The 288,358-nt window shown below is 42.9% G+C and overlaps 10 protein-coding genes, 1 long non-coding RNA gene and 1 other non-coding gene across 20 annotated transcripts in view; 6 read left to right on the top strand and 6 right to left on the bottom strand.

The window, feature by feature from the left end:
- txnrd3 (thioredoxin reductase 3) overlaps nt 1-2,990 on the top strand; it is a 9,752-nt gene extending 6,762 nt beyond the window's left edge. Inside the window, exons 12-16 of the mRNA XM_028999232.1 lie at nt 240-396; nt 690-797; nt 1,153-1,248; nt 1,400-1,534; nt 1,994-2,990. Of these exons, the coding sequence (XP_028855065.1) occupies nt 240-396; nt 690-797; nt 1,153-1,248; nt 1,400-1,534; nt 1,994-2,056 (559 nt within the window). The 3' untranslated portion in view covers nt 2,057-2,990. The remainder of the gene's footprint in view (nt 1-239; nt 397-689; nt 798-1,152; nt 1,249-1,399; nt 1,535-1,993) is intronic.
- Nucleotides 2,991-8,468: 5,478 nt separating this feature from the next.
- On the top strand, nt 8,469-27,286 carry LOC114801388 (carbohydrate sulfotransferase 11-like). The gene is made up of 3 exons (XM_028999577.1): nt 8,469-9,066; nt 19,942-20,018; nt 25,102-27,286. The coding sequence occupies exons 1-3, from the start codon at nt 8,973-8,975 to the stop codon at nt 25,948-25,950; spliced, it is 1,020 nt and encodes a 339-aa protein (XP_028855410.1). The 5' UTR covers nt 8,469-8,972; the 3' UTR covers nt 25,951-27,286.
- A 340-nt stretch (nt 27,287-27,626) lies between these two features.
- LOC114801277 (solute carrier family 41 member 1-like) lies at nt 27,627-37,774 on the bottom strand. The gene is given in 11 exon segments (XM_028999366.1): nt 27,627-28,593; nt 29,266-29,414; nt 29,740-29,874; nt 32,070-32,149; nt 32,335-32,479; nt 32,749-32,895; nt 34,288-34,369; nt 34,371-34,433; nt 35,472-35,543; nt 36,101-36,208; nt 36,755-37,774. Coding segments are annotated over 10 exon segments (1,137 nt in total). The 5' UTR covers nt 36,188-36,208; nt 36,755-37,774; the 3' UTR covers nt 27,627-28,416.
- Nucleotides 37,775-41,168: 3,394 nt separating this feature from the next.
- aldh1l1 (aldehyde dehydrogenase 1 family, member L1) lies at nt 41,169-53,450 on the bottom strand. 2 transcript variants are annotated; one of them, XM_028997776.1, is made up of 23 exons: nt 53,330-53,450; nt 52,498-52,645; nt 52,071-52,305; nt 51,373-51,538; nt 51,152-51,253; nt 50,965-51,054; nt 50,743-50,880; nt 49,811-49,936; nt 49,504-49,595; nt 47,119-47,266; nt 46,725-46,844; nt 46,297-46,424; nt 45,290-45,440; nt 45,110-45,180; nt 44,755-44,860; nt 44,572-44,659; nt 43,654-43,747; nt 43,460-43,559; nt 43,261-43,359; nt 42,847-43,012; nt 42,643-42,748; nt 41,899-42,098; nt 41,170-41,788 (listed from the first exon to the last, which is right to left on the bottom strand). In XM_028997776.1, exons 2-23 carry the CDS (start codon nt 52,622-52,624, stop codon nt 41,733-41,735), a joined length of 2,709 nt encoding a protein of 902 aa, XP_028853609.1. In that variant the 5' UTR covers nt 52,625-52,645; nt 53,330-53,450; the 3' UTR covers nt 41,170-41,732. The 2 variants fall into 2 exon arrangements, with proteins under 2 accessions (XP_028853610.1, XP_028853609.1); XM_028997777.1 differs by lacking the exon at nt 53,330-53,450 and having other exon boundaries at nt 41,169-41,788; nt 52,498-52,640.
- Nucleotides 53,451-92,794: 39,344 nt separating this feature from the next.
- On the top strand, nt 92,795-94,143 carry LOC114801346 (uncharacterized). The gene is made up of 3 exons (XR_003751488.1): nt 92,795-92,938; nt 93,446-93,532; nt 94,026-94,143. It is a non-coding gene; the product is annotated as an uncharacterized LOC114801346 (long non-coding RNA).
- A 5,741-nt stretch (nt 94,144-99,884) lies between these two features.
- On the bottom strand, nt 99,885-109,527 carry LOC114801239 (Krueppel-like factor 15). Of its 4 annotated transcripts, none has more exons than XM_028999289.1 (3): nt 109,257-109,527; nt 106,165-107,707; nt 102,516-102,684 (listed from the first exon to the last, which is right to left on the bottom strand). In XM_028999289.1, the coding sequence occupies exons 2-3, from the start codon at nt 107,460-107,462 to the stop codon at nt 102,516-102,518; spliced, it is 1,467 nt and encodes a 488-aa protein (XP_028855122.1). In that variant the 5' UTR covers nt 107,463-107,707; nt 109,257-109,527. The 4 variants fall into 4 exon arrangements, with proteins under 4 accessions (XP_028855125.1, XP_028855122.1, XP_028855124.1 ...); XM_028999291.1 differs by lacking the exon at nt 109,257-109,527 and adding an exon at nt 108,769-109,233; XM_028999290.1 differs by lacking the exon at nt 109,257-109,527 and adding an exon at nt 108,326-108,711.
- A 4,816-nt stretch (nt 109,528-114,343) lies between these two features.
- On the top strand, nt 114,344-122,311 carry cfap100 (cilia and flagella associated protein 100). Of its 2 annotated transcripts, none has more exons than XR_003751453.1 (15): nt 114,344-114,453; nt 114,902-114,997; nt 115,358-115,452; nt 115,605-115,779; nt 118,010-118,077; nt 118,264-118,427; nt 119,047-119,127; nt 119,446-119,660; nt 119,744-119,846; nt 120,563-120,605; nt 120,704-120,858; nt 121,069-121,204; nt 121,528-121,734; nt 121,803-121,896; nt 121,961-121,996. XR_003751453.1 is itself a non-coding variant. In XM_028998880.1 (15 exons), exons 2-15 carry the CDS (start codon nt 114,943-114,945, stop codon nt 122,072-122,074), a joined length of 1,701 nt encoding a protein of 566 aa, XP_028854713.1. In that variant the 5' UTR covers nt 114,344-114,453; nt 114,902-114,942; the 3' UTR covers nt 122,075-122,311. The 2 variants fall into 2 exon arrangements, 1 of the variants encoding a protein (XP_028854713.1); XM_028998880.1 differs by having other exon boundaries at nt 121,528-121,730; nt 121,961-122,311.
- A 3,189-nt stretch (nt 122,312-125,500) lies between these two features.
- si:dkey-156n14.3 (zinc finger protein ZXDC) lies at nt 125,501-133,136 on the bottom strand. Of its 2 annotated transcripts, XM_028997526.1 has the most exons (13): nt 132,646-133,136; nt 132,499-132,565; nt 132,372-132,406; nt 131,459-132,323; nt 131,224-131,376; nt 130,777-130,855; nt 130,326-130,456; nt 130,082-130,252; nt 129,234-130,003; nt 129,052-129,136; nt 126,676-126,848; nt 126,488-126,589; nt 125,501-126,075 (listed from the first exon to the last, which is right to left on the bottom strand). In XM_028997526.1, the coding sequence occupies exons 1-13, from the start codon at nt 133,057-133,059 to the stop codon at nt 125,989-125,991; spliced, it is 3,132 nt and encodes a 1,043-aa protein (XP_028853359.1). In that variant the 5' UTR covers nt 133,060-133,136; the 3' UTR covers nt 125,501-125,988. The 2 variants fall into 2 exon arrangements, with proteins under 2 accessions (XP_028853359.1, XP_028853358.1); XM_028997525.1 differs by having other exon boundaries at nt 131,459-132,406.
- Nucleotides 133,137-134,713: 1,577 nt separating this feature from the next.
- On the bottom strand, nt 134,714-223,701 carry LOC114800330 (copine-9-like). The gene is made up of 22 exons (XM_028997528.1): nt 223,610-223,701; nt 223,351-223,525; nt 217,799-217,839; nt 207,805-207,851; nt 199,957-200,060; nt 183,458-183,497; nt 183,338-183,340; nt 181,733-181,809; nt 158,452-158,515; nt 156,560-156,663; nt 156,359-156,463; nt 154,868-154,909; nt 153,317-153,392; nt 153,144-153,197; nt 152,988-153,049; nt 152,736-152,782; nt 151,128-151,309; nt 147,520-147,647; nt 139,943-140,045; nt 139,099-139,156; nt 138,405-138,478; nt 134,714-137,616 (listed from the first exon to the last, which is right to left on the bottom strand). Exons 2-22 carry the CDS (start codon nt 223,425-223,427, stop codon nt 137,431-137,433), a joined length of 1,674 nt encoding a protein of 557 aa, XP_028853361.1. The 5' UTR covers nt 223,428-223,525; nt 223,610-223,701; the 3' UTR covers nt 134,714-137,430.
- On the top strand, nt 203,546-203,648 carry LOC114801527 (U6 spliceosomal RNA). The gene has a single exon (XR_003751564.1). It is a non-coding gene; the product is annotated as a U6 spliceosomal RNA (small nuclear RNA).
- Nucleotides 223,702-228,158: 4,457 nt separating the features above from the next.
- mtmr14 (myotubularin related protein 14) lies at nt 228,159-243,955 on the bottom strand. The gene is made up of 19 exons (XM_028999186.1): nt 243,260-243,955; nt 242,711-242,859; nt 241,809-241,917; nt 238,145-238,220; nt 238,003-238,063; nt 237,701-237,823; nt 237,273-237,346; nt 236,990-237,060; nt 235,284-235,358; nt 234,875-234,941; nt 234,670-234,755; nt 234,229-234,305; nt 233,410-233,446; nt 232,652-232,722; nt 232,201-232,259; nt 231,722-231,854; nt 231,274-231,447; nt 230,393-230,551; nt 228,159-229,139 (listed from the first exon to the last, which is right to left on the bottom strand). Exons 1-19 carry the CDS (start codon nt 243,371-243,373, stop codon nt 228,962-228,964), a joined length of 1,893 nt encoding a protein of 630 aa, XP_028855019.1. The 5' UTR covers nt 243,374-243,955; the 3' UTR covers nt 228,159-228,961.
- A 3,633-nt stretch (nt 243,956-247,588) lies between these two features.
- Nucleotides 247,589-278,369, top strand: lhfpl4a (LHFPL tetraspan subfamily member 4a). Of its 3 annotated transcripts, XM_028999102.1 has the most exons (5): nt 247,589-248,855; nt 268,556-268,792; nt 272,396-272,412; nt 273,301-273,345; nt 275,451-278,369. In XM_028999102.1, exons 1-5 carry the CDS (start codon nt 248,450-248,452, stop codon nt 275,502-275,504), a joined length of 759 nt encoding a protein of 252 aa, XP_028854935.1. In that variant the 5' UTR covers nt 247,589-248,449; the 3' UTR covers nt 275,505-278,369. The 3 variants fall into 3 exon arrangements, with proteins under 3 accessions (XP_028854935.1, XP_028854936.1, XP_028854937.1); XM_028999103.1 differs by lacking the exon at nt 273,301-273,345 and having other exon boundaries at nt 247,590-248,855; XM_028999104.1 differs by lacking the exons at nt 272,396-272,412; nt 273,301-273,345 and having other exon boundaries at nt 247,591-248,855.
- Nucleotides 278,370-288,358: the final 9,989 nt, after the last annotated feature.

Below are 288,358 nucleotides of genomic sequence, written 5' to 3'. Positions count from 1 at the left end.
CAAATTCCATAGCTATAGAGATTAGTTAAGATCATGTGAACTTGTAAGATTGAGGCTCATGTGTTAGCACCCCCCCCCCCCACACACACACACACACACACACACATTTAATCATTAGCATCATTCTTCTCAGTTCACTAATACATTAGAAGACCCCAGAACTTCTTAATTCTTTTGTGTTCCTCTAATGCTTACTCTAGGAATTTTCATAATCACTGCACTGTTGTCTGCTTTCCCAGGAATGGCAAAATTCCTGTCAACGATGAGGAGCAGACGAACGTTCCACATATCTATGCCATTGGTGACATCTTGGAGGGGAAGTGGGAGCTGACGCCGGTGGCCATCCAGGCTGGCAAGCTGCTGGCTCGCAGGCTGTTTGGAGGATCCATGGCTAAGGTGAGTAGATCTTCTGACCAGTCACCTTGAGTTGTTCAGATATCATTGGGTTTCACAAGCTTTGCCCAACCTGATGTAGAAACATCAAGTGTTCTCTTGCTGTAAAGCAGTTTGATCAAATGAAAATAAACTTATTAAAATATGATCATTCGTATAGCCATCTCATTTGTTGTGATTAGAAGTTTTCTACACCTTTAATTTTAACCCCATGTACACAGACGCTGAACTGACATGAATTTCTAACTCTATAGTCACATGCTAACTTGTGCCATTTGTTTTGGTCATTACTCTAGTGTGACTACGTAAACGTCCCCACTACAGTATTCACCCCGCTGGAGTATGGCTGCTGTGGTCATGCGGAGGAGAGGGCTGTTGAGTTGTACGGACAGGAAAATATTGAGGTAGGGTTTGTCACATGATGTGCTCTGTTCATTTGGTGTGTCTGTGGTTTGTCACACCATGTTGCCTACACAAGGCTCATTAAATAAGCATAATAATAGTGTAAATTATTGATTAGCATCAGAGTAGGACCGTGTGAATATTCATTCACTCGCCTGTTCAGTTTTTTCATTCATTTTGGGAAAATTCTAGAAAATCTAGACCATTTAATTAGATGTTGCTGTGTTAGTCTAGGGGATTTAAATTGATTTTTTTTTTTTATTAATCTTAAACCAGAAAAAAAAATTGGTCAAATGCCAAAATGAAAAATGAGTGTTTGCAAATGTAATGATGATATTTTGAACGTGTCTTGCGTAGGTTTACCATAGTCTATTTTGGCCGCTGGAGTTCACTGTGCCTGGCAGGGACAACAACAAATGCTACGCCAAGATAATCTGCAATAAACTTGACAATGTAAGCGCTCCTTTCATTTCTGAATTACAGTTGTCTGTAATCATTGTGTGTTGATAAGTTGTTTGGTCTGTTTCTATAAAACCGTAGCACTGTGAAATATTGGGACACTCTGCTATACTGACACTTTAATTGGTCATTAATCTTCGATCAGAACCGTGTCATCGGCTTTCATTACCTTGGACCCAATGCTGGAGAGGTGACTCAGGGCTTTGGAGCAGCAATAAAGTGCGGAGTCACCAAAGAGCAGCTGGACGACACCATTGGTATCCACCCCACCTGTGCTGAGGTTAGTTTAATCGTTCAGAAATAAAGCAGCGCTTACAGACAGTCGCTCCTGGCTTTGGGGAAGTCTATTTATCTATTTTTACAGCAACTTCTCTAAAAGTTTGCGGTTCAAGTTTACACTTTGTGCTCATCTGTGTGTGCATGTGTTCTGTGTGTGTAGAGCCGCGCCCCCCTTCCCATTTATATATCGTTTTAAAGAACTTTGTAAGAAATGGTGAATAGTGGTTATGCTGTTCAAATTTCTGATGTAACCTCACATGCAGCTCAGCATGCAGGGAACTGTGGAAAGATCGTGGTGATAAAAAAAAAAAAAAAAAGGTTTATTTAATTGAATTTAACGTTAATTGTTGTGGTTGTGGCCATTGTGAAATATTAAGAGAATTTATGTAATAAATGCCCATGCTTTTGATCTGTCATATCTGCACACGTTTACAGTCATTTCTCATCTACCCCCTTTCAGATCTTCACAACGCTGGGGGTGACCAAGAGCTCCGGTGGAGATATCACACAAGCCGGCTGCTGAGGTTAAACCCTGCTGTTTTAGCGAACTGTCCAATGCCCAATAAGTAACTAAAATCTCACGGACTCTGCCAAACCAAAGAACAGTGAAACAGGAAAAACAATCACATACCCAGGTTGTAAACATTCACATGCTCTGTGTTGGTCCTTACACCAGAACCAGCCAGACCAGGGTGGCCAGGGCTGGTTGAGTGGTAGAGGTGAGACAGGGCAGTTCGCTGAACAGCAGGGTTACTCTGCAGGGACCCCTGGGTCTTTCTCAGAAATGCACGGACCGTTCAGATCAGTGCTTTTATGAGGCTTTTGCCCTTAACCCAGATACTGTGGTGGGCTGGAGCTGATGCCAATCTGAGACTTGACCTGTTGGGGTAGACCTTAACCTACGTCCAATACACACACATATGCACACACTCATGTTCACACTGTCTGCCTTGTAAGATCTGTAGTTATATTTCATTTATGTATATCAAGAGTGCAGTCAGATTAACGTTCCATCTTTGTTTCTTCTGATTAGTTGGATCATATATTCATTCGGGTCTGGTTTCTCCGTTTTTATGGTTCTCTTTACCTAAGAGCAAACCAGGTTTTATGCACAGGCACACACACACACACACACACACACACACACACACACACACACGTTAGAAGTAAGTAATTTAGACATCTGCACATAAATACAATTTCTATTTAAAAACATAAATTGTACCAAATTCTCCTGAAGGTTTTCATAAAAGTAATGCTTGTTTGTATCTGTATGCCTCTTTTATATAATGTATCTGATTCTGTAGGTCTTTTGAACATTTATGGACAGTATTGATGATATTCTTACTGACAGCACTTAGCTGCAGCGCTAGTCAAATGTACTGAAAGGTGCTTTCATTGTATCATTCTTTTTCAGAGAATTTCTGGAAGACCTTAATAAAATGTTGTGTACTCAATATCTGACTCATTTATGGTTTGTTCACTGAGAGTTCAGAGATGAACCCAAAAGGGAACTTTCCAATATGAACTGATAAAATATGTTATATATTACCAATCCTTTAGAATTTGCATAAACATTTCTCAATAATGAGTGATCTACGTTCATAGAGAGGGTTGGCAGTGGTTTAGCAGGTAAGGAAACAGACACCAAGGTGCCAAAGTACAATCCCCACACTTCTCTTCCTCAGGTATTGGTTAAATGCAGAGACATCATTTCACTGGGTGATGTGCTATGTGACAACCAATAACTTTCATTTCAATTCACAAACATCATATAAACGGTCTTAGTGGGTTTTTTGGACATTTATGAGCTGCACAAAGAACGTCATTGCTCCTCGTCCCAGAAAGTCCAGTCTCTTACTCTACTGGCAGGGTTGACACCATTCTGAAAACCATAGAGCTGTGTCATAGGATTCAGTGCTGATGCCACGCGCACAGGTTCAGGTGCTTCTACAAACACTCTTAGTAGCTCGGCATGGCACAGGAGCAGGAGGTCACCTGTGTCATGAGGCTATTACCTCTCTACTAAACAGCAATGTAAAATCAGAGTGTGTGATGAGGTGCTGAATTCACCAACTTTCTGCAGTCTACAGCTACGTGTCTATGTCGCATGGAGTGGGCTTCCATGCATGGTGGTGGTAGTAGCCTAGTGGGTAACACACTCGCCTATGAACCAGAAGACCCAGGTTCAAATCCCACTTACTTCAATTGTGTCCCTGAGCAAGACACTTAACCCTAAGTTGCTCCAGGGAGACTGTCCCTGTAACTACTGATTGTAAGTCGCTCTGGATAAGAGCAACTGATAAATGCTGTAAATGAAAAAATAAATGCATTAAAACCTTATGCACCAAGTGTTGGATGTGGTGGTGCACAGTACAGTCCGTCTGGACTCAGGACTCAGACGGACTGGTCTGGGTTTGCCAGGAGAACGGTACTTATCAAGGTGTCCCATTACTTTTTGAAATATGGTATATTTCTCAGATTCAAAAAGAATTCCATTTCTTTGATCCTAGAAATGGAATTTATGTTGTCATATTTCAATGATTTCAATTAGAATAAAGGTCTTCTTCTTTCCTATATATAAAACAAAGGCTTTGCACCTGGAGAAACCAATTTATGCCTGGATCAGAGAGTCTATTTAATTCCATCTTTATGCATGTATTTGAACGAGGCTAATTAGGGTGATCTCCACCGCATGCCAGATCAAACGGCGCACGGAGGGTGTGAAGCTTTTGTAGCCGACCCATCATTCACATGCGCAGGTTCAACAAAAGGAGACATTTCATCAGTTTCCATTATCTAATTGGGACTAATGAAAAAAAAAAAACTCTTCCAATGGAGAGTTGCGTTGCACCAAACGCACTATGTGGTTAATTATTGATGCTGCATAGCGAAGCTGGAGGAAGTGTCTTCGAATCCGCGGCCCTGTGCTGACCTGGTTCTTGTGCCAGGCCCAGCCTCACGCATTGTCTTTCTCAGTGGGAGAGCCTCCAGAAAAGAACCGATCCCGCTGTGGCGCAAGTGAAACGGCTGACCTGCTGACAGCGTAACAGAAAACTGCTCTTTGTCACGTGGGAGGACTTTTTTTATTGTATTTTTTTTTAAACCAGATCTTTAAATGCAAAACCCAGCAATTGGGAGACATCTGTTATCAAAGCATCCCTAATCATCTAGAAATTTAACATAAAAGAATATGCTAATGCATTTCTATATATTAGTGTGTATATGCCTGTGTAATGCAGCGTTTGAGCCCTGCATGCTCAAGGAGTTGAGCTCCAGCCATGCTGCCAGATTTGCATCGTCATTGTGAATATACAAATGGAGAAATGGACAAAGGTGCTTCTATCCTGCAAAAACAGGATGAAAGCAGAACAAACTACAGATTCCCAAGTTAAACATGGCTTATTTTTCATATAAATATATACATATATGAATAAATACATATGGCAATATATACATATATACAGTATGCTGCTTGCATTTGTAAAGATGTTGCTGTGTAGATCTCATTAAACATCTCTGCAATGTTCTTTCCAAAAACGTTTTAGTTCATTACAACTGTGCTGAAAACACGTGTTATTTCAGTAAATCCATACCTGTAGCCAGTAAGTTAATCATTCAATCTTTACAATCGATTTATATCTATACCGTAAGAAATTCAAAGTCCACTTTTTCTCAATGTTACCCTTTTTTCCCCTTGGGTTTGTTTAAAATGTATTTAAAATTAATGCAGCAGCGCCCCCTACTGGTATATTTACCAAACGAGGACCACCTAATCCTACCATTCATCATCATCAGTCAACAACCTTCACAGATTAATGAAAGTTAATTAATAACGAGAGATATAAAACTACAAGTTACAAATAAACAGATATAAAGTAAGATAACTGTGTGGCTGTGGCATAATGATGTCTAAGTACATACATTAGGTCATCATTGCGGCCTGTCACTCGTGGGGCTCCACTCCCGGGTCTCTCATGAACTCTGCCAGTAGTTCTGTGACTTGATGCAAGTCTGCTGATGACACTTTGAGACACACCATGTTCACGAGCAACATCCACCTGCCTGCCACCGTGGCCAGGTGACGCTGCCAAGTGACGTTGTGTGTTCATGGCTGTTTGAATGATGAACTTGGAATGACTTTCTGACAAAACCAGCTTTTTATACCCAATTTCAACCAACGTTGATGCCACATTGAGAAAGGTTGTCTCTTGGTAGTGGCCCCTGTACACAATGAGACCATAACACGGAAAACACAAAATGAGGTGTGTATCACCCCAATACAATTGCCTCTCTATCCCAAAAAAGTCTGGAGTGAAACAAACACCGTATGTATGACATCCACCAAGTCTCTCACAACATCCCTGACTTATTGTGAGTATTGTATATCAATGTACAATGAATGACAGGACCGGAGCGATGATGTCCCTTTAAGAGCACACTCCCCTGTCGAGCTTTATTCCGTTCCTGTTCCGTTTACGCGATGTTTAGGTTCAGACGTTGCTTCTCCGTTTGTGCACGTTCTGTTCTGGCCAACGTGCCATATTTCAGATTGCTTATTTTGAGTTTACTGCTTGTCGTGCGCCTGTGTCGTCCTCCTTCACATGACAGTATTTGAATGTTTCAAGTTATGATCAGGATGTTGTGGACAAGAAAAGACAAAGACGTGCAAATATGTTTGTAAAAGTGTTTATGGTTATCAGTGAGATGAGGGCTGTGGTTGCTTTGAGGAAAGTAACCGTTGCGGTTTTGATGCTGTCTGCCCGACGGAAGGAGGGAGAACATTGCATGTGAGGGGTGGGAAGTGTCCTTGATGAGGTGTTTGTCGTAGGGGTGGGAGATGGGTGGGTGAGGGCCTCCAATGATCCTCTCTGCTGTCCACACCAGCCACTGTAGAGACTCCTTACCAGTGAAATGGCAGTTCCTGTAGCAGCAGAGGGGGTCAGTGGTTCAACAACCAATCCATTGACGTGCAGTGGGGTGTCTGCTGCTCACCTCTTCCAGTCTTCTGAACCTTCACAGGCAGGTTGCTGTTCCGGCCACCAGGTGCTGTACCTCCTCTCTGTACTCAGACTCATCGTTGGTGGTGATGAGTCCTGCAGGCTTTCGCGGGTTTTACGCTGTGAACAGTCAACCTTTCTTAGTGTCACATTTGGCTCTGGATTGTTTAATGTTCCAGTAGGTGTCAGTAGAGGGGCAGAAATTGTATTGTAATTTTTTTCCGAGATGAAGGTGTGTATCTGCAGTGCAGGGTACACTCATATATCTCTTTTAAAGTGGAAAAAAAGTAAAGTGACGTGATTGTGAAACACTGCAGCACAGGGCCAAATGTGTCCTCTGCTTTTAACCATCACCCTCGGTGGGCAGTGGGCAGCCATGAAAGGCACCAGGGGAGCAGTGTGTGGGCATGGTATGTTGCCCAAGGGGACCTCAGTGGCACCTTGGTAGTTCGAACTGGCAACCTTCTGATTACGGGATCATCATAATCCTGGAATACACCCATAAAATCAGGACAGAAATGGTTCCCACTACTGTGTATTGATTTTTACTAATGTTCAATAAATCGTTGCCCAATTATAGTTATCTTACATTTTTAAATACATTTTATTATTTAATGATTTATTTTAATTTAGATTACCAGTTATTTCTGTGATTAGCGTAATGACTGAACCCATTCTTACTGACAAAAACCCCAGAAACACTTTCTTGTCTCTCTATCAATTCATGTGTCTTACCAGAAAATCCAAATGTGGACTGCAGCTGCTTGTACCACCTCGCATGTAAATGTCTTTTGCCACACAGTGCTACACCAACCTATCAGCGGACAAGAAAAGGTCATGTGATTGGAATTCGTGGTTGTTCCTCAGTACTGACTGATTTAACAAGAACCCAAGAAGGTCTGATCACTCCGGTGATTCATATGGTCCCCGTTTGGATCTGTGGTTGGGTTATTGCTAGATACTAGCTGGAGATTACCACTTTTACTTAGACGAGTGCCCGGATAATGAAACACTTTGAGAGTCTGCACTTCTTCTCCAAGGCCACTCTGTGCAGTAGGCTGCCCTCTTATCATGCGCTGGTTCCAGTCCGGGCTGCCAACCAGGCCCATTTGTAAACTTGCATCTGAGGGTGTGGTGAAAATCACATCCCACTTGAAACGGAGAACCTCCTCGCAGATGGTTTGCATTTGAAACTCCCTGTCATTGATGTTTGTCAGCCCTCATTTATCTGTCCTCACGTTGGCCATGTAAGGAGGCGTATGCACTGAGCTCGTCAGCCTCCTCCCTTTTCTTGTTCTGTGGTTCATGACTCCCTGTTGTGGATATGAGTCATGTGGGCAGAAATGGGTATTTGGTCACATGGTCACATGCTCATATTGTGACATCAGAGTTATGATGCTTGTTGAGATTAATGTCCACAATTTTGTCTAAATATTAATTATTACTGTTTTATAGGAAGTATTATTTTTAAACAATTAGGTCTTGTGTTGTAATTATTTCTTTATTGTTTTTTATTTGTAAGAACAACTTATCATATCATTGTGATCACTTTTTGTTACGCATCAGTATGTATTGTGTAGTGAAGAAGTGTTTAATACTGAGTGCTGGCTAGCCAGCGTTTACTACTCTTTATGACCATGTGTTGCCATGTTTATTAAATCTGATAGATTTAGGTCATGGGTTATATGCCATATTGGCTCAAACTGAAAATCAAAACTGAGGGCAAATTAAAACAGAATGTTCTATGTGGGTGCCACCATCCTGTATTTGCATATTAAAATCCAATTTTTAATAAAACGTTAATACATTGAGTAATTTTCCAATAAAAACTTTTTTAAATGAACCTCAAATGCTGATAGTTCGACATGCGTCTTCGTGTTCTCGCTTGCGCGCTACTCTCGCGAGATTTGGCAAGCCCTCGTTGAAGAAATGCCTTTTAACTTTCCCCTGGCCGTGGAAAAGACGCATTTTTTCACCGGCGGCGGGAGCTCTTCTCGTGGGATAGTTTCCCACCCGGCCGGTGCCGCCGCCTGCCGTCCAACTTTCCGGACACGGAGGAGTTAAGCGTGAAACGAACCCCCCGCCTTCCCGCCGAAGAGCGTATAAAACTCCGCGGGCCGATAATAGTGGCTCCTGCGGCTCCGCTCGAACTGCGCTGATCCTACGAAAGAGCGAACTCTTCGTTTTGGGGGAAGTTGTGGCGCTCGGAGTGTATTTCAGCTCCAGGATGAGAGCGGCGCCGTGACGATGCGTGGCACGGGTAACGCGCGGCACTTCGGCGTGGGGCGTCGCGGCGTCGTGCCGCGGGACCCCCCGAATCGGGACGCGTGATTTTACCCCCCCCCCCCCTTTTTTTTTTTTATTTTACTTTTATTTTCATCTGATCGCGTCATTAAAACCTCAGGTCCGCCCGTTGTATTCGAGTTTCGAACAGTCAGAATGAAAAGACCGAGAGTTCACCGGATGGTGCTGGCGATGTGTGTGGGGTCCTTCATCGTGGTCATTTTTTATTTCCAGACCAATCTCAAGCCAGGTGAGTCGCACACACTCTTTTTTTTTTTGTCTTTCTGAGTAAATGTCACCGAAGCCGAATCAGAAGCGGTTCTCACAGTTTTCGGCTGGAGGTCCGAATTGGAACTGTGGGTCCGGTTCTGGGTTCTGGACGTGAATGGACAACTCGGCAAACTAGCTCGACCCGCAGCAGCGCAGCGAGTCACTTGTGGTCCATTTCCACTCGTGCGCTACCTCCACGCCCGCACAATGGCTGCATTCAGGTAGGCGACCCCCCCCTCCCACCGCCTTCCAGGGAAGATCTGGGCCCTCTGGCCCTCCAAACGACTTCAAGATGTCGTCCCGCGTTGATGGAGAGCGGCTGATCGGGTCCCTGTGGTTTAGAACCGGATATAGTTCGCTGTGTGTGATAAAAGTGATAAAGTGAAGCGATGGTCACATGTGATACACAGCAGCACAGCACACGGTGCACACAGTGAAATTTGTCCTCTGCATTTAACCCATCACCCTTGGTGAGCAGTGGGCGGCCATGACAGGCGCCCGGGGAGCAGTGTGTGGGGACGGGGCTTTGTTCAGTGGCACCTCAGTGGCACCTTGGCGGATCGGGATTCGAACCGGCAACCTTCTGATTACGGGGCCGCTTCCTTAACCGCTAGGCCACCACTGCCCGGCTCGGCCGTTATGCCAGTGCCGTGCGGCATCTCCAGCTCCTGTGCGGATGCTTAGTACCGGACCGAAGCGGCTGGCTCGGTGCTTGGGAGCAGATGCCTTGCCTTGCTGAGGGGGAGACGTCCCCGTCCGGACGCGGGGTCCGGAGAGGCCGGCTTGGAAGCGGCCCCGGTGCCGCCGCTCCTGCCAGAACCGCACGGAGCGGTGCTCGTATGGCGGAGTGGCGTGGAACGGTGGTTCAAATTCATATACGAATCCATAAATGAATATACTGTAGATACCTGACGGAGGTAGACACGGCAAGCCTGGCGTTCTGTGGAAGCTGCCAAAAACAATCCATACCACAAAAATACTAACCTTCTTCAGATATCACCGTGTGGAACACGTAAATAAATAAAGTATATGCTACAGTTTGTCTGGACTCTTGTCCGTGCGTTTGGGACGGCATTCGGAAGTGCCCCCGAGACGGGATTACTGAAGATTTTTGCCCGGACCTGCTCGCCGAAGCACGCGTGAAATTTTCATCAGATGTTCATTTCAGGTCCTCCATGACAGTCTGGGAAGCTGAGGGGGACCAGACGGCGAACCAGGTGTCCCTTAACAAAGCAGCGCTCTCATAGCCGCCCCCTCGGGCCGCGTGGGGCGGGTCATGGCAGTTCTGAACGTTCAATGATCGATTCACCACTGTACTCAGTCACACGTTAACATTGGTTTTTTAAACTCTCCTTAAGGATCTAGGACCTATGATGACACGCAAGGTGGTAGTAACCTAGTGGGTAACACACCAGAAGACCCGGGTTCAAATCCCACTTACTACCATTGTGTCCCTGAGCAAGACACTTCACCCTAAGTTGCTCCAGGGGGGGACTGTCCCTGTAACTACTGAGTGTAAGTCGCTCTGGATAAGGGCGTCTGGTAAATTCTGTAAATGTTTTTTTTTTTTTTTTTTTATGTGAATTAATATAATTGATGAGTGGAGAATATATTTTTAGAATTCTCAAATGCTGGATCTGATGTCATGCGACTTGAACGAGTTTAATTTAGTCTTTTCACTTCTGCTTTGGTCATCAAGAAGACATTGTGTGGAAATCCCGCTGGGCTTTCAAGTGAAACACGACCTGACATGACTTGTTTCTGATTCCTTATTAATTTCTGCCTTCTGATGAATTTGTGCTGCTATGAGTAGATTTCCATTGTTTAGTGAGATGGTTTTGGGCCCAGCTGCTGTTTTTTATTTCATCTGACTGGTTTCTGTTATTTCCCACGTAATAAAACACAGGATGTTTACAACATGAATATAAATTAATACTAAAGTACCAGCTATGTGCTTTAGTCTCTCCTTCCACAGAATCTTCCACAGATTGTCTGTCTCCCAGATGGCAGGATTTTAAAATTCGGTCCGTGCCCCCTCTGAGGCTTCCGCTGCATTTTGTCCCATGGTTGTTTTCATGCGTCACAGCCTCTGTTTGTTCCCCGGTGGTTTTCTTGTTGAGTGACGTGTTAACAGCCCATTGGTCCAGTGGGAAATGTTTCATGAATCAGCATCAAAGGGTCTGATCCGGCTGTAAGACTTGCCAGAAGATGAGACGGCTTCTACGTGCTAACGTAAATAGACCTTTTTTTTTTTGTACTGGGGTGTGTGCTGATATTCACAATCGTTCGAACCAACGACCACAACTTACACGAAATTACACAATTTCAAATGCGCGTTGTTGCAGACCAGCGGCTGAAAGGCGCGTTTGACTTCAGGACCAGGGGTCGGGGTCGGGAGGCCTGTTCCGAGGACCTGCTACACAGAGGCGGGCTGTTCGTGGCAGGCTGGGGAAAGCATTTCCTGGCCATGCCTTTCTGGTGAGGAAGGGAGGACCGGTGGCGGAGAGAGGAATGTAAGGAGCGCGGGGGAAGACCCCGCAGGAGGTCCTAGCGGGACCCGAACTGACAGTGACGGGGTCGTGGCCATGGGTGCCACTGGAACTTGGACGAGCAGCTGCTGACAGGTCTGGGGGGGTTGAATGATTCAGGGTAGTTCACTACTTTACTTTACTTTCAACACGTACCTGACCGAAGGGTTTTTCACCAGTTTAAGTTGTTAGTAGCACTATGAGGTCCTACATTTACGTTTACGGCATTTACCAGACGCCCTTATCCAGAGCGACTTAGTCAGTAGTTACAGGGACAGTCCCCCCCTGGAGACAATCAGGGTTAAGTGTCTTGCTCAGGGACACAATGGTAGTAAGCGGGGTTTGAACCTGTGGTTCAGAGGGGAGTAACGTAGGAAATGCGTTTCAGAACACGGCTTACTTTGCTCTCTTTAACCATGACTGTTTTCGGCGTTTCACCTGCCCGTCTGCGTTCTATTATTAGATGGAAGTTCAGACAGGAAGGTGCTAGAAATGGCCGCGCCACGCCGTTGGCATCACGCCGTTGGCGTTGTGGAAACACTCTGGCCGGAACAATGACCCGGCACAAGCGGCCGAAGCAGGAAAACGGGAGCCACGTCGGGTCAGCGCGTAGAATCCTGCACACCTCCACACACTGCCGCCATTCAGCCTGGCCTGACAGGCCCCGGTCTGTGCGCGGTGTTTGTCCCCCAGCGCCGGATCCCGCTCGCTCAGGGGAGTTTTATTTTTATTAATAGCATTTACCTGTTCTGGCCGCTCCGCCTTTTTAACCCCTGAAATTAGCCAGATCCCACAAGCGATTGCGGAGCTGGCGATGAAGTACGGGCCGCTCCTCCACCACGCGGCCCAGCGCGTGACTGGCAGCGTCCGCGTCACGCGCACGAGGGTTTACTGGGGGTTCGATTCTGCCTATTTACAGCATTTACCAGACGCCCTTATCCAGAGCGACTTACAACCAGTAGTTACAGGGACAGTCCCCCTGGAGCAACTTAGGGTTAAGTGTCTTGCTCAGGGACACAATGGTAGTAAGTGGGATTCGAACCCGGGTCTTCTGGTTCATAGGCGAGTGTGTTACCCACTAGGCAACTACCACCCTAATTGCGGTCCGGTTTGCTGAACGAACCCGCTTCGGCCATCTGGTCTGCGTTTATGCTAGCCGCCCTCGAACGCCACATAGAGCCGCCACATGCGCTTATTTATATATTTATTCTCGGGAGGTGAACCGGTTCGCGCGCGGGGAAGAGGAATCTGGAGTCTTCGGATGATATCCCTGTGGCGTTCCGTTCCCGCTTTTACTGCCTCTTTCAACTCTATAGCGGCATTCTTTTTCACAGCAGGAGGGCGTACAGTGAGGTCAATAGGGTTATTTTTGCATTCGGCCTGTACCCCACCGCTGGGCACATTTCACCACCGGGATCATATTACTGGACCCAGGGTCACTTCTTATACTAACCGTACAGACTATTTATTCTTCCTTAGAAGCTATCAAATGCTTAACGAATACTGGATCTACAATCAGTGTACGTGTGTGTGTGTGTGTGTATATAGATATATATATTATAGACTATACTAATGGGTCATTGCATTACTGTGTGTAAGTGTATATCTGCGGTCATTAAAGCAGTAAGAGCACAGTTTTACTGTGGCGTGGTCAGTCACTTCCGTTTCTCACCGTTCTTCTGCCATAAACGCACAGTTTGCACAAGGGTTCAACGTAAACTATTTAGCGATTGCACCCGTCGCGCTTTTGTAGGTATTTTGTTACGCGTGTATAACATGTGTATAGCAGTGTATAACAGTGTAAATTAGCTGTCCCCTTAAAATAACTAAACACACAGCCATTAATGCTATGACCTCTGAGCTCATTCTAAGTTAGTGTTAAACTCAGACTTCCCATTAGTGAAGTTCACTGGATCTTCTCAAATTATTTATGGGAAAGTAAACTTTGAATTAAATGTTGAATTACTTTGTGTGTTCGATTACTTTGTGTATCAAGCAGATGCGGGAAGTCATAAAGTTTTCTCTTTATTCCGGCACCACCCACGAGAAGATCTGTACTTTTCCTCTGGATGAGCAAAAATGCCGGGCAGCATCGGCGGAGCCTTCCACTCTTTACCTTGCCACTCCACTCCCAGTAAAGCGCAGAATAAGTGGGCTTAGTGTTCGCTCAGGACTCCTGGACTCCCAGGCTGAAGTGTGCCAAGTTCCACTGGGACGTGGAGAAGAGAAAACAGACACACACACACACACACACACACAAACACATAGACGTGTGGTCTCGCGTTGGCTCTCCTCTGATGCACTGTGGGCCACGTGGCCTGCTACTTATGGAGAGAAGTGTCTACATTTATGTTTATGCTGCTCTAGTGTCCATCGCTGCTGTGTTTATTGGGTTTTAAATGAATCTCGAGCGTGTGTGTGTCATTTCAGGTTTTTTTTTTCATGCCAGGCATGATTTACGATGTTTTGTCTTGATGGGAAAAGAACCCTGTATAAATAGAAATGAAAGGCCATTCCATGTACATCACATTGTGTATATCTTGTCAGACTGGAATGCTTGGAATAAAATATGGCCAAATGCATCTTTAAATGTTTGGTGCTGCTCATGTTCCGTACATACTTGGGTTTGATCTGACTGCTAAAGCCAACTAAAGTGACCAGTTTAAGCCTCTTCTAGCCTGGCGGCTGAATTGTGTCTTGGTCTGGCGGTCGCTCTCTGCAGGCTATAAAAGGAGTCGCTATAAGACTGAGCCGGTCCTGGCCAGCATGCAGACGCAGCTGAAGGAGCCAGTTCTAATGGGATCCGCTGCTTATGTAAAGAGTATATATAGTATTTGGTATTAAGAGAAAAGTGATTCGATTTACCGGGAGGATTACTTATAAATCCTGGGACATTATGTGTATTTGAAACGTATTGTCATGCATCTCTGCATACAGAAATATTAGAAACACATATTCCATAATTGCTGTCGTGCTGTGGAGCTAAGTAAGCTCGTGAATGTGTATATTTATACTCAGATTATAGCATTCAGAGCCTATATACAGTAGATGTTGTAACTGACCCTCTGCAGCTTTTTACTTTTTGAAGGCCACATATTTCTAAATCAGTTAAAGGTTATTTTACGTAAATTGAATGGTTTGGTATGGTTATGTTAGTGTAACTCTGCCATTTTCTGTTTTTTACTTTATTGGTTCTATTTCTGCCTCCAGCCAATGAGACGCTCGGGCCCCAGGCCTGTCATTGGTCCTTCTGTCAAATGAAATTCCAGTCGTCTCCAACAGGAAGGGAATGTATACGTTAGGGTGTAGGAGCACATGTGTGCGTTTCATCTGTGTGCTTTCGTTCTCCGGAGGGTTATTTTGTGGAGGAAACATCACAGCTCTCGGGAGGGGGGGAGCCGCTACATCAGTTACATTCCTTTGCATAAAGTGTGAATAAATAGGCTTTTCTGTTTCAAAGTCCAGCCTGAGAGTTAAACTGGAAATGAAAACCAATACACCTTCTAAATATTTATCTGTTTTTTCTTCCAAATATCTTTTTGAACTCAAATATTGGACTGTGAGTGTGGAGTATGTTCAGATTGACCCCCACAGCAAAGGGTCACGGGTGGCTGTTCCTCCATGTGTCATTTGAGAGCCGGTGTTTATCGGATTTGGGAAAGATGAGATGCTGCGGTCTAGTATAATAGCGCCGGTTCGGTCTGTCAGTGAAACTCTTTGTTTGGAAAGTGGTCTGATTTCTCACTTCTTCACCGGTCATTGGTCTCAAGAACACCTTGAAGGAACCTCTCCAAATGTAGTTTTCAAATGTTTGTTTGGCCTTGAAGATGACTGAGAACTATTTGGTGGCTAAAAAGTCACGGCAACTTGAGTTGAACAGACTTTGTGTTTATTGCTCAGGTAAAATTATTCACATACGTGAGACAGGGCAAGCTGTATCCCACCAATGACCATTAGGGGTGCCGAACTAAATCTCGTAATCGCTGCTTCGCAACGCACACGTGGAGGATTCTGCATCAATGCAGTGCAGAACATAATCCATTATATCATAATAATGTTGTCTAGTTCAGAAGTGGTGCTGGGTGTGACTGCGGCGGCCTGATTTGACTACGGTGCTGTTCTGGGTAGGACGCATTTCTGCTGCGCTTTGTAGCTGCATTCGAGCGCCGCTTTACTGGGTGTTCTCTCGTCACTGGTAAACATTTGTCTGGGTTTTGGCAGAAATCGACACCAAGAAAACGTTGCATGCGAGTGTGGATGCTTTGATTTGGTCCGATGAGCAGAAATTTGTGGGCGTTCGGTGCGCGCTCACCTGACACCACAAACGTCTGGTTCAGACGCCAAGCTTTAACTCTCATCTCACTGATATATTTGAAAAGAATGTGAAGTAATGCAGAAAGGTTGATGGGATGCACCCTGAGTCCTCCTTTACTAATCATGCTAAATTTCAGTAATTGGCCGTCTTTCTCTCTGACGAATCAAATGCTGCGTTCCTACGACGAGTAGACATTTACATTTAAATATTTCCACAACAGAAATACACTGAAAGACCAAATGGCAAAATTAGTTTTTTTCTACGGACACCAGACTAATCTGGGTCTGAAAGTGAAGTGATTGTCATTGTGAAACACTGCAGCACAGCACATGGTGACACAATGAAATGTGTCCTCTGCTTTTAACCATCACCCTTGGCGAGCAGTAGGCTGCCATGACAGGCGGCCAGGGAGCAGTGTGTGGGGACACTGCTTTGCTCAGGGGTGCCTCAGTGGCACCTTGGACCGGGCTTTGAACTGGCAACCTTCTGATTACGGGGCCGCTTCACGACATATACGTTCATAAAAATCATGGAAAAGTCTTGGGAAAAAAAAAGAAAGTTATAGTATTGTCATTTAAATCTAAATCACATTTATCCCTATGTTAAACTAAATATGTCACTTGATGCTTTGATTTAAAGTGGTAATGTCACAACTAATAGGGTTGTGCAAAAAAGGTTTACACACAATTAGGATTGTGCAAATGTGGTGCAAAAAAAAGAGATTTATTTTTTATTGAAGGATCTGGGAATGATACAGCAATGAATCTGCAGTTTGAGGTTTATTATCTGGCTTAACTAAACAGTGTAATAATTTAACTATGTGGACATAAGTTACTGGTCATTGTGTAATGACATGTTTGTCTGACTTATTGAAAAACCTTGGAAATTGTTTGGGGTAAAAAAAGAATTAAGTAGAAACCCTGTTTAAAGAGTGTTAAATGTCCCTTGACATGACATTTTTTTGTTGTTGCTCGAATTACAGCCAGTTTAGCCAGTCCCACAATGAGATTTCCCAGGACGCACTGTTTTGTTGTCTTCTTAAATGTTAATGAGGAGCAGAGAGGCGGGACGAGGAGAGCGGTGCATTTGTGGAAATAACGCAACCAACACCGTTAACCAACTGCAGCGTTCGCTGCAGACAGTTGTGTCAGCATTTTTACAGAAGACCCCACTGGTTCTCCAGAGTCTCGCGTAATGGACTTGTGCTCATTTTTTACATCCAATCACAGAGCTGCAAAGCAATTCAGTCTGAGCTGCCGCTCTCTCAACGGCAAAGCAGAATGACCAAAACACTCTTTATACACATTGCCATATCTAGCCTCTGCAGGACCATAGACAGGCTGGGGGAACTCAAATTCATTTTCTATAATCTCACATTTTCATGTCATGGGACATTTAAATCTGTGTAAAACATAATTTAGCAAAGCATTAGTGGGCATTATGCATCACCTTTCTGAATATTTATTTCCCCCAAATGTAAAACCTGGAACGTTGCAAGAGACTAAATTACGGAAGAAAAGCTCGCATTGCATTATGATCCGGTGTTTGTTGACAGCAGCCAAACTGTTAATGTGAGCCATCATTCTGTCTGGTAATTATGGTTTGAGATCAGAGCATTTGGGGGGCTAAAGCAACGAAAAGCAGATGTGTGGTGTCAGAGAAGAAAGTGTTGACCATAAACCGGACTGCTGTATGCATCTACATGTAAATCCCCAGGGATTAAACCTGAAGTGGGTTCATAGTGTCATATGGACCCGGTAATGAATTTCCCTCCATGAAAACATTATCCCCTTCCACATTCCCTTGAGCTGGGTGCTGAGGCATTAAAAAAAAAATGACCCTGACCCTCGCAGTGTCTGTTTTCCATAAAGCCATTAGTGGAGGTTTTTAAGATAGACCTCAACTGAATGGTCGGCCTTTAAATCCGAGTGGAATGTGTAGCCCCCGGGTGAACACCTTATATACAGGGATGGAGGTTCACACCACCAGACAAACTGACTGGAGCTTTCCATTTCGCCCCACATAAAAGCCTCATGGCACATCAATTCCGTCTTTCCAAAGTTGTGACATCACCCGCACTTTACTCTTGGCGTGGGATTTGTTATCCTACATGTTGTTACACCGTTTAAACAGCTGACCGAAACACTGTGTGCGGGGTCCTTAAATGGCCAACGGAGCGTTAATAAGGTCCCCTTATTAAGCAGAAAAACACACTGAGACCTTTTCATCAGCGGGGTGATGATTTAATGCCTTGTTTAAACAGGGTTAACTCATGGATTTCATTCCATTTTATTTGTGTAGTTTTTAATTAGCGATTTCTACCGAGCCAGTTATGGAAAGTTTCAGTATTATGCTGCAATATTCTGGTGGACAATTAACTACTTTATTGCAAATAGCTAATTTATTGACTCAATCAAAGAATCTACAACACAAGGAAGTGGGTGTCAATGCCTAGAATGAAATACCACAATGCGGAAAACACTGACTAAATCGCGTCCAAAAGGAAGTATGTGTAATATTGTGAAATATATTTTTGCTTGAAATGCACATATTATTTACAGGTAAATGGTTTACAAAAGCAAAGTGTAAATTCTCATGCACTTTGTTGAACAGTGATTAAATGTGATTTGTTATATTGCGGGTTATTTTTTTCTCCTCCCACTCTCAAATTACATAGTTAATAACGTGGAATTTAGAACAATTAAAACGGAAAAACTGAATTAAGGAAAAAATGTAACCGATTTCATAGGGCTCTACCTGTGTATGTTCATTGCCCAAGAAAGTAAGAAAAAAACAAATGTTCATCGTCATCTGCTTGGGGCAAGGGTTGGGCTAGTCGGAATTAAAACCTGTAAATAAGAAGACATGTGCAATGCAGCATATATCTAAATATCCTGTCCTTATCCAACCTTCCACTATCATCTTCCAGTTTACTTTTGAGTGAATTGGGAGTGAAAGCTGAGATTAAATTAAAATTGCAGTGCGGTAATAACACAGATTTACTCAATGAATGAGTACCTGTGTTCTGAAATTCTTTCCTTTCACATTCCTTTGTTATTGAATGAAATTGATATCATAAACTCTTATTTATTTAATTTCTTCCTTTATTTTTTCAGATAGCCTCTTAACATTACAGAGCATATTGTTCAGGTTTTTTTTTTTCTTTTGGACCCACAGAATGAGGGCACCACATTTCTGTGTTCATGAAGCCATCAATGGTTCTTATTCATTTACATTTACAGCATTTATCAGACGCCCTTATCCAGAGCATCTTACAATCAGTAGTTACAGGGACAGTCCCCCCCTGGAGCAACATAGGGTTAAGTGTCTTGCTCAGGGACACAATGGTAGGAAGTGGGGTTTGAACCACAGTTTTGTGTGTTACCCACTAGGCTACTACCACCCTTTATAATACCACCCTATAAATTATGACTTTATCTGATGATAAATTCTAGATGTGTGTCTTTATTTATTGATTGTGTTTTTTGTGTTAGTTTCACCCATAACATTAGTCATTTCATGAATCATTTCAGAGCTTAGTGAAGTTAAAATATCGACATTTTGCTGATCATATTATGAATAGCTTCTAATAATCTATAAATAACTTGCAAATATAAAATATGCTTAGTGATTACTGTTAAACCCATCAAGATTAGATTTCAATAATTTCTTCACATATGTGTACAGGTTCCTTGCACAAAGGCTAAAATGATTTTATTTGGTTTATTTTATCAATAAAAACTTGATTTTATTCATGTAGAAAATCTAGTTATTTAAACTAAATATTATTCTATGTAAATATGATCAACCCTGCCGTTTGAATTGGGTGTGCAGTTTGTGTGCTTGGTGAGGACCAAACATTCCTGAAAAGTAACAGGAACAGTTTGCAGTTTGATGCTAAATAGGCATCTGGCTCAGTTCCGTGGACATTTTTTACATATTTTTTACAAGATGTCAATGTTGTTTCTATAATTATTATTACATCTATATTATTTCATGTTCCCATGTTTAGTGCAGGGCAATGGGCACACCAGAGGCCTGGGCAAGTCTGGGAGGAGTCCGCTGCAGACGTTGTACGACAGCGACCTGGTGAGTGTCCACCTAAATTATTAATGCAGGCCTGTTTTCTGTACAACACGCAGGCCGTTTTCACCATTTTATTCTAGCAAGTAAAAAAAAAAAAAAAAAAACACCGAATAATCCGCTGAAATAGTTTATATCCCTCCTGTTGCTTGTGTTGCTGAGTGGCTGTCGAGTAACGCTGGGGCTCACACGTGGACTAGAAAAGCACTGTGGGCTCCATGTTCTCAGATGAGTCACAGAGGGCCGTGCTGGTAATTGAAAACAGACTGGTCATGTTGTTCCCCCGCCGAACCGTCTCTAGGTCAGCGTGAACCGCAGCCTTCGCCCTGAGCCTTCACCTGCCGTAAATGAAAGGCATTATCTCACTTTCATTAAAGGTCTGGTTTTACAGGCTGCGGCTGTTAATTCACAAGAACGGGTGTAATATTTTCCTGTAATAAAAAGCCCCAGTCAGACAGCAGTGTGCTCTGCTGGGAAAGGAGTGTCTGTTCGGCTGGGATCACTTTGAGCCCCATAATTACCCAGGTACTCAGGTATGCCATTGCCCTTGGGTCCAGCTTACTAGCATTTACGGCAAATCCCTCTCAAGCGGCAGACACTTTCTCCAGCCACCCTGTCTTAGTACATATCTGACTCTCTCGCATTACCATCTCACTTCTCTCATTGCATTTTCATGGGAAATTGGCAGTATTTTATAATAAGCCCAACATTGCTAAGTGTGAGAGATTAAACACGTCCAAGGTTTTACATGATATATATCATGTAAAAAATGACACACACACACACACACACACAAAGAAAGGAATAAATAAATAAATTGGTAAATAGCTAACAATTTAACTAATAAATTAACAAATGAAAGAAATGTTTTTTGAGCGAAACCAAAAAAAACACTCCTTGCTTCTCATGCCACAGAAGTGAAAAATATTTGCGCGTTGAGCAATTACAGCTGTAACCCAGCTGGAGCACGACAAGTACAGCTTTTAAAAACCCGCCTTTCTTTACACTGTACTCCATTTCACCGCCTCTGCATTTTTCAGCTCTCTCTCGATATTTAAATTTGTTCACCTGACGATGATCGGACTAAATGAAAGGAAACATGCAAAAGTAAAATGGAAATTTGACGACTGGTATTGTGCATGCGTAGATGATGTCATAAAATTATGAGAAAAAATATGAAGTCGTTAATGCCCTAATGTGTAAACACGTTTATGTCCTGGGAAATAGAGCACAGCGCCGTGCTAGTAGTAGCTTAGTGTGTAAGACACTCGCCTATGAACCGGATGACCTCAAAGGTACAGGTTCAATAGTGTTTTAGTCGTCGAGACCATTTTTTTCTTGTCTTGGACTCGAAGGATGTAGGGTAAAAAAGTGAAAATTGCTCATTCTCAAAGAACAGCATTATTATTTATTACGTGCCTCATTTCAAATGGATCCAGTCCATTTTTTAGTGCCCATTAGCCATAGTTTACATTCAGCAGGCATCTGGAGAGAAAGCACAATGAAACGTAAAATAACAAACTACAACTACAGCTGTCGGCATACTATGAGGGAAAACTCCTCAATCTGACAAAGAATATCAGGTATGCACGCATAGTACAGTCATCTGTTCCGGGGGAAATATTTCGTTTTTTTGCAAGCAGCTAGCTAACTACTTCAGAGCCCCTTAAGTGCCAAAAAGATTTAACTTGTCACATGAATTATTGTGCCAAATATAATTAGGTCCCTTTGAGAAGTACTGTCTCTTGTGAAACTTTCCCTGGACCTTGAAGTTGTTCCTGGATGAAGTCAATAACACGACCGAGGTCTGTGTAGGCCTTCCATCGGCTGAGCCTGTTATCTTGCAGTATGTGCAGAAAATGAGTCCATCTGATTACAATCCTGTGTTCTATGTGCAAGAGCAGCAATAATTTCATTTTATGACATTCCAAAAAAAAAAACTTGACTGACTGAGGACCCTCCATCATGAGATGATGATGTTTTTTTAGTTGTTACGGTTTTCTTCTACTCTGTACTTGAGAGACACCATCTACTGGAATCAAATTCCTTGTATGTGCTTGCACACATTCTGATGTAAATGAATTTAGAGTAAAATAACTCTGTAAGTCAATAATTGTAGATCAGTGAACCAGCACTGTCTTACTAATGTTAATTAAAATGTATTTAAGAGTGTCACTGAACATTTGAGAGCCAAATGTCCATTGTCTTCACTTCAAATCAAGGGAGCATTACATATTAATATTCATCTTACCCAAGGCCACTGTCCCTGGTATAAGAGACTTAATATGAACATCTTTCTGGTACATCCCATCTCTTTCCCTTGACGAGGTCTGATAAAATGGTTATTGGAGAGGATTGCTGAGAACATTATTTTACATCAGGCTTCGTAACTATGACAAATCTGAGAGATTTTAATGAGAGACATATACAATGTAAATGTAAAGATAACATGGATTTGAATTTTTACATCTTTAACGACAGCAACGTCTTTTTTCTCTACAATTGGTCTGAGTAATGTGATGGTGATTCTAGCCCTAGTCGGTTTTCGGTCTTGGTCTCAGTCTCGACCTCTTTGGTTTTGGTCTCGCCTTGGTGTCGTTCTCAGTCTCGGTACCCTCAAGTCTCAGCAGTTTCTTGGTCTTGATACCCTCCAGTCTTGGCAATGTCTTGGTCTCGGTCAGTGTCTGGTCTTACTACCGTTGTGTCCCTGAGCAAGACACTTAACCTGAAGTTGCTTCAGGGGAACTGTCTTTTTAACCACTGATTGTAAGTCACTCTGGATAAGGTTGTCTGCTAATTGCTGTAAATGTAAAAATTAAACCAGCTTATGGCATTGCCCACCCGATGCACAATTGCTTGCTACGCCCTGTAAGTATGTGCACACAGCAAGTTGAATATTTTTTATTTTTGCGTGTTATGTGGTGGGATTGAGGTGCGCAGTGATCCTGCGGCAAGCATTTCCAATGCATCCCCATTACTTCATGTAAATTACTTCATTTAACTGCCCAACAATTTAAAATTTGCACTTCACCAAATTAGAAGTGCAGTCTATCGAATTAGAAGTTCTCATTGCACAGCATGTAATAGTATCTTCTAGCTCTCTGTAAAACAATGATTCACAATGATTTGAGATTCAGAAGGTTTTTCCTGCCAACCACTGCCAGACTCTACAACAGCTGACCATACAAACATACATAGACTAAAAAAACACACACATCCAATACATCATTTCTATTTTCGCTCATATTTATATAAGAGAAAATATATTATATTATACTATACAATATCTTGTATTGTATATTACTCACTTTGTACGTATGTAAAATTTCACAAATATATCTTGTATATACTGACATACTGTTTATTTTTACAACTTACATTCACTTTTTTTATTTTATACAACATTTTCTTAGCTTATTTGTACATATTGCCTGTGCTTTTTTTTTTTTGCTGCTCTTATCTTGTATTGTCCATTTCCTGCTGTGACTATGTAAATGTGGGACTAATAAAGGATCACCTTATCTCTTATCTTACTTAATGTTTAATTAAATTGTTATACTTGTTGGAAAATTGAATAAATACTAAAATGTAATAATTTTTTGCCTACTTTTTGCATTACCTAAGGGCAGTATAAAATGAACACAAATAACAATGGTGTGAGATTGCAATAGCCCTTAAAATAAAGTGAAGTGATTGTCACATGTGATACACAGCAGCACAGCACATGGTGCACACAATGAAAATTGTCCTCTGCATTTAACCCATCACCCTGAGTGAGCAGTGGGCAGCCATGACAGGCGCCCGGGGAGCAGTGTGTGGGGACGGTGCTTTGCTCAGTGGCACCTCAGTGGCACCGCGGCAGATCGGGATTCAAACCTACCACTGCCCATGTAATCTTTAATTGGTTAGTTAATGTAATTGGTCTGAATTCAACAAGAATGACCTGCTATAGTAAACAGAATCAGGCAAGTGGCCTGTAGAAACATGGAATCCATTAGAGACATGGAAAAATATCATTTTAACCAGTGTATTATTGAAAGCAAAACATTATTAAGTTTGAGGCTCTGCAGCCCTACTAAATACTGTATTAATTACTTTCCAGACTTAGACATTAGAAAATGATTAAGCTGCATTACACCAATCTTGCTAGAGGCAAGAGCCGCATCTCTTCATTTCCTTTTTTCTTTCTTCCCACATGTTCCCCTTTTACTTGAAAATGGGGCAATAGCTGCATACGATTTGGAGAGCATCACAGGCTGTTGGAACGAATCATTCTAATTCCACTGAAAAGGTTTAGCTCTGACCGAAACATCTAGTCTCCTCCTTAATGCTGATGTTTCCGTTTACAATCATTCATGATCAAGCTGAAGAGTAAGAACGCATCTATTTTATGGCTGATTACCGAGCTTTGAATGAACGGAGCTGTGGTGCTGGCCTTGGGAACCGTGCAGAATTGTGAATGCAGCGTAGCTGCGCATTGTTTGCTAATTGCAGGAGCATCAATAGTCAAAAAGCACTGGCAAAGTTCCCGCCTCACGGGCGCCGGAGCGCCGCGCGCCACAGGCCCCGATAAACGGAGGAAATCTCTTTGTCTTCTGGTAACACAGGGCAGTTGTTATGACTGCTTCACGAGCCTCTCGGAAGAATCCGTTCCTAAAACTAATGAGTGTTTCCCATTAGACCAGACAGTGGGGGAAAATAGCCGCCCCGTAATAGGTTTTTTTCTACAAGACTGTAGGGAGGTCTGTAATGCCTCGTCTGAAATCTCATTAGCATGTAACGCTGGAGGGAAGCTGGTGGAAATGTACCAATCGCACTGTTGTCCTGAAGAAGGCCAAGATTTCCACCCCATCCGTGTCCCTGCTTCGTGCTCGAGCGGGTTTCAGGTTTCTTTCCCCCAGAAAACCGGCCTCGGACGCCATGCACACTAGGTGAATGGACGACTGTAAATTTAACGTAGGTGTGAGTGTACGAGTACCTGCCTTGCACCCCTTTACTCAGGTTAGGCACCTGTGATCCTAGAAAGAAGCGTTTTTCCCATATATATATATATATGTCCATATAACCATGTTAAAATGTCCACTTTCAGGTGGAGCCGTCCGCAGCACAGCTGATGCACCAGGGCCGGCGGGAGCTGCTGGAGGAGGCGTGTCGCTCATACACCAGGAAGAGGCGTGTCCTGATCCCGGAGGACCTGAAGCACATGATTGTGGACGACCAGCACGGCCTGCTGTACTGCTACGTCCCCAAGGTGGCCTGCACCAACTGGAAGCGAGTGCTGATGGTCCTGACGGGCGAGTCAGGCGGCGTCCGTGACCCCCTCCAAATCCCGGCCAATGAGGCTCACATTCCGGGCAACCTGCGTACGCTCTCGGAATATTCCACGTCCGAGATCAACCACCGGCTACGGCGCTACCTCAAATTCCTGTTTGTGCGGGAGCCCTTCGAGCGCCTGGTGTCGGCCTACCGCAACAAATTTACGCGCAGCTACAACACCGCCTTCCACAAGCGCTACGGGACCAAGATTATTCGCCGCCACCGGCCCGACCCCAGTCCCGAGGCCCTCGAGCGCGGAGATGACGTCTCTTTCTCCGAATTTGTCCATTATCTTGTGGACCCAAGCACCCAGCGCGAGGAGCCTTTCAACGAGCACTGGGAACGGGTGCATTCGCTCTGCCACCCCTGCCTCATCCACTACGACGTGGTGGGCAAATACGAGACCCTGGCCGAGGACTCCGGCTACGTGCTGAAATTGGCCGGGGTGGACGGGGAGGTCAGCTTCCCCGCTTCGGGGAAGAGCACGCACACCACGGGCGACATGGCCGCCACCTTCTTCCGTGACATCAGCCCGACGTACCAGAAGAGGCTGTACAACCTCTACAGAATGGACTTCCTGCTCTTCAACTACTCCATGCCCGAATATCTGAATTTCAGATGAGAGACTTCTTCTGCACGAGCACTCTCACTTTGTTTGAACTCAATTTATCATGTCATCCACCTAGCGGTCCATACCATGTTCAGATGCAAATACGGAACACTTCGACGCAACCAGCCGTTTGGTGATCAACACACTTCCTAATTTCACCCTTTGAAGCTTCCTCTGCACAACGCCATATGTGTCCATGGTGTGTGTACACAGTAGGAAGTTTCAGGTTTATTATAGTAATATTTTTCAACTCAGTGACAACACAATTTCCATATCACAGTATAATAATTTGAATATATTGTCTAATAGAGAGAACATATGTCGTACATTTTTGGTAACTGTTCGTAAATAGAACTGTCCTCTATCGGCCTGACTCAGTATGATTTTTAACTCTGCCCATTTATTACTTTAATGAATCCAGCACGGTCCTTATTAGTTAAAGGTCTGTGTGCTGTCAGAATGCCAGTTTGGTAATCATGGTTTATTTATATTTATTTTTGATTTACTTTATGTGATGTAAGGTGTAAGGACTACAAATAAGAACGTACTCCACACACTCCGATCCAAAGGTTATGGCCATAGAGGATCATGGGTAGTGCTGTCCTACATCCCGTCTCTGCTTTGTAGATTAAGTTTCAGTTTTCTTCTTCTGCTCTCAAACAAAGGTGATGGAGGCTTCGTAGCCAATTAACAAAGAGTGAGTGCTGCCACGGCCGGTCCAGCCGGCAAATCGCCCGGTCCAGCCGGCGTCCTCTCTTCTTTTGGACTTGTGTAAAATGATGCCAAATCTCACATGAGCCTGAGTGCTGGTTGTCACTGAGCCTGTGGAGATTCGGAAGCTCCTGTCCTTCAGAAGTGACAGCTGTTGCCTTTGCCAGCATGCGGTGTGCTGCTTCAGCGGGCTCGGAGTGCCCCCCCCACCCCCCGCCACAGACTCGAACCCTCTCACTGCTCCATTGTCTAAGCAGTAAGGCGAGACGAACGCTTTCTATCTGGAGGAGGAAACAGATTGTTCTTCACTGGAGTTTTTGTTTTAGATTTTGTGCCTTTCAAACTGTGTCACTCTTGTCACAGAATATATGCTGGTCATGTACTGTAGATCTACTCGTAGAAACTGACTTGTTGGCGTGTCGACGTCTCCCTGATCTGTGAAATGTAAATGTGTAATACGTCGCACAGCAGCGGTTTTCTCTTTTAAGTTCAATTTATTTATTTGTCCAATTTGGGGGAAATCAGCCAAATATTCAAATATTACAGATCAGATTTGTATCACACTGCTGATTTTTTTAGTCTCTGAACCCTTCACTGTTTCAGTAATGGAAGCTCCAATAAAGGTGGCAAGATGGTCTTCTCTGTGTTGCTCTTGAAAGGCTTCTGGCCGCTGCTGAGGGGAAAGGCCGCACTGTCAGCAGTTCCCTTTCGTCCTAAAGGTTGAACTTGATGTTTGTTGGGCTTTCTAGTGGACGATTAATCACTTCAGATAAGCAGTGGAGACTTCATTGTCCAGGAACCCTGACATGCAGATCGCATCCCATGACCTTGAGCTTTGGCAACGCTTCGCTAGCAGCGGCTCAAGACTGGAGGCTGTGCAGGAAACGTAAAAAGTCGTTCAACTGTCAGTGTGCGGTTACACCACAGCCGCCCATCACGTCTTGAGAAATATGCATGGTCGGTTTACTGGTGTCCACCCTGTGTTGTGTGTTTGTGTGTGTTTTAAGTGGCAGGAAGGATTCTAGGCGGCGCCCCAGGGTCCGTTTCTTGTCCCATTGCAGTATTTCTCCCAAAATTCTGTTGATCCAGCATGCATTTCTCACACAGTTTTGCATTTCTGGTGAAAAGCACATTGTATGCAGCCGACACTGACTTGCAGCTTTACTGTCACATCAGAAGGTGCATTAAACGAACAAACAACCTCAACTACATCCAGCATGCCACACACACACACACACAGTATGTTGTTCCACACCTCTCACTAAAGACATTTAAAATACGTAACGTTACATATCTTTTACACAAGGGCGCTGCAGTGGAATGCTCGGTTTGTAACAACAGGTCACTGACATCATAAAGGGAAACGATCTAGCAAATATAGTGGCGCTGAATATACATGGTACCGCAAAGTAACTCACATTTGAAACTGGTCAGTAATTCTGCCCTTTGTCCAGATGGGAATTGACGTAAAGCAGCAGTAATGTGTACCGTTGGATATAAACACACGACTGAGACACACATATTGCTCTGGAATCAACACGTTTACAACATGCCTAGTTACGTTTCTGACTAGTTTTACTACCATTACGGTGCATGTGCATGTGTATACACTATATCGGCAAACATACGTAGAACCGCAGCAAGGATGGTGACTGATGTGGTCATATCCATTCTCTGTGGAAATGTTTCACATAAAGCTGATGTCTTTGGGTGGAGGTCCGGCTAGCTTTCGTTTTGCTTCTGTCCAGGTTATTTTTTCTGTCCCTCTCAGAACTCTGTTGTAGTCTGGGTCAACAGGTTCAGTCTGAAGGTGAGCGCGAGGAGTCCGGTCCCCAGCAGGTCTCCCAAAGCAGTGAGGAACGGGATGCAGAAGTTATCGGGGTCCAGCCTCCACCTCCACACCACCCGCACCAGCAGATCTGCCACGTAGAGCAGAATCACCACCTGAGAGACACGGAACACATCCATCCTGCCGTGAAACTTGGCTTCGTGGAGCACAGCAGATGCTGTTAATGCACTCAGACTAAAACACTTTAATAAAGCCAAGATTTAAGAATGTCTGGTTTACACAGTAAAACGAATTGCGTTCTGTCTGATGTGGTGGACCCAGATGTGTCCTGCATGACATATGGCTCTAATTGGTCATTTGAGGGATGTGTGCAGAACATGTGTCCTTGATTTGTTGGATGTGTGTGTGTGTATGTGTGTGTGTGTTTGGCTGGGCCCTGTGAGGTTTCATAAGCAGAAAAAAAATGTCTGACAGTCCAGGTCTCTGTGTGTTTCGCCCAAGCGGAGGGATTTGAACAGCGCATGAATCACTGAATCTGAATCACTGAATCTGCTGCACCCCGGGTCCCTCAGGGCAGAAGCCAGTTTTCATATCCGACCAGGGACTAAATATCCTCACCACAATAGGACAATATGAAAACGTTGTAAACATGGAGACATTTTGCTGGCTTCTCAGCATAAGAAAAAACATGCTTCTTTACAGAAAATGAAAAGTTTGGAGGTTTGACCATTTAAATGTCTGCATTATGCAGTGTCCTTAAGTGTCTGGACTATAACTGAGGGACTTTGGCTGTGTAGGCATGCAAGGGTTCAAGTTTGACCTCTGACCTGTAGGAGAGCAGCGCACAGGTAGCAGAAGGTGAAGGTGGCTGTGACCGGTGTGTGTCCCCCACGGAGCAGGTAGATGATGCCGAGAAAGAAAAGGTGACCAGGGACCACTAAGACAACAAGGACCCTGGCTGATTTGGAATTGACTCCTGGGGAATACAACAACAGGGTTTCATTGTTGGCCTCCAGGGCATGCTCCCTCCACTACTGTTCAAATGTGATCTTTTTAACTCCCACATGGTTAGGTGGCGCTTGCAGCAGGTTATTACAATGTTTTGTTTTGTACAAATAGTTACAGTCGGAAAAATTACATACTGGTTTGGACCTAGCCTGAGAATAACACGAAATTCAACAATTCTAATCTTTGCCTGCGTGATTTATCAAACTTCAAGAAGAATAAAGCAAACCGCATGGTTTAAATGTGTAGTTATGTAGTTGTAATCGTATTGATCCATGACCCCAGCAAAGTCACACCAGAGTTGGTGAAGGTCACACAGGGGTCAGGCCAATGCTGGTTCATCCGGTAGGGAAGAGCTCCAGGAACGCTCCAGAAGTGCAGGTATGTGGACAAGCGGCTGGCCTGAATGCCCACCAGGTTTCCCCCAACACCTGCAACCGGAGAAACGTTGCAGAAACATTACGACAACCAAATTACCCCAAAACTCCATGTAATACAAGGGGGGGCACCCATTTATACTGTTGATCTAAAGGCTTTACATATACGACAATTCTATAGATCATTCCTATAGTTTTTCTATAAGGGCAAATTCTTGCACTACAGGCAAAGGTGCTAATTTTCAATCATATTTAAATAATATTCTACTACATCCATTTGTTTTTATTCTCTCGATTGCAGACTTATTTTTCATTTCTATATAAGCATGAATTTTATTTAGTCTGTTGTGCTATGATAACCAGTCAACCTTCTTAAGTTATTTGTGCTTTTATTAGGGAGATAAAAACTGGCTAAAAGTATAAATATATATTTAAATTTAAAAATGTGGAATTCATGGCTTTAAGGTTTCCAGAGAGCATACAGGTCCCTATTCATCCAAACCCCATCACCATATTTTGTCGCACTCAGTACACACAGCACCCAGGCTAGAGACGTCCCTCGGCCTCCCCTCCTTCAAACCGTTTGGCTACGTGTTAAAACATGACTACTGCTCTTTTCCTGACGAATGTATTATGTAGCGTTTCCCAAACCCCCGATCCACATTAAAGCGCAGGTGTGGTCGGCAGCGGCTCGTAGGCAGACAGACGGCAGTATGAATAAATGCATTTTAAAGCCACACGGGCCTCTGCGATAACTGCAACGCTCCTCGTGCAGTTTAGGCGGGACAGTGTGTCTGCAAGCGTTTATTTTAATTGCCGTCGCTCATTAAATCCGCATAAATCAGTCACCTAGAGCTGGCTCTGACTTGAGTTGGGCGTGATGAAGGGCAGACAATGCTATCATTACAGAAAGTTAGAAGGAAGAGTGAATACAAGAGAGGAAAAGGGGGGTGGAATGAGCACAGGGGAAGATTAGCTTCGGAATATAGAAAACTGAAGGAAAAGAACGATAAGAACAAAAAAAAAAAAACGTTGTCAAAAAAAGTTCTCGGGCTGGAAAAATGTGGGTGGGGGGGGGGGGTGCGGGGCTGGCTGTCGGAGAGAGATATACAGCGGGCGAGAGAAAGAGTGGAAAGGAGGCGGTAAAGGAAACAAGAAGTGAAATACTGAAATACTTAGCAAACACTGAGCATATGGAGGCCACGCCAAGTGAATTTAAAGCAGCCAGAAATGCGCTCAGCAGTGGAAGGAGGTCGGCCCTTTCTTTCGGCCCTTTCTCCATTGTTACTGCGGACCTGCAGTGGCTCCGGCTCCCCAGGGCCCGGGCCCATCTTCCTCGGAGTTGTGGGGGAGTAAAAGCCTGCCTCGGCCTCCCCTCATTAACTGACAGCACACTCCGCTGAGCCTCCAGATGGCACGGCTCTTTCTTTATTTGCTCAGTAAAACATGGGCATGCTGGGAACTTCCCAAAAGGCTCCATTGCACTTTTTAATCGAGTTAAGGAGAGTAAAGGAGGCGTTTCGTGTCCCGTTTGAATAAAAAAACATCTGAATTATGCTTTTTAGGTCTAGAACCCATATTTGGGCTCCTCTTTGGGTTCTCTTTGTATCTGAGTGGAAATCCTATTACTCCCATTTTCTTGCGCTGTCATACTGCCATGGTAAAAAGGCTACGCTTCTGCCACGTCATGAATCATGGAGTGTGGATGGAGAAGCGATGGAGATTATGTGCTCTGAACTTGCTGTGCTGGGAAACATCCAAAGGAATCATCCAAATAGTAAACGTGCCACGCGCCTTAAAACACTATACGCTCCCCCAAAATTGTATGACCGCAGTATGACCGTTTATATATAGCACCTACTGAAAAGTACGAATTAAAAATGCATTTTTTAACCTATGAAAAAAAGGGAGGTTTAGGTCTGATGGCTTTTCCATGCAACGATTACCAGAAAACTATGTGAGAAATAATTGTAATTGTAATTAGTTATTAGTGCCAATTCCCAGTGATCAAGTGATCTATGCAAGTCAGTTCACAGTTCCTCTTCCAAGCCACACTCAATGGGAGGTCCGCTGAGGTATCAGTTTTTAAACACAAACAGCTATGAGCGATAATCAATAGAATGATATCAGATAACAAGGCATCTGGTGAGAGATAACATTTACCACAGGGATTAAGTGGCCATGCACCACACTCCAGTTGAAAAGTGGGCCTGTAAACCCCCGTCTCAGACTTTTCCTTCAACACCCACCATTGATGACAGGAGTAAAGACAGCCATGCCCTCATAGCTCGGGTCACTCATAGTTTTGTCCAGGATCAACCCCCCAATGCTGTGTGGAAAAAAATATGAGCACGGGTAGTAAAACATTCTTTCGTAGAGTATTAAATAGTTCTGAATAATGCTTTATGCAAAATGTCTTCATTCATGCCAAAACCAGAGTGTATCCACCAAGAAGCTAGCTTAAAGGATCATTATCTTTTACGTCCCTGGGAGGAATCCTTTAAGGTGAATCACCTGCTGATGGACACAGCTACTATGACGGGCAGCCAACCGGACCTGAGTGCCTGCCGAACTGAAGGACTGCGCTGGGCGATGGCCAACCAGAGTGGGACGAGGGACAGGGAGATACCGCACACCGTGACTGACAGGTACCACGCCTCTAAGGTAAACGGGAGGTAATAATGGTGGTTACCAGTTAGAATATTTGATCATAAAATCTGGGCAAAGGCAAACAAACCATCGCGTTTTCATGTTCTTTACTGCCCTCTAGAGGATCCCCGTTGTTTAAAAACCAGTGAAATACTTTTTGACAGCATAAATTAAGTTTATGTCAGTAGCCCACACTGAAGTCCAGAATTGAATAGATCAGAATACTTTTATATGAAATATTGCAATAAAAAAAGACAGGTGTAAAGACTGACAACCCACTTTTGATGCAGAAGAGGAAGCTGCTGACCCAGGCAAGCAGAGAGAGGGTGATGAGGTCTCCTAGACTGGCAGCAATTGGTGTGGCAACATTGTCCGGGTTAATTCCAGCCTTCAGCGAGATAATAATCACACCAATCACCACTAATCCTACAAAAACAAAATGAAAGTGATAATAATAAAATTCTCCACCCAAAATACACAAAATTTCAACATTAATGGAGTTTTAATCAATCTTTTGGTTGGACCGCCCTTAGATTATAGTATGCATTCACCATGTTTTGGTTTGAGGTAGTCAGAAGACTTTACTGCCACAAAGTGTTGCTGAACCCAGACGTGACCAACTGAAGCAACCCCAGATCATAATTCTCCACAGTCTTGTACTTGATGTTGCTTCTTTCACCCATCACTATAGAAGAGGGTACATCCGGACTCATCAGATCACATGACCTTTTTACATGAATCCAATCTTCATTGGACACCTGGTCCAATCTTTGTGTTTTCTAGCAAACCAAAGCTTTTATATCATTACCCTCTTGAACAAATGGTTTTCTTCAGTACACGCAATTGTTTAGTCCCAGTCCTCAAAATTCACACAGTGTGTGTGGCAATGCTTCTATTTCACCGGTAAACACAGCTGTGTGTTCAGCTGTTAATTTCCCGTGATTTCAATTCATTTCTAGTTCAGTCACGGTAATTCCAGACCACATTTTCCAGACATCTTTTCCCCACTGAGGTGATGCTATAATAATGCTTTGGACCATTTTTTTTGCTGGACTTAGTATTCTGACCCCATATTGTGTCACAGTGACACAACATGGGGCATGGGTCTTCTCCTTGCAAGCTCTCTAATGGTGTCCCTCAGGGCTCAGTTCTTTGGCCCTCTTCTGTTCTCCCTTTACACCAAATTTCTTGGTGATGTCATATCTGTCACGTATGCCATATTGTTTGGAATGAAAAAAACATGTCTGGGTACTGAGTTATTAAGCTAATGGTATTTACATATATTTACAGGTCTCTAGTGAACCAAATGAGGGATTTCTATGAGGGACACTTTAAAGCACTTATGTGCTTTAATTCGCTTTGATAAGAGCATATGTCAAATGCTGTAAATATAAATGTCTTCTGACGTGGATGTTTAAGGAATTAGAGGGAAGCCACTGATTTGATATATAGTAATTAAATGATTATGCTGAAACATATTAATCACTGTTGTTATTAAAAAAATGCTCTTACCCGTTTGCTCATTTAAATCCAGGTGGAAGCTGTTTTTGGCCGGGCAGCCGATTTTTTTATTATTATTTTATGGTCAGAGACTTGTGCAATCCCTCTCTGGGCATCTTGTCACAACAGATTGATCTCAAGCCTTTAGCTTTTGGCTCCTGTAGTGCTTGCTGCAAAATGTGTGATCCCTGGTGATTTGTAAATGATATAGTGCCTTCACTGCCGCAACAGATCTCATTATGGAGTCATTAAACAAGTCGTTAAATCTGTGATGCTGTCAGATGCCATGCTCAGCTTTTTGGTGTGTGCGTGATTTACCTAGTGCGAGAGCTGCAATGAAGGCTGTGCAGACGCTACTGGCACACAGGACAGCGGCCTGCTGCAGCTGCACCGCCCCCCCCCGTCAGGGCCCCCAGCACCACAGCGCCCACCGCAGCCAGCAGCCCCACCACTGTGGCCTGTACCTGACAGAGAGAATTTGAATTCAGGTTTGCCACAAAGGTACATTTACATTTATACCATTTATTAGACGCCCTTATCCAGAATGGCTTACAATCAGTAGTTACAGGGACAGTCCCCCTCGATCAAAACCCCCCTAGCTAAGTGTCTCACTCAGAGACACAATGGAAGTAACCATGTAGTGGGTTTGGCAAGTGTGTTACCCACTAGGCTACTACCATCACCATCAGGTACAAGGCAGTATAAAACAAAGTCAGTTTCAATAGTAAGAAAATACTAAACTATCTCTCCAGATACTGTTATGAAAGTGATTGTTTTAAGCACAATATATGGTGCACACAATGAAACGTGTCCTTTGCATTTAATCCATCCCCTGAGGGATCAGTGGGCACCCAGGGAGCTGTGTCCACGACCACATATGTATTTATTTTGTGTTGCACAAAGCATTTAAATACATTTCCACACCATTTGCATAAAGTATAAAGAACAAAACTACTTCCATCCCCACTCAGCTGAGCAAACTGATCTAAACTTCCAAAAAGTTCATAGGCAACCAAATGCAAAAGTGATCCTACAGTTAGTTATTTTACATCTCACTCCTATTAAGTCATTCTATTACTTTATTTTAAGGTATTTGTTTACTTTATAATGACAGGAAGACTTTTTCTGAGCCAATAGTGGTGTTGAAAAAAGTTTTCTTAGAATTGTTTCTGGTCATCAACAGTCAGGAAGCATGATCAGCCCGCCCAAATTCTTAAACCCAATGGGAACAATGAAGACGAATTTTTGGAAAACAAGGCCCGCATTTTTTTCCACAAGCATTTTATGGCAGCGATTGTTAATCCCAGTCCCAATCAGATGTACTTCTGCCATCACTTGCGCAACCATGATGTCAGCATCCTATTGAAATATGAGATTGAGATGAACGGATGAAATATGATACTGTACCACTGTACCATGAAAGCTTCTCTGCATTTTATTTTTCAGAGCATTATAAATTACCTTCTCTTTTGGACACAGTGCAGGTGAAGAGTTCAGCGTACCTGTATGAGGGCCAGGTTACTGCAAACTATTCTCCACTGCTGCCTGGGGTCATCCAGCTGCCCTGTGTTGGCCTGCGAATGCGGAGAGTAGAAAGCAAAAAAAAGAGAAGAACCGGCAAGATAATAATTGGTTTGGAGACAATGGGTCCGAGTGTAGTTGTGCATTTAAATCTGTGTTACAATAGACTATGAATTCTGCTGGTTACAGATGTATCTGCCTGCTTTTGCTTAGGTCTCTGTGGTAACATGGTTGTGTCATGGTGATGCCTGCAGCCTTCCTTGTAGTTACAGGGATGCTACACATTACATATCGCAAGGATCTTAATTATATATTTGCAATTGTGTTATTACGTATTTAAAAATATGCTATAAAATGATATGATGCTTCTGCTATATAATATTTTTAATTGTCATCAAAGAAATTCCAATATAATCCTATGTTGGTGTAACTATATAAAGTTACAACTCTTCTAAAGTTTCAACTCTTCTGTGTTCTCATCACAGAGGATCTGTAGGTTTTAGAGAAGATGCCCAGGTGTGTATGTTTGTGCGTGTGCACTGGCCTGTGTCTGTTAGTGTGTGCTTGTGTGCTTGTCTGTGAGTGTGTGCGTGTATGTGTGTGTTCTCACTGCAGTAGAGAGTCGAGAGGCCAGGGTCATCTCCAGATTGCCCTTGAGTCCCACCAGAGCCGGCACTAAGATAAACACCTCCGACATCTCCTTAAAAACATTCCAGTGCTGAAACACAGTGGAAACACAGCGTCACTGGCTTACGTCCGGCTCTGCCAGCATCGTGATCGTCACAACAGAGCAAGCTCAACTGATCTGGTTATAATGTACGGTAAATCTCAGTGCTTACTTTGTCTTCTGCTACCAGCTGTCCTGTATTGTGCTTCGTCCATCTGACGTCACAAGTTTATTGCACATTGCAGATGTTGCTGGTGTGCGTGAAGGATGCCTGCGTGTTCCCAGTGCATTTACCAGCGTTGCGTAACTCAGTAACTCAACAACTCAGCGGCTCTCCGCCTGATTCCTGGAGGAACCCCGGTCAGAACCCCTGGCAGTGTTCTTCATTCCTGGCCATACTGCTACAGCCTGAGCATTCAACATGCACATATACCATCTAAGCCTGAGTAAGGTTGGGTTGGAATGAACTAGGGTTTAAAACGCATAACGCAGTGCAGCATGTAGATTCGGGTTTTTTTGCTGACCAGTAAAATGAATACACACGTGTCCCGCATGCAAAGGCAACTCAAGTAGTACAAGCATGTCGGTATGCAGTACCTGATCCACTTTTTAGGGTGTCAGCACCTTATAACCGGCCCCAGGACAACTCATCTCCATCTGAAAATCCTCCCACTTGGTTCATCAGCGTCTCCTTAGGTTGAAGTGAGATAAAGTCCTTTTAAAGTCTTAGTCCAAAGATGAAGGGCTCCTGTTTGTACGGTTTACATGGAGAGAAGGTGCCAGTGATTGGGGATTCTCCTCCAGAACCATAAATTCCTTTCAGCTATGGTTCACAGCAGTGCTCTCATCTGATGCCATTTTCGGCATAAATATAACACAGAAAATAATTGTGTGTCCACGGAGACACACTCCCGGGCTTTTCATAAGGAAAATGAACCGGCTGCATCACTTTCCCATCTTTTTATTTATCAGTCTCACACTGTTACTCTCATGCATCTCTCTGCATGAGCCTCTTGTCACGTCTCAGAATTTCTTCCTGATCCCTGTCTAACTCACAGCTCCTACACAGTAGCTCCCTCTACTGGACAAGTCAAATTATAGATCAATTATAAAAAAAAAAAATCGATATGGATACAACTTCTGCTCTCCTCTTCTCTTTTCTTTTCTTCTCTCACGCCTCTGCACTTTTCAGCAGTTTGGCGACAGACAGGCTCCTGTGGAAGCCACTGCGCTCCTTGGCTCGGAACAGAACCCGGGTTCTGTGGGAAAGGGTCACCCAGAAAGCGGCCAGCCTCTTCTCAGCCGTGTGTTTCCTGCGCTGCTGCTCCCTGCGGTCGCAGGCGATGCTGCCGCCACTCTGCTGCTCGCTCGTCATCGTCCACCAGCTCGAAGGACCAGATGCTTGCAGCCTTTCAGCGTCGCCTCAGACAACTGGGTGCGTGACAGGGTTGTGGCGCCCCGATAAATCCTGTGGGCTGCTGCCTGTGTCTGGGGTTCCAGGCAGGAGAGAGCACTGATCGGTTTCCCTGGCGACCGCGTATCTGCTGTCGATGCTGAGGATGCAGTGGGGTGGAGCGACTAGGTGACTTTAAGCGTGAGTCTACCTGTTCTCTTGGCACTGTGGGTGGCACGAAAAGGGAGGGGGGACGTCTAAAATGGGATACCTCCCCCCATCCCCCTCACTCCCACCCTCCCCGTCTGTGTGAGGAACAGGCGCAGTTGTTACACGAGCTGCTTCCAAGCTACAGGTGACCAGCAGAAACCAAATATTCTGTCTCTCCATCGTCCTGTTATCAGAACTGGACTCCAGGGTTTTTCCTTTCGCACGTTCACCTCTTTCAGGACAAACGTTTCCATACAAAAAGGTGCAATACACACACACACACACACAAACACACACAGCAAACACCTAAAGGGTGTTTTGGTTGTCTACTGATCCTGCAGGCTTCACATTACTAAAAACAATGTTTATCCGCCTCCATATCTTGATCTACAGAGATGGGTCAAGATTCCTTAGATTTTATTTCATGGGACTCTAATTTGCATAATTTTGCACAGTTCTTATTTTAAATATGAAGCGGGGACTTGCTTATTTCTGTAAAGATTAGATAATGAAAAGACTTCATTGTCATTGCACCACTTACGACAAAACCATACACCATGAAACAAAATTGAGGTCCTGCCCACCACCTCACGACCACCAGCAAAATGTCAAAGAGGAGGTAAACAGTCTGGTATGAGGGGTGTCTGTCCCTTCCCATGCACCCACTCTATCTGCATTAGAGGACAGCCGGAGGACAGGCGCGGTGACTCAGCTAAAATGTGCCCTTGATTTGTGACTCTCTTGTTCTGTCCCTCACACATACCCCCCCTCCCTCCTGTCCTCAATATCTTTCTGTTCATCGCAGAGGGAGGAGAATTCATCCATATATGTGTGTGTGTGTGTGTGTGTGTGTGTGTGTGTGTATTATGACAGTCATTCTGCATGGTCACCGTCCCCTGATAATTCTCACCTATTCGCCATCTCATGCACAGAATGCAGTTAACAGCAGTAATGGAATTTTGGCGGTGCCTCAGTGGAACTACAGATGCTGTTTTTGATCTTGTCGTTGTCACCAATGTCACCACCATTCTATTTTTGCCAGTTGAAAAAGCCCTCTTCCTTTTTTTTGATGAACATTTGTAACTCCAATTTTCAGAACAATGTACTATCAAGTCCCAGATCTGTACAGTCTTGTTTACTGAACATCACACTAACTCTCTCTCACACACAGATGTTATCCCGCAGGTCTGTTATGAGTCTGCAATTGTTTGTTTCATACATACACTATATCGTCCTAAAGAACTGGGATAGCTGCCTTTACAGACGTCTGAACTGTGAGGACGTCCCACATCCATCTTCAACTCTCACAGGAATATTTTTTGTTAGGTCAGTCTCCACTCTGAATTATGCCAGTGGGGTACTAGCATGAGTGAATAAAAACCCTGGTTTCAGTTTGCAGTTTGAAAATGATAAAATGAGAGACCCAGCTGATCACAGACACTTATTCTGAGACGTGAAATTAAATTGTGAAATTTAACAAAAATATGTACGTTTGCAGTTTTCACAATGTTCTTAAAGAATAGTGTTCAATTAAAACCCATACCTGAAGAGTGTGAATTTTTTAATTCATGTGGTAATTCTTGCTTTTTGTTGAAATTCTTGAGCCATTCCTTGTTTCTTATATATTAATAGGATACTGGTGAATACAGTATACAGCACAACAAGAATTTGTAGAATTATATACTGTAGGTTTTGCAAGCATTTCCAGCATTTTCACTTGAACATAGACTATACAAATCATGATGTGTAAAAACATGTATTGCCACCATTCCCATGTAGGACCATAAATCAAAAACTAAATCGCAAAACAAGTCATGTGCGGCAGCAGCCGTGTTCTTTTTTGGCTGTGTTTAGTGTTAGATTTTTGAGAAACCTTAGACATTACAGGCAGCACTTTTCAGCAGTACATCGAGAAGCACCTTGAGTGGGGTGGGTGGATGGGTGCTACGATGACGTTTCGTGGCACAAGAGTACCCAAGACAGCCTCTTATTATTCAGAACCCGTCTCCTCGCAGGAAGAGTCATCTCTGTTTGCCCTTGCCATTATTCACAGGCTATAGTTTCATAATTGAGGAACTTCTGGTGACAGCAGGTACAGACTCTGCATTGCCTGAGCAGGGTCGTCTCACAATGCCACTTTGTTGGGCTGCGATTCAGGCACCAGCTGTCTCTTCTGCAAGTACTCATCACGAATATCATCTAATCTTTTCCCTTTTTTTAACGGACGCTCCACTTAGTGCGCCAACCAAGTGTAAACCTCAGAAGAATTGGACTCTTTGTGCAACAGACTGTTTGATTATGCCGGTCAGTCTGAGGACATATTCAGTAATGTCAAAGTAACCGTGACCTTGGACTTGCCATGGCACAACTTGCAAAAAACTGAGCTGATAGAACACACCCTTTGGAATAGGCTGAACTTGACTCAAAAGGCAAGATAACTTAATATAATATAACATATTTGTCATTTTTCATTTCTGATTATGAGTATCACATGAATACACAGCACCAACCTGAACCTGGTCCAGCACCATCCCGGCTCCGACCATTCCCACACCAGCAAACAGGTAGGGTAAAATGACCTGGAGAGCGATGGATAATGAAGATTCCGACTCAGTCATTCTCACAATGTCTTACAGCCTGGAATCCACAGATGATGGATCAGCAGGATCAATCACTGCATGAGATGAAGAGCTGAAAGCTGTATTCCAGTTCTGCAGCATCATGGGGGCTTTCAAAGGCCCTCATTAAACAATGATCCCCATCCAACTGTTAAGAGTTTACCTTTGACCACCATATGCAGTCATTTGATCATGTGGCTAATACACACACACACACACACTCAAATTCAAGCACAAAATGTAACTGATATTGTGGCGAACATATAAAGGCATTATTATTAACTTCATTAATAAATTATCTATACAATTTATTTCTGTAGATGAACCATTAATTTATGACAGGTATGACATACATAATAACTTGCAGCATCTGACCAAATCTGTCACACACCCATCCCTGTTTACATAGTCACAATCACCTCTCCTTCCATGCTGGAGAAAACACCATAATGAGCTGGTACGACCCCCTAAACAGTGTGAACACAAACTAAATCTGCAGGTCATAGCTGGTCTCAGCTGGTGTCCCTACTGCCAAAACAAAGAAGAAAGAAACACAGCACCACCAGCTTAAACTGGTAGTTATTGGTCAAGCTTGTTAGACCAGCTAACTTGTGTCGTCATGTCGGCTGTATCCAGCAAGACCAGCTTCCCTATTCTCTTTTCTATTTCTTTTTTGTGTGATATCAGGGATATTGTTGCTACAGATATAGTAAAAGCCTGATTTAATATGCTCTATTTAATAAAAGGTGAGGTCAAAATAAGACACTGAAAACAAATCAAGAAGGAAAGTGCACTTTATTTTTCTTTTTTAAAATGCAGAAGTTATCCAGCACTGCTAACAACAAACTCAGAATGATAATACTTGGCTTTAGTTGTTCCCTCATTATTCAGAGCATGTTAAAAGTAGTCAGTAAAAATGCTGTGGAGATTAAAAATGAAGACAATTCATTTTTGTTACCATCTACTTTTGCGTTAGTGCTTTAGAGATGGGCCCAAAATGTTTTTACTAAATAGCCAGTGATCCTAATTGAAATAATTGCAATTTTTGATACAGTTATGGAGAAAATGGAATTTGTCACAGCATGGAACAGTAAACAATTTTGTAGGCCATTGTTACCATGTAACAAAATACTAAGTACATGTGTACTTAGTATTAGGTAAATGGTAACTATGGTTAGATGGTGTTAAATGGTTTGTTAAATGGTGTGTTACACATGCAACAATGGCAACGTCACATAAAGTTAGCATTTTGCTGTGAGCTCATTTTTTTTTCCAACGCTGTGGCTCAGGTACTTTGTTTCTTCACATTTTAAAGGTTCTGGTCCCAGGCTGTTGCAACTGCAAACGTCTTGTTTCAGTACTCGATGGTCACAGCTTTTGTGCACAAATACTCGTTCAAAGCTTCTTGCCCTAGAGAACACGTGTAGAAAGTTATCAAGTGATGCATGAAACAGGTAAAATAAATAAATAAATAAATAAAACTACATTAATCAAGCATGCATGAGCACTGTCCTTCATACCCAGATCCTTGCCAAAACCGGACTGTTTGAACCCGCCAAAGGGTGCCGCCACATCAGTCTTGTTGTAAGTGTTCACAAACACGGTGCCAGCCTTCAGCTTCTCGCTGACGTACAGGGCCTTACTGATGTCGCGTGTGAAAACACCCGATGCCAGTCCAAACTCGGTATCATTTGCCCGTTTCAACACACCGTCCACGTCACTGCAGAACAGATGAAGATGGAAATTTACTGTGCTGTGACCTCTCTGGCATAATAACCATCATTTACATTTACATTTACAGCATTTATCAGACGCCCTTATCCAGAGCGACTTACAATCAGTAGTTACAGTGACAGTCCCCCTGGAGCAACTTAGGGTTAAGTGTCTTGCTCAGGGACACAATGGTAGTAAGTGGGATTCGAACCCGGGTCTTCTGGTTCATAGGTGAGTGTGTTACCCACTAGTCTACTACCACCCTAATAACCATCAAATTGTTGATAAATGCTGCTTTAATGGCAACTTACTGAGTCCTTTATTTTACTACATTTTTGACGACGTAGTAGTGTATAAATATTTGAAAAACAGAGTGAGCTTGCATTTCAGTGTTCGTGAAGTAGCTGCCAGTGCCAAGTCCTATTCAGTATTCGGTTCCACACTAGACTGTCCTCTATAGGTCCTCTATTAAATTCAGTCTTTAGATCTCTAGACTAAATCTAACTATATAAATGTGTTTTATTATTATCACTATTTGCAGTGTTTCTTACCCATTCTTGAATTTTGAGATGATCATGATGGGACCAAAGGATTCTTCTTTGGCAATGAACATGTTGTCTTGTACATTGGTGAAAACAGTTGGCTCAAAGAAGAAACCTGCATCAATAAAACAAGACAGAAGATTCCTCAGCCCAACTGAGAGGGTTTTTATTTTTCCGAAACATGGCAGCTAAGGGTCAGTAAAAACCTCTCACCAGGCCGGCCGACCTGCTTTCCTCCGCATATCAGCTTGGCCCCCTCTTTGACCCCTGTATTTGCATATTCCACCAACTTGTCCATGTGGGCCTTGTGGTTTTGTGGACCGTGATCAGTTGATCGGTCCAGAGGATCACCAATCCTCATCTTCTTCACCTCTTCCACCTACAGATTTTGTACAATGTCCATTTACTAGGCCAGTTGGTTTTTACTACAAATATACTTCATGTGGGACCTTAAAATTTGGACTTCCAATGCTTTGGCAATACTGTCCGGTCAATAAAGCTACAGTGAAATTGACTTCAGAGGCAAACAGACAGCGAGACAGAGAGACATAGAGAGAGCGAAAAGTGCCAGAGGAAACAACAGTGCCACCTAGTGACATATTCCATCCCCAGCCTGTCCATACATACCACCCTCTGCACAAAAGTGTCATGAAGAGACTCCTCAACAAACAGCCGCCCAGCTGCTATGCAGTTCTCCCCTTTGTTGAAGAAGACGGAACTCATCCCCTGAGGTTAGGAATGGAGACGCGCGTATGAGGAATGACTAGCAGTGTATCAGCATGAGCTTCTTGTACTGCAGGATGGTATATGAGGTCCGCACTCTCACCATTCGCACCGCCTTGTCCAGGTCACAGTCACTGAAGATGATGAGTGGAGATTTGCCCCCCAGCTCCAGGGACACTTTCTTCACATTGCTGACTGCACAGCTGAGGGAGGAAAAGCCAAGGCCTAACAGTCAAACAAACAAATCAACTCTGAGGCTGTGCTACAGTCAGAGGTCAAGGTTCAGAGTTCGCGCACCTCTTCATGATCTGTTTGCCAATCTCAGTGGATCCTGTGAATCCCAGCTTACGTATATCAGGATGGTCCGACAGACGCTGTCCTACCAGAAAGCCTGGAAAAGAAATAATCAATTCAAAAACAGGTATTAAAAACGGTTCATAAAAACTTCAAAGACAGAAACAAACAGAAAAGATGATTTCAGATATTTACAGCAGCATTTATCAGACGCCCTTATCCAGAGCGACTTACAATCAGTAGTTACAGGGACAGTCCCCCCCCCTGCAGAAACTTAGGGTTAAGTGTCTTGCTTAGGGACACAATGGTAGTAAGTGGGATTTGAACCTGGGTCTTCTGGTTCATAGGCGAGTGTGTTACAACCACCAATGCACCCACCCACTCACAAATGTTTGTGAGAGAAACAAAATGGTCCTAGGCGACTGGTAAATAAAAGTTAATATTACAATTAACCAGTTAGATTTTGAACCAGTATACCTCTATGACCCTCAAGTAAGTAAGTAAGTAAGTAAGTAAGTAAACTTTTATTGTCACATAGTACACAGTAAGACAAAATATTGTCCTCCTGGCCACATGTGCAACATAGAACACAACAGTACAGCAACACAGTAAAGGTAAGTGGGGATTATAACATATATTTACAAAAATATCTAAATTCACAAATCGGAAGTGTTTTAAATGGACCACACGCATGTATGTGTTTAACATACTTGTTGCCATTTGCCACCATTAAAAGCAAATCCTTTATATATTTATTTATTTATTTTAAAAACAATTCTGGACAAAGTGGAGGACGAGGCTTTGGTTCTTAAGTCTATATATATATATGTGTGTGTGTGTGTGTGTGTCAATCATATTATATTATATTAAAATGCTGACCCTCATTTATCGGTATGCAGTGATATACAGTACAGTTCTCACCTGATCCCGGCAGGATATTGACCACCCCTTTGGGGAATCCTGCTCTGACAGTCAGTTCAGCAAACTTCAACGCCGTCAAAGGAGTGACCTTCAGGTTTGAGAGGTTAGCAATAACACATCGTTTTTCCTCATTACACTTTGCCTCTATGAGATCTGTGGTGATGCTGTGGACCAAAATTGTACCTGGGCAGGTTTGAGAACCACAGTATTGCCAGCAGCAAGGCAGGCCGCAGTTTTCCAAGCCAACATCATCAGGGGGTAGTTCCAAGGAATCACAATCGCACACACTCTGGAAGAGTGAAATGTGAACACACTGGCATGTCAGACTGAATGAAAAAGACATTTCAAAATGACAATGTTGAGTCTTTGTGTGCTTTAAATAATTAGCCAAATTATATAACATAAATATATAAATATATATATAATCTGTGAGAAAAACAAGCAGGAAGAAATGATTGTGCCATTATCCACCACGTGCTACAAATGTAGTAAATGCATTTGGAAAATTCTGAAATTTTGGAATGTAGCTTCGACCCACCCAACAGGCTCCTTCTTGGTGAAGGTGATGTTGCGATTGGGGCGGGCCTGGTTAATAGGGATGGTGCAGCCCTGTATAAGAAAGAAACCTTGTAATTATCTGAGACAGCAGATCTCTAAAATCACATTCGATCTTATTACCTTTTATTAGATTTCTAGGAAACTACCCATCTGCACTCACCTGGATCTTGTCACACCAGCCAGCAAAGTACCTGAAGGTCTGTATGGACATGCCCACGTGTGTTTTCAAAGCCAGAGTGTATACTGCCCCAGAGTCAATGGACTCAATGGTGGCCAGCTCTTCTTGGTGCTGCTCCATCAGATCAGCCAACCTGACACAGATTTGGGGTTGTGGAAAGACAATGAAATAAAATGAGTCCAATACAACTTTATCTATAAAACACTTTAAAGTAACCAACTTAGGACAAAAGTGCTGTGCAGTGAATAAGTTAGGACAATAAGTAAAACACATAAAACAAAATAAAATACATGATCAAAAAAACAGCATAAAATCACTAAAAGCAACTAAAATACTCAAATAAAAGTAAAAAAAAGAAGAGGTCAAATTCAAAGCAAAAGCTTAAATTCAAACATCTCATGATGTGTGAAAAGCCGGGGTGAAGAGAAGGGATTTAAAACGGTATTTAAAAACTGACAGAGAAGAGGCCTGTCAAATCTCTAAAGGCAGAGTGTTTGGAAGCAGCTACAGAAAAAACCCGATCTCCTCTCAGGAGCAGCTGAGCAGCCAGTGTAATGAAGCTAAAATAGGTGTAATGTGCTCAAAGGCGAGCTGAAGCATTTTGAACCCTCTGGAGATGCATGATGGAAGAAGACCCCTATATAAAGTGCATTGCAGTAATCCAGCCGTGTGGTGACAAAGGCATGTGTGACAGTCTCAAAAAGAAAGAATTGACTTTATTTTAGCCAGCTGCCTCAGTTGGAAGAAGCTTGATTTAACAACTGTTTTAATTTGACTTTCAAGATTAAGTTCAGCATGTAGTTTGACCCCCAAATTCTTATTATATTGTCAAGGAATCTAAATACACCTTAATGGTGTCTGAGGGGCTACCAAAAACCATCACCTCAGTCTTTTTATAATTGAATTGTAAAAAGTCAGGAGCCATCCAGGCTTTTATATCAGTCGTTCAAAGTGCCACCAGGGTGAATGTGGACACTACTGCCACTCACCTGTACATCAGCCTGCCCCTGTCTCTGGGGTTCATCTTGCCCCACTCTCCTTCGTCGAAAGCCTCTTTAGCCGCTGACACGGCCTTCTCCACATCCGAAATCTGAGCCAGGGACACATCACAGATGGGCTGGGGAGACAGAGACCAAGACAAAACCAAGCATGAGAATCTTGCAGAAGGCACAGTGGTGTTTATAGAAAAACTTGTTGAGTCTCATGAAAGTGGCTACAATCTCTAATCCATAATTCCAGTAGAATAAATATTTTGTATAATATTATTTCTTATCAATTTTACTCAACTTCGCCATATTTTTATTTGAACTACAACACCAAAAAATCAGTTTATGGTGTGAATTGTGTTGATTTTCTTGAAACGTATGCCAGCTTGTTAACACCAGAGACATCAGTTCTAAGGGAGAACACAGATCACCTCGCCATCAGTCGGGTTGATGGTTTTGTAGGTCTTCCCTCCCTCTGCGTCCACATACTCTCCATTGATAAAGAGCTGGTGGGGCATCCTGATTGTCATGTTGTTCACATTCTTCTCCACCTGAACACATAGTCCACACAAGGTCTGAGCTGCATAACTGTACATCTAAGGATTAATTTCAGTGGATCAAAACCATATTTCCATTCCAATTTAACCATTGAGCAGATTGAGTGAGTATCTTGATCAAATGACTACTGTATAAGTACAATTTATGAGGATAGTATACATGATTTTACTTATCAAGTGAGATGAATTAGCTACTACTACCAAAACAGTTTTCAACGGTCTGAATATTACTGATCTCTTAAAAGCTAAAAACCTTGTTCATACTCACATAGTCCACCACAAGCTCCTCTTCCCCATCTTCGCCTCTCAGCTTTCGCACACACATCTGGATGAACTCCTGGAAGGTTGTGGCCATGTAAACATCCTCGTTCTGGAGCTGAAGATCACTTGCCCTCAGTTTCACTTCTTCCACAAGCCTAGAGACAGATACAGGGGAGAAAAAAACAACAGACTAAACATAAAGATTGTAAACCGTAGGGTGATAACGGCAGGCTATGAATTTGACCACCAGGGACCAAATGAACAGAGATTACCATGCCACTATGTGCATGGCTGAAGACATCATTAAATAAATGGCTAAAGATCAATGATGTGAGGCAGCCTAGTAGAGGGTGATAGACAATGCTGAAAAGGAATGGCAAAGCAGGTGAATAGCTGATCATTTCAACTGGGCAAAGAAAGAAATGGAGGAAATAAGCAGTGCAAAAGGCCAAGTAGTATGCAAACATGATCTTTGGCACATATACTGTGTTCGAGCCCAACGCAATCTAATGAGTTCGCAGAACACGATGATGACTGGACATTCTTCCTCATCCTGCCTGACTACTCAGGCACAGAGGTCAGCTGAGCTACCTGCCTTTTCTCAACTCTTTAAAGCCAAGTGCTCTTCAACAGAAATCTATTGCAATGACTCATTTATTGCTCTAAAGGCTCTTTTGTACGAAAGACAGAAAATCATTTAGTTGACAAAATGTCATTTCGTCCAGAAAATGCATTTTGTCAACAAAAGGGTGTTAGTAGCCTAGTGGGTAACACACTCGCCTATGAACCAGAAAACCCAGGTTCAAATCCCACTTAATACCATTGTGTTCCTGAACAAGACACTTAACCCTAAGTTGCTCCAGGGGGGGACTGTCCCTGTAACTACTGATTGCAAGTTGCTCTGGATAAGGGCATCTGATAAATGCTGTAAATGTAATGTAAATGTAAAAGGCATGATGAAATGCATGACTTTTTGTCATTCAGTTAGACATGCCTTTAGGGCCGGCCCCAACAAATTTGGAGCCCTAGGCAAGATTTTATGTGGCATCCCATTGCATCACAATAAATTCCAGTGCTAGAGTAGATATGCACAAGAAACCGATCTGCATGCATTGCAGCATACATTGTGTTGGCAAAATGATATTTTATCAACTGTTTTCATACAAGACAGCCATTTGTCAGTTCTGTGCACAAAATAATTTAAATAATTCATTTTACTTTTTCCATTACTTTTTCCATTTGTGGACCATATGTAACAGCAGCCTATGCTTCTGTGGATAAAATGCAAAGTGTAAGCGTAAATGGATTCCGTCATCATGTCATTAATTGTGTGGCATAGATTTATATTTAACAGAAGTAAGCATTTATTCTTGATCATTCTGACCTCACCTACCTGCTTTCATCTTTCATCCTTCACATCTTTACACATTGGCCTTTTCCTAACATTCAGTTTGTAGAGTGTTTTGTACACTCATTAGTCACTGTTTCATGAAGGGAAACCCATATCCCTAAGGAGACCTAGATCCCCTTTGTCTATACCTCAGGAATTTCAGTGGATCTCATAGACAAAGTTGTCGAGAGAAAACAGTTCTCTGTAGAATAATAGGACATCGAATGTGTTCCTCAAAAAAATTGAGCAGTTTCATGAATCTGAAAATGTAGCCCTTTGGACATGAAGAACATTACATCTGAGAATTTCATTCTTCTCACCATGGAACTCAGACACAAACCTGTGCAGGGATTATGGGATTGACAGTTGTGCAAAGTGAGTAAATAAGATTAGGGGTCTGCCTAATGCACTGTACATATGTCATGTTTCACGGTTTACGTTTTACTAAAATGCAACTTGCACATGCGTTATTGATTCCTCACACAGCAAGTGCTTAGCCTTTTAAACTGAGTAGAGGTTTAAAAATGATTCTGAAAGATTTATGGAGTCAGCAATCTAATCCCCAAGACCAAATTATTTTTAGAATGGGAACTTTTAGATAATTATGATATTACTGTTCACATCATGACTCTCATAATTTGATATATGAAACTCTCCATTCTCCTTAAAGAAGCAACAATATGTAAATACTGTGAAGCCATTATGCCCTAGCCCACCAGGTGGCAGTATGGTGGCACATTGAGGCAGGGCGAGAGAATGAGAAAGGGGCTGTAGTGCCACCCTGCTGTCTGGGAGGGCAGGGTGGGTTCTGTTGAGTCTACACTGTTGAGGCTGGACACACGGGGAGTTTTCGGGCCTGACTCCTTGCAAGAAGTGCAGGGAAAGGTAGGCCCATTTTAATAGAATGTAAAACTTCATCTTCATCCCATACTGACAAGCATTTGGCATTTTTTTTCAAAAACCCTGGAGCTTGCATTTATGTTCACATACAGCTGCACTCACCTGACAACATCCATAGATGCGGCACCGGACTTGAAGAAATCAGTGGAGTCTTCAACCTGTTCAACATTAGTCAGGATGCTCTTCCACACAGCCTGCAACATTTCAGATAGTTCTACAAGTTTATAAGAGAACCTTTAACAGAACCTTTACTGACTAAGAAAAATACGTAGAATTAGAAAAGTATTTGTCCTTAATTAACTCATACACTAATTAAAACACTGTGACACTTTTTTGACTTGAAGATGAAAAATAAAGCCACCCTTGTGATTCACGCTCTGTTGCATGGGTGTAAGGGTGGTGTGTGCACCTTCATCTGTACAGCAAAGGCCTTCTCCTCCTCAGTGAGCTCCACAGCAGCACTGGATCCCATGCTGAAGTACTGGCCTGCGCTGATCATCTTCCCGTCCTCAAATTGCAGATTTCGCACCAACAGCTGCAAGCAAGTCAGACAGATTTTTCTGAAAACCCCAGGCACAGAACAATTTCTGACACACTTTTCATTACAATAATAATGAATAACATTTAAAGTCTATTGGTGAGTAATGGCATAAAACAATCTAATGATATAGATAACAATATACAATAGATTATTAATTATAAAATTAATAGAATTTGTATATTACATTAATATGCATTAGGTCACACTTTTTGAGGACATTTATATTATTTTGCATTGCATTTTGACAGTATGATTTCAGTCAGCTGACTGTAATGATACAGTAATGTGTCTGTTGCACTGTCTGCATCATGTGGTTTTTTTGTGAGTGGAAGCAATTGTAGAAACAGAGAAATCAAAGGACTGGGTGACAGGTTATTTCTTGTTTCAAACCAGGGGGTATGGGGATATTTATCAATATGGAGGTCAATTGTCAATGAGAATACATTCAAAGACTTGATTAATAGGATTTAAAATTAAATAATGAAATATTTTTTTATGATGCTGAAAAATATATGAGTCTCATCAGTAGAATGCCAAATGTCCAGGTATAATCTGAAATATGATAAAATGATGTTAATGATAAACAGTAGTGAACCAAGGAGCCCTGGGGGACCTTTAGGAATTTAGCTTTACAACTGAAATAGTGAAAATAAAATAATTTCTTTCTCTTAAGGTAAAATGCCAAATAGTGCTGGTGAGAACAGGAAACCAAACTGAAGTGTATTTATTATGTTGGAAGCACAGAAAAAAAGAAAATTGCAGTTATTATGTACATATATCAATGTTTATAAAAGTCTTACCGCCTTGTCATCATTGCCAAATAAAACCAGACCAGCCTTAGTGACTAGACCAGGTCTGCCTGCTCCTGGGATCTCCAATGGTTGGCCTTTGGTGCTTGGGTTGTTATCCACCAAAGTCGAACCATAGAATGTCAATTTCTGTAGAGATAATTAGATGCACCATAAATGATAGGTCCACAATCCTCAAATATGATCAGTGTGTGTGTGTTTCTCTTTATTCACCTGCCCATCAACCTCTGCCCAGGCACCAGGTACTTTATCATTTCCTCTGATCCAGTTATGAATGGCTTCAGCTGGCTGGTTCCAGTCAATCTACACACATAACACATTTAAATGACTAAGAGAACATATGTAACATGAATCTTTTCTTTAAATATCAATGACTACCTCACTACAGTTGAAAAATCACCTTGGCATTGTCTTTCTTCTGAATACATTCATATGTGGCTCCTTCCTCAGGCTGGATGATCTTCAGAGCTGTTCCTGCAGCAATCATCCTCACTGCCTCAACCTGATGCATTATTTACACTGTTAATATTATAGTGTTGTTGTTATAGTGGTGAATGAGAAGTTGTTAGTATTTTATTGAATAAATCATCATTTTCAAGGTAACATTGTTTTCAGTCTCACCGTTCCTTTAACCCCCTCCGGAAAGAGGAAGCGTTTGTAGATGGAGTTGACAGTGTCGTCAGGCTCCACATCACACTCTCTCTGCAGAAGGATTGGTCCGGTGTCCAGTCCATCATCTGCCCAGAACACAGTGAACCCACCTTTTTTATCACCGTGGATTAAAGTCCTGGATTTGGAAAAAAAATTATAAATAAAACATTTGACACATTTGCAACCATAAAGGAAAAACTATAAAATAAATTGTGATCTGTTAATTTATTACCATATCGGTACTAGTTTATAACAGTTTGTTTAGTTCAGATAATTTCCTCTACTTTCCTAATAATTCTCTACATCCAAACACTGAGTAAAATGAATTAAGTACATTTATATTAATGGAAAAGGTTGACAAATGTTCTTAGTCATTCAAATATAATGCATATTTATAGCAAATAAATGGTTCTTATTAGACAAGGTTATCATGTTTAAAAAACTGAGACACACCCATAATTTAATTGTCTTTTATAGTGAAAGATTTATGAGTGAATGCAGAGAATCATAGGAATTTTGAAGCTATTAGTCCTCATGCATGGTCATCAGGTCAGACAGGACAAGCGGGCTTGACTTCAGCAACTGAATTCTGACCTAACAAGTCCTTTCACAATTGCCCTGAGCAGCATGAATGAAAATGGGGCTCTCTGTCTGAAGAGCAGTCTGACCAGTTGATGGCGGATGCCCCTCTGTGGCGGGGCAGCAGGGATGGGTGGTAGATGATGGAGCCATGTTTGGGATGGTCGATCACATCCATCGGAATGAACTGGGAGCAGAATGGCAGGACATTGAGCTCCGCTCCCACCGCCTTATACTGGTCCACCACCTCCGGGATGCTCTTCCCCTTCAAACGCCAGCGTGGAAACTTGAACACTGGCACCGCATCCTTCTCCGCTTCTGTTGCTGTGGGACACAGCTCCCGATGTCAGACTTGGAGTTCTTTGCATCTACAAATTACTCTTTCTCACTCTGCTTTCAGTTAACAAACTTCAAAACCACAGTTCTTAATCTCATCTGCCACTTCCAATCAAACATGAAGAACCAAAAATGGTTTATTGCAGTGGCAATTATTCATATTGTGAAATCATGGCTCACCTAATGGGTCGGCTTTTCCATCCTTGTCTGGTATCGTGAACACACCAACAATGGTGTGTCCATCGTTCTTCAGTTCTTTATAAACTTCCTGTCCAAAAAGGCTCTGACCAATTACAGCAATCTTCATTGTGGATATTCTCGAACCAGCCTACATGGGATTGAGGGGAAAAATCTCAAATGCTCATGAAACTCGACAATTGTCAACATCAAATGGAGGGAAAATCTGGATGTGCATACATAATACAACAATACAATAATTCACTAATTAAATTGTACAACATTACAGTGTGATAGAATTGAAACATTCTCTCTCTCAGAAACACAGGAAGATTCTGAGAGTCTTTGAAGGGAACAAATCGACATCAATCAAAGTTTATAGCAGGAGGTCACTTGAACTTCAGCCGTCCGTCTCCTTGACCCGAGGAGGGGCGGGCAGACTTGTGAGTCGACACACAATATAGACCAATCACAGCCTAGCCCACGGCCAAGCCCACCAGATTCGGACCAATCGCCTTCAGATACAGTTAATATATGCAGAATTAAAACGCGATGTGCGTCAAGAAAAGTGGAAATGTCTCATTTCACATTTTGTCCACGCGCGATGGTTTCTGAACCACGCAAATCGTGCCAAACAATCTGCGGTTTATTTAAAAGAAGCGCATCTTTCGATGCAGTATGGTTCAGCAAGTGGGCGGATAGATTTGAAAAATATGCAACCCTGCAGTCACTGCAGTTCACACTTAAACGCAACTAAATGGTGGAAATGCGCGCCATGAAAATTGAACGCAGTAAGTAAAGAGTACGGAGTAAGCTGAGTAAAGAGGCTACATACCCTCGCTGCACACTTGACAACTCCCTCCTCGACGGCAGAGAGCGAGTCAGCGCCCGCTGTTGGAATATATTTCAGCCCCTGTCACTGAGCTGCCAACATGCGTGCTGACGTCATGACGCAGGGCCGAGAACGTGCAGGCCAGCGAGAGAAGGAAGGGGCTTAGAAGTCCCCACCCATAGACTGATCGCCAGTCCTGTTGCACAAGGGCCTGGGGAACTTTGAAAAATCCATTTTCCAAGAGATACTTCCTTATTCTTGAGTAAAAATTAATAAAAAAAGTAATAAAAACTGCCCCCTCTGTCCGTAATTCAACTTCAATGGCAATAAGTGTGTCAAAATCCCTGTTTTGACATCAAGTTACACTGATTAAATGTATTGCATTTAAGAATAACTATTCTGTTGCACGCCTTTTTTTCTGACCTACAAAGATACAGGTAGCTTGAGATAACCCATGTAATGACTGTGGACCTGTCTAGCCACCTAGAGTCCAGTGTGCACCCTCAAAACCGCCCATTGCATGTACTTTTACAGCATTTATCAGACGCCCTTATCCAGAGCGTCTTACAAACAGCAGGAGACACTCAGGGTTAAGTAACACAATGGTAGTCATTGTGGTTAGAACCTGTGTCTTCTGGTTCTGTTTCATATGTGAGTGTGGGACACCCTTTACAAAGGCTGTGGACCAAGACCAGGGGCATCATGGGGATTTATAAAAGGGAAAGCAAACGCGGCCAAACTGTATTTCCAGACAAGCAGGGATGTGTCGCAAGAGGAGAAAATGTTGCATGTTTCAACAGGCAAAATGATTTTACTTAATCTGGCAGTTTAAAAGATAATGTATTATTGGAGAACCTGGCAAAGGGTGTATGGCTGGCACTCTGCTCGTATGTACTCTGTCTGACCTCTCGAGAAAAGATTAACTCTCATACAGAGGGCATTGCAAAGGTGCACACATCAAACCAGTCTTTATTAAAGACAGGAGGCCTGTCTCACTTTGTGACACACGTCATGCTACATCCTAAAGCAGTTTCTGCAAGCCTTCAGTAGCAAAATAACCTGCAATATGTAAAAAAAACCCCAAAAACTGATGACCATGTAAAAGTTAATGATTGACAGTTCAGATATCACCTGATGATTAAATGTCGCTGTGTAATGAAAATAAGAGACCAGACAAGAAAGAAAGATTGTGAAAGATTGTGTTAAATCATTCTGGTCTGCAGAAACGCAAAAAAATAAAACATCATTCTATTCAAAAATAGAAAAAGCAAAAAAAAAATTATAAAAACATGAAAGAAATTAAATTGAAATTTCATGCCCCTTTATTAAGAAATCGATCTAATAAATAAATAAACAAACAAACAAATAAATAAATAAACAGTACCTAGATGTTTTTATTTATCTATAAGACACTGCAGTTTTATCTGTGGCCCCTTGATGGCGACACTGCATTGTAAAATGCCATCTCAGACCCACTTCCACACAGGATTCCACATTCATCATTCAGCTCATTAAAAGCAATCATAAGACACCAGGGGGCTGTGATCACGATTCCTGAATCCTGATAGCTTCGTCCTTGACGGCCTTACCCTGGGTGTCCAGAGATCTGCCTTGGATTTGGACTCAGCCGACCACAGTCTAGGGATCATGAGGTTTTAATATCAGATGGCAGAGCACAGATCTTCAGGAAAGCTTTTCGGCGCCCTGAACTCTGGTAGTTCAGTGATGTTCTACATGGACTTTTTTTTTTTATCCAGTGAGAGCCAGACATGAACACCCGGGCACACATGTGTTTGGCGTTTTCTTCATTATTATTTCACCTTAGAGTAAAAACGAAAAACTCGGTTGTCACCACCTCATTTACACCTTGCAATTTCAGAATACTTAGATATATGAACTCTACCATAGTGTAATATCTATAGCATGCGCTTAAAGCTCTGTGGGTTGGACTCAATGGAACACAGAGGTTCAGAGTGCCAAAGCACTCTCAACAAGCTTATTTCAAATGAATTTTTGGGCAAGGAGGTCCAAGAAAGAAAGAGCTGTGTCACTCCTTCATGCCACGCTTTACTACGTCTGCGAGATGTGCGGTTTTCTGGTACTCTGCTAATCATAGCAGCTGGCAGCAGCCGCAGGTTCCAGGCCCCAGGTCCCGTACCCACTCATCAGAGCTCTCTGTATCTCCGGGTATTTTTATTCACCGTTTGCTTCGCAAACAGATTGAAATTCTGTCACTATAAATAAACTGGTCCCCCACGCACGCTCTCGCAAGCGGTTCGTTTTTCTCCCCTCTTCGAACCAGCGCATTTTAACGATATCTCTCCAGAAGCGGGGCCCCCTGTCCAGCGTGACCCAGCCTCCTTACAATAACTGCGCAGGATACATGGGGTGAAATAGTCTCTCATTAATCACACGGCCCCTTTTGTTATGATACCGAGTTAGCTTCAATTACCAAAATCCCTGCAGCTCACATTAATAAGGCATCATCTACGTCATGCAGAAAATGATGATGAAGGCCTGTACGGCCAAACACAGTATTGTAGTTCCTTCCGGATAACCATTAGTTTTAAAATGCCACGATAACAAAAGCAGAAGTTCAGCACCTCTAAAAAAGCTCCATCTGATACCCCCTCAGCCTGCTCGCAGCATGGCATGGCGACAAGAGCGCCTGGCATCTGCTAGGGTGTAAAAATAATATACAGAGTCATTAGACGGAATCTCATCTCCATGCCAAGGCAACAGACAAGGCGGGTTCTGCTTATGCAACGCTTCTGCCAGCAAATTACAGGTCCCAAAGAAAGACATGTGGGGGGGACGAGGAATGAAAACAATAGCTGGAATGACAGAGGGTTACAGGGTACAGCAGAGTGTCACATCATGAGGGATTCTTTGTGAACTACAGCGTAAAAAAAATTACGTTGTGTGATGTCTGTTCTGAGGTTTCTTTTTCACAGTCAGTTGTACACATTTGCATTTGATGGGTGCAAGATATTAAATCAACCCACAATTAGCCATTCATTTCACCAATACAACCAATTACACACATATTACACACCATGATGTGTTCATTATGGTGTGTAATATGTGTGTAATGTCTATAATTTACAATTAGAGACATTAGAACCAAAAAAAGATCAAAGCACTAAAATGGAGTAGTGTAAGGGTTAGAGATGAAAAATATGACAGGTCTCTTCCAGTCATTTTGGTCTCTTCTTAACCCTGCTTAATTAAATTTTGTACTCAGACCTGTCATTCAGCCAGTCATCTGTGTTTAGAAAATCTGTGCGCAGAAATCTGTGCATTGTAACTAAACGCCTCCTTCAGGGCAGAAATGTACTGGTTTCTCTGGCAACTATGTGCTTCCAGCCAGGATTGTGGGCACCTTCATCAGCCGCTATTTAAAACCTGACACACCTAGGGAGCGCCCCTGAAGTCTTCTCACAAACAAATATGCAGCCTGCAGCTAATTTTAAGATAAATGGGCTGCACAGACTCAGGCTAATCTGCTTATTTCAGATTTCAAGGAGCTGGAACCTCTTCAGCATGGAGAAGTCACACCCCATCCAGTCATATGAGTCTATTCACGGTTCCTCACCATATGTATCTGTGCGAAAGAAAGAGCATGTATTACCTAGCAGGTGGAATACCACAGTGTCTCTAAGCAAGACGCTTGACCCTGAATGTCTCCAGGAGGACTGTCCCTATAACTACTGGTGTTACGTAACCGTGGATAAGGGCGTCTGACAAAAATGGATTAAAACGATTATGAATGTGAACTGGTGATTGCACGTTCATAGCACGTTTACTGTCGAGTGAGTCGGTCTCAGAAATTGAGAGCCCTCTTCAAAATGCAATATGTATGTAGCCCTCGGAAGACGAACAAAGTTTACCAAAAGTTTGAAATGGGACGAGCCACTGGTTCCTGGTTCAGGTAAATGAGTTAATCCTGCTCCAAGCAATACATAAAACAAAAGTATACCGTGTCTCCTGCATTTCTCCAGCATTCCCCTTGTTCTATGCTTCATAATACCACGTGTTCACTGCCCCAGTAGTGGTAATCACAAATACAATATAAGTTATAATCATCTCAGACCGTGTCAGCTCCCAAACATGCAAATAAGACATCAGGGGTCTCATTTATAAACCATTACCTACACACGAGTGGGTAACACACTCGTCTATGAACCAGAAGACCCAGGTTCCCACTTACTACCACTGTGTCTCTGACACAATTCCAAAAACCCAAGTGCTTGTGGGTAATACACCATACATTTAATTGCTTTTTTTCAGCCACATATTTCTAATAGTGAAAATGTGCATAAAACATGTAACTCAGATGAATATATGCGGCACAGCTGTTGAAATGAATGGATTTACTTACATAAATAGAAAACACGCATTTCATAAATGCGTAAGACATTAGAGCTGTAATTCTGGGCCTGAGCCGGGCCGGGTTCGGGCTTGTTTTTTTGTCATTTCAGTCGGGTAGGGTTGGGTGGGGTCAGCAAACGATTCGCTGCTGGTAAATTTACTTTGGTGATTGGTAAAAATTGATGTGTTGCAATAATTCCTCGAGTCCAGCCAAATCGCAGCTTGGTCAGGCATCGTGCAGTGTACGTCCGAAGGGTTCATATTGTAGTGTTAGAAGACAGGTTGCATCGGACAACACAGTCTGCGCACAGAAATCGTGAGCGTTTTCTTTTTTTTTTTGCATGCCATTTATTCGTACAGTTTGAGCTGGGCGTTTACCCCATGACCGGAAATGACCGGGGAAAAACATCATGTGTGGCCACTCTAACACCTGTAGCTGGATTTTAAAAAGCTGTACAGGTCGGGTCGGGTCGGGTCATTCTCGGGCAGACCCATTTTTTTGGCTTTCCACTTCAACCAAAAGGCCCCCTATCTTAGGGGCAGAGGTGGCCTAGCAGTTAAGGAAGCGGCCCCGTAATCAGAAGGTTACCAGTTCAAATCCCGACCAACCAAGGTGCCACTGAGGTGCCACTGAGCAAAGCACCATCCCCACACACTGCTCCCCAGGCACCTGTCATGGCTGCCCACTGCTCACCAAGGGTGATGTTAAAAGCACATTTCGTTGTGTTACCGTGTCTTGTGCTGCAGTGTACCACAATCACTTTACTTTCATCTATTACAGTTTCAAAAAAATTCTCTTCTTACTTTTCCTCTCGGTTGCCATGATGCTGATTTTTTTTCAGGTTTACATCGGAGGCTTAAATATTCATGAGGTAATTTGCATTTACCACGGTTGAAGGGGGTTACATGTTTGTACAGAACAGAATCCCACGTAGAGAGCAATTTATAAATCTTATATTGTGTGCAGGTTTTCATAAATCTGACATTTTCTTTGTGTAAGTACATTTTTAGTATGCATTCTATGCAACGTTTTTATAAACAAGACCCCAGCACTTTTATTCAAGAATTCTGGGGAGCTAGTGAAGCTTAGATGTGCAAATACATCCACCGATGTTAATGTGCCGCAGAGTGCGTGTGTGCACTGCATGGATATGAATATGTAAGAAGATTATGGAATTTGGGAAGCACCGGGGAATGTGTTTTCAGGAGATTGTCTAATTTTAATCCTGGAATCTTGCTCGTTTTATATAACTTGGTGCAGACAGTACTCACTGTTGATGTGAGATCTGTGCCACACATGACGTATGTCGCTCTTCACACCCATCAAGGAAAACACAAGCACGATCGAGGGGATCCAAGTAAGCAGCCGGCATGGAATGCACGCACTGTACAAGTAATCGACTTCTGGCGTTATATATATTGCTGCTGAGTTACAGCCATCGACTCTCTGCATGGACCAGGTGTTTCCTTCTCTCCAGTTTATGTCTCAGCTACTGGCAAATCCATTCAGACGTGTGAGGACATTAATTACTTTCAAACTCAATGAAATTTCTGCAGACTGTGTGGCCTTGTATGCACGTCTGCATGGGGAATGAAAGGCAACACCTACTTCATAGCAATATTTCGCAGGTAAGGTTTTTAACTAAAGGTTAATGTTTAGGTGAGGTGTAAGGTTTTGCAGACACCTATGTATATATGCATGTATTTGTGTAGTATATTATATGCTATAAAAGAGTAATCAAGCCTTCCAGGATTTTACAAGCCTTTTTTTTTTTTTTGCCTAAAATGTCTGATTTCGCTGCGGCTTTTCTAAGATTTACATCACACGTTGCAACGTTTTGTGCAGTCAAATTGTGATACTTGCTTCATCTGTGTGCATGTCTTGTGTAAAAGTTCAGTTGATGGTGCGTTGCCATTTGTATATCTAGTGGATGCATATTTAAATATTTAGATTCTATTTTAATACATAAAAGTACATTGATGCTAAATTATGCACGGTGTCTGTGTCTCAGTGGAAATCATGTGTCCTTACAAAGACCAGGAAAAATTGAGCTTTAGGCTTAGTATTTGTGAAACGTGTAAGTTTGCATATGTGTGCTTTCAGAAAGCTTAGATCCTAGTAAGTTGATACTGGAACAAAGTATATGACTAATTCAGTGAATTTGAATGTAAAACCTAAATACCAATTACCGCACTTCCAAAAGACCACGCCAGGCCTGTGCCCAGGCTACACTCAGAGACACAGAAAAGGATTAGAATTTACAGAGCAGTATTGCTGCTTAAATGAATGACTTTCTCTGTCGCAGATGATATGTGACGGACTGGCCTGGTGTAGGTTCATCTACCGTGTGACGGACTAAACTGTGCTCTTCAGGAAAGCTGCCAGAACGACGATGGTGATAAACCGTCACGAGCAAGGTTGCCCATACTCCCCAGGAGAGGGACAGACACTTAAGGAGGGGTCTTAAATCAAAACCGGCATGCTGCTCGCAGAACCTCTAAAAGTAACACTGCAGAGTTACACGCGAATGGGCTTCGCGCAGGGTGCGACTGGGACCGCACGGCCACTTTTGTGTTCATTGATGTATCCTGGCAAAGGATACTGGATGTCAATCCAATGTTTTGAGAAGGACGTGTGGATTTCACGTTGTTACCAAACCTGCCCACAAGCAGCCACCAAAGTGCAGGTTCCACATTGGGGATGAAGATGAGAAACAGACAGAAGATAAAATCACCTCATACTGCAATTTGTTTGGTTAAGATAGCGGCACCGTTTTTTTTTTTTTTTTTTTTTCGGGTTACAAAAGATCACTTTATCTTTTCACATCACCTTCTCCGTCAGCACCAGCGGACATTTATAGTCCTCTTCCAGTCGCCTGACTGGCAGTAACCTGAGGCCTGGTCCCTGAAAAGTAGAGGCTTCATGTAAGCAGCAGAAAGGAGGGGGGGGGGGCAGGAGAAAGCCCTACATGGACAGAGAGCATGAGTCCGCCTTGGGCAATGCGGCCATGTGTCCATCCTGTCCATCCAGCTCCCGTTTCCCCTCCCTCTCGCGCCCACTGCATATTCAGACCCCTAGGGTGACTGCAGGATAATGAGGTGATAAAATGTCGTTTTACTGTCCCGAGCCCCGAGCCCCGTGCCCCGTCCTGCAGCTTTTATGAAGTCGGATTTACTGTACATTGCTGTTTATGATTGTGATTAAGATCTGTTCACAAGGCATGCACACGCAACCTGAAACAACTGAGTCACTGAACAAACAGGACAAAGATTATCTTCAGCCTCCGCAGGCGATGGTTCTGTTTCAGATCTTCCTAATCCGTGTTCCTGCTCCCCTGTGACGAGGCCAGTCTGTCACATCATATATCACCACACACACACACACACACACACACACACACACACACACACACGACTGCATGACAAGTTCATTCAGAAAGAAGGGCTATCTTTCCAAAGCATGACACTCTTTTGAATGGCTTTGTGGCACATTTTAAGTGTCAACATAAGCAGCTTGGTCAGGTCTTGCTTTCCATTCATCCACACAACTAGTCATCCAAACATCTAGTCAATATGCCACTCAAACAGAAGACAGAACTCAAACTCAACAGAACTCAAAATGACAATAATTGTAACGTTTGGTTTCATCTTAAGAAGAACTGAAGCCACATGGTTTTTAATGTCATTTAATGACTCAAACTAGTTTAGTTGGCCAGCCACATCTAGCGTTGTGTTCTGCAACGTTGGAAGCCTCTTTTGATTTTTCGTGAACTGAGGAAAAGGTTGTGAGCGTGATATAAAAATGCACACAGTGTCTTCAGGGGGACTGTCCCTGTAACTACTGCCGTAAATGTAGGTCCCCCACTGAAGATTCTCCTAATCGCATGTTAGGGCAGAGAGGCCTGTAGCTGGGCTTTAATGAAGAACGCTGTTTTGGTCCAGATACCTGCGGCTTGTGGCGGTGGCCCTCAGTCCTCGGCGATAAAGAGATAGCTGTTTCGGTGCATGTCCTCACTAGAAAAGTTATTTTTGAATGTGGGCTTTGGGTGAAAACAGAGTCCCAGCTGAAGGAAGCCAGTTTCTAAGTGGCTTATTCTCCAAGGAGGCGCAGGAATTTCGGCGAATTTCACCGACAGCGGAACGGAGCACCTAGATGATGATTTCTTTCTATGTTCACACCACTAGGGGTGTTGGTATTAATCTTATAATAGATGCATCACGATTCTGCATTGCTGCAGCGCAGAACATAATTGCTGATGTCATAATGACATTGCTTGGTGATTTTCTCGTTAAAAAGTTGTGCCGGTTGGAGTTTTGACGTGGGCTAATCGAAGTGGGCTAGTTTTTAGTCTGTCCGTTCAACACACACGCACACAGTGAGCTCAGCTCGCTCTTTTTTAAGAAGAAGCGCCCACAGAAGCATTCAGTCTGAAAGCGGCTTCAGACTTCCAACAATGAGCAGAAAAACTGTCGCCGTTCAGACCACGCTCACCTCATGTCTGAACCAGGCGTTTTCTTTACAGCCTGCAATGTACATTACTTACATCCTAAGTAATGTAGGAAATGTATGGGATGCATCGCAATGCATCAGTAATTGAGGCATTTATAATCGTTATCGAATCGTGAGACCAGGGAAGGTTCACACCTCTACCCATCATCATGATTGTAAATTTCTGTAAACTAGATATTCCATCCCTATGCTGTTGGCACGACGAGGCAGGTGAACGGAGATGATGAGACGAGATGGCGAGGAAGAAGGATGCATTCACACGACGTCACGATACAGGGCTTTAATCGGTGAAGAACAGGACAGGGGAGACATCCGGCATCTGGTGAATATGTACCATGACAAAGACCCAACGGTGAACAGAAATGAACAGGGCGCCTGCGGACGGCGGAGGAGGTGCCGGTGCCACACTGGCCTGAATCCGGGATCGGGACCGGAGTTTCGCGTTAGTCCTGTGTAATGTTCCCTAATCGTTTTTCCCCTGTGTCTGATGTATAAAGCTGCCCTGTTTGTTTCTGTTCTCGGTTGACCAGTTGCTGGATGTCTCCCCTGTCCTGATCTTCACTAATTAAAACCCCGGTTTCATGACGTTGTGCGACGGCATCCTTCTTCCTCTCCTCATCATCCCCGTTATGACACAGACTACTGATTAAAAACCTGAAACAACCCACAATTTTGCATCAACATAATCTAGCCATGTGCATATTTAATAGATCAATAGTGGCTTTTAATGATGATTTAATCCTGTATCGTCTACATTGCTGAAACACTACTAGCCTACTACTCAGACCCAGTTCTTGACTCCATCCAATGTTATGATGTATGGCTATAAAAACAAGTTTCTTGATTTATGTTGCATGTTGCAAAACTAATGTTTTTATGAACTTCTTCTATAGTATAGAAATGTTCTATAGTATAACAACTTGTTATTCACTGAATGAGCAGTTTCGGACCACTGGGAGAAACTAAAAATTAGCTTTAGTTCTGAAGGGACCAAAGTGGAAAAAAATTTTTTTAGTCCCCACTCATGCGTAATAAACATGTTGACATCACCTCTCTATAGGCAATGTTGTACAGAACGTGGACAAAGTGTTCCTGGCTTGTTTATCATTTTCTTCCTTCAGCTGGTTGGCAGGTTGGATGGAGAACATAATGTTTCAGACCCCAGAGCCCTCTGTGGCTTGTGGACTTTGGATTCTGCGGACAGGCCTGGGGGTCTCGCAGAACGGGCATTGTAGGAAAGCGAGTCCTCTGTGATTTGTGTGTGCATTTCTAAAAGCAACAAGAAAGTTGGCCAGAAATCCGGGGATTAAAATCATCATCACTGTTAAGCCCAACCAGTATAGTGCCTGCGTCTTACTATAGGTCATGTCGCCTCTTAAAAAAAAACACAGCAACATTTATCATCACTCAACAAACATGATCCACTGCTGCTGCTGAAGTCCTCGATATAGATTTTATTATTTTAGGCCCTATTTTTTTTTCTTCATGTTATCTTAAAATAGCTAGTTTGGAGCCATGTTTAACCCATATCTCAGGCTAAATGAAAAAAGAAAAATGGAGAGAAAAAGGACACAGTATCTCCTGCTCCCTCAGTTGTTTTTAGACGGATGGATGGTTGGACGGAGAGCAGATATGCGCAGAATCGTCTCTCTGCTGTGTGGAGTCACTCTGTGTTTATTTGCCCGGTTAAGATCGTGAAAGCCGTAGAGTTTTCCGCCCTCCACCCCGCTACCAAAAAAAAAAAAAAATGCACACATGATATTTAGCTCTGCAAACAAGAGCCAGGAACAAGGCTCTCTTTATATGGAAGAGCTGTCGATACAGGCCAATAACAGCACTTCAGTTTCTTAAATGTCTTCTTGAGTTGCCCTTTTAAAAAGTCTTAAAATACCACAGCACATGTTCAACCATGCAGCTTCAGTCTGAGTAGTGTAAGAGTGTGGAAAATTAACAAAATCAGAAAAAAGGCAATGAAATGCAGCAATTAGCAGCATTCAAGATTGACACTGAATGCAATATTCTTTTTTTTTTTTTTTGCAATCGTTTCCAATCAGTTTTCATTTACAAAAACTCATGACGTTTCAATAGACCCTTAATCCACAGCAGTGACTGTATGTGAACACAATGGCCATTCATGTTTCTCTTCTGAAAGCTGGAAGCGTTTTTTTTGGAAAAAAAAAATCAGGAGAGAAGAGAACATTTGTTGGCGGTTTATCCGAGCTGTGAGTGTGTTTTTGGATGAAAGCTAGAGTGGATTTAGTGCTCCGCAGCCAAAAGGCCATGTGCAGCAGGAATGCAAGTGACCGTACGTGTGTGTCAATACTAATACAGCGCCTCTCATCTTCTCATGACCTGACTCATCGCTTCAACACAATCATATGATCTGCTGCAATAAGGTCTCTCTATTTAGAGCCAACAGAGCAGAGGAGCGACTAATTCTCCAACAGTGACTCAGTCTGGGTGCAGAGGGTCATATCTCTCATATTTCTTTTATCTGTTGTACAGCCACTCCCCCAGCTTCCTCTTACCGCGGTATACTATCCAGGTGTCACCCCCTGGAGGGCACCTTCCCCACACAGCTTGGATCTTTACACGTCCCACCACATCTGATTAAGTTCAAGAACTGGGTGGCAACAAGGAAAAAGCAGCGTGAGGGAGTGTCCTCCAAAACCAGGGCTGGTGACCGCTGATTATGGCATTTAAATGATAATTGGAATCATTTTGGAAATAATATTCTGAATAAAAACAAGATTTGGAAAAGGAGTGATAAAGGAGTCTTATATCCTATTTAGGGTGCATGTATATATACCGTTTTATTATTTGCAAAACTGTTAATTTTCAGTAGTCAGATGTACTGATAAGATTTACTTACACAAACATTTCACTGTGAGATGTTTACAATAATGTCTGTTTACCTACACAATACACCTCAAATAGACATCAGAAGAAAATTGTGTCTGAAACCTATAATTTCAAGAAAACGAAGACAAGGGGAAAATGGAAGCCACCCACTAAGCCTCAGAGAAAAACATTTTTTTTTTTTTGATAGAACTGGTCCTTACTGGAGTAGTCAGTGGCCATATTTAAATTTTACCTCTGCCCTGAAAAAGCCATGGCTGAAGCCAAACCAAGAGTACTTAAAAAAAAAAAGAGCATTCCTGAGACGGCTCTTTGCAACTTCTCTGGCACAACTGCCAAATTCTACAAGCGTGGGGGAAAGGCAGTGTTTAAGGGATCCGCAGAAATGCAAGAGTCTGTGCCCGGTTCCTTTGAGCGGAGGAAGCTGTCAGACCCAGACTGTAACATATTATTTATATATATGTTATGTCACCTTTATAACAACTGTATGGAATCAGGCCAAGCACCGCAAACAAACGACACGAGGGGGGTGTTGGGTGGCATGTTCATCATATGGAATAGGTCTGGATTTCTGCTGGGAGAAGGAGGTGTGCCCTTTACTTGAGTTCGGTGCCCTGTGCATTTAACACCAGCAAAATACAGCCTATGAATGTTCACATGGAAGAACTAACTGATAGTTTCCTATTATGTTCGTTGCAACATTCCACCTAAAGCTTTGCATGATGAATGCCTACATAAACTCTATATATTTCTAAACATTTTAATAAAAAAAGCCACTTTTAATAGTTCTAATGGAAGCATTGACATGAAAAAACCATGACATGTTTCCAAAAGGATATAGATCCTTTTATGGTGTCATATACGAAGTAGCTCTAAAACTCTGCCCAGTTCCCTGTGGAACTCAATGTTCTGAGTTTATGGAGCATAAATAAAACTTTGTTGCAAATACTGACACACGACTGTGTGTGTTTGTTGAGTTGACCCCGACCGATTCCTCTCAGTTCTCTGGTATTCACACAAGGTGCACATTGAACTGTCATGCACCACTCCTAGCGCCTAGACTCCCCGAACTCTCCTACATGCAGCAGGAGTTGTCCGAGTTTCTCACCTCCAGCACTCCCGGCCTCAGAGCCGCTAATTACAGTCAACAGTCACTGTCCGCTCCCATTTTACGGCTAACCTCAAAGAGCGCACGCCCAGATTTCAATGCCGTCAGTCCATTCAGACAGAACAGAGGAGGCAAGAAGAGAACCGCAGTGTGGCCTGTGCCACAAACCGGAAATACGCAACCGTACGTCTGTGCATTGTTTGGTGAATTAGTTTGTTTTATGCCGAGGGCAACTCCATAGCCATCTCTGGTGACCATGTTTGTTGGATAATTACACACACACACACATTTGGTTATATATCTGTGGCACACATACTATTGAGGGCACGCTAAAGAAAGCTGCTTTGTTAGCTCCGCTAGTTTCCATCAACGCGGCAATCAGTCACAAGTAGCGCCACAGAACAATAAAAGGCCCAAAATTACACTCTGGCCGCCAAAAAGCATGCGCCCATCCAAATGCTCGCTCTCCCACCCCTCCTTCTCCTCACTCATTCAGTCGGGATTTGGCTTTTCTTTTCCCTCAAAGCATTCCAGTCCCTCTTTTTCCCTTCTTCTTTCACACTCATTCTCTTTTATAGCCTCACCCTCCATCCAACTCTTTCCCTCTTTTATCGTCTCACTCTTTTCACTTCAGTTTTCTTGATTTCTTCACTTTCACTCAAACTTTTCTCATCTCAAGCTCTTGCTCGAGCTTTCTTTCAAACGTACGGCCAAGCGCACACACACATATACACACATGGACATGGATGCATCTGGGCTGCATCAGACTCATCTGTTCTCCATGTGTTAGTATTTTAGGGACTTGTTCTGCCGGTGCGGGTATTAGACGTTCCAGAGGGTTCTACTTCCTGCGCTCGGGATGAGGCCTGAGGGTTGGATTACAGTTGCTTTCTAGGAAAAATGTCACCACGGCACCAGTTTACCGTAAACATAAAAGGCTATGGGGTTCGGGATGTGTTGTGGAAGAAGTGTCCGGGAGGAGAAAACTTCTGGTGACGGCTATAAAATTGCTTTTGGTTTTAACAACGAAAAAGAACATAAGATAAACACAAGCAGTCCAGTTACAGGATACACCCACAGCATGTTTATTCTCCCGGAGTCCGGCTCACACCAAGACATGACCTCATAGGTGCCTCTCCATGGTGAAACATCGCCATAGCAACTTAGTGCTCGGCCTACAGTGAGCTCTGTGTTTCCCTAAAAAAAAAAAAAAAAGAAAAAGCATCCAAAACAGCCCCGCGACTTTTCTGGACCTGTGGGCTGGAGGATAATTTGGTTTAATAGTTTAAAAAGGTCCGTGCGTAAGGGGCATGTGGGAGAGCTGTAATAGTCCGTGGAGGAGATGAGGGGAGACAGGAGCGTGCTTCACCCTCGGACAGAGAGCTCTCTCTGGCCACGCGGACCCCAGGGCTGTGCTATCAGCGCCGTTCCGCTCCAACTCAAACACAGATCACAGGGCGGAGGAACAAACCTGCGCTCTGTCTCATGAAAAGGCATCTGTGCGGGGGCACATGTACATGCATTAATGCACTACGTGGTAGAGAGTGTGTGGAAATGTGGGCAAGTGTGTCTATTTGTGTGTGTGTGTGTGTGTGTGTGTGTGTGTAAAGAAGAAGTGTGTCAAATGTCCTTATAAAAAACACAGTGAAAGTGATGACATTCACCTGTATTTACATTCATTTACATAAACCGAATTTCAAGATCATAAAAAGCCAAAAGAAGTTTAGGTTCAGATTTATTCTTGTTACATTTTAATTCAAATTTATTGCCAATGGTGGACAAATTACACAAACCATATGCTTAAAATAAAGTAGACATACCCTTACATACCCAAATATTACTCCCTAGTGCTCCCTAAAAACTTACACTTGATTAAACATAAAAACATATTCACTGTCTACATCATTATTTTAACAGGACTCATGCGGAATCATTCTGAACAACAATCTTTTATTTACCCTAATTAGAACCGCCAAGGTGCTACTGAGGTCCCCTTGATTAAAGCACCCCCCCCACACACACACACACACACACTGCTCACTAAGGATGATGGTTAAAAGCAGAGGACATGTTTTGTTGTGTCAACGTGTGCTGTGCTTGTTGTGTATCATGATGACAATCACTCCATTTTCACTTTAGTCCTTAATTAGACAATGATGTCAATAAAAATGATCATAAGCAAAAATTGTCCTTTAGGCAGAACCAACTTGCTCTAAAAAACGAGAAATTTGACTTTGAAAGGTGGTGGAGTTGAAGTGTCTCCCCAAACAGAATTACCCCAAAAGACATTTACTGAGTTTATGGAGCTTATTAAGTTCTTACATGAACACCACCATGGCCCGCTTAACAATTTATAAAGAAAAGTGTAGTGAAATAGTGAAGTGATTGTCAATGTGATACACAGAACACAACAAAACATGTCCTCTGTTTTTAACCATCACCCTTAGTGCGCAGCCATGACAGCCACCCAGGGAGCAGTGTGTGGGGACGGTGGCACCTCGGCGGATCGGGATTTGAACCGGCAACCTTCTGATTACGGGGCCTCTTCCTTAACTGCTGGGCCACTACGGCCCCAAAAGTGCGCTGTTGTGTGTGTAAAGCTCAAATTGTTCATCTGTGTAAAATTTTATAAATCAATTTCTTATATTTACATTACATTTACGGCATTTACCAGACACCTTTATCCAGAGCGACTTACAATCAGTTGTTACAGGGACAGTCCCCCTGGAGACACTCAGGGTTAAGTGTCTTGCTCAGGGACACAATGGTAGTAAGTGGGACTTGAACCCGGGTCTTCTGGTTCATAGGTGAGTGTGTTGCCCCTAGGCTACTACCACCCCATTTCTTAAACCCCCATGCTCCTCCTCTCAGGCTCATCTTCCCTCCTGCTCCCCCGAACTTGAAGACCTTTCTCAGGGAAAAACAGAGGGCACCGCAGCCAGCACAGCCATCCCTGCACGAAACCACTAGCGGTCTGTTGCCACTCAATACGAAAACGGAGTTAGGGAGCAACGTTGCAATTATCAGAGTGAGGAAGCAGTTCAGCGGCCCACTGCTGTCACCGAGCTATGCGTCTGGTTTCCTCCTCCGGTTCCCCTGGCAGCTAGTGGCTAGCCTAGAACCCAGAGCAACTTTCATCAGTACTTTCATCACAACAAGAAAATTGGCGCATGAATCTCCCTGGCTGACTTGATCTCAGGATAGCATGGCAGGGGGAATTTGCCAAATTCACATCTTCTACACAAAAAGATGACATCAGTTGTGTGCTGTAATCAGAAACTCGTACTGCTAGTCACTTCTAGCTTGTAGTAACCAGATCTGGAAAGTTCAAGACTTAGATCATGATTAAACAAGATCACGACTCACATGAAAAAGGGCACGGGACCCTCACGCAGGCATGGCACAAAACACGATAAAAGACGACTGGATGAGGACAAGAGACAGCAAGGATACATTCTTACTTAGAATTACAGGCGCATACACTCAGGAAATCAGGAACACAATAGTGAACATGAAACTTCACGACGCGGAAGACTCCGTCCAAAGCCAACGTCTGCCAGGACTGAAGGCGGAACTACAACCTTCACCTGTTATCGTCCTGAAGACCAGACCACCTCAGATCCTGATGAGCACAAGCGAACACGTGGAAACTGGCAACATCCTCCGGTGAAAGAAAGAGCCGAGGTGTAAAACTGACCTGAGTCGGCTGCATCCAAAAATCCCGTCAAGGAGGAAAAGGACACACAGACTAAAGATGTATCGGACAAAAATCAAATGATGATTCATTAATAATCGGTAACATTGTGTTGATCTGCAAAACTGATCGAATGAGTTAAATTGTAGGTTAATTGTAGGCGCATCACATCCTGTAGGCCTCAGTTGTAGACTGAACATGACTCTGTGCCTGAAGAGCGATCTTTCATTGTGCCCAGCTTCCACAACCAGTCAAAGTTGAACTTTATAGAACCGATAGAAACAGAGCATCGAGGCGGGCTCTCAAACCAACTTTGTGGAGAGGTCGATATAATGATTTAATTCATCTTACTGCAACACTGCGAGGAAGGGCAGAATGTTGGATGCTGTAGGTCTGTCAGGTGTGTTTTGTGTAGAAATAGCACGTGATATTTATGCAAGTTTTAGTTTGTCAGTAACACGGTTGACGCATGAAAGAGTGTATGTTTATCTGTACTCACATTACGAATGCAGACAATCTGCTATGGTAATGCTTACCTGCTTAAATAATAATAATAAAAAAACTGCAGGTAAAACACAGTAACAACCAACATTTGTATCCGATTGAAAAATAATGAATTTGACATTTTATTTAACAGCACCGAGTACTAATAATACGTGATATGTTTCGCCCGTCCAGACAGTGTGTGTCTGTGAGTACGTGTTTGTGCGCCTGAGTGAGCCCTTATGTGCACCCCTGTGTGTGTGTGTGTGTGTGTGAACATGTCTGTGCCCACAAGGTTTCTCCATGTAAGTGGTTAATAATGTATGTGGGGAGCCACAGCTCCGGATTTTTATAAATATGTGTGTGTGTGTGTGTGTGTGTGTGTGTGTGTGTGTGTGTGTGTATATATATATATATATATATATATATATATGGACTGTGAGGTATGCAAAATCTTAGCCATAAACAATTCTTAAATAAAGATTGAGACAGACAGAGGGGCAGTGGTGGCCTAGCGGTTAAGGAAGCGTCACCGTAATCAGAAGGTTGTCGGTTCGAATCCCGATCCGCCACTGAGGTGCCACTGAGCAAAGCACCGTCCCCACACACTGCTCACCGGGCAAATGGAGACAAAGACGGGAGCAATGTGCTTGCAGTGTGTTCGCCATGCACCTGCCTCTGGATTCATCATTTTTTCTGGTGCACAGAAAGTGGAACAAAACAACCGAATGAAAATATTTAAAAGCGAAAGCAGCAGTATGTGTAACAGGACAGTATTTTGATTGCTCTATCACCTAAGGTGGGACATACCAGCACAAATCATGTTTTTGAGTGTGTTTGTGCAAATTTCATATGTACGCACAAAAGAAAAATGGCAAAACTCTGACATTTGACATTTTTTCCTTCTAGGACAACGAATGCAACAGAATTCATAGTCTGCAATCATGATCTGAAAAGATAGATTATTATCAGGACTGTGTTTTTTTTATTTTTATTACTTTTACACTTCCACTTTATCAGGACAAATCAGAACAGCTGCACAAACATTGCAGTCAATTTAGTTTAAAAAAACCAAACCACAGAAAATGTCATTTGCAGCGTGGCCTCACATGGACATTCATTGCAAATCAGTAAAATATTTTAAAAGGGATTGACTGCCCTAATTCAGTCTCATATCAGTCACTGACTCCTAGCGGTTAAGGAAGCGGTTGCTGGTTTGAATCCCGATCCTCCACGGTGCCACTGAGTTGCCCCTGAGCAAAGCACCATCCCCATACACTGCTCCCCTGGTGCCTGTCATGGCTGCCCACTGCTCACTCAGGGTGATGGGATAAATGCAGAGGACAAATTTCACTGTGTGCACCGTGTGCTGTGCTGCTGTGTATAACATGTGACAATCACTTCACTTTATTTTCAAATACTATGCTGCCCTTTAAAACGTGTGGATAACGCAAATCGCAAATGTTTCGAAGGTACATGCACATTATACCCAATTGTCTTCCAAAGTTGTAATTAGCAAGTTTTTGCATCTTGTTCCTTCACTGTGCAGCTTTTCAGTTGAGATTTTTCAGACAAAAAGCATGTCATGGTTGTGTAACCGCTGTAACTGTCTCTGCAGCAAAGTGCTTCCTCTTTCAAGTGATCTTTAAATACTGCTGTTTAACCTTAAATTGACTAAACTGGCTGCTGTGACATTAACAATATTCAGTTTGTTAAAAAGTAAAAAACATTCAGGAGAGACTGTAATTGCCATTTTTGGAAATAATGAGCATGCTTTGACATTTCTGCATGGCTTAAACAGTGCCAAAGGTCCTTTTCTTCTGGTGCCACTGATTCTTACTGATAGAATTATTTGCTTTTGAGACATGAGTTTGAGGTTTCGGGTGCGTTGTGCCCTTTGGCAGACTGTATTGAATATTGTAGAATATGTGCTGTGCTGTAACTGGAACTAAACATGTAATGAATGTACCAAAACATTTCAGTACAACTTATACACTACCAGTCAAAAGTTTCTAAGCACATACTCACAGCACAGTGAAATAACACACATGAGGTTATGTAATAAACAAAAATTGCAGACCAGGCAAGAAGTTTGAACATTCGAGTCTCTCCCAACCAGGGAACTTTTGCTGTGATGCCAACATTTCACACTCTTGGCTTCACTCCACCACCTTATAGAATGGGGATTGTTAATACACTCCTAAAAGTTCATGCAGTGTGTCCAGTACACCACATTTTTTTCATGTTGATGATCATGGCGGACAGCTTATAATAACCCAGATACCCAATTTGTCAAACTATTACAATATAACCAAAACCTAAAATGTATTCTTTCTACATCTTCTGAAAATTATAATCATTTTAAAATCCAGTAGATGGTAAACTACCTTTTTGTTCAATTCTAGTTTTTTGACATGCAGTGGTGAAACACTAACAATAGAATGACTGTAGAAATTGAGCTGAAATGTTAATATATCTCTCAGTGAACACCAGTGGAACCCCGAATGTCTGCAGCACGCTCGTGTATGTTTTCTTACGTTCCGAACTCCGGTGACCTAGATACTTAAAGCATACGTGGGAGTAGGTTTATTTGTATGACCTGCTCTGCGGTTAGGTCAGTGGAAACTGATTCTTATTTATCACTGGGATGGGACAGGAGAAAACGCCACGGCTGTAATAAAAACAAGCGAGAGACAGTAATGAGTAATGGTGAAAAAAGAATGGATCATGGCATGGGTTTATTTATGTATTACACATGCGGCGGTTTTATATGCTTCTGGCTTCGATTTTTCACTAATCGCTCTCTTCTCATTTGAAGTGAGCAGCCATGCGGGGATTCAGACACACTTACGCTTTATAAGTTCACACGGCACAATGCATAATATGCAGAATAAAAGTGATGTTGTGCAGCAGTGGGACAAAATATGAAAACAGAAAAAATATATAAATATAAAAACAACCAATTTGGTGCTTATGTAAGTGCACCTTCATTAGAAATAAAAGGTGCCTGCTGTTTTTCAGCAGATGTGAGGAATGATCCTGGGTGTGGGTGTTGAACACGCTTCGTGACGAATGGCACAGTGAGCAATGCCACTAAAAGCTAAAAACCAATCAGGCTATTTATTTTTCCTCCTCTAAATATAAAGATCATTCATCTTGCCTGTTGCTCACAAACAGAAACCACAGAGCATGACTATTGCGCATGCAGACAAGTAAGCACAGCCGTGCATGAGCTGCTGCAGTCAGTGGCCAGTCTAGACTCTCGGTAATCAGCGCCAGGGTTGGCATCATGGGTCTTTGTGTGCTTGGTGCCCCTCACTCTCCACAACTCCTCGGCTCTGGGTGAACGCCACAACAGCCTGCTCCAGGAAGGCCCCACTGAAGGCACCAGCTGCAGAAGCAGGGATGCTGCTGTGCAGAGAGCATTTGAGATGTTTTCATCTCTCCCTGCATTCGCGTGACACCCTCCTGGCCTTTGCCCACGAGGTTTGGCATTTTGATTTGGATCCAGCCAATAGCCCACCCTCCCAACTCCACACTGAGCGCCATTCACACCACATTGCTGCTCTGAAGCTAAGCACGACATGTCCAGTGGCATATCCAGCAACAGTTCTGTAGCAGTTATCATTTCTTAGTTTCCGATAAATGTACTATACATACTCTGCTATTTAAAAAACAACAGTCCTTTTTCTATGGCAGCCATTCCAGCACCAACACGCCCTCTTTATGATGAGCTGCTGATTAGATAGTAAACCACTGCTGTTGCTGCTGCAGCACCCTGTACTGGATATTTGATTCAAATGTGATCAGTAATTCACTGAAGAAGATAAAGAAGAAGTTGAGAAATTGAGAAATAAGATGTTTTGGGAACAGAGCTACAGATATAGAGGATCTTGTGGTAAATTTCATAACATTGGACACCCACCACCTCCGCCCGTCTCTCTCTGTCCCCTCTCCTTTGGTCATCAGCTCTACCTGTGGATGGGACATGTTGACTCTGATGCCATGATTTTTTTTTCAACCATGAGCTTCTGTGCAGGAGGAGTCCAGATAAACCCCGACAAGGTAATCCAAACACCATGTTGGGGACGGACGTTTTTGGGAAACGCTTCCACTGAAGATTTACTAAGCTGATGGGAAACCAGAAAGTTGTGAAGGGAAAGCAAGGGCCAGTGCCTGCTCTTGTGTGTGTGTGTGTGTGTGTGTGTGTGTGTGTGTGTGTGTATCTGGTACAGTTACAGCTGTGGAAGTAAACAACAGTATCTGTCAGTCATATTTTATTTAGTGATTTAGTATTTTAGTATTTGTTTTCTTCTTATTCTGATAACCCAGCAACATGTGACAGTGTATTTCTTAGTGTCTGTCACGGCTGGGTGTGGCTGCGGCCACTTGACAGCAGGGCGCTAATCATGGAGAGGTGCTGCTTTTTTGGCCTCCATGGTTAGGGCCCTGTTATAAAGTACTGTTTGGCAGCAGACCAAGGCGGCTGCATTAATGTGGACACATAAATGTTACATTTATGTCAGCTGATGTCCCAGGCCTTGCGCCTCACGCCTTCGGGTTTCTTTTTATTTGTTTCCTTTGTTTGGGCCCTTGTGCCATTTCTTTTGTCATTCCTTAATAAATCATTGTGTCCCGTCTCTGCAATAGAGGCCGACTCATGCTCAATTCTCACATTCAAGAGTCAAGATGTACAACAAGTAATGCACCGAGTACTAAGACTTTGCAAGAAGGTTTAAGTATATTACAGTGAACCTAAAAACAGGCCAAAACTAAGGCAATTAATGCTGTTAAACATTTCACTGAGTGTACAATGCGATGTTGGCCACACCCATATTCAGCGAGTCTTTGGCTCATCACCACCTGGACTTCAAAGGACATTGTCCAGATCCCAGATAGAGAACAGAGAGCACCCTTATGCCATGAGAGATTTGATTTTGTGTTAGTTTGAGGAAGATGGGTGAGAATTTTCTTAGCCTCACCCTCAGCTTCCATATTTCCTCTAACCAGAAATTCAATTAAACAAATATTCGACTATCAAATCCTGAGCTGGGAAGCGATCAAAGGTACTCCATCAAATGTAATATTTACGTTTAAATAAACCTCTGATCTTTTGCTCTTTGATCGGCTGCTTTTAACACTTTCCTTTTTGTTTTATAGCAACAACCCACCAGCTATAGGAATTGAATGAGGTGAGACCTTTAACCCAAGGTTCTAGAAGGCCATTATGCTTTTCTGTTTTTAGCTTCATGGGTTTGTTTCAGGGTTTATGAGCTCTTATGTAAGGGTTGTTATTGTCCCATAAGGAGCTTCTCTGTTAGTGACATTGCGCCTGAGTACAGTCTGTCTGTTTTGACTCTGCATACGTCACATAGCCCTACGTGTGTGTGAATAGACATATGGTTTAGATATAGTATCACACAACTACAATGATAAAATGAACAAGCTATAAAAATGAAAAAGGCTGAGCCAGTTTGTCTCAGGGAGTTTAAGTGGCAGACTGATATCTCCGTTGTGCAACAAGAGCTGGGCTCTAAAAAGCCCTGAGCACGTGTCCTGCTGTTGTCTTTGGCTCTCACAGACAGGGTCACATGCATGCATACAGTACATTGAGTAGATGTTTGTTCTGACAGCAATGTTGGCTCTTAAAGTTCAGGAAATTCTGTCCAGAGCTTAGAAAGCAGAAGAGTCCAAAATTGCTACATTCTTCATTATAATCAGATATTATGTTGATTAGTTTGATTTTTAGTATTGTTGCTCTACTTGAACCAACTTCAATAGGTTTTAAACGTGTTTTTCATCAATGTTCTTTATTGTGAATGTGCTTATAATATTCTTAGTTTGAAGTGCACTTGTTTGTAATGCAAGATAATAAATATTTTATGGGAATATTTGGGTAAAACGTATATTGAAATTTATTTTGAATATTTTTAATTCAGAAGTCGCAGAATTCAGAGCATTTCTGAGCAAAGCATAGGTAGAGAGAGGAGTCTGTGTATGAGAGAGAGTGTGTGTATTGTTTGCAGGGCAGATCTGCTGTAGTGATCAGTAGCATTGGGTTCGCAGGTGATTTACAGGATATTATGAACACAGGAAGCCAGCAGGCCAAGGTTCAGCCATTGTTCTTTTGCCCATCTGGTGTTTCAGAAAGCAGCTACGATCCAAACACACACACATGCACTCACCATGGGGGGGTCTTATGTCATGCTGCATAAGACTTTGCACAAGGAGGACATCTACTAATGTAAAATTTACAAGGTGCTGATTGTCTATCTGCATGTTTGACCATACATGATTATACAGGGATCGTGTTTGTGATTTGCTGATGGTGCCTTAAACAACTGGTATTGCAAAGAAGGGGAATATGGGGAGTAGAAGCCTATTGGGTAACACTCTCACCTATGAACCAGAAGACCACAAAGCCACGGGTTCAAACCCCGCTTACTACCATTGTATTCCTGAGCAAGACACTTAACCCTGAGTGTCCCCATGGGGACCGTCCCTGTAACTACTGATTGTATATCGCTCTGGAGAAGGTGTCCGAAAAATACAATAAATGTTGAAAAATGTACATTTAAGGAGGAATGGAGGAGACATGATCTTGCTCTGCACCGTTTTTATAAATTTGATTAGATTTTTTTCAGAAAAAGTAGCTTGTTCACAATACAAATTGTGGGTTCTGAGTTTAATGCTTGTCGGATTGGTGTGTTTTGGCACATTTTTGACCGCCCAAGAAATAAGCTGTTCCTTTTTATCATTCAAGGACAAGGTATCACTGTCTAATTACTGAGGATAAAATTAGGGAAGGGTAAGTTAAGCGATGTTACATATATATACTAAAAAACCCGTATGTGTGCCTGTACTATGTTTTAAATAGTATTCGTGATGTACATGACTATTTGTGGAATGAAACTCTGCATCAGCACAATAATACAATCTGTATCACTATTTAGATTAAAGCAGTGGAAGTAAACAGAGGACTGGGAGAGCAATACGAGTGTGTGGAGAATATACCAGTGTGTGGCTCATCTTGCTTCTATGAATGAACACATCCTGCTCGGCTCAGCCGTAGTAAGAGAGGCAACAAAGACCTGGCAGTGAACAATGGGCTTCAGTGATCGGCCTAGAAAACAAAATACACGGACACACAGACACACACACACACACACACACACACACACACTGTCCTACTGTCTGTAACAAACACACAATGACACAAATTTTCAATATTTCTTACACAAGAAACAATCTTGCCTTTTATATCACACATGTAGCTTTATCTCCATTTCTCTCAGTCTCTCACACACACACACACACAGTCCTACTCACACACACACAGTGCTTTTCCAGCTCAGGTCCCAAAGTGAATGCATCAAGGGCTTTGTTAGGATTGGCAAACACAGTAAGGATCTTATTCTTGTGCAGCTAAGCTCGAGTGAAATATCATATGTTCAGTCAATAAAACACACACAGTAGGAGGGATCGTGTGTCCGAACTGCTCCTGGTGTAGAATACATATTCGCTTTCACTGATATTTAGGAATAAAAGTAGTCTTACTGTGGGAATGTACCATAGGAATAGACTGAAGCACACACACACACCAATCTGAAAGCTCATTTACACATTCTGAGCACTTTCCAAATGACATGTGACCTCTTTCATCGACAGTTTTTAGGTTTTTGACTACCAGCTTGCCTTTGGCTCCATGCCGTGTCTCCCATGGACAGAAGCGCAAAGAAAGATGCTCTGCTTGAGTTTAAGTCTGGACTACCCTGTTGTAACCTGTCGCCTTCCACCCATCCATAGAGACTAGAGTGCATTTAACTCTAGGTCTGCCACAGATAAAGCAAAGGCAGGGACTTGTTCCCTAATGTGCGACAGATATAATGACTCGGTAATTAGTTCGTTCTTAATAATTAGTATCTTCTTCGAAATGCAGCACTTGATGTTTTGTCTGTTCATGTACCGTATACTAGAGAACAAGCCCCATGCTTAGTCCTTAGTACAGCTCCAGTTTGAAAGTACTGAAAGTAGTGCCTTAAATGTTGATTGTGGCCTGTAACATTTAAGGACACTCTGCCCCTTTTTAGTGGTTACCCTGGTGAAAAGCCACTAAACTCAGGGCATAACAAATATCTAGCAGCAGTTCTGATCAGAAGCATGTCAATAATTTTAACTTTCATGAGTACACAATGTCATTATATTGAACGGATTAATAATAAAATGTTGGCATAAATTCTTGGTGTTCATTTAAAAAATTTGTACAAATGTTTACTAGATTTTAATCAAACGGTTTCTTCTCTCCTCTCAACCTGGCCCCTTCAGTCAGTAGAAGGAAACACCCAACTGTGATACAATAAAGATTTCCAAAATTTTATAAACTGATTGGTCTGAGGGTTTTATTGAGTGCTGAGCTGGAAAGAATGCTGGCACTTAACTGGGTTTGGAAACAGAGCTATAGGCCCCCATAACCGTGGGCCTGTGAAGGCTCTAATGAGAGCGTAAAAGTCCAGTTCGAGCTGGAGCAGCTTCAATGCAGCGTTCGCTCAGATGAGGTGAACTTGTAATGGCAACTCGCACCTGCATTCAATTATTGCTTATTTTGCATGGACATCACTTATAATGTCATATATTCTGAGTTCATATATTCAGTGTAAGCTGTGTGGAAGCGTGAAAGGTGCTTACATGTAGATTGTATGTCTGATGAATACCTCCCAGGCGCTGGTCAACTCTTCATTAGGACACAAGCCCGTATGCCGTCCAGGACAAGGAGCGTTCTAAAATACCATAAATTATGTCACTGGATGTTGATTGGATGGCATTAAAAGGCATTATGAGCAGTTTTACTGGGCTCTGTTTAGCCCGGCCCTGAAACCTTTGGATTTGTAGCCTCTGCACTTCAGAAATATTATTGATAAATATTGAAAGCAGATTGAGCAGAAAGTAAATTACTGAATGCGTTAACTGTGAAATCATATCATGATCTTATCCTCTCTGGAGGTGTTTTATGACTAATGACATCAAGGGCGGTTGGGTGGGTCAATGAATTGTGCAACTTTTTCTTTGTTGATCAGTGCACCGTTTATTACATTCATTTAAAATAGAATTAACAATGAAAATAAATTGTAAAGTCTTTTTAATGATGGACTGAAAATGAACAAGGGGCACTCCCGTCCTCCTCTGGTCAGCGCAGATTGATACTGAAGCTCCATCCTCCATTTATTTATTTGCTCTGCCCGAACTGAGAACAAAGTAAGTCAATTGCATTGTTGCACTGACACGCCGTCAGCAAACATTTTGATCTTTTTTGAATCAGATGTGACTGGCGATTCTGTACTTTTTTTTTTTTTTATGTACCGGTCACCAATCTTCTGGTTTTCATCTGGTTTTCTTCCCATTCAGTTAGTTAGCAGCCTACACAGCTGCAATGTCCCAGTCAGTGTTCTCTATTTTCTCACATTATATTATTTTAGGCGGTTTTTTTTTGTAATTTAATGAAAAGCATGAATGGTTTTATGCCATGTGGCTTTATCTCTGACCTCATATTGTTCACACTCGGCTTTGACACATTTCTCAAGTTGTCGAATGAAATGGTCCAACATCTCTTCTGAATGTGGTGGAAATATAATGACTTGGGCCAGTGAAAGGTATCTGTGGTCCAGGATGACTGCTAAAGTGATGGCTGAGAAGCATGTGTACATCAGAAATAGACATGGTGGGGAGGACCACCATAAAAAGTAAAAAATATATAACAATTACTGCTGCACATTTCTTTTGTTACACACCTGTTGTGTATCATCACTCACCGGGTTTCAGCTGAGTGAATTCTCAGAATCATCTCTCCACAAAGTAGCAATGCCTGAGAACACCAGGCTGGTTTGGGAGGAGGCTTCTGGTTTCTGCACCAGGAACATTTTGTGACATCAACATCAGCGTCCATGCCAGACTAAAACACAGACACACACACACACACACACACACACTGCAGTTTCTCTAACAAAAGAAAGAGAGCAAGATGGGCTTTTTCGATGAGGCACTCACGGGGTCGAGGGGAAAGGGAAGTCAAAGGAAGCCAATAAAACCACATTCCCATGTGCCAGTGATTTCATATTTCGGAGGAAAAAATCATACGGTGTGTATTGTACGTGTAGATGCTATGTCATGTTATTTGTACTGAGGCCAAATCAGCGATAGCGTCATAATCAATGGCGCTGCAGGGGGGCAGAGAAAGTTAAAGAAAGGCCAGACGTGGGGCCCGGGTTTCCTGAAAAGGTTCACTGTTGTGAGGCAGCAGTATAGCGTGTCCCACCATTCCAGGACCTCCGTGTGACATGATAAAGGGGGTTGGATTGCACCAGCAGATCCATTATCGTTCCTAAGAACCCTAAATCAGGCTCTGCCACGGTGCCAAGCAGCGCCTGGAATGTGTCACCCGTTTTTTTTTTTGTTTTTTTTTCTGCGTACTCACCAAGATTCCTGGGAAAAGGACGCGAGGGGGTGGCGAGGGCATGGAACATGTTTCATTTTCCAACGTGCCGAAGGAAACAGAACAGAAGGGAACAGAGAGCGTACGACACAGCCAAAAAAAAAGAAAAAAAGAATAGAGGCTTCATTGTGTTGGAAGATCTGGATGAGTTTAATGGCCACACCGTGTCAGAACTAATAAGTTCAGACGATTAGCGTGTCGTCGGCCCCCGAGCTCCTCGCGGCAATGACCGTGACGTGTTTGTGAAAGACACAGTAAATCGGTTGTGAGGGGTTATAAATACACAAGGTACTGTACCTTTCTGATGACTGTGCTTCGTGCATGTGTGTGCGCGCGTTGCATACATATGTGTTCGGCGGCCTGACTCGGTGGGTTATGTAAGACGGAGAGGAGCAGCTGGCTTCAATTACACACACTGCAGACCCCCAGTGTCCAATGCCTCTTTCCATTCAGCAGCTCTCTATTACTCTCCCTTAGTTCTAGGGATCGCAGAGAAAGACAAATCAAATGTAGACGCCCCCAAGTTTTCTCTATTAGGCTGAAACGTAGCAGTATTACGCTAGAATAATGCGAGAAACTACTTCACCAAATAATTAATTACTGCTAGCATTAGGTAAAGTTACTTAAGAATATATTTCAATACTCTTATTTGGAGACTATGAATCCACATGAGGCTTTCAAGTCAAGGCCACAGTTATTTAAAACACTGGTTTTAACCAAGGTGTGAAATATATTAAGTCCACTTTACAGTGTGTTAATAGAGGGTGATAGAATGTGTGAATATAGTTAATGTAAAAATATTTTTTACAGGCATTGTTTTAACCCCCCCCAACCCCCCTCCTTAGCCCGCTTGTTTCTTCGGCTTCATTCATTCCTCAAAAGAGTGACTTCACGGTTATGTAACCCCCTGTCTATCACACCTTTTTACAGGCAGAGATGGGGGATGGTCCGCGGTCTTGGCAGTTGCAAGGGGGGGATCTTATTGGCCCGCTGCAAAAAAAGGAAGGGGGCCTGTCTGTGAAACATCTCATCCAATTGGGCCAACCCACACCGGCCCCACTTTTTTGTCCCCTCATCCACACTCCTCACGCTCTCCCCACTCCGTGGCAATGACCTGGAATTCCTGATCGGCTTCACAAGTGGGTCATGTGACTGTGTTTTTCTTTTATCTGTTTTTTTTTTTTTTTTGCAAGATGACTAAAACAGTGCCGATGTCCTTGGAACAAAAGCGACTAAGCTACTAAGTAGGTTTTTAACTCTCGCCCTCCTCCCACAGCTCCTGAAAACACCTAGCACATCTGTTTACGTCTATTTAAAGTTTTATGGGGTGCAAACATGTTGCTTGACTCAGATAACATGAAAGCACCAGAAATAAAACTGGACACGAGGAAACCCGAGCCGTGTGGAAACTTGCGTTAGCGGTTCATTGTGCCGGGGTTGCCTGGCTGAAGCGTTGACACACCGAGACTCCTGCTGTACCCCACTGTTCACCCCACTGTTCACCTTCAGAGCAGTGACGCGCTGCAGCCAAGCGGAGCGCCGGACCAGGACCAGAAACTAGGGCAGCCCAAAATGCGGCAGTGGGAGAAGCAGAAAGGCCGGCACACCTTACATAAGCCGATTCTAATCATCCTAATAAATCAGTCTACCTGCCACAGTCGACTCGGGTAACACTGAGGTAACACGCAAGCATTCCAACCCTAATTTAACAGAAACAGTGGCACGAGACGCCCATGACCGCAATTCTCGTCCATGATTTGGATTTTTTTCAAAATGTAACCAAGACTGCATTTTACCATCTGAGAAAACTTGATGCATTCCGGCCATACCAGTCACCCTGATAATTGCCATGCCTTGCTTGCCAATTGGTCAAAAAATTGTTCAGAATGCATCTGCTCAGAAAATAGCTTTTAAAAATGACAAGGCACTAAATGGACTGGCACCGTCACACACCGCTGACCTTCTACATTCCCCTAGGGCTGCCACCTCTACAACTCCGCACATCCCACGAGTAAATAAGAAACAAACGTAATCCCTTCCTTATTTTGAGATTAATTTCGATTTTTTAGTCCTACCTTTAAACAACGGTTAAAGTGTCTTTTTTCTGCTGTGTCAGGATGCTTCTTACCTATTAATTATTACGTTTTCACCTATTTTTATTATTACATACATACAATACCTGGTATCATATTTTTATGTACTGCACTATCCAAATAAAGCTTCTTCTTATTCTCAGTCGTTCAAAAGGAAGCAGAAACATCTGAGTTTACATTTTCCAGGTTGTCCAGACATGTTCATTTCAAAAGGAATGATGAGGGCCAACAGGCTATTTTGAGTTGAGGGTAGATGAGGGTAGGAGGTAAACACTGTGTGTGTGTGTGTGTGTGTGTGTGTGTGTGTGTTGGGGGGATCATAGTCCTCTCACTTTATCTTCAAAGCATTCTTTCCCCACAAGGTCAGGTGCTAAAGTGGTGACCAGAGGGCAGAACTTGAGGGGCAGGAAGCACTGACTGCAGAATGCTCTAGAAAGTACAGTATTAAACCAAAGTAGTAAAGGGCAGAGCTGAGAAGTCCTGCTACGTTTCCTGGTGAACCCAGCAGGGCAACAAATGACTTTCACTGACACTTTCCTGGAGGGAGACCGATAGCAGGGCTGGATTGAAACAAGACACCACTGCATGGTTTTAAAAAGCACCTGCGAGCTAAACCCCCATTTGTTAGAAAGTGACAGCTGACACTGTTGACACTACTGACATTTTTTACATCTACAGCATTTAGCAGACGCCCTTATCCAGAACAACTCATGGTCAAGTGTCTTGTTCAGGCACACAATGGTAGGAAATGGGGTTTGAACCTGCGACTTTGTGACACCTGGTTCATTTGCGAGCTCATATGAACAGACACCGTGAATGTGTACATGATAAGAGTGTAACAGAATGTAACAATCAGTCTGTTCTAATGTTCAAACGGAGCAGCCCTTCACCTGCAGTGTTCTGTGAATGAGTAGCTCAGAGCAGAGTTAGATGGTTAACATCATGGCCACACGCATCCAAGGTGGCGAGATCGAATCCGAGCTCCGGCACCCCACCACCAGAGAGTTCCTGCCCTGTCTTCAATGTGTCTCCTTTCAGTGGACATTGGATTTCATGTCTGGTATGGTTGCTAGCCGTTTTCAACAGTGGAAAGTGTAGTTTTCCAGCTTACTAGCGTTTTGTTGTATATTAGTATTCGTTTGTTGTGCAAATTTGTCAGTAAATTTTCATGTGAATAAGAGTGTTCCAGAAGCTTCAGTTCCCAGCAAAGTGATTATCTCTGTAATAATCTGACAACGGAAATCTCACCTATAACCCACACTGTCACTTCCTCTTCTCTTCACTGATATCATGTGCACAGCACGGCTCTGTGAAAACAAACCAAAAATATGTCCCTTGGCTTTCCAAAATTAGACCAAATTAAGCAATTCCTTGCTTGTGTGTTTCAGTGGATGTGAAGCTTGACATGTGGCCGGTTTTCACAAAATGTCTTGTCAAATGGACGCCGCCATCTGAGAACTAATCACAAGGAGGTCATTTAAGTAGGTACATTTTGGTAAAACAACACAAAGCAAGCAAATAATAATTCTGAAAAGTAAGGTTGGGGCAGACAAATTCAAACCCCTTCAGTCCTGATTTAATTGATTTCTGCAAGGACTTTTCATTTCAGTGCGCAGACTCTCTGTGTACAATCGTGTGTAATGAGGTCTACACATCCTAAATCACATTAAGGAGGAAGGGCCTCGTTTCACACAGACCGCTTGCATTACAAACCGCTGGTGTTGAACATCCCAATAAACTCTGAGGCCACCGCTGTTATGCGGAAACACATACAGTCCCGACCACAAAACCGTGAACATGCACACATACACATGGAGACCCGTCTAACTTCTAGCATTGCTACATGTTCAAGTATTTTCATAAAATATTGTTAGCATATGTAAAAATATTGTTAGCATATGTAAAAATTGAGGAGAAATGCATGACCTAGTGCGGTGATGCACAAACATGAAGAACATGGAAGGTGACCTGTGGTATCAGTCAGTCACCAGCCTCTTGATGAAGTTACTCTGTGACTTGACGCTCATAGAATTTCCAGCACATAAAAAAATTTACTTAAAAAATTGAGCACTTTATGGGATAACTGTTGCTTAGTTCATCCCATAATTCAGGTAATCATAGATATTCAGCAGTCAAATGGATTTAATGCAATGCCTATTCAAAGAGCATTGATTATTTCACAGAGACACACAGATACAGATGCAAATATATGTTAACCTGCAGCCTGCATTCAAACCAATGCACGGTGTATATCTTAGCTATGTACAGTAAGCACACATATTATTGCATTTCAGGGGAATAAAAGTGAGCCAAACCCACAAAAGCATTGAGCAACTCTCCACCAAACCAGAGGTTTTTGTGGGTATTGAGCTTCCCCCAACCCCCCCGGGTTTCCAAAAAAGGATAGCCTCTAGAGTTACTGTTCTCGATTATTAAAGTGAAACAAGAGCAAAGAATTCAAGAAACAACTGAGCCGAGTGTCGACCACAAAATGCACCCGTCCACATTTAGATTTCCCATAAAGGGAAATGAAGAAAGTCTTTAAATGTCTGTGATTTAAATTGTGAAGTGCCTGTATAAAGGAGAGCTATCAGCTGTCCGAATGCATGAACACGCACATCCTCAGGGAGCCAGGCTGGCCCTCAGCTATTTGCCGCTGTTTTTTTATGTTGCAGGAAGACTTAAAAAAAAAAAACACGGCACTTCAATTCTGAGTGCAGCTCATGTCTCTGGTGGAACAGCCATGCTGTTTCTCATCATAAAGCACCAGTGGACAAGTATACTTGTATATATTGTATGATATTTTATACTGCAAACTTGAGGAGGCTAAATACATGTTCTAGCCTATATTAGTTCAAGCTGCAGTCAAGTCGTTACAGACATACTGTCACCTTCTGGGGGGGTGGGGTGGGGGGGGGGAGTTAATTTTGTGCAAGAAAGGGATTTTTAATAAACACAAAGGAAATGGCATGATGGCCAAAAGGAAACAGAAAGAACTTAAATCAACCCAGAGGCGCGTGTTGTAAGGACAACAACTAAAATCAAACACAAAGGTAACTACAGGTCCACGTTAATGTGGCAGCAACTTATGGTTCTTATGGAGTCCTGAGGTGAAAAAAAATCTCCGCATTCAATGCATGCTGCTTTGTTAATTATATATTGATCCTTCTGAACTGTTTGATCATTATTAACAATGAAATCGAGTTCCTGTTCTTTGCCATTATTTGAACAATTGTGAATCCATATGTTGACATAAACCAAGTACAGGGTGAGCCATTTATATGGATACACCTTAATAAAATGGGAATGGTTGGTGACATTGCAGACATTTTATAAGTGGTCAGAAACTTGTAAATAACTCATGAAAGAATAACGTTGCGTTAAAACCAAGCACACCATTGTTTTTCTTGTGAAATTACCAATAAATGTGACGTGTCACATGACCCTCTTCCTATTGAAAAAAACAAAAGTTGGATCCAAGATGACCGACTTCAAAATGGCCACTATGGTCACCACTCATCTTGAAAAGTTTGCCCCCTCACATATACTAATGTTTCACAAACAGGACGTTAATATCACCAACCATTCCCATTTTATTAAGGTGTATCCATATAAATGGCCAACCCTGTATCATATTTTGAAAAAAGGGAAGACACAGCAGAGCACGTTTCCACTCCGAGAACTGAACTCTTGGTTTATTCATCACTGTCTGAAACTCTTCAAATCACCTGAAGGGGTTCTGCAGTATTATAGGAGTGGCACACATCCAAACAAAACCTGGTTTATTATTCCTTCTGTCACTCCAGCTCTCATCTCCTCCCAACCTTTCCTTTATGCAGCCATCATGTGCTGTGCACAAGAAGGTGACCTGTAATGCTTTAATCCAACTATTGTCTTCTTCTGCTTATCTGCCTTGCCTCTATCTGCTTATGTTTTCTTTTTGTCGGACTGTAACGTCTTTCATTTCTCTTTCCCAAAACCATGCAATCACCGGCTTTGTCACTTGATGAGACAAGGCCCAGGGCTATAATGTGTTCAAGTTAGACTCCCACTCCTTCTATCCTTCATCTCTTAATCCAGATTTTTACTGTTGTACTTAAACTGCACTAAATGTATACATTATACTTTTTTCCCGTCCCTGCCCACTGGATCTTTCAGAGCTTTGATTTGCTTTTGGCACGTTACACTGTGTTAAAGTGCTGCTACTCAAGCCAGCATGATCAAATTCTAGTTTCTGAATAATAAAGAGGTGTTGCCTAAATTATTGCTATTAGAGACCATAGAAAAGACAAAGTAGGGAGGCTCTCATGCTGCGAAATGAACTTTTGAGAGTGATTGTGAACCAGGTCTGCATATCACTCTGTATGGACGCACTGAAGTACAATGCACACATTCCTGATGCCTGAAGGCCAACAGAGAAGCGGGCTGGTGTTCTGAAGCTGCATTTCAGGTCAGCAACAGCGAAGGAGGAGCTGCATGTATTAACCTTGCACATGGCCACTTCCTCCTTTCTCTCCCCAGGCCACTTCTTTTTCATCTTTACTATCCCTCTCTCATTCTCTCTCTCTCTCTGTGCCCTGTTACTCCACTGCATTTTATCACAGTGAAATATTGACCATGGAACGTGTGACCAGATGTGGGTCTGCTGGCTTTTTCTCAGGAGAGGAAGAAAAAGGAGCACGGTGCACCACTGCAGGCGGAGCTCAGAATGCTCAACACCCAAAACAGTAGCCATTAACAGTGACCTGCTTTCAGCAGCACTCCCTCATATCACTTCCATAAAAAAACAACATCCTATTGTTGTACTCGTGTACTGTGTTTCATGTATTAAGATTCACTAGGACCACCGTGTCTCAATGGGGACAATTTCTGTCTTTATTAGCCATGGGATCAATTTGCCTTTCAGCTGATAGCTTTAATTAGCTGTGCAACCTGTGCTCCAATGAAAAATGCTGCCCAATTAATGGTATCCATTAAAACCATAGTTTTTGTTCCAAAGGTCATCATGCATAGGAGGAACCCATATTTAACCCTTTATTCTGCAATATCAGTTTATATCAGCTATTTTCTGTTTCAACGACACACTGATGTCTACTGATAGCTATATAATTATGTCAGAAAAAACCTGAAGGTGACACAAATGTGACAGAAGGTGTCCTGTCACATTTGTGTCCTGAAGGTGACACAAATGTGACAGAAATGCATTATTATTCATCAGACTCCTTATACAGCACCTACGTAAGTCTACATTTACAATGAGTTTCACAATCATAATTACTGGTCACACCACCAACCTAAACACTCTGTGATTAGTCTTGCAAACAAAAGAGAATGGCAATATAGTAAAAGTAAAGTGAAGTGATTGTCACATGTGATACACAGCAGCACAGCACATGGTGCACACAGTGAAATTTGTCCTCTGCATTTAACCCATCACCCTGAGTGAGCAGTGGGCAGCCATGACCGGTGCCCGGGGAGCAGTGTATGGGGACAGTGCTTTGCTCAGTGGCACCTCAGCGGGTCGGGATTCAAACCGGCAACCTTCTGATTACGGGGCCGCTTCCTTAACCGGTAGGCCACCACTGCCCCTGTATATGTATCACTGTATATGTATACAAAGAGCAGAAAATTGGGTCTGGGAAACTTGAAGTACTCAGGACTCCAATTAGAGGTGACGTCTCTATCCTCTGACAGCTCACTTGTCTGTGGTATGGAGGATTCTGCTAGTGATGCCTGGGAAGCTGGCACCTCTACTTTCCTCTCCTTCAGACTATTCTGCTCCACCGCCCGGCTACTGTCTACCCGTACGCTTGACCCACCATGCAAACTGGGTTAGCGGGAAAATAGGTCGCACCAGGAAGATGTGGTTTTCTTGTTGTTGATCATCTCGGGCTGCTATGTACATGAGTGTAGTCTGTGTGTGAGTGAGTGTATACAGACCACACACCACACATCAGCCTCAACACTGAAGGAACTGATAGACAGAGTGGATATCATTCATTTACCCATTTCTTTGAAACATGCAATGTCACATTTAATATGTGAACTATGTTATTCTTAACTTAACACAGGATTGCAGGCTATTTCATCAAAATCCAATTTAACAGTTGTCAGCAATTAGTTGAACCACTGCAGCAAAGGTTATACGGCAGCGTTTCTGTAGCGAACAGATATTTTTGTCTTATTTGTGGATGCAGTCGGCTGAATTTGGGTGGAAGCTTTTGAGATACCACAAACCCAATCTTTGACAGGTCAGCCTAAGGCATTGTTAAAAAAAAAAAAAAGTGCATTTGACATTGCTGCACAATGAACCTCAGGCTCAGGCCAACACACGACTAAACAAAAGCCTGAAAAGCCACAATTGACAAATCCTCCCGTTATAAGCATCTTCAAAACCCTGAGTGTCCCATTTCCTACCAGAGGTACTGGTACAGTTTGCGAAACCCAAAGCAGCTGTTCTAGTTGCACAGGCTTTAATATGTAATGAATATAGGTGATTAAATTACAGGAAGTCCTTTCAAAATAAAACTGCACCAAGGCAGCGGGTCCGCATGCGGCACATACAGCTCAGCAGAAGACCTTAAGTCCTAAAAACACCACCCACTGTTACATAACAGGGGGTAATTTTCCACCAGGCACATCATGGACTGCAGCACTGTTGCTGTCACTCTTTCTTTCTTTCTTTCTTTCTTTCTTGCGTGTGTGTGTGTGTGTGTGTGTGTGTGCGCATGCGTGCGTGTGTGTTTATCCTGAAAGAAACTGGGTTCTCAGAGAAAGCCCTTGGGAGCTATCAGTAGTTACAAGGGAAAAATACACACAAACACACCTATTACCCACTGCCTTCCAAGTTGCAACTCGACCCCCACATACTGTATGCAGGCAGGCACCAAAACACACACACAAACCTACGCAAGCACATTTACTGCTAGTTTATTATGAACAGATTTGAAGTCTTATTCATGAAGTACAAGATTCATATTTATTTCATTTCAGAATTCTTAATGATCTCTCACTATCTAAACATCTGTGAGCCCAGTGAAGCAGGTACAGTCAACAGATTAATTTAGGAAAGCCGATCACGCTGCGATAAAGAAAAAAAAAAGGGCCGTTTCCATCCCAAACAAGTGTGAACCTGCCTACCCGCGTGGCGCAGGAGTGACTACTGAGCGTTCTTACAAGTGCATTACAACAGCACTCGTGTTGTGTGTGTGTGTGTGTCTGTGTGTATTATATGTGTTTACAGTCGACGCTACACAGATACGTCTCTGTGTTTTCCCCTTAACCCAACGCTTCTGTTTAAAAGTGGAGCCACGGTGTCACCTGAACATACGGGGTCGGGCTATTTGAAGATATCGTCATTGGTGACAAGAGAAGAAAACAGCGGGCAAGAAACCGACTTTGGTTTAGCAGCCATAACGTAGCAGGAGCAAAACAACGTCCCTGTGAGGGGAACCATGTAAATAGTTTTTTTTTTTAAAGGCTGCAGCCTGTACCTAATGATACACTTAATGAGGCTATTCTGTTTCACTGGGAGCCGAAAACAAAATAATTTCCCTCACTAAATAACACATGGCTTGTTGCTAGTAGCCGTTAGCGTTAGCGGGCCTCACAGGACTAGCCAGCAGCCGTGTGCTAAACAGCTCGTTTGATTCAATGCCAACGTGATAACATTTCCATTTTGTTTGAAGATCAAATCAGTGGGATCTTTTACAACTGTTGTATTTACATTTATTCTCACTGGTATTGTTGCATTATGTTTTATTGCCATCATCAGACTACTTTTGAAAATGCATTTATAGCGGTTCTTGGTTTAGTTTACAGGATTTATTTGAAGTGGTATGAGGACATACATTGATCAACATTATGAGCACTGACAGTGGCAACAAGATGAACATTAAATGAATGTCCTTGTGTTAGAAGCAGAAAAATACAGGCAAGTATATGGGCCACATTGTTATGGCTTGAAGGCTGGGTCATGGCTTCTCCAAAACTGTGTGGTGAGCAGGCTGGCCCATGTTGTGTGATTGAACGGAAGGATAAACTTACGCTAATCCTGACAGAAATGTGTAAAAGAGATCATCAATTTATAATGTCTGGGGGTGTGTAGCTGTACACCAGTCAGGATGCCCTTGCTGATCTATGTAGCACCACAAAAAGTCCCTACAATGGGCATGAATGACGCCAGGGCGATCCCCGACTCGCTGTGTGTCCTGATTATGTGTTGTGTCATGGACAATGTTCTGCTGGGGAACCTTGGGTGCACCATTCATGTTCCATTCATGTATTCCCTCATTCACTAATGTATGACACAAGACAAGAGCATCTTCTAAATGCTGTAAATGAAATGTAAATTTAGACATTACTCTGACAAGCAGTGTCCTCTTTCAGCAGCTTACAACTTCACAATTTACAGACAGACCACATCTGGCCCATCGTTTTTTTTAATCTGGTCTGCTTTAGATTGGTGCCGAATTGGCCAACAAATTGCCCATAATTATAACTGCATTAGTTTTCCGGTAATTCCTGGCTTTACACCAGGTGGCGGTTTAGGCACAGATAGAGCTGAAGATCTTCGGACGAACCCGATGGGCTTTTACACTGGCTTGCACGATAATGTATGGCAAGCCGTCAGGACCAATATTCTCCAGGATCATGATGCACTTTTATAAGTGTAAGAATAGTGTAAATAGCCATCAGTGTGACAGCGCCATTCTGAACACTCCCTTTTTTTTACGCCATTGAGTGTTACCCAGGGCAGTATAAAAACGTTTTCTTGTATTATAATCATCTCAGTCCTGTCCACTTCACAAAAAATAAAGTTGAACTGTCAGGACCCAATCAGGAAAGCACATCACCAATCTTTCCTGCTCATGTAGATTCCTTCTGTACAATATTAGACAGATCTATCAATACAGGCCACCCAGATACTTGTTCAATCCCTAGTAATCTCACTGGATAACTGTAACTACCTTCTAGCTGGTCTACCTCTCACACAGAATGCAGCAGTACACACCATTCTCCCACACCACCCCACTGCTACCCTCCCTCCACAGGCTCCAAAATTCACAAAAAGCCAAACATGGGGTAGCACCATCCTACCTCAGAGCCCGTATTATACCTCACACTGCACCTCACACTCTCCGACCCTTCAGTACCCTCCTCATCTAGACTCTTCTCTGTCTTGGCCCCTGGCTGGTGGAAACAGCACAGTCACTGAGTATTTTCCATGATTCATATTCATGGTTTGATCCCTAATGAGCCAGAAGTGATTACTTCGTTGAAGGTAACATGAAAGCACGTTGTAAATCGCTCTGGATTTTGGCACCTGCCAAATGCCATAAATGTAAATGTACTAGATACAAAGAAACAGATCAAACCAGGAGCCTCTGGCTGCCGCCACTGTGAGGCCATAACCCTAATCTAACCCTAACCATGGTTTGCTTATGGTGGAGGTCACGTGCTCCACCACATATTCATGTGGTTGAAGTTGAAAGCTTTGCTTAGCTTGTGAAACATACTGTAGGAATTGTTTGCCGGTAAACTTTTATAATGTTTAAGAGTGTGTTGAAATGCGTGAGACGTGAGAGCTCTGTTTTATAGTTTATGCTGGTTCTGCTAGCAGTTCATGCTACTGGGGAACAATTAAACATTTTGCATATCCACTGAGCCACCATAATTACCTTTTGAGAAAAGATAATCAGTTCCATTGCCGTGCACTCAGACATGTGGGTGTATTTGCCAGACACTTGAAGTATGCTAGGTTAGCAAACAAATTTGAAGCACTCCCCGCTACACCCACATTTTAAACAGTGCAGGATAAAAACACAACCGGTTTACTCTCTCCTCTTTCTCTCTCATGTTCAACAACACCAGAGTCCGAAAACACACTGCTGCCGTCATAGCGGTGTATTTCGGCTTTACAGTGGCAAACAGATACCTCTGGCCAATGTTTTCACATACAGAAATTGGCAGGATACGCGGTTCATTGTCGTCATTCGCTGGGAAAAGGTCAGTGACTCCGGGTTCATCTGAGAAAGAGGTAGAAAATGAATGTGGGTGCTGCACCATGAATGTGAAAATTAAGTAGCGTAAAGTTTTAAACATTACAACTTGTACCTATTTGAGGTAACATGACAATATGTGGTATTTAGCCAATTTATAACAGTTTGGTAGCACAAAAGAATCCAAAAAAAGCATTTATCGATATATAAGAAATCATCCATTATTTTAATACATATATGTGAGATGTCACCTTAAATGTCCAAAATCACTGAAATTTTAGCTATCATTATTGAGAATTATCTATGCAAATTAGACTATAACACTGAAAATATTTTTCTCCTTAGCAGTCATGGAAGCACAATTCTAATTTACAGAAGGGTCAATGAAAAAGTTCCAGAAGTTCAATGAACATCCCAATCTATACAGCTGAGCACTTGTCTTGTCCTTGCATTTTAGCATTTATTTCTAAATGTGTGAATGTCATAATCTTTTTTCTCCGCAATCCTCATCCAGTCAGAAGCCAGGCGGAATTGTCCGAGCCGTTCCTTGCAGGAGGATTTGTCAGGAGGAATTATCCGTGCAAAGATGTCAAGTTATCAGGTTATCTCTCCCCACACACTGCTTCCCGGGTGCCTGTCATGGCTGCCCACTGCTCACTAAGGGTGATGGTTACAAGCTGATTTCATTGTGTGTTGGGCTGAAGTTTATGACAATAACTTCACTATCACTTTTCACAATAGTGTCCCATCAACAACTGATATATATTAAAAATGATTAGCATGTTAGAATACTAACTAGTACAGGATTTTTTTGGAAATAAATATTTACTTCATTTTGCACCTAGTACAAGCAAACCTGGGCTTGATCGTGTTTCTGATAATGTTATATTAAACATGGCTATTAAAGGCATTTTCACATTGACTGTTGATTACCAGACAATACCATTAAATACCAATGTGCCATTCAATCGGCCAGGGTTTCATAGAAAAAATTATTCCTTTCTTTTCAATTTCTTAGCTTTCAACACTAGCCATCCCTGGCTAATATAATTCTTCAAAATTGAGAACTAAATATCTATCATCTGTGTGTATAGATGTAAAGAAATACCTCTTCTCATCAGGCAGAGCATCACCGACCGTTTGTCAAAACAGCATTTTCATCAGGCTTGTTTGGAAAAAGACTTCATGCAGAGGGAACATGCTGCATCCAGAAAGCATACTTCACATATGGAAATCTTTTGCATTTTTTTGCCCATTCCCAGCTCCTAATGAAAGACATAAACTTTAAGTGTGCTTATACTGAAGGCCTTTTTTTAATGGAATGGAATGAAAAACATGTGACATTTTGCTTTTGTGAATCTTATTTATTAAAAATTGGCATTTTCAACTTGAACTTTTACTTTCCCCAATAAAAATGTTTAGATACACCCAAGGGTGCACAATACGTGCTCTGGAAGGCCCAGAAGATTTGCCAAAACTTGAAGTGTATACTTTAAGGACCGATTTCGCATCTTAAAAGGCCTAAAGTAAGTATTTACTAGCAACAGAATAACTTGATGAGTTGAATATCATGGAGACACATTACAAGCGCATAGTCTCTGTGTCATTTAGACACAGTTGTCTAGTTTTACTGGACCCATAAATATGTGTTCCACTAAGAGCCTTAAGTATATTTGAATGCAGAGGTTTTCTAATCCCACAGGACTAGAAGATCTGTAGTACTAAGAATGAAATTGTGCTGAGGATGATGGTGAAGCCTCTCATGACTTAATGGATATGCAAGGGGTTGAAATCCTCTGTCTTCTTTAATGCTTCAGGTATTTCTCCATTGAATCTGGATAGGAGTGACTGGTAAAAATGTTCACAACACGAATTGGACTAACAGCGTCATAAACATTAATCAGGCACTCCACACTCAAACATAAGGTCGACGAGTGCATTAATTGATGAGTCAGAGTGACATTTAATCATGGCTTCCATTAAAAGTGCAGTCACTGACAGATACCTTGCCCTGACTGTGGTCTCAGTAGTCCAGCTGACACAGCACATTGATATTTGAGTAAAATATCAACGCAGCTTGTGCAATCACACAAGTCTCTTCCATTTTGCCGATACTGGTTGGGTTGCATAAGAAATGCTGACCGGTTACTCATTGCCCAGTCAACACACAAGCACCGGAGATAACCACTTGACCTAGACAATGAAATTATGTTTTTTTGCAGCAGTAACTGTAATTGAACAGAAACCCCTCAAATGTCCCTCGGCCATATAAAGCCATGTTAACCCCTTAAAGCCATAATCCTTCTTTGCCTTCACGTGGTGAAGAGGACTGTATGGACACAGAAATGTAGTATGTGCAGTGAGCACAATGCAAAAAGTTTACTTGTGATTCTGTCTTCTGCTTCTGGTCCCCTTTCTTTCTGTTCCATCTGAGTCCACATGCACTGCAAAAATAAATAAATTCATTCATTCATTCTTACTTGGGAAAACTTTACATTTTAAGGCAACTGACTGTGAAGAATTTTTAAGTACTCCACAACTACATGGGCGTAAAGTTGAGGGAACTTTAAAATATGCTCAGATGAAAGCTTTATGTTGAAATCAAAGTACATGAATTATTTGGATATTTCTTAATTTGGGGATAACTTTTTCAGTCAGCAATTTATTTTTCTACATTTTATTGTTGGATGGTGACCCTTGAGGATCATTCTGGCAGTAGAACCGTACATATTATTACTATAAACAGCTTAAATACAGTTACTTTCAACACTAGAAAAACAAAATAAGAAGAAAATCTAAAGAAATTGATCTGTTGCAATTTGTCACAAGATTTAAGAAGCGAACTGATAAGTGGGCAGAAATGTCAAAAATGAAACTTTTTGTTTCTTCTAACTCTTAAGTGACATGATTTGTGTTTGGTACTAATAAAAATATTTCTAAACGGAATTTCACATTTTCAAATAATTCAAAGCCTTTTTTTTGTCTTATTCTTATTGGGATTCAAGCCTGGGCTCAGCATAATGTTGATGTTTTCTTTTCATCATGTCTTTGCAATATGTTTTAATTATTGAAAGGTCCAGTGCAGCCCTAGGCTAAGTTGTGCTACAGATTGCCTCATGTTCTACAGAACCTTGTCTAAAGACTGACTGAAAAACATCACAAAAGACGCACATTCCCACCATCTTGCTGGACCACAGAGTTTATATCATCTATCATCTAACCATGAAACTGATGATGTCTTCTTTGGTCAGTATATAATATGAGGGAACCCCAGTTGCGGAGTTGCTGACTATCGCCATTTTATTCTTAGAATGCTAGTCAGTTAATAAATCTGCAACGTCAAAAGGGGAAGGGAACAAAAAGAGGAGACGAGACATGCTGGAATGGGAAGGAAAAATGGATTCGGCTTACTTTAGACGAGTAGGGTCGAGAAGAGCGAATTACCTGTTACCGTCTTCCCCTTTCCCATCACGTGATGGCTGGTATGAGCCCTCACGTAACAGGACGTATTGGGCTCGACTGCAGCGTTCTGGTTTCACCAGGTTTAAAATCATGAATTAAAACAAATCTTTGAAGTTCATGAAATGGGGAAAAAAACAATACAGACAAGAGCATGAAAACAAAGGCAAACTGGAGGCAGAGGAAATAGTGTGAGATAAAGGGAGAGAAAGAACATGGCTAGATCTTTTGCTCATGTGTACCACAATTGCAAACAGATGTGGACAAAGAAACAATTTGGGGGAAAATAAAGCTAAATTATATTCTGATGACGACCTCTATTATTTGCCAAGTATCCACAGAGCAAATGAATATTGGTGATGCAGATGAGGAAATTATTCCATATGAATGTTGGAGTCATACATACAGCACAAGTTAAAAACACAATGTTTTGGTGCCATTTTGAAAGCACTTGGAGGGAGCAGCAAACGGTTTCAGCTCTTAGATTAGTTGAAAGTATGTACTGTTTTTTTCCCCATGCATGGAGTACTAAAAAAGGGAGACTTCCATTTCGTAGGTAGAAAAAAAAACATAATCATGTTACTGCACAAAGTCTGTTTCTCGATACTGTACTGTATGTATGTACCACGTATGTAAGCGCCACGTAACAGTATGGGCACTATTTTCGAACTGGCGCTAAGCGTAGTAGTGTGGGCCAGCTACTGTGGTGCTATTGACCACAAGTTCAGAGTTCGAGGTTTAAAAGGGTTTCACAGCTTGTGAGGAATTTAATTGCATTCAGCAAGAAAAATATGCATTTACTTCTTAAAAGACAGATAGTACATTTTGGCTTTTTCTTTTTATATGAAATGATAACATATTTTCATATAAACAGTGCTTAAAAACTATTAGGAAAACAAATCGAAGTGAGTTACACATAAAGCACACAAATTCAGGACAATGACTCTATTACAAATGACTGGAAAATTTAAGGCTGAATGAATGGCCCAAACATAAAGTGAAACCAGACACACAATAAAGCAAAGTGTGTAAAATACCAATCAGTTGGTCCACAACAGCGATCTTGATACGTTACACAATTATTTAAAAATTAAAAATCACTTCACCCATGTCCAGTGAATTGGGACAATTGACTTTATCAATAAAGGGCAGTCTGGGTGCGATACCCTTATCAGCATTTCCAGGGAACAATGCTTTTCTTTCATGTCGGACATCAAGGTGGACACTCCTGAAACCTCCACACACCTGCTCTGTGTGATCCCAGTGCGGAGTCTCTTTCCCGTGGCGGAAAACTACAGTACAGTACCTGAAAATGTCTGCTTTGTACACATGTTTTGGATTTTCTGTTCCTGTCTCTATAACTACGTACCCCCCGCCCCCCATCGAACCATTTTCCAAGCCCTGATCGCTCCCCAGTGCTCCCCCGTTAAACCCACAACATTAAACACGAAAGCATAGCCATGTCAGCCTGCACATTACTGCTTTAAATCATGAACGGCAAAACTGACCCCCACTAGCGCATGCACACACACACACACACACACACACACAGAACACCAGATAACAACTCTGTCCTCATGCCAAATGACTCAGCGATTTTTGCAACTGAGAAAGTACTGGCCACAACCAGCTTTGATTATCATAAGGGAACAACGGCGTAAAAGCTTAGCATCAATATAAAGGGCATCTAAAAGTGATGTAATGAAACCAAAATGGTGTCCATATGTTTACTCTGAACTTGGCAGGAAAACAGTCAGGAAGAGCCCGTCCTCATGCTTCTGCATGCTTCTTCGAGGGTTTTTAAAGAGACATCACCAAGCCAGCCAGGATCAGTTCACTCTACAAAGGACCTGTTAAATAATTGATGCTCCACTGTGCTTGTATTCGTAATGAGTACGAATTAGTACAAGTAATAAAGTTGGAGTTGCACCAGGCCATGCTCAAAACCGACACCAATATCAGACTGTTGAAAAGGAATTTGTGTATATTGCTAAGTCTGTGCATTGACAAGACTAAGTCTGTGCTAAGTCTGTGCATTGACAAGAAAAATAATTTACGGTGTCTCGAACTGCTGTACGTTGCATAATTGTCAAAGACAAAGAGACAAATTTGAGAACTCTGAAGAGGAAAGCAGTGGGAGATGTCAGCAAAGAGCCCCGGACATCTGCCAAGATGATTGTTGCTGGCCTGGCCTCTTCTGGAGTCAATGTTTCAAGGAACACAGTTGTGAGGGCTCTTCATTGTGGTGGGCTTCAACCCAGAAGGACCCTTTTACTCAAAGAGTGGCACACCAGAACCTGGCTGAGCGTTGCCCGTGAACATTTGAAAGGTAAAGATTAATTGTGGGATCATGAAGGGAAAAATAATTACATCGTGAAGACAGACTGGTTTCAGTTGTGGGTCAGAAAGGGTACTCTATTAACTACTAATGGCCAGTGGGATAATAATTTTGGATTTCTCGTTAGTGCTCTTTCTTGTTTCAACTGAATAAAATCAATAAATTATCTTAGTGGACATTGTTATTTATAACATATTGGTTTCTAAAATAACAAACTCTTGTTGTTAATGGTCATTTTCATGGAGAAATCAATAGTGTTGTCTAATTTCACAAGGGGGGTAATAATTTTGGCCGCAACTGGATATACTGTACAGCATAACCATTAAATAAATGGTTTAGATTTTGGATGATTCTGAAATGAAAATGGTTCCATTTTTGAATGATATTTAAAGAGATGTGGTCAATGTGGTCATATCAAGTTAAATGTTCCACCTCAGTGTCAAGTCAGAATTAACTGCGGGTTCACATTTATTACAAAATTGTAATGTTTACAAGGGCCACCTAGTTTAATGTACTTTAAATAGCATGTTAAATGTAAGTGTTGCAGTATTTACCTGGACTACTTTGTATTTCCTCTCTGCATACATGGCAATTCAGTGGGTTTGTACTTCTAGAACCCAGTTTAAAGGTGCAGAAGCATTTTTAATCATTAGCTGAAGACCTGTGCCCTGAGTGTCCGTTCTGCTATCCCTTTGGCCTTCATCCTACTATTCAGAAGTTGTTTGAGAAGCATCTGTTATTAACAGAAGGTACAGAAAGTTACACTTCGATTTCCTCCCTGATGGCACTGTGCCAGGGCGGGTCTGCTGGTTTTCTACAGATATGCGCAGATGATATGTAGGTTGGCGTACATGCAGTTACGGTTCTCTAGCAACGTGCTGGACTTGCGCTGAGTGCCACTCGTGTATTGCTTATGTACTAAAACTGCCAAATCATTCTGTCCCGCATGACAATGGCTGCATTCCAAGGTTAAAAAAGGAAAGAAATACCATTAAACATTTATAGCTTTTCCCCATAACTAAAGCTCTGGTCTGCTGTTTAGTCATATTTTATACCGGTGTTTCTCAAACCTGTTGAAACTGCAGAAATTAGATTTGAATTCTGAAAATGTCACATGTTCTGCACTGCATCAAAACGTACACAAAAACAGACAGAATTGTTTCAATTATTTATTTGTAAATGCATCTTGTGTAGAACAAAGAAAAATATATATAATACTGAAATGTTATGTTATGTACATGTTCAGGGTTTACACTCCAAATCTTCAGCTCAGACGGAAGATTTGCATATTTTTCTGAAGAATAATCTTTCCGTTCGCATACAGATGAGGCTATGTACACTCTTCTCTTATATACATACATTCATAGGATGTGATTCAAAAACACTTGCATTCTTACAAGAATTTAATAAAATTCAATACATGAATGGAAGGAATGCCTGATGTACATCAACATTAGTGTACATACCCCTGCATTTGTCACTCTCAGAGCATGCACAGGCCATGCCTGGACATCACTCGCACAATTCTCACTCAAGACAGCATGAAAAATGACTCTCAGGACCGAAACCAGGGCCGCACAGTCCACTGCAACAAGGACAAGGCTTCATTTAATGGCCTGCGTAGATCTTTTAGATCACTTGCAGAAATTAGGTGACATCCACAGCATGACCTGTGCTTGCTCAAAGGCTTGTTTGTGGGGTTTTCCAGTTGGATCTTTGAGGCAGATTTTGTATCACCAAAAAAAAACAATTAAAATATTTGTAGGAAAAAATAGAGACATTCAGCTCTGCGGCCATACATACAAAGCATTTACAGAGTTCAAGCCATTTCCCAATTCTATAAACTTTTCCTCCTTTACGCTCTCAATTAAAAAACTGTCTGTTCACCTTTAACTTGGCATAGCCTCGCTCCAAAGCTCCCACAAAATAAGCTTCGGTGGTCCAGTTTAAACTGGTAAAGCTTTACTGATCTACAGCTACGTTACAACAGAAAGCCTGTTTGGCCCACTGGGGACCAAAATTAGACCCTAAGTACATTACGGTTCAATAAGGCCAGAGAATAGACTCAAACATATAGCCTCATGGGCCTCATGAGACACAAGTCCATTGCATTACAGCTTTGCTTTAACAAAAGAGTGAAACATCCCAAATCCAATACTGATTTAAAGGCCAGTCTGCACATTAAATGAGAAGTACAAATTGTCGTTGTGCGCTTTGCAAGATGGGTATTTTGCATGTGTATTCCCCAAACTGCCATGTTACAAAATGATAGCTCTTCTAATGATATACAACGATGAACCGCAACATTAAAACCACCTGACTATTATGGTGTAGATTCAGCCTCATAACACCAAAACTGAGCTGACCTGTCGAGGCATGAAATCCACAGAACCTTTAAATGCATCCTTTGGTACAGACAGATATCGTAAGTGGGGTTTCCATGGATCACACTTGTTTTTCCAGCACCGAAACAGGTTTGGGGAATTTGGTGCCCAAAATCATCACCTTAAACACTTAGTCATGTTACTAAAACCATGGTTTTTAAAACCAGACTTTTCCACTTGCTCCATGGTCAAACTCTGACACTCTTTCACCCATTGCATGTGCTTTCCATGGAGAATAGGGGTTGGTATAGGCACTATGTCCAATCTGAGACTACTCAGTCCCTTGTGCATCAAGCTACGATTGTCTTGACATCAAAATGTTGCCCCTTGTAATCCAGATCCAAACACTTGCAAACTTAAAAAAAAAAAAACCTGTTCAGTTGGTATATACACCAATGTGGTTTTACTGTTGTGGCTGATCAGTGTATAATATACATGTATATACATTATATATCTTCCAGGAGCTCCAATAGCTTATTATGACTGGACGTTTCCCATGTTAGCTATGTTGCCATTGACAAAGCCATTTAAATGTCTCCTCCTGAATCATAAATAACTGGACGTTATAAATGGTAACACTTAAAACTGCTCACAAGCACCAGCTTACCATATATGACACGTAGATATGATTCATTTTGAAAGCACTTATGTTCATAGCTAATGTTAGGACGAGTTCAATAACATTTACAGAGCCTTTATGAATGGCAACACTGGGTCGTAGTGTCATGATGAATAGCACCAGGAGAGTTAATGATTTCTTCAGCAGCTCGTAACAATATCAGTCGTGAAACACTCCCATTGATAAAACCAATGCGACAAGTGCGCTGTGTCCTGGTCACCTCCACAGCAGGGCCATTCAACCCTGGGGCGGTGGTTTTACCCCCGTATACCCAGGAGTCAAGTGCGATGACGCAGTAGCCTCGTCTGGGCTAATTGCACTAATGACTAGCGGTCATTAGAAAAGAATGAGGGTTTAAAAAGCCCAGCTCTGTAACCTCTGGCCATATCTGGAAAAATAACAAAACTTTTTCTTTTTTTGTGTGTGAGTTAAACTGTAATCAACAGGACACATAATGAAGGCTGCCAATGATTTAAAACCAGAGCAGTAAGCCGTTGAATGTTTAAACTTTACAAAAGCAAATCATTGTTTTTCCTTTAGCAAAATATAATCTTCAAATATGATTGAAAGTTAAAAAGATATCAAAAAACACACGTAGAACCATATGGATGTCACATGTTGGCTCCTGAAATGTCTTGTGTGCTTCTGTTTGCACTAACAACAGTAAGATCACGCAAAACGCTCTCTCTCTCACACTCACACACACACACACACACACGCGCACACACACACACTGTACTCTGTGTTCCGCTGGCCTTTCTGTCCATCAGTAACGCGCCGAGGGTCAGTTTGTGGAGCGCACCGTCCGGCTGCTTCGTGGAAAGCGGTGCACTTTGATGTGTTTTGACAGGTGGTCACTGCGGGCAAACTTCTTCTCACACACGGGACACTGGTACGGCTTCACCCCGGAGTGGGATCTCCGGTGCCGAGAGAGCTCGTCCGAGCGGGAAAACCTGAGGGTGACAGAAAGAGAGCAAATGAGTTGATTTGATGAAAAAAAAAAAAAAAAAGAACTCATTATGGACCGACTGTAGCCCTAACATGGACGGGTCCACATCTGAGTCCACCCAGACTTTATCTCGGCAGAGCCCCGGAAAAGCCGCCGGCGTCTGGCTAACAGTGATCTACTATTGGGCCTGAAGTCAGGGCGAATGAACTGAAAACGGCCCATTCTCATTTCGCTCAGGAGCACAGGGCATGTTTATGTGCAGTCAGACCGGCCTGTTGAGTCACATTTCTCTTCCACACACAGAGGGGGCTATTTGAAGCCCAGTGCTCTCATCAGTGTGTGTGTGTGGGTGTGTGGGTGTGTGTGCAAGTTAAGCTTGGCTTCCTCAACAGCATAAAGTTGTTGTCACCATGCCAAAAAAGGCCACATTTACAGGAAAAGGGCAGTTTGTGTGTGTGTGTGTGTGTGTGTGTGTGTGTCTGTGTGTGTGTGTGTGCACTTGATCAGATGTACATGTTTGTATATTTGGCCAGGGAAAGTCAGAACAATGAAAGCGCTCACATCTAAAGAGTCTTTAGAGTCTCGCCTGGTTGTGAGCTATTGAAGTGTTTTGTCGATTGTGATCACAGGGCGGGCCAGATATTTGATACGATATCTATTTTAATTACTCGTTTTTCTTTTCCCTGGTCGCACAGCACTTCCCTACGTGTACAGACACTGCATGAAGAGTTGCTTTTTTCATCAGCAACATGATTAAAGATGTTTGGGGGGTGTGCATAATAATCAGGGATGATAATTCTCTTGTTTTCCTTCATTTAGAAATGTATTGAACTTATTTTCAGACACCAGGCTGCTCCAAGGCACTTGATTGCCTTGTTTTTAGACATGCACACACAGACACACACGCACATGCAGCCTAACTAGCCTTTTCCTGCGAACTGCTGTCGGTGTGTCTGTGTGTGTGTGTGGGCACCAGGCTCAGCGCCCCTGTGGGAGACCCTGCTTCGGTTTCATGGCTGCTGGGCAGGGACATGTGGGAACAGAACATGGTGCCGTCTCCGCCTGGCTCAATATCATCTGCTGTTAACCTAACCGCCGACCAAGAGCTCGGATAATATTTTCTGATTGTTTGCGTCAGTATGTGTTCCTGTCTGTGTGTGTGTGTGTGTGTGTGTGTGTGTGAGTGTCCATCCATACTGAGCCGTGAAGCGTTTAACCACAGTGTCATCCAAAGGGTGAAAATATGTTTTACCGTCCCCTGTTCTCTCTGTGACGCCTACACTCTTCCTTCTTAACTCAACTTTCTTAGTCATACAGACTCTCTCATTCATTCGCACACATTCTCTTACATCATTTGAAAAGTGTAATGGAGATACGCTGAGATACTCGCTGCATCACCATGTAAAGGCACTGATATGTATTGTTCTGAGCTGCTCCCTGAGATGTCACAACCACGTGCAACTGTCCGTAAAGGAGCCCGCAGCAGCTGTTCTGTTCGCGGTTTCATGGCTGTCACCTTTTGCTTGTGACCAGTGACGTGGAGTGACAGGGATATTTTAATGAGTAATGATGAACATGTGAATACACAGAAAACTGCAGGCTGTACTCGCATGTTACACGTTCTGGAAGCTTCTCTGCACCTCAAGTTATGAGTGAAATATGTTGATAGGCCTCCCAGGCATGTGGTTTACACACCCAAATAGGCATGAATTCACACACACACACTCCCTCCCTCACACCCACACACACTGAAAGGTGTCTAAACTTGTCCTCGCTCCTCCTCTACGCACATCTGCTCTTAGATCAGAAGCTTAACTTGACCTGCAGAACATGATCTCTCCCCACATCACACGACCAGCACACACTCATTCCTTCACATGCACAGTCGCACACAAGGGCACAGCATGACATTGCGCTGCTATTCCCACACGATCTGTGTATGTGACAGAGGGACTCCCACCAGAAATCACGTGCGCGCCTTCGCAGCGCCGACCTCGCCCACGACGTGCGAGCGAACAGGTGTCACGTCACCGCATGTGTTCCCGGAGCACATGGAAACTCGCAGCTTCGCCCGGCTTCGGAGCCCTGCCACATCTGCTTTTTAACTTTGCCGTGCTTTAGACGAACAATCTAAACGGGTTCAACGGATTCTTCCTCATTGCAGAGTTGCGTGCCGCTTCAATTCCGTACTTCTGCCGTGCTGCTTTTTAATTGTACATTTTGTAATGAAAATGTTTCTTTTTATCGCAAACTCGTAATAAACTTTGTTCATTCATACGGTCCTTTTTCATTCGAATGAAAGCAGTAAACCTCAGCCGTCCCCCAGAGTTTATCAGAGTACAAAAGTTTGGTGGTGCCGTGACCTGGAAGGGAATGTGCTTCCTGTCCTTCAATTCCACGAAACCACCGTTTCAACTCGGCGACCCAGAAGCCGAGCTGGTCTGACATGCTGCCATCAGTCTGGCCGACACGCTGCCAGACCAAAATATGGCAAAATATGAGCACCACTAAAAATGCACCTCGCGTCCAAACGCGCTGCTCAGTTATTCCTTATTTCTTCCTCACCGTGGACGGTACTCTACGCATGCTCCGGTGGAGGCCACAATAAATAACCAACGGAAAACGGATTTATTTGAGCCTCTCTTCGCCTTCATCGCTGATGTGCACAGTGCCGGTGTCATCACGATCAGCTTGATAGAAACCAAAGCCTTGACTTTGACATTTGCCGTGTTTGCCGGGCAATAAAACAATGCAACTTTTTTTTTTTTATTCGCAAATGATCACACGACGGTAAAACGCCCGCTGAGACCGACTTGTAACCAATCAGGGATTTTTTGGGCGAAACGCAGGTTTCAACTCCCTGACAGAAAAGCGTTTTTTCTTGGACCGCACAGCTCAACGATGAATGTCGAGAAACGCTGAATCGAAAAGGATTGAGTCGAACATCAGAGCCATACATAACTGTGACTAGACAACTTTTACCAAGCAAAAGTTTGTAAAGTGCGTACTTGCCTCACAATTGCACAGCAGAAATGGCGGGAAATCAAGTTTCTTTTACGCTTGTTGATTCAGTTTGTATTATATGCATTCTTCAGAATAAAAGAAAAAATTCGACTCTGTCCTCCGCATTTAACCCATCACCTTAGTGAACAGTGGCCTGCGGAACTATGTGTGGAGACAGGGCTTTGTTCAGTGGCACGTCAGTTCGGGATTCGAACCGGCAACCTTCTATTACAGGTCGTCATAAATAGACCGATGTGATGCTTTTGCAGCATATTTTAACAGGTTAGCGCGTAGATCTTATTGCAGGCGGAGCCTCGTTTCTATGGAGATCTTCGTTCTATGGAGAACTTCGTTGTAGATACACTAGAAGTCACTTCATGACTGTAAGGGTAAGCTTAGTTAGATTTTTTTTTTCACCCATTAGGCTGCAATTAGCATAAAAATGTAGATGAAATAAAATAAACTCTTTCAGATTTCTTACCTCCATCCACACCCAGGCCAGGTGCAGGCAAATGGCTTCTCACCGGTGTGTCTCCTCAGGTGGGCTTTCAGGTGGCTGCTCTTAGTGTACATCTTCACACAGCCTGGAAAATTGCACTTGTGCATTTTAATAAGGTCCGCCACTGGATTCTTCTGGAACTTCTGGCCACCTCCGACCAGGAGTCCGCTGTGGATGCTGGCCGTGCCCACGCCGCCATCTCCAATGTCTATGGGCTTGGCGGCAATCGGAACAGGTGCTATTCTAACAAACTTGGAGGAAGCGTTGGGACCAGAAGACGTCGGAGAAACTGGGAGGAGCTGAGGCACTAGAGCGAACGTCTGGCCCTGGATGTTGACCAGCAGTTGGGTGATTTTGATGTCTGACGCTGGGGCGGGCGAGTGGGCGGCAGCTGTGTTGGTGGCACTGGGCGTCTGGTTCTCCTGTTTGATCTGTATAGGTTGGATCTGGAGAATTAATGGCACTGAACCGCCGTTGCTATTTCCATCGCTGCCAGGTGAAACCGGATGTCCCTGGTCCTCCTTCTTCACAGAGTTCAGTAGCTGTGTGCAAGCCACTGACGAAGGCTGGGCATGTGTGCTTTTGGTCTCGGTGCTGGTGCTACTGGTGATCATGGCATCTGCTGTTGGCACAGTCTGGTCTGATTGTTGAGCCTCTGTAGACTCTGATGCTGCCGAGGTCTCCTCTTCCACCTCCACCCCGAACCCTAACCCCAGGTCAAGTTCCAATCCCAAGCCCATCATGGTGCCACTCTCCCTGTGTTCAAGCTTCGTGGTCACCCCCTCCATGTTCTCCTCCAGGAACTCCTCAATCTCCTCCAACGTGGGCTGGAAGGACGCAGCCTGCTGGTCCTGCATCTCCACAGACGACCATATGGGGATGTCGAAACTCTCTTCTTTCACAGTCTCACGTCGCGAGTCCCACAGGAGGCTGGAGAGGGGCATGGGGGTCACGACTGGCGCATCAGCGCCACTACTAGCCCCCCTGTCGCCTCCACCTCCCAATGAAGTCTGGGACAGCAGGAAGTCCAGGATACTGTCCTGGCTCTCCGCACTGGAGGAGCTGCCATAGCTCGAGCCGAGGACCTGGGAATCTGGTGAGGAACACGAGCGCAGGCTGGACGAGTCGCTCAGGTCGTCTTCAGAGAAGGGTGAGGGCATCACCTGGTAGCTCACCGAGTCTGTCACCATCTCTGACAGGTGATACACCACAGGCGGCGGCGTGTCAACGCCACCGTCGGACAGGAAGCGCTCCTCACCGATGAGGAAGTGATCCACCATTCCCTGGACTTACTCCAAAAAACCCGTCACTGTGTAGAAGCACTCCTCCTGGAACTTCTGCAGTGGGTTCGCTCCTTGGTGGTTAATTATTTAAGTTTTAGCACCAGTGGCAAGGGCCTGCCAAAAGGGTACGGACACAAGGACACTCCTTAACTTTGGGCGATGAGATAGAGACACACCTGCTAGTTTCTCTCACGGGACAGAAATGTGCTGACTCTGTATTCCCACCGTGTTCCTACAGAGGCCTACAGAGATAAAGAGAGAAGAAAGGGGGGAGTGAGTGAAATGCACACACCCTGTAGTTACATGCAACATAAATAAGTTTTTTTTTTGCACAGCTGCGACAGGATTATGTTCCGTTATGCAATGTTCAGGCGCAGCACGCGGAATGCTCTGCACTCGTGGAAAGATCCGGGTTGCCAGCGCCACGGAATCGGCGCCGTAATGTACATATACGAAAAGCACGCCCATAAATCAGTGTACGATACCGCGGCGACTCGTATAAAACGAATTTTAAAAAGTCCATATGTCAGGGGGGGGGATTTACATGGCGGGCACTGTCATCGTACCCTGCACGGCAAGTGATTTTAGTCGAATACAAAGAAAATGATCAGCAGTTAACTTGTAATTTAAATCCTTAAAACCTGAACGGATCACGCTTTAATACGTTGCACCATGAATACATCATGGATTAATTTATATTTTGTTTTTTTTTTTCCTTAAAATTTTGTCAAGACTTGGCAACCCTTAAAAAAAAAGCCAGTTCCAACCCACGCGCATTCCGTTCCTGTCCACGAGCCAAAATAACTTTTCACTCGTTATAAGTTATAGTGTTGCTATCCCAAAAGCATCGTAGCACATACAGACGTTCTAGGAAATGATTAGAATCGAGTCCGATTTGCTAGTTCCATCGCGGACGCCGGGTATTATGGAGCAATTCCATTAAACGCCGAAACCCCAAAATCCGACCCGTGAAAGTGGGCGAGAGACGCCTCCCACGGGATTAATCCGTGGATTCCGTCTAGCAATTTGCATAAGGCGCCTTTTTCGGGGAGCGCTCGACAGAACCGCGGGGACGAGCAGGGAGCCGTTTCTGTGGGAATCCGCCCCTTCTCCCGGGCCCCTGCTCCCCTTTTTCCTCCTTCTTCATCATCATCATCTTCTTCCTTCTTCTTCTTCTTTTTAATGACCGACAGTAACCCTGGTGCCTCCGAGTAAACTGTCAACACGATTAACATAAAGGACCGCGTGGGGCAGGAGTGAGCATCAAGTGCTTTTAATAGCGCATAAATCATCCGCGCACAACCTCTCACGTCGGTTCCATGTCCGTGTAATAATCCCTCGTGTCCAGATTTATTCCGCAACGACCGCTTACGAAATTACGAGACGCGTGTTTTATTTTATTTTTTTTTATTTTTTTTTTAATAAGCACAAGCAGGGCTGCGGGTGAGAATTTCGCGCGTAAGTAAAGTCCGCGCGTTTGCGTGGAGGACGAAGCAACGCGCCTCGTGAATAATTTACAACTGGCGACACGAACAACCCTCCGCTGCAGGCGGCATGGCGATGATGACGATGATGATGATGATGGAAGGGGAGGAGGAGGATGCCGTCTCGCTGCTTCCCAATTATCAGCGTGGTAATTGGAACGTGGACGCTTGGCTCCTCCGTGTCGTGCGCGCGCCGTGACCGTGTTTTCGTCGAGCGCGCCGCCGCGCCGCGTCGCCGCAGAGGAGCGCGGGCGCGCGTCCGGGCACTCGTGCACTCGCAGCCAGCAAGATCCAGCATCGCGCTTACCTTTTCACCGAAAAAGAGCATTTGCGAAGATGGACAAAAAAATACATATATTAAAAAAAAAAAAAAAAATCCGCGCAACGAAAATTCCAACCGACAAAAAGACTCTCTCTCTCTCTCTCTCTCTCTCTCTGTCTCTCTCTCTCTCTCGTTTCTTGGTTGTTGTTGTGGTCGCTGCGTCTCCCTCTCCTCGCGCTGCGTGTATTTATTTGCCCTTGAGACGCGTCGTGGGGCGCTGCTCCACTCTGCCGCGCCGCCCGTTACTGTAGTTGTACTATATGGGCGTCACGTGACTGGACCTGGCCACCCGAGTCGGAATGAGAGGGACGGGTCCTGAAGGCTCGTCCCGGCGCGGCGAGCGGATTGGTCGGCGTCCGGAAGAGGGGGCTGGTCTCGGGCCGTGTGTGTGTGTGTGTGTGTGTGTGTGTGCGCCGAGACTGGCAGAGGAAAAGTGCCATTTCCAGACCTTCCTTCCCCGCCTTATCTCCCTGCCTTACAGGAACCCCCATAACTACTCAAACCCGTCTTGCCAGATGTTTTGTGTCGCAAGAGTTTTGGGTTCGGGGACGTCTGCAGAGGGACAAATTCGCATCTGCTTTACTGCTCGTGGATGTTGTTGATGATGAGTAGTAAACACTTTTTAATGCTGAAAAAAAACCCTGCTGAGCACCTTCTACATTTCTCTTACAATCACCTTGCAAGTCGTGCACTGAAATATGTCCAAATTGTAGAGCGCATGTTCAGGTTTGCAGTAAATTTGGTCCCGAATTAATCCTCTTTCTTACTAACATTAGAAAGAAATTACAGACTTTTGCCAATTTTCCACAACCCTAGAGCATGTGGGAGCATATGTGCGGAGCTAAAGCAACAGATCAGACTTGTAGCGCATACACGTTGTTAAGTTTTTCAGTTTCAACTCTGCTCGGGCTGCCCTCGGCCTACACTCGTACAGTAATGCTGATGTTCTCTTGATAATCTTCTGGGTATCACTTCATTTGTAGAATAATCTGCAGAATGTTCTAATTCAGGCAACTTCAGAAGAGACGGTCTAAGTATGAGGGGTGTCGTCTGTACTGGATGTTAGGCCCACTAAGACGTACTGCCGGTGGTTTTGGGCTATACAGAAATAAATTGTTGTTGATGTAAAAGTAGGGTGGACACGACGGGAGACTCGGAAGTGATTTTATCAGACGTCCTTATCCAGAGCGACTTACAATCAGTAGTTACAGGGACAGTCCCCCCAGAGACGCTCAGGGTTAAGTGTCTTGCTCACAATGGTGGTATGTAGGGTTTGAACCTGGGACTTTGCGGCCTTCGGGTTCACAGGAGACCCCCCCTACGTGATCTCCATGTGGTGCTGGTAATATGGTATTACAGGGGACTGATCCAGGTCGAGTGCTGCTGGTGAAGACGGGACGGTAGGAGTGAGAATGCAGGGCAGACTGGCTGAGGGCGGGGTGTTTTGTGGAAACACGGGAATGGAGTTGTTTTTTAATGCTGCAGTCATTAAGCGCATCCACATAATTGTCAGGGAGGGTGTCGCGTTTGTACGTCTCGTTTCCTCCTCCAATGCCTGGTGCAGCTAAGAGTGGGAAGAAAGCGAGCAAGGCACTAACATCAGAGTTCTGACAGAGGTGATCGGGAATGATGACTGGACATGACGATGAAGAAGGACGCATATGCACAACGTCACGAAACGGGTTTAATACTTGATGAACAGGACAGGGACGACATCCAGTGACATTTAACATGTAACAATGACCCGACGTTGAACAGACACAAACAGGGCAGCTTTATACATCACAGGTGAACACGATCAGGAATCATTACACAGGACTAACGTGAAACTCCGGACCCGGAGCAACCCCTTCCGGACCGGATCATGACAGGATGCAAATTGCTTTGCGCATTTTGCACTGAAGATTTTATTTATATAAAATATAATACATTTATAATCACATACATTTGCACACACTGTTGAATGCAAAAGTTCTACAGTGTGAAGGTTTTATTTGGTGTGGCCTGAAGATTATTTTCATTTGTTCATTCATTTCTATTAATTCCACAGGGTGGTAGCCTAGTGGGTAACACACTCGCCGACGAACCAGAAGACCCAGGTTCAAATCCCACTTACTACCATTGTGTCCCTGAGCAAGACACTTAAAGTTGCTCCAGGGGGAGACTGTCCCTGTAACTACTGACTGTAAGTTGCTCTGGATAAGGGTGTCTGGTAAATGCTGTAAATATTAAATTCAAGCCTGTGTTCAGCACCCTTTGCAGCTTTTCCCAGAAATCCCAGGCCATCTCGTGGCCTTTGCTGGATAAACATGAGGAGCACCAGGAAACCCCTTTTCTCAAGCCTCGCCTTACCCAGTAATCCTAGCATCAAACAGCTGTGAGGCGTGTTGTTTTAAGCGAGTGTCTCGCTTGTCCCGGGATTAGTCGGGACCGGCCGGGGGGGGGAGCCCCGCGCTCCACCGCGAGATGCGAGAGCCATCTATCCCTGGATTAGAGGCTTGCCTTTGCCCTACTTCCTGTCTGTCTCCTGGGGCAGATTTTCACATTTGTACCCGGTCAGTGGGAATGGAAGTGATGGGGATGGTGTGAGTGAGGAATAAGAAATACAACACAGGTTTGTGTGTGCAGGGTCTCACAGGCATGTTGAATGGGAGTTTTTAACTAATATCTGTTAACTAATATGACAATAAAATACAGTTATGCAGTAATATCATGATTTTTACAGCGGCACTATTGCATTTGATATATTTGTAACATTCTGCATTAATCCAAAATTCAACAAGTCGCTTTAAGTTCAGCGCAGCTGGTGAGGCAGTATAGTTTCAGTCATGGACCCGACTCTCTTATCTGAAAGGGGTTTACATTTAACCCGTTTTTTACAGCTAGAGACGCCATGACGCAAGAGAGATTGACTCCCATTCAAGGGCAGGAGGGCAGTAAAGCTCAGAGAGATTTCAACCTGTTGTTCACCTGCTGATATGTGTGAGGGCCGGACCAACAGCGAAGATGGAAAACCTTCTATATTAAAAAGTTGACTTTCATCCCGTGTCGTCATGCAGAATATAAAAACATATGTTAACATTGCAAAATTATCACAATAAGACTAAAAAGGACAAAAAATACCCTAACTCCTACAACTGCACTTAGTATAAAACAGATTTCAATAATAATTTAAATGAAGGACAAAATAGCTCACTCAAATATTTCTAAAATCACTACAGACCACACAGCGTTCCCGGTCTGTAGGCTGATGTACATGACAGCAGAGACATCACCCTGCAGACACAGTGGCCAGTACACCAAGCCTATTCCAGGCCTTGTCTAAACTATTCACCAACCCAAATATAACCCAAATGTATTCAGTAAAGAGGCCAACAACTAAAAAAAAACACATGAATTGCAAGGTAAACGTGTACAGTGTAATATCCTGTACTGTATATATTGTAGTTTCTTCAAAATAGCCGCTCTGATTACTGCTTTGCACACTCTTGGCATTCTCTCGATGAGCTTCAAGAGGTCGTCACCTGAGATGGTTCTCCAACAGTCTTGAAGGAGTTCCCAGAGGTGTTTAGCACTTGTTGGCCCCTTTGCCTTCACTCTGTGGTCCAGCTCACACCAAACCATCTGGACTGGGTTCAGGTCCGGTGACTGTGGAGGTCAGGTCTCCACTTTATGTTAAGTTCATAACTCCACATGTGTTCATTCATAGTTCTGATGCCTTCAGTGAGAATCTACCAACGTAAATGGTCATGAAAATGAAGAAAACACGTTGAATGAGAAGGTGTGTCCAAACTTTTGGCCTGTACTGTACATTATATATATATATATATATACACACACACACATACACACACACACACACATTGAATGACATGCAATCCAGTCACACAGCCTTTTGCACAGGCAGGGTATGAAGCACCCCTGGCAACAGCATAACGGCACAAACCCTAAGCCCAACCCCGGGCACAGAATGCCAGAAAGAGAAGTCATGTTCACATGCTGTCAGACAGTTCTTTCCTGCATAGATGCTGGCCACTCGTAAAGGCATATTTACCACCCTGCTTATCCTGGCAGTCTCGCGCTGTTTACTGAGCAAATTATTTCAATGATAATGTCTGAGCGCACTCGGATTAATGTTTAGCAGGCTTTGGGAACACGAACATCTACTGGCAGACAACACAGCTCATCAGCTGCCAGGACCTTAGTCTGCAGCATTTTCTATAGTCAGCAGTCTTCCAAATGTCATTTGTGCAGAATAGAAACACTGCTACATATGCAGAGAATAATTTCAAATACAATTTCCAGCACCAATTAATTTCAGTCAAATTGCCTTTAAAGTTCAAAATCATTCACATATATTCATTGTGGAACTTTGTTGTAACCCTAATTTCAAGATGTTTGTCTGTGATATCAGTGGTGTATCTAAGTAACTGTAGCTGTAGCTACCCACTGACCAGTTTTGAAATGTCAGCCTTGCAAATCTGTATTGCGGCAACATCATCTCAGGCCAAGCAATTTCAGCACAAGCTGAGTGGAGCAATCCATCCCCTGATGAAATAAATAAAATGGGCTGAGTGTGAATTCATCCATACAGCTTCACGAACCAGATGGCCTGGACTTTGGGATTAGGAAACCACTGTCTTTGCACATCAGATACGTTCATAGATAACCAGATGGAGAGTGCAGATCAAAATTTTAAAAAATTACTCTTTAAAGAAATACATAAAAGGAGCAATGTTCCTATTGCACTTATTTAGAGTAAAATATACAAACAGATGCACAATTGGAACTTTGGATCTCAAACTGTCGCATGCAGGCTCTGCGAAGTAGTGCATCTTTTTTATTTAATGATGAAATAATCACTTGAAAATATTCATAGAATAAGAATCACTATAATTAACAGTCGGCAATTAATACCATTCATATTGCCACCATGTACTTAGTTATGTCTGCCCTACTGTATTTTAATGCTGGTGATCATGGTGCTCGCTGTGAAAAGCTCTGCAACAGCTCCTGCGTTTTTGAAGCTGTGTTGCAGCGCCACCTGCTGCCAGTCAAAAAAACAGCATCCCAGTTGCAGTTACCACGGTAACGAAACGCAAACCGGGTCCCGGAGCTTTTGGAAATTTGTGCAAATAGCGAGAAGATTCCAACTCTGTGCTGTCGCCGAGGTTCGTGTCAGGTGAGCGTTCCATGCACGTCGCTGCTTTGACAGGGAATGAACCGACTGACCGTGCCAGAAGATTCTTCCTACAGGCTGATATCAACCAACAAAAGCCTCAAGAATATCGAGAACAATGGTGCACATTAATAGAGCTTCTTATTGCACAATCAGTTTGCATCATGCTGCATCAGCCTGGTTGGATCATTTATTATTATTTAATACATTTTTCCACGTATTCATCAATTGATTCATTCATCAATATTCAGTGAAGGGGCTAAATCCGCACCCCTGGGTCCTTTGTGCACAGTTCTGACCATCTTGTGTGAGTAGTGAGTGATGGGTGGGAACAATAAGGCATGTTTTGAAATGCACCCCTTCAATTTTTGCATCTGCATCCCCTGCATTTTGAGCCCTCTTTCTGCCTATTTCTGTAACACATGTTTTTATCACTAACAATGCATTTCAGATCTATTATATGTTTGAGCACATTAAAAGTTCCGATGAAAAATGCGCAGGCGGATGGCCACTTCTGCTGAGAACACCATGGAATCTTCAAATTCAGGTATGACCTTTGAGGTCTGAGGCACTAAAACACTCCAGTGGAGATATTTTACACCCTGTAGGTCACACTGGGAGCTACTGCAACTTGAATTTAGACACAAAATGTAAAAATCTTAAGAAAATGGAAAATCATAAAAATGGCTTAATAAATATGTCATTATGAATTATTAGAACACTACCTATGATCAACCAAAAAAGCAATGGCAATACATGTTTCATTAAAAAAATTGGTTAGGTCTAAAGGGTTGAAGGTTAAACTTGCATGAATAAAATGATAAGTTATATTAAGATAATATAAGATAAATGATATACTAAATGCACAAATGTATTTTTTTGTTGTTTGTGTGTTTATGATGACAAGTGTTTGAAGATGACATTACAAAGAATCCTTTCAAAATTCCTGATGACAAGACCATCTTTCTCATCCACAACAAGGAGAAGGAAAGAAAGAAGCTGGTATACGAAATTCATTGAGAATTAAAAAGTATAATGTGTGCCTGGACCATGACTTTTGTTTCTCTTGAAATCTCTACATATTCACAGCACATTGCATCATGTGCAGCATGTTACTGCATAGCCACAACATGCTGTTTTGTGATGATTTGCAGGAAATGCAGCATCAGCACAGTTTGAGGGTCCATGAGAAACTTACCTTTGCTGGGAAAATGAAGGCCAGACAAGTTAGCCTGAGGAGAGAAATCCAGGAACCCCAAGAGCTCAGCAAGAGCTTCTCCATCATCAAGATTCAGGACATGCCAGAATGGAGAGCTGCTCTGATTCAAGGTAGGAAGTGTTGTACTTGTAGATACCATCAGACACTGAGAGAAATACACTAATACACCATTATGAGATAGTATCCTATCGTGATAGACAAGTTCCTGTGACATTTAAAAGAATATATGAAATGTAACCTCTCTGGCCCTTAATCTATATTTGTTAGCGTAAATGTTCAATATACACTGCTCAAAAAATAAAGGGAACACTTAAACAACACAATGTCAATCACACTTCTGTGAAATCAAATGAAGCAACACTGATTGACAATCAATTTCACAACAACTGGAAATTACAGAAAATTAGCAAGTCGTCCCCAGTAAAGGCGTGGTTCTGCAGGTAGTGACCCACTTCTCAGTTCCTATGTTTCCTGGCTGATGTTTTGGTCACTTTTGAATGCTGCTGGCGGTGCTTTCACTCTAGTGGTAGCATGAGGCGGAGTCTACAACCCACACAAGTGGCTCAAGTAATGCTGTCACGTTGGGCTGGACAAGGCGAGGAAGGAGGACGCATACGCACGACTTCACACGACAGGGTTTTATTACATAACACAAGACAGGGGAACATCAACACGCAATGACCCGAAGGCGAACAGACATGAACAGGATAGTTTTATACAATTGTATATATAAATATACACCAGGTGAACATGATCAGGGAACATTACACAAGACTAACATGAAACTCCGGTCCGGACTCCGGATCCGGAGTAACCCCTGCCGGTCCGGATCATGACAGGACTTCCCCCTCAAAGGCACAACCTCCGAAGTGCCCCACAAAACGGTCCATGAAAGGGGAGGGGGGGGGGGGGGGGGTCCATAAGGAAGCGTGGCGGCTGTCCTGCACCGGCGGCGTCAGGCCCGGGCCAAAGCACGGTTTGTCCGTGGGGGACCGGCATCCTGTCCGCCGTCCGCAGGCACCGTCACTCCGGTCAGTCTCCAGCACGCCCCGCTGGAAAGTCTGTTGGCCTCCTCGTCTCGGTTAACGCCGGGAGCACCTGAACTGCGCGATTCGTCGCCAGGAGGAACATGGACAGCGTGACAGATCCTCTCGACTCCGCGGTAGCTTTTGTAGGCCGCCGAGAGTCTGTCACGCTTGGGGAACTGATAAAACATGACGTGGATCATGGCGGGGGAACTGGCGAGGTGCATTGCTGGAACTGGCGAGGTGCATTGGTGGAATCCGGACGAGACAGCGGCATCGGGGGACGTCCATACATGGAACCTTGGACATGGATCTGTGGGGCAGACGTCCTCCCGACCAACCACAGCTCCCTGGATCTCAGCGGGGCGGATCGGCTGCATCCACATGTGGTCGGGTCATTCTGTCACGGGTGGGCTGGACATGGCGGTGAAGGAGGACGCATTCGCACGACTTCACACGACAGGGGTTTAATACATAACACGAGACAAGGGAACATTAACACGCAATGACCTGATGGCGAACAGACACAAACAGGATAGCTTAATACAATTATATAAATATACACCATGTGAACACGATCAGGGAACATTACACACAAATGTGCATGTTTCTGATCAAATGGTCAGGAACAGACACCATGAGGCTGGTATGAGGGCCCGACGTCTACAGGTGGGCGTTGTGCTTACAGCCCGTCTGCAGCATGTCTGGCATTTGCCAGAGAACACCAAGATTGGCAAATTTGCCACTGGTGCCCTGTGCTCTTCACAGATGAAAGCAGGTTCTGAGCATGTGACAGACAGAGTCTGGAGACACCATGGAGAACGTTCTGCTGCCTGCAACATCCTCCAGCATGACCAGTTTGGCAGTGTGGGGTGGCATTTCTTTGGGGGGCCGCACGGCCCTCCATGTGCTCTCCAGAGGTAGACGATATGTCTCACTCCATCCACCAATCCCACATTGCACCACAGATTGTCCAGGAGTTGGTGGATGCTTTAGTCCAGGTCTGGGAGGAGGTCCCTCAGGAGACCATCCGCCACCTCCTCAGGAGCATGTCCAGGTATTGTAGGGAGGTCATACAGGAACGTGGAGGCCACACACACTACTGAACCTCATTTTGACTCGTTTTAAGGACATTATATCAAAGTTGGATCAGCCTGTAGTGTGTTCTTCCACTTTAATTTAGAGTGTGACTCCAAATTCAGACCTCCATGGGTTGATAAATTAGATTTCCAGCAATAATTTTTGAGTGATTGAGCACATTCAACTATGTAAAGAACAAAGTATTTTATAAGAATATCATGTGATGTCATTCCAGATCGGAGCATTGAAAGGGAGAGCATACGAGAGTACATCAGCAAAAAACGAGAGATGTTCCTGATGGAGGTTCGTGAGTAAAAAGCGGAGTCGATGGCTCAGGCCGCAATTGTGTTGTTCTTGCTGACATCACTGATAAGCTGATCCACTATTTTGACTGTCAGCAAGATAATCATTAAATGTGGCAACTGCACATTTCTGCACATCACTGGCCACATACAGACCTGACACCCCAACTCTGTCTCGCTCCCTCAGTATGCTATGTCGGTGAAGCGAGGGCAGATCCGGCAGCTGGAGGAAGGTGCTGAGGCTGTGGAAAGGAATCTGATGCAGTCAGAGCAGTACCTGGAGGAAGACGCTGCTCTGTTCGATACATTTCTCAAAGAGAATGACAGAACTGCTGTGGAGGCTATGAAAAGGTATCCGAATACGAGGCAATACAAGATGTCGCTTGGAGCAAGATGATGAAATCTCAGAAAAAATATAGACATACAGTCATTAGAGAAAATTTACAGTGAAAATGAAGGGCAGGAATATTTACTAAAATCTACTCATCACACTGGAACAGATAAACACACACAATGACATTTACAATGTAGACACAGTTTATGTTGCTCATTTTAATTACAGAGAGTTAAATATAGACCAGTGTGTCACTAGATGCTTTTTATGGCACCTGTGTGACAGCAACAGTGTTACAAGATGAAGACCTGGACCACAACCTCTTGCAGACACTACACGGTATCAACATTTTTTTTTTATTATTATTAAATTTTTTTTAGGCATACATTATACATTTTTTTCCAATAGCTTCCTGGGGTGTGTCAAACATTTAACTCAGATCAAATGCAAAAGAAGAAAAAAAGCTCACGATTTATGTGTGAACACTGTATGATCCGATACTCAGACGTGACCGGTCAGATCACACGAGCAACATGAACAGACTCCCTTACCCGGGAGTGTAAACGTCGAATAGGCAGAAGAGGGCAAAATTCAGACAAATGTTTTTTTCCCATCTGCATCTGTTTGTGAATTCAGAGCTGAGCAGGAGACCAAGCTGAAACTGGAGAAGTTGGCCGACATTAAGAGCATCACAGCCAAAATAGTAGCAGTGAAGAGGTACAGTAGAATTAATGCTGCATTATTATAGTTTTGGGAATGGAAATCCCTTAAATTAGTTGTTTCTGATGAAAGTAGTAGCCCAGTGGGTAACTCACTCACCTATGAACCAGAAGACCCAGGTTCAAACCCCACTTACTACCATTGTGTCCCTGAGCAAGATACTTAACCCTAAATTGCTCCAGGGGGGACTGTCCCTGTAACTACTGATTGTAATTCACTCTGGATAAGGGCGTCTGATAAATGCAGCAAATGTAAATGTAAAGGTAAAGTTGTAGTGTTACAGTGTCCCATTAAAGTTTTGCTTGCACTCTGCAGCGACATCTCAAAGTACGAGGACATTCTGAAGGAGTATGCGTCCTACAGGGACTTCCTAATGAAGCTTTCGCCACCAGAGTGGCAGGAGAATCAGAGCTCCAAATTGCAGAAGACCAGCCCTGAAGCTGAAGCCAAAGTCAAGCATCCAGGGAAGAGCCAAGAGGGGAGCAGGAGCAGTGAGATGGGCAGAGAAAGAGCTTCAGCATCGGAAAGATGTACGTCTAACTCTACCTTCTTTCCATACAGGTAAAAATAATAATGCTGTGTTTTTTATGTTTTGTTCTTGCTTTGCTCCCAGTGCAAGATGGGGAGAAAAAAATGTCAGCAGTAGGCCGAGAATTGCCCCCTGTCAGGGTTCCTTCGAGACACAGCGTGAAGGGGACAACCGCGAGCAGCAAATCGTGAGTGAGCACATTTCACATTTAGAAATTCATTATCCGCCTCAGTGGCCGAGTTCTCACCTTCAGATGTAGCAGACAGTGTTTTAGCCTGCTTATCATGTGGATGAATGCATGTTCCCGCTCATCAAAATGTGTAGGGTGGTAGTAGCCTAGTGGGTAACACACTCGCCTATGAACCAGAAGACCCAGGTTCAAATCCCGCTTACTACCATTGTGTCGCTGAGCAAGACACTTAACCCTAAGTTGCTCCAGGGGGGGACTGTCCCTGTAAATACTGATTGTAAGTCGCTCTGGATAAGGGTGTCTGATAAATGCTGTAAATGTAAATGTAAAATGTATTGGAGAGAACAATTGAAGTGAAAATGATATCAGCAGCCAGACAATTACTGGAGAAATGAAAATATTGCGGCTGGCTTGTTCACGAGTGGTCGCCGCCTGTAGCATCTTGACCAGTGGTTCTCAAACCTCCGAGAATCTTCTTCTCTGTGAGTACCATCATTATAAGCGGATTTAATCTGCACATTATTTATTATTAACCTGCCCCAGTGTGCCAGATGCGCTCGGAACATACCATCCTTTTAAATACTCAGCTTCTTGAAGATTAACAATGATCTTACATTTCCTAGGCGAGTACCATTAAAGGGAACCTTCATAACAGTTTGAGAACTAAAGTTGTAGACTATGTTATTGCCGTTCTCTTTTTTATGCTTTCACAGAACTGCAGTGTCTGTGACCAGTAATGCCAGTCCAGAGTTTGAGGTCAGCAGATGTTTTATTTTTACTTTAACACTAATGTGTCTGTATGACTGTAAGTAATTTCTGATGTAATAATACTGAAGGACTGGCATCCTCTTCAGGGGGAGCCAGACCTCTACTTCACTGATCCACAGCAAGTGTTGGACCTGATGACTGAGCTGGAGGAGCAGAACCTCTCACTGATCCAGAATTCCAGGGAGGCCGAGGAGGCACTGGAGGAGTACAGAAGTACCATGGCCCAGACCCAGAAGCGCATGTGAGATTTGCAGGGCCAAATAAGGGCAAAGGTCAAATGAGAAGATGGCAGAATGATGAGGAATCACTTCCATCTTTTTACTCTCTTATTAGTTTTTTCATCTGACCTTGCAAACCATGCTGCTACTTCGTGACAAATAATTTTTAATCAGATAAAGACTGACGGAAACCTGTTAACATGTCAGTTTTTTGTTTGTTTGTTGCTTTGTAGGGAATTGGAGACTGAGCATCTGAGGCAGCAGATTGATAAAATGACCAGCGCCATACAGCGAGAGAAGGAGAGAGCGGCAGACTTGGAGCTGAAGTCACGGCTCTTTAACTTTGGTCGGTACAAGTCAGACGACCAGGTAAGGGTACATTCCATTCAAATAAATGTTTGAATAATTGAATTATTACATTTATACTAGATTATGCACAATAATACACATAATAATACAAAGATTATACTTTATTTTATACATTATGCATATAAGAACAAAGCAGACTGAAATGAATGAAATAGATTCTAAGGATGTGGATGCTGACAGTTGGCAAAGGTGAAAGTTACGCAAAAAGTGCAGTCCTACACACAGTGTGTACAAATGAAATGAAGTTCTGTAGGAATTCCTTCTCAGAACTTGAGAATCTCTGACCTCTGTCTCTGACCTCTGTCAATTCAATGATCTTCAAGGATCAGATGTTGGAGAGCCTGAGCCAGAAGGTGGAGGAGGTCTACTGCTGCTGTGTTGGAGATAGCGAGAGCAACCTCAACACCCTTCAGATGCTGGCTAGCATTGAGAGCTGCCTCGGAGAATTACTAGAGAGTGTGGAGAAGATTCCTAAAGAAAAGATCCTGGTGGCTGAAAGAGCCAAGGAGCGGCAGAGGAGAGTATTGTAGGTGATTCGTAAACTCTCAGCATTAATCAGTCCCCATAAGCCAACATACGATCAACTGATCTCTTCCAGGCTGAGGGAGGTGAAGATCCAGCAGCAAAAGCAGCAGTTGGAGGAAAGGATGAAGAGGGCACAGGAGAGAGCTCAGGCTGAAGTCAAGAAAACGGTGAGAGACTCCAGACCTTTAATGTCCTCACCAGAATTTACCAACACAGAACTTTATTTTGCAGACTAGGAGGAAGCTGATGGCTCGTTCACAGCCGCCAGTCCCCAAACTGCAGGTCAAGCAGACCACTGACATCACAGACCAAGAGAGAGAGGAGCACCAGTACTTCTTCACTTAGTCCAGTATCATCCTGCGCATCCAGCCTTTAAATACGCCATTGTGTGTTGTACTGCTATATTTAGTTAATCAGCTTTTTAGCATCTAAAAAATTAAAGGGTTTTATTGCAAACTGCCTTCTTGTGAGTGTGAAATTCATTTAATGAAAATGGGATCTGGATCATACCACATTGTACAAAAAGTGCAAGAAGCTGACATTCAAGAACCAGCTACAACAAAGCGAAGGTGAATAAAGTATCGCCCAAACAGCTTCTTTTAAATAGGAGTTTAAATCCCATGGTGAAATGATGTGAATCTGCATCAGACCACACTGTTTAAATAATAATAAAGAGTCGGTTCATTCAGATATTCTTCTGATGTTTCTCTGATGTTACCTCTACATTACATAGGTGCCAACAAAGAAAGAACAACTCTCAATCATCAACTCTCACCAAGCCTTCCTACTGTATTTTTAATATGATGATAATTGTATTTTTTCTGAACACTACATAAATGTGCAGTGATGTCAGCGCAGAGACAGGACATATTGAAGAAAAGCGTTTCAAAAGTACCGGCACGAGGGCCAAAAATAAAGGAAACAAACTCGCAGGCGTGTGCCGATTGCCACGAACTGAAACTAAACAAATGAGGTAACATTAATGCAGCAGATCAGGAAAGAAAGGTTTCCGTCTCACATCCAGTGCTCCAGTCTTTCTCTAATTCTTCAAGCATGGTAAGCGCAGCTTGTCCCTTTGCATCAGGTAGAGAAGTTCCCCTGAGTTCCTTTCAGGGAGAATCGGGCACATCGGGTTGCACTGAACATTCAGCTATTCCACGTAGGGCAGCACACGCACATATTCAGGAATGTTGTCCAACAGGCCCAGCTGGAGCAGGTTGGTGAGGGCAGCCACACATGCTGGTAGCCGGTCCAGACAGTTCAGTTCAGGCAGAGCAGAGTGTGGAGTTGGTTCAGGGATGAGGAAATGCCAACAGACTGTAGACAGTTGTTGGCCAGGTTCAGGTGGACCAGACAGCTTGGTTCTGTGAAAACTGCTGGAGATGTTTGGTGTGGAGGTCAAGAACATGGAGGCTCCAGAGCTGGCACAGCCACTAGGGAAGAGCCTGGAGACAATTCCAACTCAGGTTCAGCTCCTGCAGTGTCTCCAGCATCTGCATGGCAGGAGGTACCCTGCGCAGGGTTGCTGAGATTCAATCTTCGCTAGCCATCTGGTTTCATATGAACCAGGCTATTCAGTGTCCTCAGAGTGAACCTCTGTCTTCTGTCCATGGCTGCTGACACACAAACATTAATATTTTTAATAATAATAAAGGTGCAAGGACTGATAGACTGGTGTAAGGTCAACAATCTGTTTCTGAACATGGACAAAACAAAGGAGATGATTGTTGACTTCAGAAGAGAACGGAGGGACCACTCTCCACTGAACATCTACGGATCTTGTGTGGAGAATGTCAAGAACACAAAGATTCTCAGTGTTCACCTATAGGAGAACCTCTCCTGGACTCTCAACATCAGCTTGTTAACCAAGAAAGCCTGGCGAAGGCTGAGGAAAACCCATTTCCCACCACCCATCGTCACCACCTTTTAGAGGGACCATTTTGACCAGCTGCATCACTGGCTGGTTTGGGAACTGCACTGCATTGTACTGGAAGACCCTACAGCGGATAGTGAGTCTCTCTTCCCTCCATAATGGACATTTACCAAACACGCTGCATCTGGAAAGCCACCAGCATTGTGAAGGAGTCTTCACCCTCCTGCCATCCGGAGCATTCGGGCCCTCACAGCCAGTAATAGCTTCAATAGCTTCTTTCCACAGGCCATCAGACACATGAACACTCAGGGAGTTTCCACTCTGAACTGATGCTCTACCTCTATGTTCAGAACACATCTCTATTACAGCAGTATTACCACACCATTATTTGCATATTTGTTACTCTGCACCTTCATTACTAATTTCACTGTTTTGTTTAGTGCTGTCTGTCTTCTTTGTTGTTATGTAGCCCGGTTGGTCAATGTTGCATGTGAACTTTACCTCAGTATGTAACTTTGTTAAAAATGCTACATGTAGCACCGGGTTCTGCAGAAAAGTTTTCATTTCACTATGTACTGTCTAACATGTATGTAGCTGAAATGACAATACAGCTCAACTTGAACTTAAAAAATAGTTTCTGTGCATTGCCATGTCAGGGTCAGTAGTTGCAGGGGACTGGTGTTTTACTCCAGAGGAAATCAGGCTAATATGTTTCCACTGAAGTGTGTTTCTTAAGCCCTGAAAATGGTCCTTAAGAAGAAGTGTGCCCCCTAATTATGGATAGTTGTAGGAAACAATAGGGACCAAAATGGAAATCATTTGCAAACAAATAAGTGTGTGGCTACTGCAGGCCATGTGTGTTTGTGCACCATATCTGACGAATCCTCGCGCCAACTACCAGTGTGTGAGGTATGTGTGGCTGCAGTCGAATCAGGATATTAGTACAGTAGTTGGATACACTGCTTAAAAAGGGAACAAAAAAGAATGTCCTGCTGACTGTCTATAATTTCCACCTGTTGTCTATTCCATTTGCACAATAGCACATGAAATCAGTGTTGCTTCATGTGCAGTTTTATTTCACAAAAGTGTGATTGACTTGGAGTTACATTGTGTCTGTTCCCTTAATTTTTTTAGCATTGTATTTAAAAGCTTACTATACATCTGTACAAAATCCTAAAATTTATTTTAAAACAGAAAGTTAATCTTCTAATGTCAACATAACGATGAACGATATGGCTTAATAACTGAAGTGAAAGTGAAGTGATTATCATTGTCATACACTGCAGCACAGCACACGGTGATGAAATGTGCCCTCTGCATTTAACCATCACCCTTGATGAGCAGTGGGCAGCCATGACAGGCGCCCAGGGAGCAGTGTGTGGGAATGGTGCTTTGCTCAGTGGCACTTTGGTGGCTTGAGGATTCGAACCGGCAACCTTCTGATTACGGGTCTGCTTCCTTACCTGCTAGGCATCCACTGCCCACTACTGATTGGCTCACTGTTGGCCATTTAACAAGTTACTTGAACTGAAATCGCAGCAGCTATTAATTAAAATGACAGATTAGAGATGTGAAAAGACTGTTCTAGATGCAGTCTAGACTTCCTAATGCAGTCATAATATTAAAAATCATTGTGATCTGAAAAATTGTTTCAGTCTTTATTTTACTTCTCGTTATAGCAAATTAATGCTAATAAATAAGACCAAGAGGTTTCTTTTCGACACAAAAAGAACAATCCAGATTACTTCATGTCATTTGTACACATACATAATTAAATGGCTGTAAGAAATTAGAATGCTCAAGTCTTTTGAGCAAAAACAAGGGATCTGATGAATCTTAAGTATTTGCATCTAAAGCCAAGAACGAATAAGTTAGCTGTTAAAAATATTAGTAGAAACTGCTGTCAAGGAGCACATTTATTTGTTTTCTGTGGTACATTCTTACATTGAACCATGGCTTCCCCTGCCAAAACCTTTTGAAGAAACTAGTAGCCTATTGAAGGCTGCTACAACCGAACAGATGGTCATTCATTAGAAAGAGCTGCCTGTGCAACAGCACACATCAGCAGGATATTTAACACTTCATTGTTGGGTATTTCACAAAAAAAAAAAGGGGGGTGGGAGGGCGAACTCAATCTAAGAAAATAAAAATAGCAATGGTACATTATATACTTTCACATAAAAATCTCTCTCAAGGTGCATCAGAAAATATGTTGTTCCCCTAACGTACAAAAGTTGCAAGACCATGTAAATTTGTAGAAACAGTCTTTGGAATCAGAAATTGGCAGCACGGCCATTCGCTCCAGAGTCAGTACAGGAACCCAAGCCAAATCTACACCAGTCCAAGCAAGTGTCAAGCTGTCCCATTATGGCCAGACACGCAGGAATCATTCCAGGTCCTGCAGGTTGATTGTGCTCCCCGTGAACTGGGAATTATCAGACCCGTTGTCATCTTCAGCCAAGGCAGAGGGCTCCTGCGTATGAGAAGACCAGAAAACAAAACCAATTCAACTCTGCAAACATCTTCTACTTACTGAGGAATACAAGCTTTAAATAAGTAAATGCACAAATAAATCCTTTTAAATAATTTAAAAGAACATAATAATCATGGAATACAACCATTTTTATATGATAAGTAAACTGTTTAAAATGATAAAATATACAGGTGCAAATTCAATTAAGCATGTGAGAATATGTAAACCTCTCATAATAATATAACAGATATGCTAATATGTTTGCAGAAATGTATGCCCCCTACTGCCCCTTTAGAAGGTTGCCGGTTTGAATCAAGGTGCCACTGAGGTGCCACTGAGCAAAAGCACACACACTGCTCCCCGGGCGCCTGTCATGGCTGCCCACTGCTCACCCACAATTCAAGACCATTACCTGAAGAATATTAACCGGCAGGTCTACGGTGAGTTGGGAATGAGAGCTGGAAGGCTGGGAGCTCAACTGGAATGGCAGATCTCCATCACTGGCAGGGTCATCCTTTGCACAAAGACACAATTCAAAAAGTATTTACTCTGAGTTTTAAGGCAGAATTCAGTGTAGGTTTTGGATAGAACGGGACTCACTTGCAGCAGCTGAATCTGCACATACTGAGCTCCAGTAACCGGGTCTCGGAGAGTTAATCCCCCATTGGCCGAGGCTGCCCCTTCCCCAAAGTGACTGCTAGTTGTGGCCAAAGGGACAGGAGCACTTCCTCCTTTACCACATTTGCTCTTCCTTTGGCTGATGCCTGAGCCACCTAAGACAAAACAGCATTTTAGCTAAAGCCCAGTAGCAGCAGACAGAGGTTTGAAGTTCACTTCCTCCCTTCTGAAAACTGTGATTAACCTCTGAAAAACAAATAGGGATGTGTAGGGATGTGTGATGAGTCTGAATGCTGCCATTCAAACATCTCAAATTCCAGGAGGTTCACACACGCAAATAGTAAGTCCCAAATCTTAGCTCCCAACTCCTAATAGTTTTGACAAAGAAAAATACAGTTTTGCTACAGGTTTTCACTTTGAGATTGCTGTATCTAGAAAAATAAGATAAGTCCTTCCCTTTTTTCAAGAGTTAAAAATCTTGCACCAGAATATGTAGATTAGGGACTTTTACACGTGCTTTTGGTTTACCATAGAATTCTGGGGGCTTCAATTAGGTTCAAAATGGGAACGGATCAATTTGTTGCCATTTTTTTAACGTTATAGCAAAAAAAAAGGACTGCATCCACACACATAAAACTGACTGTTTTAGAAAGATTAGGTGTCTGTTTTTAGCACATTCGTTGAAATTCTTCACCAAAACTGCCAGTGTACCCTGCATCCTTTTGCAATATATTACAAGGACGATGAGCAGCTGAGATGTTCAGACATGAGCATAGTAAGTGATTATTTTAAGAATGATTATTTTTTTTTTGTGCAGTGTTATAACTTGTGTTATAAGAGGAGAAATTCCTTATTTCAGTGATGGAGCTGCTCCTCAGTATAAAAAACGTAATCAATATGTTGCACCACTCCTCGGCAGAATGGAAGTTCTTTGGAACAGCACGCTGCATGAATAGATGGCACCGTAAAGTGAGGGGCTGCAGAGAAACCCTGAAGACCTCTTCCAACGGTAACATTTGTCTGGATTAGTAAAGAAAGTCCTTGGCTGCCAAGCTGGAAAGCATATTGGTGGTCATAGTGCCAGGTACTGTTTCAAGCCAGTCAGTGAAACACTTGCATTGACTGGATTTTATTTTTAAAATTAGGTAGAACACACAGATGAAGAGATTTCACGGGGATTCCGGATCAGTGACGGGACACCTGGTCAATATAGAACAACCATTACGGGTGGGTTGGAAGCATAAGAGAGGCATTTCATGAATCCACAAAGCCCTGCAAAAATGTATTCTGTTCCAAACACCACAGCTGAACACTTGAGGAATGTGAAAACGAACCAGAAAGTTTCATGAAATTTTACAACAGTCATCCCAAAGTTTCCAGCTTTATAATACATGTAGTGAGTTCCATAAATCATACATCATAAAAATGATAATATCTACTAAAGATTGCATACAGGCTACCTTCATGTATAGTTTACCATAAGCTGTTGAGTTTAATGCGCGTGTTAAGGACATTTTCTTAGCATGCTGCACATTAGGGGTGTCGAAATTAATCTCGTAATCGTGTGAAACAGAACATCATAATGACGTTGCTTGCTGATTTTCTGGCGGCTGAATAAAAATTCTGTGGCAGCCTGATCTGAGTACAGCCTCGTCCACACGGATGTTTGAAATGAACGCCATTGGCTGCATTTTGTAGCCGCATTTAATTGCCACTTCACTGGCGTTCGCTTGACGGCGTTTAATTCTCGGCAGAAACAGACACCAAGAAAACGTTGCATTCAGCGATCGGAGTTCAGTCCATGCTCACCTGACAAATGCCTGGTGCAGAGATCCATGTTAGCGAGGCCTTAACTCTCATCTCATAATAGGCCTTTATTAATGTGATCAAATCGAATCATGAGACCAGTGAAAGCTCACAGCTCTAATTGGGAACTGGGCGAACCTGGAATTTTTGGAGCCAAATCTGAGATGGTCGAGTGGGAACATTAAAAGGCTCGATTTCACACATGCATTTTCATTCCTTTGTACTACCAGATATAAAGAAACGGATCAAATCATTAAACACACACACACACACACACACACGTCAAATACACAAAATGCTCATATCGCAAACGTAAAAAAGAATGATTACATGGGTGCAGTCGTTTGACGTGTAGGAGATCAGTCCTTGGCTTTCTGCATTACTGACTGTGGAACCGTAATGCCTTTTTTCGTGTTTATATCTGGTATGTATGCATACGGTGCCGGCCCGGCCCGGCTGTCCAGTGTTAGAAGTAAATATGGCCCCTGAGCTAAACAGTTTGCCCAACCCTGATGTGGAGGCACTAGACATCTTGCATGGACATGCCGTTACCTGCAGAGCCTCCTGGGCTTTTCTGCTTCTTCTTCTTGGCCAGCTGGATCGCTCTGTAATCCGTTCGAGCTGAGCCACCCCCTTCCTACAACGCAACGCATAAAAGAGAACATTTCCTACGTCTTCGCCAGACAGGAAAATTAATCTTTGAAAGAGAAAGAAACAATGAAATTTAAACTCACAATGAAAGCGCAAGCGGTGATGGGGCTCAGGTCCGACTCTTTCTGGCTGCTGTAGGACGTGCCGTGGGCCGGGAACACAAACGGGTTACTCCGCTTCGGACCCTCCGGCTGTGCCAGCACCTCTACGCCTCCCAGCAAAGGCCCTCCGGCATGCCCGCTCGCCCCCACGTCAGCCTTGGGTGCAGGGGACAGGAGGTCAGGGACAGCAGTGGCAGTCAAGGTGGACGAGGAGGACAGCGACGGACAGTGGGCGAGGGAGGAGGACGGAGGGTCGGCGGTGAGGGAGCTGGACGAGCTGAGAGCATGGAGCTGTTCTGTGCCTGTGGCTCCCTGAATGGCCAGAGCGGTGAGGGGGCCCAGGGCCTCGGGGTTAACGGTCTGAACATCGTCCAGGTTAAGAGTCCCCTGAGGAAGCACCCCGGTGGTCCCTGCGTCCAGAACATGTGAGCTGATGTCAGCACTTGTGGCGAGGATCAGAGGGTCTACAGTTTTAGCGGCTAATGTGGAGCCCACAGTGGAGGGGTCTATAGTGAGGATGCCACTGCTGACCAGAGACATGTCCATGGTGAAAGCGGTAGGCGCCACGGCGCTGGCGGGGGCACCTGGTCCAGCAGACGTCCCAGCAGCTACGCCAGAAAACAGGGAACTGAGGTCCAGTCCTGCCAGGTCAGGAGCAGAGGGTCCAGCACCAGGCCCAGCGCTCTGCCCTGCACTGGTCAGCTCACTGCTGGGGGTGAGGGTGGTCCTGGTCTCCAGCTGGTTCAGCACATCTGAAATTTGGGAAGGTATTTTTAAAGGTGCAGGTTTAAAGGTTCAAAAACACGAGAGGAAATATGTTTGAGCAGCACCTGCACTGAGGTTGTGGTGTTTGACCATGTGGCTCTTCAGACTGCTGCGAGAGGAGAAGTGTTTGGTGCATCCGGTCACAGGGCAGCGGCTGCGCAGACACACAGCGTCCTGTCTGTGCTTCTTGGAGTGAATGTACAGGCTGCTACGCGCCGAAAACTTCGCACTGCAGCCTAGGAACACGAACGGGTTTCCTGTATAGTTGTCAGGATGAGAAAGCTGGAAGAGGAAGGGGAGGAGCTCTACCTTCAATGTGGCACTCGAAGGGCTTGGTGCCCAAATGTGTGATGCTGTGGCCTTTCAGGTGCTCTGCCCGAGTAAAGGACTTGCCACAGCCTTCTTCTGGGCAAGTGAACCGGCGGTCGTCATCATGTTTTCTGATAATAAAAAAAGTGATTATCATTGTGATGCACAGCACACGGTGACACAACGAAATGTGTCCTCTGCTTTTAACCCCGCACCACAATTGGTGAGCAGTTGGGCAGCCAAGACAGGCGCCCGGGGAGCAGTGTGTGGGGACGGATCCTTGATAGAGGGGACCTCAGTGGCACCTTGGTGGTTTGGGATTCTTAACCGCGAGGCCACCGCCATCAGTAATGGAGAAAGAACTACATCACCGTGTCAGGTATTATCTTCCATTCATTTTCAGAAATCCCAAAATGAATCCAGTCACACTGGAAAGATTTTTTTTTTTTACCTTTTGTGTCTCAGCAACTTTGACATGCTGGTAAAGGTCCAACTGCAGGCCTCAAAGTCACAAACAAATGGCCGTTCACCTACAGCATAAAAAAAAAAAAAGAAAGACATCAGTAATTTGCATTTGACTGATGATGAAATTGAGTTTGGTCTCTGAGATCAGTGCATGGCAGAAACGTGCACGTTCAGCTAGTGTTTACATCACTTTTAAATGAACACGAGTTGATAGCAGCACCCTGATGCCCGCAAATTAAATAAAATTGAAAAAAAAAAAATGGAATAATACGTGGGAAGGAAAAAAGTGAAAAATTATAGACATGAAAAAGAAAAAACATTTGATAACTGAAATCGATTGGAAAAAAAATATTAGTTTGATATGAGAAAGTATATTGTGCTCGTTTTTTTTTTTTTTGCATATTGTATATACATATGGATGGAATTTTTCTACCTGTGTGACTCCTCAGGTGGATTTTGAGCCGACAGGCTTTGTCGTAGCGCTTATCGCATCCGGGGAAGGTGCAGGTGAATTGGCCGGTCTCTCTGAAGTGAAAGCGGTTGTGGGAGAACAAGGCGCTGAAGGTGATGAAGGTCTTCTCACATCCTGGAGACAAACGCACGCAAATTACGGTCAACTAACAACTTTAGGGGAGGTGGAGGGGGGACAAACACCAAAGGAAACTTACCAGGAAACTCGCACTTGTACTGCCTTTCGGGCTCAAAGTGCGTCCTCTGATGGTTGGCGAGTCGCGTGGCGCTGCGGAAGCGCTCGCTGCAGATCTCGCAGGCGAACGTGTTTTCGCGGTCGTGGGCCTTGGCGTGCGCCTTCAGGTTGTACACCGTGGTGAAGTGCCGGCCGCAGTTCTCCCATTCGCAGCGGAAGGGCCGCAGCTTGTCGTGGGACTGCAGGTGGCGCTTCAGCTTGTAGGAGGTGGTGAAGGACCAGCCACACCCGTCCACCATGCACTTGAAGGGCCGCTGGTCCTCCGTGTGGAAGAGGAGGTGCATCTTAAGCTTCTGGCGGGAGTCCAAGTTCTCCGAGCAGCCGGGCTGGGGGCAGCAGTACGTCACCAGGGCGGCTTTTTTGGAAAGGCATCCGGCGCCGGTCGAGCTGGCGGGCTGCAGCTCCTCCTCACAGACTACGGCCATGCTTTTGTCACACTGCTCCTCAAGATCGTCCCCTTCATCCATGGCGCACAAGGCGACGCCCTCCTGCTTGACAGACGTGCAGGGGTCCAAAGCGGCCAGTTCGGGGAGCGAGCCGTCGTCGGCGAGGTTCAGCTCCGAGTCGCTTACGCACAGGACGGTTTTGGGCTCGTTGCTGATCTTGCCGATCGACTTGGTGCCGCTGTCGTAGTTGAGAAGAACGATGTCCTCGTGCTCCTTCATCCCGAGGTGCTCCTTCAAGCTGACCATGCTGTCGTCTTTGTAGGCGTAGCCCTCGGGCGGGGCGGCCAGGGTCAGCACCCCGTTCTCGATGGTCACGATGATGCTCTGGTTGTTGATCATGATGGTGCCGGAGAAGGTCTCGTGGGAGGCTCGGTTATCGGCGCCGAGGCCTGCGAGGTCCGAGACGAACTCGGCGCCGTTTCCATCGGCCGCCATCTCCGCTGGCTGGACCAGGTTTCCGTCCCCTTACAAAACGATAAATCGCGGTGGTGAGATTAGCGAGAAGCAGTAACGCACGCCGCCATTTCCCATCGGCCCTCACGCCGCTTATTCTCACCGTTCGCCCGGGTCAGACGACACGCCGGCGGCTCTTTGTGGGCCACGTCCGCGTCCATTTCCTGCGCCTGCGAGCAACACGGCGTTAACGCGCGTTAAAAACCCCGTCCCCACCCGCCCCGGTACTCGCGTGTCGGGCCCGGCTTACCAGCGGCCGTCCGGCGCGGCGCGGGTCGGGCTCCGCGTCTCCGTCTCCGTCCTCGAACAGCGGCAGCGCCATCTGCAACGCGCTCTGCTCGCCGTCCGCGTCGTACCTCGGCGGCCCCCTTCCCGGCTCCGCGCACTCGTCCCCGGCTCCGCCCGCCCGGACGCTCCTGCCGCGGGCTGAGCCGCTGCCATCTTCCTCCGGCGGGCTGCAGGCAGCGCTGCCAGGCCGCCGGTGGTGGTTGTTGTTGTCACTCCGCGTTCCCTCGGAACCGGAAAGCGGCCCGGCCGGGCTTTCGCTCGACACGGAGCGGAGTTGCGGCCCCGTGGCGGTTCCCGGCGGAGACGAACCTGTTCTGCGTGGGACGCCATGTTGATAGTGAGCGTTTTGGGCATCAGAAAGCCCCTGGATTTCCATCTTGGTGTCCCTGTAGCAGGAGCACACATAAAGGCCCGCCCTTCTCAGCCGCGGTGGGCATTCCGGCTCTTTTCAGGGATCCGGACCTTTCGACTCGGTTCACACGAGAGATCCGGAACATTCGAATCCGAGAATGGATCTTTTTTTTTTTTTTTTTCCAAACTATATTAGTTATTATTAATATTGCTGCTGTACAAAATTGTGGGATTTATTTTTCATTATTATTCTCACCTGTCTGTTTTTAAATGATGAGGTTCCAGAAACGTTCTATGGAGAAGCAATATAATTTTTTCATCAATAAAAGGCAAATTCTATGTCTAGCTTCCTATTCTGAGGTTGTTCTTTTTCCAAAAACAAGGAGATCTCCACATCTGCCTTACGTGACGTCCTATATGTACAAGGGAAATGAAGAATAGGGTTTCCGACAAGGTTTCAATCGTTCACTATAATTATTCGGATAGAGTCGTTCTCTCACATGTGATTCATCGCTAATGAACGGATGACCATAAAGATCTGGACAAGTTTGGTAAGGCATATTGTCCAACTTTTCAGGCAGCGATAAACGACGGGACTACCATCACAACGTCGATGTAAGAATTATATATGACGGGAATAATCGAAACCATCGACGTAACATAAATGTAGTATATTTAAACAGTGTGCTACGTTTTGTTATAAAAAGGTGGAAGAACATACTTTTTACCACTAGATGGCGATGTCAGTTTTTCAAATTACTGAAAGGAGGGAACTCATTTCAGGGTGGTGAACATAATTGCAGTCGTAACTACTCCTTTTGCTTTAAAGTGCTTTAATATTGCCAACATGTTCACATTCATACAATAGAACACTCTGGAATGATGGAATACATTCAAACAGATAAGAATGACATTAAAAGCCTAAACAAATGATGTGAATTGATCGAATGGAGATCCCCTCCTTCACCTCCCAAACATCAATCATCTTCTTAATGGAGAAGCTCCTCCAAAACGCTGTTTTGAAAATGCCACTGATTTCCAAGAATGAATTAATTTGGCATCTAAGAGTGAAGTAAGGAAGACTGAACATGGCGTGAGGTATGGGTTTTGCACGTTGTTTCAACCTCCTCTTAACAGTGCATAAGCTCGCTCCACATGCACGTGGACAACTTAACAGTTCCAATGGTTTTCGCAACAACTGAAGCATAATGCAAATGTTATTTGAGTCGAGGAGCCGTGTCCTCCTCCTCCGTTTTTGACGACTAGACACTAACGTTCGAAGACCACGCTACTGTGCAAGAACGTGTAATGCGGTGTGCGTACCTGGCTGTCACTTCGTCCCGAGCTTCACTCAGGAGAAATAACCTCTTGCTGAACAGATATTTGGACAATCGTGCTCATAATATATATAAAAAAGAAACATGTGAATAGTTTGCTGATCAACTGCACGTAGGTAGTAGTAGTAGCAGTAATTCCGTGCATGCTGCTGAACTAAACCAATACTTCTACTGGTGTAAACATGAGAATGGCGTGGTAAATATATCTCTATCCATTAACTCTTAAATTGGTTAGAAAATGTCTAGCAGGCTACATTGTCTTTTTTTTTTGTGCCTTGTTCTATATTGGCAGCTCTATTACAGACACTGTGTACAACAAAGAACGTGAACAAAAAATATACCGTAACAATCCACAATCATAGAAAACGATCACAACGTTTGCTAGCTATATACACCGTTTTGCACACATTGGTAGTTTTTTTTTTTTTATGTGGTGTACAAATGCTTACTAAAACTAGAACATTAGAAACCAGTGTCAACGGTTCCATTGAGTTCATGCAAATATTTAAGTGGATTGACCAAGCTTAGCAGTCCTGAAATCTAGGAAATCTCCATCGCCCCCCCGACAAAATGGACAAAGAAATTAAGGCCACATTCTGGATCCATATTCTGTCCCCACATCTTTGTTTTGATCGGCATTGAGAGAAATGCCCCAGATCAAATGTGCAATCTGCCACCAGATTGCACTCCATTTACAGAGAACATTTAAGAGGAAACTGTGAGCACTGTTCCACTCATCCTGGTTTCAGAAAGGACTGTCAGCACACGAAGGACCACGTTTTTCTACGAAATATTCAAACACACATATTTTGTAGAACCACATTCACATCTGAATGTTAATTGGCGAGTCAATAAATTATTCCTTTCAGGTACAGAAATCCTGAAGAATAATGTAGGTTTCTCAGTATCTCGGTGGTAGCAGTCTTGTGAAATTATTGATTTGTGATGAAAGGTGCATGGTGCTAAGCCTGCTGTATCAATGAAAAGCCATTACTTAAAGAGACTGCTCTGACATTTTTAAACCCTAAACTGGTGAAAATGTTCTGCAATTAAAACAGTTTTCCAAATGTTTTCCGAAAACTCCTCAGTGTCATTATTTGGGTTTCCAGCATTTGCGTTTGCCAAGAGCTGGTCAGCAAGCATTTAATTCAATGATATTTAATTCAATGATAATTCAATGCAATGATATTTTTTCGCTAGACCTGCCGTTCATTCTGAAGTAAGAAAAATTGGCACAGGACGATAACATCGTGCAAATTTATATAAAAGGTTAGCGCAGGTGTGGTGGCCGTGCACGCAGCAAGTCTCTCACACACAGATTTTAAGGAGTTGGTGCAAAGACACACACCGTCTCGCTCTCAAGGATGACCGGCGGCGCGAGGGCTGCCGCTCACGGTTCAAGTCTGCTAACACTTTTGTCCTAGTTTTGTTCAGCGGGAGTTGCCGGGTCTTTCTTTCTAAAAGTGAGAGAGAGAGAAAGAGAGAGAGAGAGAGAGAGCAGATCTATTGCCTGTGAGCTGGGCCATGAATTATTCATCTCTGAACCTCGCACAAGCCACACAGGTTACAAGTGCAGGAAGAGGAAATGTACAATGAAATATATATATTAAAAAATCTCATTGAGGCCAGGGCCTACATTTAAAAAAAAAAAAGAACCCCTCACTCGCTGGATATCGTTTGGACAGCATAAGTAGGTCCCTACCATTAGTAAATTATGGGCCTGTCATGGGCCTGATGCATTTCCATTCATTTCTAATGGCTGCTGAGGTTCTCAAACACGGGCGTGTCTGCATTGTGCCTGTATCTGGATGGTTTTTTTTTTTGTATATCAGAGAGTGGAAATCAGGCGAAACCAGATGAATTTTTGTTTTAAAATCGCGGTTACCAGCGTTTTTGTTTGCGTGACTGAGCTAAAAGCAATTTGCCAATTTTCTATTTTATATACTGTCTGCAGGGTGTTTTATTAAAAAAGATCCCTGTCTGAGTTTAAAACATGCATTATACCAAGATTTAGTCTTAAGTATGAATCACAATTAATCACAATCAATTCATTCATTACACTTTTTAAACAGATTCACAGTCATCTTTTTAATTGAGCAAAAGATGGAATTTACTACTGTTGCTTTTTTTAACAATATAAGTGTCCAAATTTAGGGGTTCATTTGAACTAGTGTAAATAACACATGTGTGCTGTGGGTTTTTAGAAATCAAGAACGATTCATCAGCATGTTCAAGGCAAGCCTTCTGCATAAAGAAAGCAGGATAGTTCTGCCCACTTCCTGTTAAAAGACATTCCAACAAACACCACCTGTTGAATACAAGACGCTGTATACTGCAGAGCCACACAAGCAAGTTCAGAGTCGCCAAGCAAGCAGAGACAAAAAGGCGTCGTCCTTGACAGTCGCGCAGAGGCGATGTACGGAAAGCGAGACCTCAGCGCTCCTCCTCAGCCTTTACAGCTTCTGTCAACCTCCATTGCCTTGCAGAGACCCTGAGAAGAAGCCAGACTGGACTGAAGTCCCTTTGTTGCCTCGGCCTGGGTGGTGAACGGGCAGGGCACAGCAGTCACGTTACCACCCCGCCCCTCAGTTCTCACATGAGACTGAAGAGATGCCATTTTGCCCTTCTTCTCTCTTTTTTAAATTTTTTTTTTTATTTCTGCCAATGAAAGGGGCACACTGAGGTTGAAAAGGAAAATTCACTGCATGCAGGGGTCATGGGGCTGGAGTTAACATCAATTTTTCTTTTCTTTTTTTTAATGACTAGATTATGACTAATTAAAATTCTGGACCATATGTCTTACTGTGGGTTAAAAAGGCTCCCTTGCCAGACAGAGTCTTGTGCTTCACTTCCAAGAATGTTATGCTTTAAGATCCATTGTGGTTTGACAGACAGCAAGATGGAGAGAGAAGGTGAGCAGAGAGTGTTGGGGTTTTGGGTGAAGGAAGGTGGGGAGGACTTTGGCTCCTCAACACTGTACAGATACTGGGTGGCAGACAGGCGGATGGGGGGTGGGGGGGGGTGGCAGCATTGAAAAGGTTAAAGGCCATCACCCCTGCTCAGATACGCAAGCTGAGGCTCTGGGAGTTGTTGGTGTTGGGCAGGGCGGGGCGAGGTTCAATGCCCCTGCTCTTCATGTAGGAGAGCAGCTGGTCGGGGATCTCTGCCAACACATCCTTGGCCAGTCGAGCCATGCTCAACACCTGGTTCCCAGAGCGGTCGATGTAATCCCGGAAGGGCACAAACTGGCAGGAGAAAGTGACATCAGCTGGAGCATTACACTTGTGAAAGTCAATACGGTGAGAATTACTTTCATAAAAAATGGTAAACTGATACTAACTCTGACACCTTACTGGCCGCACAGTGAGTGACAAACAAGTCTTAGTGTGGAAGTCACAGCATTTTTTAGAAATGTATATAATTTATTGATGTTCTTCCTGTTCTGTGTAATATGTGCAAAGTATGGGATTTATGTGATGAAATTGATGCTTCAATTATTCATATGGGCATTTTGCAATTTAAATGTGTGCAATCTGAAACATTTTAAGAAGTCTAAAAAAGAAGCCCTGACATGGAAGTAAACCTATTTAATCTCTCCACCTGGTTGGTGAATATAATTGGTTTTGTCCCTGTGTGGCCTTAAGGCTTATTCCACCTGGGCCATGACTATCTTGTTCAGTTTTAATTGTGATGTATTTGAATCTACTGGCTGGGCCTACACTGAAAACATTTATTAGGTCTTATGGACTGAGTGCCATGGTTCAGCGGCCTGAGTTATATAGCATATTTCTTCAGATGTTATAGCAATACATAAATCCTCAATATCTATGCACCTAGCAAGTGACTGAAATGATAAAAGCATGTCCACTAGGTGACTCAATTGGCCATAGGTTTGAGTGTGTATGACTGGTTCGTGCATGCCTTGCGCTCATTGTCCTGGTATGGGTTGTGAACAGTGACTGGTTGTGAACAGCAACTGGATGTGAGGGAGTGGTAAGGCGCCTTATGACACTGGTGAAAAAGATTTGTTTACCTGTACAATGTCTCTTTCGGCATAGCGCCCCCTAGAGGACACCCTCACCTCATCGCCATCTAGCTCCTCCATTGCTGCGGAGTGAGGTGAAAATTTTAGGTGTTGGCAGGGTGCACAGCAGTCATTAACATTCCGTCTTTATTCTGTACTTCTGTACAGATGCACCTTGACACACACACACACACACACACACACACACACACACACACTCCTGCTCAACTGTGTATTTGTTAGATTAGTAAATGTTTTGAGACAGATGCTTATGTGAGCGTGAATATATGTGTGTTTGTGTGCCCAGATATGGCACAGAGAGGTGACAGATGGTGCTTCTGGCTGCAGGAGAAGAGGACTGTTAACTGGAAGAGTATTAGTGGCGTGCAGGTGGGTTCAGGTCTCCCGTGATTCTACCAAACCCCTGGAGACTCACAGGACCCATACACAAATAACATTATATTCATTATGCAGCACAGTCTACCCACAAATCATGCAACCAATTAACATTCAGGATGATAGACTCTCTTTGTTTTACATATCACAGTTTGTTTCTGACTGTCCTCTCTGCTGTTTTTAATCACTATCTGCCACTGCTGAGCAAGGCACATCGCAACACTCTTCAAGACGAGCAGTGTATGGTTATCATCATGCCATGGTGAGCTCTAAACCTCTCTCTCACAAAAACATGGACTGTACTTACCATCAAATTCAGCAGGTCCCACTCCTACTATAATGATAGACATGGGAAGAGAAGCAGCCTGGGGACAGTAAAACACACAGATCATTCTAAACCAAAAGAATAAGTAACAGTGAATGATCTACCATGAATATTACACTGCTTTAGGACCGCATAGCTCCACTGAAATTCAACTCATAAACTGATCTTTTAAGCGGATGCATTTTGGGCAGCAGTTGTCGGTAAAATGATCATCTTAATTAGACATTCGGAGAATTGTTGAGACGTGCGTACTCACAAATGACACAAGAAAGTGCAACATATTGCACTGACAGTGAATACTCCTTTGGCCCTTCTGGTCACACTTTTGGACCACCTTCCACTGAGCAGGGCCAATCCATTCTGCCTCCATGATGACAAAGATGCTCAGTTACAGGTCATAGTTCAAATACACAGTGGCCTTCTGGGGGCACTATTTTCTGGTGTGCACCACGACTTCCCAAGTCACTAACAATTCACAACATAAGTTTGATTACATCTAACAACATAGATTTCAAGTTTTGTCTGTTGCTTTTCTCTTACACTAGCTTAATGTGCTTTCCATGCATGCCAAAGCACTTGCATTGCTTCTTTTTGCTAAATGAGTGACATCCTCGATAATTTCAGCTATTTAAAATATTATCATGGATGAGACACCCTCATCCAACCTCAAAGGAAATAGGGTCTGTAAAGATTTAAATGAAATGCAATAATGACCATTTTGGAAATTTGCAGCTCACCCATTACAGCTATAATTAATTTTGCATAAAAGTGCCAAGGGAGTTTTGTGTGATTTGGTGAAGTTGGATAGAGAGTGATGGGTCCTCACATTAACCACGGCCTCCTTGGTTTGCACCATGTCCGATATGACTCCGTCAGTGATCATCAGCAGCACGAAGTACTGAGAGCCGTCCGTCACCTCCTTCGCTGACCTGCAAAAGAGGAGTAACGGAGTAAGCTGCTACAGCGGGATTGCTCATACATAACTGTACGCTTCACATGGAGTCTTCACATCTGATGGTTACATTCCATAAACTTTTGTTGTTTGTTGAGGAGGGAAATAAGAGCTGCAGAGTAGTACAAGACATCAGTAGTAGTACAAAAAATCAGTGCACGTTCTGGAAGGACTCTCAATTTAAGCCATTTTGACACATGCTTAAACCCATACAATAACACGGTGAAATAACTGACAGCTTTGTGGGCCGCTGTTCTCCCGCGAGCCCACAATCCTACTTATTTTTCACCGTGAACCCCAGAACAGAATGACCGACAGCTGAAATGACACTCTGTGTAATTCTGCCATATTAAAGGGCTTCTCAGTGCCTGAGCGATTTGGGGCAGAACCGCTCTGAAACAGCTCCCTGTTTGTGTATACAGGGCCGTAATCAGACTTCTGGTACAGTCATCCTGGAGATTATTTGCAGAATGGCCGGCGGGCTCTGAAGTCGGTCACGCTGGATATAGGCGAAATCAGCAGCCGTGCACACAAACACGCTCGCACACAAACAGAGAGAGATTCCCATCGCAACCCACTGGCTGATAAGGACATTCTCAAAATGTCACCATGTCCTTTAAAATATATATATCTATCCATCACCATATCCATGACAATCATCTAGAGTCTCAACAGGGATCAAATCAAATAAGCAAAAAAATATATATACAAATCTCCAATCTCCCTCTCTGTCACTCTCAGCATCTGGGGACCTGCAGATAGCAGCACAGCCCCTGACGGCTGCAGGACATCCTCAAGTGGTTTGGATAGGTGGAACCATGGAAGACAAAAATTCCAAGTCACATTGCGAAAGGATGAGCGAGTCTGACCAATTAACTCTCTCACCTACCCACGACGTGCTTGGCGCAATAAGGACCGGTGAGCGTCCGGATGCACTTCTCTCTTTCTCCAGGGAAACTCTAGGGCTGATTCATAAGCCATCATTAAGGTCACAGACTGGCCCATGATTATCTTCTCCTCCCAGAATACCCACAGTGATTCTATACCCATGCCAAATAAGCACATTTTCACACAATTCCTGGTAAATGTTATTTCAGGATCGGGTGCTGATCCACTTCTTCCTGGCCTGCTTATGGGAATCATGCTGAAATGAATGTTGCTGTTAATGTTTAATGCCATAGGGCAGTAGATATGGGGGTGGCATTGCATGTTTCAACAGCATCTCAACTGCATCTTCCACAAGGGTGAAATTTAAACATAAGCATGGCATGTGGGTGCAGTGCCCTTTGTGTGCCAAATGCGCTTGTCAGTGAATAATAATTAAAAATGGGAACTGTAGATCTGCAGCAAAGCATTTTTATGCATTTACAGGACACATTGTGTTTATTGTAAAACAAATGATGCAGTATTTCTGATATGACAAAGTAGTTACTGCAATGCTAAAATTTAAAAGGCCCACTATTATACAGGGCTGTTAAATAGCTCAATACTGCTAAAACACACAGCAAGTGAGGATTGTACATGTGAGGTTAGTACAAATAATACGTTCACTGCATTTAAACATATTCTACATATCTCATACAAATTCATCAAATCTAATCTTTTTATCGGATCCACATCTGGACCGGAGTTTATTGTGAACCGTCTTCCCCTGAATCCAGATTGTGTGCACCTTCTGTTACGTGGATAAAGCGGTGTGTTTGTAGGATGTCTTAGTTGGGTCCTTGTGCTGTATGTCCTATGTTACTGCTTTGTATGATGTCTTCTGTTTTGTATTAAATCCCCTTTTAACATTAGTCATGCGATTGTGTTCCTATGTTCTGTGGTTTTTTATTTTTTATTTTAATGGAAGCAAAAAGCCTGTGTGTCCAGTGCATACTTTGCTTGAAACATATTATTACAGTACTTCATCCTTCCCTTCCATCTTTGAAGAAATCTATGAATGTACACATAGCTGGGTAAATAAATCCTAATGAATATTTATTGGGAAGAATATGCATTATTTGTGTTAGCTGAGATAATTAAGTGTGGCTGTGAGTATGAACACGTCCTGGCCCTAGGTGAACTACGTGTGAACAATAGAAATTGGATTCTCTGTACCTGTCTTGTTTGTTTATGTGTGTGTACGGTGGGGGGAGGGTTCAGGCTGGTGTTGCAGGTAACAGTCTCCCCGGTAGGAGGGAAGGGTCCCTGCTGGCCCTCTGTCTGATTGGCTCATCATCACTGTCTGCCCAGAGGGGGAGAGGAAAAACCAGCTAAATGGCAAAACGCCCTCCCTCCCTCCTTCCCTCTTACACATGCACAAGCTTTTTAAGCACTGACTTCTGGGAAAGCTACACATTCATATACACATCTGCACCCCACCCCCGCACCTAATCTCTGAATCTCCTGCTCCGAGCAGAGACCCTCTTCTTGAGTGCACTTGTGTGGGTTCTGCACACGGGCGTTTTTTTTTTTTTCCGCCGAAGGAGTCTTCATCAGGATATGGTGTGAATCCGATTAATCTCAGATGCAGAGGGAAGCCCAGGTGACCTCCCTCACGTTCTCACTCTCAACAGGGCTAAACCAAAGCCAGCAGGAGGTCACGGAGTGGATCAGACAGTCACACATGCAATAAGCGAAAGTCTCCCGACATTCAGTCTCTCAAGGTCGCTGGACATTGAGCAAAGTTCCTGTATTGAACACGTGTGGTTATGCAACCCAGAGTGCAGCACACCAAGAGTAATATTGCTATGGCAATGCGTCGTCCGCTATAAATAAATGAGTGGGAATGGATGGTGAGGGATGTAACCCGTGGAGTGGATGGAGAGATGGAGTGAGAGAGAGAGATAGAGAGATTGCTTTCCTCCCCCCGCGGAACGGCCTCGTTATGCAGCTCTCACTGGCAGATGGGACTTCGGCTCGCTTTAAATCAGAGCTGATACCAGGATGATGTACTGGAGAAGTTTTCCTTGTTCCACTGTCATACCGGCCCTGAGGGGAGGCCCGGGGGCGACGATGAGATCTTACCGCCGAGGAGATGATGAGTTCTGATGTCACCTCCGCAGGTACTTCTGATGAAAATGCATCTCCATCCATAGACATTTTTAATGTATACCTGATGCAAATGCTGTTGTTCATAAAGTAGTTAGATATCCTTCAAACTCCTTCAAAACACTTAAATCCAGATTCAGATTTCTCCATGCATGCACCCATATCTTCACAACATCTCAATCACTATCAGGATTGTACTGTACCCTGCAAATGCACTGCTTCCAGTACTAATACTAATTTGTATTTTTGGTACAGAATCTGTGTTTCAGTTTTGGAAACGCTGGAGTTTTTAATTTGGGTGCAGAGTAACCATGACGCAGAAGTCGCGTAACTATTATAAAACAACTACAAATCATCAATAAGAGGTGCCAGCCAAGAACAAATAATAATAAAAAAATAAGGTCAATCCCTTAAACAGAAGCTAATAAGAGGTATTTAAATTCTCACATTGGGTTATATAGGCTCCAAATCAACATTCAGACCTACACCTCCACAAAAAAACCACATACAGCTCAGCGGAATAAAGACTGTCAGCCACTGTCCAGACAAAGCGCTGCATCCACCTCCCAAAACCTGCCTGCTTTACTGACAAGGCACATGACAAAATAGATTTTGCCATCTAGGCAGAGCTGGCCCTTTGAACCCCAAACACTGAAGGAAAACCCAGAAACAGTTCTGTGAACAAAAGATAAAGGTTCCGTAACAGCCATGACAGTTTCCAGACATAAATCCAATAAATGAATGCATAAATAAATAAATAAAACACATTGACGGGTCTGCGCCAGCTCCGCCCCCCATACCCCCTTCCCTGAGTATTAGGGACATTGCCTGCCGTGTTGCCCGTAGCCATGGGTTCCTGGGTAAGTCCCAATCCTGTAGAGTGCACTTGGTGTTACCTCTCTCGCACTTCCGGGGTGAGGGTTCTTTGTCACATTTCCTTCCAAGGGCCCTTCGGCATGAATAGCGATCCTCCCAGGTGTAACGAGGTGCGGCTTGTGTCGTCTCATCCACTCCCCTATAAAAAGCCCTGCATAATCTGGAGTCTACAGAGCTATCCTCCAATGTGAACCCCAAGCTTTTCCCTTGATTTGCGTGTCCCCACAATGGTTTTTGTCCGTGTCAAGTGACTGTTAATGTGCCAAACAGGATTATGCGTAGCCACAAGGACCTTCTCCGGTGCCTTCTCAGCTGGTCCAAGGCGGAGTACCGCAGGTAGCTGTATCTGGCAGAGTGCCTAGACAACCCCACGGACTGAGAAGCCCCCCTTTTCAGCACATGGCGTGGTGGATTATTTATGCCATTTTTCCCTTTTGTATCTCCATGCGATAAAATGTTACATTTTCTTTCAACCCCTTGGAGTTGGAAAAGGGTTGGATTTAAACAGAAAGATGAGGAGAAACTGAAAGGGATTGTACAGAAGAAAATCCATAAAATCCCTTTTTAAAATTCAACGCTATCATCCTAGTTATTCATAATCTTTAAGTCACCACTAAATCTGGTCTTTGTGGTAAATCCTTCTTATTTTCTGACCTCCACAAACAAAAACCATGTGACAGTATTTCATCAAATTTATTATTTAACTAGAAAAGTGAAAGAGAAATGATTGTGAAACACAGCACACAAAATGTGTCCTCTGTTTTTAACCATTACACTTGGTGAGCAGTGAGCAGCCATGACACCCGGGGAGCAGTGTGTGGGGACGATGCTTTGCTCAGTGGCACCTCGGTGGTACTTTGGCGGTTCAGGACTTCAATTATGGGTCCATTTCCCTACATTCTAGAATTTTGGCTTGGAAATCAGTGAAAGTTTAAAAGATGAGAGGATGAAGCGGAAGAGTAATATTGTTGTTATTTTATGAAATTGGTTGAACATTGAGATTGTTTGGGCTTTTTTATGCATATTGGCATGTTAATGCAAGTGTCCTAGCATCTAAAGCTAATGTCCACAATGATAATTTCAATAATGCTAACGGGATGTGGCCACGATAGATCACGCGAAATTTGCTGAAGTTTGAAGCACGTTGAAAAGCATGTTAGCATGTGGTTAAATGTGGTTGAATTTGTTACATTGGGGAAATAGTTGAAATATGTGGTGTGTTAATGCTGTTGCTCTGTAAAATGCATGGGGTGAATTGGAGGATGGAGGGATGAAAGGAGGAGTGGAGGAGAGGGGGATGAGTGATGAAAGGTTAAATGTGGTTGAATTGATTACATTGGTTGAGCAGGTGTGGTGGTTGGAAGGCTAAAAGTGTGACAGTTGTTGCTTAGTAAAAAAAAGAAAAAAAAAGAAAAAGAGTAATAAAGCAAAAGTGGGGGTGAAAAGTGAAAAAGAAAATTAAGTTTGCCTTAGATGAATGTTTGTATCAGGTTTCATGTCAATATGTTGAAATGTGAGGAACCAAGGACAGGTTAAATGGGTGGTAGTAGCCTAGTGGGTAACACACTCGCCTATGAACCAGAAGACCCGGGTTTGAATCCCACTTACTACCATTGTGTCCCTGAGCAAGACACTTAACCCTAAGTTGCTCCAGGGAGACTGTCCCTGTAACTACTGATTGTAAGTCGCTCTGGATAAGGGCGTCTGATAAATGCTGTAAATGTAAATGTCTCATCTTATGTGAATGGGAAAAAAGGGCTGAAAAAGAGGTCTTCAGGCATGGAGACTTGGGGACGAAGAGGTAGTATTTTGAGTTTCGGATGTCTATGATAAAAATTGTGGATGTGGGAGCCTGGAAAAAAAAAGTGGTCCCATTTTATTTTTATGGGAAAAGTCGATTGGAAAAAAAATGGGTGTGGCGGGCGGAGATGCAGATAGCTAAAAAAAAGATGCCCCTTAGGCCATTTATCAAAAAAAGCTTGCACATACACCTACATACAAACCTCGCGCATACACCACATATTCCTCACTTGAGCTTTTCTAGATATATGGCCTAGGGGGCGCCTCATAGACAGCCATTTTTTTGGAGGGCTGATGTGATGCTTGACTTTCAACTGCATCTCTGGAGCTCAGCCACAGTCAGTTTGGCCCAAACATTTTCCATTTATGGATTATGGAAGCTGTGCTTTTAGGAACCTTAAGTGCCACAGAATTTTTTTTTTAACCTTGGCCAGATCATTGCCTAGACAGGTGAAGAATATGAAGGTGTAGAACCATCTCAAGGATGATCAGAAGAAATGGAGAGCACCTGAGTTAAATATACGAGTGTCACGCCAAAAAAGGTCTGAATACTTAGGACCATGTGATATTTAAATTTTTCTTTGTTAATAAATCTGCAAGAATGTCAACAATTCTGTGTTTTTCTGTCAATATGGAGTGCTGTGTGTACATTAATGAAGAAAAAATGAATACTATGATTTCCGTGATGCGGAAAACGTAGACAGAATTGTGGAAACCAATAAATGGAATCGGCGGGATGCAATATAAACGTGTGGTCAGCGATGACGAACTGACTTTGCCGATTGGTTGCACGCAAACAATTTTTTCGCAGGAACAACTCTTTTGTAAGAACATATGTGACAAAAACTTAGTCAATATCTCGTATCAGAAACAGAGAAAAAAGCAAACTAGCACGAGCCTGTCATGCAAGAAATCAGCTAATTCAAAACATGGTTTTATTATCATGGTTCCAGTTAATTATGCAAATGTGCATAATGTGTATTCCCCAAAGTTTATTTATATGATACGTTTTTTATGTTGAGGTCAAACGTGAAGCACTTTTATTTTACAAAAGGAAGAAGAAAAAACAGAATTTAGGAAAAAATAAAATGGATTTCATATGGCCCTACGTATCCACTTTATATTTACACAACACACACACACACACACACACACACACACACACACACACACACACACATAAGATAAAAGAGCTAGCCTTTTCTTTGAAGGAAAACTGGCTTGATTATGAAGAAAAATATATACAAATATACATTGAAATTATCCAAATGTACTTCATTTTTTTTTCTTCGTAATGATGATTTTGCAGTAACAAAATCATCTATTTTTAAGATTTCATGTTTTTGAATGCCAGTTACATTTTTCAGTAATTTCTCCAGCTAGGTGTGTGTGTGTGTGTGTGTGTGTGTGCGTGAGAATGGAAAAAACCTTCCTGTAATTTTCACCGTTTGTTTGTGTAAACATGTCATGTTGAATCTTTAAAATGAAGAACAAACATTCAGAGCTGTGCCGGAGAACAGTGTGTGAATACAATCAGAAACAGGAAGGGGACAGGCAGGACCATGGACTACCAAATCAGGCAGGACTACCAAATCTTCCAAACCAAATGGTTGTGTGTGTGTTTCATTTGTGGGTGTCTGTGTGAAGAGACAGCATGCGGCCAGGCGTTTCCGAACATGTTCTGAGTATCTGCACCCTATTTTTGAACCCAGTCCTTGTTCGTGCCTTAGGCCAGGGCTCACCGTGCCACCTGGTTAATAACGGGAGCAAAGTTGGTGGGACCGTAGAGCTGCACAGATCTCAGACTCTGGAAGTAGACCTCCAGCACCCCCTCGATACCCACACAGTTTGGATCGTCGGTATTAGAGTTCTGAAACACACAAGCAAACAAAGCGAATGGACAATTAAAAGGCAAACATCAACTCATCATCATACACTGTTTGGAAAAGAGCAAAATAAATGCTTAACCATTGTAACGGCATTCATTTTTCTTCGTACCTTGCATTACATTCATTTCTCTGGTTTAGTGCTGTCTGTCATCTTTGTTGTCTACATGTCTTGTTTTCCTTAAATGTTAGTCTTGCACTGCCTGTGTCCCATGTTTGCACTTTATGATTTGTCACACATGTGCACTTTATGTCTTCATGTTACATGTAGCACCAGGTGCCAGAGAAATGTTATTTCGTTTCACTATATACTATATAATGTATAGAGCTGAAATGACAATAAAGCTAAACTTGAAGTTGAACTTGATTCACCTAAATTTAAGAAGTGTAATATGTAGCAGAAATGCAGAAAATGAACCCAGTCTAACCCATCGTTACAGTAATTAGTAGGAGCACTTTATGAGATTTTGAGTGAAACAGTCAGGTATCTGGCAACATTGGTGGCTGGCAGACTTGTTATCGCTTGTGGTGGCGCAGGCAGGCAGCGAGGGAGGGGGATCAGGAGCAAGAACACTCGGCTTAAGGGAACAGTTCTGATAACCAATCGCCGGTGGTGGGGGTAGCACACAATGTAGAATCAGAGTTAGTGGTTACTGTGGTGTATTTATAGCAAAAGGAGGAAAAGAAGAGAAGAGCGGTCGATTGGCGTGGATTGGCAATGGCATGTGCCGTTGTAAGGCAGGCATTCAGCTGACAACATTGGATTCAGGCAGGGGCACATTCGTAAGAAGAGTCAGACAAGGCCGTTAATATGAGGCTTGGTCAGTCAGGATCAAAGGCAAGCAGCGACCAGGGAAAACCAACGATGAGCGGGCACCAAACAAGATGGACGCCGATTGTTTATATGTGACACCAACCCCGTCTGTATCCGGGTGCTCTTCCCTGTGAGCGCCCACTCACCCCCCGGCTGTGGGATGGTGGCCATGACAGGACTCCCCCCCTCTAGGCCAGGCACCGGCTGGGTCAGGGGTAACACGCGTGGCATTGTGAAATGTCCCGCCGTGGCACCAAGGAGTGCTCCTCGGGGGGCTGTACCGCTCCTAATCCACTGACTACTCCAGGCCACATTTTTTAAAAAGCCAAGAGAGACAATAGGCACCCTTCAGACCAGCAGCTGTTGGCTACATGAAAAAAAAAGGGTGGATCAGGTCAGGCGCAGATGATGACTGATGCCAGCAGACACTCGCGCATTAAGAAATAATGAATGAAATAAATAAATGATTGCTCACTCTTGTTCCAATTAACAGCGGTGATCTTTTTAGCAGCTTCCAGTGACTCTGGGGTCGAGGATGAAATGAAATATCGCCGCTCATACTTTGGACATAGGAAATAAGTATGCTCTGCCCAAACTCATGGCACCCACCTCAGCCTTTCTGCACTGTGGCTATGTGAAACTCATTCAAATGCTGATGCACTTCTGAGCAAGAGCCCAAAGTCATACTCCTATAGAGCTTCAAACAAAGCACAAATTGACAAGGTAATGGGAATATCGGCTGATTAAAGTTGCCCTGGCATGACGCCGCCTCTTTTTAAGCTTTGTCACGCTAAGGTGAGCCCTAATTGAGAAAGTCCATTAAAAGATCCGAGGTTCCCCAAAGAGCAGAGTGAAAGTCTGCAGATGGATCTCGACAACTGGCATTTTAGAAGTTCCCCAAAAGTGACGGGGTTCCCTGGAGCATGACTTCATTACTCTGATACAAGGATAAACACTTCAGAGGACATGCAAAACAAATCCTGCAACACAAAATTTAATTTATTTAGATACAGGCCAAAAGTTTGGACACACCTTTTCATTCAACGTGTTTTCTTTATTATCATGACCATTTACATTGGTAGATTCTCACCGAAGGCATCAAAACTATCAATGAACACATGTGGAGTTATGTACCGCCCTTTGCTCTGATTACTGCTTTGCACACTCTTGGCATTCTCTCGATGAGCTTCAAGAGGTCGTCACCTGAGGTGTTTAGCACTTGTTGGCCCCTTTGCCTTCACTCTGTGGTCCAGCTCACCCCAAACCATCTGGACTGGGTTCAGGTCCGGTGACTGTGGAGACCAGGTCTCCACGTTTCGTTAAGTACATAACTCCACATGTGTTCATTCATAGTTTTGATGCCTTCAGTGAGAATCTACCAACGAAAATGGTCATGAAAATAAAGAAAACATCTTGAATGAGAAGGTGTGTGTGTGTGAGTGTGTATATGTTTTATAACTTGGTCTTTTTTTCACTCCTTTTCTAACTGTAGGAACTTTCTGACAGTGAAGACCTCCATCTGGAATTCAAGGACAAAAAGTTCTCATGGTTTCTGACATTTATTTGTTGTTTCTTTAACGTCCCTATTACGTTCTCTTGAATCCTTTCAAGTCTCAGCATCTGTTTGTTCCTCTTGTCGTTTCCCTCTCATCCTTTCACCTTCCTCGCTTTCAACGATGCCTGTGCTGTCCTCTGTCTTTATGTGAGTGCTGAGGAGACAGGGGTGGTCTACATGACTCAGAGCATTTATTCACTGATTCTTGTTTGTTCCTGGGGGCTCCCACTTTCACAAATTCCTCTCGCTCACGGCTCCCGAAAACGTGACCGAGTTATTATTATTACTGTTGTTAAGTGCTCACTGGAGAGTGGTCTGAGAGATGGCCGTTTTTTATGATGGGAGTTCCTGACGGATTACAAGGAAGTCTGCAGAGTTAGTGATAACCATAATGAAAACCCAGAGCTGATTATTTCCTCCCATCTATCATCTATCCAGAAATGAAATCTTCTGGAAAGCTGGTGATTCAGGAGTATACAGTATATATATTTGAGGATTGTTGACCGATTCATCAGAATTCCTAAATAAAGGCAATGATATTCAATCTGAATGTTTGATTTGATGACTTTAACTGAGACCCCATCAGTGATGTTCACTGACAGCACCATGAACAGGTTTTGTTAGGACGACAGAAGCTGAGGGAGGAGGCTGCATTGAGTGCTCACTGTTAACAGATTGGGAGTTTCTGTATTTTACAAGAAATTGCTTGTTGAGCTACAGAGGAATCCAGATCTCAAGTATGCGAAGAACCCATTTTAGAGGTTGGAAAGGTTGAAGCAATCAGGAATCTGGCAACACTACTTGCGCTACTTAGAACAGCATGTAGTGAAGGGCACAGGTTTAAATGGTCTAGAACTAGAAAATAGGGTGCAGGAGAGCTGTCAATCATCAGCATGTTTATAAAAGGATCCTTAAAGTTTGTGTTCTTGGTAACAGAACTATTTGCATGCCAACAAAAGGTTCGTTTCTGTAATGTTTTCTTTTTCCACTGTAAACTACAATAGCAAACAAGCCCCACTGACAATCTATTATAACACTCTCAGTTCTCCTCAGACAATGGAATGGAATTCTGGGACAATACAGTGGAAGCCTTACCAGTGGGAAGGCATGGGAGATCTTCCCATCCGGAGGCAGCTTGGCTCCAAAGCCGTAGGCCGGGAAGAGCTTGTCGCTGTCATAGTCCTGAATGATCTCTCCAACAGCTTTGAGTGCCATGGCGTACATGTTCATCTGGTACGGGTTCATGTAGTGCAGGGAGGTGGGCTGGGATGGGTTACCTAGGAGACAGCACCACCCTTAGTAGCTTTTTTTTTTTTTTTTTTTTTTTAGAAACAATTATCATAAAGTAAATACCTACTCCTGTTAATAGGAACCGAATTTTGCTCCATTTCAGCATGTATTGCAAAGATGTTGTGTTGAAGTTAAAAATGTGTATTTTACACAATTTTTACTGTATGGAAACTCTAAATTTCCTTTAACTAATCTGAGTGCTCTGATGTTGCTAGCCTTTAATGAGCTTTCACATTGAAAAGCCCTTATCATTATTTATAGAACATGTCTGGGAGCCCTAAGTCATTTATACTTTGCTCCATGGACTTCTGAATGCAAACTTTTTGCCTCTGGTTTACAGCAAATTCTGGGTAAGTGTTTTGAGACACCAGGACCTTCATTTCAGATAATTGTGGTTTCTGTGTTCCCATAACTGCTATTCTTACTTTAAAAAATTGCACCATGACGCAGTGTGCATGCTGTTTTTTCTGCTCCTGTCTTGTTCTGATGTGAGTGCTACACAGAGTACACCATTTTGGAGGTAAAAAAAAAACAAGAGTATCCTTCTGCCATAGTTTCATACATCCATTATTTGTATACTGTTCAATACGGCTGCCATTCTTTAAAAAGGTTTCAGTTACATAAAGGCATTTTCAACACTAACTTCAGGTTGAGTGTTATATAAAATTTGACTCAAAAGGCAAAAAGGCTGTATTATGGAGCAAATTATATCCCCAGGGGTCAGTCTACAATTCACACAATGATTAAAAGCACCGGCCCATTATAAATAATGAGCTACAGGCAATCAGACCACTATTGTTCAACTTCTGTGTAACTTCACATGATAGACAACTACCACACGATAGTCAACTCTACATGTTTTTTTCACTAAATCGACCATATGAGCAATAAATAGACCAAAAGTGTTTGTTAAACACTTATGTTACATTCTGATTACTGCTAGAACAAATAAATCAGCTTGGTTTTTATGTGGGTTATGTGTATTGTCATTCAAACATAATATGAAATGAAAGGCTGAAAGAATGGCAATATCAAAAAAGTAATTTGCATAGTTAGTTGATTAATATGGTTATTTTTGGTAGTCTTAATCTGCTTTTACAATAGCATTATGAGTGTTCATTAATAGTAGTTAACTAGTTTACACTCAACTGGGTGTTAAAGTATATATTAGTATATTTATAACCTTGCTATTTTCATCAAATGTTTAAAATGTTGGGTCCAATACATTACTTACGGTGATTAAATAAGTAAATAAATAATATTATTTGATTTAGGTGTGGGTCCTACCAGCCAATCAGAATGAAGTATTCACCCAGACCATGACATTAAAACTATTATTTACTGAAACCCTCCATAAATGTTGCAACAAACAGATCCTTTCTCAGCAGATCTAGTTTTTGTATTTCTTCTTACCGTTTGAGGCAGTGAAGTCTATGGCAACTGTGAAGTTCAACTGTGTGCTGATGTTGATAACAAAAAGAGATTTAAGTCACGCATCATTTAAAAGAATGAAGCAGCATTACAAACAAGATGCACAATTTAAAAAAACGGCAAGAAACTATGAGAATGTGACAGCGATTAATTAGAATTATTGACTTGCACATTGACTTAAAAATTATATTAAAGTATTTTCGAAACATTCAGGACACTTAGAATTTAGCTCACCCTCCTCGTATGAAGTCCACAAATGTATATTCAGACTCCACTTTAAAAGACAAGAGGGTCACCTTCAGACACAGAAGGAACTCATTTAGCACCACAGCTGCATTTCACCAGTTGCAGCCATAAAACAACAGCAGTTGCTACAACGGTGCTCCTTACCGTCCCCGAGTTGACATATTTCTTCTTCTTGCCTTTTTTTTTTGGATTTAAAACCTAAATGGCAGAATTAGATTCAAGCTTCATTCTGGGATATTTGATGGTGTAATATGTAGAAAAAGAGAGAGTGTAATCTGACACTCATTGGTGCCATCATTTTGACTCTTGGCTCGTACCTCGTAAACATTGAACTGGCTCTGCCCTCGAGAAAACTCCCTGTAGCTTGTGGTGAACTCACCAATGAAGTCGTGACTGAGGCCAAAGGCAAAAAAACAAGAGATTTTTACATTATGAAACATTACATGGGAGATTGTCATTGCGCTAATACTGATAAATTGCATGTGAATATAGGGTGCAAGAGAACTGCCCATCATTGCTATCCCCTTTCAAACTTGTTTTTCTGTTTAATAAAAGTTAGAAAGGCACCAACACAAAAGTCTGGGCAGGAGACCACAAGACACAGATAACTAGCAGACAGTCCTAACTTTCTGTAAAAATGAATTTCTATAAAATGTGAAGACATACTTTAGTGTTGAGCATGGGGACTGTACATTAGTGAACAGTCCCCATGCTCAACACCTATTATCGAGCTATGAAAATAGGGCCCTGAGAATAAGAAATGCAGCTGAATTCCTGGCTAAAGCTATCTAGCTATCTATCATACTAGCAAAAGTCCCTCTAGCAAAGTCATGTCAAGTAATTGACATTAATATCACTTTGAAATGAAGGAACAATGTACAAAGGTCGATTGTTCTAAATGTTTAGAAAAGCATTCATCCACAGTCCCCACTTCCTTTCCTTAATCATGACACATCCAATAACATACATATGTCTATATTCCCCTTTGTTTTAAAGTCCAATGCTACACTTTCGCTGAATTTGATGAAGACTGAGTGAGTACACTGGTTCTCTGTTGCATTGGCACTCTGGTTCAAAGCACTATTACAGCTTTGGGTGGGAAATAGCATAGCACATACACATATTTAACAGGAGCATTGGCAGGGATGGTGTCCAATCATGGTGGGCTGTGCTTCTGGGCCGTTTTTTTTTTTTTTGTCTCAGTCCAGCCCTGCTACATACTTTGCATGTACTGTAATGTAATGAAATCCAACAGAAACTAAACTCAACAGCACTCCGGTGCACTTGCAGCACATGGAGCAGTGATCACTGACAGCCCTCACATTCACATTCTCACTGGAGCTACAACGGCTGGTGGGCATGCTGCCAGAATCATACACTTCCTGCTCTAATACCACTGTGTGCTCTGGGATATTCTGCTTATGGCTATGTGTGTGGTATTTGACGTGGATGTCACCTGAGGGGGTCATCACAGGATGTGCGAGAGAGTGGGTGGGTGGAGATGAAGGTCACAACGGAAGGTGTGTGTGTGTGTGTGTGTTACGGCTCTGTGAAGAGTAGGAGGCTTATAGCACAGTCTAAATTCATCTCTTGTTCTCCAAATAAAAGCCTGTCCTTCAGCCAGTCAAAAAAAAAAAAAAAAAAGAAACTGTAGCCGTTCGGTGGCACAGCTCTCATCTTCTCGTCGCAGGCGCTGTAGTTTTTTGAAAACCTGCGTTTGTAACATCAACTCGGTAATGAGGCCCGCAGCGCTGATCAGGAGTGCTTGACATTTGCTGGGGCTTTGAGGGCGTCCGTGATGAAGGAGGTGGAGGAGGAGAGGCGCCAATAGTGCAAGTGAAATAAATGACAAAATAAACAGAAATTACCTTCCATCTCTGTCCCAGTCAAACACATCCACCTTTACAGTTCTGAAAAGAGAGCAGGGGAAAAAGTGGGGAAATAAAAAAAAAAAAAAAAAAAGACACATGTTAATGCCTAAACCTAACCCTACATATGTATTTATGTATATAAAGTATATCAAAGTTTAAATGTTCCAAATGACATGCTCTACACTGGTTGCAATTGCTCATTGCAGCTTGATCAATTGTGATCATTTTTAGACCCATATTCATGGGTATTTCCCCCCCAATTATTACTAAGTAATTATTTTACCCATTTAAATAAAACAATATGAATTAAATGGTTTTGATAATAAGCTTAACCTGCAGTCAATTGCTGAAACAAATAGTCCGTCCATTCTTATGATCAATAAAAATCCTAGTCTCATATTATATTTTTCTTTGTGTGTGTGTGTGTTTGAAGGAGCTGAGCTTCAGAGTTGGTCACAATAACACCAGCGCTGGCCCCTGGAACAGCACGGCCGACTGCTGGCATTATTCTGACCACCGGCGAGAACTGTGGTTATTCCATAATCCTCCACAGAGAAGAAGCTGCCGATGATAGGAGCAAAAAAAAGAGATTCTAGAGATTCTCAAGGTGGAAGTGCAGTAGCCAGAGTCACCGCAGCAACACTTGAGGCCTTTCTGTAGCAACTAACCTATCAGACACTCAGCCCGCCTGAAGCACTTGTGCTATTCTCTGCACCATTTGCATTACTTTTCTTAAAGGTTAAATACTGTTATCTGTCTCAATCTCCTGTACAGCGCTTCACTCACCCCCTATTCCTTTCACGTTCTCTCTCTCCAATCATTCTTCTTCCTTTTCACACTTCAGATCACTGCAAGATCTTTACTGATGTTATGCCACAATTGAAGTGTTTCAACTACATAATAAATATATTGAATAAAAAAAATGCTTATATTGGAGTTAATGTTAATGTAGTGTTTATATATTAGGCTCACATTGGTATTCACACCTCGAGCAATAAAAAAAAACGATTGAAAGAAATAAAAACAAAGAGGATTCCTTCCCCCGCCTCCAAAAAGCTGTAATTGGCTGAGAAAACAAATCACCAAGCAGCAAACTGATCCTGTGCGCTAATTGCAATGTCCCATGTACCGTACAAATACAGATTTTTACGTTACCTACAGCGTTACCTACAGTGGCATGCCAAACTTGGGTATCCTTGCTTAAATGTCTATTCATATGTAATGAGTTAAAGATGAGAAATCTAATATTCACATTTTATTTACATTATTTACAGTCACAACCCTTTCCCCAAAATGAAAAGGGTCTGAAGCAGACGTTTAGGCATCCGGCATGGTTAGTACAAATAGGCCTTTTTGGCAAGTATAACAGAATGATATTTAATGTCAAAATCTTTTTTTATGACGTTGCACATCACTGCAAGCAATTAATCATTTACATTTTTAATCAATTGACAGCACTAGCAAAATCTGTCACTCTTCCAAACCTACCTGTCGTAGTCTCCGTTGCACAGAGCCCGCACTGGGATGGTGAATGGCTGCCAAACAGGGTTCAGCGTGTTCTTTACCACCTCTGTCTTATGGCAGATCGTAAATCTGGGAAACAAAACACAATGTGCCAATGAAACCTTAACGGCACCGAGCATGCTCTAAATATAAAACGGACGAATCTCCCCCAGACATCCGACTCACGTGCCGTCCTCGTTGCTTCGGTAAAATACAAGGAAGGGGTCCGATTTGCCAAAGAAGTCTTTCTTGTCTAACTTGTTAGCACACAGCTGCATGGTGGCAATATCCTATAGCCGTGTGATTAAAGAGACAACATATTAAGAAGACATCACAGAGAAACGCACAATTTATTGACAAGTCATGCACTAAATTACAGCCACGTTATCCACACCTACCAGTCAAACGTTCCACATAAGGGTTGCTCTTTTAATTAATATTTTTACAGTATAGAAACTGAACTAAGTCTGAAACTGAAGTCTAAAAAATATATATAATCAAACTTTCATGCTCTTTCCCAATAAATTAATCCCACAAGCTATCCTGGGATTTAATTAAAACTAAATGTCTCTGAGAGCTCAGGGCTCCCATGATTCCATGTCATGGTGAATTGTATTTTTTCTACACTTCGTAGTGCAGGAGGGCTTGTCTGTGGAAATTTGTCTAACACGAAACTGGTCCTTGCTGTATAAACCTTTTTCCAGCCTCATTGGAAGTCAGGTTCTGTTGGACCATTCAGTGGACCCCTCTGTTTTTATTGCAAGGGTCAATGCAACTTTTTTTATTATGTTGCTTCTTGTGGAGAAAAGGTGGTGAAACTTAAAACATGAATATTTATAAAAGAAAGCAGATATTAAGAGGGAAAGTGACTCTTTGGTTTGCAGAGAGCAGGATAAATTTACATTCAAGTCAATTAGACGGGAACACAGTGAAAATCTCCAAACAAAGGATCCGCAAATATGCTTTAATGAGGAGGCCATTATACAGTATACAGAAATAAAAAAAAAGGTTTGTGTGGGTGTAGACGTTTGTGTAATAACTGAATCAATTCATCCTGTATTCTGTGTTTACAGGCTTTGTCTGTCATCCACAATTTGAGAAACATAGTTTCACACTTTATATGAATACCACAGCTGGATTGACTTTTTAAGACTCCAAACACACATACACAAACTCCTGCTAATTCTTTTGCTAGCTTTCCAGTTGTCGTAAACACACAAAAAAAATATTTACGCCTGGGGAATTATTAAAAGAGATCTCAATAAGAAGCACTTTGGAATCAGTTTTTATTTGATATTGATTCATGTCTGAAGTCAACGGTGTGTTCAGTCAGTGTAAGGTATTTTGAATTCAGAGAACAGGGATTATAGAAATTCTTGCTTCATGAAATGCTTTGTTGAGTCTTGTTTCACAAGATTTGCAGAAATCTCCTCCAGGCCCTCATTATTTTAAAGCATTGCAGACAAACGAATATTCACCACTCACACCATTTCCTTTTTTAATTGGTGCTCTGGATAATTCAAAAATAAAAACGAAGGGGAGACAAAAATAAATTATTCATGACTCAGAAGAGAAGGAATGATGCACCATTAGTTTATATTTAGATTTTTTTTTTCCCCACTCACCCTATCTTGGCAGGGGGGAAGCTTTGCATTCCTATTTAATATGTATTTATGGTTTCTGAATGAGGCGTTCAGTCCCTGTCAGAATGATTTTAAAATGAGAGGGGACTGAATATGTAAATGCACAATATGAATTATGAATTAATACCCTTGTACACTGATAGTTGCAAAGGGGTAGAAAGATGAGATGAAGGCTAAATAAATAAATAAATATGCATCAAAAATTAGCGCAAAAAATAGCACAGGGTCTGGATTTGTTTATGTGAGAGGAAGAGTGAACAAGACTTTTTCAGAGTAATCATACATCAGATAATCAGATTAAAGATGTCAAAAATAAAATAGGGAGGAAACACTACAGACTACATGAGTGTGTCAATGCAGGATAATCTGTGTGTATGTGTGTGTGTGTGTTTTCACTGAAGACTGCTCAAGTGTGTTGGGTAGAGGAGCACTGACCCTGCAGTTGCTAAGCTCCTCTGCGGTGAAGATGATTGTGCCACACTTCTTCCCAGGGATCCCACTGGAAAAACAGGAGGAAGAAACGGCAGATATCCAGAGCTCATTAGAGAGGAGGTCAACAACACAGCACGTTATAGAGAGACGGAGACATCTCACTTAACATTAGTGAGATAAATGGTCTTTTATTCTTCATGTCCCTTCCCCCTAACCCAGGAAAACTAAAACATGGAAATAAAACCGGTTTTCACAAAGTCATTTTTCAAGGAAGGGAATTGTCTTTTTATTGGGAATTAAAGGGCTAAAATCTCAACTGCAGGGAAGTCAGATGACTGAGGGGGTCATTTTTCATAAGCATGAAGTACATTTTCCTATTTTATGTCATGGCTGAGGAAATTATTTCATTTCGGCATATACCCCTTGTGTTCCATGGTCAGTGTATAACATGCTGCTGAATGCTATTGATTACTGATGGTGCCTGATTGCACCCTGTAATCCCGACTGGGCCAATAAATAAAAGGTAAATAAAATAGGAATGGGTTCAAAGAGCCAATACCAAATGCCGAACTCTCATCATGCATTCACTCAGTCACTCCCTCGTTCACTATCCTTAACCACTTAGTCCTTTTACTTTTATTTAATATGAAGCAAATGATAATCCATAGTGGGAAACCAATACCTGGACAGCGCATCACAAAAAGGTCAAAATGTGCACAGCTGTGGGAGGAAACATGCAAACTGGGAGGAAGAACAATGGAAACTCCAATCCTGGATGCAAACACAGCTCTTCTGAGAAGCATAGACCTTATTCCTGGCATATCGAACTACATGTCTGAAATGCAGTGGATCTTCTGGCCAATTATTACTAAAGACAATTCAAAATAATCTGGAATTTATTTACTTTTATATGGCCATTTTGTCAGAAAAATAAATAGAGCTCTAAATGCGATTTGCATTAAAACACTTTTGGAATACTTTAAATATCAGAAACAGGTCATATTCACCTCCTTCCAAAAATAATATTTTCTGCTACCTGAATTTCCTTAAAGGTAAATGCTCTCTACTAACAGAGACGGAAAAAGTGTGAGCCCAGAAATGAAGAAAAAAAAGTAATTATTTTTGCACCTATACACACTGCACCTTCCACAGGAACAGAACAGAGTGCCAAGCCATCAGCAGAATGCGAATGACGGAGGTCCCACCCGCCCCCACAAATCAATCCTCCCATGAAAATTGGGCTGCCTATCAGGAGATGAATGAGATAATCAATGCTATTGTTATCTCATTTTGATGGAAAATTGGGATAGGATGAGGGCGGAATTGGGAGATTCCAGTTTAAATGTTGCTGTCTCGACATATATCAGCTTGGCGGACACAAAAACCATCCTGATCTGCACTAATGGGTCCCCTGAGCTCCCATTCAAATGCTGCTCACGTGACATTTTGTCCAAATATTCTTGTTTTTTTCACATGCTTGTCTAGCCTATATCTCCATCCTGTACTCCTGTTTTAAAATAGACCGTCACCATGAAGCTTGATTGGTGCTTTAAAGATTCAGCCGACAATTAAAGTGTCTCGTCGTTCACAGGTCTATTTCATCAAGGTTGGAATGAATTGATTCGGTTGCATAATGGATGCTGAAGAGGCCGTGAGTCTCTCTGTGTTGCACTGCCGAGGGTGAGAGTTGCTTCAGCTGGCAGCGCTGCATTAAGAGGACAGTGTGAGAGGAGACACGCGTCTCAAGGACTCAGCGGCTTTGACTGAAAGGGTTACATAGGCGAACAGACGTGCCGAGCTGGCCCTGCATCTGGGCGGCAGCTGCGTTTGAAAGAGTTACTTGCATTGCAGCACGGTGCAAGCCTGCATGTATGCATGTACACACACACACAAACAAAACACACATAGAATTCCCCTCACACACACCCTCCAGGCAATATTGCGTGAAAAGCTCCTGAAAGTGCCCTAAAGCACCTTCCTTGACCCTCTGCATGTGTGTGTGAGCGTGTACGCCAGAGTGTGTACACATTTTATATATTCCAGGAGACCCTGGAAAAAGAGGACTGTGGTCAGCTGACATCTGAAGTAGACAAGCACATGTCCCAAAGGGGACCGTAGAGGAATGGAGTGGCGTTCTGCAAGTTTAGCTCTCTCCTGGAAATATTTTGACTGTAGATTTGCGTCTACATAATAGGTTGTTTGGTTGATTCTAGTATTCCTTTTTTCTGGTTTTGTTTTTTTTGGGTTTTTTTTTATCACGGGATGGGCCAGTCGGCCAGATTCGGCAAAATGTTGGCTGGTACTGGAGAGGCAGGAGGAGTGGCGAGGGACGACAGGGAAAGAGGGAGCAGAAACTCTGAAGGAACAGTCTCTACCACGGCTTGGGGCAAGTGGAAATGGGCTGGCGAGAGACAGGTCGACTGGCGGGGTTTGGCCTCGGCGAGGGCAGCGGTACTAGAGGGCTGGGCTGCAATGATAGGAACAAGTTCCCTATGAAGAGCGGGCAACTGGACGTTTATTGTGAGCGCCGGCGGGCACTGCTTCCGGGTGGCTTGCCTCTGTGGCGCCGCCCCCTGCTGGTGTGGTGATGTTGTGGAGGTCATGACATTTTTTTTTTTTTTGCAGTCCTTCCATTTAAAGATAAAATATAATACTTAGTTACACAGTTATTACCATCCTGGCACACGTGTAAAAGTACAGCTGCGCGTGTGTGTATCAGCACACACGCATTTACGGTTAGACTCTACGTTCACAGTGGGAAATTAGAAGGGCAATTAAGTGCTTTTTTTTTTTTATTAGCAACTTCAAGAACAAACATGAACCCATGCACACAAACACCCTCAGACGTAAAAAGTCCTACAGTTATGTCAAGAAGCATAAGAACTCAAACCAACCACAGCCAATTTACAGCAATAATGAATAACCACATGCAGCTCCTTTGCCAGGGACCTTCCATGTGATCCACGCCTTTCTGAAAAAATGAATCTTTCTGTATGCTTTATGCCCAGTTCACGACAACACAAAGTGATGTGAAGCACATTCTAGTCTCACTTAGCATGCAGTCCCTCTGGATCCCCGCTTTGAACAGTAATGATGCTGAAGATAACCCAGGGCCTGTTTGCAGAAAAAGGCGTCGTCTGCTGAGGCGGGGAGTGATTTCATCCCAGTGAAAGTCAGCCAAGGCTTGAAGAAGCACGCCAGGGCGACTGTACATGAGGGGAGGCAGAATAAACAGCAGATGAGTGTATCCAGGCGATCCGTAGGAGGGTGGAGTGTCTGCTGCTACAGCGGGGATCTCCAATCTCACCTCTCTCCCACTGTTTTACACTTCCTGATCAGAAACTCCTATCCATGCCTCTCGCTCTCAGAATACACACGCACACTGCACACACATTAGCGAGGGAGAATGTACACGTTCTCATGCTGCTCCTGTTCCACACGCGAACAGAGGCTCACGAGGTTCCCCTCTCCCACTCAGATACCTTACACAACCACAGACACACAACAAATTACGTAACCGGCCTCATCATGTAGACAGCAGACTCACACACACCTACGTGTGTAGGCACGGCCATATGCGCACAAACACACACACACATACACACACTTAATATTGCAGGGAAGTGCAGACAAGAACCTGAGCAATCAGACTGAAAGACACATATAGAAATGAGAAATGATGTGCTATTTCCATCGGTTAAAGTTCAGAACATGACTCTGGTTCATTTGTTTAAGAGCAGCTTTAAAATCGGTCTTCAGTAGTTCTTCATTCCTGCATGAGAGCCAAGGGGACAATGATGAGAGTGTGATTATAAAAATGCGTCATGAATTGTTGTGGTATTTTCACCTTTTCTAAAACATTGGAGAGCCATTAGTTGCAGTGCAAATGTGTGAGAAAGTCATAACAGAGAGTTATTTTTCACTCTTTATTGGTATATGTCGAGGCCAGGTCTGGGGACGCATTCGGAGACATGCTGGAGCTTGGGGGCAGCTGTTTGGAGCAAGCCTGTTTGGAGCAGGAGTGCTGGACAAGAGGATTTAGAGCAGGGAGTGCAAGCAGTTCCAATGGGATTCAGGCCGTGAAGACAGAGCAGGGGTCCATGATGGGGACAGATGGCAGTCAGCACCGCTTACAGGAACAGTGCGAGTAAGAAAAGTGGACATTGCTGTGGAGCACACTGGAGAGTGGAGCCAGAGCAAGGCTGGGGTCAGAACCCAAGAAGTAATCATTTGAATCAGCAGGCAGGTAGAAGTGACGAGAGTTCGGGCTCCAGAAAATCAGTAAATGTAATGTAAAAGTAAACATGGAAGTGGTAGAGAACTAACATACACACTACCTCTGTTATATTGAGTAAATATTATCTATTATTGCACTGTTCCATTTTGCACAGCAGTATTGGCACTATTTTTACTCAACTTTGCAACCTTCATTATTCAGCGCTAGTTTAGCGCTGTCTGTCTCATTGTTGTCTACATGTTTTGGTTAATGTTACTTTTGCACTGCCCCTTGTGTCCCCTGTTTGCAGCACAAGTAGGGTTAGGGTTAGGGTTTGTTGATGTCAACATGTGCACTTAATGTCAGTCTGTAACTTTGTTTAAATGTTACATGTAGAACCAGGTTTTGGAGAAACGTTGTTTCATTTCATTATGTACTGTCCAACACGTATTTAGCTGAAATGACAATAAAGCTCAATTTGAACTTGAACTTGAGTTTCTATGCTCTCCCTATGATGGTTTCTTCTTGGTTCTCTGGTTTCCTACCAATGCCACTGTACACTAGGTGAATTGGCAACTCTACATTGGCCATAGGTGTGATTGTGTCCTGGCAGGAAACCCACCCCAACATCAAACTGAATCAAACCAAACTGCTACCCACTGTGCCACCGCAGATTAAGGTAGAGAAAATCTAATATTTTGATTGTACCATTTTAGAACGCATTTAAAGATGTAAAAGTTCTGTATAATTTGTTCAAAAGTATGTATGAGATCCATGATCTGAATTCTGAGTGAAATACTCAATCACCTCCTTGTGAAAAGAATAACCTGACACCTGAGGGCTGAGGACTGAGGGCACTTTGACACCCAGGGAATGTTGGACAATTGGGAAATCTGTTCCAGGTATTAAATTCTATTTTTTCATTAAGTCCATTCAGGCATTGCTCAACCATTTCAAAAGTCACTCTGGAAAGGCTTCCCTGACGAAACCACTGAGTCTCCTTCTCCACAGAGTAAAGGATTCAATTGAGCACCAAGACCAAAGGGATGAATTAAGATGTACAGAAATCAATAAACTGAGATGAAAGGCACACTCGTATGAATCTGGAGTCTTGAAGGGGAGCAAAGTAATATGAGACAAATTAGTAAATCTATCTGAGCATCTGCGGTGAGAAAGGTGAACTCTACCACACATTGAGTCATTAGCAAAATTACCCGACAAGTTAAAAATGTTCTGCAGTTTGTAACAGCAGACAGGCGCAGCAGGAATTTGCAGTAATTTAACTCTCTTTTACTCCTCAGCGTAATTATCCTGTCCACCATGAATGCTCCCCAGCAGGTAAGAGCGAGACGACACCCGCCAGCCCTTCTGGAACTTTCCTAATCCTTCATATCAGCACTGTAACACACTCCAGTACTGAACTAGTGCTTTAATCTCTTGATCATTTGATTGTTCGTGATCTTTCATATTCAAAATGGTTTTAAAGATACGGACAGACCCGTAATCGGAAAGTTGCCAGTTCGAATACAGAACCACTGAGGTGCCACTGAGTAAAGTGTGCTCAGTGGCTCACTATTGGTTAAATGCATAGGACACATTTTGTTGTGTCACTGTGTGCTGTGCTGCAGTGTTTTACAATGCCAATCACTTCACATGCAAGCCTGATTTCTTGCAAGTTTTTGTCCAAGGTTCCACCCTCAGTCCAGGATTTCAGGCTCCACCCTCTGCCCTTAGTAAGCCACCATCTCGACACAGGCCCCGCGTAATACTGCATGCGAGGGCAAGGTATTACATATCACCCATAGATTTGGACTTATACCTTATACCTTAGGGGAAATGGACAATAATCTCTCACCTGCTTTCTGAGGTTGAGAGAGTAATATCATGTACATTGCACGCCATTTATCTCAACCTTGTTCTTGTGTGTTCAAGGGTTTCAATGCAATACCCTGAGTGATCCCTCAATGCTCGCCTCAGTGCGTATTACTTCACATAATATCTACTAAAAAGGATGCTCACTCAACATTTAAATGTGTTTTTCTGTTAGATATGACTTTTGTGTGCTGTGTGTGGCCTAGCGGGTAAGGAAGCAGACTTGAAACCGAAGGGTTGTGGGTTCAAATCCAAAACCGCCAAGGTGCCACACACTGCTCCCCGGGCGTCTGTCATGGCTGCCCACTGCTCAACAAGGGTGATGGTTAAAAGCAGAGGACACATTTCATTGTGTCACCATGTGCTGTGCTGCAGTGTTTCACAATGACAAAAACAAACACCTTCACTTTATTGTGGTTACAAAGATTAGTTTGGTAAGTGGGATGGCTACTGTGACCGGCAAGACCTATGCACTACGCAGGCATAACCCTTTAAAACATCAAAAAACAGATCCACAGACACCTCTTCTTTATTGGGAGCTTAATTGAGATATTTGTTTCAGAGCTGAGCGTATTGATCGCTGGTGTGCTATGCACAATTTAATTTCGATCGAAATTTGATTGATATGATTTTCCCATGATGTTTTTCTGACATTGTACCTGTGTGCCTGGACAAGGACCATTTTATTCTGGACACGGTGGAAGCAGAAGGGGCCTGTGTTCGGGATGAAAGAGACTACAGCTGCTGCAAGTCAGTAATGCTCTCTCACACTGCGACGCCACATCACAGGGCCCCCAAATACAGAGGTGACAGGTGCGACCCCTGTGACTTATTACATTAAAAAGCACCACGCTGAAACCTGCCTGCCGGCGAGCTCCAGGGAAGGGAATCAGCGGAACCGCTAGACTGCACTTGCCAAGCGAACAGTGCGGTTTCTGGGGAGAGAACTAAAGTGAAGAACGCCCCCGATGGAGGTGGCATAAGCCTGACCTCTGTCTCCCCTACATACCACTGTAACTATGGCAACGCCAGGTTAAAATAGGTGATGGGACACTTACAACTGTATTCAGTGTTCCTCATAAAATGTCTCTTTCTTTTATAATGATCGTGATCTAAATTAACAAGCACAATAACAGACACTTGGGTCATGTTTGTTACTGCCACATCAAATATCTTCAGAATTTACAGAAACAAAACCAAAAAAAAAAAAAAAACAGCAGAAAGACTTTTAATGATGATTTAAAATACTGTAAGAAGCCCATTGGCAGCTCTCACCCACCCTACCTACACGTTCTGGATGATTTCATCCACCTCCCATCAATACACAGTGGATTTCATCCCCCTCCCACCACACGCTGTAGCACAAGACAGTGCGGTTTCAGCCTACAATTATCCATACAGGTCTTTATCTGCGGAGAACACTTGACACTTAAATAATCGGACAACAGTGAGCACAAGGTCCTGTCTCCTGTTCCTCCTGCCAATCAGTGAATCTTACATTCATTAACATCCACCATGGACATCCAGAGGTCTTAAGCAGCACAACGAAAATATTCACTGTATTTTGGTACTGCAGTAATACCAAAGAGGAGTAATAAAAGATTTTGTCATTGAGACAAGACATTTTCATACCATCTCATGACATACCTAAAAGAGAAACATCCAGTGAAAGGCTGTTTTTTTTTTTAAACTGCTTTACTGAAAACAAGGTGTAATTTATTGTAATTTATTGAGCTGTCCCAAGATCTAGCCGACTTGGAATGTACGACCACCCTCCTGGACTATGAGAGATTCTGAGAGAAATGGAAGCCGCCAGCGGAAAAGGCTATTTCATTTTCAATTCAACTTTTGCCAAGGCTGCCCACTCGCACTCCACTACACATCTATCACAGAAGGAAAGTGTGTGTTTTATGAGGATATTTGGCAGAGTGGGAGCCCCTAAATGGTTTTGTGCAAGTGTGGAGCCTCCACAGGAGAATCCGTTTGAAGGAAGACCTTCATCCGATTACCAGGCAGCGCAGGAGAAGGGGGTCACAGGTTGGGGGACAATGTACCAGTCTCAGTTCCCCTCCTTCATCCTTCACTCCCTCAGACTATATTGTGCGGATGACATAGACCAGGGTAATCATGGACACAACAAATGATAGAATCATGGGTGAATTTCCTAAATAAGTATAACAGCTTTCAACATTTCAAAGGCATAAAAGGCAAAAATACTTTTGTTTTGGATTAATGTTGAACTAATTCAGTTGAACTAATTCAGTTTAATGTACATAGATACAATTTTTCTTGCAACCCTATATAAATAAAAATATATTTAAAAAAAGTTCAATTGTATAAAATGTCATATACAATGGATAATACAATTGTTTAATGTAAAAAATCCTTAAAGACTAATCAAAACACATAATGCTGGACACGTTGAGTAAATGTAGTAATAAAAAATCCATAAACTCAAAAATGTGCATGTTTTTTTAGAGAAGCCCAAGACATTAGCTCCTATCTACACATATGCACACCAGCAGTTAAAAGTTTGGATGCAGCTACTCTGTGGAGGTTATGGAGTATAAGATGGAGCCATTGTGATTAATCCAATGCAAGAAACACATTTTGTATTTTTGTATCAGGAGAAAGTGAAGTAGTGCTTTGTTCACTATTGTAATTGTCAAAAGTCACTTCATGAGATGCTCATTAATATGAGTGAATGATAAGAAAGTGTTCAGCATAAGCCTTCAGAAAACCATCCCTGTTGTCTAACTTAAGCTGGTGGAGAGAAGCCAAGAGTGTCAAATGCTGCATTCACAGCAAAAGCTCCCTGATTTGGGCAGCGACTCAAATTCAACATTTGTTTTTTTCATAGTCTTGTGTCTTCAGTTTTGTTCTATAATGTAAGACTGGCAAGTGTCTATACTACAAAGATATAATTAACTTTAAATTGCAGAGAAGGTGCTATAAGAACTGATGCGCTGCCGTTGCTCTATAGGGTGTGAGTCTCAGCCATGACAGCAGCAGCTCCGAACATTACGAACAGGAGGCAGAAATTGTCATGATGTTGCTCGGCCGTGTTTTTCTCCCTCACTCCAATTAGAGCCTGACAGTGACATGTCCTCTATCCTTTCACAAATATTGGCAAACACCCGCTCATGTGCCACTCGCCGTGACAGCTCTCTTTCACGTTATTTTCCAGGCTAGTGGCTGTCAAAGACAACCAAATTTTCTGTGATAAATAAAAGTGGCACGGCTGATCAAAGATGTGCTGCAACGCAAGTCAAACAAGGCACCCGCCTCACTACTGTAACAACAACAACAACAAAAAATAAACTGCATAACTACATGACTACAGACCTCAAGAAATCTGAGATTTGGGGGGTTCGTTGCACATAATATTGAGTTTGGTGCCTTCAACCAATGTTGCATTTTTTTTGTCTAGGCTCCAAATTTAAGACAAAATAACTTAGACACCAATACAGTACTCACAACTCAGCCATTAAAAAAAAACGTCATCATCCCAAACTCGATGACCCTGTGATGACTCCCAGTAGTAGTAAATACTCCTTTTCACTCACTGTAACCTATCTTTGTATGGAAGAAAGACAGTGACTTTCAACCTAGAAACCTTACAAAAGGTGACGTAACTACATCCCTCTGCTGAGCCAAGAATTTCAACAAGATGGACCACAAGAGTGTCTCAACTCTGGTACGAATCCAGAAAAAAAATAATTAAATGCAATTTCCAGACACTGTTTATGGTTTGGCCAATGCCCCTGATGCATTTCTGAATTACATTCTCAGAAACATGCTACCACTTTATTATTGTATACAGGCAAATGCTAAGGGTGCCAGCCATTCAGGGGGCACCACAAATCAGAGGTGTGGACTCGAGTTACATGACTTGGACTTGAGTCAGATTCGAGTCATTAATTTGATGACTTTAGACTAGACTTGACAAAATGTAAAGAGACTTGCAACTCGACTTGGACTTTAACATCATTGACTCGTGACTTCACTTGGACTTGAGCCTTTTGACTTGAAAAGACTTGCTGTTTCCAGAAAAGCCAAAGATTAAAACGTATGTTATTACCGAACGCTCTGTATCTTTCAATGTCTGTGTATATGTGTGTCTGTGCGCGTATTTGCTGTCGGCAAGACATCCAATCAAATTAGATCCACGTTGTTTTGAGCCAACAGCATCCATCCAATCAAATTACAGGACAACCAATGCAGTGGAACTCTCAAATAACGCGCCAGTTAGACAAAATGATACCAAAGATAGTTTCGTTCGGATATAAAAACTACGAGGTGGTCAACAAAACATGCGGGTCGAAGATTACAGACGGAGATGCAACAACTTCCAACTTCGACATTTGAAGTTGCACAAAGAACGGTAACGCTTATTTGCTAACTTTTCTTTGCTGTGTAGTTAAATCAGTGAGGCTGTAAACTCGCTGTTAACGTCGCAAACTGGTAATCTGTCCACTGCGAGTTCACTCCCTTAATTTGTACACTTATTAAAGTGATTTTTTTAAAACCTGGTAGGATGAGGTACTTATACATAACATTAGTCAATGTACAGTATCGCACACAGTAGACGGCGGTCAGCAGCAACGTGTATTTTAGCCACCAACAAAGACACACAATACATACATATTAGTGGTGGGCCGTTATCGGCGTTAACGTGCTGCGTGAGACTCTTATCGGTGATAAAAAAAATATCGCCGTCAATCTATTCACAAAGTTGGGTTGGGAGCTGGGTCTATACTACGCAAGCTATTGTGCCGGAGTTAAATGGTTAGATTTATAAGTATATTTCTTCTTTCTTGTGTCTTTTATGTTCTTGTTTTCTAAAGACTTTTATTTTGTTTTTGAGACCCGGTTCAGGTCTCTTGGACACATGCCGTGAGCTGTGAGAGGTGCATGGGGTTTGTGTGCAAAAAGTTATTTCTTTCATTTTAATTTATGTACATATTAGGAATATTTTGCATGTGTGTTATTTTGTGAATATTTTTTATGTTCTTTTAATACTGTATATTGTAGAGATATGTGTGACTCGATGTTCTGACGCGACCTTGCTTTTTGTACAGGTATGCAGTATTGTAAATTGTGAATGCTTTATGTTAATGTTCAGTTCTCTTGGACACATGGCGTTAGTTGTGAGAGAGAGAGGTGCAGAAAGACGTGATGTGTGACGCGATGTTCTGACGCGACCTTGCTTTTTGTACAGAATACACTTTCCACGAAAAATCTCTTGGGTGTCAGCTCATCATTTGTGGTTCAAGAAACGAAATCAAAAAGTTCCACAACACAGAAGAAGAACCGCTACACTATGATGACTTTCACCTTGATATTTTAGCGCGGATGTATACCTAGCCGAACTGCACTGTAGGGGGCGAGAACGAGTCTTCGAACTGTGAAATTACCACATCAAATGTGACGTGGTAACATGGATGCAGCTATTTAACTGAATAAACAGTTGGTAAACACAAGTACATCTTATTTTCCACTTCCCGCGGTTAAGTCTGTTATGTTCATGTATTTGTTACAGGACAGGACAAACTGCTGTGGAACTAATTGAAATGCAATATGTCATGGAAATACAACGTTAGCACTTTTTGTTCAAATAATTACAGTTGCACTTGTTTTTTCAGATTAAAATGAAGAATATTCTTAAAAAATATGAGTTAAATGTTAAAAATGAAGTTAATAGTGCAATGTCAGCACTATTTATTTTTGCACTTTCAATTGCACTTGTTTTAATAAAACAATAGATTTTAAAAGCATACACGATCGGTGAAAATATATTATTATTCTGCGGTTGAAAAGACTTGAAAGGACGCGAAACTCAAACTGCAGGACTTAGGACTTAACTTGAGAATTTAACTTGAGAAATTACTAAAACTTATTTTATTAATGTGGGTGTCAGAGCAACGTCCTAGCATCTCACAGTGGATAAACAGCATGTTCTAATTCATGCCTTGAAGCGCTTCATTTCTATTTAAGAGATGAGCCTTATAATTTCCACAAGGTTTGGAGTCCATTTATTACTAAATGTATACAAGCAATAACAGCAGGACTGCACTAAATAAAAAATAAAAACTAAAAATTAATAAAACACAAAGTAGATTTTTTCACATTATCATTATGGGGTGTTGTGTGTAGAATTCTGAGGGGGGAAAATTGATCAATTTTGGAATAAGGCTGTAACATAACAAAATGTGGAAAAAGCGATGTGCTCGGAATACTTTCCGGGTGCACTGTCGTTACTGGCCACACCCCTGAGAACATCAATCTGTTTAGAACATTACTTTGACTTTGTCTATGCAATCAGTCTGTATATTGTAAAGTCCTTTCTATTTCTTCATTCAAAATCAAATGTTCATCCATGTTGTTATTAGCCTTGTGTTGTAAGGCAGGTATCTTTGGCTGATGTGACCATGTACCTGGATTAATTTCTCTCTTGCTAGAGTTTGGCCAATGTAAGTTTCCTTGCCAGGTGTGAATCTAAAGCAAAAAAATGCCCGGGTGCATGGAACAACAGGCAATGCTTTTATCTGTGTGTCTGTTTAAATGTGGAGAAACACATGTATTAATAAGGTGATTTAAAGTATGTGATTGACTGCCACTGCAGTAATGGTGGCAGTTGCTCACCAGACACCAATATGAAGTCTAATCTTTAAGTCGTTAACCCTGCCTTCATAAATCCCTCTCTCTATGCATTTTGGAATAAACCTCTACATAACACATAATGGACTATTTGTTCCCATATACAGCTGTTTGTAACAGCCTCCCTTTCTTCATTTACGGACAACGGCTACAATCACCGTGGAGCGAATATCAAATCAGCCTAGCAAGTGTTTGCTGAATGTTTGCTGAATGCAGCAGAACCAGACAGAAAATTAACACTTAGGGTCCATGACAACAATTTTACTGTGGCGAGGACAGATGTCTCCTCAGTGAATGGCAGAGATAGCTCGGATTTAAAAATATGGGCTCTCTGCGGAGAGCACATGACCTCTTTTCCCCCAATTCCAACAAACCGCACGCACAAGCTGTGTGGACAGATAGCCCGGACGAGCCCTGAATTCTATTTCACAGGGTCCACCAGGACGCTTGCTGTTTTTTATTTTATTTTAATGACAGTGTTTCTAGAGGGTTCGCTAATAAACCAAACAACCAGTTCCCAATTACAGCACAAGAAACCAAGCCTTTCTCTCAGACGTTCAGTTTTACATCTCATCTTGACCTTCACCGATTAACCTTCAACATAAATACATTTTTACATCATAATAGGCCGTTTTTATGCAAATTTGCCCCTCCGACTCTTGCTTCCTGTATACTTTGATCCCCTAAGATGAAGGCAGCATTCAGTTCAATCTGGGTCCCGAAGGCTCCAAATATTAAGCAACCAAAACCTGCTGGTAGAGGAGTGCAGGACAGGGACAGAGCGAGAGATACAGGGATGAGCGGATGAAGAACCAGCTCCTGGCATGAAAACTATTTATTGTTTCGGCATCAACCAACCACTATCTGTCCCTCTCACACTCTGATCTCTATCTCTGTTCCACTGGTTCCCTGAATCAGACTCTCCCGTGAGATACACCCCACCACCCTCATCTTCCTCAGCACCCCCCCCCCCCCCCCCCCCCCATTCACCCCCACCCCAAGCCCCAAAATAGCTCTCAGCAGCATCCTGCCCTTCACTCACCACTTCACAACCCCATATCTCCATTCCAACCCTCATTTCTCCCCCCATGGGGTCCACCAATCCAGAGACAACACCGTGGCATAGATGTAGGTAGTAACATGTAGGTGGAAAATGCATTACATAAAAAAAACATAAATTGCTTCAGCTCATTGTGAGCAGGCTGTAATAAAACAATAATGCAGTTCATCCATTCTTGTCCATGTTTATTACAACTGACGGCCAAAAAAATGAAGAATGATTTCAGGCAAACCCAGAATCCACCACTTTTACATTACCCAGCACGCTTTTCAATCATCCTCGGCACAATGAATATACACGTATTTCAATGGAAACAAAAAAAAAAAAAGAAATGCAAGCGAGACGCTAAATCCTATGTCTGGATGGCAGATCTTGCACAGCAGTATGATTTTCCCCTCTGTAAATAAATTACACTGATAACCCAGGGAGGGGGGCTGACGGCTATAAATAGCTTCTGCCGACACCACACTCGAAACCCCAGGATCAGTCGACGTGCTGGAAATCACTGACGATATTTCTTGTTTCCAAGCCTCAGTCAGTGTATATGTGTGTGTGTGGTAGGTGAGGAGGAAAAGTGACAGGACATCTGTGGGGTTGGTGTAAGAGGTCTTTCAAAACTAATTATCCATTTGGACAGGAATCAAATCCCACGGTGGGGAGAATCATGCTCAGTGTTTATGCCAGACGTGCATTTCATGGCTCGCCAAACTGTCAATTATGATTCTGTCAATTGCCGAATAGAAAAAAAAAAAAAAAGACACTAATTGAAAGTTCAAAATCTTGAGGAAGGTAGCAGCATTCCAAAAAAATCCCTTCCAAAATGTCAGAAACATGTAGTGTAGGTGGGCTGCCTGCAGAGATATGTGCGCACACACAAACACACACATAATCATACCGTGGCCTGCCTGACAGTAAACACACACTGAGCTGAGACCTGCCCCCACACACTCACCTGTAAACATTTGCACATTAAAGCAGCGCTTTTTAATCTTGCTCCTGGAAGAGCCAATCCAGCCTCCCATATACATCATAATGTCATTAATGAGTCTAATTAATGGAGACCTTTAATAAAAAATTTTCTACATTAAAGGGCTTGTCGCCGGATGGGCATTCACCTCACCGGAGTAATAAAAAAAGAAAACGGAGGGATTTTCCACCCACATTCTGCAGAAAAAAATCCCTCTGACATTTCAATGTATTACACAATACGTGTAATTCAACCGGGCAGAGCTGCCATTTAAGGTCCGCGCTCTATGAATATGTGCTCAGTATGTGCTCAGATGAATATCTGAAGTACAAAAGCATTTTTTTAAAACCTGTTAGAAAGCTTTGGTAAGATGCTTGGCTTATGAAAAGTAAAGGATTTTTTTTGTATTAGTCCGTTCATTTGCGGCAAGCATTCTTTCTGAGGACAAATCCTCAGAGAACTCTTTGGGCCCCATGTCTGTTCATATATTCTTGTTAAATTGCACGGTTATCTTTATTTTCCTTTGGGAACATTACGTTTGATCTCCGAAACATACCCATTAGCACCTTAAGAGGCTGTAAATTTGCAGACTCACACAATGTCTCCATTTTCAATGGTTCCCTAGGAAGAGTTACTGGTTTGTGCAATTCTTCCTTTTATGTCTGTTTAAGATAACATCTATCCTAATTGCAGTTCAGTGAGGCTAGCCTCAAGGTTTGATATCTCTGGAACTTTCTGTACTCTTGTAATTCACTTAGATGCCTAGGTGATCTGGTCATCATAATAAAACAGTTCCTACTGAGAATCATTTAAAAACTTATTAAAAACTTACACACACCATCAGACTAATGAAGGAAGTAGCTCTTTGCTGATCTCTGGGATCATTTGCCTTAACACAGTTACAATGGCTTACTTAACATGCACAGAATACAAACTTCATGTCTTTAAAGAGTTTTGGTAATTAGAATGTCTGTCATGTATAAAATGCATTAGAATACAATACGATGATTAATTCAATAAATGTAGTCACTGTTGTATCTGTGTCTGACTGACTGTATATGAGGAATAAAATGTCAAGGCATATGCAACGTCAACAAACAATTATTAAATTCACTGGCTAGAGAGACGTTATAATTAGTGTGAAACCAAGACATGACAAGAGTGGTAACCACAGACAGTGCTCTATCACAGAGAGTTAAACATATTATGTCTGAGCCAATATGATGGCACTAACATGCACACACCTCACAGCAACAACATGACATTCTAAAATACAGTGAGGTGATATGTCAGAAACCAAAATGAACGGAGCGGCGGCCTGCTGCTTTCATTTGAATTTTGATCTGATCAGAGCAAGAACTGCTCAAGAAGTCATGGGGTGAAAGTTATTTACATAAAACCTCCCTGATGATGCGGCATATGGTGGTAAGGGGATGAGCAAAAATTATTGCATCTTAAAAAAAAAACCCACATGTTTTAGTGTGATTGTCTTTAGGCCACATATATAAGGTCTCCTCAGCGTGTGTAAGTGTGTGTGTGTGTGTGTGTGTGTGTGTGTGTGTTAATAGAGCCAATGTAATTTCCCGTCACCTTTCCAAACAGCTAATATCTCACAGTGGCCCAACCTCATATATCTCAATAAAAAAAAAATCCCTGACAGGCCGCTTCTTTATAAACTGGAATTTACTTCAAGTGAATTTATCTGTGGTTCAGCCCCTCAGCCATTTAGGCCAAGCAGTAATAAAAATAATATAGCAACGTTTTTCTGTACACAGCAATGAAGCATGTACGTGTATGTGAAATTTAATGCAACGGCAGATTACACATAATTAAGAGGACACCCTCAGCGCTGTTGGCATATAACTGGCTTTTTTTATGCGAGTATTTTACTACACAGTCTAACAAGGAGCAGAGGAAGCAATTAAACCAGAGTTAAAACTCTGACAGCCAGCTGCATTCCAGCACACAGTCACACTTGTTTAGACCTTTTTTCCATGGACCTGAATCAATTTGAGGAGTTTCCTCACCTCCCCAAGGTCCAGCGCAGAAGTGCCTTCAAAAGCCCTGTGACTGCACAGCATGGGACAGGGGGTATCAGGGCTCATGCGTTATAAAAGAACTTCACCGTATCAAAGTCACCCACACGCATAAAGTCTCCTCTCCATGGCAACACAGAGGTCTGACAAAAATAAATAAAAAGGAGCGAGGGAAGCTTATTGACGCTGATGGAAATATCCCATCTGTGTGGTAAGTTTGTGTGCATGTGTGTGCGTGTGTATGTAATGTCAATATCACACACTTTCGTGTTCTGGAGATTTCTGAATGCAGTTTGAATTGATTTTTTTCAGGCCATGCATTGCCATGGAGAGTGCAGGGATATATTTAATAGCAGCTATAAAACGTATCTATTAACATTGTGTTTTAGCTTCTAATTTGTTATTGGTTACGATAACCTTATATGATATATTAACCAACAACATATCAAACAGAAACATGCTGCTACCAAATAACTCCGATTAATTTCCGATTCAAGTTAAATTGTAACGTAATAATACGTAATAGTGATTAATGTGATTTATAACACTAAATAAAAATAGCAAAGCTAACGCATACAGGTTGATCAGTAGGAACTTTCTAATGGTGTACAAATTAATTCTTTAAACTGTTCTAAAAGCACTAACTGATATCAATAAAATCATGGCCATTAAAAATGGACAGTTATTGGGCCAGGCTAGAAGTCCATTTTACACTACCAGTCAAAAATTTGGACACATCTACTCATTTATGAGTCTTGCATTTTTTATATTATAGAACAGACCTAAAAACACAACACTATGAAATTCCACAGTTGAAGTTATGTTATAAACTAAACAAAATTAGCAAACAAGTCTCTGTTTGAGCTGTCAAGAGCTGTTGCTGTGATGGCAGCATTTGACACTCTTAGCTTCTCTCAGCCACCTACAGTTAGACAACAGGGCACAGTCCTGAAGGTTTATGAACACTTTCTTATCATTTACTCATATTCATGAGCATCTCATGAAGTGGCTTTTGATGATGACAATTGTGAACAAAGCAGTGAAAAAATACTTGTTTAACTGGTTGTGTACATAAATCTCCAATTAACAGCAACAGCAACATTTGGAAGACGAATATTTGAACAGGCCATAGTTGTGGGGCTCATTTAAATCACAACATCCTCATTACCTTAGTGGAAGGGTTCAAATCCTCACAGACCACCTCATCCAGCATCAACAAAACAAAATGCTTCAAATAGCTATCCCTTCTCAGTACAGTCCAGACACAGTGCCAGTAAGACCACTGGTGGTCTGGCTTCAGGCGTCTGGCCCATAACTCAACACATGCGTTCCTTCAAACTGGTATCTGTAGGTTCCTGCCCAAATAGGTGCACTTAGACTTTTGTTACAGGCAGCAGCCGCTAGTACGGTTGGGTTTTTTTAGCCAGCCGCATATGAGGATCAATGATCTGATGCTGTGCCACTTCTCGCCGGTATCTGTCCAAAGTCCGAGGAGGCAAATCAGCCATGGTCACATATGGCCTTTTAATATTTAATGAGACTCCTCGCTGATACACTAAATTTACATTTGACTCACTTTTAAACTTTCCACTCCCCAATTTGCATAAATGTACGCCGAAATGGCCAGGTGAAAAGAACAACAGGCAGGATGCCGTGGGCACACTGTGTGTGGCCCAGAAGGAATCTGTGGTCGGCCAAATCCACCATGTCCCACTGAACCACAGCATAACAGAACACACACCAGGAGCAGTGGGGGCACATCTGGAACCTGATGCTTCTGGGCACTGGCAGTGACAGAGGAAAAACTATAGATATAACACACACACACACACACACACACACACATACAGAGGGAGAGAGAGAGACTGAGAACTATCCCCCCCCCTATGCAAAGCTATTTGAATTTCTAATCTTGAAGGCAATAGGCAGAGGAGGGAAGAGACACAAGGGAGAGAGAGGGAGAGAGAAAGAGACCTTGCATATCTATACCGATATCATTATATCGAACATGGGGAGGGAAATAAATTAAAAGAGAAAAATTTGCTTCCATTTTAAGTAGGTCAGAGTAAACTACCTGCTAAATAATGAAAGAGAGTCTGATGTGCTTGTGTCTGAGTGTGTGTGTGTGTATGTGCGTGTGTGTGCACACATGCACGCTCTGTAAATCCACAGAGTGAAACATGAATCACACTCCGATCACGGTCTCTCCAACCAGGGTGGGCCTGCTACTATCAACATGGAGTGAAGAGGAGCCAACACAGATAAATGGAAATGGATTGGACTCGCAGTCGTATTTTTAATGTCAGTCAAAGGGAGTGTGTGAATTAAATATTCTGTGTCACACTTTACACAAGGCAAATAGTCACGGCCACACCACTAACAGGTGAAGTGAATCGACATGTATGTAAGTGCATTAATCATGTACATTTACATATTTAGTGAAAGTGAAGTGATACACTGCAGCACAGCACACGGTGACACAACGAAATGTGTCTGTGGAAGGAATTTTAGTAGGCCCAGACACTCCACGTGTTTCACCTTTGGTCATGGAACAGTCAGAAGACAACTGGGTATCTTAGGTCCTTGTTGACCTTGTTGACGCAAAAGCTGGACATAAACTGATAAAGGAAAGGTTCTGTGACCCTGATGGGCGCCACTGTCCAAAGTGGTGCGAGCTTGTTTTTCGACCTTGTATAACCCAAATGTATAAATGCTTGTGAACTGTAACCAAGCGGGGGGAGTTCTTCTTGTGAGTTCCCCCCATGGCCGTGGTGAATAAACTTGGAAAATCAATTCAGTTGACTTCCTTTATTGCAGCTCCCCAGACGGGAAATTTCCCACCTGCTTTTAACATCACCCATGACAGGTGCCCGGGGAGCCGTGTGTAGGGACTAGAGGTGTGAACCTTCACTGGCCTCACGATTCGATGCAATTATGATTATCAGATCCTCGATATCGATGATCACAATGCATTCCATAAATTTTGATGTTTTCAAATACAAGAGGTCTCTTAAGATCTCCTACAATGTGTGGACGCTTTGATTTGCTTTAATGAGCAGGAAAATGTTTGTATTGTTCTCTTCCAAGATGGCTGCCTGTAACCACTAGTAACTTTTCAAAACAAAATGTTTAATTTCACTGCAGTGACAGACGGTAAAGACTTGAGGTTATAATAATGTTGGTGATGGTACTTTGCTTGGCGGCTCGAGATTCAAACCGGCAACCTTCTGATTACGGGTCCATTTCCTTAGCCGCTAGGCCACCACTGCCCCTAACTTATATCCATTTATTATTTATTATAACTTTAAAATCACTAACAGCTGAGGTGAATAACATTTATTATTATGTTATAGTGGCAACTGTCGGTGGTTGAGATATAAGACACCAAATGTACAGTCAGTTCTTGAAGTTGATGCTTTGTTAGCAGGAAATAAGAAGCATAAGTGTAATGATCAGACTGTCAGAGCATCTGCAGAACAGCAGGTTTTGTGAGCTGGTTTTGAGGACACATTTCATTGTGTCACCGTGTGCTGTGCTGGAGTGTTTCACAATGACAATCACTTCACCAAATAAATAAATAAATAAATAATCCCATACAACGAGCATGTGGCCACAACTCAGGGTCATTAAACAAGTGTTTGCATGTGTGTAGACTGCAGAAAGTTACGTTGGGTGCGAACGTGTTTTTTGCCACTTTTGCAGTGTGTTAGTGAGCTACATGGTCCACCCTTTGACGGATCTTTACCCATTGATATTGTTTCTTAGTACCATAACAATATTGAAAAGCATGTGACGGAAAAAAAAAAAAAAGACGTTTGTGACAGTAAGGAACAAGGTTGCATATTTCATCACCATGGAAACATGGTCATCAAATACGAAATTCAGTGAGTGTGTGTGTGCACGTCTGTAAATATTTCTTCACATTCCTCTGAAGGGCTGCTTGTGACCCATTTTAGCGGTTGAAGTCTCAACTATATGATGCCAGCCAGCTGACTGAAGCCCAAAACCCTTACCTACCCTCCACTAACAGAACGTAACATGCAGCATCCAAAGCACTTCCTACCGGCAACTGCACTGTTTGTCCTTTATGTCACTTTAAAGGTCCCCTGACATGAACATTTTTTCTTTTATATCAGTCTTATTGGTCCCCTAATACTGAATGTGAAGTCTCTTTCTGAAATTCAGCCGTGGTGCAAAATTTACAGCCACTTTTAGCCAGTCCGACAATGAGATTTCCCCAGGACGGGCCGCTTTAAATATTAATGAGGAGGAGAGCGGCCTATAGAAGAAAGGAGACATTTGTGGAAATTATGTCAACAGAACTATTCACCAACCACAATGTTTGGCGCAAACAGGAAGCTGTGTCTGCGTTTATATACAGAAAAAATTTCATTGACCCATTGTGTAGTTTCTCGCATGAAGGAAACTTACAAAACAATAGATTTGTGCTCATTTATTTACATCCAATCACCAAGCAACTGCAATGCTTTGCACATTTGGAAGCCTGGAAGAAGTATGTGGTCTGCCAAATCCACCATGTCCCTCTGAACCACAGCATAACAGGAGAAGCATCAGCAGCATTTTTTTTTTTATGTTTTCATGATAAGATAGGGAACCTTGAAGATCTGGAAAAAATTCCATCATGAAAATAATTTTTATATATATATATATATATATATATATATATATATATATATATATATATAAAAAATATTCATTTTCATGATCAGGAACCTTTAAACTTGGAAGCACAACAATAATAACCAAGACATAGAGAACATTTGTTCAAAAGACCAAAAAGAATGATTAAATATTTGGTCATTAAGTGACAATTATTCTATGTGTATTTGTTTATTATATTAATAAGTGCATGTATCCATACAGTACAGGCCAAAGGTTTTGACACACCTTCTCATTCAATGTGTTTTCTTTATTTTAATGACCATTTACATTAGTAGATTCTGAAAGAAGGAATCAAAACTAGTAATGAACACATGAGGAGTTCAATACTGAGGTCTATAGCAGTCGCAAAGGCATTTCACTGCATATCATACAGTGTATGACTGTGTACGTGACAAATAAAATTTGAATTTAACTTGACATGATATTGCTTTTCTATAGAAAGAAATAAGAAATTAACCCCCAGTTGGCTGCTTTTCAATCAACCAAAAAGGGCAGGTCACCCTGCTGTTCACAAACCTCCACAGACTACCTATGACCACCTGAATCAAATCCAAACCACTGATGCTCGCCTACAGAGTGACCTCTAGCTAGCAACTCAATTATAAAGGCTTTTACTAAATTCACACCACCGCACTCCCCCATGGAAGCATTACTGAATCTACACACAAGGCAGTCGCAGTCTAGGTTGTTCTACTCCTCAGGTTTCAGATGGTGCTAGCAGATAATCACCTTCACTCTCTGAAAGCATTGAAGACACACCTATTATTGCTTTCTATCTGACTTACTCTAATCTGAAACTTTTCATAAACGCACATATGCTTATGCACTTTTTGTTTCTCCCTTTGTCTTTAGCTTGAATGGCAGTCCGTCCGTTTGTACGTTGCTTTGGACAAGTGTCCGTAATGTAATGTAATATGTAATGTAGCATGGTCTGAATTTCTTTAAACTCGTCTACTATTTAAATTAAATCACACAAGGTAATAATGCCCAGTGATGACAGTCACAGAAGGGACAATTCTGATGTAGAGCCCTTCAATTTCCACGATGCGTAGAATGTGGAATTCTGTTTAATTCACGTTTCTGGCCACTGCAGCCCACTACATGTGTTTCTGGTTGAGGTGAGACTTTTGCACACCAACACAATGTAAACCCGAGGTCAGCAATGGTAAAGAGGCTGCCCTCTTCTTTTTTTTTTCTTTACAGAATTTGACTTAGTTTAGAGTTTAGGAATCTGAAGAACAACTCTTTTGTAAGAACATATGTGACAACCACTTACAGTCAATAACTCGTATCAGAAACAGAGAAAATGTCACGGCTGGGTGCAGCTGGGAACATCAGCTTGACAGCAGGGCTCCAGCCATGGACAGGCGCAGCTGATTAGGCGTACATGGCTGGAGCCCTGTTATAAGGGCCTGTTGGGCAGCAGAACAAGGCTGTGACATTTATGTGGTTACGTCCCTTACGTTGTGTGTTTTTGGGGTATGAATCGCCACACGCCAGCGGGTTAGTTGTTGTTCTCCACTTTGAGTAAATAAATCCCATTTGCAAGATGTCCCGTCTCTGCGCTTCCTTCCCCCAGAAGCCCGTGGACGTGACAGAAAAGAAGCATACTACCACGAGCCGCTCATTCCAGCAATCTCTTGGTCATGCAAACACATTAGATCATCTAAGCCCACTGCATAATCACATTATATTAGGACAAAAATAAAACTTTAGACTGATTTCATAGGGCCCTACTGATAGATGAGTGAATAACAGAGACGGAACATGATCACAGAAATGCGACTCACGACAGCGTTCTCTCCAAGCGACCTCCTGCAGATCCGATGATTTCACCCAGCGTGCAGAACGTTTGACCCAGGAAATCCTGTCAAAAGACCCATTTCAGCAGACATGCACTGACACAAAAAGGGCTACGGGGCCACCACAGCCGTAACACAACAATAAGAGGATGACCCCAGCCCTGAGATGCCTTAATCAGGAGCCATGGTGGCCGAGATTTAATTACACCAATTAAGAGAACCAATTAACTTAATTACAGGAGCCACCTGGGCTGAGGTTTCAATACAGTGAGCTCTTAACTTCATTAAGGTCAGCATTTCACAGCAATCATGGGCATGCGCTATAATTAAACTGATTCAAACTTAAATAGACAAACAAGGGCAAAATACCTCTCCGGTGTTTCAGTAATTTCAGTGTTTTAAGGGAAGAGACAAACCGCTTCTGAGCAGTGAAAATGTCTATGATGCCATGTATGGTGCATTCGGAAAGTACTCACAGCACATTACTTTTTCCACATTTTTCTTTTTACATTTCCGTTTACATGCTCGCACTTCCCTCAGAATTCTGCATACAACATCCCATAAGAAAATTTACACAAGGTTTTGGCAAATTTATTAAAAATATAAAAACTGACGATGCACATGTACATAAGTATTCACAGCCTTTGCTATGAAGCTCAAAAAATTGAGCTCAGGTGCCTCTTGTTTCCCCTGATCATCCTTGAGATGTTTCTGCAGCTTACTTGGAGTCCACCTGTGGAAAAAACAGTAGATTGGACCTGATTTGGAAAGGCACACACCTGTTTATAAGTTCCCACAGTTGTCAGAGCACAAACCAAGCATGAAGTCAAAGGAATTGTCTGTAGACCTCCGAGACAGGGTTGGCTTGAGGTACAAATCGGGGGAAGGTTACAGAAAAAAATTGCGCTGCTTTGAAGGTCCCAATGAGCACAGTGGCAGTAAGTCATCTGTGAGTGGAAGAAGTTAAAAACCACCAGGACTCGTCTTAGAGCTGGCCGGCCAGAGACCCTAAAAACACAGCCAAGATATCAAAGGAGTGGCTTCAGGACAACTCTGAATGTCCTTGAGTGGCCCATCCAGAGACCAGACTTCCGAATCCGATTGAACATGATCTCTGGAAAGATCTTAAAATGTCTGTGCACTGACACTTCCCATCTAACCTCATGGAGCTTGAGAGGTGCTGAAAAGAGGAATGAGTGAAATGGGCCAAGGATAGGTGTGCCAAGCTTGTAACATCATATTCTAAAAGGTGCAAAGGTGTAATTGCTGCCAAAGGTGCATCAAAAAAGTAATGAGCAAATGCTGTGAATACTTATAATCATGTGATTTCTCAGTTTTTTATTTATCATAGATTTGCCAAAACCTCAATTAAACTTTTTTTCACGTCGTCATTATGGAGTGTTGTGTGTAGAATTCTCAGGAAAACAATGCATTTTTTAATCCATTTTGGAATAAGGCTGTAACATAACAAAAGGTGGGAAAAGTGAAGCGCTGTGAATACTGTATGCACAAGTATGTCCCATCCCTCAATTCAATAAAATTCTTCATAGCGATTTAATACATAACAACAGCTCTAAAACAATCATATCTGACCTTCTGCTCGTCCAAAGTGAAAGGCAACATTGAGGGAGAATAAAAGGTTTGATTAATAATCAAAACATGTAAAGCATCTAGAAACCATTATGTCAGAAATGCAGGAGCACAAATTCTTACGTGTTTTGAAATGTTTGAACTTCTTGTGTCCACGTTGTACCTGCAAGAAAAACACGTTGGTTAGATGGACATGGCGCTGAAAATCACCAGACACTGCAAGGCTTCAACAGTTATGAGAAAATGAAATATAATTGGCCACTAATCACTCAGGGACTCTACATTAACATTTATAGTATTAAGCAGACAATCAGAGCGAGTAGTTACAGGGACAGTCCCCCTGGAGACACTCGGAGATAAATGTCTTAAAGTGGGGTTTGAACCTGCGGTCTTCGTGGTCTTCTGGTTCATAGGTTTCACTATTACTACTAATGCACTAAGAAGATCCCCATGCCAGCAAAATCTGAACTAGTTTTCATTGCGTCTAATTTAACGGCTTAAAATCCAGAACATCTGTGAAGGTTAAAAGTGTAAAGGCGTTCTTTCAAGATTTGGTAGGTCTCATCTGCTCCAGCCACATCCACACTTGACTTAAGAAATGGGTTCAGTCCTCCCTCATTTGCTACATCAGAGACCTCAAATATAATTAAACTTGAACTTGAACGACACCCTATGCTTAAATTAATTACTTGCAGCCTTAATGTACAACGTCCCCAGATGTTAAATCCTATTTCTGGTATTTTTACTCAATTTAAATCTTTAAGATAAGAATAACTGTTCATTTGATGGTGAGGCGATTAACAACGTGGCCTCGCACCTCCAAGGTTGTGAGTTTGAATCCTGGCTCGGACCTTGTGTGTGTGGAGTTTGCATGCTCTCCCCGTTGGTGAGGGTTTCCTCCAGGTTCTCCGGTTTCCCCCAGCAATCCAAAAGAATGTACATTAGGTGGCCAGGCTACTCTGTGTGAGTGTGTGAGTGAAAGATCTGTGCTTTCTGCTGTGGGCTGGTCAATAATAAAACATTATTTAATAATATTTAATTTCACAATCGCAGTGCATGTTTGTGGGTCAGTGGTGGCCTAGCAGTTAAGGAAGGGGCCCCGTAATCAGAAGGTTGCCGGTTTGAATCCCGACCAGCCAAGGTACCACTGAGCAAAGCACCGTCCCCACACGCTGCTCCCCGAGGACACATTTGTGCACCGTGTGCTGCAGTGTTTCTCAATGACAATCACTTCACTTTCACTGAAGCCTCCTGTCCATTCCTGCATGTTATAGACATATTCATTCAGTCTTGTGCTCTGTCAATATTTCAAGAAAACATATTTCATTCATGCTTGTACATAAACTGAACACCAGACAGAAGGAAACACCATGAAATGAAGAAAAGAGCATGTTTCATTTCCATGCAGGAAACATGCGCCTCTTTCACCCTGTGTCTTAAACCACGCCAAATCCTTCCCGCCCTCAGCGCCCCCCCCAGGGACTTTTTAAGTGCTAACAGGAATGAGCCTCCTCCGAAAAGTGATTTTTTTGTTCATGTGTGACAAAGAGAATCCTCCTTTATTCTCTCTCGCCCATTTTCCTCTCGTTTTCTTTCTCGCACTGAATTGCATTAAAGAAAGGGCGATTATTCTCTCCCGCTGCATTGTCCTCTCTCCCGCTGCCAGTGCTGAGGAATCCAGAGGCGCTGGGCGGAGGTGGCTGTCTGCTGGCCTCTGTGTTAAAGATGTGCTCTGACCTTGTCCATCCTAACCGAAAGCAGAATTATCTCCGAAAAGACTCTTTCCGTGTAAAGCGTAGGAAGAGAAAGGTGCTGAACTGGATAAAACCAATTAACTCTTCAGGCTTCCAGGCACTAAAGAAACTCCAACAATCAAACCAAATCCTACACTTTCCTCTGTATGATTAGAAATATCATGACACAATACATCACTGAGATGATTTTATCAGGCCACAAAAGCACACAATGAATGAAATATAATAAAGCAATAAAGGTTTTATAAAACGGTTATGATAACAAATAAATAAGTCAATATGTAAAAATTCTAATTCAACAAATATCAATAATAATCTAGGTAATAAAGCTAATATATTCACACACACACTTAGCGAAATTGCTCTACTTCTGCATAATTTTTACGTATGTAGGATGCACGCGAAGTGGCAGTTAGAGACGCGTGGCCTCACAGCTCTAATGTTGTGAGTTCGAAACTCAGCTCTAACCTTGTGTGTGTGTTTGTGTGTGTGTGTAGTTTTCATGCTCTCCCCATGTTGCCAGGAGTGTCCTTTGGGTTCTGCTTTTTCCTTTCATCGTCCAAAAGCATGAACTCTAGGTGAATTGGTGACTAACTTAACCATAGTGAATGAGGTTAGTGTGTGTGTGTATTACTAAAATAAATCAGGTAGAAATACATAAAGCATGGATACTTTACCCAGTTGGCTGAAAAATTGCAGTAAAATAAGTGTTATAAAAAGAGTTGGATAAAAAGTGTTTAGTCTCTAATGTAAAGCATATCAGCCGCCACTTATGTTCCCCTGGGTCTCCCCTTGTTTGATTTTTTTTTTCCACCCACAAAGTTTTAGAACTGAAAGCCAGTGCTTCAAATAAAAGAGATGCTAAAGTCAATTTAAAGAAACAGCAAAGATAACATTTAAAAATCCGTGAAGACCCTGACTCAAGAAGAAAAGTGGGTGGATGTATTAACTTGAGTTGATGAAGAGAGTTGAAATGGATGGACTGGAAAAACACTGTTGGGTGTAAGGATGAGGAGGAGATATTTTTGTGGGTATCAAGTCAAAAGATATGTTCTGTTACATGCTGTTAACAAGTTTTAAAAAATCTAATTATAAGGATTTGACTGGTTTTTCTTTTGATAAACTATCAGTCCTGAAGACCAATCAAGGGTTAAGACTGCAGGAGCTGCTCAAAATCAGTGGTTTCAGGACCCCATTTTCTGTGAATGACACGCATTCCGGGCTTTACAAGGATTGATTGGACAGAATCTGTGACAGGCAGCCAAATGTTGTGAGTGACCTTACCAATCAGCTCGACAGATAGAGGAAAAAGTTCACTCTGAAGCAGAGCTCCGTACTTGAGAAGTGAGCAGCCCCCTGGGCCTCGTAGAGGAGCTGTAGTTCTGAGCAGCTGCCACTACACATTTCTGGAAATACCATCTCATCATCACTGGAACCTGCCGGTCCTTTCTGTGAACACCTGAAAGCGGCATTGACGTGGACAGGAGATTTCATCTTCCCATTTAACAGTTTGACTTTTGACACAGAACCATAACCATGGGCCAGACATTCACCAGGGAGATGTATTTCATCACAAAATGCAGTGGACGGTCAATAAATATAAGACTCATATGGAATTTAAAGTAAGACTATGACAAGAAAGGCTCAAATTTTCTGATTATTTCTCAGTATATATTTCATATATTATGCAAAAGAGAATACATGAAATATATAAAGAGATCCCGGAATGGCACCATAACTTTCAAGCTGTTACCAAACGAGAGTGAATGAGTGTATATTCATGAACATTTTATGTATTTACATATTTCAAGTAAGCGTATCTCTTCTTGTCTTGAGCCTCCACTCATCATCCAGACTCTTCTGGCTCCTCAGTGGTGGATTATATTCAGAACTGCGGAGGCCCTTCCCATCTTCAAATAATGATTAAAGGCCCACCTTTTCAAGGAGTTTCTTCTGGACTAAATATACATAACTTCTCCATCAGAAAAAAGACTATGCATGTCGATAATCTCATTCTGTGGTCGGCATATAACTTTTTTCCATGTTAGTCCCATTTAGATGTTTCAGATCATCAAACCATAATAAACATTAGTCAAAGACAACACAAGTAAACAGCAAAGTGAAATAAAATCCAAACCTTCATGGCCCTGTGTGACAAAGTGATTGCCCCCCTTCCCCCTGTTAAAACATTAACTTAAGACTGGTTCATGAGTTCAATATCTCTAGCTACACCCAGACCTGATTACTGCCACACCCTTTCTCAATCCAGAAATCACTTAAGATATGGAACAAAGGATCAACTAAGAAAGAAAGTAAAAGAGATCCAGAAATGGTTACAAAGACATTTCTAAAGTTTTGGGACTCCAGCAAAACCACAGTGATAGCCATTATCCACAAGTGGCGAAAACATGGAACAGCGGTGAACCTTCCCTGGAGTGGCCGGCCAACCAAAATTACCCCGAGTGCGCACGACGACTCATCCAAGAGTCACAAAATACCCCACAACAACATCCACGAACAATCCAAAAGTTCAGTGTTCATAACTCCACCATCAGAAAGAGACTGGTGAAAATGCCCTCCAAGTGCCAAGACCAAAACCACTGCTGATACCGAAGATTTTGGGTAAGACGCTTGCCCATTCACCAGAAGACCCAGGTTCAAATCCCAGGTACTACCATTTGTCCTTGAGAAACCCTAAGTTGCTCCAGGGGGACTGTCCCTGTAACTAATGATTGTAAATTGCTCTGGATAAGGATGTCTGACAAATGTACCTAAATGTAACTGTGTGTTCCAGTTACATATGGCATTTCAGAAAAAATCATACCAACAGCAAAATATGGTGGTGGTGGTGGTGTGATGGTCTAGGGCTGTTTTGCTGCTTCCGAACCTGGAAGACGTGCTGTGATAAATGGAACCATGAATTCTGCAGTCTACACCAAAATCCTGAAAGAGAATGTCCAGCCATCTGTTTGTGAGCTGAAACGAACTCGGGTTCTGCAGCACACCGAAAAGTCCAATCACTTTATCACACAGGTCCATGCAGGGATTATTCTCCTCCCTTAAAAATAAAATCCTTCACTCTACTTGTGTTGTCTTTGACTAATATTTATTATTATATCTGAGTCATGTCCATTATCATGCAGAACACATTTTCTTCAAATCTGATGCAAGGTAATTTAAAGTTACCCATTCAGAAGCATGTTAGAGCAGAGACGAATACATGTCACTCGTTCCTTACTTTCTACTGCTTTACTGATGCATTTATTTGTACTCAACTGTCTGCAACAGGGGGCTTTGGTTTGTTTTTTTCACTGTTTGCGAGATCTGATGTGCACCACAGGCAGTAGGTGTGCCGTTAACATGCACAAGGCCAGTAAAAAATAAAATAAAATTAGGGCCTGTTGCGTATTAAATGAACTAGCTGGCCCACCGTGTTACCGCTATGTTTGAATATGAAGTGATTCTGGAGCACTGCTGCTGATTTCTGTAATTGTTGAATGTCATTTGTGATGGATAATAGATATATGTATATATGAAAAAAAAAGTTAAATGTATGAATACATATTCATAAGGAACTCTACTCAAATTCCTTATGTTATATCCAGGAGATGCGACAACTTGGCAGTCTGCGTCTTGTAAAGACATCTTTGTATCTGATTACAAATGCAAACAGATAACCGTTCTCACATCAGTGATCACACAAGCAGAAAAACCCTTCTCTAAAGGGGGCATCTTGTCCCACTCCACTCTACTTACGCCTCTCCATCCTTTCACCAAATTACATGACTGATTATTTGCATTTCATATTCAGCGTCTGGCCCATTTTCCTGAGCACAACATTACCCAAACAACCAGCTGCTTCCACTTTCACTCTACATAAATTACTCCCAGGAATTCACATTTGTGTGCAAAGTGTTCGATTAATTCTCATCTTTGCAAAGTCTGAAGGTGAGTAAATACATGGTTTCTACCCTGTTCATTCTTTCTGCCTTTATTCACCTTCATCTTGGCATTATGCACATGCTTAAAACCAACTGCTGCCAGAATCGAATGACAAGACCTTTTGCTAACACCTCACCCACCGGAGTCGGGTGCTATGCAAATGAGGCTGAGGTCTTACAGAAAAGTTGACCCAGAGGAGAAAGGAAAAGGTAGAGATGGCGTGAAGAGATTGTGCCCGATTCAATGGGTGCCAGTGATACATTAAATTACCCTGAGCCATTCAAGGCGTGGACATTAATTTGGCCTCATTTTAATGCACACTCAGCCCATGAATACAAACAGACCATCACATTATGCAGCAAGAGATCAAACTCATTTTAACCTCTACACCGATCCTCTTTCATTTATTTCATTGATCCTTTGTTTCCTTTGCGCAGACACAAAGGTTGCATCAGTAATGAAATTGGGATGGGCTGGGAACATTAGGAATTTTGTACCAGAGCATGTTATATGTTGACAGGAAACAGGAACAAAAACACACACACACACACACACACACACAGTCACGGCTACGGACTTACGGGGGAAGGAAGCGCAGAAGCAGGACATGCTGGGAAGGGGTTTTATTATAACAAACAAAGCGCGGTGGCCGAAAAGGATTTAAACACACGGGAGAACTAAAACTAACCCGCAGGCGTGTGGCAATTGCCATAACTGAAAATACACATTCATATACGTGCACTAACGTCCACAAAAATGTCGTCCCTTCCGAAGGGGCGGAAATCTGCGGTCTTTATGCACCGTCAGGATTGGCCACCGGTGATGAGCCCAGCTGCAGTCAATCCTGAGAGAGCCCCCCCTCCAAGGGCTACATCCTCGGAGCCCCAGCAGTACCATCAGTGGAGGCGGCAGGGCGGACGGTGGCAACCACAGGGCTCCTGCCCTGGTGTATCCTCCCTTTGGAGGACCCGGTCCCTCGGGCTGGCTCCCCGGCGAGGTCAGGCGTGGCGGCCCCAGTCCCTCGCGCTGGCCCCCCGGCGTGGTCCCGCTTGGCGGCCCCGGACCATCGGCCTGGTCCCGCTTGGTGGCCCCAGACCCTCGGCCTGGCCCCCCGGCGTGGTCCCGTATGGCGGCTCCGGTCCCTCGGACTGGCTCCCCGGCGAGGTCAGGCGTGGCGGCCCCAGTCCCTCGCGCTGGCCCCCCGGCGTGGTCCCGCTTGGTGGCCCCGGACCCTCGGCCTGGCCCCCCGGCGTGGTCCCGTATGGCGGCTCCGGTCCCTCGGACTGGCTCCCCGGCGAGGTCAGGCATGGCGGGCCCCGGTCCCTCGGGCTGGCCCCCCGGCGTGGTCCCGCATGGCTGCCCCGGACCCTCGGACCTGCACAGAAAAACCAGGGCAGATCCATCCGGGTAGGTGCGGGCCCTGTCTCCGCACGTCCCCTCTGACGCGTCTTGCGCGTGAATTGGTGGCCCCGGAGCCTCCGGCAACCTTTCCAGGCACCCCAGGCTGGTGCCTTCTGGGACCATGCAGCCCCTCTCACTGCACGGCCCTGGTGCTAAAGGGGGGACATTGCCAGACCATCCAGCTAGCCCCTTCTGCGTCCGTTGGGACATGCAGGCCCTCTTCCTGCCTGTCCCAGCTGGGTCCTCATGCCTACCAGGGGGCTCTATGGTGCTCCACCCCTCTGGAGGCGGACGCAGGCCCATGCCAGACCCGCCCTCCTCACCGGCTACCAGAGGATCCAGCTCTGTCACTTCCCCAACTACCCTGCCCTCAGGAGGAGCCCCCAACCTGAACTGCACCCCCCCAAAACATTCTTTGTGGGAGCAAACCCCCCGGCTGGACTTAGGGGTACCATGGGGCTTGTCCATCTCACCTTGGACTGGTGCAGTCAGGTTGGGAACTCCCTCCTTGGGGTTCAGCTCTGCTGTTGGGTGGCCATCTGGTGCACACAAAGAGGGGAAGTGGGGGCGACATACGGACACAAATGCCACGCACACACACACAGACAGAGACAGACAGAAGAGAGGGTCGTCTGGCTCCCTCTCTGGGCTCTCCAGGACCTCCTCAGGGGGCACAGCCAGGATCTTGGGAGGCGTGACCTGCTCATCGCCCGCCAGTGCTGGGTCTTCTTGCCCTGGATCCTGACTGGTGCTGGATGTGGAGGAGGGGCAGAGTTCGATCCCTGGCTCAAACTCCGCCCCCCGCCCCCCAGTCTTGGCAGGAAGTCCTGAAAACTCCTTCTGTCTGTCTCTCCCTGCTGCCAGAAGGCTGCGCCCCAGCCCCATGCTGACCCAGACAGACACGCGAGGATGGTGGTGATCTCACCCGTGTCTGCTGCCCCACTGAAAGTCACGTGGGTAATCACGGATGTCACGACGATCTCGGCCGCACGCAATGGGCGGAGCCATCCCGGCACCGACCGCCCAAAGAAAATCAACGTCATCGCCGTTTTGTCATCCGTGTCCTCCCACCGGTAAATTCGAGGGTCGTCCACCCTGCGGACATCCTGGACCCATGGCACGATCATCTCCCATGGGCAGTACTCTGGCCATTTGGGCTGGGGACTGCCCACCTCCTCGCTGGAGGAACGGCGCTGTGGTTGTCGCTTACCCCGCTGGAAGTGGCGTGGGTCCCCACGGACCTCGCGACGATTGTGGACTGGCGCGATGGGTGGAGCCCAACTCGCGTCTCCCGTGCTCTCGTCATCGTCGTCCATGTCGTCCCAGTCCACGGGGAGCCTTGCCAGCAGAACGCAGAGTTCTTGGCGACATGGCGAAGATCGTGGGGGTCGCATCCTCTGCGCTCGCTGCCCACGTCACTTCCTCGCTGCTGCCGACATCATCGTCTTCACTCCGCCCACTCACCCGCCGACGTTGTCGCTTCCGGGTTTCGCGAATTCTCCCGCGGGTGACGTAATCACGCGGCGCCGCGCGTCGTGGCTCATCGGGGGAAATCGCTCTACCAGAACGGGCGAGAACTAAAACTAACCCGCAGGCATGTGGCGATTGCCAGAACTGAAAATACACATTCACCTACATGCACTAACGTCCACGAAAATGTCATCCCTTCCGAAGGGGCGGAAATCTGCGGTCTTTATGCACCGTCAGGATTGGCCACCGGTGATGAGCACAGCTGCAGTCAATCCTGACACACACACACACTCTTTTCGCCTTTACGGTCACTATACATCCTTCAAAGTCATCACTCATAGTAAGCAATTACTAATTGAAAGCTAAAATTGTTCAACTACATGATTCTGCATGGTATTTAGTAACATGATGATGAGGAAAAACTTCACAGAAGTCGGAGGGTATGTGGACAAAATTGTTGGGATATCTGGCTATTATACCAACTGGGGCTTGCAGTTACAGCTACCGGAGCCCATCCCGGGTCATTGAGTGCAGGGTATATACCCACCCAGCGTGGGGGCACCAGTACAACCACACACACACACACACACACACACACACACACACACACACCATTTACTCACATCCCTGGACAATACAGCTGGGCCAATGGGTATGATTGAAACATCTAAATTAATTAAAGAAAATGTCCATAGTGTGATAATTCATCTTTCAATAAAAAAAAAAAAAAAAAACGTTCCCAGTGTCATGAATTGACGCTCTAGACCAAGAACCACAGCAGAACGGAGGTGTTGGAATTCACATCACCTCCCTCCTCTCCCTTCTGCATCAGGGTTGATGGACATGTAAAGGCTCCGCCAGGCCAAGGGAGACCAGTGGAGTGCTGAGCGTGACGGCCCCAGAGGGGCACGTGATGGACAAGGCAGAAGCCATGCTGTTTCTCTGTCACAGCAGAGTCGAAGCCCTGACAGTGTTGGAAAAATACCAACAGGCTAAGCAGATCCTTCATGCTGGAGGAAGCAGAACAATGTAATGGTTTTCAAAGTGGCACGGAAGTCAACAGGCCTTTTCCCATTTTATTGGATTTCAGACTCCTAAATCTCAGTAAATCTCTCCAAATCTCCTCCTCGCTCTCTCCTCTCGCTTGCTCTCCATTCCTCCCTGTCGCCACGCAACAAACGCGCGGCGCCCTGGCTCTCGCGCAATACCGGAATGAAATTAGCGCAGAGACGCGACAGGCCTGGGAGCGGCTGCAGAATGGGATTTAGCGCCGGCGCAAAGTAAAGTGGGCCAAAAAATGTAATGGCCTTCATTTGCATCTCAGAGTGACAACGGCACCGAAGGCGGGTGGCGTAATTCAGACAAAGCGCTCCTATTAAAACCCGGACCAGTACTCCAGCCCACAGTGCAAGGGTGAATTACCACTGTGAGACGAAGTGAGTTTAAAACCAAAAAGAGTCATTTTTCTTTCTCTGTCCAATCTAAAGTGCCACCGTGTAGCAGAATCCGTGCTAAAGCCATTACAGCTACAGCTTAGATTACTGACAAGTAAATGGAACCAGCGTATGCACATTTAGGCGCAAATATTACAGAAAAAATGTTGCATGTACATTACATGCTGAATGATGACAAGCTCAATATTCCAAGCAGATGGTGAAGGAGCAGCAAACTGATTAGTCCCTTTTCTATTAATGGGGCTACACTGATGAGTGACAAAGCAAGGGAAAATGAATTAATGAGTTGAGAATGTGGAGATGGAAGGGGTTTCTGCAAATTAACACAATGTGATGAGGATGGTGAGTTATCGCCTTTATCCTATGATGAAACAACTTTATCCTGAAGGGAGTGGTGTCTTCTAAAATTGCAATCCACATAACATGACTGTCACTGCATGGCTGAAAATTATGTCAATCACCCGAGCCTACACCAAAAGAAAACCAATGGGAAATTTGGACACAAATTTGTGTTAATACACCATAATTTTCATGCTTCAATTGAGTAATAAAGAACAGCAAATCAGCACTGAATCAGAATCCAAATCTAGTATTAAAAAACCCTACTTAAAACACCACAAACATACCATATATGCATATACCACATTCACAATGTTAATATTATAAACACAATATAAGAAGTCCAGCAACCAATTTGTAACTATAGAATGCATGTACTTTGATATAATAAGACAGATAAACCTATTTGGATGACTGCTGATAGCCAACACCTCTATAATGTGTTCCCCTTCCTTACTGGTCCAGTTAATCCGGGTCCAATTCATTTTAAAAGGACATTTATGATTTCTACATAAAATGAAATTGTGTTGCACACTAACAACATAATGAATGTCCATGTGAAAAACAGCATTCGGCAGGAACAAAAAAAAAAAAGGCCCCTAACCCATGCAAAATGTAATCTCATTTGATCTTTACAGATGATTTTAGCCAATTTGCCCTCAGCTAATTTGTCCTGGTCAATTCAGGCAATAAAACGGAGTCTTAAAATTTAATTGCTGACTTAAATTGCTCTAAAACAACACATGTGCCTTCAGGAATGTACATGAAAAGTTGGCCATCACAGACCTAACCCACTCAAGGACACTTCTTTTGTTTCAGAGAATAGCCAGTTTAAATCCCACAGGGTCATAACACTTCCCAGAGCAGCCCACTTGCCTCTTGCCAAGTGTTAATGGAAACTAAATTGGATTCTATATGACATTTACTGACACCAACGCTGTACAGCGCTTTCCACAGTGTTTGTTGGGATTATAGCGGCTTTGTTTCTGCATTATGCAACAGGCAGGGAAGGATGAAAGCGATAAAGCCAACGACTCCTGACTCTCATGTCTATGTGTTGTTATTTATTCACGGCCAGGCGTGACAGGGACATTAAAACTTTGATATAAAAGATAAGGCGCGTGCCATGGGATGAGTTTCTTTCCTTTTATTTATTTTTTTCCTTTGGGTTGACTAAATTTCAATTAATTTATTCTGATTCAACTCTCTTAAAATCTACCGTATCCAGCGCTATTGAAGTGTCACTTTTTAATCTTGGGATTCTCGCTGGGAATCTTATCGTATATCAACAAACTCTCTCCATGCTTCTTTGTACCTAAATGTTCTCTTCCATGGTTTTAGGTAATGGTTAAAAATAGTGTGTGGCTCCTGGCTCATATTAAAATGTCCTAAAATTAGCCCTACATCAAAGCTAAACGGGAGGGAAGAGGACCACAAACTGGGTATGATTTACATTCCCTATAAGATCTGACATGCATTATCAAAAATATGCTGAAACTAAATCATTAAAAAACATGGAATGTGACCTGAAAGGGAGTGACATTGCAAAACTATTCCCAGCAAGTATTGGTAATAGCTGAATCGGCTTATTTGCTGGATTTATTTTAATTTACATTTACAGCATTTATCAGACACCCTTATCCAGAGCGTCTTACAATCAGTAGTTACAGGGACCGTCCCCCTGGAGACACTCAGGGTTAAGTGTCTTGCTCAGGGACATAATAGTAGTCAGTGAGGTTTGAAACCGTGACTTTGTTTTTCCTCTGGTTCATAGATTAATATGTTATTCATTAGGCTACTACCAGTCCAGACTGGTTTGTGTGGCACATACCCAAGACATGTTGGGTACTGGGCTCAATGTTATAATACAATTCCACATATAAAGTATATTACAATTTCGAATAGTAGGGATGATGATGCAAGGGAAACTGACTAAACTGAAGGTATTTCATGCCTTCTGGGTTCTTTCCAGCCATTATTATCTGCCATTATGTGAGAAACCACCTGGTGCAGCCTGCAGCAAGGTCTGGCCACCCTCTCTGTCTCACTGTCACTGACTGTCCACATTTAAAACCAGCCTCTACCCTCAGCAGGGAGAATTTCGTTAAGGTGTGTGTCACGTTCGTGACCTCCTGTCGGCACTGCGGGTCCCCAAAGGACTGGCCTGTTCTTCGTCCTCGCCTCCGTCTTGTCACCCTAATCAGCCCATTGTTTTCACCTGTGAACCGGTGTATATTATTTTGGGGTGGACTTTGACTGTTCTTTGTCTGCCTAGCTCGATAGTGGTTGTTTTTTCCTATATACATACTGGAAAGTATTTGTCATTTGTGCCGCAATAAGCAGCCTGCACACACCTTTTGATTATAGTGCACTGTCCTCTCACTAGATGTTAGCATGAAGGTAAATACAAAAAGAAAAACAGAATTTCATATTAATAATGAGTGAAAATACCCAGCCTGCAGAATTTCACTTTCAAAACTGCATCTTTAAAGCTATCAGAGATGACAGTAGCAGAAGTTAAATGAGAAAACTGTACTTTTCCCCAACGTGTCTCCTTTCGACTCTCACCCATTTCCCACTTAACAACAATGCTGATAATCTTCACAAAGTACATGTTTGAAAATGTATAGTCTTAACAAAAACTACTTTAGATGGATAATTAATTTATGTGCAGTTACTGCTGCAGAGTGAGCAGGATCTCGCTCACACTTCTCACGCACACAAGACGTCTTTGTTTTCACCAGCTCACATTTTCCTGGATTCAGAGCCAAATAACAAAAACTCACCCACAGAAATGAAAGACCCAAGGTCTACTTCAACTCCAACTTTTCTTTAATGGTAGAAAACATACACAGAAGTAGTAACCAGGGTAAATAAAAAGACCATTGTGTTCAAGAGAAGGACATGCAAAAAAAAAGACTGAAAAAAATGCAGAAACTGCCAGAAGTTTGTTGGAATTGTTTTAGCCTTTTTTTTTAGCTGGTCCACAAAATGTATCTATTTTTATTGGTAATTTTTTAAAATCTATTTTAACCATGGTGGAATAAATGTGAACCTGTACAATAGTGAGAAATGATCCACAAACAGTTTGGCTTAGCAAAAATCCCAAGCCGTTCACTTTAAACACTTGGAGCGAGGGAAAAGGAAGCCTTTAACTACTGCACAAGGCTACTGTCTGCCTTTCATGTCCCTCCAGCGGGCTGAAATATTGCAGGAATAGCAGCATTTCATTTCTCGAATGAAATGGCATGAATAAACCTTTTTATATTAAGAGATCTGGCACGTAATCAATATGAAAGTTTGCAAGTAAACCGAGGCCGTTGCATAATTGGCTGGCACCAAGGGTGCACGTCATTGTTGAGTCACTCTGCTGTCACCAGGGCACCCGGAGAATCAGGAGTCAGGAGAATTTGTTGAATTTTTTTTTTTTTTAACTGAAGTTATTTTCTTCCTTGGCGAAGCTTGAGAGATATGCGATTGAAGAGGAAATAGCCAACTGGCTCAGAGAAGGTCACATGCTCCTCTTGGTCCAGGGTAAGATCTACTTTAGTTCAGAGTAATTGCCCAGTTGCAAGAAGGTAAAATGTGTCTGGACTCTCCTTTCTGCACCATGACAGGCACGTGCCCTTTAATAAAACCAGATCAAGCTGCTAATAAAAGTGCTATAATATTACAAACACAGAGTAGCATATTCACAGACCGACATTCACTGCCTTGTCGTTGATTCCATTAATTATGCGTATAATCATATATTAACATCACAGAGTGTGCCATGAGGTACTTATGAACAGATAATTGGCTGTCAAACTGTCTGTGTTCCCATGTTACATATTTACAGAATATCCAGCATCCAGGGACCATCTCTGTTCGTTAATTAGCTTCACAGGCCTTTTTTCTCCCTCAGCAAGTGAGAGATTCCCCATAAACTTCATGACAGCTAAGTCAAATTACCCATAAGGTCAAATGCTTCTTACTATACATCAGCAGTTCTCAAACTGAGTACCACCATCAGACATATTTGGCAATATGAACAGCAATAAAATACCGTATCATAGGTCTATTGAACTGGTTTACACAAAGGGCCATTTTATTCCTAATATGTATGTCGTTATTTGACTACAAACACAAAGTGTGGATATTAAGGGGAAGCCTGAGTACCACCAGTGTTGCACATACCACAGCTTCAGAACCTGCTGATCTACAACCACAAATGTGGTATAATATGACACTTTAATCAAATCAAATAATATGTAGACCTTACAGGGATTTACAGTCTGTAACAGGTTATATAAAAAAATTAACCTGTAAAGCGAAACAAAGACAGGGAACAATGAAAAATTGGGAAAGGAAGAGGGAGGGGGGCAGGAAACAAAAAAAAAGCCCTGTGGTTATTCACTCGCAGAGTGCTATTAATTATTTACATTTAATGATTTTCAAAAGGGATTACTGATTCCGAGCTTAGCATCGGTGCCACACACCAGGGGTCACTGACACAGTGACTCGACTGATATTGTATTTGCATGAATCAACATCATTAGTTGCCGTCTGTCAGCGGCAACTGCAAGCCCATGTTCTCAACACTGCTTTGGGATCGAGCTTGACTATACCATTTACATTTACATTTACGGCATTTGGCAGACGCCCTTATCCAGAGCGACTTACAACGTGCTTTCAACATTGATGAAGAGATCAATTCCGGTTCACTAGGAGCCCAACTATGAATACATATTTTTATTCACTCTGTTGTAGATTCTGTACACAAGTTCGACAACAAGAAAATTACAATTTAATCTAAATATTCTTGAGGTCTTGAGCTGTCATGTGAAGGTGCTCAGTGACTGAGCTGTTCTGACCTCGAGGGGAAGTTCATTCCACCACCGAGGGGCCAAGACGGAGAAGAGTCTAGATGAATGTCTTCCTTTTACCTTCAGAGATGGAGGGACCAGGCGAGCAGTACTGGAGGCTCGGAGTAAACGAGGTGCAGTGCGAGGTGTAATAAGGGCTGTGAGGTAGGATGGTGCTACTCCATGTTTGGCTTTGTAGGCCAGCATCAGTATTTTGAACCTGATGCGTGCAGCTACTGGGAGCCAGTGGAGGGAACGTAGCAGAGGGGCGGTGTGGGAGAATTTGGGAAGGTTGAAGATTAGTCGTACTGCTGCATTTTGTATTAGTTAAAGAGGTCGGATGGTACATAGTGGTAGACCGTCTTAAACTATACTGTCTGAGTCTCTATTTGAAAGTGGCGATATTAAACCTTTTTAGTTTTGTAATGTTTGTGGTTCAAAAGCAGTTAAGTCTTTGTGATCTTCACCGCAAGACGGTGACAGAAAAACTGGGAAGCTGTCTGTCATTCCAAAGGAACTTTCCCACCCGTCAATCCCCATCAATAAAGAGGACGTCAGAAAGCTGGCACCTGCCTATGGAGAGAGATGCGGTGAGAGGATTCTGAAAGGTAAAAAGACTCCGGGAAAGAGAAGAGATTGGCAGACAAACACAGAGCACAAAGCGTGCGAGATGGAGAGAGGAAAAACGAAATCTATGGATGAGAAGGTGAGCGCGAGGTGGGACATGGTGGGGGGGCTATTTGTGGGTTGAGATGGCAGGGAGCTGTCAGGTCCTGATCAATGTAGCGGATCTGAGAGAGGCCTGTCTTAAGCTCCGCCTGATTCTCTTCGGTGCTCTCCAGCCCCCTGCCTGGGACATCGACTTGGCTCTCCTGGCAGGGGGTGGGCTACCGAGGCGTAAAGGAAGGTGAGGAAAAGCAATGTTCTGTACCAGTTGTAGTCGTTCACCTTTATTCAGACAACGGTTAAAATATGCATGGGCTCTCGAAAAACTATTTCCCCGCACAAAGCACATCCAAATCCATGTACTGGCAAAACAAAGGGGGATATTTTGGAGGTGCCATATAAGACAAAGTGCACGGGGAATGGTTGCTAACTAAACAATCCAGCCAATTCTGAAAATGATGTTAGTGAACACTCCCAATGCAATAAATCTTAAATAGCAACACAAAATGGAGCACCAAATATCAAACATTTCTGAATCCAAATTTAACCAGCAGCAAAATAAAAGCCATATGCTGTGCATCATCCCGTTGTTCTGTCTTATTTGCCTTTCAACACAGTTCAGGACGTTGCGTTGACATTTCGCCTGATTGCGTGTGGAAGGCCCCGTACCCTGTAATCGCAAGTGTCTCCTAATGAAAGGTGTGTGTGTGAGGAAAGGAGTAGATCGAAAGAACACAGAGACTTATACTTACACATCAAAGCGAAGATTCTGCTTTTCTTCAAAGAAGAAATCGAGGACAAACTTTCTTACGAAATCTGGGTTCAGGGTATTATCAATCATCTCTGTTCTGCCAAACTGAACAAAAAAAAAAAAAGACAAATTACTGTAAGTAATCAAAATAATCAGAATTCATCAGATGAACAATTCAACAATTCAGTGTTCACTCTTTAATATTATAACAATGTATTCTGGCCTAGTTTCATCAATGCAAACAAAATTTAATTAAGCAAATTTAGATTTCACACAAAATCAAATATTTTACAATCGACTGCTTATTTATGTAGACGAGTGGGTTTTTGCTGCTATTCACTGTGTTCTGTTTAAAGGAGGAACAAATTGAATGAATTTTTTTTTTATGTAATGCCACACCAGGAGGTGAGGTAGACACACAACATTGTGAAGCAAGTTAAAACACAAAAAGAAACACGGCTCGATGGCCAGAAGCACATACATCACCCCATTTTGAGGCACAAGTGAGAAACAACACAAGACAGAGGCATTTAGGTTAAGTTTTTATCCCAGAGCCAAATAGGCAAGACCTGTGGGTTATTCATTGGGTTTTTGTTTTTTATTATTTTTACAATAAAATAAATGTTTTATGCATTTACAGAAGCCAAAGCGCCATTTAAATCTGAGAAATACACTGCTCAAAAAAATACAAAAATAAGACACCCTAGATTGAATTAATTAAATAATTTTATCAAATACTTTGTTCTTTACATAACTGAATGTGCTGACAACAAAATCACACAAAACTTATTGATGGAAATCAAATTTGTCAAGCCATGGAGGTCTGAATTTAGTCACACTCAAAATGTTCAAAACACCTCTACTGGCTGATCCAACTTTGATGTTAAGACATGATGTTCCAGATGTGATCAATAGAATTCAGGTCTGGGGAACGGGCGGGTCAGTCCATAGCATCAATGCCTTCGTCTTGCAGAAAGCAAGCCCTGATGAGGTCAAGTATTGTCTCGCATTAGGAGGACCCCAGGGCCAACCGCACCAGCATATGTTCTCACAAGGGGTCTGAGGATCTCATCTCAAACCTAATGGCAGTCAGGCTACCTCTGGAGAGCACATGGAGGGCTGTGTGGCCCCCCAAAAGAAATGCCACCCCACAACATTACTGACCCACTGCCAAAACAGTCATGCTGGAGAATGTTCTAGGTGGCAGAACATTCTACATGTTGTCTCCAGACTCAGTCATGTCTATCACATGTGCTCAGTGTGAACCTGCTTCCATCTGTGAAGAGCACAGGGCACCAGAGGCGAATTTGCCAATCTTTGGCAAATGGCAAACATGCTGCATGGTGTTGGGCTGTAAGCACAACCCCCACCTGTGGATGTCGGGCTCTTATATGTTTCTGACCATTTGAGCAGACACATCTGTGGCCTGCTGGAGGTCATTTTGCAGGGTTCTGGTTGTGCTCCTCCTGTTCCTCCTTGCACTAAGGCAGAGGTAGAGGTCCTGCTGCAAGGTTGTTGCCCTCCTATGACCTCCAAGTCTCCTGATGTGCTGTCCTGTCTCCTGGTAGAGCCTCCATGCTCTGGACACCATGCTGACAGACAAAGCAAACCTTCTTGCCACAGCTCGCATTGATGTGCCATCCTGGATGAGCTGCACTACTTGAGCCACTTGTGTGGGTTGTAGACTCGGTCTCATGCTACCACTAGAGTGAAAGTACCACATTCACTACCTGCAGGACCACGCCTTTATTGGGGAGGTCCTGCTAATTGTCTGTAATTTCCACCTGTTGACCATTCCATTTAAAATAAATAAAATTGATCAGCGTTGCTTCCTAAATGGACAGTTTGATTTCATAGACGTGTGACTGACTTGGAGTTACATTGTGTTCTTTAAGTACAAAGCATTTTTGTATCAAATTATGTAGATCCTAAAGTGACAGTTATCTTGGCCACAGGTGTGAGTTTGGAGAGGATTTTACCACATGATATAATTATAATTAATTTATTAATAATTTTTTAAAAGGAAATTTTGTTATCCATATATCCAGTGAGCAACATGTCCATGCAAAACTCTGAAATAATGCTAAAGTTTACTTGAGTTCTGCTGTTTGTTAACCCCCATCACCATAGCAACCATACCGCTCTTTCCAAACTCTCCTTCTCATCAGCCAACATGGAGCCAACAGTTTAGAATCAGAAGCAAGGAGCTGCTGCCTGACAACGGTTAAGAGTTTGGAGAATTGCATGGTTGCTACGCAGCCTTAAGAACTCAGGGAGTGAACATGGATGGAATGAGTGTTGAGCTATTGATCCACACGATGCTCTATACCTGAGACATCTTAAACCCCCACAGTTCAAAATCACACTTAACTATCACATACTCACAGGCCCTAGATATACTTCTTGTTAGAAGGAGATTTAAGACTTGATACTCTGCACAGAGTTCCATTATCTCAGGAGATACGGAGTATTTCAGCTCATTTCGGTGACTTTACAAGGACTGGCTTTAATTACCTACAAAAAAATTTGAGATGTAAGAATTGTAGAGAATATTGAAGGAAGAAATGATACACTCTGGTCTGAAAGTCACACAATTTCAGGCATTCCTCATTTTCATAGTTCTGTGTTTTGGCAGAAGACACCAGTTATTTTGTCCTCAAGTGAGCATTTGATTTCTTTACATGGTAGTGTTCAGCTTGATATTCAATATCCCTAATATGTACATCCACCAACCAGTCGCATCATTACAAAAACCCTGCCTAATGCTGGGTTGGTCTTCTTTGTTCTCCTAAAAAACTCACACCTGTCATGACATGAACTCTGCAAGACCTTTGTAGGATATCTGCAGTATCTGCAAGTTGCAGTGTGGAGTCTTCATGCATCAGACATAGCACAGCCAAAACATGCCACAGATCTTGAATCAGGTTGAGATCTGAGGAATTTAGAGGCTATGGGAACACCTTGAACTCACATTCGGTATAAACTGAAGGGTTTTCCAACCATGTGTACATGATCTTCGAAGGTTTGCATCATACAGCCTCTCCTGCATAGCCTTCTTCCCACAGTACACCCTGGCGCTAACTGTGACCCAGGCCTTCAGTCACCATACGTCTCAATTTGATTATGAATAAGTAAACCATTCTTGCTGCATATTGATGAATGTTAATAGATCTAAATTTCTTGCATAATTTTCTTAGTTTTCTCTCATGACCACATGGATATGGGTCAGGCATTTTGACAGTTCTGCATACTATGAAGCATGTAATTATTTGCATCTTAACCAGGATTTGAGGTTAGATTACCTCTTCTATGAGATCAGACAAGTCAGACTATTCTTCACTCCCCTCATCGCCGCACGTTGCCACCCTGACAGTTATCTTGCTTTGCTCTGTACTGAGATAGTAAATGTTACATTCAGGCTGATTGGCATATGTCAGTGTTACACATCTAATACATTTTACGGTACTGATTCACATGTATTGATTATATGGGAGGTCCCAAGAAGGTACATATAAATAGCTTAATTATTTCTAATGATTCTAACCACAACAGTGGTGATTTTTTGAAATGTTGTTTAGTCAAATCCATAATTGCTATGGCTGCACATATGGTAAAATTGGATGGAAACAGGGAAGATTAGGATGGCCCCTGCAAAAGGATGACACGCAAATCCGTGAAGTGCTCCATATTTTTGGGCAGTGGTGGCCTAGTGGTTAAGGAAGCGGCCCCATATACAGAAGGTTGACTGTTCGACTCCCGATCTGCCAAGTTGCCGCTGAAGTGCCACTGAGCAAAGCACCGTCCCCACACACTGCTCCCCGGGCGCCTGTAATGGCTGCCCACTGCTCACTCAGGGTGATGGGTTAAAATTTCCCTGTGTGCACCGTGTGCTGTGCTGCTGTGTATCACAATAACAATCACTTCACTTCAGTTTAATTTATTTAAAGAACCTGTATGAATTTTGCTGAGGTTCTAAACTTCCCTTCTCATTGCAAAATTCTCACCTGTACATGAACACAGTACACATATTATCCCTAAACACACATTCACAGGCACACACACAGACATAAAGGTCTCCCCGCAGAGAGAAGAGGAAGCCAGAGATGGAAGCCCAGCAGGTGAACCTGCTCCTGTCTCATCCCCTTCTAACTGAAAGATTTAAAATCTACTCTCAAACCGTGATGATGAAGATCAGACCACGGTGGACATGAAAGTCCACCACTCCACTCCGCTTGCACTCACTCATCTGCACACTTTTATTCTGTACCACTAAAGAGAATTCCGCGGTCTGGGTGAACAAACTCATTAGGAGGGAGCTGACAGCAGCTGCAGGAGGCCGGAGGGGTGGTGTGTGTTGGGAGGAGGAGCACATGTGTGGAAATGGAGGTGAAACAGCAGGAGAAGGGAGGCCTGCATGACTTGCAGTTGCATCAGCCTCTTTTGATAAGTCGCAAACTACTTATATTGAGTAAAAAGGCCTTCGGTGTGTTCATCAGGACACTGTGCTTTTTTCAAAGGTCTTGCCAATGCGAGTCTTTCACACAACATGATTCATTTTTTAAATTTCAAGTTACCTTTTAATCTGTGAAATGCTAATTATTAATCTAATTGAATCTCTACCTGCATTCAGTCTTTATTAAATCCAACTAAAACATTACATCACAATCACAATATTTAGTATAAGAGTATAACCCTGTAGCATTTGTTTTTATGCAAAAAAGCTTTGTCACGTAGTCTCTTAATTATTCGTGGACGCTATACCTCCAATAATTCAACCACAGACAGTTCTGCACAAAATGGACTACATGAAAAAAATTTAATAATATTCAGAACATGAAAGTAACAGTAATTTAATTTGATTTCAGATAGACTATCGAGCTCTGCCAGAAGAACTGAAGGTTGGTCTCTTACACAGCTGTAAACCAACAGTAGGTACAGAAAGACCCCCTTAGATTTTTCACTCTTTGTTATATTGCAGCCATTTGCTAAAATCATACACAGCACCCCATATTGACAGAAAAACTTTTTTGAAATTTGTTAACAAAGAAAAGCTGAACACACTGCTCCCCGGGCACCTGTCATGGCTGCCCACCGCTCACTAATGGTGATGGGTAAAACCAGAGGACACATTTTGTTGTGTGCACCGTGTGCTGTTCTGCAGTGTTTCACAATGACAATAACTTCACTTAAACTTTCACTTTGCTCAGTATTTAGTAGAACCACCCTTTTGATCTAATACAGCCTTTTTCGTAAAGATGCAACAAGTTTTGAACACCTGGATTTGTGGATCCTCTGCCATTCCTACTTGCAGATTCTCTCCAGTTCTGGCAGGTTCTGGATGGTAAACGTTGGTGGACAGCCATTTTAGGTCTCTCCAGAGATCCTCGATTGGGTTTAAGTCAGGGCTCTGGCTCGGCCATTCAAGAACAGTCACAGAGTTGTTGTGAAGCCACTCCTTTGTTATTTTAGCTGTGAGGATCATTGTCTTGTTGGAAGGTAAACCTTCGGCCCAGTCTGCACTCTGGAGAAGGTTTTAGTCCAAGATATCCCTGGCATTCATCTTTCCCTCAACTGCAACCAGTCGTCCTGTCCCTGCAGCTATAAAAAAAAAACCCACAGCATGATGTTCCCACCACCATGCTTCACTGTTGGGACTGGATTGGACAGGTGATGAGCAGTGCCTGTTTCCCCACACATACTGCTTAGAATTAAGGTCAAAAAGTTCTATCTTGGCCTCATCACACCAGAGAATCTTATTTCTCACCATCTTGGAGTCCTTCAGGAGTTTTTTAGAAAACTCCATGCAAGGAGAGGCTTCCATCGGGCCACTGCCATAAACCCAAACTGGTGGAGGGCTGCAGTGATGGTTGACATCCTACAACTTTCTCCCATCTCCCGACTGCATCTCTGGAGCTCAGATACAGTGATCCTTGGATTCTTCTTTACCTTTCTCACAAAGGCTCTTCTCCCCCAGTAGTTCAGTTTGGCGACATGAGCAGCTGTAGGAAGGATGCTGGTCGTCCCAAACGTCTTCCATTTAAGTATTATGGAGGTCACTGTGCTCTTAGGAACCTTTTGTAACCTTGTCAAAAAAATTGTGATACATTTTTTTCTTAAAATCATTCAGCCCTACAGTTAATAATGCATACATTTAGAAACGTACTATATCAGAAACAATTATTTTTGAGTTTGAATGGAATGCTGTGTTTGTTAAACCAAGGCTTTAAAAAGGCTGATCATGAGAAAACCCTTTTAAATTAATTTAGTAGAGCTAAAAACACTTGCACTTTAGCAATAATTATGGTTAAATTCACACTATACAGGTTTTAGTGCATCAGCAGATATGGGTTCAACTACATCATTATTTCAAACTTTGTCAACTGCTATTCATTACTCCAAATTTTTCTGCACATGGAAAACAATGAATTAAATGAACCTAAACCGTTAAATAGTGGTGTATGTACAGAAATGACAGGGAGGACAAAGGAACAGTTAGTCACAGAGCTGTTGCTGTGTGCTAATTTGTTAGTCTCTTCTAGTCCTGCATGTGTCACAAATAGTATTTTGATCAAGTCACAACACCTGAAGTGGCTCAAAGTGTCCTCGCTGACATGGTCACCCTATACTGGGCATGTTCATGCTTTTCAGTTTGGTCATCATTTCCCTCTTACAGTGCTTGTTTCTGACCAACTGAATAACAAACCAGCATTCTTGGTCAGACACCTGTAGTGGAGGAAAGAACCCCTTTCTGAAATATCATCATTATCCTGTTCTGACTCTGGAACTAAGGAGCATCATTATTATTCCACCACATGGCAGAACAAGGCTCTTGTCACTACAGATCTGTGCAGTGGTGTTATAATCATGCTGTCAGGTGTTTTGGGAGTTCGACTAATGGTCCTTTTCTGGCCAGGGCTAAAAAATATGGAGATTTTCAGATGAGTATCTAAGTGCCACAGCAAGACATTTCATCCAATAAAACCTTTTGAATGCCTTAAAAGCATAGTTATTTTCCCAAATGCTGCCTAATGCTCACCTAATGTTTCACCACTGGTTCTATCAGAAAATGCCCTGGAAGACACTAGGGGTAAAACAAACATACGAGGAAACCCAGGCGATACCGCATTCTGGCAACAGGAACACAGGCTTTACTCCAACCTGGCAACCATTTTGTACGGAGGCTGTCCAGGCTGTTTTCCAGTCTGGCATCCAAGGCACAATACTACTCCCCCTCACTGCATATGCTTTTGTAGAATGTGTCAAAAATATGGAATTCTGCTAAACTGCATGCAAGTACATTTTTATTAATTGATTTAAAACACACATACATTTACATTTGACTTTCCCAAGTTAGTATATGTGTTTTAATATGTTGTATTGTTTATTGTTTGCTGGATTCTGAGGCGCCGGGACACTCCTGCCTTTGCCGGCCATGGATGGTGTTGTTATTTTAAGGGCGAAGTGATCCACTGGGGAATTGATCTTTGCTGATGTGTGAAAGTGTGTTTGGTCTGAAGTCTTGATTGAGACTTGCTGAGCCGTTACTGTTTATGTTCGACCCCCCACGCGGCGGGCCACTGTGTCTCTTTGATAGTTCTGCAAAGCGCAAATTACCCCCCCAATCGTCAAAGTGAGAAAGAGAGAATCAAAGGGGGCGGGAGAGTGAAGAAGAGGAAGAAGGAAGAAGGAGGACACAACCTTTGTCTATTAATTCCTTCTTAATGGCATAATTAAAGCGTTCCTTTCAGCACGGTGTGTGCTGATGACTCAGGTAGCTCGGAACGATCTTCAGATTAATTGGACAAGGATCAGTGAGACGACACTCTGCACCAGACGCTTGCTTACTTACCTCTCTCCACTCTTTGGTCCCTATGCCCTGTACGTACAGCACCACAACTGAAGAGGGAGAGTTGGGGAGAAGAAGAAGAAGAAGACATGATAAGAGAGGCTGTTATACAGAGTTCACTCACAGTGAAAGGGAACTGCAGATGTGGAAAACAAGACAAGGACGTGAGTGAGAGAGAAAAGAACGCCGTGGGTAATGGGGAAAATGACAGCGAAATGAGTGGAGAGAAAACAAGGGATTATTCAGGCTGTCTGGGAAGGAGGTTGAAAGCAAAACTCGGGACCAATAATCTACACCGTAGCCTGTTCATCACAACACAAAACTAATACTGCAGCAAAACAAGGTCCACAGCCATCAATGAGGGTCACAGGGTGAGACGGCAAAGGTCCTTCAGCTTGAATCATGAAAAAAAAAAAATAATGGATCGAGGGGATCCAGGGTTCACACAATTTTTTTTTTTGGCAAAAGTCTATGCTCTGGAGGAAAGAGCCGGGAAAAAAAAAAAAAAACACTCTGTTGATTTCCAGTGGCCTTGAGAGATTTTTTTGAGTTCTTCTTTTGTCCAGCTCTCGTACCTCGGCGCACACAAACCTTTTCAGCATCTACTTTCTGCAAGCTATCGCCTACCCGTCTCCACTCCACTCCGCCTCTGCCTCCCATCCCTTCTACGTGTCACTTTCTTCCCTCCTCCATCTTTTCCCTGCTCTCTTCTTTTGCCTCTCCCTGCACATCAAAGCCTGAGGCGAAGCCATAGAGGAACCAATCAACATAATGCCAGCGCCCTGGGACAGAAGCAGCAGCGCGTGAACGCTATGGTTGAGGCCATCTCGCCGCTCTTCTCGTCTCCTTCTCCCCCTGCTCCTCTTCAAAGGGAAGAGACAGGATCCAGCTAAATTAATAAAACGGCGAGTGGGACGGGGGGGTGGGGGGGGTGGACGCTTTCCATTGGGGCAGATTGTGGCTGGGCGGATAAGTGATACCTAAAGTCACAGAGAGAGATTGCATCCTTTATGGGGAGTGACTGCTCATCAGGAGCGGCCTTTAATAGCACAGCCAGGGCCTGTCTGCCATTGAAGGGACCTGTCCAGCATGCGCACATGCTGGTCAGTCCTAATTTTAAGCAGGCACTACCTTATAAATCGTTTTAATCTATTTGGCTGTTGTCGTGCAACACTTAGCAAAGAAGACACAAATGGCAGAAGACAGATGCAGTAAACAAATCAGGTCTAAAGCTTAAACCCGTTGTGTTGTGTCATCTGGTCAATGTCGTGGGGACACAGTCCCACAGAGACCTGTTTATCCACATTTAGAAATGTAAGAAACAGATCAATTCTGAATTTAAAAGGGGAAAAGATACAGCAGTGGAACCATGTTCCAGTTGAGGTCATATTTAAAGTACCCCGTTTTCCCCATGTCGACAGTTCCCTGAGCATCTTCAGAATAACACACTTCAGAATGCTAAAAACATGAAGAATAGGGCTACTCAATACTTATTGTGGTCAAGCAAAGCTGGCATCACGGAGTGCAATTCGTCTCACCCTCCTCTGTTCCCGCCTCTTGTTTTATTTGGTTTAAGTGGTGGACATCATGCATTCTCTATGATAGTCGTGTTGGGGATGCGTCTGCGACCGAAGCAAGCATGCAGACATATTATCAGCGCTTTAATTCACAAATTCTGACCGGTGAACCAGCAAGTCTTACATTTGCAAACACCCCCCGACGTGCTACATTTTAGATACCATGACAAAAATATCCCGCTGAATGTGTCACCGTGACAAGACTGTCCCAATTCGGAGGCTCGTTCAAATGTGGTTCACAAATGGGTCCTTTTCCCAGGCCAAGAAGGATTCGTTAGACGAATTGTTTGCTGCCGATGTTTTCAGAGCATGGCCAAGGAGGTGCTGGCTAAGTTATCTACTTTAAACACTTCCGACTGCTGTAGAATATGTCTTGAGGGGCAGTGCATAGGCAACAGCTGGAGACGTTGAATCGTTGTGTCCCGTTTAAAGCCCCTCTGGCCGTGTTTTGATGTGCAGGACGCCCCTTCAGCACAATCATTTCCATGCCCCCCCCCCCCCCTGCACTGAACTGCCCACCACCTGCCCTCAGCAGTGTGGAAGGCCAAAGAGCTAATCTCTCCTGTTTAAAAGGGGGGGGGGGTTATAATCCGATAGGCCATGGTACTGATCTGAGCTCCTGTGAAGAAAAGCTCAAAGAGAAGAGGTTTCTGTTGTGGGAGGCCAGCCTATTTCTGAAGCCAGTGACAAACGAGGAGATGATCTAGAAGCAGCGACAGATAGCAGCACAATACTGGACGTTTCAGCAGCAGCACTGGCACATGAACTTGGGATCACATAATAATAATAATAATAATAATAATAATAATAATAATAATAATAAAAGCTGCATACAATGCGTTATCCTCATGGAGAAAATAATCTTAAAACTGAATACTGGAAATAAACAAACAGCATCCGTACTTTTCAACAGAATTTGCATGACTTTCCTTAGAACGCATTTATAAATAATTTGTTCACACACACACACACGAAAAAAAAAAAAAGTGTTACATTTGCATATAAACTAAATAAAAAAAGGAACAGTTACCTTCACCCCTCTTACATCTCCTGCAAATGATAAATTATTTTGGAAAAGAAAGCATAGATGTGCACACAGTAGTTAAAATGTATTCAGAACAAAATATCAAGGAGGTGAACACAGCATCTGAATGTGTGGCAGCTGGATTAATGGCCTTAAATAATCCATCTTCTTCTCTCATTCCACATTCGATTCATTATCAGACCCCAATTTATTGCATGGGATTAAAAAGATTAATCACAGGGCTTTCTCCTTTTTTCCAAAAAAAGAGATGGGGCTCAACTATAATAAAAGGAACTGAGAAGACTGAGAACAGAACTGATCAAGATGAGGCAAAAAGAATCCTTATAGATACTAGCAATGCCTGGACAAAATGTAATTTTGGGAGAAATTCCAGCATCCATGGACAAAGAAAATGTTCACAATATTTAAAAGTTCAGAAAAGCATGTTTGTGGCTTATTTAGTAATTTCACTTTAATTACACACGTTTATGAAAAGAAGATTTGCACTCATGGCTTTCTTCTGTCACGGTTCAGCCTCAACAATTCATCATGTCATTAAGTAAAGAAATCAAATCTCCAATATTTTTGAACTTGCACTCGTGCAGCACCACATGCTAAGCATGGGGGGCCGAGTTCACTAGTAAAAGGTCAAAGACATCCTCAATATTTAAATCTTTAAACAGATAGAACAAGAAAGAAACACGTATTGACAGGTGTGAGTTTAAATAATCCAGAATAACGCAGACAATTATTACAAGAATTACAGGTACTATGACATAGGGGCCAGACGCAGGATCATGGGGGTTATTATGGGAAGCGTGTGGGCAACAGCGCAGACTAGTCGAGTGCGTAACCCTGTAAACAATTAACATTTACATTTATGGCATGTATCAGACGCCCTTATCCAGAGCGACTTACAATCAGTAACCCCTGGAGCAAGTTAGGGTTAAGTGTCTTGCTCAGGGACACAATGGTAGTAAGTGGGATTTGAACCTGTGACTCTGTAGTCTTTTGGTTCATAGGCAAGTGTGATACCCACTGGGCTACAACCATCCCTGTCAGAAAAAAAGCATTTTTAAGTTCTCTCAACTTCACGCCTATGGCACAACTACATGAGTGTGAAGTTGAGGGAACTTAAAAATGATTTGGAGCCGGTTGTCTTCAATTTCTAACTTTTTTTTTTTTTTTTTACAGTCCAGTGTCTTGTGTCCATTTACTTATTTGATGGACATGATTAAGATGGCCTATGAGCCAGAAGACCCCAAACAAACAATAAAGATTCTCAAATTATTCAGTGCTCTTAAATGTTAAATATTTTATTCAGCAGTGTTCCTAATTTTAGAAAAATGCTACGACTTTATAACTGTACGATCTTCCAGTATAATGAGGTCTAACGTCTGACCTTATGGTGGCTGTTATTATCTTTATTAAATTGATAAATTATAATGTCAATTCATTTATTGAAAGGAGTTTGGCAGTTTGATGTCCAATGCACCTCAGCCAACCACCAATGATTAAATGAGAAGAGGACAATGTGGAGAAATATGAACATTGTCAAAGGCCAAAAAGGAGGAGGTGTGAGGATTTGTGACAACTTCGGGGGAATAATACTGCTCACCACACCAGAAAAGGTGCTTACTGTGATCCTCCTCAGGATGTCAAGGGACACTGAAGAAGACCAGCAGTGGGAATCTGGTTTTAGAAATGTTAGATAACACAGGGATGAATTAAGGGATCAAAACAGAATTGTCACTTCGTAGAAGTCAGAAGTAAACCAATTTTATGGACTATCAAAAAAACCTCACCAGAAGATACCGAGGCCATCAGAGTAAGGGTGTTGTAGTGGGTGATGGTAGCCTACTGGGTAACCAGAAGACCACAACTTCAAAAGGTTCAAACCTCAATTACTACCATTAAGTGAAAAAGGCTTGGTGCAAATGTGAAGGCAGTCTTTAAAAAGGTTACGTGATTTTTTCCCCAATGCATGACATTCACAATTGTCCTGGACTGGCATTGCAGGGAATTACTGTGGACTGTGCTCCCCTAACTCCTGAGTGTCTGTAAATTAATCTTCCTTGTTCGTGTGTGTGTGTGTCTAGTCTTACTATGTGTGCTTTGTAGCCTTATCTGTAATAACTCCCTTTTTCTGTGTAGAAGTCATACGAATGTGTCCTCCATTACCATGCTGGCACAGAATGACCTGACCACTTCAGGACACGGTGACTTCTCCTAATGCCGCCTTCTCGTCCAGATCCAAGCTACGCACTGTCACGGTTCCAACCATGAGGGGAACCCTGGTTCATTTTCTGGGCCGGGGTCTACATGGAGTCTACGAGTTCGCCCCTGATTACCTCACCGTTTGCCGCCGCCTTCTCGTCTGGATTCCAGCAACATACATGATCGGTGATCGGCAGCTCCCATGGTAACTCTGGTGTGACAGAGTCTTGCTTGCCTACGAAAGCTACCGTGGGGTCAAGGAGTTCGGTCACAATGCTTATGTTCTCCTGGCAATTCCCGAGGCTAGGTGTGCCGACGGATTTGTGCAGCCAGGCCTGGACGGCCCATGGAAGCTGGAGTGGGGGAGACCAGTCACATGGTCCAGGTACTCCCAGCAATCAAGCTGGAGGACTGGGTCTTCCCCAGGGGCAAGTTGGAATGAATCAGGAGACACTCAGTGGGGGGAAGAGTCCTGTCACGTCCAGAGACGTGGTGCCCAGTCCCCCACGAATGAGTCGTGCTGTAGCCTGAGACCACGTCAGCCAAGATCAAGGTGACACAGCTCTCTCCCTATTGAAGGTACCCAGGAATCGTGCATCAAGGAGCACAGCAGGGCAGTTGTGCCCTGTCCCTCATGGATGAGTCTTGCTTTGTCCTGGGACTGTACCATCAAGGATTGAGGTAGTTAGCTCTCTTTTCTTGTGGAGGCATCTGTGCTTTGTATCCTTGTCTGTAATAAATCCCTTTTTGTACGAATGCATCCTCCATTACCACGTCAGCATCTGCCTTGACCAAATGACCCAGCCAACGTGAGGATATATCTCCAGTCTGGCGGTGTACATGGTGAGGAGGAGCAGCCCATCCATTTTAGGTTCCAGGTCTGTGATGGGAGGGATGAGGGAGAACAGAGTTTATGCCTGTGGTGGTGTTCGGCCATAAGCTACGGGATGATTGATCAGCATTGTCATGCTACTGTCATGGTCTGACTCCGGAGGGGTGCCCCAGTCCGGCATTCCGGACCGGAGTTTCGTGCTGTCATCATTGTGGCCCTGATTGCCCTAAGCGACCTGTTGGTACACCTGTTGGTACACCTGTTGGTACACCTGTTGGTACACCTGTTGGTACGTGTATAAATGCATTCCTATCGTGTGTAGTCTTTGCCAGGTCATTGCATGTGAATATTTGTGTTTTAAGTAAATGAATGTCAGTTTTGAAAATGAGTCTTTCCTGCTCGGTCCTGTTCCTGTTACCGGCATGACAAGAATCTGTGTTTGTATGAATTTCACACATTCCGAGCATCCCTGTATCCCAGTCATGATAATTGAAGTTGCTCAGATGACAATTTATTTCAAATTCATCCAGTGATAACTACAGTTATCACTGTAGTGATAACTACAGTTGTGCTTCACTTTAACTTTTGTTAAACATTATGAAACTGCAGTACAGTACACACAACAAAATAGGTCCTCTGCATTGAACCCATCACCTAAGTGAGCAGTGGCCAGTCACGAAAGGTGCTGGGTGAACCCATTATCTAAATGTAGATAAAGACAACCCAGTCAAAACGTATATGACTTTCAGAAATAACTGCAACTAAACATTTCTGGTAACTGTTGATCAGTCCTACTTGGAAGAATTTTATTTAGGAAGAAAAGAATAAAAAGCTTTCGACCTTGCCCATTCTACTTAGGTGGGTGGTAGTAGCCTAGTGGGTAACACACTCGCCTATGAACTCGCCTATGAACCAGACCCCCCGGGTTCAAATCCCACTTACTACCATTGTGTCCCTGAGCAAGACACTTAACCCTAAGTTGCTCCAGGGGGGGGACTGTCCCTGTAACTACTGATTGTAAGTCGCTCTGGATAAGGGCATCTGATAAATGCTGTAAATGTAAATGTAAATTCTACTTGATTCCTCTTCTTGAATGCTCCTTCAGACTGACTGATTCCCCAGATTCTGAACCTTGCCTGCTTCTCAACACCTCTTCTTGCCTGCTCTTTCAGAGTTGAACCCTGCCTGGCCCTTGCTTCACGCTACAGTGCAACTTCTCTGCCTGGTAACTGGATTATAGTTTCCCCATTTCCCACTGTTCCCGTAAGCAGCGTTCTGCTCACGTCATGATTCGTGGCCAAACTCAATCATGGCTAACCAAAGCCGGTCGCAAACACTGCAATCATCACCATCCTTCTTCTCCCACAGCTATGTTTGGACGCCCTGAACAGACAGTTTCCAGCTAGAACCTGATGTCTGTGAATTTGCCTGACATATCAGCCTTGACAAATATTTATGCAAAAATATAGAAAATTCTAAAGTTTCACAAACTTTCAATCACAATTGTACAATAAAAAAGAAAATGCAACAGAACATTCTCTCTTGCTTAAACATTTGTTGCTGCTCATGTTGTGTAAAATTCAACAGAACACTGGAAATCAATAACTTGTGGAAGAGAACTCAATTTTGCAGGAAATCCAGCATCTCTCCTGTGATGTGCAGTACATGAAGTGAGAACAGAAAAAGGTCAAATAAATCACAAAATACAATCAAATAGAAAGCCCAACTTCTCCTGAAAGCTCAGGCTTGAGATGTCTCAGACCCTGCAGCTGAAACCCCGACTAAAAAACACCAGGGTTTATTTTTAATGTGCCATGAACTAGAATCAGATATTTGATAATGATTGACTAATACATAGCGTTTTAATTAGTATTAATAAACATTAGCTGGACCTTCCTTTAACATTTTTAGAGGTACAATCTGGTTATACAAACACAGCATTAGCCAAGAGGTGGAATAATTGGACTACGATCAGATTGAAGATGGCACTAATTACTTTTAGTATAAAAAGAGATTGAAAGTGAATGTGAGTACGAGCACACACACACACACACACACACACACACACACACACACAGAGCGAGAGAAGTAAGGCAGTTGGGTGATATGAGACAAGGTTCACATTTAACTTTGCTCAGCATGGAATAATTATTATCACCAGCACAGCTCTGTGGGGGTATATTTCAAATGGATTTCATTACGTAACAAGCAGAATTTCAGGTGAAGCACAATTACTGTTAGATTTTTTAGATTTCTGACACTGCTGGTTTAATGTTGGCTACATATTAACACCAAATGGAAACGGGATAATAATAAAAACCTTATTTTCATTCAGAATGCTGCAGAAAGCAAAAGCTGTCATATCAATGATGGGGAATAGAGCACAATAAATGTCTGTTTCTAATAAAAATGTCATTTCCATGACAACAATGGATAACAATTTGTACGAAAAATAATTGCCTACTCATTAACGGCTCACACTCAGCAGCTCTAGACATCGAGCAAGAGAAGAAAACTCCACGTCAACTTAAATTGCATTAATATGCATCTAGCCAGTAAAAATAAGAACCTCGGAAAACTCTCAACAATTATATTTTATTTGGGATAAATGTTTATAGCGTGGATTTATTTGTTAGAGCCTAGGCCATTGGGAGTTATGGTTGGTTTGAGCAGCACAGGTCAACGGCACAGTTCACTCAGAGCTCCTGCAAATTCGTGGGTTCAAATTTTTTCATATGGTTCTGGCAGATCTCAAAAAAGTTTCATTACTTTAAGACTTTTTAAAAGCTGTTAAAGGCCGTTACTGATTTCACATGAAAGAAAACTGCTAAAATTGATCAATGTTAACCAAAGCCTGCGCTTTGGCTGCAACGTCATGCTTTTTTGGTTTTGCCTGCAGCGCCAGTGTCTACGCCGAGCATGCATAATTCACAGGATGTGCAGTGGGCTTCATATTTGTAGTTTTAAACAGGATTTGGCCGACCATGAAATGCTCTATTATTGAGCCAAAACTTGCACTTACCCATGCACACTAACGTTAAATCAAATAAAAGCACATTATTAATTACATTAAAACCATAATTGAGCTGGGTGTAAAATTCCACCTTGATCTTAAATTACTGCGGGAACTACAAAATGGAACCATTATACCTAAAAATCATGTAACACACGTTTGAAATTCTCCTTTCAGGCAAATGCAAACGGGAGGTAATTTCTGATTGAAAACCACAACCTCCAGAAGGTCGGGGGGACGCTGCATCAGAGCCCGCAGCCCCCAACCACACCGCAGCGATCTGACATATTGAGACAATGTGCCCTTTCGCCGCTGCCCGCCCCGGCTTCTCCCAACTCCAGAGGTCAAACGTATTCTGACCACAGAGATCTAAAGTAACAACAAACAAAAACACTCGTCACATGGCAGACCAATATAGACACACACATCGCACGAGTATCACCACACGCATCACAAATCACACAAAACATCCACATCACTTAACAGCCCTGCATTTGCCCTTTCTCTCTCTCTCTCTCTCTCTCTCTCTCTCACACACACACAAAGAAACATCAGATGAATTCCTAATTGTGCACGCACCAAAAAGCCTCTCTCACACACACACACGAGCGCAGACACACACGTACTCCCACAGACACAGGCCCTTCAAAAGCCATCTGATAAAAGTTTAATCACACACCCGGATTGTAATATCTGACAAAGCCTGCCACACAGATCCAGTTTAGGATCTGAGAACACCAACACACACACACACACACACACACACACACACACACACACACACACACACACACACACACAAAGACGGCTTTCTGCTTTATCAAGGAGCAGAAAACGGCAAAAAGCACACAAAAACCTACAAACACCCAGGCAACCACACAGCTCATACAAAACACAACGGGGCGACCGCTGTGTTTCCCTCCTTCCCCTCCGCTTTTCATTACCAGCCCACTTCTTCGAGGCAATTAACTAAAATCGCTGCGTTAACATGGTTTGGACAGAGAGCGGGATCACCGCGGTCTGAGATTACAATAACAGAGTGATAACAAGTTAAGACCACCCCTCACGTTGACGGAGCACAACGGAGAGCGACCTGCCCGCCGTGGCCCTCAGGCCTTCATCAGGGCGACAGACTGCTGATTAGCCCGTGTGCTGGAGAGGAGTCTGCTTAACGTGGGGAGATGAGAAATGAAGACTGATGGGTTCGGGCTGGGCCGCGTAAAGACCCCTTGATTTTTTGGTAACTTTCGGTATGAAAATAAGCAACAACGGGATGTGAGACAGGGATGGGAGGGTTGTGGATGAGCGGCAGTGAAGAAGAAAACGTAACCTACCAGGGTCTGACTTGGAGAACGTGTCCATGTCCAATAGATTCCTGCACAAATGAGAAACGCAACAAGGAAAAGGCCTTTAACGAGGTTGGGGTAAAGATCGTTCTCATGGCAAATGACACGTTCAGCAATGCATTGATCTAACTGTGAGCCTTTAAAAGCCATGACAATGATAAGAAAATGAAGTTTAAATGATCATTAAATACCCATTTGTACCGTGGTCGTAATTAAGCTGTGACAATAATTTAAAATATTAGACTGCAGCGGTTAATTTAACAGCCAGAGAGCGCTTGAAAATGGCTGAGAGTGCGGGGTTGGGGAGGAAAGTAATCCACACAGGTGGGATACAGGAAGAGCTCCACTGGGGGCAAAGACCCACGCGCCCCCAACCTCATAGGAGACTGGCACCTGCAGGGACGTCGGCGTGGGATGTGGGCCCAGATCCGGTGAGATGTAAAATAAGGACATGGGTCTTTTAAAGCGAAGCGGCTTGAGCATCCCGGTTTCATATGTGCGCCCAGGGGTGGCGGTCGCCGCGCTCCGTGCGTCTAATAGGATCTCAGAGAGCGCCTTACGTAAGAGATGGGCGCTCTTCAAATCACTCGGCACACACACACACACGTGGCTGTGTACACATTTCCAGAGATGAAAGTGAGTTAAAGACGGGGGAAAGGAAGTAGGGAAGAAGGGAAGAGGACAGAAAGGGGACAGGTGAAGAGAGCGAGGCAACAAATTACAGGACAGCATCCATCTTAGGGGCATGGATCAGGTGAGAAATCAATTAAGTTTCATTTATTTTACCGCCGCGGCGGCCTGGCGTGGCTCCAGGCAAAACAAGACATGCTTCCCTCGGAGAGGCTCAACCACGGCAGGGGTGGGAGATGGAAATTCCTAGCCCTCTGGCCGAACAGCTTCAAAGGAATCCCGAAGTGAGATGTTCTCCTACATTTGGTGTATATGGCCTTCGCTGTCAGGTGTGTGTAACTGCTGGTGATCGTGGGATGTGCTGCCCTTTGCTTCAGACATAAGGACATCCGTGTACCTCACGTGCCTCACACACGCACACACACACACAACCGGTCAGACGTTGTTCTTCGGCCATGAATATGAGGAGTTAAAAATGTTTGCCTGTTCTTGGCTGATTACCTCTATGGAAGGGACATAAAGTTTATTTATGAAAATACATGGATGTTACATTTCAATCCAAGTTGAATACAGACTCAAATATGACAACAACGTGACCTCCAGGAAGCAAGAATTCACTCAACTGACAGTGGAGAAAACCAAGTACTTTATTTAATACAGTTATTATATATTTCTATAGTATATATGCATCTCAAACAATAGAACAGCATGTAATTTCATAAAAAAAAAATCTAAATTGATGCTATGTTCATTACATATGCAAGTGATTAGTATGGCTCTTGCAGTGTCCCAAATAAGGCTGAACGTTTCATAAAAATGAATCTAATTGCCATTTATTTGACAGGTCTTGCAGTGTACACTATACCAGAGGTCACCAACCCTGGTCCTGGACAACCAGTCCTGCACAGATTAGACCTTTCCATGTTTCCTTCAACTCCAGAAATGGGTGATAACGACGTTGTAGCAAGTGTGCTAAATGAAGGTAAAAACAAAACTGTGCAGGACAAGTGTCCTCCAGGACCAGGGTTGGTGATCCCTGCACTATACAATGTGTATAAAAAATTGTAGCAAAACCGAACATTAAAATGAGGGTCCTTGCTCATGTTTAAGTGGGAGTGGCTTTAACTTGGGACACATCTGATTGGTGAGCATGACTGTCTATCGCACAGGGACATCAATGCAACGTGATTAACTGTAATGGCACCTGCTGCAAAGACATAACTGATTCATGGTACAAGCCATGCCCGGCCCTGTTCTAGCCACCGCACTGTCTAGAGCCAAGCGGTTTACCGAAACCGTGATTTCAGGTCATTTGAAACTCGCAATCGTCAGCTCCATCATTTATGTCAGGGTTTCTGTGGGACGAGATACAATGGAAATGCTGGTCATGATAACTACAGTGGAATTTATCATATAATATGGTTGACAAATTAAAACAAGACTAAATTATGTTTACAAGATATAAACTATACTAAATGTCTTTAATTTTTTTTTTTAATTAGATGAAATGTTATTTCACTTTCTTTCCAATGAAGTTGAGAAGAAAACTTTAAGTGTGAAATTGGTTAGACAAATGTTGTTGTTGTTTATGTTGTTTAGGTACTTGTACCATATTGACTGGGTTAAACAGAATTGCATTATTAAATAAGAGACAAAAATACTATTTTCATTGATTAAAACTAGACTAAAATTTCATCTGTTTTTGTTGACTAAAACTAGACTAAAATAGTCATGGATTATTCTTGATAAAAACTAAACTGACAGATTCACGCAAAGACCAACAAAAAATTTGACAGGCCACCAAGAACAACTATACAGCCAGCATGTTTGCAAATGCATTTTCCCACAACAACCCTGACATTAACCAATGGAGCAGAGTCTGTTGAAGTTGTTGCAATTTTCAAATCACATTTATTAAAATCGCCGTTTTGGTTAAAATTGGATAAATCGTTCAGCCCTAGTCCAAAATTATTAGATTTATTTTAAGTTTCATTCATACAGTGAATTTTTGGTTGGGCCTAAAGGTTCTGAAATTATGAAGACACCATAATTCTCTTTTTTGAGATGTATAAGTGAATAAGGCTGCGATGAAAAGGTAAAGTGGTCTGAATGCAGTGTACATAAACATTTTATCTTCCACCCCTCACCCACTGAGCCAGTTTGGCAAGGTTTTATATCATGTGGACTCATTGCGAATCAAATTGCTCATCCAAATGTTCAGAAAAATGGGTCATCAGCTCACTACCCTTCCTAATGGTCACCTCAACTTATTAGGGTTAGGGAACCCATTAAAGACCAGTAAACACCTCTCAAGTCCTCCTTCAAAGCCCCCCTTTGAACAAGCTTACACAGCGTGATGGTGATACCTCCCACCCCCAAAAAATGACAAGCTACAAAACAGGCATTAACCAATTCAAAAATATACACTTCCTTCAGAATATGGGTCAGGACATGAGCTGGTATTCACACCTCTTTCCACCATCCCTTGTCCTGCAGCTCATCGGTGATCAATGGGCAATCAATGGTTAAAAAGAATGCTTCCGAATTAGACTTTTTACGCTCCAACGGTCCAGACATGTTCAAAAGTGTCTTTCAAATGTGGCTTTAAATGGTGCTTGAGTTCAGTTCTCACACACCCCGGAAACACCTGATGCTCCTCCGCCATGCCAGCTTTCCGCTTTCTGGGGGGAATTCTCCCGACCCCAATCTGTCAGTGGTGTCTGTATATGTCCCTCCGAGGACCGGTAACGCCCAGCGCAGGCCGGGCTACGCTGGACACGCAGCCATTCACAGCCTATTAAGGTACGTCTACGCCTGGCCGTGGGAAACAGCCAGAAGAATATATAGCACGAAGTATGATGCACATTTTTTTACATTTTCAGCGCATTTTTCTAAATTTCCAGTTGTGCCAAATTTTGTTCAGGAATCATTTACTCCCAGGACACTGGGAGCAGGGTGGGGACTCCCACTGCAGGGTGCACACACACACACACACACCTACGGACAATTCAGAGTCGACCGTTCATCTGGTGTGTATGCCTTTGGATGTTGGGGGGAAACCGGAAAACCCAGAAGAAACCTGCGCCAGCATGGGGAGAAACTGCACACACACAACGTCCAAGCCGGGATTCAAATTCACAACCGCGCCGACCCCATACGGAACATGAAGATGGCAGGCATTTTTAAAAATGAATTCACAGCGGTATATAAAGTACTTTCTCCACGTTTAATGAACTCTACTCTTACGTTCCATCTGGACGTGTGAACCCTGTGCGTTTGCTGCCGTCTCGCATTTCGTCCACCACATTACAGAGCTCATCTCGCGCAGCAGCAGCTGACGCTGGGCGTGACCGGGAAAATACCGGCACACGTGCGACGGCATTGTAAAATGTGGGATTTAAACCTGCCATGTTAAAGCTGGAGGGCACGTTCAGTTGGAACTTGGTTATTAGTTCTTTTTAGACCTGGTAGGCATGGTCAAGTAAACTGGCATGTAAAAGCTGATGGGGACGTTAAATTAAACTGGCTACTGGGTGCGGTAAATGAACATGGCATGTTAGAGCTGATGAGCATGGTCAAGTAAACTGGCACGATAAAGCTACTCGGTGCAGTAAATGAATATGGCATGTTAGTATGGTCAAGTAAACTGGCATGTTAGAGCTGATGAGTATGGTATGGGATGGTAGTAGCCTATTGGGTAACACACTCGCCTATGAACCAGAAGACCCAGGTTCAAATCCCACTTACTACCATTGTGTCCCTGAACAAGACACTTAACCCTATGTTGCTCCAGGGGGGGACTGTCCCTGTAACTACTAATTGTAAGTCGCTCTGGATAAGGGCGTCTGATAAAGGCTGTAAATGTAATGTAAATGTAATGGTAAAGTAAACTGGCATGTAAAAGCTGATGGGGACGTTAAAGTAAACTGGCATGATAAAGGTACTGGGTGCGGTAAATGAACATGGCATGTTAGTATGGTCAGGTAAACTGGCATGTAAGAGCTGGTGGGTATGGTAAAGTAAACTGGCACGGTAAATTACTGGGTGCAGTAAATGAACATGGCATGTTAGAGCTGATGAGTATGGTAAAGTACACTGGCACGCTGGTTATAGACAGTATACCCAGTACACTACATTTACAGGTTAGGGTCAATATAACACTGGCATGTTAAAGCTGATGGGGACGTTAAAGTAAAGTGGCACGATAAAGATACCTGGTCCAGTAAATGAACATGGCATGTAAGAGCTGATGAGTATGGTAAAGTAAACTGGCACGCTGGTTATAGACAGTATACCCAGTACACGCCATTTACAGGTTAGGGTCAATATAACACTGGCATGTAAAAGCTGATGGGGACGTTAAAGTAAAGTGGCACGATAAAGGCAGTGGGTGTGGTAAATGAACATGGCATGTAAGAGCTGATGAGTATGGTAAAGTACACTGGCACGCTGGTTATAGACAGTATACCCAGTACACTACATTTACAGGTTAGGGTCAATATAACACTGGCATGTTAAAGCTGATGGGGACGTTAAAGTAAAGTGGCACGATAAAGATACCTGGTCCAGTAAATGAACATGGCATGTTAGAGCTGATGAGTATGGTAAAGTACACTGGCACGCTGGTTTTAGACAGTATACCCAGTACACGCCATTTCCAGGTTGGCATGTAAATGCCACGCCTGCGGTTGGTTGAAAGCCGGGTACCAGGTAAACGCGGACGGTCCGTGTGAGGACTCGAACCCCCCTCGCCGCCCGACACCCACGCCGAACGTCAATCCAGCCTCCAGACAGGACTCTCTCCGTCCCCGCGGCCGCACGCCACGGCGACGTTCGGGCTAAGTTTCGCGCTCCACGTCCGAAACAGCCGCGGAAAAGTGACGAGAAATGAAGAGAAACGACCCGCTCACCTGCACGAGACACTAACTTCGATCTTAGTTGCCGGTACGGTGGAGTGCAGAGGGTCGAATTCCCCGATGGACGCCATCCTTGGGCTCCGGAGCAATTTCTGCCAGTTTTCTCTTTCTCGGGTCCCTCTTCTTCCTCTCAAGTTGCCGTAATTAATTCACGTCGAACAGGTTCGCGCTTTATTTGAGAGAAAGAAAAGAAAACATTTAAAAAAAAAAAAAAAAAGTGCGTCGGAAAGGAGGCGAGCGGAGACGCGACTACCTGCGCGGCGGCGGCGCGCCTGACGTTCCACGGGTTCGGGCAGCGCGGATCCCCCGCGCCGGCGCCCCTGTCCTCCAGCCGCGGTGTCTGGTGACGGCCGGCAGGTGGCGCCAGACTCACATAAATAGAATAAAACTTCGCTCCCTGCTATGGCTGGTTCAAGAGGGGTTTTTTTGGGATGGCAACCTGGTCATAAGATAAGATGAGATAAGATAATGTAATTTGATCCTTTATTAGTCCCACAAGTGGGACATTTACATTGTCACAGTAAAAAATAGGAGCAGCAAAAAGACAAGATGTCGACTGTATAATATAAAAATTCACTGTACAAATAAGCACATAAATAGTCCTAGAAAAGAAAAAAAAATGAATGTGAGTATGTCGGTATATACATAATAGATACTTTTGTGAGATGTTACATATACACAGAGTGGGTAAATATACACTTATAAGAGAAGTGGAGATGTGTGTGTTTGTGTGGTCAGCTGCTGCCGAGCCTGACAGCGGTTGGCAGGGATCTCTCCGTCCCACATCGTGGGCGCTGCAGCCTGCCACTGAAGGAGCTGATCAGTGCTGTCAGGGTCTCCTGCATGGGGTGGGAGATGTTGTCCACCCTTCTCCTGTCACTCACCACCTCCACTGGGTCCAGAGGGCCTCCTAGAACAGAGCTGGCCCTCCGGATCACCTTGCTGGTCTACCAGTCTGTTTACTGGCTTTACTAGAATGTGTTTTCTTCTTCCAAAAAAAAAAATAAAAATGTGTCATTACACATTTAAATAATAAAAAAAACATTCCTTAATGTAATATGGCAGAGTGCCACAAATCATAATTTGAATCACACGAGAACAACGGAACATTTAGAAATAGCATGGTTTTCCATGAGAAAGTTTCAATAGAAAAATACCTAATTAGAAGCTAGAAATCATTTGAAATTAAATTCTGAGATTTTACGAAAATATGCATACTTTGCATACTTATATCACCCATTCTTCAGAACTGGGGCAAAACACATTCTACAAAAATATATATAAAATATTACTCATCAATTAATTAACAGTAATATTTTTGGTGAAAATGTAGTTTTAAGTATTAATGTATTTAAGAAATAAGAGTTATTTTGCTATTATCTTAACTTCTAAATTGAGATTACATTGTGTACCATTAATGCACATAAGAATTCATAAGTTTTTAATTAATGGCTCCAAAAATGTTTATGTGCTTTTGATGATAAATGTGTGTGTGTGTGTGTGTGTGTGTGTGTGTGTGTGTATATATATATATATATATATACACATACATACATACATACACACACACAGTCATAATGATTTTATTGAACATATAGTTTGTATCAAATGTTGGATTTTTGTGTATTTTTTTAAAATAGTTCTCATTTTAGATTTCAACCAAAAACACTGAATTAGAGTATTATTTAGTAGTTAAATAAGTAGATATTTAAAGTTTAGTCGACAATTCTCCAGAATTGCTGCTAGTCAACTCCATCATATAGACATCATCACTGCCAGATTAATTTCTATCTTTTATATTTATTACATATATATTCACAAAGATTTATAGGTTTCAGTGGTACACATGATTGTTGTCCTTAAGCAATTTCCTTAGCAGTTTTCTTATTCTGATTCTGATTATATAAAGCATTATACATATACATTATATGTTGTTTATTTTGAACAGAAATTATATTAACACCAGAAAATAATCAACATTATGCTGACATTATAATGGTATTTATTTTTCATTGTACATCAAATTAAATAATCTTAAAATGTTTTCTTAACAATTTATGTTATTATAATATCCTTTTTTGTGTGTGCGCCTGACAGAGTTGACAAAAAAAGCTTTAAAAAAATTCTATTTAAAAATTAATTAATTAAAATCACTTTTCCCCAAATCAGATTTTCCCATGACAAGGTTTGAGATTAAAGTCTTTGATGATTTTCAAGGTTTTTTTCCAGGCAAAATCCCAGGCAAGACTCAAAAAATGTAATTAAAAATCCTAAAATCTTTAAAAGTGAATGCTTCATAAATCTTTGCAGGTTAACACTTGCAAAACGCTACCTCCTGAACAGACCAAATATATTTCTCAGACCCTCTTTTACTGCACCTGGGGCATTCTGACATTCTCATTTTGTGGCATTGTTTGGCCACTGATCATTAGTATCGTTTCTACCTTGTTGAATGTGAACACAAGTGATGATATGGAATAGCACTCCATCTTCTGTATAATTTTTTAATTCTTTAAGCCGTTAGGCTAATGTGTGGCATCCATTCCTTTTAAGGTAATATCTGTGTGCATTGATCTGCCATGGCATTATGCACTGGTATTTCCAGTTGGAAGCAGAAAAATGATTGCAATGGTTTGACAGCAGAGTCATAGTATGTCTGAAGCTGCAGCTCTTGCGGGATATTCCGAGCATCAGTGTTAGGGACTATCGAATATGTTCCAGGGAAGGAACCTGGATGTGGGTAGCTGATGGACATGGATGCTACTTTGATATGTATGGCCTCGAACATTGTTTCTGACCCTTTCAGGTTCTGGGGAATGTGCTTGGAAAAAAAAAAAAAAAAAAAAACACCAAATCCAGGCACCATATCACAATCGAAGGATCAAAGGATTTAGTGCCCTTCTGGAGCAGAGGTGGCCTAGCGCTTAAGAAGGTTGCCGGTTTGAATCCCGATCCGCCAAGGTGCCACTGAGCAAAGACCCCTTACGATCATGGCTGCCCACTGCTCACGCAGGCTGATGGGTTAAATGCAGAGGACAAATTTCACTGTGTGCACCGTGTGCTGTGCTGCTGTGTGTCACAAGTGAAACTTCACTTTAGACACCATAGTATAACTTCTGAGGTCTAATGGAATCCATGCCTTAACAGTTATAATTCGATACTAGGTAGGTGATAAGGTTCTGGCTAAACTGGGTGTGCTTGGTTTTAATTTAATTCACAAAGAAAGTGAAAGAGACAGCATGTTTTTTTTTATTTTGAATATAGAAAACAAGCATATGCCTGGAAAACTAGACATTTGACATAAAAACTGTTAAAAAAAAAAAAAAAAACGTCTTAAGAAGTGGGTCAAAAGCAGTGAACATTCCGCATGTGTGTCTCAAGCTCCATTGTCGTACAAAAATTATATATCAACCATGAATTAAAAGGTCCTGTACAGTACCCTCTCCCCCTCCAAGTTCACCAAGAAGGATCAAGGTATTTTTGCATAATTCTGTTTCAGGACATTTTACAGAATAACACTGAGAGCAGCAAGTTCCAGAATTGGGAAATTGAGGAAACAGAAAAGATGTAAAAGCACTAGCGTGCTTCATCTTTATGTGCAGTTGGTCTGGTTCTGCTCATTTTGTATGCAGTCGCACACTAAGGTAAAACGAACGACTGCACATTGTACCACCTTTCTGCACCATCCCTGCAATTTCCTCTTCTGAATGACAAGCATGTGACTGACAAATGGGTCTTTCAGACAGAAAACGGTCATACAGTTGGCCTTTGTCAAATGTACAGTAAACCTAAACGTCGGTAAGACCTGCGATTAATGCCCCGTTTCTGCAGGAGAAATCTGCACGAAGACAGAGGGAAGACGGAAGTGAATGCAGATTTAATTGCACATTAAAGCTGCGACAGTTTCCTGCAGAGTTCACACTGCAACCGACCCACAAGGACAATGAGTGCAATCCAGCATTTCAGTAAGAACAAAAATAAAAAAAAAAGTGAACAGCAGCCCCTTACGGTTACATTGACTCTTAAAAAAGGAAATGCGTGCAAAGGCTACATGAGTCACACGGGAAGAAAAAATTCAATTAAACAAATCCTTAGTGAGTGAGTGAAAGAACAAGTTGTGCCAGTCTCGTCACAAACCAGAGATTTGACAAAAGGAAATGAGCTAGTGCATGAATAATAAATTTGCAATTAAAACCGTAACATTTTAGCCTGAGACAAAGCTTTGGCTGCCTTTACTGATAAATAATAAGGCTGATCAGATGACGGGAAGCAGCAACAGAAGCAGCTCAAATCCAGCTGGGTTTTGTACACTTCAGACCAATCATCATAATGCTGATTATTTAGCTGTGCTCAGCGCTGTGCAATCAGCAACTTGACAAAGAAAGCCAGCAGCCGAGCGCAGCAGAGGGGGAAAAAAGATGCTAACGGAAAGGCACAAGAAACCATCCTGAGGTAAATACGTTACTGAATGGTGAAAACATTTGGTGTCACAAATAAATTCATGTTCTAAAAAGAAAATGGGGAACTAATTTAAAAACCTATAACTGCTCCAATTAAGCTTTGAACAGGAAGTTCTTTTTTTTTTTTTGGAATAGTGTCACGGCCATGATATTACAATGAAGAAAATTAGGGTGGTTTTAATGTATAGGTGATTAACCTGAATAATGTGTATTACTGAAGAAAAATTACTATTGTGCAAGTAGCACCATACAAAAATATATTTTGTCCCTTGTTTAATATTGTATTTAAAAAAAAAAAAAAATCTGACAGACATAAAGTGACAAAAGAAAACATGGCTGCTCTTTATGCAAATATATGAAGAGTTTATTAGCATCCATTATAAACGTTTCTAAATTTAATCTTCACAGCTGACATACAAGCTTGAAGTCAAGTGCTCACGGGGAAGGAATAAACAAAGCTCCAGGCCATTGTGACTCAGGGGTGAGACGAGCTCTCGACAGCAGATCAGAAGAAATCAACTTGTGGCCAGTTCGGTTTCAAATTCGACTCTTCCACGTTTCGGTCATACAAATGAACCTTCAAACAGCGTAGAGCCATTCCGCTGTCTCGTGCCACTCGTCACTGAACACAGAATCTGGACAAGAGCCTAAAAATTAAATAACTGGCCGGATGTAAGTACACATTGTGGCAGGAGTTCAAGCTATGAGCTCAACTTTCTTTTTTTTTATTCTTCATTTGCCCGGGAGGGGTAAATGCTAAATATTCTGCCCTTGACCACCCTACGAATAAATCCCTCCGGTCTCAGTTATTTAAAAACATAGCTGGAAGGGCATAAATTAAATAAAATTATTGTAAAATAATAATAAAAAGGGGGAGGGGTAAAACAACATTATAAATATTTGGCACTTATCATACCAACCCCACCCTCCGCTTAATCCCACAGCGTTCTCAGCAGAGAATTGCGGCGGGGCCTGATGGAAAATGGACAGTGGGTGGGAAAATAATCTGGGACAGAGGAAAGGGGGAGAAAGAAGAAAAAAAAAAAAGAGAGAGAGCATTCGCATGTGGACAAGGTGTGGATGCAGGAGTTTTGGAGGAGGTACTGGGTAGGGAGAACAGAAAAAAGGGCGGAGAAGGGCTTGGGTCAGATGATTGCGTTGTTGCTACGGAGCCCCACTCCTCGGGCAAGATGCTCCAAGAGCCCTGAGATGGCACCAGACGGGCTGGGGGCCGAGGACTTCAGGCCCACGGTGGAACTGTAGGCCGCTAAGAACACCTCCCTCACCGCTTCCAGCCGAGACTGGCGCTCAGACACATGGGAACTATCAAGAGAAAACGTGAAAAAGGTTTATAAGATGAAAACAGACAGGAAAAAACAAAAAAGAACAAAGCGTGTTCAAGAGTTATGAAAAATTATGGCTAAAAAGGATGTAGGGATTAAGTGTTTATTATTTGAACCCCCACTTCCATAAAGATGGAAGGATGCTATTTGCAAAAAAAAAATGACAGCACACACAACTACCTGTCAAGACACACTCAGTTTAGCTGCTTGATTGGGCAGGAAGAGATCAAGAACATATGGAGTGGAAAAACCTTTTACCCACATTACAAGATAGAGGAACGAAGAGAATATTTATTTATTTTTCCCCGTGAGCGCATCTTCCACAGACCCTGAGGCTTTCCAAAAAAAATCAATCATATCTTCGAAACACATTTCATAATAAATACCATACTAATAAAATATCTGAACACACCTGACTTGTTTGATCCATGATCTGGAAGTTATCTCAATCACCAGTTATAACATCTATACTTCACTTAAAGATGCCTGCAAGACATGCTGTTTCCTTGAATGGATTCACGCAGCAATGAATGATTTATTAACTGCATGGTCATGCAGATCATGCCGTCCTGATCCGGAGTTGTCAGGACAATGACCCAAAACACACACACACAGGACAATGACACAGAAGCAACTGGATGGTTACAATGTCCATTTATCGCAATAATGTACGACCATAACACCCAAACATGGTGTTACTGTAGGGACAGATGTCTTATGGGACATTTCCCTCATTTTGGCAGTGGGGTAATAAATGCAGAGAAATATTTAATATCTAGCCTCAAGACAAAACAATTCAACAGATCTTTCTTTGTTGTTTTTGTGAGACGATGTTTTGCGCCTCCCCACCTTTTTTAAACAATAAAAGTGCTTTCTGGGTCCAAACGTTTGCCTGGTACTGTATAACACATTAGTTGCAGACACCGTAACAGATGCAACAGTAATTTCTGGTTTAACATGATCCAGTAGATGGATTATAAAGATCATGCAAAGACGTCAAGACACACACACAAAAAAAAAAACAAAAACACAGAGGATGTTCATGAGCCCTTCAGTCAACACCAGAGACACAGAGAGAGACACACAAAACACACACACCAAAACCATGATCAGTCTGTAAAGTGCATGCTAGAACGCAGCCCTCTCACTGCTGTATACTGAGGCCATGGGACGATTGGGAGGGGTTAGATGTTAAAGGGGCGGGATCTGGAGGTTGGGAGGCTTTAAACTCACATCCGGCCACTGGGTCCTTCATCTTGGAAGCTGAAGGGAATGGGCGACTCGCCCTGAAGCCCAGTGTGGTCGTGGATACTTCCACAGCCCGAGACAATCTGCCAGCTGCCATACTCAGTGGAGAGAGAGGAACCTGAGCGAGCGTACTCAGCTGCTGACCTGCAGAGAGACCGAGAGAAAAGAAAAGGAGCGGGGGGCGGGGAGCAGAACACACATATCAAGGGAGATGACGAAAATAGAGAAAGGGGAAGAGAGAATAAACAGAGAGAGTAGGCGTGGCAACAGGCAGCAAGAAACCAATAAGAGAGCAGAGAGATGAGGGAGAAAGGCGAAGGAGAAACATGCACAACATAGGACAGAAAGGTGCACCACACAGAACATAATGCAGGGTAAGAGTTCAGGGAAAGGTCACCGGAAGGGTTATGCTGGCTGAGGACGCTTGGCAGTAAGGTCAGCAAGAGGGCTAGAAGCCATTTTGAGGAAATAAAAATATTCTCATTCTAATACTCTTTCCATGGCTGGTGTGTGTGATTTTGCGGCTCCTCTCAAAAATCTCGTGAATGCAACTATGACGTGTGGTCCAGGCATTGAAGAACGCTATAAAATTCCAAGTAATTCACAAACTGCAGCCATAAACACATACACACCCCAAAAAAACAACAGATGTTGAGATAACTACACACCTACACACAGACACACACAATATGGTCACGTAAATTCCTATTCTTACAAATCTAGGGCTGTTCATTTTTCATTTTAGAACACAATCATCAAACGACCTAAGGCATGCAAGAGTCCCAGTGTCATTTCATCATTTGACAGTGAAGTTGAAACCAACCGAAAATGGTAATATATGACCTCCAACCCAAAGTTTGACTAACCTTCTTCCTGGCACTGCCAATGGGCTACTTCCTGTGCGAGGAAAGCCCTGTTCTGATTGGCTGGAGGATGAACTGGAGGATTTGCCCTCCATGAGTGGATGAGGTAGCCGATCGTCTAGTTGGACTGGGCGATTCCAGAACACTGTCTGAGGTGATGATGTCGTGACTTTCCTACTGTTCGTGAAAAAGTGATATAAGAGCACAAAAATAACTATACACAAAAAAATAATAATAATGAAAAAAATAATAATTTAAGACTGAAGTGTTGCACAATCATGGTGTAAACATTTTTTTTTTTTTTTAAATACAGTATTTTATACAGAATTTGTCTTGAAAAGGGGGGCACCTTACATTCAGGTTAATATGGAATAATTCAAATGTTACACATCACTGAACATCTTCTAATCATCAGCAGCTTTAGTCTTAAATAATTGCCGGACTCCCTTACCCACTAATAGGCTGGGGGGCTGTGGAGAAAAGGTCTACAGCCTCACTGGTCAGACTGGAGGCTGCTGCGGTCTCCTCGGTGATCAGAGAGAAATCGCTGCTAAGACTGGTCACACTTCCCCTGTCCCTCGTTTCTGGATCAAGGAGAGAGAAATAAGCGCCAAACACAAAAAGGCAAATATTTCACATACTACGAATTTTCAGCTTGGTTAGGCTGCTTCAATATTTCCTGCTCTTTTGGGTAAATATTAATGTGGGCTCCATGCGTATAATTACACATAAATATGGGTCAGTTCAATTTTAAGCCTTTCAATAACAGTCCGCTCCCACCACTTCACAAGGGTTATTTAATAGGCTGGATGGTGTGTGAAAATGGCAAACATAATCCAGAGGATTAGACACCGAATCTTGAGCAGCGTTCTTTTCACAGACCAGGAAATCAGGTAAAGATAAAAGGCTAAATGGGAAGGCCAGACGTACTCAACTGACAGAGGTCATCCACTGTGAAATCAGCATCTTTGAAATGAGAGTTTTTCCTTCTGCAAAAGCAAATATGACTGTCAGAAACTGAGGGAAGCCCCAGAGATGAGAGAGACATGGTGAGAAGAAAAGGCCACATAGAGGGCAGTGGCTGTTCACCATTAACCTTCTAAAATAAAGAAAATCCCTGATGGACACAGCAAGACCTGGCACCCAGCAGTGAGAGTCATGGTACTGAGTGGGTGAACACAGTGTGGTCATGCTGCCTTATGATTAGAAGTGGAAACAGAATAGCTAACAGTTTTTTGTAAGAGAATTCATCACATTCATCTGCACGAAAAAGAGAGGATGGAGTTAAAAGAGAATATTATTAATTAAATCACAAAGACATGCTGCTAAATATAATGTTTAGCTTCAAACATGTTGATGAAAGAAATGCCGTTGTACTAACCTCTGTTTCCTAATAGCCGAGAACTTCTCAGAGACGATGTGCTTCAGAAAATTGAAGCAAAAAAAGAAAATCTGCAGAAGCATTTCAGATAGTTAGAAGTGTGTATATGTTTGAGTGTGTGTATTTATGTTTTTAAAACAGGTATTAAAAACTAAATCTTTTTAATTTCCAAATTGCTCAAAAATGAACATTTTTTTTTTCGTTCCGTTCCAGTTTTTCCCAAAGCTTGTCTAATTAATAACAGTTTAAAATTATATAGAAAGAGAACATTTTAAAGATGGTAACTTCTACAATACAGCCCAAGGTGAGGGATGTGTGGTAACTTTACGTTGCGGAACAGTGCCAGCATTTGTGATGCGCTATTTTTCATATATACAACTAAACCAGACAGATCAAACATATTTATGCCAAACCAATATCTATTATTATTAAGATATTAGGTTATTTCTCAGGAGGGGATATTTCAATAACAGTCCACTCCCACCACTTCTCAGGAGGGGATATGCTAATAAAAAAATCTATATTTAGTCTAACAGAAACATACACTCGTTTTCCTTCTCATTGAACATGGTTTTAAAAATAAACTAATAAATGTATATTATATTACATGTATTACGTTCATGATGTTTTTTGTTTCTAAAAAAACTTTTTATAAATACTATTTTTAATAAGACACAGTGGGCAATTGGGATGACAACAGACACACCAGTACCTCCTTTACTTAAAAGTACACGAATAAAATACAGTCTATCACTCACCTCCTCCCCTTTAGAGAGACGATCAGGCAGCATGTGACTGGAGACAGGACGAAAGTGGCATATGTTAGCAAACAGTGGCCGTGGCCTATTGGGCAATGAACTTTCATTCATGTACTTGTAAACACATTTCTCTTCATGAGACAGATGTGTCCTTAATGTGTCCCTGAGAATGACACTTAGGTGTCCTTTGCTCCAGGAGGACCAACCTCTCTGGAGCAAGTCTTGATGCTAATCAAATTGGCTTTTAAATTAACTGGATATCATTCCACACAAGGTGAAGGAAATTATGCCCCCGTCCATTAATCAATTGTGATGAGTAGACTCTTAATCAAATGTGTTCAACAACACAGTAGCATTATGAAAGCCACGCATCTTCAAGGTCCGTTACACCCAGGAGCTTTTATATAATGACGGGTTGATTGAGGTCAGTGTGAACCCCCCCCCCCCCAATCTTTGCCCCACCCCTAGTCGAGATTGTGATGAAATGATTATCCGGGTTCCCTGGTGGGCTCTTTACTTTTACTGAAAAGTTCAAGTTAGAAGGACATACAGCTGTAATTATAAGGGAAGCCTAATCTCTGCTCCCACCATCCTACTCCCAGCAAGTTCTTCACCTCTTCTCTCCCTCATTTCCTCCCCGTTAACATGCACTCTCAATCCTTCCTTCTTCTGCTGCTACAATGTTTTATAAATGTTCTCCCCGTCATTCTGATTAATTTAACACAAAAATCCATCATCCTTTGCCTCTGCTGACAGACAGATCACATTGAAGTAGGGAGGGGGTGAAAAGGATATTCTCTTTCAGATGCAGTTTCTTACCCAAAGAGAAACCAGTCGTAAGCGATGGTCAGGTAGAGGATTTCGCAGGGCTCCAGGCCGGCGTGTACGGCACCATCCTTAAACAGCATGCGGAAGCCAGGCAGACGTGAAAAACACGCACATTAAAACATAATGACTCATCCATCATTTACGCCGGCGGATGGACAGAACAGAACGTCTCTTCGCTAGCTGTCCCTCTGTCCCTCTGCACGCATTTCATGCTGCTTAACAGTGATAATAAATCTGCTATTCAGGGCCGGCTGTTAAATATACAAAAATGCAAATGGCTTTACATGCCATTCATAGTCAGAAAACTGCATGTGTCGTTTTAGATGTCCTCTTCAATAATGTATAATGTTTCTGTGCAAAGGAAGAAAAGTCTGAGATGTAGGAGACGTGGGAGCTGTCAATGGGGAAGTGAGACGGATGACAACGACTTACAGCCCAAAGCGAGAGACGGAGGAGGGACACAAAGAGAGGAGTCCTGTCCCAGCCGGATATACAGTGCACCAGCAAACCGCTCTCATCTGCAACATATATCAGAAAGATCAGGCCACTGCTGTGCCCAGAGATAACAGTGCACAGAACCAGAGTGGATCATGAAGATTTATACACAAAAGTGTACTGTTTAGGATCATCAACCCACCATCACTGTTGATGATGTGAATCAGGAGCCTCAGGTAGTTCTGCGTCTGTTCCACCAGATCCCACGACTGAAGTGAAACGTGGAACGGGAAGAGGGAACAAATGATTCAGAGATCACAATGCCTAAACCTCCCCGCCACATAGCATACTGTCAACATCAACCAGATGCCTTCTTTCATCTGAAAGCTCAATGACCTCTATAATCTACAACATCTTAATAAAAAAATTATCATATGGGAAGGGGAGAAAAAAAAAAAAAAAAAAAAAAAAAAGTGTTTCAGTTCTACATTAAACCTGCAGAGGTCACTGTGACACAGCATTTTCTACAGGCCCCCTATGGAGACCTTGTATATTTTACTGTTTATCACTGTGTACATATGACATGGTCTCTATGTGTGCAGTAGAAGTACCCGATAGGCTGTCCAGTCTATATTCAGGTTTCTGGTGAAGCAGGCAGGGATTGTCAGAGGAGCATCAACAAAGTCCTGCAACATAAGGTTTTACAGCACAAATAAAAAACAAGTACCAAGAATACATAAAAACAACTTATTAATTCAAATTAACCATATCTACAAGATATTAAAAAAATGTGTTACGTCAATGAAGATCAAACAGCAGAAAAACAAAAAGTTAATATTTTTCCATTGTTGTTCGACTAGCACCCTAACACCCTTCTGAGCACAGATACTAACATGTGTATACACAGTCAAAAGTTTGGACACAGGACTATAAAATATCATATGAGAGATCGTGTAAAAAAAAAAAAAAAAAAAAAATTACCAGGCGCTTATGCACACTCTCTGCTTCACTCTACTACGTTTTTTTTTTTTTTTTTAAGAATTATAGGTATTTTATTTTGTTTAATAAGGTCTCTGGGGTCAAACAATCCTATTTTCTATAACATGTCTGTTCTTGAAAGTCATGTCCAGCAATGGATACGACAAAACATTTTGTAAATGTTGAAAACAGACATCAGATCTTACTAAAATTGTCAATTTTATGTTTGTGGATGCCAATTCTTTCTACAAAGTGCCAAAAATAGCAGTAAATGTGTCTTTTCCATTTTTAAATCTTCCAGACTGTTCATCACAAAGATGTTTTAGTTTTAGAATTTAGAAGGGTGCCTATAGAGTAGAATTTGAGCAAATTCAAGCCCATTCTATGATTAAACAAAATCTTATGTGTAAAAGTCCATATTATACAAATACTTGTGGCAGATTTAAACTCATCTTAAATACCTTTTCAGATACAGCAATCTCAAATGGTTTCCCAGAAAACTCAAAACTGGTCCAAGGTTAGTTAAACATTTTTGGGGGAGTTGGGAGCTAAAATTTTGGAGTTTTCCTATTGGTAGTGTGTGTGTGTGTGTGTGTGTGTGTGTGTGTGTGGGGGGGGGGGGGGGGGGGGGGGGATCCTGGATTAAAATGCCAAATCTGAGCTGGTAGAGGTGGTCTTTAAATAACCAGACGGGGTCATTTTTTGACCTCAAAGGACAACAGCTGTGATTTTAGCTGCTTTTGATAATCAAATGATCAAAAAACATCATCCTCACTAAACTATGACATTTACCATTCTATGATAAGTCAAATATGGTAAGAACTAAGTTAAAATAATAGTGTTATAATAACAGTGTTAAGTTAAAAAAAAAACAACTTTATTTTTACTCAAAAACAGGCTATACTTTTATGTAATCAAGATCTAAAATGAAATTTGTAGTAATGGGAATGGAGTTAGACTAAAGGTATAATAAATAATTGATTTACAATAAAATACTGTATGCTTTAAATAAGTCACACCAGGTGAGGTCATTTTTGTTACACATTGTTACACAAAGCAGCCATAAAAAGGTAAAAAGAGGAGACTCTGAAAAAAACATACCGATTCATAAAACATACTTCACTTTCTCCTTATACAAAAATACTAAATATGTTTCTTGCATTGGATTCTTCAAAAGGCACCGTCTCCATAACCTACACAGAGTAGGCGCATCCACACTTTTGACTGGTAGTGTTTGTGTGTATATACGTGAACTACAGATTTATACGTATTTATTTCTGAGTGAGAACGCAGGCTGCATGCAAGGCATAAATAAGAACAGGGCCAAGCGGTACAGTACCTGGTTCCAGTTGAATACTAAACCCTCAGCCGTGTAGTCTCGATCTTTATAGTCCTTGAAGAACTCACACCCTAAATACAAAGTGAGATTTAGCAAGGAACATGATTACACACACACACTCTCTCCAACCTAATAACAGAAAATTACACTTCATATCATAAATTCACTGGGCTACATTAAACTCCTAATTCCATACCCCAAAGCCCAATTTCACACTACTACCAGGGGATTCATCAAAATGAAATCAGGGAGATGGGGGTGGGAAGAGAGTAGACTGCGCTACCTGGATAAGGCACAGAGAGCAGGGTGAAGTCTGCGTAACGCTGCGCTTTATCTACCTTCTCAGAAGAGGTAACACTGGACACACAAATAGGAAAACAAGAAAATATGATATTAATACATTTTATTCTCCAAAAATTAAGAGGATCAAGCCATATTTAGAAAACAAATCCTTTAGACCAACTTTCACCACGTTCAAAATTTCACTTGAAATTTTGAATTTCAAGCCTCGTACATGTGTGTGTGTGTGTGTGTGTGTGTGTGTGTGTGTGTGTGTGTGCTATAAATGTTAATGCCTGGCAAAGAGAACACACAGAGGCGAAAATGTGCCTGTATCCAACAGCTTCAGCTTTCACACGAGAGAGCAGGGCGGGCAGCAGAGGCGATGACCCGGAAGGGCATTAAAAGCAGGGAGCAGCACAAGACACTCACTTCAGGCCAAACTTGACCTTCTTATTCTCCACCATCAGGTCGCAGATGTACCGCACCGAGAGGTAGCGCAGGAGCTTAATGTCATAACCACGCACTTTGTCGAATAACTGGGAGTCCCCATTCCTGAAGGTAAGAGAGCGGTAGGGAAGACAGAACGGAGGAGGAATGCAAAAAGGAAAACCACAGAGGATGTCACATGATGTCAAAAATAGAGAACAAAAGGATTTAAACTACATGCAGATAATAATTTGTTTCCAAGGAAATTTACATGCATATAAAAAGTGAATCAATTAATAACTTACCGAACAACATACTCATCTTCAGGCACTTCCTCTGTCTCTGCCCAAGCATCATCAGACCCTCCTAAGGTAGACAAGAGTAGAAGTATGTCTTCAAGAGTGGCATCGGAGCCCTAATTGCACAAAACAAAATCACTGCACCAACCTGAGAAGATGTAGTTGTATCCAGTGCGTCCATATAACTCGCCCCATCCAGCCAGGGTGGAGGATCGACAGATGTGCTGTAGTACGAGAGAACATAACCAGTTAGTCCATAGACCACAGCGCTTCATTTACAGTATTTATCAGACGCCCTTATCCAGAGCGACTTACAGTCAGTAGTTACAGGGACAGTCCCCCCCTGGAGCAACTTAGGGTTAAGTGTCTTGCTCAGGGACACAATGGTAGTAAGTGGGATTTGAACCTGAGTCCTCTGGTTCACAGACGAGTGTGTTACCCACTAGGCTACTACCACCCCACTATTTATGACTATTTCTGTTATTTATGTTTTATATAGTATGTACAGAAAGTATTCAGACTCAAGTGCATTTTCCAGTCTGTTATTTTGCAGCCATTTGATAAAAGTTCGTTTTTTCCTCATTAATGTACACATAGCTCCATATTGACATGAAAAACACAGAATTGTTGACATTTTTGCAGATTTATTGCCAAAGAAAAACTGAAATATCATGTGGTATTAAGTATTCAGACCCTTTGCTCAGTATTTGGTAGAAGATTCCTTTTGCTCTAATACAGCCTTTTTCCGGAAAGAAGCAACAAGTTTTTCACACCTGGATTTGGGATCCTCTGCCATTCCACCTTGCAGATCCTCTGCAGTTCTGCCAGGTTGGATGGAAATCATTGGTGGACAGCTCTCAAGACATGCTCAAATGGGTTTAATCAGTATTGCAGCGTGGCCTTTAATCTCTCACAACCTCACACTGTGCTGCTGTCTTATTATCATCATATCATTACTACCACCATTATTATCATATAATATCATATACACTATATATTAAATATATACATAAACAGATATATTGTCATACTGCTGCTACTTGTCTGCCTGGTTTATCTAGTTCGTCTCAACCTGCACTATATTAGTCATATTTTTGTGTTGTGTGTTATTCCATTTGCACTAGGGCTGCACGATATTGGGAAAATATGCGATATTGTTGTTGAATATCGTAATATAGATTCATCTGATCTAATAAAATCTAATTCAGGCTAAAAAGAAACAATATATCAAGGAAGTTGCAAATATTTAGACTTCAAAACATTAAGAATGACTTAAAACCCTCTGTTATTTTGTTTGCTGTTACCATAGACCTGCCAACACAATATGAACTGCTTTCAAAGATTAATTTTTATTTACATGCAACCATACACTCAAGAGTGTCTTAAAACAAGAGCATCTTTTAAACTAAATATTTCCTTGCCTTATATATATAAAAATATTATTAAACAAAAATGAAATAAGAAAATACTATTAAACAAAGTGTACAGGCCTTAAATAAATTGGTAGTGAAGTGAAGTGATTGTCACATGTGATACACAGCAGCACAGCACACAGTGCACACAGTGAAATTTGTCCTCTGCATTTAACCCATCACCTGAGTGAGCAGTGGGCAGCCATGACAAGCGCCCGGGGAGCAGTGTGTGGGGACGGTGCTTTGCTCAGTGGCACCTTGGTGGATCGGGATTCGAACCGGCAACCTTCTGATTACGGGGCCGCTTCCTTAACCGCTAGGCCACCACTGCCCCGTATGTCGTGGAACATATTGCCAACATCCACATAAATAAAAATTAATATTAACATTCCATGGCCCGGTCTAGCCAATAGCATTATATCACCTACTTGGGAGGTGGGTATAAAGATAGTAAGGGCCTATCTGATTGGTCAAATTTGCATACTACATGGAGGAGACGCAGGAATCCCACGTTTTCTACCTCCGAGAGTGGCTGGTGTTGTTTTCAAAGCACATGGATTGTCTCTGGATATTTTCTCTCGTCTTGCAAGAGATTGCTGCAGCGGGCACTCTGATTAAACCCTTACACGCCGCTCAAACACAGACATTTCTCAGACCGTGGTATCGGTCCCCGGTATCGGCGGACTTTTAATGAGTACGAGTACTTTAGAAAATGTGGTATCGGTGCATCCCTACTCATCCTGGTACATACTACTCACGTCGCATACTGTTTTTCGCATACAATATATTGTGTGGCGGCGGAGCCCGGCCAATGAGTTGGGACCAGCATGCCTTGCGGGTGAGATACGCGCCGACAGGACGGGCGCTCCCGGGGACTGCAAATAGTTAACCATGTTACGGGTAAATGTGTTCTGTCGGGGTTCGGGATTTAATGTAGAGTGTGCGAGGGGAGAAACTTTACACCGTGAAGTCGAGGTGTAGGGCTGTAGGAGAAGGCTGTTGGCACCACCTACTGGCTTCAGTTCAATTAAAAAGCGTTATTCTGAAACTCTCATGATGGAGCCGATTTCTCCTGTCATGACCTCGCGGTGACGGCTCATCACAATATATAGCATATAGTATGAGATTTCAGGCGCAGCATAAATTTCATTTATCGCAACTCCTTGCGATACAGATATTGCGAATACTAATATTGTGAAAATGTTGCACATTTGAATCCCCAAAGCTTTACAGCCTCATCTCTCTGTTTACTTGTATATTGACAAAGTTGACTTTGACTTGACTAATTCAAGAACAGTCATGGAGTTGTTGTGAAGCCACATTATTTTAGCTGTTTGAGGGTCATTGTTTTGTTGGAAGGTAAACTTTCGGCCCAGTCTGAGGTCCTGAGGACCCTGGAGAAGGTTTTTTTCTGGGATATCAATGTACTTGGCAGCATTCACCTTTCCCTCAATTACAACCAGTCGCCCTGTCCCTGCAAAACACCCCACACCATGATGAGCAGTGCCTGGTTCTCTCCATACATACCACTTACAATTAAGGCCAAAAAGTTATTGGTCTCATCAAACCAGAGAATCTTATTTCCCATCATCTTGGAGTCCTTCAGGTGTTTTTTTTTTTTTTTGTTTTTTTTTTTAGCAAACTCCATGCAGGCTTTCATGTGCCTTGCACTGAGGAGAGGCTTCCATCGGGCCACTCTGTCATAAAGCCCTGACTGGTAGAGGGTTGCTGTGATGGTTGACATTCTACAATGTTCTCCCATCTCCCGACTGCATCTCTGGAGCTCAGCCAAAGTGATCTTTGGGTTCTTCTTTACCTCGCTCACCAAGGCGCTATTCTCCCTCAATTCCTCAGTTTGGCTGGATGGCCATCTCTAGGAAGGGTTCTGGTTGTCCCAAACATTTTCCATTTATGGATTATGGAAGCCACTGTGCTTTTAGGAACCTTAAGTGCCACAGAAATTTTTTTGTAACCTTGGCCAGATCTGTGTTTTGCCACAATTCTGTCTCTGAGCTCTTCAGACAGTTCCTTTGACCTCATGATTCTCATTTGCTCTTACGTGCATTGTGAGCTGTAAGGTCTTATATAGACAGGTGAAGAATATGAAGGTGTAGAACCATCTCAAGTATGATCAGAAGAAATGGACAGCACCTGAGTGTCACGGCAAAAAAGGTCTGAATACTTAGGACCATGTGATATTTAAATTTTTCTTTGTTAATAAATCTGCAAGAATGTCAACAATTGTCAATATGGGGTGTTGTGTGTACATTAACAGGGGGAAATTAACTTAAATGATTTTAGCAAATGGCTAGACTATAACAAAGAGTGGAAAATTTATGGGGATCTGAATACTTTGCATAACCACTGAATGTGTTGCGCAAGACCGTGAGTACGTCTTACTTTTCCATTGTAGAGAATGACCGGGCAAACAAATCTCCCTCTACACCGTGCCATCTTACTGCGGTTCACCAGATCCCCCAGCTTACTGATTTGCACAGTACTCTCAAACCTGCAAGAAAAAGCATCTTCTATTTAAAAGTGGGTGGGGGGCATCTTCATTAATAAAACACCAGGTCTGTCTTACATTTGAACACTTCAAATAATAAGTACTAATGGTACAAATTAAATATATTGAGCTAAAAAAAAAAAAACATTTCATATAAACCATTTTAAACACAGAAACAAACAAATGAAAAGGCTCAACCTAATCTACACCACCAGAAGCGTGTTCATGAACGCCTGGGCATTGACGGAGAGGAATAAAAGCTTTTAAGCAGCGCTCTGTGTTTTGGTGGCCATTGCGTGTAGACGTAGCTTGTTAAAACATTGGTTGAGCCATGAATAATGTATCATCTTACATCTAACTTTAGAATATGCTGGGGGCAATTTAAAAAAATAATCATGTTTGGCGTAAGTGTGTGTGTGTGTGTGTGTGTGTCAAAGACACTAAAGCAGAAGGTTTTTTTTTCCTTTTTGAATGCGGAACTGAAACGTGGTCTAGGGTGACACACGACGAGTCTGTCACAAGCCGGATTTCGGTGTGGGCCAACTTCGCTTTCAGAAGCGAATGCGTGTTTGCTCCCGAGCGGTCCATTAAAAGCGCAAGACAATCTGTGGCTGCGTCGCGCAGCGAGGACGGCGGCGCGCACGCGCAACCTAGATTTCACGTTATCAAAACACCGTTGACCCGGCCACACGGCGTGTTCAGAGGTTAGCCTGCTATGGCGGCTGAAGCAGCTGGTTACAAATTAACATGCAGACGTCTGTACACACCGAGCGCTGATACGAAGTGACCTACTTACCTGTCTTTACTGGGTTCCGTGCATTCGTACTCCAGAAAGACTATCTGGCGCGGGTAGTGGCCGCATATTTCGCCGCTGGCGTTGTGGATGATGCTGTACCTGTAATCCCGGCCAAACAGCTCCAGGCACCGCTTCTCTATCATTTCCACCTGTTAAAGAAAACGCAGATCCGTTACACTACCGACCACGCCCCCGAACAGTCAGGCACAAATCAACCTGCCTCGCAGCATGGCAGGACAAAACTTTTAAAAGTATAGAGAATGGGTTCCTAGGCTTGTGTTAATCTAGGAACCAATCGTGATTACCTTCTGTAAACGCTTTATAAACTTGCTATGGTGTTGGTGTTTTGAAAGTGGGTTTGATCGAATTGGTTAAAGGTCTTTTAGCACTGTCCACATGGACATTTCAGCTCGTCCACAGCACAGATATCTGACGAACCCATGCAGACAGGCCTAGTACGCTGATACTAACACCGATATTAATGTGTACTGAAATATTAAAAGTACTGAGATCCAATCATACAGAGAGTCCACGTGAAAAGTTTCTCACCCTCGGACCGACTTCCTTTGCTCGGTACTGCGTCTTCGAGAACAGGTCGATCAACTCCGCGATCTCCTCGCTGCGTCGGCCGCCGATCTCAGACGGGGGCGAGGCCGCCATCATCGCGCCGGGATCAATCCGGACCCTCCCGCCTTCAAACACCGCAGCTCCGTGGGGCCGGGCCGAGCCGCCAGTCCATCCCCTCTTGGCGAGTTTCTTCCTCACCGCCCGCTTGATGGGGCCGGAGCCGGGGATGCGTCCCGAATTCAGGGCAGCGGCGTAGTGTGACCCCCGCTCCTGCCGCCGCACCCACCTCGCCTCGCCCCGACCGGCTAGTTCTGCTGACGGGTTGCGGTAACCGGTTAGATTCCGGCGGTGGCCCAGATCAACAGGTAGTCCACGAACCAGTCAAACAAGGCGGCCGAGGAGCGCCAGCGCTGCTCCCAAGCATGTCCCCAAAATTCCGGCGTCGCGTTTAACGAAAACCCCGAGGACTTCCGGCCTGCTCACAGCTGCCGCGGCCAGAACGTCATTCCGGACACGGCGTCTCCCCGGAGTCGCACCGACACACGCGGACCATCGCGAACAGGACGAAGGGGTGCGAACCGGGGGAAGGGGAGCGTCCCGAGTCGCGAACTCCTTCCTCGGGCGACGAGGACGAGAGTCCGCCGATGCGCGGCGAGTGGTAAACAGGAAGCTGGCGCGGTCACGTGGCCGGCCGTCGTCGAGCGGCGAGCATGCTGCCCCCAACAGGAGCGGAGTGGAAACGGCCAATAAACCGCAAAAATGAAACACTGACACGGCGGAGTGAGTGAAGGGACGCCGGTCTCCTCTTTTTCTTCTGGGGTCAAATCGTCACCATTGTTGGGCAGTAACGAGTTACATTTACTTGAGTGGCATTTTGAAAAAAAAGTACTTCTAAGAAACTTGGACTCTTCGCTACGTTTGGCAACACTCGACTCGTTACTTTTTCTTAAACCGTTCGGACGTTTCACCGGTCAGATGTAGCAAAATAATCACGTGACATCGCTTCACCAATCAGAGGTGGCCATGCGGTCACATGACCACGCACACCGGGGCGGGCAGAGCGACAAATAAATTTCATACGACACAGGCAGGGAACGAAGAAAGGCAGAAGCCACCGTCTCCAGGGCTAAAAGCGATGATTACAGAAACAATACAGGATCTTTCATATGGACCCTGTTAGCGTTTGTTAAATTGTGCCACGAGCTAAGTAGACTTCTATACATTTTCTGTAAAGGAAAGAAATTGGTGTTATATCAATATTTAATTTATCAAGGCCAAAACATATAACTAGCACAAGTAAGTCCATTAATTAATTACTACAAATTACCAGAATTAGCACATTTATGAAAGTGATTGTGAAACACTGCAGCACAGCACACAGTGACACAACGAAATGTGTCCTCTGCATTTAACCATCAACCAGGCGCCCAGGGAGCAGTGTGTGGTGGCGGTGCTTTGCTCAGTGGCACCTAGGTGGCACCTTGGCAGATCGGGATTCGAACCTTCTGATTACGGGGCCGCTTCCTTAACCATTAGGCCACCACAGGACATTTTTGTCACACACACACACACACCAGTGATCACTTTTGGTCAGAAACCAAAATCGGAGGAGGAATAATTAATTGTGTTGTATTTTCTGGGCTATGGTGATGTAGACCTACAGGATAGACAGACTCTGGGACAACCACAGTTTGCAGATTTACGTGAGCACTCGTACATCCCAGTAAAGAGGGAATGCAGAAACCCGTGGGCTGTACAGTAATAAAAACTGTTTATTTTATCAGGCACAGTAAATCAGGCGGAGGTATTCCGGCCTTAGCCTGGCAAAGAGAAAACGTTGCCTCTTCAGAGGATGATAAATTGTGTACAAATGTACTCTGTTTAAATATGTAAATGCTAAGGTACTATCAATCAGCAAGGAAAACACTACAGGCCCAGCACTGAATCATATACTATATGTAATTTCATGAAAATATACAAAATAACTTGTAAAAGGTTCCTGATAATCTTCCTCATACATTCTGCAGGGTCAGCATCAGAGCATTAGATCTGAGGGAAATACTGACGGGACGCCAATGTAAAAGCCACAAAGTGCAAACTGGCCCCTTGATACTTGACCCCATTGTTGGCTCAATGCTATGGGTATGGCATAAACCGACTGCTGATGTTTAAGGGAGTCTCCAGGACCACACGCTGTCTTTGCTCTCCCACAAATGTCTGTCCAGGAAGCCAGGAAGAGAGATGAGGGTCCAACACCGTATCTCCTATATTTGTAATTAGGCTTGTACAATGTAACATTGAGCTCAACAGTCAGGGTTGTCCTTGCATCAGTCCAACTGTGAGGTCCCCAGAGTCTGCCTAACAGGTAATGGTCAAATAAAAACATTTGAAGCACATTGGATGTCTTCATGTGGTCAGGCATGTTAGATGTTATCTATGGCCAGAAACACATGGGGACAAATGTGGCAGCTGAAGGAGAAGGAGACACTTCTTCTGTATGATATATGATCTGTGTTGCCAGCTCCTGGGCGTGACACCGTGCTTGTCAGGATTTTGCCTCTTCACCACAATGTCCAACAGCGGACGATGACATTGAGGTCATCATTTTCTTCTTTCATTTTGTTATTTCCTGTCATTTTAGGACTCCATGTGTGGGTGGGGTTTGGTGAATTACTGGCTCCACCACATAGCCAGTGACTGGTTTTTCCCTTTTATTTTTTACGTGATCTGATCTCATGTTGAAGTGTGTGCTGACCCTTGGAGATGAATGACTAAGCCACGCCTACCACATCCGACATCTTTGAAATGGATGTTAGAATGTCCTGACCTGTTACCATGCAGCACTTTGTAAGCCACTGTAGCCAGATACACAGTAACAATCATTCATAAATTAGGCAAATCCAACTGTCATAACTCTCGAATTACAACACAATTGAATTACTCTCTTTCAGAATGAAACGTAATGTGATTGAATAAAATTGATAGCCTCCATTAGAAGGTTTAGATTAACACTGCTTCAGGGAGCAAATGAAGGACATCGAAGTTTAAATAATTACGTATAATGTGTTTTGTTGGTTTTATGTAATTGAAAAATTCTCTTCTCAAACAACATTAAGCCACTTTTTTTCAAGGTTTACAGCAGATGACAACAGCGCTGCATTCTGGGGAATAATTCTTCTGACAAGGGATCATGCTTTTTCAATATGGGCCTGTATGCCCAAGAATATGTGTTTTTCAACCCTGATCACGTTTCACTGGACAGACTCTGAGTCACAGGAGGTGGACACATGTCACAGATTAGAAATGGGAGGATGATGACTTCAAAGCGTTGACATTTGGCTTTGAATACCAAAGCCTGGGATGTTTTGGGCTTTTAAGCCTCATGGCTCTCCACACACCCAGGTCTAACTCTGTCCGGTGAAAATAAACCAATCTTTGGCCGTTCTCAAATCCTGCTATTTCATAGCCTCCTTCCCCCCAATAGGAATTCCTTGCAATTACTGCAGAGTAAGTAATAACATTCCATAGATCCAAAACTGTCATTGGAGTACTTTCACTTAAAACTGAGATTGCAAATTATGACAGGAGAGCAGAACATTAGACATATACTATTGACATAATGACATTTATATACTTAAGTATGAAGAAAAAAAAATGCTTTTGTACTTCACCTTTTTTTTTGTTAAGTACATAACTCCATGTGTTCATTCATAGTTTTGATGCCTTCAGTGAGAATCTACCATGTAAATGGTCATGAAAATAAAGAAAACACATTGAATAAGAAGGTGAGTCCAAACTTTTGGCCTGTACTGTATCTGTTGAAAAAGGTGAACTCTGAAAGTTTCCTCTCCTCTCGCTATGTAGGTTGTGTCATACTTATTTTGTTTGTTTGTCAATGATAAAAAATAGAGTATATGTTATGTATAGGCATGATTATACCAGTTGATTTCACCACATTTAAATAGTGGAGTTAACGTTAAGTTAAGTTAACCATATTGCAAATTTAAAACCATACAAAAAAGGCATTATGAAATTAACAAAAAATCCACGTTTTTATTTGCTTTATTGAATAACCTCGGTTCCACATGATTCATTTGATTGAGGCTGTCATAATTCCTTTGCATTTACTTAATTTACTAATGATTTTAGTAAGTTGCTCAACTGCAATTTGGCAGCAAATCAAATTCTCACATGATCAAATATCTTAATCATTTCAGTTCTTTCACTGGCAACTGGACTTCTTATGGATCATTGACAACATTTCGCCCTTCCATTCCAGAGTCTGACTGACTGGTAGGAGTAGCAGGTTTATGAACCCTGTGGAATCTTGAAGGTCACCTGTGGGTCACCTGGCTTTCATGAGACCACCTGAGACAGATGTCAGACTTGAGGAAGCCCTCTGGAATGGAACGGTCCAACGTTGTCAAGGAACCGAGACAGGTCCAGTTGCTATTGGAATATTTTTTTTATTTTTAGATAACCACGATCTGGATGACCGAGAACCTTCACAGATACACGATCGAATCGTTTTCTTTGCAATGTGGTGCATTGGAAGATGAAGTCGAGTCCACGCGATTGAAAGAGGGGACCTTCCCCTCTTTTTTCATGGTGAGGATGGGTGCTGGGGAGCGGAGGATGGGGGTGGTTGGGAGAACCCCCGCTCACATTTCGGAGCGCGCTCGGAGAGAACGGAACACGGGAGGCAGATGATTTAGAATTAAGCAGAAAAAGAAAAAAAAACAGCCGAAGTGATAAACCGACGCAGTCGAGCGGATCTCGGACGCCCTCCGCCGGACCGCGGCTCGATCGCCGGCACCTCCCCGTCCTCGGATGGGAGGCGAGCGGGGACGCGCCAGTGCTCCAGCGGCTATTCTGCTATGTGATCCTGGTCGCCTCCACCGCTCCCGTGCACAGTGAGAGGAAGAGGAGGAGGAGGAGGAGGAGGAGGAAGAGGAGAGGAATCGGACGGGGTTTTGGTACCCACCGTTGCGCTGGATCACGTCCCCCCCCCCCCATCGCTACCTGAATGAATCCCAGATTAATTGAGACGGAGACATTTTTACGACAGATGCTTGTTCTCGTGTACATCTAGATCTTTTGAGGAAGACAGGAGGTGATACGGGATTTTTTTTTTTTAAACAGCAGAGGAAGGGAAAAAAATCCGGGTCGAAAATGCTGCCTTCGCAAGAAGCCTCGAAGATCTACCACGACAATTACATGCGGAACTCGCGCGCCATCGGGGTCCTGTGGGCCATCTTCACCATCTGCTTCGCCATCATCAACGTGGTGGTCTTCATCCAGCCCTACTGGATCGGGGACAGCGTGAACACGCCGCACGCCGGCTACTTCGGCCTCTTCCACTACTGCGTGGGCGACGGCAGCTCCAACCGGGAGCTCACCTGCCACGGCACCTTCTCCGACTTCAGCTCCATCCCCTCCGGCGCCTTCAAGGCGGCCTCCTTCTTCGTGCTGCTGTCCATGGTGCTGATCCTCAGCTGCATCGCCTGCATGGCGCTCTTCTTCTTCTGCAACACCGCCACCGTCTACAAGACGTGCGCCTGGATGCAGCTGCTGTGCGGTCAGTTGCTTTTTTTAATACATACATTCATATATATATATATATATATTTATTATTATTATTTTAGACTATTGTCAGAATGTGGTGCTGGAGCCGGACCCGATCAGCACACCGGTTCCTGTTTTTTTTTTTTTTTTTTTTTTTTACATCCGTTGCAATGCCATACCATCAATATTCATATTCGTATTGTGATTATCAGTGGGGCTGGGATGACCGGAGCTGAGGGGGTTTCTGCTGGGGTTTTTTTTTTTTATCCATAATTCACGGGCAGCCCCCCTCCCCTTCAGAGCAACTTCTCATCTTTTATTTAAAAAGGCCGTGTTCTGTTTATTTCTTTCTTTATTAGTCCCGTGGGCTTCCCCTTGTCAAAGGGGTCCGGATAGAGACTGGGACGAAAGTCCGAGTGTATCCGCATTCTTCCAAATTAATATTAATATAGCGGATAAGAAAAAGGCAGAGTCATGAGCTGAAAGAGATGAATAATTGTAGCTTTACTAATATAATTAACAGTTGTTATGCAAGTTACAGTGCAGTGAAACGTGAAACGGATGCCAATCTGACTGGGATTTAGATGGAACAAGACAAGATAAATAATATCTCCTCATTCACACAACATCACACATGCATGAACACACACAGAGAGAGAGAGAGAGAGAGAGAGAGAGAGCATATATTTGTGGAAGCAATGCCAAATGGTTCATTCGGCTTCTCCTGACTTTTGACTCCAGCAGCAGGTCCTTATTGATGATGAGGATTGTGCTGTGGGGGAGGTGAAAGGGGCGTGGTCCTTACAAATCAACTCTCTCAGTCATCCCGCCATCCACTGCACACCTCTCCCTCCCTCGGGGGACTGAGGGGCAGTCAGAGGGCGGAGGAGAGGTGAAGACCAACACAGGAACATGATGCAGACATCTCCTAAATATACAGCGTCATATTTATATATTATTATATATGTAAAAAATGGTTGGAATGCAAAGAATTTGATCTTGACCAGATTTAATTCAGTGTACAACATCAATACAGCATAATCTGTCATCAGTTCAGCACCTAATGTGCTTCTCACACACACACACACACACACACACACACACATGCACGGCATCTTGGACTTTCATTTAAATGCATCATCAGCACCATTGTTCTTGAGAATTGGATGCAATTGTTCCACATTACGTAAACCCCAGCGGGGTAGCAAAACACAAGAACTATCTATCTATCTATCTATCTATCTATCTATCTATCTATCTATCTATCTATCTATCTATCTATCTATCTATCTATCTATCTATCTGTCTATCTGTCTGTCTGTCTGTCTGTCTGTCTGTCTGTCTGTCTGTCTACATTACACTACATTAGTGTGCAAAAGTCTTAGGCACAAATACCAACCAGTGAGAACAATATTTGTTCCATCTATCCAACTAGCTGTCCATATTGTTTTCTTTTCCTGGCTGTACTGTCTACAGATGGTGTGAACTGGTGAACAGGCTGCTTCTGCATTAGGGTCTCACCCCCGATACCCACAGGAGAACTGATGCAGCTCTCTGGACTTTTTCTAGTGTTGTCACCCGCTTCTGCACTTTTCCCTCATCACTTGTTCCCAACACCCTTCTCAGCTCCCATGAAATCTGCAGAAAAGAGGGTGTTTTTGCTTGAGATGAGGCAGCATGTGATCATCAATATATGACAAGCGGACTATGATCAGCAGTTAGCTCTAAGATCTATAAATATTCCTGCAGTTTGCCGGGAAAATGTACACGGTTGACACTGCTTTTTTTTTTCTAAACTGACATTTAGCCTTTCCCAGCCGGCAGTTTTCTCTGTAATCTTGAGAGCCCTTTCACTGATGCCTCTTACCAGAGTGGCATACTACAACAACAACAAAACCTTTGCAGACCATATAGGTGATTGGATACACAGGATTCTCTGCCCCGAACCTTTTGCTTATTACAGTTTGAGAGTGTGCGTGTGTAAATGTGTGGTTCTGAAGATACCTGTGTGATTATGATTAATGATGAGATTAATGATGTTGAAATGTATTTTCTGCAAGTGGTCAAAATGGCAGATCCACTCACTTTGGGCTCAGATTAGTTCCCTGTCATATATTTGTCTAATTTTAGCATTAGTAGCCCAATTTTAGAAGCGCTGTCAGGGAAAAAATAGCTTCTTGAACTTTTCAGTGTAATTAGTACATAAGTCTATTACAATAATTGCGACATCAAGATTAGCATATTGAGTCAGCATTGTGATTACGATTAGTATTCAGTCTGCAGCTCTGATATCTGCTACTGGTGTTTAAAGCACTCTTTTTTGCCTTTGTATTGTCATCATTGTGTATTTTTTTGCATAACTTATTGAGCTTAAAGGTAGGATTATGGATATAACCACATTACAATTGCATATCAGGTTTCAGTTTAAGGTCATATTCGGAGCGGGATGAAATTATGTGAGATCCTTTGGAATTTTAAAATCTGATGTTTTATATGAACCGGACTATGTTAAAAAATGTCCCTAATTTGTGTAATAATACTGAGTGTATTAGTGGAAATGGGCATAGTAGAATAGTATCTGTGGCCATTGTAGTGACATGCTGCTTATAAGAAAAACAGAACACAGTATTTCCCATTCTCCTCTGCGTTAGCTGTGAGCAGTTCTTCCATGTAAAGGCCTTCATGACAGAGTCCACAAGCTACCCCGTCCACGGCGTGCTCTCATGTGCTGAGCCCGCTGTCCCGAACAGACGTCCCTCTTCCCATCAGTCACACTGATGTGTCTGACAGCGTCTGGAAAGGCCGACGTGATGAGAGGCGTGTGCGCATCTCCTTCTCTATTGATCACACAGGAGCTTTTTGCTTTTGTAATCAATACGGTGTTTGTGTTGAGATGGTTATTTCAGTCCAGTTGTGTGTGTGTGTGTGTGTGTGTGTGAGTGTGTGTGTGAGATTGATCTTTGTCTTTAAGAGTCCTTATAAGAGGGGAAGGCGAGGGGAGCAAGCGAGAAAGACCAAAAAAAAAAAAAAAGCATAATGGGATTGGATATGGGCCTAATGCTCTCAGCGGTGGTGGAGATGATATTTTAATCAGCTCGGTAGAACTGCGCTGCTCCCGCTACTACACCGCATCGCTCTGTCCCACTCCTTGCCACTCTCTGCCCTCTCTCCTTTCCTCTTCCTGCTTTTTTTTTTTTTTTTTTACTCTCTTATCTCCGGCTCTGAGCATGACAGCCAGATGCTATCAATCAGCGAGACAGCGAGATAGGCGGATAGCCTTGAACATGATCTGGGGTGAGCGGTTAGCTGTTCCGCCGCTGCATTGTGCAGTGCAGTCACGTTCGGCCCGACTTGCCCCGACGTAACGATGGCTTTTGTTGCATATAAAAATAACACGATGATGCAAATGATCCAACCCACATGTGCACATCCTTCAAAGGGATGTTCTCATTCTTTTAGTATTTCCAAAAATAGCATTTTGTCAGGTTACAATATTCTATATTTTTCCTGGTCGGACAAAAAAAAATCTTTATTTTGTTTAGAGTGCATGCTGTCCTTTTTTTAGATTGTAGCTGAGACACTGTACACAGTGATTTCTTGTGGTGTCGTCTGCTATCGCTTTTGCTCTCAGCCAGTGTTGGCAGCACACAACTATTTTGGTAGAGATGCCCAAATCTTTTGGCCTGCGTTACGATGAAAAGATCCAGCGCTTATCCACCGTGAGTGAGGGCTTCCAAATAACATCGACAAGATCCTGCAGATGGTCTTGCAAAAACTTTTTAGGGGAACAAGGCCCGCCACTGAGTGCTTGGGTCTTTTCGGATGCATGTCGCAGGGCTGATGTGTGAACATGGATTACAGGCGCATTAGGAGTAGATCTCTGGGGGGGTCCCTGCGTCTCCAGAATTTTGTATGTCCTAATCTGTTTGGTTTTTGCATTTTTTGTGTCCTGGAACCATTTTTTAGCCTTTTGCTTACATATTATCGAGGCCAGGGGGTTTCAACCCTGTTCCTGGAGGAATCCCCTAGACACCACGCGTGCATCCCAACCTTCTGTGCTTCCCTTCTGCCGCGTGCTATATTTGGCGACCATCTAACCATAACCAAACAATGGCTGCAATGAAGAGTTGAAGTCAGAGGTGTTCCAAGTTACAAACCTTTGGTCTAGATTTTTCCTTGTCTGTCTTTTTATGTCTAGAAACCCTTAATTTATTCTCTGTTTCACCCTAAAACAGGACTCACTCTTTCATTATCCTTAACAACTTTGTCCTGTTAAACAGGCTTGTGGATATCGGAGACGCTGGGTGTCGGGCAGGTCACCATCTCGCAACATGGTGCAGACACACACCATTCATTCACACACTCTCACCTGCAGTCAATTTAGTCTCACCAATCCACCTAGTGTGCATTGCATCGGATGGCAGGAGGAAATGAGAGAACCCAGAGGAAACCCATGGAAGCACGAGGAGAGCATGCAAACTCTGCACACACAAGATCCAAGTCGAGATTTGAACTCACAGCCTTGGAGGTGTGAAGCAATGTGACACTGTTACAAGACTCCCATTGAATTGTGGGTAGGAGCAGAAATGGGGAGTACAGACCGAGGCTGACAGTACTGGCTAATTTACTGCTACTAAATTACAGATAGACCCCAGGTGGCGCTCAAGGACCTGCCCCTTCGGCCTTTCGGGAAAAACAATAATAAAAATAGCAGAATAATAACTTCAGAATATCTCTGCCACACCTCTGATCCTATGACAATACCACTGCATCCCTTCCGTTTGGGAAATATAAATAGATGATGAAAAATAAATAGATAAAAGAATGGGACTTGCTGTGAACCACACAAAATGTCTGCGCATGGCCCTAGCATGCATCAAAATGTGTCCCCGTGTACTCAGAATCCGATGTTTTGAGATACCGTTTTTCACCAAGTTTGCTGCTTCTGTTTTTATTGTGGCAAATTGCATATACTCCAGAATGTTATGAAGACTGATCAGATGAATTTGCACTTAAATTAAGTGAATCTCCAAAACACATTTCCCCTGCATTTCAGCCCTGCCACAGAAGGACCTGCTGAGATCATTGCAGTGATCCTCCACAACACAAGTGAGAGTGTTGACCAGCACAAGGCTGGAGATCATTCTGTCCTGCTGATTGAGTTAGAATAGCAGACTGGACGCTTTAAAAGGAGGGTGATGCTTGAAATCATTGTTCTTCCTCTGTTAACCATGGTTCCCTGCAAGGTAACACGTGCAGTCATCATTGCGTTATCCTGGATTATTTTGGATCATCAAAAACTTCAAGGAGAGAGTGTTGTGAAGAAGGCTTCAGGGCGTCCATGAAAGTGCAGCAAGTGCCAAGACCGTCTCCTAGAGATGATCCAGCTGGGGAATTGGGGTGCAGAGCTTGCTGAGGAATGGCAGCAGGCAGGTGTGAGTGCATCTGCACACACAGTGAGGCCAAGACTTCAGGAGGATGGCCTGGCGTCAAGAAAGGCAGCAAAGAAGCCACTTCTCTCCAAGAAAAACAGTCAGTGCTACCATCAGTCCCGTCTCGTGCCAACAGTAAAGCATCCTGAGACCATTCATGTGTGGGGCTGCTTCTCAGCCAAGGGAGGGGCCTCACTCACAGCCATGAATAAAGAATTGTGCCAAAACATCCTCCAACAGAGACTTGTCCCAACCGTCCAAGATCAGTTTGGTGAAGAACGATGCCTTTTCCAGCTTGATGGAGCGCCGTGCCATAAGGCTGAAGTGATCGGAAAATGCTTGTAATTATACATCAATACACCACGAAAACTGACAAAACTATCAAAAAATGTTTCCTGAGATTACCTGAGATGACTAATTCCTTTGCCCACGGCTGCATATTTTTTGGTTGTGAGAAAAGTGATGATAGCAGTATATTGCATGTAAGCTGACATCTGGTAGCAACGCTTAATTTCCTTGCATGACCAGATGAGAGAAGTTCTTAGAGCTGTGGGGAGTTGTAGATCTTTGTGTCTAATTAGCCCAGATTAAGTCTCAGATTTTCTCCGCCATTATTCTTGTGCTGTTGGCCACAAACTTCAGAACAACATTTGGCCTAGTTAGCATTGATCTGCTGGGCAACATGGCTGTTTAAACGAGCGAGTAATTAAGCCAGTCTATGGTGAGTCGAGTGAGTCTAATGTACAAATTATTGCACCCACTAGCTCCCATGCACTCACTCACACACACACACACACACACACACACACACACACACACATAGTACTCCACTATACTGCCTTGTGTGCGTCACAGCAGCGTGTTATTTACATTTACTTCACGTACACGGGACTGTGCCGTAATGTAATATTTATGGCTTTTACAACATCACCCTACTAGCTGTGTGTGTATGTTCCTCACAGGTCAGTGAATGACTCAGTGTTAGACACGATGTGTGTGTGTGTGTGTGTGTGTTTTCATGCTTCACCGAGTACAAGATACACCCTGCACTGATGCCCAGCTGCCTGTATGTCATAACAACAGCGTATAGATTTTTAATTACACTTCATCTCTGCAGGAGAGGAAGCGACGTTTCGTTCACCTAATAAGAGAATGGCCTGGCGGAGGGTAGCGCGGGGGAGATAATTGATTGCGGCCGTTTGACAAATTGTCAGTCAGGGTTGAACGTATGAACACGAGCTCGGCCGCAGCGGTGGAGACGTCGTGTCTTATTTGTCTGAAAGAAGTGAAAAAGACACGTGCCAGGGCCCGCCGATGTCTGGGCTGTGTACGGAAACGACACCACGTCAAACACACGGTCCACGCAGAGCCGGCGAGAACTCACGTATGAATAATGCATGGTCTGTATTTCAGAAATGTGGATGCGTGAGAAGCACGTGAAAGAACTGCAGTTGATGTATGATGTGTACGAAACGGGGCCTTGTCCCAGTGGTTTGGTTTGTGTTATAACATCATACAATAAATAAAAAGGTACGATATCAGAGCCTATAGAGACGCACAGCTTTACCCAGCATGCATCTCTGATTGATGAGGCTGCACCGTGTTGTGGTTTGATATTGTAAGGTGGAGGATTTGAAGCCACGTTGGCAGAGCCGGGCGGGGGCCTTTCTCACAGACTGTGTGTTTCCTCTGGAGTGCTGACATTTTGGAAGTGATCAAACCAAACAGGAGGCATAATTTTGTCACAGTGGTGTAGTGGGGGTGTGTTTTTTTCTCAGCAGACTACAGATACGAGTACAGAAAATCCCCATGTGGCACACAGGGTCCTGCCCTTTTGGCCTCTGACCCTGATGCAGTTTCTTTAAATCATTCATTTGGCCCATGGTATCACTTGGCAGTTTTAAATGCCTAATGGCTTATAATTGTGTTATAACTGTGTTATTCTGCAACACCACACACACACGCACACACCCCTCCTTCAGCAGTCCTTGATACGTGGCGGCTCCGATAATTAACACAACGCTTTGAAGGCCCCTGTGCAGCAGCGTCTCACCTGTTTTTATTAGTGACAGCCATGTGACCATGCAGATTGTCACTGCAGTGAAATTAAAATACCACTAATTAATATCGCAATACAGCCAGCCCTCCATTAGCTCACAACAAGTAAGCTATTCTCATTTTAAATCTACAAGTGGACTATATTAAGCTTTGTCTGACGATTGAAAGAATTATGCAATCAATAGTCTGTGAAAATATATTCATTTGTTGGAAACTGTTCAGGTCAACGTACAGTATTAGGTTTGTAAAAGCTTTAAAATGTAATAAAAGATCAGCGCTTACTCGTCTACAGGAGTAGATAATGGATAAATAAATTATTCATGAGTGCTCTATATTCCTTATGATGATGCAAAAACAATATATTATTGCCCCGAGTGAAACACACCATCCACTACACCCCTTTTACAAAATGATGTGCCCTTTTTGGCTGGATCACCCCCAAATTGAGCAAACACACAGCATGTGAGCAAGCACCACTGTATAAAAGCCACCCGGCTCTTCAGATCATCCACCTCGGAATATCCGAACACACCGGGGTGCCAACGGTGCACCTTAATTATCCAGCGCATCAGTCGGAGGTGGCAGACATCAGAGACGCGGGCTGGGTTACGTGAGTGATGCCAGGTCTGTTCCCGCTCAGCGCAGCCTCAGACACGCTCCACAAGGCGCTCCGTTCATTCAAGCCTTATGTAACCCGTGACAGGCTCATAAACATGTTTTAATGTGCTATTTCTGGCACGGCCCTTGCTCCTCCAGCGAAGGTTTCATCCTTCATCACCAGACCCCCCCACGGTTGTTGCCTTCATGCTTCCGTGGGCTCACAAGTGGACAAAAACCCAGCATGATCCTGCAGAAGCACACAGCTCTCTTGAGCGGAGTGCGCGTCGGACAACTGATGCCGGGGCTCCTGAAAAGAACGGAGCGTGCGGGGTGCACCACACGCTCCGTTTTTCTCGTCGCTGAGGGATGAACTTCATTTCCATAAATATATTTAATAATTTATTCCGTGCGTATAATGCAGCAGCCGCCTTCTGAGGAAGTACTCTCTTGTTTTTGGAGATGTATTCGTGGTCTGTGCCATCATTTCTCTTACGTCCCAACCTAGTATATAATCCATGCGTGCTTCTAATAATATTTTACTGAAAAGAAAAAACGTTCCACACATTATTTGTTTACATTATGGGATTATGCTTGATTGTATGTATGTATGTATGTATTGTGTCTTAGTTTGTTTGGTGCTGTACTAACAGTGTTAAGAAACCTGAGATAATTGGCTGCATCCTACTTCTGTGTCATGCACAGAGACAAATGTAGCTTCCTCTCTCTCTCTCTCTCTCTCTCTCTCTCTCTCTCTCACACACACACACACACACACACATTCAGCATCAGCCAGTTGCCCATTGTGTCACCACTGCGCTAATTTGAATGCCAAATACACACACACACATAATCTATAACGAATCTCACATGAATCAAGCCTCCTGGCTGCGCCCCCTCGTTTCCAACGCTCCCATTTTTTTCCCCGCAGCTCACCACCTCCCCCAGCCGCCCCACGCCATCTCTCATCCGCACTCACACTCATCCAAAGCACCTGTTTCCCCGCATGATCCCTCACTCCATAACTCCTCCATCTGCTGGAGTCTTGACCATATGTCTGATGGCCCAGCAGCCTTCTCCTTTGGGAAGAAGGATGAGGCCTGGATTTTTCTCTCCTTCTTAAATGGATGGGACGAGTTGTGTGCTGGCGTGTGCCCTTGCTTTTTGCAGACATTGGGAGGACACGGACTAGTTATTTCCCATATTTCCAGGATGTGTGGTTTGACTAGTTTGGAACACAGCTAAATTTTCTTTTTTTTCCTCAGATGTTGTGTTCATGTGAAATAGAACATCACATCTGAATCGAAATTCCACGTCATCAAAAACTATAATGTTACAACAATGCTAAACAACCAACTTAACTAAACCCGAACCAGTATAACCTAACCTCAGTAACCAAGTACTAATCTTTTGTCATTTTTGATAACTAACATTTTTCAATTTTAGAAGCCCTTTTTGTGCGTTAGTTCTTCTTCACTAAGATCTACAGTCTGTACACGGCTCAGATCTTTTGACAGGGATGCGCGGTGCAGTGTATGGCTGCTGTTTATGGGATGAGGGAGAATAACACACTGACACTGAGAAAGATGAGTTTTGGGCGGGTTCGGGGCTTCTGTTGTGAATCACGGCTGAATCCATTTTTCTCTCCCAGACATCCCCTCAGCTTACCGGCAGCAATCCGAAAGAGAAATATGGCCCCTGGAATTTCAAACCGACTAAGGCTTCTGGGAATATGCGTCCTTCTGACAGTGAAAGGGGAAAAAGAACTCACCTCTCACACAGTACCTTATAGCTACTCATGGTAGAGTATACACCTTTCTTGTCAGAAGGGCTTAGGTTGAACCGACACTGCTTTGTGTTCTCATCAGACTCACTCGTATGGTGGAAGTCTGTGACCTGCATCTCGTTTTTGGAGGTTTTTGTGGTTAATGTAATGAATACCATGCAATGGAGGTCTTACGGGGAGAATGATATTGAGTCGACAGACCGGACTTTGACAAGACCCAGTTTTACCTTCCAGTTTTATTTAACGTCTGTCGCAGTGTGATGCAGCAGAAAAGACGGCAGCCTACTGTTGGTGTCGGAACATTTGAACATGTGCAAGGTACTTTTGCTTGTATGAAAATTGAAAAGCATGGTAACGTTTTGAGGTGAAGCGAATGAGGCACACATGCTTTATTTTCGTGATAGTGAGGGAATGGCACAATGGGCAAAATAATAGGTAAATCATGTATTATGTATTTATGACAGGTAGAATCCAGAATTTAGATAAAGAGGGCAAGCAGTTTACATGCAGAATAAATCAGATGAAAGCAATCAGGCCAATTAGGGAAGACAAGACCAGGGAACTTCATTTCTTTTATTATCATTTTTTCATTTTTAAATATATCATAAATAAAGAATATATATATAATATAAATACACACACACACACACACACACACACAGTACAGGCCAAAAGTTTGGACACACCTTCTCATTCAATGTGTTTTCTTTATTTTCATGACCATTTACGTTGGTAGATTGGTAGAATGGACACATGTGGAGTTATGTACTTAACAAAAAGTGGAGATCCGGCCTCCACAGTCACCGGACCTAAACCCAGTCGAGATGGTTTGGGGTGAGCTGGACCGCAGAGTGAAGGTAAAGGGGCCAACAAGTGCTAAACACCTCTGGGAACTCCTTCAAGACTTTGGGAAAACCATTTCAGGTGACGACCTCTTGAAGCTCATCGAGAGAATGCCAAGAGTGTGCAAAGCAGTAATCAGAGCAAAGAAACTAGAATATAAAACATGTTTTCAGTTATTTCACTTTTTTTTGTTAAGTACATAACTCCACATGTGTTCATTCATAGTTTTGATGCCTTCAGTGAGAATCTACCAACGTAAATGGTCATGAAAATATTTGGGAAACATTATGGGTCACAGGTGAAACCACCAACGATGGCAAAATCAAGGGAAGTAGTCCAATAGACTTAGAAAATCATAATTTGCACCAAAATTATATAATGAAAATTGTAATTCTATGATATCATAATCAAAATCTAGCCATCACTTTTCAGACAAGTTGATGAGACTGGACTAGTCATGAAATTTAATAGCACTTTCTCTTATATTAAAACTGCTCCCTCTTACACTATGCATCTCATAAACAACATCATTAGTTTGTGAGTCAGACTCATTATGGAGCTGTTAATGATGGGAGCTTTAATTGAATTGTGTTTCAGACTTGGGTGCAGACATTATTGTAAGTGTGTGTTTGGCTGCAGGTACATTTAGAGGCAGCCCGAAATGTCTGTCTGCAAGAATGGATCAGGGCCAGTCAGAAACCATCGAACCCGTTCAGCCTAAGGACAGAGGGAGGAGGAAGAGGAGAGAGAGAGACAGAGAGAGAGATAGAGAGAGAGAGAGAGAGAGAGAGAGAAAACAGTAGTACAGGAAGAAATGGCTTCATTCTTTCATTTATAAAGGGCCATATCCTTCATCCCAGACAGTGAGAGATTCTATTAAGATAGCTAAAGCCCTTTTATTGTTTCAAAAAATGTGGAATAATGAAATAAATTGCAAATAAAGGTTTTTGGTGCTGCACAAACTGCCACTCTAAAGCCCTGAAGCTAAAAATAGAGGGGAATAATAAGAAATTGACAGTTTGCACACACACACTCATTCTATCTATAGGACAAAACACAACTATCTATTTTAAGGGTTAAGGTACAAATATCCCACAAGATCACAAAAGTGGGTCTCAGTGTGTGTATTTTTCTTATTGTAGTACTTGGCCAGAGAGGAGCATTAAAATGGCACTGAAAGCTGTACTGGCCACTGAAACACGTGTGAATGACCTTTTATGATCATGGCCATGCTTATATAAAGCTGTATAATTCAGATGAAATTGGGGTTGCATAACCCAGGTTCTGTTGCACTGTAACAATTCATGAAGAGGGATGTTCTAGTAATATCTAATACTACCATTGGTAGTAACATTATTAATACTAATACAACAATTTACAGAACTCTTACTCATGACATTTGAGAGAAAGGATAAGCGAGAGAAGAAGTGCATTCTGAACAATTCAACATTATGAAGAGGGAAAGTTAATAACATTGATGATTTTGTTAGAACATCACCTAGCTGTGGGTGAGGATAAATTAAGAAGCACATGAGCTTTTAGTCTTTGAACTTGATGTGTTGGATACAACAAAGAAAAAGTGGACAATGACCAAACTGTGATGGCAAGATGGTTGAGCAATAGCTTCTCCAAAACTGCAGCTGTTGTGGGATGTTCCTGGTCTTCAGTGGTCAGGATCTATCAAAAGTGGTTCAAGGATGGCTAACCAGTGGCGGGACTGGGGCCAGCCAAGTCTCACTGATGAACTCGGCGAAGGCAGATTGGTCCCAGTAGTCTGATTCAATAGATGATCTACTGCAGCTCATATTGCCGGTTCTGGTCGAAATGTGTCAGAACGCACAGTGCATTGTGGCTTGTTGTATAGCTGTAGACTGGGCAGGGTAGACTGGTCAGTAACACTAGTTTGAGGATGTCAGTCCAACTGTGCATCTGTGGGATGTGCTCGAAAAACAAGACCAATCCACAGAGGCCCCACCTCTCAACTCTCCGGACTTAAAAGACCCCCTTCTGATGGCGATGACCAAGGCACAGATTAGTTCCACAAAACACTTTATTTCTAATGCTAGGATGAACAAACATAGAGGAACAAGCTTTGGGAATGGGGGAGTGGGAAAAGGAACAGTAAGATCATCACTCACACAGGGACTCTCCTCACACTCACCACCTGAAAAACAAAACCAAGACAACACAAACTAGAAAACAAGACAACAATGCGTCTCCCTTCGCCCTTAGCGGTTTTCGGTCCAATACCAGAACACTGATGCAGGAGATCTTACTACAGGGGTGGGGAATCAGAGCTGCCAGATATCACACCACATGGTCAGAGCAGGTCTAGTGGAGTCCATTCAGAAATATGTGGTCATAATATAATTATGTGATCGTTGTGATTTTAACTCCTGGTGTCTGAAACTGGGCTTGTAAAGGCCTGTCAATGCTCCGTTGCACGTGACTAATTATTCATAAATTGTTCTCCATTAAATGTCTCTAGAGTGAAACTTTCAAGTAATTTCTTTAGATTATTCAGTTATTCTCGTTAAGTATGGATCATTAAATATTAACATAGGAATTTTCAGAACTTATAAATCTAATGTCACCTGAATCTACTCCATTAATAAAAGTTCAGACTGCTCGCAGATGCAGCAGCAGAGTCACATCGCAAAAATTTGTCATTGCGGCTGTTTTGTTTTGTTGATGGTGGCAGAAAAAGGCTCATTCTGCTTTATGTCTGTTCCTCAGATTTCTGGGACAACAATGACCGAGTGGTTTATTCTTTTGAAACCTCAGCAGGTTGAGTAGGGATTATTGCTGACTGACCCCTAAACCTAAAAAATAAAGAAATAAATACATATATATAAATACAGAAGAAGAGGAAGCTACAAAAAGGCTTCTTTTAATAGCGCTCAAGCAACTTTGGTTTGTTATTAATCGGTATAAAAACTATTATCAAGCATTAGATCTTCAAAATAATTATCTTGCCTTAATGTGCTATTCCAATACATTTCTAAGTGTAAAGTGTAAAGTGAAGTGATTGTCACATGTGATACACAGCAGCACAGCACACGGTGCACACAGTGAAATATGTCCTCTGCATTTAACCCATCACCCTGAGTGAACAGTGGGCAGCCATGACAGGCGCCCGGGGAGCAGTGTGTGGGGACGGTGCTTTGCTCAGTGGCACCTCAGTGACACCTTGGCGGATCAGTATTCGAACCGGCAACCTTCTGATTACGGGACTGCTTCCTTAACCACTAGGCCAGCACTGTACATGACAGGCCCACCGTAGGGATATTTAAAAAGCAAATAAACAATTCTCTACAGTTACACTTCGACAACCAGTCACATTCATTTGAATAATTTTTCTAAAAACCAAACCTCTGTAATGTAAAGTACAGGAATAAAGTAAATGATAACATTATGGATCAAATGTCACAGGCACATAAAAAAATATTATTCATTAAAATTCATTATTCATTATTTCACTGTACTGGACTTTCTTTGTTTTGTTGGTCAGTTTCTGAGAATAGGAGTCAAGTAAAGCAATAAAATCTACAAATAGCTCAGGTGACATTTCTGGGTGCGCTTATTCACCTTTATAAACCACGTGTGCAGTTCAGCAGTGCGGGATGGGAATCAGCAGTCTCCCCCTTCAAGTCACTGCCAAAAAGGTTCCTTTCCATCCCTGTGAGATGTTCGCTTCGGACGTGACTGACATACACGGGTGGGTCTCAGGTAATGACGACATCGCGACTGTCACCCAGCAGACAGGAACAACCTGAATATGGAGGCCTTCACTGAAACGCTGAAATGTGCTGTCTCTTCGTTTATTTAATGAGGCCATTGGAAAGAGGGAGAGGGGTGTTAAAAAAAAATAGGAAGAAGAAGAAGAAGACGCGTGGATGGTGCAGGGGAGAGAGTTTGTGCGCACACGCTTGTGCGTGACTTTACAGAATAAAGGGAGTGGCGGGCGTGGAGAGAGCAAGAGAGAACTGAGAGAATATAGGGGATTGAAATGGATGACTTCAAAGCCTAAGACCCCGGATCAGTTCAGCAATGATCCCTGTCCTGAGGCCAAACAGAAGAAAAGGCCCGGAGAGAAACAGGGTCAGAGAGAGAGCACACACTTTACTCAGACCAGGGAGAGTTGGGGGCTTCTCCTTCAAAGCCCCTTAAATGCATTTGTGGAGCATGTGTGTGTGTGTGTGTTTGTGTGAGTGAGGCAGAGAGGGGGGGGAAGTGCGCGCATCTGAAACGCGTCTGAATCCGCGAGGAAGAGGGCCGCGCGAAGCAGCGTTACGAGGGAGGAAGTGATGCGCTGATGAGATTGCGCGTGTGTCAGATACCGAGCCAGATGTTTAGTCACGCTTCAGATTCGGCTATTCTCTGCTCCCGCCCACACAAGCCAACACAACAACTGCCGCGGTGTCGCGCGCTTAAAAGCGAAGGCTCCGCAGCCACAAGGTCCCACTTTTGTGCGACAACAGTGGTTTCTGGGGGGCCGAGTGCAGTTTTGCCTTCGCTCTTTGACAAAGGAGGCCCTCAGATGGCGATGGTCATTTTTAAAAAAGTGCAACAGTTAAAGTGTGACACAACCAATTACTTCAGCCACACCACTGAACCACAAGAGACCCCTTATGCAACGCATTCCCCCACCGCGTTGTGCACAACCTTAACAGAGACCCAGCGGCAAATAAATAACTCACAACCCTGGACACTGGCGGCAAATAGAGGGGGGAAAAAAGCAATGAGCAATGAGCACATTTGCATGTATTGATTGGCCCAGAGTCACTTGAATTGAGTTATCACATGCACTGTCCCCCGGGTGCGGCGTGGGGTCACAATCACGGGTGCAATCTTGCGACCTTGCAGCTTAGCTGCTTGTCACAATACCTGGTTGAGGCAACTATCAGTTAACAAAAGCAACCAACTGAGGCATAAATCAGTTTAGTCACAGCCTGCGCGGGGCCCAGAAAATCACTCAGTGTATTTATTCCATGTATCAGTAAAATACCATACGCAGATCAATATAAGATCATCTGAAATTGGCCTATTGGTGAAGGCGACGTGAAACATGCCAGCAAAGACAACAGTAGGAGAAGCCAAAAAAAAACAGTAAAATACAATATAAAAATACTGTATGTTACAAGATCCATGTACAAGTGGACTCTAGAGACCAGGGTTGGTATGTGACAACGGCCACATACACGTTTCAGTCAGATTCTGACCAGGCCTTTTCTGACTGAAATTTCTGTACGATTGGCAGTATCCGTAGGAACCAATTTGAATTTCATAGATTACTTTTTCAGAGAGCAATATTCTTTGGATTTGTCAATGTAACCAGATGGCTCCACAAAATAAAAATAGTTCCTTTGTGTCTGTAAACTGACTACTTTTTATGATATTTAATAACCAGGGGCACTTTGACTGGGGACGTGAGGCAGGCAGTTGTTTGGTCATGCATCTTTGCAAAGATGAACATCTCAGCAGCGTGCACAGTGTAAACCCCCCTAAATATTACCATATTATTCACAGTATCAAAGCAGCATGATGAGTTAGTGTGTGTGTTTGCTGAAAAGATGAGAAGATTTTGAATGATCAGTGTTGTCATTGCAGTTTTGAATGTATTAATAATCGGTTGGTGGACTGCGACAGGTACACCCCATTTACACCTTGCATCTCGAACTGACTGTTTGAATAATGAACTCCCACCCTGGATTGCATCTGGATTCTGCATTTATTTCTATTCGGCTCTTAGTTTGATGTCATTATTTGATGTCTTGTGGGAATTTAAAACCAAAGTTGACGACTTGTGGCATGTGCCACTCATGTTTTATGATGAAAGTTAACCTTGACATGCTTCCGAAAAGACAATCAGAACTAATACTGCATTTTATATCAATCTGGGGTTTCCCACTGTGCAACTGCCACTGTGTAAAAGGTTTGAAGATTCATGGAAACGTTAATATTATACCTTATATTTGAAAATGAATCCATCACTTAATGAATTTAGACTGTTTTTTAATTCATGTAATTATTCATTTCATTGTTTCTTATTCATTTATATTATGTATTAATAGCAACCTTTTGAAGATAAACCAGTGCTTCATAATCAGTGAGAAGCTGGGGACATTCAAATGAATTCTGCTTTCATGATGTAAAGGACTGATGTCTGGTGTCGAGATGCCAGATTGAATCTAATTGTTGAGAGAAGGTATTGAGGAATCGGTACCCGCTTGGGGCAGTGGTGGCTGAGCGGCTAAGGAAGTTGCCCCGTAATCAGAAGGTTCGAGTTCTGATCTGCCGAGGTGCCACTCAGGTGCCAGTCATGGCTGCCCACTGCTCACCAAGGGTGATGGTTAAAAGCAGAGGACCCATTTCATTGTGTCACCGTGTGCTGTGCTGAAGTGTTTCACAATGAGTTTCACAAGTTTTTGTCTTGCCTGAAACACTGCTTACACTGCGCTTAACCCCGACGTTGTGCAGGTTATGTGCCCTAACTGTAAATATATGCTTCTGACATAAGGCAAGACATTCAAAATATGTGCAATACTTATATACAGTAGCATACATAAAATCTAAACTCTATAAAACTTTTACATTTGTCTACACTAAATTTGCACATACTTGGCTTTTAAGAAGGATTCTGATTCTGGTTTAAAATAAATCCCTTTATCCATCTTTGTTTTGGAATCATGGAATCGTGTGAGGATGCTGCTGCCACATGAGTTGTTAATGTGAACAACGTGTCATGAGCGCTACGCGTGCATGAACGTTACCAATCATCTCCACTTCTGCTCCTCACACGAGCCAGAGAGAGAATCCCCGCAGAAGAACAACAGTGGGGAAAAAAACAGACTACAGGCAGCGAGCCTGGCCCACGTTCAAACACACTGGTGATAAGAATGTGTGATCAGACTGTGGAACGGCACAGATCAAACAGGCCGGGTGATGGATGAGTGTGCAGGGAATATACAGAGGGGGGGGGGGGGTGCAAAATGCAAACATGCATCATCCAGTACTAACACAGCATCACTCCAAGTGTTAGTGTTAATTAACGTGTATGTGAAAGTGTGTGTGTGTGTGTGTGTGTGTGTGCTTTAAATGCCCTTCAGCTTGTCTCTCTGGTCTCTCTGGCAATTTTGGTGGAGGCTTTAGTAGATTTCTTCATTGTCACAATCTCTGAATGGCGGTGGGGTACAATGGTAGTCTTCATCATCATTTGTTTCAAAAATGTCTGGGACCAAAATGAGAACATAAAAAAGGACCTTTGACCCAGCAGTGAGTATGGCGGGCATTATCTTCCCCGTAAAACCCCTCCTTAGTGCATCTCAAAGCTGCCTGCATCCGTTTCCTTTCTCTGTGGCCCATGTTCCCCCCTTTATATCTGCTCACTCCGCTGGAATGCATTGCAGCGACTGCAGAGAATGAGAGAATGAGAGAGAGAGAGAGAGAGAGAGAGAGAGAGAGAGAGGAAGCCGTGGCCCGGAGGGCGATGCTTGGAGCTCGTGCACAGCCCGCTCCGGCTTTGCGTCACCGTGAGGCCATTAGGTTCCTTGACTGCTGTTTGAATTTACAATCTGGCACGATGATTAAAATGGTAATTAGGTTGAGAAGAAAGGAACAGGTTCTCACTCACACGGCGCCGGGGCTGCTCTTGTGTACCGAGAGCTTGACTGTTAGACTTTGTTAACTGATTTCAACAGTGTGAATTGTAGTGTGATTTTTTATTTTTTGTGTTTTGAGTGATGGCCATCAAAAATGCATGTCTCTACATTTGCCAGACAGGAAGGGCAGATGCCCATAGGACAAAGAGATATGAATAAATTAATAGGGGTTAGCAAAATGGAAACTCCATGGCAACACCAAAAGTGAGTAGTGCCTTAACCTAATTCTCTCGCTTCCACACACACACACACACACACACATGGTCTCTCACCCCTTCTTTCTATTTTCTTTGAATGTCACCCTTTGAACCTCTAATTCTGACTCTTCTTTTTTCTTTTTCTGATCCTTTTTGCTACCCCCCCCCCCCCATCTCTGTGCTGTGTGCATCTTCCCCTCGCTCTCTCATTATCAATAATTAATCAGTCACATCGTGCTTTCGCTCTTCAGCACTCTGCATTTTTCTGCGTGATCAAAGGGCCTTACCTTTAGATCAGGGATCCTTCCTCCTGCAGGCTAACACACACACACACACACACACACACACACACACACACTCACTTTGGGGTTCATTTTTTCATTTGGTGTGGCTGTGGCAGACCATGTACAGTTCTCACTCATGTCCCAGGATTGCAGGATACTGTCCCAGACAGTATAATGTCTTCTAATATATCCACAACACGCAGCGTTATATTACTCCTTTTTTAACTCCTTAGCCAGTCTTCCAGGATTTTACGTTCACTGGATACGCAAAGATGTTCATTTTGAATAATGTCACTGGGTGTCAGCGTCACAAACAGGAATAAACTGCCAAAAAACTTTTAAAAAGTAGAATACTGAAAACTGACTGTGTTGGCACACTCCCTTCCATTATAGTACATAAAAAACAATGTATTCCATCAAAAAAATAAAAAATTAAATACAGCCGGCAACAGGCATATCTGGAATAAATGGAGATACTTTTAGTATTTCGTCACATTGCGTCTTGTCGTTGTCTCCTTTTCTGCCTCAGTTATGTGCAGCTGAGTAGCAGGGCACATATCAGAGGAGTAGCAGTGCATGGTGGTACTAATTGTTTGTGGGCATGGCATGAGCTTCCTCAGCTTCTCTCTCTCTCTCTCTCTCTCTCTGTCTTTCTTATCTAATGGACACCGAGGAGTGATAAACCACATTCTGCACCCGCCCCACCCAGTATTCTGCCCACAGCCTGACTGGCTGTTAGATTTAATGGCCAATGAGGAGCAATGAACAGCACCATCTCTCACCCACATTCTTTTACACCAAATGCAGCAGAGTGATTAATAATCTCCCCGTCTCCCCCTTCTCCTCTCTCCACAGCGGTGTGTTTGGTGCTGGGCTGTATGATATTCCCAGATGGCTGGGATGCGGAGGTGATTCGGGACATGTGCGGAGAGGAGACTGGGAAGTACACGCTGGGGAACTGTTCCGTGCGCTGGGCCTACATCCTGGCCATCATCGGAATCCTGGACGCGCTCATCCTCTCCTTCCTTGCGTTTGTCCTTGGAAACCGGCAGAATGACTTCCTCCAAGACGAGATCAAGGCTGACAACAAAGGTGAGGGGCTCACCATGGCAACGGCTCATGCTAACACAGTTAGAAAACTGCAGAAACAGCTCGTAATGTCAGGATAACCTGGTGAGGCTCATTTGGTCTTAAGACAGTGTAGCTGTTCTCATTACACTATATAAGATGTAACACGTTGAGGACGTTTGGAACTGTCACAATCACTAGTTCACCCATAAAAGACATTGAATGTTGCCAGATTGTGTGCTTTTGAAAAAAATCGAATCTAAGTTAAAGTCATATCGCATTTTTTGCACTAAATCTGGAAATACTCTTTGTGCTACTTTGGGCACGTATTGACAGGCCGGGGTGTGAATGGTCCAGAATGAGGAAGCAGGGTACGACCTGTCAATCATGCCTAAACATCATTAAAGTTGTCAGAACTTTAGAAAGGTGTCAGAAACAATTACTCACCAACGAAAAGTGGTGGTTAGTTCCCCCCCTCCAAGATACAGATAACTAGACAAGCAGTCAGATCTTGTTCACATCTCTGTTTATTTCAGTGAATCATGAAGACATGCATGCTGTGACACTGGTGCTACGTTTATTATGATCAAAATCAAACCCAGTATATTGAACACAACGGGAAAAAAACTGTAACACACAATGTCATGGGTCTGAGGGTGTTGAATTTCGTTGTGGATAATGCAAGAAACGATGCATTAATACAGTATAACCATAAACAAAAAGAGATCTGTGCATCTTCATCTTCAAGACGAATCTTTATTTTGTAGCCATTATTTACTTTTTTTATTCGTGCTGTCTTGGTGGACGTTGTCCTGCTCAACTCTCACTTTCCGCTTTTTTTTATATCCTCTCATCTCAAGCCTGCTCTACTCCACTCCTCTGGTCCCATATTCTCTTGTCCACTTCAGTCGTCTCCACTCCTCTCCTTTGCTCTGCTGTCTTCTCATCCTCCCTGCAGGCCCCTGACCGGTGAGGTCATTATCCGGTCTTCACCACCAGAACTTGCTCCATTTCTCTCTCACCTCCATGCCACCTGCTCTCTCTGCCCTGTCGGCTTCTCTCATTCTCTTTCTTCTCTCGCCAGAGTCTATAAGTGAGAAATATAATAGAATCAGTATACAGGTGTTGTTTTTTGTGTTATGATGTTCAAGAACAGGTTATTTGCTGATTGTATTCCGATGTAAACGGTTATATCTCGAAATACAGGAATCTCTTGTAACTGCTCGCTGCTCTCAATGACCAGAAAAATTAATAAATAACCGAGGTCACCGCCAACCATCCATGGCTTGCACTTTAATCATCAATGCACTTTAATTATCATCAGCAAGTACAGCAAAACAACAAACCAAGGTAAATAAGTTTAATAAAACAGCTCAATATCAAGGAAACATGCACATAAATGCAGCACCATTGTACAATATATCTTGTTTTTGACACATGCATTGATATTGTTGATGAATGGGACAGTACTATTGATGATGATGATGGCATCAGTGATGTCAGAGGTTGTTTTCATTGATGCATGGCTACACCAGAAGATACACGGCCATGAATATTTGATCTATTGCATCTCTCTCTCTCTTCTGTCTCTTCAGGCTCATCCTAATGTCAGGTGTATTACATCATCTTTTAGTCCTCAGTCAGCCTTTAAATATATTTATTTGTATACTCTTTTTAAACGTGTGTGGCAAAGGTTTCAACATCGGGGTGTCACAGGTGCTATGCCTGTAAATCAGTCAAGATAAGTGTTGTTGACGTTGTGATAAGACGGCCTTATAATATGATCACAGAGGCAGAGGGTGAAGGAGAAAGAGAGAGAGAGAGAGAGGGTGGGGGAGGGAGGGAGAGAATGTGCTGAGCCGCCTGAAGGAGGGGGGGAATCACCACCCAATTCCTTCATAGCCTTCTGAGTCTATTGAGGAAGTTTCCATGGTTACGTGTCAGATTCCGGCAGGATAAGAAGGGCTGCTGCACTCTCCCCAGTGACTGCACAGTGCAGCTGTCTCTCTCTCTCTCTCTCTCTCTCTCTCTCTCTCTGTCTCTCGCTCAACACACAAATACACTGATAACATATATTTTTGTGGAACTGTTAAAGTGTGAAATATTAATTTGCATTTTGCGTATATATAATAGCTTATCGTGTGTACAGCACATGCACACGCATACACTGATTCCACTCCTCAGTCTGGCTGTTAATTCTGTTTCATCTGGGCCTATTGGGGGGGGGGTTTATGGAAGGGAAAGAGGAAGAAGGGGGACAGAGGGTTTTAAGGGGGTAGGGGGTTCAGCCACAGCATCTGTGATTGCGGGGGAATCGGTGTTACAGCATCAATAAAAACCTGGTGGCTAAGAGCCAAGCCTCCTCCAGCTATTATTTGTTCCCCGTTTAATCCACTCTACTGTAGCCTCGTCACTAAAATGGCAGACGGCTATTTCAGTTTTTTTTTTTTTTTTCACCCTCCCTCCCTCTCTCCAGACTTTTTTTTCTCGCCATGCTGCAGCCTTAGCTTTGAAGCCGGACGTCCGTCATCTCCAGACCTCCACTCACGTTGCCATTACAGAGGTCCGACCTCACGTGCTGCAGGACGTCTGCAGAGTGGCCGCTGCCACAAACGGTCACGCTAAAGGGGCTCCATGTTCTCCCCATCTTAATTTTACAGGGGGGGGGGAAGAAAGGGCCGAACGAGACTGCCGCTGTTAGTAGTTCTCAGTTTTATGGCGTCATCGTGCCCACCAGTAATTTTGTTTTTCTATTTAATGAGCGATGCATTATGAACGGACCGCGTTTCCTTTTCCAACAAAAATGGAGTCAACACACAGAACTCCACGTTTTCCACGTGTGCAGTGTGTTTCGGCTCCTGCCAAGGGCACACAGAAGAAATTCCCCTCTGACACCCTGTTCTGCATGATTATTACGCCTCCCGGACTTTTAACACTCTGACAACTAAATAAATCTCGGCATGCAGTGGCCAGTAAAGTGCAGTTTTTTTCATTTACGTAACACATAGAGATGTAATGTCATACCAATTATGCTTTCTTCCTTTACAAATAAATAAGAAACGTCCCCAACCCTCAGGATATCAGGATAAATAAAGAACATTTTGTAATTCTAACATAGATACGGATAAATGCATAATCCTACAAGATACGTGTTTTAGGATGCGGACATATAATCAAGTCGTATGTCCACACAGGTTCCCAAACTGGAAGAAATTGGTGCGAGCGTCTATTTGTATTCTTCTCTTTTCCCCCTAACTTCTGTTTGGAGCCACTGGCCAACTTTTGGGGGGTATTTATGGATTTCCATTCCAGTGAAATCAGTCTTGCGGTGCTAATGTAAAAACCTCTAATTGTCCGTGGGTGGCAGGGTTTGCTGCTGGAGGAACTCTGGAAATGTCCACCTCAGCACATGGTGTAAAGTTACACTGTGTGTGTAACTGGGAGACCAGAACACTGAAAATTTCACATCAGAGGTGTCAGGTGACCTACAACTTCAGCGTACGTCCTCTCTTCGTTGTGGTGCTTTGACCTGACAAGAAAGTGTTTCTGGTATCAGAGAAAACGTGCTTGTGACCTTTTGCAATCACAGAGCTGGAACTAAACAAGAATTCTATTCTGTCTTTTCAGATTTCGCAGTATCGAGGGTAAGTTCACAGCTGTTGTGGCTTCTGTGCTTGTGTGCTTGTGGTTGTTAAAAATCATCAGTGTTGTGGTGCTGTAATTTGCTGACAGTGTTGTCCAGGTGTGTTAGACACACACACACACACACACACACACACACACAGAGACATTGCCCACCCGCCTGCATTTGTCCAAACCCGAGCCTAGTAGCATCCCTGGCAGCGAGCGTGTCTTCAAACAGGATGTGTCTGGTCACCTGAGTTAGACCCAGCGCTTAGTGAACTCTCCACAGTGATTTGACTCTGGACCCTCCCTCGGGGGGGCCGCTGTGAAGGGGCCGGAGGGCATCAAAACACGTGGCGAGGTGGAGAGCATGTTGAATCACAGCAGCCTGTGGCTAAACACGCTCTCTTGCAGCAGAGATGTCAACTCCAGGGACCCGCGGCGCTGATCCGCCGCACACTAGAAGCAACACCACAGGCTGGCGTGTATTTACAGCTCCGTTTAAGAGCAAGGGAGGAGGGCAGAAAACACCCACCTTTTAATTACTAGCCGGCAAAAAGCTGAGTGCATTCAAAAAAGAAATAAATGAACCAACAATGCGAATGAAAAAGGAATCGTTGAAGCTCTGCAGTCTTATTGGATAGTGGAAAACCTGTCAGCTGACTTATAGAATTTGACTTTTGACTATTTGACATGAATTGCCTAAAAGCTTTGCTTTGTTTAAAAGGTTATTTTACAGGCAATGTAAAGTTTTAGAAACAAAAGCCTAATTTCTAGATTGTAAAATGATTAAGTAGCTGATTTGGACACATATCACTGTACAGGAAGAGATGTGATTTCCAGGGATTTCAATGTGAAAGTGTGACTTGGTTGTCATGTCAGTGGGACTAACGGCCATTTCCTTGCAGCCGCTGCACCTGACCTCAACCCTGCGAATGGACGGACTGAGAACGGTGCATCAACCCGTCAGTTCGCTTATCCCACGTCGGCTCTCCTTACTGAAAGTCGTGCATGGAGGCCCGGCATGATTCCCGTCCAGTTTTGCTGCTGTTGTCGTGGTTGCCTTTTTCAGTTGGTGAAGTGACATGAAGCATGCTGTGAAGTACGGCAAACCTGCTGAAGCTTCCGCGGTGCTTTAGACGAAAGTAAATTGAGCAATGAGTTGTACATTCAGCACAATTCAGAAATTCTAGCTTCGTTATGCTCTGCACAATGCAAACAACCTGTACTTTATGCTTCATGTCTGTTTTTAGTGCATCCAGTCCCTAACACTCCCTAAACTGATCTCAGTCTTTCCGTGTGTGTTCTCCACCACTGTGCAATAACCCTTCCAGCCATTTAAAAAAAAAAAAAGAGATGTAGAACTAGTTATTTTACCATCTGTAATTAACGTTCCACGTAGCTGTTTTTTGGCCAGGGCAGAACAGCCTCCCGCAAAGCCATACCACAATTCCTGGGCAATTGCCCCAAAGGTGGGCAGGGGAGGGTCAGATCCAGGTGGCTTCTCAGCATAGGTCTTCCATTTTCTGCCATCTTTATCTTAAGCAAGGTGTGTGTGTGTGTGTGTGTGTGTGTGTGGGATGGGGGGGTATGAGACCCTGTACCTGTCTGCGGCACTGATTTCCATTAAATGACGTGGCATTGGGCGGATGAGTCACCTGAAAGTGGCGAGGCTATTATTACACTCGCAAGGTCGACAAATACAGCCGAGGAACAGCATACTGCTCTCAGGCCACAACACAGTCTGAGAGCCATTATTTTATTTTCCCTCTTCGTCTCCGCCGCTTACACAGACAAATTAAGACATAGACGAACTCAGACCAGTAAAGGTCATTTGTGGAAGAAGCGTGTCTGAAAATAAATAAAGAAATAAATATAGCCTCTCGTATATATATCGGGAAGGGGGGGTAGATAGAGACAGAGGCGGCAATCTCAGATGAGAGCAAATGTCAGGAAGGTTGTATTAAAACAGAGACCTTTCTGTGACATTCTATTTGTAAAGGTAAATGCATTTAGCTCTAATGTCTACGGTAACACCATCGCTGTTCATTTTTCATTTTTCCACACCTCTCCACTGAAGCCTCCCTTCTGTTCACCTCTGAGGATGGAGAGTGGGCCCACAGTGCACTCAGACATACACTGATGTAGCGCTAGGTGTGTGTGTGTGTGTGTGTGTGTGTCGGTTATTGGATCATATTTCATACCGCAGATCAGGGGCAAAACTCTGTCTGAGGACGTGGTAAATGCAGCACTGTGTAAGATATGGCAGAAAGCACATTTTTAAAATTCAGTGTAGATTTCCTGAGCTCAGGTATTGATTCAGAATTCAGAATTGGTATCAGTCGTTCATATATTCTGCAGTTGAATTCAGACATAGATATTGAACCAAAAGTGCAAATGAAATGTTTTTCCACCGTAATGTTTTCGTTGGCAAGAACTTTATAGGGAAGTCTAGCAAAATCATTACAAGCTAAAAATTATAATAAAAAAAGCATTTATTGTTCAGATTGACATCTGAATATATTGCTCCCTCCTGTTAGTAAAAACTAGCTGCATGCAACTGTGCAGCATGCATTAGAACAATCAAAGGATGAGACGATCATAAGTTTTGTATCATGAAGTGCCACCCTTTACTATTCTGCCAAGGCACAATACAATCATTTTAAGTGGCCATCTTCTGAAAATGCAGTGGATTATGGGACAGTTTGGACTCATCAGATGAGTCCTTCTCGACCCAGGAACCTGCCAACGGAGACATCCTTGTCAGGACACCGACATCATTTGTGCCTTCGCCTGGAGACAGTTGGTTAAGAAAAGGAAATTTTAGAACTCAGTAGAAGCTAAATCTGGCTTTGCCCTTCTACTCATTAAAATGTCACAGTTGTCCTGCTGGATGTCGTAAATGTCATAATCCTGCATAACCTCTTTACCTTGTACCTACAGTCCAAATCCCCTGTCCCTGCTGCTGTGCCTCCCGTAATGTCCCCCGTTGGTGCCAGACTACCTGTAACTAATCCTTTATTGCTTTTTTCTCCGTTGTTTGTCTTAATCTGTACAGATTGAAATTCGGGACAGTAAAGACCCACGTTATGGAGTTCAGCGGTTCCACTGAAGAGACAGCGCCTCCTTCTCCACCCGTACCTACACTGTCCTCCTCCTCCACCCCTCAACTGCTCCTCACCCTCTCTCCTCAGGTCATCGTCTCTGACCTCACCTAAGGAGGCTGTTTGCACAGCAGAGTTTGTAAAATAGGACAGAACTGGATTGTATAAAAAAAGAAAGACAGAAAGAAAGAAAGAAAGAAAGAAAGAAAGAAAGAAAGAAAGAAAGAAAGAAAGAAAGAAAGAAGAAAAAAACTCTACATAGTTTCACCTGTTTGAACAGATATTAACACAGAAGAAAAAAACAGCTTTACAAGAAAAAAAATTCAACAACTCTGGGAAAATTATGACAAACAACGTATTACTATTACATATTATTACTATGATGGCAATGATGATGTTAAGATGGTTATGCTTGCAGCAGCTGTTCAAATTGAAATATTTTATCAAAACATGAGAAAATGTAATTTTTGTAGCTTTAAAATACATATTATGACTTGCATACATTCTAGCGCCTGGGTGCTACTTTAAAGACAGAAAATTACAAGCCAAAAATCTGGAGTGGAAAAAAATCTTTTGTACAGCACAGTGTGAAATTTTGAAGACTGTCCTTTTCTGACAGATTTTGAACTCCTTATTTGTACATGTGGTCATTTCTCTGTGAGACTCAAGGGAGACGGACAACAGAAAAGTTCATTTGTAAATAATGTGTTTCTATGGAAACAGGGTACAGAATTCAGGCATTTATCATCCCACCCCATACTCCGTCTCCAGCTTTTTAAAAAGCAGTTTACAGATTTTTGTTTCATCTGATATTCCTAATATACCAATCCTCTATTGCCATGTATGTTAGTAGTAAGGATGATGATGACGACGATGATGGTATATTCATGTCCTTGTAAAGTTAAGTTGACACTGAACCATAGCTAATGTTACGTACAAAATGTCACTTTTAATTTCAAAATGCTTTGAAAGACAATGATGTAAAAACAAGAGGAGCAAACGTGGACATTTCTGGGATTGACTGCTTTTTACTTTTTACTTCTTTTTCCCATTTTGTTTGGAGGAAAGCCCTGCATGCTGCATCTAACTCAGGCCCCTTGCAACAGGCTTCTACTGACTCAACTGGCCAGTCCTGACGAGTCGAGCACTGATGAGTCTGCCCCATGCATTGTACATTACCCTACAAAATGAAGATTCACCAACCATTACGGCTACTGTGATGACCAACGGGCCTGGACTCGACAGCAGTCGCCGACGGCTTCTTCACAGCCAGGGTGGCGAGTAGAGCCCAGATCACCAAGAGATCATTGTTTTTGTTTTTTGGGCCTTCGGGGCATTTTAACATGGCCCGCACTGCAGGATGCCCCAAGTGCAACATCATACTCCAGACTTATTTCGTAGACCCTCGATCACAGTGTTAACTTTCAACCAAAATAATTTTCAAGAAAGATGTCTCCTCTTGGTGAGTATGTTGATCACTGGTTGTATCCTGCCAAGCTATTTTAATGTGGATCAACTCTCCTTTGCCAACTGTCTGGGAAATATACCGCAGAGTCTTACACTTTTGGTGGCAATACCACAATCCACTCCCTAGGTGGCGCACTGTTGCACTGATTCAATAAGACTGCTTTTTGCGTGAAAGGACCACTCAATCCCAGTCAACAGCATCTTAAGTCTCAGTGTCAGACCTACTTGCATCGGACAGCTAACAGAGTACAGCCCCTCCGGAAATGTGTCATCATGGCCGCCTTAGTGCCTCCAGAGTCAGTGACAGACTGAGAGCTGGACCAGAACCTCCTCTGTGCGGGGCCTTTCTTCTCCTACCCCACCCTGATCAGCAGTACAGGGTGGGGAGCAGGCAGCAGAGGACGTCTCCTTGGAAGCTGTAGCAAATTCCAGAGGCAGACTCCGCAGTGGAGGACGTGGGCGGGGCCAGGTCAGGAAGGGTGGAGAAGCAGTTTGGAGTAAAGCGCAGTGGAGCCTGAATAACAAAAGCAATGGTCCCCTCTGTCCGTTAGAAATGGCCACAGAGGTCGTGTTGTTCCTACTTTTACTAATCCTCCCGGTCCTCCTCCCTGATCCTTTCTTTTGCTTCATTTCACTCATCCACACCTATGAGGACTTGTAAATTCCAAAATGTCAGTGTTTCCTTTGTAGTATTTGAATATCATTGTGGTTTTTGACAAATGTTTTTCTTCATTTCTTTCCTCCCTCTCTCTCTCTCGCTCGCTCTCTCTCTCTCTCTCTCCACATCGGCAGACAAGACACGATCATTTAGCCTGCTGTGTTATGACTATACTGTTCAAAAGTGAAATGAATTGTTGACCAGACTCCATCTTGGGCCTTGGAGGAAAAAAAAGAAAAGAAATGTGTCCAGTATTTGAAATGTTTCCATCAAATTTGTCTTTTATATTATTTTATTTTGTAAAGATTTTGGAGACATTATTCAGGTCCCCCACAGCTGGTGCATGGCATATATGTCTTTAGTCTTTATTAAAAGGCAGAACTGGAAACAGAGTAGAAACGTGCCGCTGCAGCCATGGTCTGGTCAGCACTTCATACAGGCCTGTGTGGGAATTTTTTTTTGCCCTGAGTCCATCTGTTCATGGCTTTATCACCAAGTCTATGGGATGTAGAGGGATATAGAACAAGAAGGGAAATGAAAAGAAAGCACACTGATCCAAGATTTGGAAAAAGTCGGGTTAAGGACCAGTGCCTGTGTTATTTAATATTTATACAATCTGTCTGCATCTTGCAGTCGTTTACAGTACACAGCAATCTGATATACAGTACAGGCCAAAAGTTTGGACACACCTTTTCATTCAAGATGTTTTCTTTATTTTCATGACCATTTACGTTGGTAGATTCTCACTGAAGGCATCAAAACTGTGAATGAACACGTGTGGAGTTAGGTACTTAACAAAAAGTGGAGACCTGGCCTCCACAGTCACCGGACCTGAACCCAGTCGAGATGGTTTGGGGTGAGCTGGACCGCAGAGTGAAGGCAAAGGGACCAACAAGTGCTAAACACCTCTGGGAACTCCTTCAAGACTGTTGGAAAACCATCTCAGGTGACGACCTCTTGAAGCTCCTCGAGAGAATGCCAAGAGTGTGCAAAGCAGTAATCAGAGCAAAGAAACTAGAATATAAAACATGTTTTCAGTTATTTCACCTTTTTTTGTTAAGTACATAACTCCACATGTGTTCATTCATAGTTTTGATGCCTTCAGTGAGAATCTACCAACGTAAATGGTCATGAAAATAAAGAAAACACATTGAATGAGAAGGTGTCCAAACTTTTAGCCTGTACATGTAAAGCTGCCCGTCATAGAATCAAATTGAGCCTGTCCAGACACTCAAACATAATGAGCATCAACACAGCACTATTCAATAAACCATCAAAACCTGATGTTCTCTTTTCGTTGTGCTTAAACATGTTTCTATTTAATACCCACATTTATGTTACAGCCAGGAAAAAGTAATTTAGTAGTAGTCTAGTCATTTGAGCATCTTTATATTCACACCAGGATGAAGCTCGATTATAGTAGTCGTGTTTCAATTAAGCTTTGAACTGAACAAAATTAAGTACTGAATATAAAGTCCCATTTATTGCAAAAATGTTTCAGGCCATTAAAATGTTTTTATCATCCCATATAAGTTTTTCTCATATTATTTTATAATACAAGGCACTGGTATGGTTGGATGGAGAAAACAAGAGGGTGACCTCGTTGGTGGAGACTCTGATCTCCCAAATTCCCTTGCACATGGCTTGTCATTCCACAACACATTCTATTTAAAATATTGATGGCTGGTACAGTTACTGTAGCAGAAACAAACCTGCGCAAATCTAGAGAGGCCGATCAGTGCATAGCATTGGTTCTGAGAATCACTCATTAAGATAGTTGAATTACTCACATTCTGGAAACGCAGCTACAGGTTATGATGAAAACTTGTTCAGATCATTTATCCTCACAGTTCTATGGAATGTAAACGCTCACAGAATGGAAAGGGGAAATTATCCTGTGGTGGTTTTTGCATAATATCATTTTTCAATGCATCACTCCCTCTATATGCCTCAGAACTACCATTAGTTCTGTCATGTTGGCCAGTGAAGTCGACTTCTTTGGAAAAGGAACAGGTTCAAGGGTCCGTCTTTGCCTCCTCGGAGTTTCAGGTCTCTGAGAACGAACACCTACTGTCCCAAAAAAAAACAATTTATGTTCATGAAACAGTCTAGAGTTCCAGAGTTCCTTATTCTCTCCGCAAAGGGAAGGTTTTTACTCAAAAGACCCTTTTGAAATGGACTAAAGACGACTGTATTCTGAAGACAAAGCTGCACTGTCACTTTTGTGTTGCTCCCTCTCTCTCAATATACACACATATATATATATATATATATATATATATATATATATATACACACACACACACACACACACACACACACACACACACATATACACAATACATATATTTTTTTATTTATATAAAATATGTGCCAAAACAAATTTGAAAATTTTCTCCAATATTTCTTCATCTCTGTGCATCTGTATTGAATGCCTTTCTGTTGGATTTTGCTTTTGCTCTGGCTGTAATGTTTCTTTGTTGTTGGTTTTTTTTATCTAAATGAGATGCTGTCATGTCTCAGTGTTATAAAAATGGAATGTTTATGCAAGACAGTCACCGGAGAGTCAAACACGGCGGCAGAGTCATCACCACTTATACATTGTTGGTGTTGTTGTTTTTAAGAAAAAAAAAAGAGAGAGAGCGAAATAAATCAATTGAATATCACTACGTTTTCTTTTATTTCAAGCCGAAGAGGAGTCGAAGTACAGTAAAAAAAAACATGCCAGGTATCACTCAATTTCATTCTGTCTAAAAACGTAAAAGACCAGTCTGCCATTTCGAACACCTTTTATATCAAGTCCAGTTTGAACCCGGGACCCTGAAGTGTAGCATAAATACTAATACAATACGAAATAGGACAATATAACATTTAACATAGTTTGATTTTTTTTATATGGTGGCGTGGCCTCAGACCTCCAAGGTTGTGAGTTCAATTCCCGACTCGAACCTTGTTCATGTGGAGTTTGCATGCTCCTCCCATGCTGGTGTGTGTTTGTGTGCCCTGTGCTGGGCCGGCGGCCCGCCCTGCTATGGCGGCAGCGACCCTGATTACGGCGAAGATGTTCTGGACAGTGAGTCAGCGAGAGTGTCATTTTTACTACATTATGCTCCATATACTAGGAGGCTGTCGTTCCGAAGAAAGCATTCCACCTCTAGTGCAAAAAGTAAGGGAGCTCTAGCATTGTCCGAGGTAGAGGATGAGAGGCAGTGGAGTTGGAGAGAACCTGGTCTTTGTCGGCTGTCTGACCCAGTCTGATTCGCCTGTCAATAACCGCTGGATGGTTTATTCATGACAAAGGAAGCTGCTGCTAGCTGCAGTAAAAGTACCGTAGCAATGACGGACACAATACAGGATATATCAAAAGAATGTTATTTTAGGTTATCTTGAAAATTTTGTTAGATAGGCTATATATGAAGTACTGTATCAGGGAACTAGTTCATCAATTTTTACAATGGCTTGGCAGTGGACATGGGTCCGGGGGGTCAGTAGTATAACAGAGATCACATTTGTGACATACTGATTATGTTCGGTAGGGTTTAATCGCTGTTATGGACTCGTTTGTTAATAAAAACATTATGAAAGTTTGTCTTTTGAAATCCAGAAATAATTAGACTCTTGATACAGATACACACTCACACATATACACAATACATATATTTCTTTATTTATATAAAATATGTGCCAAAACATATTATTTCTGCTAATTTCTGTAAATTCTGAAGACAGATACAGAACATATGCAAAACAATGTCCAGTATAGCATTGTAAAAATATGTCCCATAATCTTACACCTGCCTCGTAACCACAGATCACGCCCCTGTTTGTCGGGTTCTAATGTGACTTTTCATGACTGTTATTACCAGCCCTGCAGTCAGAACATTTCCTGCTTAAATAGTGTGAACTTTTAAGGAACGTTATGCAACGTTCCAGGAATGCTCCCTGATAACCGGCATGTGAGATGAGTGATGACGCTTCATCTGCACCCATGCGGCTGAGGGGATGGCTCCTGGGCCCGGCGCTCCTCTGCCAAATCTGGGTCTCATCTGTTTGTGGCAGGCCAGCCGTGCTGAAAGGCCACTGGACTGTCAATGATCAACAGTATCAGTCCTGAAAAAAGCTGGGTCTCTAAAGCCGGCCAACAGAGTCACTTCTCATTCCCGTCCTTCAGAGAGAGAGAGAGAGAGACAGTGAACTGGAAACATGTCTTCAGTTTCAGCTGTAGGGGCGCCTGGCCGGGTTCAGGCATCCCCTATTAAAAAGAGCATCACGTGACCATGATAACATGGTGAAGGATCACCGCTCGTGACTGTGAAAATGCAGCCTTGCACAGGTCTCAGCTCTCCGCACCCCAGGCGAGTGAACCAGTTTTACTCCCTCATCAGCTTTCAATCGCCTTTCTGTGATAGGGGGGGTCGGGCGAAGAGTACATCACACCATGTCACGTGAGGCTGGTCAAGCAGGAGTTTTGTGTCTGTTGTGAGGATGAAAATAACAAATGCAGTTTTACAGTCCCATCTAGGCTTTTTGGTCCTTCCTTTATTCATTCCCTCAGTTTTTTAAAAAGTTCCAAAATTTTTATTTCAGGTATTCAAATTCTCAACCAGCATTGATAAATGATCTTCAAAACCCCCAAAGACTAAATAGAAGAAAAAAAGCCAATTTCACCAAATATGCTTGGTAAGCTTAAAGAAAGTAGTCTAGAAATCTAGCGGCAAGCTTTGATGGTCGGCAATGGTCCAGTGTAGGTGTGGTGTACAGTTGTGGTGTAAATATGTCACGATACATGTTCTTCACAGACAGAACTGTAAATTTCATCTCCATCAATTACAATCATTTCCATCATTATTTTGAGAGTATTTGGGTGTCGTTTTTATTTGTGTGAGAGAATGGTCTCCTCCCCATGCCCAGTGTCCCAGAATGGGGACTAAGCATTTATGGAAAGTGGGTCAGTGATTGTGTTCATGCATTTACCTTTGATGCCTTACATTTGGAATATATTTCTGTAAACAGGCCTTGGTCCTGATGGCCTTATTTTCCACTTTAATTTTATTTCCTCTGTTTCTTTCTTTTTAAATGCACACAAGGCCACATGCATGTTTGTCCTTCCTTTCTCTTTCCTTTACCTCTACATTCTCATCATTCCTTTCTTTCTGTTTTATTTATGCAGTCGCTTTGGAAACTGGCAGGCTTCTTGAGTCAACCTTTATAAAAACGTGTGAAGCATGTTGCAGTGTAATGGTGATTTTTTTTAACCCTGGGGGCAGTGTGAAGGGACAGTGTTGCTGGGTCAGATTCCCAAATCTGCTAGCACAGTCTTTAGCTGTAATGTGTGATTTTTATACTGCTGTCTGGTGGGTTGTGCCTGATTGACATGAGTATTTATGTATGAAAAAAAACCCCCAAAAAAAAAAAACCACAGATACAGTTACATGATGCTAATAGCCATTTTGCTAACTGGGGTGAAAAAAACTCCCCTCCCTTGTGCATTTGTGAATTGGCTTTAGTCACGTTACAGGCAGAGTAGAGGTAGTGACAGCAGACACCGACTGTTGTGATTCATAAGAAACGACACATTGATCAAAAATTCAAGGTCATGCAGAGGACATGAATTACATTAAACGCTACAGGGATAAATATTTTCTCCTTATTTCCTTTCATATATTGATCCCTCCATCGGCCTGATGCCACAAAAGGTTAAAGGTCATGCATGAAAAGAAAATTCTTTCACTCCCCCAGACATCAGCTGAAAAGTCTCTTCCATTTTTCATGCCTTTGCTTTTTCGAGATGCTCCGCTTTCTTTTAGCTGATTCAACTGTTCGTTCATCTGATCAGCGAGATCCAGAAAACACGTTAAAAAGTGATAGAGGAAATTACATTGAAAAAGATTAAAGGGTTACGCAATTTTATTAAGGCCCCCCAATCCGATTCCACAGTGAAAAATGAAATAATAGCACAATTCCGCAGACAAAGGAACCAGGCTGGGGGGAGGAGGGACACGAAGATAGGGAAGTAAAAAGCGGACGAGTGTGAAAAGGAGAGATGTCTGTTCGCAGAAAGACAAGCAGATGGGCAGTCTGGCAGTCATGCAGAGGGCCATTTCCTGTCTGCTCTGTGTTGTGGTCGCGGCAGGACAGGAATCAGCAGCAGACAGACAGAGAGACCCGCTCGCTGCCAGGACCCGCCGGCGGCCACTAAACGGGCAGCCCGCTAGCTGCCAGGTGCACAGCGGAGGCACGGCCGGCCCTGCCAGGCCTGTTTCCACTTTGATCGCGCCGACATGGGAGGCTGGCGTCACCTTGGAAACCGTACCCAGGCAAGGCTGGCACTGAATGGGTCCCCACGCTGTGACCACATTGGCTGTCTGGACCGGTCCAAACCGCGCACCTGTGTGGTCTAATCAGCGGCTCTTTCCTCTTCGCAGGAGCAGGGGGGTGAGAGGCAGTCAGAGCTACATGCACATGGGTCAGGGATGCTAACAAATGGTCACAGTAGGGAGGAGACAGAAGAAACGTGAGACACATAAAACGATGAAGTTGGTGAAGAATATAGAGTTCTGCATAACAGTGATGATTATGAGTTCATCTGCAAGGACGGCCCTCTTGTGATTGAAGGGGTGTGTATTGTTGTGCTCACAGAGGTACAGAACAGTGCAATGTTAGGGTGATGGGTTGGTGAATTTGTACCCTTCTCTCATATAGGGTCACGGCTAATCGGCTGATTCCTTTTTCGTGTCAGGGAGCGAGGCGTGCTAGTCTAAACACTACATTTACAGCATTTATCAGACGCCCTTATCCAGAGCGACTTACAATCAGTACCTGCGCGCATATATACAACTTCCAAGACTGAATCTTATGTAGGGCACTGGAACCATGGCAGGTGAGGACCTACCAGTACAGAAACATCCCTGCAGAGCCAGACTGGGGCTCAATTCACATTCAATCATGCGGGTTGCAAGAGGAAGGTCTGACAAAAGCTGAAAAACACAGAATGGATCACTGAGGGATCAATTAAGACAAAGTTAGATATACAGTGTTACACAAAGGGAGGCATATGTGCACCATCATTCCAGAGCATCCTGTATACAGCTACGGAAAAAATGGTATTTCAAAAAGGGAAAGTCTCCTGCTGCCTAATTTATCCTAATACGTAATAAAACAATCAACGGTACTAACTTCACCTGCCAATGATCATAATGCAATGACTGATCAGGGAATAAAGTCAAAGTGATTCTCATGAAATCTAGCTTTCAAAGATGATTGTCAAATGATAATATGACTAAGCCAACAAACTGGACAATTTGAATGTTGCTACATTAAAATGCCCCTTTTAAAAAAAAACGTGTTGGAAAAAGAGAACATATGAAACAGACTTTTTATTTTATTATTACTGTACTTCAATATACAATTGTGTTCCTGTAATTTGAGAGCACATTGATTAACATTTTATTTTCAAAATTCGCCATGAACGCCATTGTATTCTTACATTTTATCAGACTATCTCATAGATAATTGAATATTGCTGGTGACCTGTTTTCTTCTGGCATCCTATTTCTTCTCTTTCCAACCGTTACTCATTCACAGGCTTCAATACTACCCTCTCAGGTGCTTTTATTCAATTCAATATCTCTTCCTTACAGCCCGTATTTGGTTCTTTATGCATCTTGGAGTGTAGTGCTTTAAATTAGCGAAAGCAAATCAGAAGGTGTAAACAAAAAGGTTACATAACTCCGCAGTCCAAAGGGGCTTTCCTCATTAGTGATGAGAGAGACACTCGCACATCGCCGCAACCCATCAAAGGGAAACTCATACCTTCCGTCTCCCAGAATATAACGGATTCTCCGCAGATACGGGTGGGGGGATGGTGGGCGGCTTCCTACTGGGTCCTGAAATAAATCTAGTAGTGAAATGCGACTCCATCCTGGTCTGAGTTTTGTCAGGTTGTTATTGCAGCCGGTGAAACGGCAGGCCTACAGGGGAAGGGAGTCCCTCGCTGTGTCAGGATGCCACCCGTTGCGCAATGACAGTCTTTCATCACACCTGGCAGCATCTGAAATGATGCCCATTCAGGGACAGTGAGCCAAACTGTGGCACACACATGGGGTTTCATCAGGATTCTCTGATTGGTTGTCTCTGTGCGAGAATCGGTCCTACCCCACCGGAGCCCTTGTAATTATTTGCAATTATCATCCAAATCACAACAGACAAGTGCACCATTTGAAACGAGGCCTCAGCTCATGTCTGGTCAGTAATGTAACAGCACCACCTGGTGGCCGTAACAGGAAGCGCACCGCCGAAATTCACCATGCTGGGTGCAATTGGGGAATTGGTATGTAAATGAGAACATTTTTTTTGTTCAACAATATCTCAAGTTTTACCTGTTCAGTGTGTCATTGACAAAAACAAGTTTAAAAAGAAATAATGGAAAACATATTCTACACAGTCAACCAGTAGCCATTGTCGCTAGATTTAAATGCTGAACAAACTCGTGGCATTCCTTCTACAATGGAAATGAAATATTTTTATTTGTTTGGTTTTCACTCTTAATCAGCTGAATGGGGTTGAAGTCTGAAGACTGCGTTGCCAATCCGTGTTCTCAAGCTTACCATCTTTTACCATTCTTTTTTCCATTTACTTTATTTTGTAGACATTCATGCTGCGGAAGCAGATTTGGTCCATGGTGCCTCTCCCCCAGTAGTAACCGGCCCTGGGTCCAGCAAAATGGGCAGAACTCCTCCATGTTTGACAATTGATGTCACACAGAGAAACAATCCTACTCAACAGTGCGCAAAAATGTACATTTACAGCAGACAGGAGGCAGACACCCTCCTCCAGAGCGACTTGCACAAGCATCATTGAACAATCCTGCATGAAAAAAAACGAAGATTTAAAATGTATCGGTCCATAACACATTGGTGGTGCTTCATAGCCACATTCATTCTGAGGTCTTGGCAATGGCATTCTTGTCTTCTGATGCTGTTCCAGTCAAAACTATTACACAGTTTTGTTGATTGAGATTGTACTCACTGACACTTGACTCTCTTTGCAATTTCTCTGTAGGAAAGACCTACACTTTCGAGCCTTGTGAGGGTCTGTCTCTCTTCCACGGTTAATTGCCTTTTTCTAGGCATTTTTATAGCAGCCCTTTCTCCAGTGCAATACTGGTCAAAGAAAAGCTCACGGGGGTATGGTACTGCAGTGCGTACCAGCATTACTTTGATTATTCTGACAGAGGTAAGTAATGAATAGTTGGCACGCCCGTAGGAGTTGGCAGAACCAACTCTCAAGGCTTCCAGTGCTGCAAAACATTTCCTGTTCCCTGACAAATGCCTAATTTTGTTTTTGACTTGTTTTTTTTTGTTAAAAAAATTGCATTTCAAGCTATTCATTGGATTTGAACTGCTTGAATTTCATTAACATAACCTTTAGACTGGGATTGTAGATAAACTAAGTATAAGATACAAAAATAATTGATGGTAACATTTGTTTCAGCATGCACTTCCGTCAATGTTGTTCTAATGTGGGATGGTGCAATCACATAGAGCCTTATTTCTTCCCAAATACCGACCCCCACAGGTGTACGTGTATACACACACACACACACACACACACACACACACACACACACACACACACACACAGCAAAAGACAAATCCCATTATTTATACGTGCTCCAAATCTATTCTTGGAACACCTCCGGTCAGAATAATTTTCTTCATCTCCTTTCTGCCGCCAACCTGCCATGTTCGTGTATGCTGCTGGTGTATTAATGAGCACCTGAAGACAGTTCTGATGAGAATGACTGCTCTCTTGGCCTCCTGAATAATGATCATCATCACGTTTGTTTAGAGTTAAGGGCAAAGTGTTGAGGTATTTATATATATAAAAAATATGTCCTCTTCATTCAAGTTTCTTTTCAACCATTCCCTCAGTGCCGCAAGATTACAGACCACAAAAGGAATCTTAATACTTTTTTGCTAATTTGCTGCAAATGTGTTCTCTCACCCTACCTCAACACATGGGAACTCACTTTCAAATACTCTAGAATACATTCATCAATACTGAGGAAGAACCTCAGAAGTATTCCAGATTTTTGCATTTAGGAAATGTAGGAAGTAAATTTCAACAGTCATGTTAACCAAACCCTCCCCTGACCCATCTTCCCCAAACACTGAAGATTGGGGCAGTGGTGGCCTAGCTGTTAAGGAAGAGCCCCCGTAATCAGAAGGTTACCGGTTTGAATCCTGATCCGCCAAGTTGCCACTGAAGAAAGCACTGTCACTACCCCCTTCTCCCTGGGTGCCTGTTATGGCCGCTCACTGTTCACCAAGGGTTAAAAGCAGAGGATACATTTCATTGTGTGCACCGTGTGCTGTGCTGCAGTGTTTCACAATGACAATCAGTTCACTTCAATTTCATTGCACCAACTTCTTCACAGGGAAGCTTGAGCAAATGTGCCAGATATTCTCCTCCAATACCACCCCATCACTACTCTCCAACTACTCTAGAAAAATTTTCAATGGTTCAAACAGATGAAATCATCCAAATATCTACAGGCAATCCTGCCACCTGTTCTCTGGACCCAATCCCCTGCACAATGCTCCAAACCATCTATTCTGCATGGCAATGGTTTGCTTCATACCTTCAGGAGCAGTCTTACCAAGTGACTTGGAAAAGATCCACGTCTGCTTCACATACTCTCCACTGGTGCCCCTCAGGGCTTAGTACTCAGTCCTC

This window comes from Denticeps clupeoides, chromosome 12 (assembly GCF_900700375.1).
Source record: "Denticeps clupeoides chromosome 12, fDenClu1.1, whole genome shotgun sequence".
Classification (NCBI taxonomy): Eukaryota; Metazoa; Chordata; class Actinopteri; order Clupeiformes; family Denticipitidae; genus Denticeps; species Denticeps clupeoides.
This window is presented reverse-complemented; position numbering and strand designations above follow the sequence as displayed.

What these genes read in the sequence shown, in the direction of transcription:
- lhfpl4a (XM_028999102.1), top strand. Translation starts at nt 248,450, where the DNA reads ATGCTGCCTTCGCAAGAAGCCTCGAAGATCTACCACGACAATTACATG. An exon ending in CTGGATGCAGCTGCTGTGCG is followed by an intron (nt 248,856 to 268,555) that starts GTCAGTTGCTTT and finishes CTCTCTCCACAG; the next exon opens with CGGTGTGTTTGGTGCTGGGC. An exon ending in GAATGGACGGACTGAGAACG is followed by an intron (nt 273,346 to 275,450) that starts GTGCATCAACCC and finishes TAATCTGTACAG; the next exon opens with ATTGAAATTCGGGACAGTAA.
- si:dkey-156n14.3 (XM_028997525.1), bottom strand. Translation starts at nt 133,059, where the DNA reads ATGGAAATCCAGGGGCTTTCTGATGCCCAAAACGCTCACTATCAACAT. An exon ending in GTACAAGTGCGAGTTTCCTG is followed by an intron (nt 131,377 to 131,458) that starts GTAAGTTTCCTT and finishes GTTTGTCTCCAG; the next exon opens with GATGTGAGAAGACCTTCATC. An exon ending in ACACCACAACCTCAGTGCAG is followed by an intron (nt 130,004 to 130,081) that starts GTGCTGCTCAAA and finishes CCCAAATTTCAG; the next exon opens with ATGTGCTGAACCAGCTGGAG.
- LOC114801239 (XM_028999289.1), bottom strand. Translation starts at nt 107,462, where the DNA reads ATGGTGGATCACTTCCTCATCGGTGAGGAGCGCTTCCTGTCCGACGGT. An exon ending in TGGCCTGGGTGTGGATGGAG is followed by an intron (nt 102,685 to 106,164) that starts GTAAGAAATCTG and finishes TGTCACCCTCAG; the next exon opens with GTTTTCCCGCTCGGACGAGC.
- LOC114800330 (XM_028997528.1), bottom strand. Translation starts at nt 223,427, where the DNA reads ATGGCGTCCATCGGGGAATTCGACCCTCTGCACTCCACCGTACCGGCA. An exon ending in GACTGGGACAGAGATGGAAG is followed by an intron (nt 153,393 to 154,867) that starts GTAATTTCTGTT and finishes CTTTGGCCTCAG; the next exon opens with TCACGACTTCATTGGTGAGT. An exon ending in AGACTTCACTGCCTCAAACG is followed by an intron (nt 151,310 to 152,735) that starts GTAAGAAGAAAT and finishes GCTGTCTCCTAG; the next exon opens with GTAACCCATCCCAGCCCACC.
- aldh1l1 (XM_028997776.1), bottom strand. Translation starts at nt 52,624, where the DNA reads ATGAAGATTGCTGTAATTGGTCAGAGCCTTTTTGGACAGGAAGTTTAT. An exon ending in TCAACCCGACTGATGGCGAG is followed by an intron (nt 46,425 to 46,724) that starts GTGATCTGTGTT and finishes CTGTCTCCCCAG; the next exon opens with CCCATCTGTGATGTGTCCCT. An exon ending in ACCAAGAAGGAGCCTGTTGG is followed by an intron (nt 44,861 to 45,109) that starts GTGGGTCGAAGC and finishes TCACTCTTCCAG; the next exon opens with AGTGTGTGCGATTGTGATTC.
- cfap100 (XM_028998880.1), top strand. Translation starts at nt 114,943, where the DNA reads ATGCGCAGGCGGATGGCCACTTCTGCTGAGAACACCATGGAATCTTCA. An exon ending in AGCTTCAGCATCGGAAAGAT is followed by an intron (nt 119,661 to 119,743) that starts GTACGTCTAACT and finishes CTTTGCTCCCAG; the next exon opens with TGCAAGATGGGGAGAAAAAA. An exon ending in GAGCGGCAGAGGAGAGTATT is followed by an intron (nt 121,731 to 121,802) that starts GTAGGTGATTCG and finishes GATCTCTTCCAG; the next exon opens with GCTGAGGGAGGTGAAGATCC.
- LOC114801388 (XM_028999577.1), top strand. Translation starts at nt 8,973, where the DNA reads ATGAAAAGACCGAGAGTTCACCGGATGGTGCTGGCGATGTGTGTGGGG. An exon ending in CCAGACCAATCTCAAGCCAG is followed by an intron (nt 9,067 to 19,941) that starts GTGAGTCGCACA and finishes TCCCATGTTTAG; the next exon opens with TGCAGGGCAATGGGCACACC. An exon ending in CGTTGTACGACAGCGACCTG is followed by an intron (nt 20,019 to 25,101) that starts GTGAGTGTCCAC and finishes GTCCACTTTCAG; the next exon opens with GTGGAGCCGTCCGCAGCACA.
- mtmr14 (XM_028999186.1), bottom strand. Translation starts at nt 243,373, where the DNA reads ATGATGGCGGCCTCGCCCCCGTCTGAGATCGGCGGCCGACGCAGCGAG. An exon ending in TAGTATTCAACTGGAACCAG is followed by an intron (nt 235,359 to 236,989) that starts GTACTGTACCGC and finishes CTTATGTTGCAG; the next exon opens with GACTTTGTTGATGCTCCTCT. An exon ending in GAAGGACCCAGTGGCCGGAT is followed by an intron (nt 229,140 to 230,392) that starts GTGAGTTTAAAG and finishes TTCTCTTGATAG; the next exon opens with TTCCCATGTGTCTGAGCGCC.